Raw genomic sequence first — 288,358 nt, forward strand, 5'->3', positions numbered from 1 at the left:
AAATGAGCAAAAACAATGCTCCATTTAGTAAGTAGGAATGGCTCATCCCAAAGCATGAAGACAGACAAGTCAGAGGTAAAGAGGCTGTGCAACAGTAGCTAAGTTATAAATCCAGAGAGGCTCTGAGTAAGCCGCCAAGATCTTGGGCTTTAAACTTGGGCAATCCTCACAGATTATAAAGCATACCAACAAGACAGTACCATCTTAGCACTAAAGCAAGGGCGTTTCCCCACATAACAGGTGGAATCAGGAGACAGACTCAGTTCTATCAGGACAGACTGTGATCTGAGCCAGAGAGCAGTTGTGCAAAGATATAAGGCAGAATGAGAATTTTTATAGACAACTGATTTTGTCATTCTCATTCCCAACTGCAAACATAATTTTATATATTTTAATTGAAACAAACTTCTTTTACATGTCATTCTCAGTTCCCTCTTCCTCCCCTCCTCCCCTGCCCCTCTCCCCTATCCCAAGTTGTATCTGTTCCCCAGGGGGTGTGAGGCCTTCCATGGGGGATCTTCAATGTCTGTCATATCATTTGGAGCAGGGCCTAGACCCTCCCCAGTGTGTCTAGGCTGAGAGCGTATCCCTAGATGTGGAGTGGACTCCCCAAGTCCATTCGTGTACTAGGGATAAATACTGATCCACTACAAAAGGCCCCATAGATTAACCAGACCTCCAAACTGACCTCGTCGTTCAGGGGGTCTGGAACAGTCCTATGCTGGTTTCCCAGCTATCGGTCTGGGGTCCATTAGTGACCCCTTTTTCAGGTCAGCTGTTTCTGTGGGTTTCTCCAGCCTGGTCTTGACCCCTTTGTTCATCACTCTTCCCTCTCTGCAACTGGATTCCAGAGTTCAGCTCAGTGTTTAGCTGTGGATCTCTGCTTCTGCTTCCATCAGCTACTGGATGAAGGCCCTAGGATGGCATATAAGGTAGTCATCAATCTCATTGTTGGAAAAGGGCATTTAAGGTAGCCTCTCGACTATTGCTTAGATTGTTAGTAGGGTTCAAACTTGTACATATCTGGACATTTCCCTAGTGCCAAAATTCTCTTTAAATGTATAATGGCTCCTTCTATGATGGCATCTCTTTTCTTGCTCCTTTATTCTTCCTCTGACTAAATCTTCCTGCTCTCTCATGTTCTACTCTGTCCTCCTCTTTTCTCCTTCTCTTTCTTCTAGCTCCCTCTACCCTCCCCCCATGCTCCCAATTAGCTCAGGAGATCTTATTCCTTTCCCCTTCTCTGGGGGACCATGTATGTCTCTCTTACAGTTCTCTTTGTTTCTTAGCATCTCTGGTGGTGTGGGTTGTAGGTAGGTAATCTTTTGCAGTGTCTGAAATCCATATATGAGTGAGTACATAGCATGTTTGTCTTTTTGTGACTGGGTTGAACAGATGCCCTTGTTGTATAAATGTTCATCTTTTAGGGTATATGCCTAAGAGTAGAATTGCTGGATCTTGTGGTAGACTGATTCCCGTGGCTGTATGAGTTGGCACTCCCACCAGCAGTGAAGTAGTATTCCCCTCTCTCCACATCCTCTCCAGCATAAGCTATCATTGGTATTTTTTATTTTAGCCATTCTGACAGGAGTATGATGGGATCTCAGAGGTGTTTTAATTTGAATGTCCCTGATGGCTAAGGATGTTGAGCACTTTCTTATGTGTCTTCAGCCATTTTAGATTCCTCCATTGAGAATTCTCTAGTTCTGTATCTCACTTTTGAATTGGATTATTTGGTGTTTTGGTGACTATCTTCTTGAGTTCTTTGTATATTTTGGAAATCAGCCCTCTGTCAGATGTGGGCAAACATAATTTCTTTCTTAGAATTTGTTTGATACATTATTTTATTCTCCTTTTGATTTTTTCAACTTCTAGGCATTTCTTGTATTTATTACTCACTTAGTAGTTATCAAATCTAAGGTGTACCAATCCTCTTATCTGTTCACTTCCAACAGAAACACATTATCAGTCTCATCTAGCTCTAGATTTTTATACTACCCATCCACTGAGTACTATCACACTCAGTTGGTCTTAGTCATTGTTCCTACTCATTGCTTGCTCAGACAAGAAATTTTACTTAATTACTCACTGATGTTTATTTACTTTCCATATCTTGTTAATTCTAAAATTTCCTGATAAATAATTTTCTCAACGACTACAATAAATGTGCATTAGATGACCTGAGGCCTGGTGTTTCTGACATTATTTATACTTCATGCCAATATTTCAGTGATCATTGGATACAAATTTAAAATATAGCCCTCCAGTTTCTTGAGAAACCTAGACTGGGTGTGCAATTATCACCATCACATGGAGAAGATGGCTGAACCTGTGTAGAGTGAGGTCTCTCTCTAGACAGAGACAGGAGGACCTGTGTAGAAGTGAGGTCGCTCTCTAGACAGAGACAGGAGGACCTGTGTAGAAGTGAGGTCGCTCTCTAGACAGAGACAGGAGGACCTGTGTAGAAGTGAGGTCACTCTCTAGACAGAGACAGGAGGTCCAGCATGAGCATCTGAGAAGATTTAGCATTTTACAAAGGGACAGAGGGAAAAAGACACTGTGAACTAAACTTAAAAGGAATAGCCAGGGGATGGCAAATGCAATTAGAGTGTTTCTGAAAACAACAAAGGGTCAGTTTCACAAAAGGTGAAATGGTCAACAATATCAGTTATGAAGAAGGGGTCAAATAAGGCCAGCACACAAAATTTTTCAGAGCACCATGAAACAGCAAATTCACATTCTGGGTTTTCTTTTGGAGGAGGCAGTCCTTTTAATATGAAAGGATGTGTGTCATTTCCAGATGCTGGTAAAGGAGTAGAGAAAGAAGCAGAAATGCATGCTTGTCGTGGTTTTGGTTCACGATTCACGATCTCCATGGCTCTTCTCTGTAGCAAGACCCATTGTGGTTGCCAAGATGCAAAGACAAAAAAGAAGAGGTCATGGTGCCAATATTCTCTTTTGAGAGTATGACCCCTATAACCTAACTTCCCCCCATTAAGCCTGCCTCCTCAAAGTTCTACCAACTCTCAACAGACCCATAGGCTAATGATGATCAACCTGTAACACTTGGGCTCTGGAAAGATGTGTTAATATATGAACTGCAATGTGTTATATGCTGTTTTTATGCTACATGGTATCATGCTGTAATCATGTACCTCGGTGTCTTTTTTGCACACTAATCTATATTCTCACTAAACTCAAGACTATATTTACTTTATATCTATGACAGTGTTGTTCTCTTAGTCAATAAGCGCTCAATAAACATATGCTGAGCTATTTGGCAACTTCATTGTCTTGAAGTTTCATGCCTAATAACCAACCTACCCAACAACAGCAAGCTACCTAATAAAGGAAAGAACACTGCCAAGAAAGGGCTAATCTAGTTGAGATAAACATGTAAGAAAACAGATGAATATTAAACCTTCATCCTCTCAAATTCGTGGGTGTTTTCAATACGGTAAAATGCAGAGAACGTGAAGTTCTCCTTTAATCCTTTTAAGCGCATATCCACAGCATCAAGCACATCCAAGTGTTGTGGAGTCATCTGCCCTTTCCACCATCTGCTCAAGCTGAAGCACCATCTCCATTAAGCAATAACTCCCTCTTCCTCATCTCAGCCCCTGACCACCACTCATGTCCCTTCTGCCTCTACATCTGACTACTCAGAATACCCTGCCTGAGTGGACAGCAACACTTGTCCTTGTGTGACTGCTTCATTTTGCCTGCATGTCGTCTTCAAGGCTCACCCACGGTGTAGCATGTGTAAAGATTTTCTTTCTATTTTGAAGGCTGGAAAATATTCCACCATAGATACCCACTTCCATTTAGCCCTGAATGGACACTGGCTGCTGTTGTAAATAATGAAGCTATGAACATGTGTGCAAATATCAGATCATCCTCCTGGTTTCATTTACTGTGGTGTATACCCAAAATTTATATTGCTGCCATTTATTGTGGTGAGTCACCACACATTTCTCTAGGGTGGCTGAAACCTTCTACCAGAAATACACAACACTTCTACTTTGTATGTATCCTTACTTATTTCCTGGTTTTATCTATAATCTATTGATCAGATAAATGGATGGATGGATGGATGGATATAGATAGATAGATAGATAGATAGATAGATAGATAGATAGATAGATAGATATCGACAGATACATATAGAGAGAGATGTAGATATAGCTATAGGTTAGATATAGATTGTATATATGAGTGTGTGTCCATGTGTGAAGGTACATACATGTTCATATACAGGTGGAGGCCTGAGGCAAGTCAGCTGTTGTTTCACACCTATGTTTTACGTTTGTTTTGTTTTGAGAGAGTGTCTCTCATCGACCTGGAACTGGCCAAGTAGACTGGGTTTCCCAGACAGTGAGTCCCAAAGATCTGTCTGTCTCCTCCTCATTCCTAACACTGAGATGACAAGCGCCTGCCACTGCAGACAGAGTGTTTACTTATTTATCTGTTGGATTATCCTAGGGTCGGTAAACTCCAGCCCCTATGCTTGCAAGGAAAGCACTTCACCACCTGATCTATCGAAGACAAAATCAAGGACTGTAGCCATAGATCAGGTGGTGAAGTGCTTTCCTTGCAAGCATAGGGGCTGGAGTTTACTGACCCTAGATCTAACAGGTGTGAAGAAGTACCTCACTGTGAAGCTCCTAATTTGAGCTTTTAGGAACTCTGAATTCTTTCCAAAATTCATATTTGTTATGAAAGATGATAGAGTGGCAATCAGCCACAGAGGAAGCTGGCACAACTCACTTCAGTGAGGTTTACTATAATGAAAGAGCCTCAAGAACGTGAGTGGGGGAGAGCATAGACTGAATTAGTACAATTTATGGAGATATCTAGACATGATGGAACTTCAGAGAGAAGGAGACACTTCCCTTTGAAGCCTGAGGATGAGCTCCATTAAGAGTAATAATGAGAGGATGGGGGGGCGTTTGGGAGAAGACACAGAGACAGAGACAGAGACAGAGATAGAGACAGAGACAGAGGTTGCCATAGAGCAGGCTTCATCTCCAGACCAACCAAGAACTCTCCCTAGGTAGTCCCAGAAAAATCTCCAGAACAGAGGAATACCTGACTTCTTATAGTCTTTTGGGAATAGTGCGACGTTTCACATCACGTGATTTAGTTCAGCATAGCATATGTGACAAGGAGCATAGAGGAAGCAGTTACCATAAATTGAGAGCTGTCAAGTCACAGCAGAGTGCTTATGAACTCTGTCAGAGAACTGCAGGGAGCCATGGCCTGTTCAGGCTACAGGTTCAGGCTTGTTGGTGCAGGTCAGTGTTGTGACAATGGTCCTACCATTCTTGAATCCTGAACTGAAGTTTCTTTTAAGTCTCCTGAATGAAGAACACTTTAGACCAAATTACCTATTCATTCATTCATGCACTGTTGTGGAGCTCCTTAAATACTTGCCATGTCTTGTTTCACAAACAAAACCACACCTTTTTCCTGGTAATCTAACCTAGCCTTTGTCTTCTCTTTAATTGTGCACCTTAGACTCAGTCAAGCTTTATTGTTTATAAATAAGCTTAATAATGACTTTAAATTGTGCTGCTCCAAATCACATGTAAAAAATGGAAGGGGGGCTAAAAGTGCTTAGAAAGAAACAATGCAACCAATAATTAGTAAATAGTCGGGCTACTATTTCACAGTAAGGGGAGCAACACATAACATTTCTTCACAGGTGGCAAGGATCAGCCAGGAGAATGAGAGCTATCTAGGCATAATAAAACACAAATACACAATTTGGCTGTACCAACAATCAAGCTCACACCTTGCAAAGAAAAGTGTCACTGTCCTAAAAAACCTCTGAGCTCTGCCACCCTTCCCACAACCCAAACAAACCTTAAAAGCCATTCACCTTTTCCCTGTCTCTAAAATTTTACTTCTTGGAGAGCATCAGTTGGGATTATGCTGTGTGTATGCCTTTTGTGGCTGACACAGTGCCTTGGATATTGTTTTTTCAGTCTTGTTCTCTTTGGTTTTCTGCTTTGAAATCTGCACTGATATAGTTCAGTCTACCAATAAGCCCATGAAAACCATGTTTAAATTTCATTTACAATACATTTCACCTCCAGCATTTACTTATTAAATATTTCTTAGAATTTCCATTTCTTTGAGTATAGTGACCATCTGTTTATACCTGTTCCTTTCTCCAGGAGCATGTTTAGCACTTTTATCATTGTCTTAATGTTCTGGGCTGAGTATCTTCAACAAATGATGCTGGTCAAATTGGATGTCAGCATGTAGAAGAATGAAAATAGATTCATATCTATCACCTTGTACAAAACTCAACTCCAGATGGATCTAGGACCTCAATATAAAACTATATATATCCTGAATCTGATAGAAAAGAAAGCGAATATTAGGCTTAAACTTGTTGGCACAGGAAAGGACTTTTTGAACAGGACACTGGTAGCACAATCATTGTGGCCAGCAGTTAATATATGGGGCCTCCTAAAGCTGGAAAGCTACTGCATAGGAAAGCACACCATTATTTGGGCAAAGTTGAAGCCCAAAAGTGAGGCCCAAGCCCCAAAAGATAAATATTATCTATTTTACTCTTATATGTGATGGTAACACATAAGTTTCAAAATGTGTGCTACGATCTGAATAACTATAAGGGTATGGTACCTTATGAGGGACCAGCAGGGGAAGAGAGAATCTCCCAAGGGAGGAGAAATAGAATTTAGTGTCGTTTAGAGAAAAAGGGAACCTTGAATAGGAGAATTCAATAGGGAAGAGGATGTAAGAGAAGGGGAAAGGGGTGAATACGGAGAGGGACAACTAAGGCCATGTGGAAAACCATATGGAAACCTACTACTCCAGAAGCTTTCTTAAATATACATATATGAATGGAACCTAGACGAGTCACAGAGTAATAGGGAGGCAATGCTGCAACTACATCTGAAGCCACCAAGTAAGACCTCCAGTACCTCAATATCATGTTAAGTTGTTGACCAAAGGAGCCCCGGCACTAAGAGGGGAAAGTGGGCGTGGGGTCCCGGCACTAAGCACGAAGCTCTCTGAAACCGACAGCAGCGGACAAAGGGAAAGCACGCTCTCGTCAATGAAGTGTCTGGGTATATCAACCACACTGCAGGCAGGCCTCACGCCCACAAGGAGCTGGGTAACGCAAAATGAACACAACGACATTTTTGTGGGCACTTTGGTTAATTTTGTTTTGTTTGGCATTTTTGTCTCATTGGTCTTTTGCGTCTTTGTTTTGATTCTTATTTTTGTGGTTTTGTGGGGATTTCTGGAGTTTCTTGTGCTTTTGTTTTTGTTTGTTTTGAAAGATAGAAAGAGAACATGAATAAATTTTCATCTGATAAGGAGGCTGCATCCTGTTATATCTGGTCCTTGTGCTTACTATCTCTTCACATCATATTGTTTCTTGGCTTCCAGTATGCTTTGTGGGTTTGTTTTGTTTTGTTTTTTTCTTGAAGGCCAGACATAATGGACTTGGTGAAAGGAACTGAATATATTTAGAATGTGATGCCAAAGTGTATCCACAGGAAGAAAGATGCAATGATCCTGTGACGTCAGTTTCTACTAGTGAGCCAATGCCTCTGGCCTGTGAGTGCCTCAAGTACCTCAGAATCGTCCGTCTTTCAGAGGACTGGACAGATGGAGTGAACTAATTTGAGTAATTCCTTCTCCACATGGGAGCCTAGATCTGACGGAGCTGGGCTCTTCTTCCCTGTCATACAGGCCCTGATAACCTCCCAGCAGGTTACACTCGGTGTACTAGCTTCTCTTGAGGGCAGATTTTTATTAGGACAACTATTTCAAAAATAGTTCTGTTTTCCTAGCCCTCATGGGAGAATGAGGTATTTATCATCAGCATTTTCTGTGAGAACTTGGGTAGGTGTCCCAAAGTAAAACTCACCAAAAGTGGGTTCCCTCATGACTGGATCACCCTGAGTCAACTGAGCCTCCAAGACTTCACCAGTACAGTTAGGTCTTCCTGATTTGGCACTGCTCTATTCCCAATGACAGAAGATAAGCTAGTACGCACTGAACACTCTGTCAGCATGTCTTTAGGGTCCTGTCTTTAATTCACTTTTATCTTGCAATATTCTGAGATGGATTTTATTATCCCTGCCCTATTGTTCAGGAAGCAGAAGTACAGAAAGGCTAAATTGAACAAACGTGCTACAAAGATGGCAGTTAACCCCAGATAGCACAATCTGTACTCTCAGCCCAATGTGAAACCACTCTTCTTTAGGGAGTGTTGCCATTTGCACCTACAAAAACCTCCCCCACCCCAAAACAAATGCATTTTTTAAGGATCACTTTTTGTAAGTGAGTCAGTATACCAAGTGTATGCAGTAACTACTCTTGTCTAAGCCCTAGTGCACCAGTGGACAACATAATTAAGAAGCAGGCACAAGAGTCACATCACTGCCTCGCAGGGTAACCCATGCCGGATTCCTCTGTGCTGCAAGCATGGTTCTTGCTACTTCATTACACAAAAAGTTGAATTCACATAAATAGCACAGGAAAAAACCCACAGTACAGTTGAAACTAGAAAAAAACTATGAATTCTCTATCATCATTTATAACTCATGCATCCTTTGATGGGATGAAGGAACACACTGCAATGACAAAATAATTCTACACCATTTTAAAGACTGCAGTAACTCCACTCGCTCAAGTTACCAACCAGAGGGATTCCTTGTTACTCTGCCCACCAGAGTAAGTGCTTGGGGATCTAGAACTTTGTTAGAAATTTAACTAGGAGAGGTAGAGTTGTTGGGTATCTCTTCATCTGTGACAGTCTGGCCTCTCTTGCAAGCACAACTCTGGTATCTTCCAGAACAGAACAGACTAGAATAGGGTAATAGAATAATCTAAATCCTGCACTCTCTTTATGGCCCAGCCTAAATGTCATCACTTTCCAACTCTATCACAGCCCTGACTCACCCAGGAAATAACCGGGTGTGTTTTCTAGCTTCCTCCTCCTTGCTATAATTCACTTTTATTAAGACACTCATCCACCTATATGACAGGTCTTCAGAGGTCAGTCTTCTTCACCAGCTGGAACATCCCTTGTGGAAAAGGACATCAGATCATCTGAGCTCATCACTGAGCATATGCTCCATAAAAACATAAGTGATATTGTGAGGACTACATGACCAAGTCTGTTAGAAGTCCTCATACAGGAGTTCTGCTTTCTCACTAGTCTCAGAAATCTTGAAAAAATGTAATTATAAAATATGCAATACTTTTGTTTTCACTGGGATTTTTATGGGTGGCTTTTGTTAGCCTTCTTCAGGTAGAGGGTTTGACCAGCTGTGAACTGGATTTCTGACAAGGAACATGATGAACTCTGGATGAATGCAACATAAATGTTATAAGATGACTTAGAGTCAGATCAGGGGCGTCCACTTAATTCTCAGTCCTACTGGGTATGTGACTGAACAAGAAATGAAGGCTCGATTCCCTCCTTTGTAAAATGAGAGACGGTATCTACGGGTGGTGCTATTCTGAGGACTAAGTTACAGCATGAAGGACATCAGATACTACATGGTATATAATAAGCACTTAATAAATATCGTTTGATAATTCAATTTTCACATTATCTATCCTAAGATTATCATAAGCAAATCCAAGACAAAGATTTATGTGAAAGCAGTTTACTAAGGAATTTATCAGATGAAAAAAATGGTAAGTGGGTAGAAGAAATAAAACAAAAGTAGCAAGTAGGAACATAGTGACAGGTAGAGTCCCACACAGGTCACACCAGGGTGGCCCACAGGGGTCTCTATTACACTTAAGAAGACATGTCAGCCAGAGACAAGGCACTCATATTCCACACCCGAGCACTGCAGAAGGAACTATTTTCTGTTGTTTTTTGTTTTTTGTTTTTTGTTTTTTATAATGCAGCCTCCTTAGCACAACACTCTCTATAGAAGGATGCAAGGCCTATTCCCTGAAGAGTTGCAGGTATGCGCAGGGAGATGAGGCTGCATACTGGAACATGAAAGACTTGAAGAGATTTGGCTAGATCACGTCTCAAGATTTAACTAACAGGGTAAAATATACCCAAGCATATCCAGTGTAAAACAGGAAAAGGTGGGAACGAATCTTTTCTTGGCTAACCAGATGTGGATACTTGATTTAACATCTCTGAGTCTGTTTTATTGCTTGAGAAGGTAAATAGCAATACATGCTTCAAAGAGTAACTGAAAAGTGAGTGAATTTGTATAAACTAACTCTCTGGGAACTGTTAGACTTGGGTAAGCTTAGCAAATATTTGTTCTCTCTAATCCTTGCAGAATTACCTCAGTATACAAAGAACACATTATGAAGATTGGGACGAAAAATCACCCTTCAGGCAAACCCTATTTCATGCAATTTTATTCTAGGATAGGTCTTACAGTCTTTTCATTCTTCCGATTGTATGAAAAGAATCTAAGAGTCAATGCTACAGTATTTCTGTAGCAGCCACTAAGTTTACAGTTTCTAAGAAAAAAGGGTGCCCTGTGCTCAGTGGACAACAATGGAGCAGCCAAAGAGAATCAGAAGCGAAGGCTTGATCAACTAAAAATGTGAAATGGGGTCACCCTGGGATAAAAGTCAAGATCTCCTGTTTGTCCCGCCAGTAATTTGGCTACCATTCCTGGACCTTGGTGTTCACAACTATAAAGCAGTTGTAGTTGTAGCTGTTCTCTGAATTCTCTTCTAGCATTATGCTCTTACTGTGTGCATCTACAGAGTCTCTTTTCAATCCCAAATCTTGACGACCTCCATGAGGGAAACGGGACTGGGGGACCTCCCTTTGTCATAGAAAAGTTAGAGGAATACAAAGAAGGGAAACAGCAGGCTGGTTGCTCAGGAAGGGTTCACAGCAAAATAGAACCTCCAACTGAAGCAAATGAGAAAGTGATTAGAAAGCTGGATGCACAGGGCTGGAGAGGTGGCTGGGCTGTTAAGCGTATGGCTGCTCCTGAACTAATTGGGAGCATGAGGGTAGAGGGGAGGGAGCTACTACAATAAGAGCAAGAGAAGAGGAGTAGAGGAGAGGAAATGAAGGAACAGAAATATTGAGTCGGGGGAAGAATAGAGGAGAGAGAGCAGGATGAGAGATACCATATTAGAGGGAGCCACTATAGGTCTGAAAAGAGATCTGGAAGTAAGGAGATCTCCAGAGACCTACAAGGATGGCACGATCTGACAATCCAGGCAATCGTGGAGAGAATAACCTAAAAGCCCCTCCCCTAAAATGAGATTGATGACTACTCTTTATGCCATCCTAGAGCCCTCATCCAGTGGCTGATGGAAACAGAGACAGACATCCACAGATATACACTGAGCTGAAATCTGGAATTTAGTTGAAGAGAGGGAGGAATGAAGATCGAAGGAGTCTGTACCAGGTTGGAGAAACCCACAGGAACAGTTGGCCTGAACAAGAGAGAGCAAGCACATCGACCCCAGATGCTGTCGGGGAGGTCAGTACAGGACTGATCCAGACCCCTGAACATGGATGTCAATAAGGAGGCCTCTGCACTCCAGGAAGCCTCTGGTGGTGGATTAGTATTTTTCCCTGGTACAAGAAGGGACTTTGAGAGCCCATCCCATGTGAAGGGACACACTCTGGCCCTGGACACCTGGGGAAGGGCCCAGGCCCAGCACAGGAAGATTTGGTGGACTTTGCAGAGCCCCCATTGAGGGCCCTACCCTGCCTGGGGAGTGGAGGATGGATGGGGTGGGGGTTAGGTCAGAGGTGGGGGAGGAGGGATGGGGGTGAGGGAGAGGGAGAAGAGACTTACATGTGACACAAGCTGTTCCCTAACTTGAACTAATAAAAAAATTTTAAAAAATAGGAGTTAGGGTTAGGGTGAATCTTTTTTAAAGTGTATTTAAGCAAATAATAATGACAAAAAGTAACTTCATAAAATGTGAATAAACCATTCCAACAGGAGGAGAAATTTCTTATTGGTAATATTAGGGACTAAGACTAGAATTTGTGAATTAGAACCAAATTGCAAAGAGTTCTAAATAGTAAGTACAGCATATGAAAAAAGCAAAGTACAGATAAGCTCTTGAAGAATTTGAGAAAGGAAAGGCAGTACTGTAGAGGGTGATTTTGTGAGGTGTGGGACAAATGGGACAGAAATACGCCACCCTGCCCAACTATACACAAGAAAAAGACCTTGCAGATTGGGGGTTTTGTGTCCCTCAGTTCACTCTGTAGAAAACAGTTGACCAGACCAGAGTTCTAGCAGGAAGGTGAAATGCAATCACCACAGCATTCCACCCTCACTCAGATCCATAGGAAAAGGCTCCCTGTGCTGGCATAAGAATCCAGAGCTCTGGAAATACCCCCTTCACTTTTGTGGGGGTGTTCATGGGTTTAAGTGAAGGGTAAAGAAAGAACTTCCATATTAGCTCATAGCACAGAGGATGATTAGAGTTCCAGGAATTTAAAAATCCAACAAAGTGGGAGAAGAGAACAAAAGGCAGAGAGGGGGACAATCTGGACAATAGGAAAAAGAAGGGGCAAAATTTGGTTGGCTTCCTCAGTGAGGAAGCTAAGCCTCACACAGTAAAGCCTGACCTACTCACAGCCCAAATTACATGTTAATGATGATTAAGTTATGACAACTAAAATCCAGCATCCCCTTCAGAATGAATTTCTTCCAGGAAACAAAAGTGAAATCGTAGAGACCTAAACTATAATTCAAATTTTCTTATCACAAAGAAAGAAATTGCTGTTTCTCTCTTAACATGTGACTAGCCTTTATCTTCAAAAATCAAGGTAGGGGACCCCCTACACAAACAGGGTAACCAACAGTTCTGACTCCCTCTCAAGAATTACAAGTTAACAAAAAATACCAAAATGAAACAACAACGAAAACAAAACAAACAACAAAAACACATTAGATCTGTGTTTGGGTGTTGACCAACTTTGTTTTTGATTTTCATGTTTTGTTTTGAGAGAAAGAGAATAAAGTTGGGTGGGGGAGGAGGTAGGGAGAATCTGGGAGGAATTGGGGGAAGAAAAGAACATGATCAAAATATATTGTAAGAAAAAAATAAATAAATAAAAAGAACTTGATGTTGGTCACCTGAAGTACCAATGGAGAACCTAGAATGAAATGTATTGTTAAACCTGAAAACTTTGAGACAGACCAAATCCATAATTGCCCAATTAAAGCAAGCTTTATTTAATACTCAACAGCAAGTCAGACACTGGCCAAGTCTATACCTGGGATTCTCAGAGAATGGCACTGAATTACGTTAGTCAGGGGCTCATAAAGGCAGAATCCATGAGGGTCCCCCCTTCCCCGTCCAATCGAGGGCAAGCATGCATCCTGACATACTTCCTGCCTATGTACCTCCCAACTACTGTGATCAAGCACATCCTGTGTACTGAGTGGAGCAACTATCCTTGTTCTCAGAAGTGGAAACACGTGACTTGTGATTTCACATGAACAACAGCCCCCAGCTCTCTAGGAAGCTATCTGTCCTTGGGCAAGTAGGGTTTAAAGGTTAACTCTTGGCCTTTGCAGTATGTTCCTGGCATATTTTTTGTTGTTGTTGTTTTCTATAAGGAAGATAGAAGGAAACTTTTCATGATAAATTAGATATGGGAAAGTAAAAATCCATTTCTTTTATTGTTCTTCAAAGAAAATTAGTATGATCCAATAAAATGTCTGAGCAGAAGAGAGAGTGATTAACAGAATAAAGATAAGTTGTTTAGCTAAACTGGCAAAGCGTCAAGCTGCCTTTTAAATATCTACGCATACCCAAAGACAAATGCTACTCTCAGCCTTGTTCGTTGACGCCTCCCTTTGCAGTGAAGAGAGAGAATGCAGAGAATCATGGCTACTTAGGGTACAGAGAATACATGACGGTTAATGGTTCAGACCTATATATTTATACCGCCCCCTCAAAGAATCAGGGAACCCCACAAAAGGGGACAGAAGGAATGATGAAAGCGGTCATAGAGAGGCGAAATAGTTAAGAAATAACTTCAGAGCATGACACAACCATTGCAATCATGATCTAACAGCAGATGTAGCTACCTGAACGGGGCCACACAAGACTGACTAAGCCTGTCAACAGTCAATTAGGGATCAGGGAGGAGTTCAAGGGGCCTGACACTTCCTAGCCTAACTACTAGCTATTGATGAATACTTAGGGAGGGGCAGTTGTGTACACTGTTGAGCCCACTAGCCTCCGACAGTTCCAAAGCCATGGTCACATAGTAAGTCCTGGTTAAACTGGGTAGGTCACAACACAACAAAAAGACATGTATGTGGCAAAGGGACTTGTAGGGAGGGTTGGGGTGGGGTTGACAGGGTTGGGAGACTAAAAAACGACCTGGTGAGAGTAAACAGATTGTACAAGAACAAATGTAGCTAATTAAAAATTTCTGTTGTTTACTCCCCTCAACAGTGACCAGGAAAGCATGATATAAAAAGATAAATTCTATTCTTTTTCACTAGGAACATTATTTATTTATTTGTATATTCTAATAACTTGGAATAGTTTTCTTTAATTTATCAAACTCTTTTCTAGTTTTTGATTTTCAAGCTCACCCTCCCTAACTCTTAACTTATACCATTATTTTTTAGATCACAGTCTATATAATAATCAAATTACTCTTTAAAATGGAGAGAGAGCTTTAACACTGCCCTTCATTTTATTATGGTTTTATTTTCAGAGCTGATTCTATAGAAATCAAAGCCTATGTGTCTATTTAGGAAATTAACTAAAATTAGGAAGCAACATATTATGTCTCAAGAAGAAAATGTGTTATGTGTTTTATATACTTCTGATCACTTCAGCCATCACCCAACAATAAAACTATTACACAAACTGGCCAAGAGTTTTTTCATATATGAACATTGACCTTTACACAGTTGGCATCTCTCAAAGCCAGCTGGTGATTTGGGGAAGTATATATAGATAGACCTGGCAAGAGACACAGAGAAAGCAGAGCTGCTGAGCACCCAGGCAGGAGCGATGGGGCTCCCCAGGGGTTTTATTTGCCTTCTGCTCCTCTACCTGCTTCAGGGATCAGACACTTCCTTGGTGAGGCTGAGTGAGAATGGTTATGAGGACATAATTATTGCTATTGACCCTGCTGTGCCAGAAGATGAAACAATAATTGAACGAATAAAGGTAAGAAAATGAGCTTTCTTCTGTTTGAGTTATAAGGAAGAAAAAGGTTAGTAGCAATTGTAAGAGCGACTATGGAAAGCTCTGAATGCTTTGAGAAATTTAAAGACTGTGTAGACAGTGTTGGAATGCATAGAGAGAGAAGACAGTCTAAACTGCTCTAGGAGGTTCTAGAAGGGATTCTGCCTTCTAGCCATAACATCCAAGACATAGGCCTCTGTGAATCTTGCTCCTTATGTGTAATTTAGAAGCTGGCTTCGTTCTGTTTCTGTAATTATTTATTTATTGTGTGTATGCACATATATGTTTATTATATCCTTGAGGAGAGAGTAGTAAATTAAAATAGAAAAGAACTACAGAGTACATATTCTTTTTCAGAGGCATCACTAATGTAAAGTGAGTGGACTAGCAGATGTGATGTTAGTGCGTTGCTGTTGCTGTGGAGTATTCAAAGTCAGGAAAGGTGACAGAGCAGAGTGCAGCGTCAATAAGCAAGAGTATAAGCAACTATTTCCTGCAGGACACCGAGACAAGTCCTCCCTCATGATGTGACATTTGAGCAGACCCCAAGATGAGTAAGAGAAGAGATGAGAGCTGCATGGGGGTGATGGCACCTTCTGTGATGGAGGAAGCAACAGTGAATAAGCAGGAGGAATTGAGGCTTAAACAAAGCTGGGATAAGGCCACATGCAGTGGCAGAGCCCAGACCACCGGAAAGGACATTTTCACTTTCCCTCTGAGTGATAAGAGACCCCATGGAAAAGATCTTAGCGGCGGTCATGTACACTCTGATGCCTATGCTAGGACTGTTCTGACTACCTACAAGTATAGTAGGCTTGCACCCATCACATCCACTGTGTAAATGTTGTAGTGTAGGGTGCAGAAGGACTCAGGCTGTGGCTGGTGAATAGGGATGATGATTAGGACCATGAGGTGTCGGGAATGATTAAAGTGTATGACTCCAAACGTGTTTTGAAAGTACCAAAGACAACATTTTTATTGAGTTAGGCATGCTTGGCAAGGAACTGGGGAGATGTTAAGAGGCAAGGGAAACTTCACAACTTTGGCTTAAATACTTGAATTGAACTTCCCTCAGCTGGGAAGGAAAACTCTAAGTAAGAAAGAGCTGGACCAGTGTATGTGGTGGGGAGAAATTAACTTAAGGAAATTTGAGCTTGGGGTGCTTTCTAGACATCCAGGATGAAGAGACAGGGATCTGAACCCAGAGTGAAATGTAAAATGTTGCTTAGATGGAAATTAGAGGTGATCAGTGTGGAGAGGATATGGGTCTACCAGGCGGCTGCCAACAAAGGAAGAGCCCAGGTGCTAAACCGAGGACTTTGGTTTGCTGAAATTTCTTCCAACTCTAATATTCCATCTGAAGATTGGCATTGCAGCACCATGCATCACTTTTCATATTCCCAGGAGCAACATCTACAATTTCTACTGCTTGTCTTCAGTTCCTCCCCACTGGGGGGTCCTAATGCTTGCCCTTGAACTCCCTAGTGGATGTGAACTGAACTGTCTCTACTCTAGTGATTTCCTTTGACTTCCACTTATCACTCATCATCTGAAAACTGCAAGGCAGTCCAAAGGTGATACTTGCTAGTACCCTTTGAACTCTAAAAGATAAAGATTGCTTTTTCTATAGCCTATAAAGAGTGAACTCTGGATGATAGATTCTTAGTGTTCAAGAGTGAAGGATCAGTTTCAATCTTTTTAAAATTCAGAAACAAGTATTTTATAGGACTATTTTTAGAGGCAAAAGTATCCTTAGCATGGTCTTCTATTGAACATTACAATTAGAAATTCAATCCTTTGCTAACATGTCTACAGTTTAGTGTTTCTGGACTCTTGGCCTTTTATAAAGTTCGATATCATCAGGCAATTTGTGAGCTGCCATCATCTACTTATTACACATGATTTATGCAAAACTCTTATATTCATGTCCTGATGTTCTCCATTTTCAAGTTTCTTTTGCATTTTGTGTTTGTGTTCATGTTCCTTCTGGGTTTGAAACATGACCACTTTTGCAAACACTGATATTTCACTTTTATAAAATCTAAAACATTATAGGAATTTGAGGGAGGAATTTAGAAGGACCATCGTAGATTTAAAGTGGTTAGAAAACTCTGAGGAACCATTTTTAGGCACCTGGGGTATCCCTGGAGATGGCAGTCACCTACAGGGTCTCTGACATCTCTCCATGACCCAAGAACGCACTGCTAGCTAAGACAGCCAGTTGGGCCATGGATACTCTAAAGGAAACTCTGTCCTTTGGGGTTGTGTAGTACACAACCTACACAGTTGTCTACAGCAAGCTTATGCTTCAATCCAGAACTCATGTTGAGCCATCAAAACACTGTTGTCTCCTATGTAGAGAGCCTTCTCTCCCAACAGACCATGACAGACTAAATATCTCTCTTTTAAAAGGAGGGTTCTCTTATCTTCCTTCTGTGTGTGCTGAACAACTTCCAACTTGCTTTGGAGTTCTTCAAAGCCTTCTTGTACTGGACTGTCATTTCTCTGGACTCTGGCCTTCTGAGTCATCTCATGACTACTCACTAATCAATTTGCTGAGTTCTTGGAATACATAGGAGTCAGAACACTGGAGAAACAGAGTTGGGGAAAAATGGAGGAATTGAGGAGTGTTCTCATGTGTTAAAGCTGGAAGCGGCAGAGGGTCTGTCCTGATAGATACAGCAGTGGAGACTAAGAGAAGATATTTTTATTTTCACCATTTTCTTTATTTTATATTTATTTATATTTTACTTAACTGTGTTAAGTAAAATGACTCTGTAGAGTCATGGTTGTAAGGAACAGGTCACCTTAACTGCTTTTCACCCATTGTTTACCTTTGTTAGACAGTAACTATAAAAAGAGAAATTCTCTTATAAATCACAGTAACTTTGAACTCAAGATAATGGGGACAATTGGGTATTTTCACATTGGTAGCCGAGCAACAATTCTGTGCTATAGAATTTTCCACCACACCCCCCACCAAGTGTCCGACCTCTCCACCTCTTCTAGCAGTATGGAAAGAAAGCCCTGTCCTGATGATGACTCTGTGGGCTATTCTCCTTAGCTTGCATCTGCTAAAGCTGTTTTGACTCAAGTTTCCTGAAATCATATTCTCCTTAGTTTGTATCTGCTAAAGCTGTTTTGACTCAAGTTTTGTGAAACCAAGAATGACATCAAACAGTCTTAGAATACTTCTTAGTTCATTACAGATTTACATCCATTAAAGGGTAAGGTCACTGGGCTTCAGAGAATTCTCTAAGTTAACCAGAGAGTGGTAACACAAATATTAGAACCACATAAATGACTCTAAAGTAGATATTCATAGGAATCAAATAGTGTACTCACCAAGTACAAGCAGCCAGTCATCTCTCGAGATGAGAAGCCAGAGGACTCGGAAGCCTTTCCAAGTGCAGGGTAAAGCAAGTTTTGGATTGGCAGGTTACAGATATGAATGGGACCACGGACAATGATCTTGATGAATGGTCGCTTTGGAGTGACTGGTTAAGGGAGACTGCCTGAGATGAGGGCCTGCCTGCTGCATGACACAACGCTCGCTTGGTCACTTCTCCATGTCTTTGTTCCCTTTGATAATAGGAAATGGTGACTACAGCATCTACATACATGTTTGAAGCTACAGAAAAGAGATTTTTTTTCAGAAATGTATCTATATTAATTCCTGAGAGTTGGAAAAGCAGACCTGAGTACAGGGGGCCAAAACAGGAGAGCTACAAACATGTAAGTGTCAATCTTTTTTCTAACAAAAGGAGTGTTTTCTGGTGCTTACTAGTTTTGCCACAAATTGCTTGATCAGAGTCTTTCTAACTTGTTTCTTCCGTCTTCAAGTTCTAATGATCTTTTTAAACATTCTCAGGCAGATGTTAAGATTGCACCTCCTGTCCTTGAGGGCAGAGATGAACCATACACCCGGCAGTTCACCGAGTGTGGGGAGAAAGCAGAGTACATCCACTTCACTCCCGACTTCATACTGGGGAAAAAAGGAAATGAATACGGCCCTTCAGGTGGGGAATTTGATTAAAACATTACATAGAGTTTTTAAAACTTTTAAAAGAGTTGCAACAAGCAACTCTATACTCAGATTGAATAAAGAGACTTTGGAACAGAAGTTCTTAGATCCAAACCCGGGTCTATTTATTAGCTGTGTGGTATTGAATAATTGATTCACTTTCTCTCTGTCCTTATTCCAAGTAGATTAAATTTTCTCAAAATTTGTCAAATTCTTGATGCAGCAGCTAATGTGAAGGCTTTTTCTTTCTATATAGTCTATCAAACATATCTCAATCTCTTTTCATTGTCAGCCCCTTCAGGAGTGTTTTCATGCTGTTTTTCCTAAAGTTGCACCCTCAAAATATGTGTACTGCACACAGAGTTACTGTATATATGACTAGGCTGTTGACAGGGTTGGTATTTGGATAGCTATAAACCATTGTAATATGTGAGACCTTTGACTCCCCAAGTACTGACAACCAAATCCTAGTTCCCTGTGACTGTAGCATATACTCCATAAATGTTCAACTGATTTAACATGCTGTGGAATTAAAAAATTAATATCCTATACTGAAATGTAAGATCATTTAATACAAAAGTCTTTTTTTAAGTTTTTAAAGATTTGTTTATTTTTATTTTTTAGACAACATTTATTTTAAATTTTATTTTAGAAACCATCTTATTTTACCTATCAATTCCCTCATTCCCTTGTCCTTCTCCCATCCTCCTCCAGTGAACCCCCCAACCCACCCCCACCCACTCCACAAGGATAGTGAGGCCTCCACTTTTATGAACAAAATATTAACTTTAAGAGTTACAGAAATCTAAACCTAAATATAATCTGTGTGTGTGTGAGTATGTGTGTGTAAGTGTGTGTGTGTGTGGGGGGGGGGTGTTCAGAGGACAACTTGTGAGTCAGTTCTCTCCCTACCACATGGGGTCCAAGGACTGAACTCAGGTTGTCCGGCTTGGTGGCAAGCGCCTTTACCCACTGAGCCATCTCACTGGCCCACAGTGTTTTGAGATATAAAATTTTCCACTTGAATCATGACCATACATTTGAAAATAATTTCTTATAGGAAGAACATTTGTCCACGAATGGGCACATCTTCGCTGGGGAGTATTTGATGAGTACAGTAAAGATAAACCATTCTACAGCGCTTCATCCAAGAAAATCGAAGCAACAAGGCATGACTCCTAAGTATCCTGAAATGACCCTAAAAATGGGTTTTTAACTGCCCTATGCTACTTTCTAATGACAAGCATTCATTTTGTTCCAATGCAGATAACAGATGCAATATCACGAGACTATTCTATGCTTATTTTAGAACATTATCCTTGAAGAAGATGACTGTCTATGTAAAATATACATCATTTCAATGCCAAGCATTTGGTTGGCTATTTAACATATTTTACTTACATATCTGTCCCATAGATACCAGACGCCAGAACTTATTTAAACTGGGTAGAGGCTGAGACATCAAACTTACTCACTTTGCATAATGAGAGAAAGTGACTAAGTACTGTTAAAGTAGGCTGGGTGAGAAATCAAGCAACTGCAAGGAACCAGTTCAGAACTTGTTTGAGACTTATAAGGATCATTTTAACACATCAATGCAGCATGAAAGCCAGTAACAGACCATTATCTCCATTATGAAATCAAGAGATCAGATTAGTTGGGAGTAATTCATTTAAAACTTGGTGTCGGCAGCCTCATCAGTATCCAGATCCCCCTGGTTTGAGGGCCTTGTCACAGGGAAGGGGGTGAAGTGAATGGCTGGGAACTGCCACACAAGCCCCACTGCAAGTCTTTAAAGGCATTATATGCATTCTATGTTTGTCACGCTGCCACCACGTGTCATTTCTGGTACGGAATCTCATTACAACTGGTCATGTAGATGGCATCAGTATGTTCCTCAATTTTGGAGCAATAGCATCATGAATGGATTTATGAGCTTCCTTAAATGACTACACCAAATCTACAATTCACTTGCTGAAACTGAACTGCAAGCTAATGAGATAAGTTGCTGCTAAAGCCCGGTGTATCTGTTAAGATCACTGCCGCCTACGCCAGTCCTGTGCAGTAACACACAAACTCATCCTTCTTTATTCCATTGCCTTTCTTGGCAGTACCTCACTCTGATTCCAGCCTCGTTTTCCTCTGGATAAAAAGATGCTCCTGGAATAAGCACAGAACACGTAGTTTTGCCATGCCCTGCTCTTTAGGGGATGTCTTCTTGGAAAAGAAGACTGCACTGAACACCAAGCTGTCTAGAATGAATGATTTGCACGTCCTCTCAGGCAGGTTCCTGCAGAGCAGTTGCATGCCCAGCAGGGGAATGTCTAAGGAAAAGACCCACAGCTTTAATCCCGGCTGAGAACCCCACCAAATATCTAGAGATCACCCTTAGATTTTGTCATTACAGTGATTATTCTGAGTGGCCCTCTTAACCTCTGCCACCGGTGTGGGAAGGTTGTGGCATATATACAAGAAATACTGTATCACAAACTCAGTGGGAACAGGACCACTTTTCAAATAAATGCCTCTCGTCTCTAAGATTGTCTTTCGTATTTTTAGGTGTTCCTTACGTATCACAGGTTTGAATAGAGTCTACAAATGCCAAGGAGACAGCTGTACAACCAGAAGCTGCAGAACTAATTCCACCACAAAATTGTATGAAAAAGATTGCCAGTTCTTCCCCGATAAAGTTCAATCAGAAAAGGCATCCATAATGTTCATGCAAAGTATCGACTCTGTGAGTATGCCAGTCACTGTGTCAAAGTGGCTTGTCTGACTTCATTCATTTCAGTGTTATGATGATGATTCAGATGAAAGTAAGGCACTATACGTTGCTAGGTAAGCACTCTACCACCTGAGATATAGCTGATCTTAAATATGACAGCAGGATTAAACACGTTAATGTAGAGCTCATTGAACATTGGCTGACACACAGTAAGTACTCATCTACTATTATATATTGTTAATACTATTGTATGTTAATAACTAGATAATTATTGTTAACTATTATATTAAATCTACTTTAGTGTTAATTATATTTCACTTGAGCAATGCTATTGTTAAATACATTTTCCTCCTTCTTTCTTCATTTTTTTTGGTTTTTGTTTTGTTTTGTTTTGTTTTGTTTTTTGAGACAGCGTTTCTCTGTGTAGCTTTAGAGCCTGTCCTGGAACTCAATCTGTAGACCAGGCTGGCCTTGAACTCAGACATCTGCATGCCTCTGCCTCCTGAGTGCTGGGATTAAAGGTGTGTGCCACCACCACCTGGTTCATTTTTTTTAAATACGTTTTTTAATTGAAATTGAACCCTCCCAGCTAACCTCTTTTAAACCATTCCCAAGTTATTAGCCTCTTTTTCTTTGATTACTGTTGACACATACATAACCATGTATACATGCATGTATGTTTCTGCAGAAATATATTTAAATACAACCTGGTGGATCTGTTTTCTTTGGTGATGTGTATATGGTTCAAGGAGGACTGCTCTGCATTGGACAACCAATGAGGGGGCTCATCCCAGGGAGAGACTATTTCCCTGCCTCCAGCAATCATCAGTTACCTGTGGTTCTTTGACCAGGGGTAGGACCTCTCGAAAGTCTACCTCTTCCACATTAACTTGCCCATTTAAGTTGTGGTTGTTTAGGTCTTGCTTGTGCCGCCATGTCTAGTAGAGACTGTTTCTTGGAGGACTTCCTAGTATTTTGGCTCTTACAATCTTCCCACCCCTCTTCATGATATTCCCTGAGTCGTGGACTGTAGCAAGCTTTTTGTTTTGGACCACCAACCAGCTTACAAATCATGACATGGAGACATATTGTTAGTTATGAATGTTCAGCCTTAGTTAGGCTTGTTTCTTGCTAGCTTTGTCACTTAACCTGTTTCTCTTTATCTATACTTTGCCTCAGAGCTTTTTACCTTTCTTTTTGCATATTTTACTTTCCTGGGGTCTCCATGTCTGCCTGGTGGCTACCTGGCTTCTGGCCCCAGGCATGCATTTCCCTAGCTCCCTTGTTCTCTTCTTCTCTCTCATTCCTCTCAAGCCTAGATTTCTCCTCCTATTTATTCTCTCTGCATCCTAGCCCCTCCTATCCTTCTCTCTGCCTAGCTATTGGGCTTCAGCTCTTTATTAAACCAATCAGGTGTCTTAGGCAGGCAAAGTGAAACAAATGCAACACATCTTTACATAATTAAGCAAATGCAACAGAAACAAATGTAACACACCTTTACACAGTTTAAGTAATATTCCAAAGCATAAACAAATGTAACACATATTTACTTATTAAATATTCCCCAAAGATGAATACAGGAAGTATAATGGAGATGTATCCATTGGGGCTAGGCTCCACATGATCTGTTGATCTCTGCATCATGTCCCATTGTGGTTTTCTGTGATGGTCTCCATTACTCTGAAAAGAGGCTTCTTTGGTGAGTTGTGACAGCTACACTTACCTGTGGATGTTAGGATAAGGGACAAGAGACAAGTCACATCATGACTCAGTAAGCCTCAATAAATCATTATTTCATGTTTTATTTATGTAAGATTCTATGCACAAATACACACACACACACACACACACGGGGGGGGGGACTTGTGATAACAGTGCTCCCACACAAGAACCACAGAATAACAAAAACTCCAGGATGAAACCTCCTTCCAAATCGTTGGTCAGATAGTCCAATCAATATATTATTGAAGTAGCCCTTGATTACATTTCAGGGCTTGAGAATTAGCCCCTATTGGTGAATACACCTCACATTTTGGGCACAGGACTCAGATCTGGATCTTACCTGGAAGCCTCTTTCCTGTGGTCTAGCTTCCATGATTCCAGTAAACACCATGCAAGCTACCAAGGGAGGGAAGCAATTGAACAGTCCTATCCAAATGCAGTATCTATGAGCCATGACAATTAGTATGGCAAGATATGCATGAAGGTGCAATAATGACACTCACATGTTGGTGATAACCAACAGCTGTCTAATTGGATTTGAGTTGTCCTGGGTATTGTCAATATAAACAGCTTCCATGGATAGAGAGACCATGAACCTTAACAAAGAATTGACTACTGCCACTTTGCTGAACCAACATAATTATTTTTACATTCTAATACTGAATATACTTTCACTTTGTTTTTCAGATCATTTTTTAATACATGGAATAGTAATTTCAACATTTTACTACACTTTTAGGTGACTGAATTCTGTAAAGAAGAAAACCATAATCGAGATGCTCCAACTCTACAAAATATGAAATGCGAATATAGAAGCACGTGGGATGTAATCAGCAGTTCTGAGGATTTTCTTAGCAGCATGCCAACAGAGACACCGCCCTCGCCACCCACCTTCTCACTGCTGAAGATCAGTGAAAGAGTCGTGTGCCTAGTTCTTGATGTGTCTGGGAGTATGTCTGTAAGTTCATGACTCATTGTTTTTCTTTGAGTGTAGGAATAGGTGTAACCAAATGGCAAAAATAAACACCCTAAACACCACTTGTTCTGTGGATTTTTAAAAATTATATGATTCCATAAAGTACTATTACTTTCTGAGATAATGACATGAAAGATATTAAAAATATATATAATTAAAGAAAAATACCTAAGAACAGCTAACCTAAGGGCTATCCATTTTGTTCCAGACAATGTATAGCTGAATGATAAGAACTCTGATACCATTTAGTGAGAACAAGATATTGAAATGAAATTGTTTTTAGCCATGCATCCTCCACATGAAGAAAAATGAGAATGGAGTATATTAGTGTATGTTTAAACTCCAGTTTATCTCAAGCAACAGGATCAATCAGCACATGGTGTCATCTTATCTCTCAACTGTTCAAGTGCTCTCCTCAGATATAAAGAAAAGCATCCCTGTGAAGAGCAAACAGCTCTATGTAGTCATCACTTCAGTCTATTATCATGCAGAGAATACAGGCCTTGTACTGACTTTGAAAACAGAGATATATGTGCTTGAGAACTTCCCTTAGGTTGAGCTGTGGAAGTATGTTCCTTTAATCCTGACATTTGGGAGATTAGACAAGTTCAAGGCCTGTTGGGTTGCACAGTGGCAGCCTGTCACACAAACCCAAAAAGCAGTTATTTTTATAGTCCAGTAATGTTTTTTATCTCCCTCTCATCATTGCCTATCTTTCTAAGTCAATCAATCCTGTCCTCCAAAACTTAGAAGAGACACTCATTTCTGCCAGGAGAAGGGCTGGACTTGAGGGGTGATGTATAGGTGCTAACCCTTTTGCCAATTCCGAACTCTGCCTTTTGCATATCTCTGCTTCTGTATATTTTACTGATAGTGCCTGTTCCTCTCCTGATCAGATTAAGAGTTCCACTAGGAACCCAAGCTTCATCCAATCCAGAGTTCATAACATATCTGTGACCAACAGATAGCTGCTAAAATGGATGTGAACCACAAATGAGCAGGTGTAGTGTGATAAAGCATTCAGGCTGACTGCAGAGGGGCAGTGGAGCATACATGCTAAAGCAGAAATTAAAGCTTCAGCAAGTCAGGGGATGTGGTATTGAAAGGTCAAAGAATAATAGAGATTGCTGAAGTGAACCACAGTAACACAAGATTTTATGGAAGACAGAAGAACCAATGCTCAGAACTATACATAAGTAGTGTAAGAAATCATTGATGATTCAGAGATGAAGAGCCTACCCCACCGACAGGGTACTTGTAGAACCAAAGCAGGGCTGGAGGATGCTCAACAGGCAAAAGCATTTGCCACACTAACCTAACAATATGAGTCTAATTATCAAAAGAAAATTGACTCCTCAAAATTATCTTCTGACCTCCACACGGATACCATGGGGAGTGTATGTGTGCACATGTGCACACAGACACATACAGAGGAAAGAAACATACATACATATAGACAGACAGACAGACAGACAGACAGACATATTAAATAATAATAATAAAGGCAGAAGACATAGCTCAGTGGGTAAAGGAACTTGCAGCTAAGCCTAACAACTTGAGTTCAAACTCTGGAATCCAAATAATGGAAGGCAAGATCTGACTAGTTGCATCTGTCCTCTAAGCTCTACATGTATGCCATGACATGTGTGCTGTGGCACAAGTGTCCCTGAACACCCACACACTCTCCACACAAAGCAAATGCAATAAAAGTCAGAAGAGAGAGAAGACAAGAATAGCAGACAAACAGGCAAAGCAATGCTGTAGATGTGTAGGAGTTCTGTTGTGATTTAGTTCCCAAACAAATTTGGGTATGGATTGCAGGGAGGATCTAGAGAAAGTAAATGTATGGAGTGAGCCTCCTGGGCATCCATCTAGTTAAGGGAGAAATGATTACTGGTGAGTTAGCAGAAAGCCAATGCAGTCAGCCCACTGGTGGAGAAGCCATGAGGAAAGGTTAGCAGAAGGGGGCAGGGTAGGCTGACCTACTTGGAATTAACTGAACTCATGTAAGTTCCCCCTTTGAGGAGACTGCTCCATACTGAATTAGTCAGTTCAGCTGTGTTTGGAGACCAGGGGAGTCTGGTTATGAGTTTATCTTAACAGGAGTGATTTGTGTGAATTGTACCACGAAGGTGTGAATCATTGCATTAGTTTCAATGCAAGCTCCATGTTTAACTTGGATTCTTAGCTACAGAGAATCTCTCCTTCATGTGTGTCCCATATTACATATAACCACACTTTATATATTTATCAGTTTAAAAAATCACAAGCGCATTCTTCAATAATACAAATTAATAGTTGTGATGATTCTTGCCATTAACTTCATGCCCTCCTTCTGTGAGGTCTGCCCTTATCTTTCACTTGAAAACCACTCGGGTTTTCTTTTTTCTTATCCTTTTCTATTCAGAATTATGATCGCCTCAATCGAATGAATCAAGCAGCACAATATTTTCTAATGCAAATAATTGAAGATGGGTCCCGGGTAGGAATGGTGCACTTCCATAGCCAAGCCATTATCAAAAGTCAGCTGATCCAAATACAGACTGACACCCAGAGAAGCCAGCTTCTGAAATACTTGCCTGACGTTGCCTCTGGAGGGACCTCCATCTGCTCTGGAATCCGGTCAGCATTTGAGGTGAAAATCTACTGCAAATGTATTTTGTTCTTTGTTTTGCTTTTAGGGCATTTCTTTGTGAAGTGCTACTGTACTCACCTGCCTCCTGATTTTGACATAATTAATCTTAATGGGCTCGGGACAAAGCACTCAGGAAAGAAAAAACTTGGTTATATGTTATCATAGCACTTGGGAGGTAGAGGCACAAAGATCAGAATTTCAAGATCATCTTTGGCTAGACTGTCTGAGGACTGCATGGGAAAAATGAGACCCTGTATCATGTAAATGTAAATAAATAATCTCTAACTCTAACATGCTCAGAACATTAGCTCCAGTTCATGTAAGTATTCAAGAGCTTTCTAATTTGGAACCCACAACCAATTTTTTGTTTTGTTTTTTGATTTTTGACTCAAGGTTTCTGTTTGTAACCCTGGCTGTTCTCAGATTCACTCTGTAGACCAAGCTGGCCTCTAACTCAGAAATTCACCTGCCACCACCTCCAAAGTGCTGGGATTAAAGGCATGTGCCACCACTGCCTGGCAGAATCCGTCACCTTTTAATGCAATGTTTAATGCATCTGGCTGTATGTACAACTGATTTGTATGCTGTAGGCTTGTCAGAGGGTAGCAGCAGAAGAAAATGCATCCAATACTTTAAATATCTATCTATTTGTGTGGGTTTTCCAGGATCAGATGCCACTGTCATTTATCATGTGGGTTTTTCCTAATACCTGATCCCACCTATCTTTCATTTGAACAACTGTCCCTCCATCCAGGGCACAGAAGAATATGTTTGTGTTCTCCAAGGATTGCTGAGTGTCAAGTCTATGATTCTAAAATAGAAATTATCTCTTATGTCCTACACTTTTCCTATAAAGTTTCTTTTTTCTAATTATCCATCAGGATAGATGATCTAGTATAATAATGATATTCTGAATTATGCTTACAGGTATTTAAAACTGGAGGTTTCCAAACAGATGGGGCCGACATTGTGCTGTTGACTGATGGGGAGGACAGCACTGCAAAAGACTGTATTAATGAGGTTAAAGACAGCGGATCCGTAGTTTATTTCATTGCCTTGGGACCATTGGCTGATGAAGCTGTAATAAACATGACTGAGCTAACAGGTGAAACATGATCTCTATATTACAGACTTGCAATTGCAATTGTAGAACTGATGCTCAACCACTTCTAAACTTCATTCTGCAAAAGTCAGGCCAGGGATTGGAGAGCAAAGTCAAACAGACCCAACCTCTGTCCTCATCACCTTGTCCAATTGGCTGTAAAAGACACATAAAATTACCAATCCAAGCACATGGGCCACATTCCTTCATAACAGCACAAACACATGACAAAGTTTGATTGAGACAGACAAGCCTTCTATGTCCCCAAAATGTTGTAGAGGGGAAGGGAAAAGAGGTATGTGAAATTATGTGGCTTCCAAGCTGGGACTTGAATGAAGTCTTGTCCCCCCCCCCCAGGAACAAAAGGCAATTCAAAATACAAAATTTCTTGATAAGCATTAACTATCATAACTGTTATTTTAATATACAGATGTGATAAAAACTGACTTCTAGTGCCTTCATAAACATAGTAGAGAATGCAGAACCAATAATTTTAGCATCAGTTACTATACAGATAGACAGATAGACAGACAGACAGACAGACAGACAGACTGACAGACACACACACACACACACACACACACACACACACACACACACACACTTGCTTTTTTGGCTGGCTATACAAATTTCTACCCTATGGTCACTTGCACAACTTATTTTTGTCACAAATATTCTAACTGCTAATAGTACTTTTGAATCTGTTCCCACTGCTTATCACTCCATCTCCACAGTTCCAGTTAGTGTCGAGATATCGAAACATAGCAACTCTTTTATTTTCCCAGTTGTCTGCTTCTAATCTATTTTCTTCTGAAAATGATCTAAATGATGTAAATAAGAATTAATAATTCCCCAAAGGACTGTACAAAATCTGTGAGTTTAAATATGCAGAACTATAGTACCTTTCATAGTCTATAACAAAATGACACACCCCATTAAACAGAGGTTTCTATACTGAGGTAATCAGAGGGGCTTTTGCTTCACAGTTGGGATGTACTAAATTCAATTAACTTTTCAGAGATAAGCTTAACAGTTTTCTGACAATTTAATTTGATCCATATGGAAACTTTGTCTTTATTTTCACTGTTACCTTGTTAATCATTAAAATGTGATAAGTATATCCATTTTACAAAACAACATAGCTTATTCAATTCATTCATATTTTAGGAGGCAAGCATTTATATTCTACAGATCAAGCACAGAACAATGGTCTCATTGATGCTTTTGGGGCCCTTGCTTCAGAAAATGCCGATGTCACCCAGAAGTCACTTCAGGTCAGTGTTTTTCCATCCCTAGATATTTTATGGGTTTTTTTTTTCCATAACTGAGAAAAGGTATAAGGGCAGAATATATGAAAACATGAAGAAAGAAGACATTTATGTGTAAGATACAATCAAAACATTAGGTGTTGGCTTTTTTAATGTGTAGAAAGAGTAGAAATAAATTCAGTCTTTCTCACTTGAGATACCTGTAGTAAGTTCTTAAATAGAGAAAAAAAAAGAAAGAACAAATTTTCAAAGACAAGCTGTATTCACATGCATGATGGGCAGAGATGCAGAGATAATTGGGTAAATAGCAAACAGTTGGAAGCATGGTACAATCATCTGAGTGGATGGGAATTTGGGGTTAGTGGTGACACCTGGAATACAAAGGGAAAACTGCGCCTACATTTATTTCTCCTAATGCCATGTGGGACAAAGTGACCTTGTTTTCTAAGGTAGCATTCACATTCAGATTTAAAGTCTTGCCAGCTTAACCTGGGACTAAAATTTTAGACAACAGAGCCATGCGTTAAAGAATTTTCCTACTCCTATCAGGCTGAAGCTGTTTGGGGCTGAGGTTTGGGATAGAGTAGAAATGGTACTTTCTATTCTTCCTAAAATGGCACCCACAGGAAGCACCCTCATGGGTAAAGCTGGACAACCTAGGACTTCATGTTAGGTGAAATAAACGAAGCACAGAAAGATGAAGTGTGTGGCCTTATGTACACCTGAAATACAAAATAGCCGAATTCACAGAAAAGAATAAAACCATAATTAGTATCAACTGGTAAGATGTGGGGGTCAGAGAGATGTTAGGAATAGATACAAACTTTCAGTTAGATAGTAAATAAGATCAGGAGATGTATTATATAAACATAGTGACTACTATAATTAATAGCATGTATATCATATTTGGTGCATTAGAGAAGAAAGTGAATTTAAGTGTTCTCTATGGGTAATGAAGAAATGCTTTTGTTAATTAGCTTAATTTAGCCCATTTGTAATGTTTCAAAGCAATATGTTTACAAGATAAACATGCAATTTTATGACTTTAAAAATAATTTAATATTCAGCTGACCCTTCTCAACTAGGAACTATCAACAAAAATTATATGGCTCCTCAGAGAAGCCCCTGGTTTTTGTTTTCTCTCTTCCCAGGATTCTATCCTTCACAACCTACTTTCCCTCTTATGGACAGACTCCGTGTCCAATGCTTCACTCTCAGTCCTTTGTGAAAAAGACACTTAGAGATTCCCCATTAGCAATCTATCCAACAGTGCTTGTCTCAATCATCTCTTATGTCTTCCTGAGAAGTGAACCTAGAGCCCCCAGTGTGATATAGACAAGTGTCCTATCACATCCCAGCCATTTACCTGTCTTTGTTTTTCTTTGGAAGACTTTACTCTGCCTCAATTAAAATACCTTATTACCCCAAGTGTTGTCTTTTGGGTCATCATCCAGATGAGTAGCAGGGTCACAGTCTCAACTTTTCAACTGATGTTTCCACTTTAAATCTCCTGTTCCTCCCTGCCCTTTCTTCAGACCTTGTATTTCCCATCGTAGCCCTGCTGGTCTCGGCTCCAAGCCACAACAGCCATGAGGTTCTGCCTGAGTGGGGGAGCGTGGCCTCCTAGCAACCCAGAGGCGATAAAGACCAAACACAGGCATCTTGTCATCTTTAGAGAGCTCTCAGTTCTATACTGTAAAACTAGAGTCTCTTGTTTATTTAGCATCTTCTTGACTGTTTCTTAACCATGCTTCTATGGCTACGAGGAGGCCATGTTGACTCCTCTCGTCTCGATGGCCCCTTACCTCTGTTCTCACACACTTGGCACCTCCAAGTAGGTGCAGGCCTATTCAGATGCTTAGGCCTGTAGAGATGCAAACTAGGAGGCATTCTATACTGAGGCTATGGTAAACAATAGCAGACCTGCTAGCATGAGCAATACAATAGTGGGAGGGAGCTTTCGGGTGCTCCTGTTTACTGAAGCCTGAGGCTGGACCTTTAGACATTCCATAATGGAACTATTTGGTCCTCAACATTTTCCAACCTTGCAACTGTCACATTGCAATAAGCCTTAGAAAGGAGGGAAATCTGTTGGTGGGAAGAGGCAGGGAGATTGCTAGGAGTTTGAATCCACCTTGGAGTACATAGGGAGACCAGGGCAACTCTGACTACATAAGAACCCTTTATGAGAGAGAGAGAGAGAGAGAGAGAGAGAGAGAGAGAGAGAGAGAGAGAGAGAGAGAGTCTAAGATAGTTTCCAGATCAATGTAAAGAATTATCTGTAGAAGACAAAAGAATAAAACTATTTCCTCCTGTAATCATTAAGTTTTGTTATTGTTGTTTGTATGTTTTACATTTAAACAGCTTGAAAGTAAGGGAGTCATGTTGAATAGTAATCTCTGGCTGAATGACACTGTAGTAATTGACAGCACAGTGGGAAAGAACACATTCTTTCTTGTCACCTGGAAGACAACAGCTCCTGGCATTTCTCTATGGGATCCAAAAGGAACACAAATCACAAATTTCACAATAGACATGGCTTCCAGAATGGCCTATTTCAGTATCCCAGGAATAGCTCAGGTAAGCCACTAGTTTTTCAATTTTACTTTCCAATTGATCTCAAAAGGTGAATACCATGCACAACCCTAGTTGGGCTCCCTTCCTAAACTGTCTCAGCTTCAGTAACTGAGAGCTTTTTTAAACCAAAAAACTTCTATGATCTATTTTAAAAATCACATAATGGAAGAACAATAGAGTTGGACTCTAAATGCTTCCTGCATGTTTCCATTGAAAATTTTAGGTAGGCACTTGGACTTATAACCTTGAAGCCAAAGCAAACCAAGAAATACTAACAATTACAGTAAACTCCCGGGCAGCAAATTCTTCTGTGCCACCAATCACTGTAAATGCTAAAATGAATAGAGACACCAGCAGTTTCCCCAGCCCTATGATCGTTTATGCAGAAGTCCTACAAGGGTACACGCCCATCATTGGAGCCCACGTGACAGCTATCATAGAATCAATTAGTGGAAAAATAACAGAGCTGGAGCTGCTGGATAATGGGGCAGGTAAGCCACAGCCTTTATTGATAAGTCTATATTTTTATAGTTCCAAATATGCCACGGGTTCCTGAGGCAGTGGGTACAACAAGATGGGAACATGAAGAATTAAGACAGATTCTGAATGAATAGCAAGACCAGTGGGAAATTCAATCAGTGCTTAGCATCTTGCACATGGTAAGCACTCAATAAATGTCATCTACTGCCAAAATCAGGATCAGAATCTTGACAGGCAATGCCCATCTGCAGCTAAGATAGCTTATTCAGAAGACTGAGAACACAAGCAAGAATTCTAGGTACAGGCTTCTCAGGAGAGCGTCACTGTCATAGTGGCCAGCTCTACAAGGCTCTCACGGTTCGGGCGAGGGAATCTGAGGATTAAATAAAGACAAGACAGTGGGTCCTTCTTGCAAGGAGAATGCCACTTTATTCAGAGGAAAGTTGGCTTATATAACACAGCATCGACCCTGGAGGTCACTCAGATCAAAGTCCATGCTCTTAAACCCCTGGCAATGGGCGGATAATCTGCATATTTGTAAACAGGCCTTGTAGGTAGGAGGAAGCAAGAAAGTGGCACCTAGTCTCCAGGCAGTCAGTGGCTCCCCAAGGGTACTGTGGATCAACCTTAGATAAGAGGAGAGAAACAGACCCTAAGGGGGATTCCCCAACATATCACCAAGAAAGGAGGTGATGCACAAATGATCGGATGGGAGGGGTACCAAACCTGGCATCATGACAGGGAATGGAAGAGAAGCAAGGGCGAATCCCCACAGCTGAAACACAACAAATAGAGTCATAGAGCTAGGGCCCAGGGAAGGTAGGGGCGCCATGGAGAAGTCTCTGCACCACAGCATCAGATGCCAGGTCCCACTGGCAGGAAGCTAGGAGCTGTACTGGCTGTTCTCTGTTCCCTGGTCTGGAGGGTGAGCGAGCCAGACATAAAACTTTCTATCTGCACTCTGTCTGGTTCTGTGAGTGGAACCTTGTGTTGAAATCAGTGAATAAAATAACTAGTCTGGTACACACTTGAATTAGTAAAGATTGTCTATCACTGCATTTTACAATGTTATTTTATAATTTTGTCTTCCGATATATTTGACTGGGGGGGTCCTCTTTCTCTCTATGCCTGTTGGCCACCAGATCAAGAGGGTAAGAGGAAGTAGTAGCTTTGTACAAAAAGTTTTGTATGCGGCCCAGGAGCACAAACAACAGGCCCCCAAGGGACAGACTTCAGTGAATCAGCTCAACTTTATAAGTATAAGGCTTTATAGGATTGGGGAGCCTCGGTACAATCCCTCATTTGCATTAAATGGCTCAGTCCTTTCATAAGGCCCCTCGCACAAGTCTTAGTTATCATGTATGCAGCAAGGGAGCCTTCTAGCAGAAATCTCTTTCAGGGTACAAGCTACAGATGTCAGGCATCTGGTTTAGAGACAGCTTTTCAGGCAAGGTCAGTCCTCCAGACCCAGGGACACTCTCCAGATAAGCACAGGTAGAGGCCAGAAGTTCTTCTGGAAGGAGGGATCCCCATGTTTTGGAGCTATTGAGATAAGCTGCCAGGCCATGGGGACATGGGGAGACTGGGACCTCTATCAGCCAGCAATGTCTCCCAACATTCTTGGATTGGCTCCTGTGTTTTCTTTAACTGCAATGATAATTCCACAGCTACCTCCTGCCTCTTCACAGTCCCACAAACCCATCTATACTGGCATTTTACCAGATAAACATTTAGTTCATTGGTAAATCAGCTAATTTGAAGTGCCTTTACTGGAAAAACAGAAATACTTAAACGATAACTGAGGCAGGGCATCATCACACCTTTTTATACAGAGGAATCATCTGGAGGACTTGCTAAAAAGAGAGATTTTCACCAGAGGCACTTCCTTAGGTAGTCCAGGAAATTTGCATGTCTGAAACTCCCCACACTTCTAGAACAATACAGATACAGGAATATGGTGTGAGGTGAGACCTTTAGCAGGTCCCACCTCGGGTGAGGGACAAATGTTGGATGGGAGACAGACAGAGACCTGAAGATGTGACTTATTTGGAAGATTTACTGGGGGAAGATAAGAGAAAAAGGGATGGAAAGAGAGCAAAAGAGACAGAGACAGACAGCTGCCTCCTCTGAGAAGAGAGAGAAGAGGAAAGTGGGTGGAGTTTTCCTCTTAAAAGAGACCTTTGCACTATGTGTGCAGACTACATAGTGACCTAGCAGCCATAGGACCCTGGGCTGGCCAGGGTACTGCCTGAGTGCATCCTGCCAGGTGACAGTAGGCAGGCCAGCATAAAGCCTGAACCCTAACAACCTATTTTCTCATCTTCTGATTAGAATGGGAAGTACATTTTGTAACTTATCAGACGACTCCAATGCTCGTGATTTCAAGAGTGTCCTTAGGACACAGCATTCCTAAGATCCTCCAAGTATTTATTTCCTTAGTAAAATGAGTTTTCCTTTGGACTAGAAAAATAATTGAATGAGAGAACACAAACTTTCACAAAAAGGAAAGAAACAGAAGTCGTTGACTATGAAGCAAAATAAGTGAATTTAGTTGTCTATGATGAATGAGGAGAATTAAATCTGTGTAAAGATACATTTACCATAGCAGGGACATCACATATATTTAAAAAATACAATAAAATTAAGCAAACAAACAAAAAAGATTAAGCAAACCAAAAGTCAACCAATTGGCAGCGAGATTATAAGAAGAGTCTCATGACTTCTGTGTAAGTCAGGAGGACACAGAAAGATAATGCATTAAAGTATTTATTATATACACACAATTATCATTGTGGGTAAGTGTGTTATGTGAATGTAGATGTATTCATCCCAAAGTGAGGCAAGCGTATACAATTCAATAATGTATTCTTTTGGCACAGTGTGAAGGAAATATACTCCATTTGAATGGGAAATAGTAAGCACAGGTAGAGAATACGCCCATAGAAGCACCACAACTCATTTGTTACAATGATTGCAATTTATTTATCTCTGTCTTTAACAAGGGGCTGATGCTTTCAAGGATGATGGTGTCTACTCCAGGTACTTCACAGCTTATTCAGAAAAAGGCAGATATAGCTTAAAAGTACGGGCTGATGGAGGAGCAAATTCTGCCAGGAGAAGCTTACAGCATCTGTCCGGCAGGGCTGCCTACATACCCGGCTGGGTAGTGGATGGTGAGTAGCTCACAGTATCATAAACCCAGGGAGCAATGTTCATGATTTGGTATGATGGAGACTCCAAACATTTTACAATTCAAAATATAACTTTCCACATTTCTAGAACGAGGCCTTTATATAGTTGTCTCTAAGTTAACCCAAACTAAGCCTGGCATCCAGTAGACACTGAAAACCTACCAGCTAGTATTACCTTAGTGTGGAACCTTTACAGTGTCAACAATGATGTGTTAACCTTTCAGCTCAGGACAAAGAAAACAGCCCACTATACTATGAGCACAAGTGCAAACCAGTGGGAGAATCTTGTCCTCTGGGTTACATGAGTTTCAAAGTGTTTAAGCTTTCCTTTCCTTGCTCTTATCTTGTGACTTCTGGAGTCTTTTTAAAGCAATGCCGTGAGTCAGGAGCATTATCCCTTAGCACTTTCATCATGGCGGGAAGGATGTAGACCGGGCATTGATTTCCCCAGACAAGTTCCTAATCAGAAATAACTTGAGAAATACTTGAGAAATAAAGTAATACTTTTCTTAATGCATATGTTAGCAAAGCATGGTGACACATGCCTGTGACCCCAGCACTTAGGGGTCACAAGCTTGGCCATACAAGTGCATTTGAGGCCAGCCTAGGCTTAATGCCACCTTTTTTTGGTTTTGGATTTATCTTGTTTTGTTAATTCATATAACAAATTATATAACATTCTCATTCAGTGCAGTTTTCATTTCAAAGGAAGCTGTTGTCCAGTTTGACTTGATAGCATCCTGGAAAGGATTCTGGAGGAAGAATTTTCCCATTAATTGAATGCTCATTATTGTAGCACATAGTAAAAATACTGCTGTACAAAGGAAAAGAGGAATGAAAAAACAAGTAGGGTCAGGAAGTTGATTGACTGAGTTCCAGAAACACTAGCACAGTTTCATCCAATTTAAACTAGAGAATTTTAAACACAGGCAAAATTGAAGGGAACGAACCCAGACCTGAAACAACCGAGGATACTCAGCCAGTCCTGGAGAATTTCAGAAGAACAGCATCTGGAGGTGCGTTTGTGGTATCCAATGTTTCATCTGGTCCATTGCCTGACCTGTACCCCCCAAGCCAAATCACAGACCTCCAGGCCGTACGTGATGGGGAAGAGATCACTCTAACATGGACAGCACCTGGAGACGATTTCGATGTTGGAAAAGGTAAGAACAAAGAATCGTGTGGGTTTGACTTAAGTGAGAGATGCCCAGGGTCAGGCAATAGTGATGGGTCAGTTACAAGAGAGTGATTTTTAGCTGAGAACTCAGCCAAGTAGGAATTTTATGATCTGGTATTTTATATTCTGTCAAACAGGTCTTGCTTTTCATGCAAAGATGGTAGCACTTAACAGTGTTTAAAAGTCAGGGCTCAGTTTTTTTTATTGAAAAACAAATGACTTTTGATGTGAGCATGCTTTGCATGTTAAACATTTTTGAGAATAACTAGAAAGAAATTTAATATGCTATGATGCAGCAACTAACCCACACATAATATTTTTCTTAGCTCAACAGTATATCATAAGAATAAGTGAAAATGTCACTGACCTAAGAGACAATTTTGACGGGGCTCTTCAAGTTAATACGACTAACCTACTGCCAAATGAAGCCAACTCCAAGGAAACCTTTGCCTTTAAACCAGAAAACGTCTCAAAAGAAAATGCAACCTACATATTCATTGCCATTAAAAGTGTCGACAAAAGCAATTTGAGTTCAAAACTGTCCAACATAGCACAAGTGGCACTATTCACCCCTCAAGCAGAGCCTGATGGAAGTCCACACTCTGGAGTTAGTATTTCCACTATAGTGCTGTCTGTGGTGGGTGCTGTTGTACTGGTTTGTATTATTGTAAGTGCCACTGTTTGTATCTTAAAGAACAGAAGATCCTCATCAAGAGCTGTAACAACATTTTGAAAAGCATCATGAATAAAAGGATATTTCTGTGTTTCTAAATACATCCCATGTGATCATGAGCTCAAAAATAATCTCCAGAGGGTTGAAAAGAATACTTTCAGCAACCCATTCATGAAAAGCTACCAACATTAATGCTTATAATTCTATTCATTTAACACAAGCAGTGATTAAAAAACTATTTTTATATCGATCTCTAGTCCTGTAATTTTTTTCTGATACCAAAGTTTTCTGAAATGATACTTCAGATTTCCTGGAGAAACTCAAAGTGTCTATTTAAATATCCAAGATACAATAGGAAAGAACGAATCGGTTAAGGAGAGAAAGAAAGAAGAGTAGATTTGCATCATAGAAAGCATTTAGAATCCTCTGATGAGACCGCATTGATACAAATATGGTTTATTTCATGTAACAACAAATGCTGAAGAAAGAGACACCCTTACTCGTGGTTGGTGGGAATGGAAATTGGTGAGTTTAAAACAAGAAGTACCACATGGCCCAGACGAATCTCTCCTGGGTAAGCACACAAAAGTCTCTAGGTCCTATCACAGGGACACTTGTACATCCATGTTTACTCACAATGGCTAAGAAATGGAACACCCTAGACGTCCATCAAGATGAGCAGGCAAGGAAAACATGGGGCACACGATGCACATAGAATTTAAAATAACCAGTCACGAAGAGAAATGGAGTCATGACATTTGCAGGAGAATGGACAGAACTGGAAAACATTATGTAAGCAAAGTGTCCCAGACTAATCTCTCCTGTTTTTTCTCATATGTTAATTCCATGTTTATGTATGTGTATGTATGTGTGTTCCTATAATACTCCTTATTCTTCATATTAAACTTCTCTTAACTGCAGAATCTTTACTAGTCTATGCTGCGTTTCACCAAAGTAATTGAAAAGATTGTGTGTACATATATTCTCTGTTTACCTACTCTTCTTTCTTTATTAAAATCAATTCCATTAAAGTTGTAGAACACTGTTGTAGAACACTCTTCTGATTGCTTTAATAAAGAACTGAAGGGCCAATAGCTAGGCAGAAGAGGACAGGTGGTACTCCAGGCAGAGATGGGAACTCTGGGAAGAAATGAGAAAGGCAGACGTTGACCAGCCAGACATGGAGGATGGGGATGTACAGTATGGAGAGTCACAGCCACAGAGCAGAACACAGACTAATATAAAGGAGTTGATTTAAGTTTTAAGAGCTGGGTGGGAACAAGCCTAAGCTTTGGACAAGCTTTCATCCTTAATAAGAAGTTTCTGTATCATTACTTGGGGGTTGATGGTCCAAAGAAAGTTCAACTTTGGTTAACAAACGTGTTGCTGTGCTCAGAGGTCATCTTTGTGCTTCTGAAGTGAAGGCGCCAAGTGAGGGGTGAGTGGTCACATGGTCACATGGTCACAGGCCCTCACAGCTTCCAGCCTGCTTGCCATTTTCATGAGGCAGTGTCTACTCACCACCTCATATGAAAATTCATTGCTATGCCTTGGTGAGTCACCTTTGCATAATTCCATAGTAGGACCCTTTCTCACCCTAGCTGCATAAAGTCAGAACTACATCTCCCATAAACAATATGATCAGAGGTTGGGCAAATGATCAATTAGCCTAATTTTTTTCACCAAAAGTAAATCCATAAATTTAGGGATACATTTCAGAAAGTTGTTTGGCTATTGATTTGCGTTGGTTTCCTTGGGCTGTTTTGTCAATGCTGGTGGGAAATAATATAATTCTATAACACTGCATTCACCTTCTTCATCCAGACCTTATGAATTTCTCTCTCAGTGTAAGAAAAGCATCTCACTCCCCTGCCACTCCCATCAGAATCCACAGGCCAATCCCCTCACCACTTACACCCAGTCACTGAACACGCCTTGCCCTCACACCGTCTTCCAGGAGCTGCTGCACACATGTGCTATGCATTCATGCACCCAGGCAACGCATACACATAAAATAAGCAATTTTTCTTAAAAAGAAGATCCCCTTTCTCCTCCTTTTTTTAATGCCACCTCACCTGTCTCTGTCAGCTGCTGACAGAAACTGTGGTCCCTGCCTGGTCTTTCTGCATTCCATCTAACCTTCACATCTATGTCCCTCACTGACCTGGATACAGGACACATCCCATGCTGACCCCTGGATAAAACCCAAGGGCATTGATGTGTCTCCATGGCAGTGAGGATGTCAGTTTCATCCCTTGCTTTTCCTCAGTTAGCCAGCACAGAAAGCACACAATTGGCAAACAAAGGAGCCTTGTTATCACTGGGCTTGCCCCATCCTCTAGAGCGAAACTCTGCAACTCCCCTCTCTAAAACTGGACTGGACTCTGCACTCCACTCAGAGTGGGACCAGCTCATGTAACTGACAATGCCCTTCAAGGCTTTCTCCCAGCTCACCTTCTAGTCTCTGTTCTCTTAATTCCTCTTGCCATGCAGAGGGCGCTATCTTCCTCCATAAACTTAGGAACTCTCTGACTATGCCATTTACTCTCTCACTGGAACCCAAGTCTGTTCTCATTCTCCATGAGGGTCTTCTTCCATTATTCCCCTTTTCCATACCCCACAGTCACCTGGTAAACCATGTCCATTTTTGTGTCTTAATGTAGGTGCTGAATTTCCTGGGGAGGATACTCTGTCTCTCCCAACCTCCTTCCCCAAAGGAGGCAACTTCCTGCGGCCCTAGGCTCACTCCAGCTCTGTACTGGAATTGCTATTTCCTTGTGCTGACTTCTCTCCAGATGTCAAGATTCTTAAGGGCAGAGATAATCCCTCATTCATCATAGCAGCTCCGATACCTGTCGCCAAGCTCAGCAAATATTTGTTCATCTTTCTGTGGAGTATCAGTTGAAATGAATCAGTCCTTGAGCTGACAAAAGGAACCAGTATCCACCCCACGCCCGACACATGAACTACAAGGAGGAAATACTATTCCTCTAGAGAAATGTTGAATCACTCCCACTTAAATAAGGAAAAACAAGAGATAACTGAACTGTGTTCTCAATGCTTCTGCATTAACAAACTTGGACTTACTTTCTCTTCATTGTCCAACCAGCCTTTATCTGGTATTTAGGCTGATCCAAATCTTACATGAATTTTCTTCTGCCTAACATGTTCTTTCAATTTCAGTGTATCCAATAGCCCTTTTACAACACCACACAGTTTCAAGTCACTTTGAAAAATACAAGAGGCAAATTGGTCCAAACGCAGCAAAAAGAAAAAAAAAAAAAACCCAAAAAGCAAAAACAAACAAAAAACCAAAACACTTCACAGCCCCTCCTTTGCCTGTTTTACGTCAGGTAAGCAACAGCACTGATCCACTGGGCATTTTCGCAGCTCTTATTCCATCTATTAGATTTATGGTTCCTTTTCTCTCTAATCTCAGAAAGGTCTTTCCTAACACCCCAGTTTAAGCAACAGCCAAGTCATTGTATGATGTTTTCTTATAAAATTATCTGTAAAGAATTTAACACTAGCTGATATGTTAGAATATTTATTGTTTATCTTTTCCATTAAACATTAGTTTTGTGAGAGTAGTGATCAGTCGTAATTCACAAAGAACTGAATCTAACTATGGTAAATTCTCAATAGCCAACTGTAAAATGAACAAGGAGCTAAGGATGGTCCGGACATTTTCATCCATGGAGGCACAGAATCAGGCCAAGGATGGTGATGGGAAATATTTACACCATGTGATACCTTGTTCAATTATTTTTCTAATCTCTTCTCTGGTTCTCTGGATCTTACTAAATGGGCCCGGCCTTGGTCATTTATGATATGTTTTCATAACAGTGTCAAGACCAATATGAAAAGCAGATTGTTTGCCAGCATTCCAGACATGACCTTCCTGGTCTCTGCAGGGTCACCTTTCACCAAGGTAACCATTACCTTCATACTAATAGCACGAACTGTTCCCTGTTTTGTGCTTCACCCAAGTGGAGTCATCCAGTACACTTGGCTTTGTGACAGGCTTCTTTCAAATATGTGTGAGATTCAGCTATATTACTATAAAGAGTGATGTGTTCTTGAAACATATTTTCATATATTACAAACTTTTAAAATTCAACACCATCATTAATGTTGAAAGTTACTTTTGTTCATAGTAAATACCAGTAGCAAAGTTGATTTTATAACTTTTCAAATAAATATCTTTGCATCAATAAGTGAGTTCACAAGAAGCAATGGTCCATGCATCTATTCATAGAATGTGATTATGTTCATTTAATTTGTAATTGAAGTGTGGGTTTGAATCTTAGAGACAAAACATATAAAGTATATGCCAGCTTTTTCTTTCAGTTTATAAGAAAAAAATCACTTATTTTATAGTATTTGATGTTTATATAGAGATAATATGTATAAACTTCCTAACATTGGCTCCAGTTGACACTAAATATTTAATCATGTAAGCTGAGTTTCCCAGTGTTCTTAACTGTAACATTACAGTAATATATTTCCTGCAGAGTTGTGCTTAGACATAAGTGTGAAGCAGCTATTATAATATATTGACACTTACCAAACTGACTTCATCCCAGGGCTCAGCATCCCAAGGCTCAGCATCCCAGGACCAAGCATCCCAGGGCTCAGCATCCCAGGACCCAGCATCCCAGGGCTCAGCATACCAGAACCCAGCATCCCAGGACCCAGATCCCAGGGCTCAGCATCCCAGGACCCAGCATCCCAGGACCCAGCATCTCAGGGCTCAGCATCCCAGGACCCAGCATCCCAGGACCCAGCATCTCAAGGCTCAGCAACCCAGGGCTCAGCATCCCAGGACCCAACATCCCAGGGCTCAGCATCCCAGGACCCAGCATCTCAGGGATCAGCATCCCAGGACCCAGCATCCCAAGGCTCAGTATCCCAGAGCTCAGCATCCCAGGGCTCAGCATCCCAGGGCTCCACCTCCCAGGACTCAGCATCCCAGGGCTCAGCATCCCAGAACCCAGCATCCCAAGGCTCAGCATCCCAGAACCCAGCATCCCAGGACCCAGCATCCCAAGGCTCAGCAACCCAGGGCTCAGCATCCCAGGACCCAACATCCCAGGGCTCAGCATCCCAGGACCCAACATCCCAGGGCTCAGCATCCCAGGACCCAGCATCCCAAGGCTCAGCATCCCAGGACCCAGCATCCCAGGGCCCAACATCCCAAGGCTCAGCATCCCAGAGCTCAGCATCCCAGGGCTCAGCATCCCAAAGCTCAGCATCCCAGGGCTCAGCCTCCCAGGACTCAGCATCCCAAGGCTCAGCATCCCAGAACCCAGCATCCCAGGGCTCAGCATCCCAGGACCCAGCATCCCAAGGCTCAGCATCCCAGGATCCAACATCCCAGGGCTCAGCATCCCAGGACCCAGCATCCCAGGACCCAGCATCCCAGGACCCAGCATCCCAGGACCCAGCATCTCAGGGCTCAGCATCCCAGGGCTCAGCATCCCAGGACCCAGCATCCCAAGGCTCAGCATCCCAGGACCCAGCATCCCAGGGCCCAACATCCCAAGGCTCAGCATCCCAGAGTTCAGCATCCCAGGGCTCAGCATCCCAGAGCTCAGCATCCCAAGGCTCAGCATCCCAGAACCCAGCATCCCAGGGCTCAGCATCCCAGAACCCAGCATCTCAAGGCTCAGCATCCCAGAACCCAGCATCCCAGGACCCAGCATCCCAAGGCTCAGCATCCCAGGACCCAGCATCCCAGGGCCCAACATCCCAAGGCTCAGCATCCCTGAGCTCAGCCTCCTAGGACTCAGCATCCCAGGGCTCAGCATCCCAGAACCCAGCATCTCAAGGCTCAGCATCCCAGAACCCAGCATCCCAGGACCCAGCATCCCAAGGCTCAGCATCCCAGGGCTCAGCATCCCAGAACCCAGCATCCCAAGGCTCAGCATCCCAGGACCCAGCATCCCAAGGCTCAGCATCCCAGGACCCAGCATCCCAGGGCCCAACATCCCAAGGCTCAGCATCCCTGAGCTCAGCATCCCAGGGCTCAGCATCCCAGAACCCAGCATCTCAAGGCTCAGCATCCCAGAACCCAGCATCCCAGGACCCAGCATCCCAAGGCTCAGCATCCCAGGACCCAGCATCCCAAGGCTCAGCATCCCAGGACCCAGCATCCCAGGACCCAGCATCCCAAGGCTCAGCATCCCTGAGGTCAGCATCCCAGGGCTCAGCATCCCAGAGCTCAGCATCCCAGGGCTCAGCCTCCCAGGACTCAGCATCCCAGGGCTCAGCATCCCAGGACTCAGCATCCCAGGGCTCAGCATCCCAGAACCCAGCATCTCAAGGCTCAGAATCCCAGGACCCAGCATCCCAGGGCTCAGCATCTCAGGACTACAGAGTGGGATCAGCAGTTTAAGGCACCAACTGTTCTCTGGTCATTCTTTCTTCATTTCCTAGCACTCACAACACTCACTTCAGTAATGCCTGCTGAGTATCTACAACAGTCACCAGACAAATGTAACTCTGACCCTGCTAGAATGTATCATCTTGGACTTGGAGGAGGAAATTAGTCAATTAATTATGACTGAATAGGAGGTAGGAAAAAGCTTCACTTGTGTTTCTGGGTTTGAACTGACCCAGAACAGTTCCACTCATTAAAAATACCAAACTTCTGTATGCTTGCTTTAAGTTGCATTTCATTTGTTAAGAGCATTTACTTGTCCAGCATCAGGTGGATGCTGGTTCCTTTGTTGTCCTTTTGTCAGCTCAAGGACTGATTCATTTCAACTGATACTCCACAGAAAGATGAACAAATATTTGCTGAGCTTGGCGACAGGTATCGGAGCTGCTATGATGAATGAGGGATTATCTCTGCCCTTAAGAATCTTGACATCTGGAGAGAAGTCAGCACAAGGAAATAGCAATTCCAGTACAGAGCTGGAGTGAGCCTAGGGCCGCAGGAAGTTGCCTCCTTTGGGGAAGGAGGTTGGGAGAGACAGAGTATCCTCCCCAGGAAATTCAGCACCTACATTAAGACACAAAAATGGACATGGTTTACCAGGTGACTGTGGGGTATGGAAAAGGGGAATAATGGAAGAAGACCCTCATGGAGAATGAGAACAGACTTGGGTTCCAGTGAGAGAGTAAATGGCATAGTCAGAGAGTTCCTAAGTTTATGGAGGAAGATAGCGCCCTCTGCATGGCAAGAGGAATTAAGAGAACAGAGACTAGAAGGTGAGCTGGGAGAAAGCCTTGAAAGGCATTGTCAGTTACATGAGCTGGTCCCACTCTGAGTGGAGTGCAGAGTCCAGTCCAGTTTTAGAGAGGGGAGTTGCAGAGTTTCGCTCTAGAGGATGGGGCAAGCCCAGTGATAACAAGGCTCCTTTGTTTGCCAATTGTGTGCTTTCTGTGCTGGCTAACTGAGGAAAAGCAAGGGATGAAACTGACATCCTCACTGCCATGGAGACACATCAATGCCCTTGGGTTTTATCCAGGGGTCAGCATGGGATGTGTCCTGTATCCAGGTCAGTGAGGGACATAGATGTGAAGGTTAGATGGAATGCAGAAAGACCAGGCAGGGACCACAGTTTCTGTCAGCAGCTGACAGAGACAGGTGAGGTGGCATTAAAAAAAGGAGGAGAAAGGGGATCTTCTTTTTAAGAAAAATTGCTTATTTTATGTGTATGCGTTGCCTGGGTGAATGAATGCATAGCACACGTGTGCAGCAGCCCCTGGAAGACGGTGTGAGGGCAAGGCGTGTTCAGTGACTGGGTGTAAGTGGTGAGGGGATTGGCCTGTGGATTCTGATGGGAGTGGCAGAGGAGTGAGATGCTTTTCTTACACTGAGAGAGAAATTCATAAGGTCTGGATGAAGAAGGTGAATGCAGTGTTATAGAATTATATTATTTCCCACCAGCATTGACAAAACAGCCAGCCCAACCAAACCAAATCAGTATCCAAACCACTTTATACCTGACTAGCTACAATCACTTCCCAGATGACCACTTTACACCTGACAAGCTACAATCAATCACTTCACAGATAACAGTTCTCGGTCACCATCACACACCTACATTGGAGTGCACGTTTCCTTCCTAAAGCGGCTCACACCATGTCACACCCCTGCTTTAATGCCCCCCTCACTTCGACATGGAGCCCTACTCCTCCTAGCCGTCCAGTCTGCTTCTAACCCCCTATTTGCTGTAACACGGTGGGTGTCCAACTTTCATGTCTTAATGCAATCCTATCTCCTTGGCTTTGCCCTGAGTTCAATTTATTTCTCTCCTACCTGTGAAGCCACACATTTTAATATATGAATACACAACATACATATATATTAGCAATACATATTTACATATTAACATATGTGTTTGTGTTCTTGAATTCAGAGCTACAATCACAAAGAAGGTAAATCCCAAAGAAGGGAAATAAACTCTTCCTAGAGATGGGGGCTTGAGGGCAAACAATGATGTACACAAAGCGTCTCTGCTGAGTTAAAGAGGAGCACCCGTGCATGCTGAGATGCAAGACTGGTCCCAAATGCTAAGATGATTTTTGCTACCCATCAATACTCTTCATGGGACCTGGGCTCTGTGTGCAGCAAGATAAAAGGCAGGTGGCTGATCTGAAGAGAAAAAACAACCTCACGGAACTTAGAGCTTGAAATACTTTTAGAGGGACGGGCTCAGAATACATAAACAGAGCTCTCATGCTGAAGATATTTGACACGATCTGAACTCAAACTGCCCATCACTGAAACTCATCCCTGACACAATCTGACTTTTGACAAAAGGAAGGTCAGGGTTTTCTAAAGATTGTTTATTTTATCTATGTGTGTGCTTCTCTCTCTCTCTCTCTCTCTCTCTCTCTCTCTCTCTCTCTCTCTCTCTCTCTCTCTGTGTGTGTGTGTGTGTGTGTGTGTGTGTGTGTGTACACAGTGCATGCATGGGTGCCTGTGGAGGTCAGACAGAGGCATCAGATTCCCGGAAACTGGAGTTACGCACAGCTGTCAGCCACCACAGTGGGAGCTGGGAACTGCACGTGGGACCTGTGGAAGGGCAGCAACTGCTTTGAATCACTTAGCTATTTCTTCTGCCCCACGAAGCTCAACCACTGAGTCCCATGGAACAGCAGTAATTTAACTATTTTCTAATTCCCTATTTTTTCCACTTCCTTTCCAAAAAGCTATTCCTGTGTCATACATAAGATAATTAATATAACAAGTTTCCTGAATACTAAGAAATGTATATCTACATTGCAAACAAAATTTGCTATTTGTCAATAGTCATTTTCACATATTCTAATGGGAAGTTATTCCCGACATTCAGGGGCTGTTTTCACATTTTAAGTTACATTGCTCTGGCTTGAACATGAAATGCCTCCTCCAGGCAAATGAAGTAAAGCCTAGATTCCCAGCAGGGTCTACCTGGAGGAAGTAGTCTTGGAGGGTATGGTCCTGGCTTCTTCCTATCTCCTCTCTTCTCCCTGTCTGCCCCTCACACATAGGATTCCAACACTGTAACTGAAACTTCAGAGCAGATGATTGCATAAAGGAAATGAGGCATTATTGAATATTACTACATCATTTAAAAAGAAAGAAATCATTTTATTCTGGGGACAGATTGAGGAAATTAGAGATGACATACTAAGCAAAACAAGCCAGAATCATAAAGATAAGCACTACACATGAAGACCCAAACAATAAATACATGAAAGCATAATAGGGAATATAGAAAAATAGAAATGGGGCCAGCAGTGGAGGAGAGGGTATGGGTAGCAGGGTATGATATAGTCTTAGTGTCTTATATACCTGTGTGAGAATGTCATGATGAAATGCAGTATTTTATAATCAATACACACTGATTAGAATTCAGGTTCTAACACAGAAGAAAAGACATTTTAAACACTCACTGATTTAGAAATAACAAAAATCGAATAACTTGTACTCTATTAAATAAATACTCATTGGTCTATCCTGAAATTTGAAAGAATAGTGTATGAATGTTTCAAAATATCAGTGTATTGATTATTTGAAAATATTGGTTCAGTGAGGGATGCAGTTCTTCTAAAGTTTGATATTTTTAAATACACAATGTCAAAAACCTATGAAACTATCAGCTGTATCAGAAAAGTCTCACATATTGGGGTATATCATACTTACAAGGTAGAAAATATTCACTTCTATTTGTACATGTCTGTGTGCCATTACACTTGCTTGCACATATCAAGGCCAGAGCCCCACTCCGTCCCTGTCCATCACATATTTTGACACTCACAGTGTCAACGAGATTGACTGGCCATCTCATCCTGATGATGTCCCTGTGATTCATCTACCTCTACCTACCCCCAATACTGGGTAGAGGCAGACAATCACATTCTACCAGAGACACGAACTCAGGTCCTCATGCTTCCACAGCAAATACTTTACCTTCTAAGCCATCCCCCCCCCAACTCAATTACAATTTTTGACACAACCAAATTTCATCCTGGTTAAAAAAATATTTCTTCCAAGTCAACTTTTGAGAAAATATCTGCATCTGAGTCTGAGAAGTTATAATCCACTTGTCAATAGCCCTTTAAGTAAGAGCGGTACTCACAAAAAGAAAATGTGTCTCATTTAGCTTGCCCCTTTAACCAGGTGGTTTTCCTTAGTTAAGACATCACACTATGAAGCAAACATGCTGTTCGCTCACGTGGGGCATCAAAGTAATGTGAACTCAAAGTAGTTAACTTCCTAATTCTCAAAGCAGTTTTAATTCTGCATCTCCTCAAATGGAATCCTAGAGGCCATCCGTGAGCAATAAGCTACATTTTGAGGGCTATGACCCCAGGGTAACCTATGTTTACCAGCAGACTTTGGTTGCGAGTAACCTTCTTCTGAGTCATATGAGAGTTGAGGTTGTCTGAATAAAACATTTTCTGAGGTGTAAATAGCTAGAGGCAACTTGCAGGGTATGTATGACAGTGGATATACAAGCTAATGAGTTGGTTTCAGATAATGTTGACTATAAAATTCACAGCAGTTATTTGTACAATAATCAAGTAGAATCTTCTTTAGATTGAAATAAAGCCCAATGGTGTATTACAAGATGAATAGAAAAGCAATCGAAATAATTATCACTGTCCAAGACCCCACACAGGGTCATAAGTACTTGAAGAAGACAAAGACTGTAACTCTGCAATGTCATATGCCCCTGTGGAGAAGTGTGTCTGCTGTACTGTAAGTGCGACTAAATTGAATGGATGAGTAAGCAGGTTAATAAACATTAAAATAATATTCTTGAATTCATGACAATTGTCAAAAAGCAATAATAATAATAATAATAATAATAATAATAATAATAATAATAATAGTGTTCTAACTGTAATGGTGTCAAAGAAACAGCAAAGGAGGAAAAGCCAATACACACACTTCAGGAGCTGTCTGCATGGAAACCAAGTTGTCAAACTCACTGAATTCTTCAGTGTCATGGTTATAGAAAGGGTGATTCCAGCACAATCAGTATGGGAGTCAGTTAAGGCATCTGAGAACGATGGCGTTGGCGCATGCGTGGGTGTATGGCATGAAGTTGCCTCACAAAGGTCAGAATCCGTGTGCCATATCCGTGGCTGAGATAGCAGTGTCTCCTTCTTTAGACTTCACATCACAAAGACTGGCGTTGACTTTTCCTCATTTTCGCTGCCTATGTGAAAGATAGAGGGCCCAGGTGTGGTGGTGCACACCACTAATTCTATCCTTTGGGAGGAGGCAGGGGCATCAGGAGTTCAAAGGCAGGCTGAGATACACTGCAAGTTATAGATCAACCTAGGCTATAGGAGGCTTGTCACATAGAAGAATGAATGGTGGAGGGAGAGAGGGAGGGAGGGAGGGAGGGAGGGAGGAGGGAGGGAGGGAGGGAGGGAGGGAGGAAACTCACATTTTAAAAACCTGGTTTGCCATTACTCAATAACTACACCCTTCCAATCACACAGCCTTACATGGAGAAATCTTTGAGGAAGAGCCAGGAGGAAAAGAACACAGAAATCATTTTAATAAAGATCACTTAAAGAAATGATGGTTCTAGACTTTTATGACAATATGATATTTATTGTTGTCCACTTTGATTTCAGATGCAGTTGAAATGGCGTGGGAAGAGTTTCTGTCTTGCATTTATCAAGAATAAGTAATTTGGGTACTGAAAAGATCGTACTTCAACCTAAGCCTTTAAGTCAAACCTGCCTATGAAGACTCAATCCAACAACCTAAGAGTTAAACAGAATAGAAGTTATTTTGTCTCGTACAAAGTCAATCATGGCATTCCACATTCTCCTGATTGTCCTACGGACAGCTACTTTTTGTAACACAAACAAATGGACCCTCAAAATAGTTTTAAGATGAGTTCCTTTCTAGTTATCCTTTTGAAAAAATATCGTATGTTCCTTATTTTTTCAAACTGTAGACTCTAGATGAATGGCTCATGATTAAAGCCCAAAGTTGTCCCTTTCTGATACTGTAACCCAGGGTGGCTTAGCTTCCATTTTGTAGAGAGTGGCCCACCTTAGGTGCTTTTGTGATTCTCTTCATCATGAGAACCCATTTCAGATTTGGGTTTCTTGTGCAAAGTGACATCTTTCACTCTGTCTTGTGTTTGAATCCTCTATTGGTCCAATCTAATCCATGCAACATTGCTTTGAGTTCTTTGGAGGCAATGCCAGAATTTTCTCAGGTCAGTACTTGAAGACAGAGTACTGGGTAAGGCACAGGAAGCACTCACTTTTTTCACAGGAACTTGAAAGAATAAGGAAAATCAAGGAATAAACATTAGTTTATTGAGGTGTGCCATGTACCAGAACAGTATGACAAGGTTTTTCACAGAAGTTTTTTTTTTCTTTTATTATGTTATTTGCTTGCTTGCAGCATGGTCTTACTATATAAGGCAGAAGTGCCAGCCACTAAATCCAGCTTCACTCGTTGTTTCATTTGACCTTCAGAAAAATTCCTTTTACAGGTATTACTGTTCTCATTTTACAGGTAACAAAACTGGGACTAAGAGGTTAAAAAAAGTCTCTTACCTCCAAGCTAATTTACAATCTAGTAAGGAAAAAATATGATATATGTCAAAATAGCAAAAGCAATGCCAGTAGCATGCAATAACAACAGTACAAGCAAGTTCAAAGAGAAGAAAATTGTTTCTTTAGGAAGATTTCATGGGTGGTACCACATCTTGGCTGGACTAGCAAGGATAAACGATAATGCTAACAGTTAAAGAGAAATGCACTCCAAGATGCTACGTTTCGACTCTGGCACCCACAGTTCTTCCTCTAGTCTTAGTCAAGCTCTTCATCCTCTCCCCCTATTTAAACCGTACATGACAATATTTATAGTTTTACAAAATTAATTCATAAAAACAGAAAAGCTGATTAGCAAAATAGCCTATAATATGTAACATCTGCTATTTATTGAGGTTTCTTGGGAGTCGGGACACTTACATGAAGCTTTTCCTATAGATTAATTCATTTAGCATTCCCAACATCTCATAATAATTCAGATATTTCAGAAAACACAAAGCTTAAAAGAGAATCACAAAGCCCTAACAAAGACATACGTGACGATTAAGGGACCAGGCCAAGGAGTCAGGTTCACATTGATCTGGCTCCCAAGCCAACTCATAATGACATTGTACAAATGCTTCAAGCAGCATGGCTCTTTATTTAATCAAAAAGAAATCTGAGGTGAAGTATATTAAGGTCTCAAGTTACAAAGGGATTTGGAACATTCAGTATCATTTGAAAGCTCAAACAAACGTGTAGCTATCACGGAAGGTAATAAAAGAAAGTCTCCACTTGATCCCCAGCCATTTTGAAGCATTGTGCTTACAGCATTCCCATCTCAAGAGCGAATATAAAGTCAAAGCTCACCGCCACTCCCACTTCAGTCCAGCTTGCTGTTTGCTTTTTAATTCAAGCCTTTTCATCTGCTCTTTCCTGGTGCTCTTTTCTTCCTCAATTGCTCACCTCTCCCTATACACAGAGCCTGCTGACTTAGTCCTCCAGGGCTAAGTGACCATGGTGGTAGTAGTGATGGTTGTCATGGCAATGATAAATACCCACAACTATGAGGATAACTACACAAACAACCCCAAAGGATGGCTCACTTTAGTAAATACCTGTTGTCTTAGCTGTCTTAGAAAATATAATGAACGTATTTATCATAATCCCCACTGGCATTTAGCAGCTAGATCCTAGAATGAATGCAAAAAGGAAGGTCACCAAGAAATAGGAATATTTCAATTTGCACATGCAAATACTGTGGTCAGGATCCAGATTCCTGAGTGAGGCAGGCACATAAATACCCTCCTTGAGTTGCTACCTCACTTACTATGTGCAGACATGGTGCCAGGTCTGAAGGTCCTTGTCTTCCTCAGCCTGCATCTCTTGCAGGGGGTGAAAAGCTCCATGGTCCATCTGAACAACAATGGATATGAAGGAGTGGTCATTGCAATTAACCCCAGTGTGCCAGAAGATGACCGACTCATCCAAAGCATAAAGGTAAGAAGAGCTTTAACTATGCTTCTAAGCTCTCTCTCTCTCTCTCTCTCTCTCTCTCTCTCTCTCTCTCTCTCTCTCTCTCTCTCTCTCACACACACACACACACACACACACACACACAGTTATACCCTCCCAAAGCCACTTTGACTGAATTGATCACCTCTGCAGCATTATCTAAGAGTATCTGCTTAGCTTTATGTTTTTATTACACATGAAAACTAGTGTTGGATTAGTAACTAGTTAGGTTGGACTTTAGACTTTAGAGCAAGTGGAGAAATGTTCTCATATTTTATCTTAATGATGTTGCTTTTACAAAGTCAATATAGCACATGTATACTTAAATCCTAATAGTTGTTGTCTTAGGCATTTCTGCAGTTGCTCATACATGCTCAGCTTTGGAAAACCTAAAATCCTTACCTATCTTACCTTAAAGAAACCACTACACATTTTTTAAAGTCAATTTGTTTCTAATTTTACTTGTAATAAACGATTTTTAGCATCTAGCATATGTGCTCTACTCTTAGATTCTCTTGGTATCACTAAGATGTGGCTAAGAGCAAGGATTCTAACTCTTATGTAAATGAGAAATTAAGTGATTCATAGTCATAAAATAAATGACAGAACTGAACCCAATCAGTCTTTCATATTTTATTATTACCACTTGGTAAAATTTTGCCTTTTATTATATTTGATGTTAATTTGAAATTTTTACTACATTAATTTTCAGTTATCTCTTCTCTATGTATAGTGTGTTCATTAAAGACAAAGTCAACGTCAAATATAACAATATTCCAAACTTTAAGTTCTCAAGTTATGTATCTGGGGCCTTAAAAATGCAAGATTCAGACATGAGAAAACTTCATCATCTGTGCAAGACATTCTGTGCACAATACATTAACTCCCAGGATCCTAGCGACAACAAAACATATAAAGAATAAATCCAAGTTGCTCAACTTTCCCCTATTCCCTTGAGTACTAACCCAGACCAGCTTTGGCCACTTGCAGAGGTGTCTTTTCTTCTTTATTCTATGTGTATGTATTTGCTCCTTGGGTCACCAGGAGCACTCTGTCCTCTTCACAGGCTAAATCTAGAGAAGTGCTACCCTCAGCCTCTGGGGCATTTGTGATAGCTTTCTAGTGCAGAAAAGCATAAACCGTCTTCAGTTGCTCTCTTCTGCTGGTGGCAATGCATTGCATTCATTGTTGTCCCTCATAATGGTGTTTACCATCCGCATCTGCAGCAGCCCCACCTTCTAATAACATGACAGTAATCTCATGCTCCTTTGTCAAAACTGCACACAAGAGGGGTGCAGCCATTTTGATGAACAGTATTCACTTTCTCACCTTTTCCCAGAAGGATTTTATAATCTTAACCAGATCAACCAGAGCAGCAATATGAGAACAACCAGCTTCCTGGTTATCATTCTTTGGCACTCCAAGTTGAAGCAAGAATTCAGCAATTTCTGCATGTTCAGCGAAGAATGCCCAGTGCAATGCAGATCTGCTGTCCTGGTCGGCTCTAGGAGCCAGGGACATTGGCCATGCTCCTCTTTCTCAGCTCCTCCCTTCTGCTGCAGGCCAGGTTCCTGGCTGCTAACTTAGATTCTTCCCCTCCACTCCATTTCCCAAGCATCTCCCACAGACTTCCAATCCTACTTTCATAACTGACTCAGCATCTTCATTCAGCCCTATTGGCAACCCCCACGGCATCTTCACTCCTATCTCCAACCTACACAGCTGGCCTCAAGAGTGTACAGTTAAAAGCACACATGAAAGGAAACTTACAGATTTAAGAGACTTTGTAAAATATTTTGTTAGAAGGAAAGGAGCTTTTATTTGCTACTGGTTTGTGTACATAACGTTAATGCTAATTTTGTTGCGTGACACTCTTACCACAATGCACTTTTAATTTTCTCAGGAAATGGTAACACAAGCCTCTACTTACCTGTTTGAAGCCAGCAAAGGAAGATTTTATTTCAGGAATGTAAGCATTTTAGTCCCGATGACCTGGAAGTCAAAATCTGAGTACTTAACACCAAAACAAGAATCATATGACAAAGTAGGTGTCACATTCCTCTCCTAGACTGCTTCCTGTGTCTTTTACCGAGGAATAATTGTGTATTTTGGTAAATGCTAATTGCACTGGGAATAAAACTAGTAATATAACTTTGGGGTGTATAAATGAAGTGGTCCTGGTTTGTACGATCTCTTGTTTCTAGCACCCTTGGGATCTGACTGGGTTTGTTCTTCTGCATCTTAGGCAGACGTCATAGTTGCTGAACCTTACCTGAAATATGGAGATGATCCCTACACTCTTCAGTATGGACAGTGTGGAGACAGAGGACAGTACATACATTTTACTCCAAACTTCCTCCTGACTGATAATTTGCCTATGTATGGACCCCGAGGTAGGAATATCTATTTTATACTTATTTCCACTGGGGAAAAGCAAACCACCACCATTATTGGGGATTTCCAAAACTTTTTAAAAAGTAAACATTAAGTAATACCTTCATTTATAAATATGCTGATTATAATAAACCTGTTGTATATACATTTTTGAAAGTTAAATGAGTCATTTGTTGGTTTCATTCCATTTTACCTTTTGGGAGGGAGGGCTAATAAGAAGACTGAGTTCTCCAGCTCAGGTTAACAGATGAACAAGAAATTTAAAGTACGAAGAAATCATACTTAAATTATTTTAGCTACAGTTTTATAGATGACAAACAATCTTCTCTCTCAGGCAGAGTCTTTGTCCATGAGTGGGCCCACCTCCGATGGGGAGTATTTGATGAGTATAACACAGACCGGCCCTTCTACATGTCTGGAAAGAATACTGTTGAAGCCACAAGGTATCACAGTTTGAACTAATCTGACTCTAAACCTTCTGACTTAATGGCTCTTCAGCACTCTGTATTGAATAGTTTGAGTGCAATTATGGGGTTAGATCTACTCAAGCCCTGTGTATGAACTTGTATGATGCTTAATTTGACTTTTAAATTAAAGATAGGAAACACTTAGAATATTGAAGAAGTGTTGAGATCAATAGGAATCAGTGTCTGGAGGAAATAACTCTGTAAGAGAATTTCAGTTAGATCAGGGAGGGTGCTAGAGAAACATCTACTCCTGGCCCCTTTGCTGAGCGGTGTGCAGAGCTGCCCGGAGTCTTGCACACAGACTGAGCTGCTCTCGGCACAGCCTTCTACCGCGACTGTCACACCACAAAACTATCCCTTGTTTAGACAATGCCTATTCAACCTTTAATTATTTCTCCTCTTGATCTTTCTGCTCCTGCCCAGAAGAGAGTTCCCAGATAGCATGCGTGCGCCTCTCTCGGACTTCTAACCAGAGAGCATGTGTGCCTCTCAGACTTCTGCTAACCAGCCTTAGCTGCCCAGTTTTGTTTTCTCCCAATAAAGTTGAATATCATTGAGACTGTGCATTTTGTTTTGATTTTGTAATTCTCTAACAAAGTCAAAACTAAATGAAGGATTGTCAAATGATAAGTACTTAAAACAAGAAACAAATGAATGCATTTCCTTATGATCAGTGATAAAAAGATATATTTTAGTGACAAGAAGGCTCTAAACCCACATTCCCTGAGTCCCTCTACTGTGCCCAGAAACTTCTTAGTCTCACCATGTAAAAGTTAAGCGTCGGGGCCAACCCCAGAGCCACCTCTCTTGAAAGACATTACAACCTTGTGTCCTTGTAATACAAAACTGTGAAATGAACTAAGGTCTTCAGGTATGAACAGGAAGAAATTATACATATAAAGAAGTTTTAGAATTCTTTTTCGTATTCTACCCCAATCTCTGACAGGAATTTGTCAATTATCTTTGTTATTAAACCCAATGGTTGGATGCATGCATTCTTCCAATTCCTCCTTTAGTCTAGCTTACTGGTTTTAAAAATGGAAACTAAACATTACTATTCATTTAAAAGCACAGAAATTTAAGATTTTAAACATGTTTTTGACTTTTCTCTCCTCATCAAAAAAAAAAAAAAAAATCCCCTGTAACTCTTAGCTAAGTTAACCTATAAAGTTAGAAATTACTATCTCATCCCATAAGTACAGAGGAAATAGATTTGTTGAAGTCTATCAGGAAATAATGGATGTTTAAGAGTGTACAGTGGCCAGGTGTTGGTGGCACATGCCTTTAATCTCAGCACTCAGGACTCAGGAGGCAGAGGCCATCCTGGTCTCTAGAGTGAGTGCTAGGATAGGCGCCAAAGCTACACAGAGAAACCCTGTTTCGAAAAAAAAAAAAAAAAAAAAAAACAAATAAAGAGTGTACAGTGAAAATACAGTTTTTACTAAAACCTGTATGTGCAGGTAATCATTGCCCACTTTTGTTCAAATGAAATGTTTGTGCATGACCAAGCAGGGTTATCACTAAGAAAAGGGTTTCAAGACATTGGGCTTTATTGCTGACTTACCCACGTTCAATCTAAAAGAGGGCAGGGGCTTCAAAACTGTGGCTGAGGGCACAGGCCCTGGATTCAACAGCTTGCACCACAAAAGTAATCCAATTCTTTTATCACAGATGCTCCACTGGCATTTCTGGCAGAAACGTGGTCCATGACTGCCAGGGAGGCAGCTGCATAACACGGCAATGCCGGCGTGATTCAAAGACAGGACTGCATGAGCCCAAATGCACGTTTATCCCAAACAAATCCCAGGCTGCCAGGGACTCCATAATGTTCATGCAAAGTCTTGATTCTGTAAGTACTTCCCATATTCCCAGGAAGGAATCCTTACAGAATGCTAAGTGGTGACACTATATGTCTACTATGATACTATGTGATTCCACAAAGAGGAGGAAAATGACTCATCCAGCCCATGTCAGAGTGTGTCTGCATAGTAACCCATGCCTTCTTGCTAACCTGTTCATTATCTTCAGCTGTAGCACTGTAGCCTTCTAGTGAGTCACATGACTTCGTGGAATCCTTCTCCTATTGATGTCCATTGGACTGTATGCTGTTCTCCAATTTTTCTTCTAAGTGGTTATTTGTACCACTCCCAAAGTAATCTACAATGGACCTTTCAGCTAATGTCTAGATTTTCCACTATCTTCTCACTAAAGCTCACTAAACCATTATAAAATTCCAGTACTTGGGAAATCTATGTGTCCTCATTTCCATAGAACATATATAAGAACAAAAGGTCACAAAGATAATGGTTTAAATATATAGTTTAATAGGTATCAACAGATGTGTTAGTCAATGGACTTGTCACAGAAACCCAACCTGTCATTTTCCAGCTGTCACTGAGAGAATACTGCTAAATCTGATACTTAGTTCTCTCCTTTTAAAAACAGAATTAAAATATATTCTTCCCATGGTTACTGCTATGTTTATAAAGTCTAATATAAATAAGTTTAAGCCCAGTGCTTGATTCAAGATGAGTAAGAAAACAAATCTTAAACTTTTTATTTTAAAATGTATAATATGCTTTGAAAATATCTAGTCATCTCTTTCTGTAGTTAATCCCAAACTTTTTTAATTTTTACTTGACACATAATAAATTTATAGGATACACTGTGACATTTCAATAGACAGATATAATGCCTAATGATGAAACAGACATAATGCAATGATTAGCAAATTCATTACCTTAAATTTTATGCTCCTTTTTGTGGTAAGAACATCCAAAATCCTCTTCTCATATTATTTTTAAACACAAATTATCATTAACTAGTCAGCCTACTGTGCTTTTAAACACTAGAATTTATTCTAGTAATCTAACTACAATTTTATTTTAGACTACTAACCAACCTCCTCCCGTGTCCGCCTTCCTCTGATCACCAGTTGTAGATAGCCAACATTCTACTTTTATTATATCAACTTTCTTGGCTTCAGTATAATATTGAGATCACACAGCATTTGTCTTCCCATGCCTCACTTATTTCACTTAGAACAATATTCTCCGGGCTCATTTATATTGAGTAAATAATAGGGCTTTGTTTCTCTTCTATGTGTGAATAATATTCTCTCTCTCTCTCTCTCTCTCTCTCTCTCTCTCTCTCTCTCTCTCTCTCTTTGTGTGTGTGTGTGTGTGTACACAATATATTATTAATCCATTTATCCATTGATGGACATGGGTTGAGTCTACATTTTGAACACTGTGACTAACATGGATGTGTAGCTAACATGGCTGTTGAGTATCTGTGCAATGTATTGATGTCTTTTTTTAGGTATATATCTAGTAGTGAGATTTCTTGGTCATATGGTATTTCCATTTTAGTGTGTTTATAAATTTCCATTCTATTTTTCCTAATAAATATGTGCTAACTTACATTCCCACCAAGCATGAACATTCTCTTTTCAAGCACCCTCTCCAGTATTTTCTTCCTGTCTTCTTTATTACAACTACCTGGCTGGAGTGAGGTTATCATTGTGGCTTTCATTTGCACTTATGTGATGGTTGGTGATGATGAACACTTTGTCATTGCATGTATTTCTTGAGATATGTCTATTTGGATCATCTGACCATTTTTAATCATGTTATTTCTGGGAGATTTTTGCCACTGAATTCTTTGAGCTCCTCAAAAATTCATAAATCTTTTGTTGTAGAATGTTTGCAATTGTTTTCTGGCTATTTCCTTTGCAGCACTATCCTATCTTAACTCATAGAAACATTACATTTACATAGTAAAAGTTGGTACAAATGTAAAAATATCTTAGATAAGAAAGTATTTAAAAAACAAATCAAAATTACATCTCTAAATTATAAGACCAGCTTAATTAAAATAAGCTATTTTTCATATACTAACTTGCTAGCAACAAATACTACCACAGGTATGGGTTTCTGGTAGAATTAAAAATTGTGGCACCTAGGCAATAATGAAAGTTCAAGTAAAATTATAGACTTGAAGTTTTCTTCTAAAATTTGTAAATAAACCCAAGTTTTAAGTAGACCTCCTTTCAGGAAATATCTGACACATGACTAAGGATAGTTCACTTTAACTGGCTGAGCCTAGATCAGCAAAGAATTCAGCTCCCAAACAGACAAGAAATCCCCCAACACAGAGGATAATCAGAAGACTCAACTGCCTATTCCAAATCCCACACTGCCAAGGCATTTGACTATCAAGACTTAACTCCTGCTGCCTGTGTGGGACACCAACAGTAAGGAAGTCACCTATACACCTGAAGCATGCAGGGAAGCTAATTACACAAGACAATAGTTCAGAAAAAATACTGTATTTTAACCATGTGTCTTATCTAACATAGGACTAGTTTCTAATTATCATGTTATAGATTAAATATATATATTACATACCGAACCCAAACCATAAGCTCAAACTCAGGGCATACATGACATGAAATACTGAATATTCTCTTCCATACATTCTTTCCCTTAACATTATTCTCTCTATTTCAAGCTCAGCACTGTGTTAGGAGCTGACATCAAGTAAATAATTAAAAATAAATGTTTCTAATGAAGTAATTTAAAGAGAACAGTAGAAGTACTAAGGAAAATTGAAAACAGAGCAGGAAGGTTATGAAGCAGTGTTATTGTAAAGGTCAGAATATGGCTTCTGAATGAATGGGTGTTTAGCTGGGGTTTGAAAATGAGTATGAATTTGGGAAAATTGTAAGAGGGGGAGAATTCTATGCAGTGAAACAGACTGACAAAAAGTAGAGCAAGGCAGAGTTGCTACACGCAACTGCACAAGTTGAGAACTATCTAAATAGTTCTCATAATTTATGTAAATAGTTTTCATAAATTTATGTCGCAGTCACTGAAAGTTCTAATACTCATTAGAATGATTTTAGGAAGACGGGAACTTGTGATAGAATTTCTTTTCCCTAATTTATACAAATTATATAAATTTGGGGTGGATGGGAGTTCAGGTGAAAGTTTCTGGCATAGTCCAGAGACAGAAAGAATTCTATTAGAAGCAGGAATGCTTGCTGAGCAGAAGGCGGGAAATGGGGCCGAGCTTACAAAATTTTGAGATCCTCAAAAGTTTAGATGAGGAAACAAGAAGCTAATGTTATCACACGAGCAGCCGCCATTCGTCACTGACAACTTTAAAATCTCCCAAAAGCATTAGCTGTATGTAGTGTTAGCATTAATCACTTCCACTCCAAGCATGTGAAATGGATGTCCAAACATCTGATCGTGAAGTGATTCTTGTCAGGAGACAAATCCTGTTCAGGATGCATGAGACAGCTAACTTCATATTGGAAAAGAAGGATGTCCCTATGAGTATCATGTTTGAATTGATATTTTTTTCAGGTGGTTGAATTTTGTACAGAAAAAACCCACAATACAGAAGCCCCAAACCTACAAAACAAAATGTGTAATCGCAGAAGCACATGGGACGTAATCAAGGAGTCTGCTGATTTTCAGAAGGCCTCTCCCATGACAGGAAGAGAAGCACCGCCTCCACCTACGTTTTCATTGCTCAAGTCCAAGCAGCGGGTAGTCTGCTTGGTGCTGGATAAATCTGGAAGCATGGACGCAGTAAGACACCTTTTACTGGATTTCTTTTTTTGTTTTGTTTTGTTTTGTTTTGTTTTGTTTTGTTTTGTTTTTGCTTTTGCTTTTCAAGACAGGGTTTCTCTGTGGCTTTGGAGGCTGTCCTGGAACTAGCTCTTGTATTAAGTATTTAAGTTAAACATAGAAATATAATTTTATTTTATTTTAGTTCTAATAAACTAACACACATATGTTTATGCCAATGAAACATTGAGATGAAAATGATAGTTAGAGGAAGGGAGAGATAGCTCAGCACTTAAGAGCACTGACTGCTCTTGCAGAGGACCTGGGTTCAATTCCCAGCACCCACATGATGGCTCACAACTGTCTGTAATTCTAGTTCCAGGGGACATGGCAAAACACCAAGGTACATAAAATACAAAAGGAAAGAAGGAAGGAAGGAAGGAAGGAAGGAAGGAAGGAAGGAAGGAAGGAAGGAAGGAAGGAAGGAAGGAAATGATTGTTAGAGGCAGGTTATAAGATTATGGATAACTTTTATCTCATAACCTTTAGTTCTAACTAGAAAAATTTAATTGCACACACACAGAAAAATGAAGTCAGGTGAAATGGTGCCTGCTTATAATCTTGGCTCCTCAGGAGGCTGAGACAGGAAGATCACTTATGATCATTGGTTTCAGGTCAATCAGGGCAGCATAGCAAGATACCATCTCAAAAAAAAAAGGGCAAGGAAAGGAAAAAATAGAATTTATCCATAATTTTACCATTAAACATACCTCTCCATTATTTTCTTATTCTTAATATTTATCTTTTCTTCAAAATGTAATTGTATTTTGTATCATCTTTTAACCTGATCTTTTGCATAATGTGCCTTAAAAACTCACCACATAAAAAAGGACTCTGTGAAACATTTTAATAATTATGTCCTATCTGAAAGGTTCAGGCATTATTCTGGCCTGCTTCTGTTACCTGTCGGAATCCGCTCAGGTAGTACCCAGGTCATCCCAGGGTTCCATGGGAACTAAGTCTACATGCAGGTGCAAAGGACCCATTTAAAAGACAGACCCCTGCCCATTTACGCTCTCTCCTCCTCTGCTCTTCTCTTCTCCCACCTATGCGTGCTCTCTCTCTCTAAGGCAACCGGCCATGGCCATCAGCCATTAACCCTGTTTCTCTTCTTTCTTAGTCTCTCTACTCTGCCGGGCCTATAATAAACTGGTTAACATGTCTAATAGAGAGTCTCATGTCTCATCTTGTGCTCTTCTCCTTCTTTTTTTATTTCTAATTTAAGCAGAAGAATAACAATATTTACCATATTTACAGAAGGAAGCAGCAAGCACAGGCTTACATGGGTCTGCAGCGAGTCTTCTGTGAATATATTATAGCTATTCAGTGAATATTTTATGGGACTCCTGAGTGTGAGGATGAGGAGGCCCCTGTCACTTGTACCTGCTCTTGGACTCTGTCCCTCCTGTTGGATTACCACTTCAATATGAAAGCTTTTCCTTAATCATATTATATTTTGTTTTGTCATGTTCAGTTGTTATCTCTTAAAAGCCTGTTCTTTTCTAATGAGAGACAGAAAGGTAGTGGATCCTGATCCAGACCCCAGGAACATGGGTTTCAGTGAGGAAACCTTGGAAATCTACGGGACCTCTGTAGTAGATCAGTACTTATCCCTAGCATAGGTGTGGACTTTGGGAGCCCATTCCATATAGAGGGTTACTCCCTGAGCCAAGACACACAGGGGTGGGCCTAGGCCCTATCCCAAAGGAAACGATAGACTCTGATGACACCTTATGGAAGGCCTCACCCTCCCTGGGGAGCAGAAAGGGTATGTGATAGGTAGGGTATTAGTGGGGGGGGCAGGGAAGGAGGGGAGGGAGTGGGAACTGGGATTGACAGGTAAAACAATCTTGTTTCTAATTTAAATAAAAAATAAAAATAAAGATATATATAAAAAAAGAAAGGCAGTGGATCCAGAGGCAAGGGGAGGTGGGGACGAACTGGGAGGAGCAGAGGGAGGGAAACTCTAACCAGGATATAGTACATAGGAAAATAATCAATTTTAAATAAAAGACAGGTGGAAAAAAGAAAAATGTCACATTTAATAATGATGTCATATGTACATGCCATAATTTAATAATTCTCTATAGTTGGACATCTTTGACATTTTTCTACTTGGTATTTATTGAAACATTCATTTAAAAAATATTTCATTCAGAGAAATAGATTGTTAGTCAAAAAGGTAAGAGTTTTACAACTATAATAGCTAGTGGTTTAAGGATTATTTATTTTTATTTTATGTGTACAAATGTGTTGCCTGCATGTGTCCCTGGGAACCACTTGTAGGTCTTGTGCCTACAAAGGACAAAAGAGGACATCAGATCCTCTGGAAGTGGAGGCCCAGACAGTGTTAGCCACATCTGGGGTCTGGGAACTGAACCCAAATCCTCTGCAAGAACAGAAAGGATTCTTTGATTGCTTGGTTTCTGTTTGTTTGTTTGTTTGTTTGTTTGTTTTTACCTCCCAACCAAAGTTTCTCCTCCCCCCCCCCACCATTCACTCCTTCTCCTCTGTTTCTTTTCAGATACAGGTAGGAATTCTTAACCACTGAGCTGTCAAACCTCTAACCCTCCTGACTGATTTTTTTTTCTTAGACTTTATTTTTTAATGAAATGAAAAAGCTAAACTTTAAAATCCACCAATGAATTATTATCAAGATCTATGGCCCTTGGGGATTCTTGTCTTTCACCCATCTGACCATGTTTTAAGAGACTCCAGAGTTGTTATGTATGTATATATGTAATGCATATATATATATATTTTTTTTTTCTCTTACAGGGAAACCCTGTCACTCGTCTTACCAAAATGAACCAAGCAGCAGAGCTGTACTTAATTCAAATTATTGAAAAGGAATCCTTGGTCGGCATGGTCACATTTGACAGCAGTGCGACAATTCAGAATAATCTAATAAGAATGGTCAATGAGAGCTCCCATCTAGAGATCAGCACAAAGCTGCCTCAGAAAGCTGATGGGGGAACTTCAATTTGCAGGGGACTCAGAGGAGGATTCAAGGTTAAAACAGAAAATTAATCACTATCACCTGCCGATGGCTACTTTTAACTTTCAGCAAGGACCATGAGTTCCTGGGCTCCTCATTTAATAACATTCTGATCAAAACAAATCATCTGCAAAAAGAAAACAACAGCCTTTTGGCTCTCTGGGTCCCCTCTGTGTCCTGCTGTCACCTGATGTAAAGTGGAAGAGCTAAGTGGCACTGGGGAGTGGCCATGGGAGGGGAAAATCAGTAACCCAGTAGTTATCAAGATCTTACTGGGGAGTCTCCTGGCACCCCAATTGCCTGCATTTCTGAACAGGAAATAGCACCATTGGGGAAAGTGTGAAAGAGGGAACACTGGAAACATTTCATGTTGTGAGTAAGGAAATCCCTGTCTCATCAAATTAAGTGTTCCTCAGGCAGCAAACGACCAAGCACAAAGAACAAGGGTGGAAGTTTAAAGATGCTAAAATTGTAAAGTAAAAGTTAGGAACACTGTTGAGAACTGTAGCCAACTGTATATTAATAAATCTTCATATTCATGTATTCAGACCAAAGCTAGCCTCCACTTAAGGGCATTTACCATCAAATGTTAAATAACGCAACAGCAAGCCACTTCCTTCACTAATCTCCTTGTCTCAGAGTGGTCGCTGCCACTCAGAACAGGTTGGCTCTAAACTCAAGTGATCCCAGATGCTCTCAATGTTTTTGCAGTAACTCAACCCAAAAAGTCAGTTTTCTCAACTCAGGTCTGAAGGCACAACTTGGCACCAGCTTTCCCTGGGGAGCCCATCCGGCCATCCCCACTCTCCCAGCTGAGCTCCCACAATGGAGCCTTCCAGACTGACTGGGTTACTTGCCTATCCCCAAGTACTTCCTAGGATGACAATAACGGCGGCTACTATTTACTCATTACATATTAGGACTTCTGTGACTCATGCTTGCAGCTGTGAGTAGTGGGAGTACACACTTAGAAAACGAGGCGAATGAAGACCCCAGATTTCAAAACCTATATATAACACTTAGCTCTATATGCCACTCAGCTTGTACTCACAATGCAAAAGTTCCCCTTTGCTCACTCTTGAGACAGAAGCCTAAGGACTCCTTAAGGACTAAAACACAGTTTATTCTTACTTTTCATTTATTCAGAATCATTTTTCTGTGATTAGTAACGTGGCTTTTCCCACTCAGGCAATCACCTCCAGTAACCAGAGAACTTCGGGCTCTGAGATCGTGTTGCTGACAGATGGGGAAGATGGGCAAATAGGTTCATGCTTTGAGGAGGTCAGACACAGTGGTGCCATCATCCACACCATCGCCCTGGGGCCTGATGCTGACAGGGAACTGAAGACTCTGTCAACCATGACAGGTACAACTTCAGAGCAGAGTTTGGACAGACAATCATCTGTAGTCTGTCCTGCCGCCCAGTTCTTTCTCCATAAACGGAAAACTGCTCAGAAAATTCCCTGTCTCAAATTCAGTCTTGGCTTCTTCACACTGAGGTTTTTTCTCCCCTCGGCTCTTCCACTTGCGAACTTCTCATTTATTCACTATCTGTTGTCTTCATTCGTTCCTCTAGTTTCAACCAACACCAACAATCAGAACAATGCTCATTGCTCTATGGTTTCTCAGCTGCACCAGAAACTATTTCTCAGTTTAAAAACACAATCAACCACACAGAAAATGTTTGGGCATCCCAGTTTTATGGAAGAGCAAATGGAAATCTAGAGGATATAAATAATTTGCCTAACAGTCCTGACTTCCCATTCAGAACTCATTCCATCAGGGGGTGTTTCTGTCAGGTACTAAGGCAGCCTAAGCCTGTGTGGGCAACTTCAGTAACATCCCAGATGGGCTTCCTGACATTTATCAGTTCCATAAGTATGTAATGAATGTCATGTTTTAGGCAATCATTTCTCCTCTGTAACCCATTCTTCTCTAGCTTCTTACATGCATGTAATCGCCCTCTTCCTTTAATGTCTCCGTTATCTATTTTCATCAATTTTTATTCCCTTCTAAACAGTCAATATTTAATTATCACTGATGCGGTTTTGATCCAACTAGAAAATAAGCCGTTACCTTCTAAGAACTGGCTTAAATTTCACTTCCGTATTGTTACATTGTGTTCAGGCTTCACTAAAATAGCAAGCCCTTCCTTTTGGTGACTGATAGTCAATCAAAAACAATTTTAACTCCTTAATTTCCCCTTTGTTCTTATTGCACTTATTTTGAGAAAGGTTTAAGTAATTTTAGAATTCTACTAGAGACACTGCAATGCTGAGGAAAGTATAACTAAATGTCTTAAATAGATTGCTAAATAAATCAATGACAGCACAAAGTAAATGGGGTTTTCCCTCTTAAAATCCCCCTTTAGGAGGGCTTCACTTTTATGCCGGTAAAGACATAAATGGCCTTATTGATGCTTTCAGTGGGATTTCATCTAGAAGTGGCGACATCTCTCAGCAGGCTCTGCAGGTCAGCAAACCCCTTTGTCTGCTCACTGTTGCAATAAGCTCCCATTATCCTAATTGTTAACTTCTCTCTAACAAATAACTCTCCCTTAAAAGTTGTTCTGTGGTATAGAGGAAGCATTTCCCTACTGAATTTAGTTTCCTGTGGCTTACACACACCTCATCTCCTGCAGCCTTTTATTCTTTATCATATTATTTGTACTCTTTATAATTTTTATAAATTTTAATTTAATAATTTATTCCTTACCTATTATTTTACTGAAAAAATCTTTAGTTGTTTTAATTGAAATATTTTTAGGAATCCAAAAATTACACTGAACAAACTACACTTTCAAATATGGGTTTTTGCATGTCTATTTTTTTATTTCTGTAACAGTTGGAGAGCAAAGCCTTGAATATTACAGGGAAGGGATTGGTAAAGGGTACAGTGCTGGTGGATAGTACTGTTGGCAATGATACCTTCTTTGTTGTCACCTGGATGACACAAAAGCCAGAAATTACTCTTCAAAATCCTAAAGGAAAAAAATACACTACCTCAGATTTCCAAGACGATAAGCTGAATATCCGCTCTATTCGACTTCGAATACCAGGCATTGCAGAAGTAAGTCTACTCTTTGGTTTCTATCAATTAATCAATTTATGTTAGAAAATAAAGGCCTCTTCTATTTTCTCAGTACTAAAAATGTAACAGATAATTCATCTTAAAATCAGCTTAATAGAACACATAAGAATTCATACCCATGTTATTAGTTGATAATCAGATATTAAAATCATTATTTAGTCTGGGACAGTATCAGAGTAGGACCCTACTATGGCTTGCCATCATCAGAGAAGTAATTATTCTTCTTCTTTTTACATTTCTGGGAAATCATATATCCTAAGCACAGAGTAAGAAAATGCTATCAAATCTCTTAAAATATATTTTTCCCAGACAGGTACTTGGACTTACAGCCTTTCAAATAAGAACGCCAGATCTCAGTTGCTGACGCTGACAGTGACCACTAGAGCAAGAAGTCCTACCATGCTCCCAGTAATAGCAACTGCTCACATGAGTCACAACACAGCACAGTACCCCAGCCCAATGATTGTTTATGCACGAGTCAGCCAGGGGTTCTTGCCTGTTCTGGGAGCCAATGTCACGGCTGTTATAGAAGCTGAAGACGGACATAGAGTCACACTGGAGCTCTGGGACAACGGGGCAGGTAATGGGAGCCTGCATCAACACCACTGAACTTAACGTTCCCTCGCTGAACTCTCTACCTCAATACTTCCTCTGTATGCTTAAGAACTGTATTCCAAAGTGAATGTGTTGGTTGCTACATGTTAACCCTCTGCACAGCTCTAAGAACCATTGCCGTCTTTAAAGTTCATGAGCAACGTTACTTTCACCAGGGAAGGAACGTGAGGACAATCTTTCTCCATCCCCACTGTCAGTGTTTTAATGCACTTTATTTTCTTTATATTTTGTTATTTTGATAAGTTTCTTGTATGAAGAAAGGCAATCATTAGTCAAACGTGTACCACAAAAGGACTGAGCACCTACTATGAGTTGCTCCAAAACCACAGGGCTTATGACCAAGCCAAGCTTCAAAGCAAAGTGGTGTGACCCTAGAATTCATGCAGTTGAAACTGGGCCACTTTATCTGTGAAATCACTGACATCACCTGTCCTCACAGTCACAGCTGTCATTTTTCTTACTAGATGACTAATTCTTACATTTCAATGCCAAGGTGCTGATACACTCAAAAATGATGGCATCTACTCAAGATATTTTACAGAGTACCATGGGAATGGGAGATACAGCTTAAAAGTCAATGCCCAGTCAAGAAAAAACACCACTAAACTAAATTTAAAACAACCAAACAAGTCTCTCTATGTGCCTGGCTACATCGAAAATGGTAAGTAACATTGAAACAGAAATATGTATGGTTTAGCTCTAATGAATACATCAAACATCAAAAACATAATAGACTACAGAAAATCTAGGCATATAATTCCTTGTAATCATCTGAATGTATCAAAATCAAATTCAGGTCAGTGGATCCCTAGACTATATTTCTGCACACATTGTTAATACCCCCTCCAGTCATTCTGTTTACGTTTATAAATCTCACTCAGCATCTTCTATGATGCAGTCTCTGTGCTAGATGCCGAAGCTGTAAATGTGGACAAAACACAACTCATGTCCTCAAAAGATTTACAAGCCAGTATTAGAGAGACGTTAAAACATAGTGTTCTCTTGTCTATTTAAAAATGATGTTAATAGCCGGGCATTGGTGGTGCATGCCTTTAATCCCAGCACTCGGGAGGCAGAGGCAGGTGGATGTCTGTGAGTTCGAGACCAGCCCTGGTCTACAAGAGCTACTTCCAGGACAGCCTCCAAAGCCACAGAGAAACCAAAAAATAAAAAAATAAATAAATATGATGTTAAAACAAGCTCTTCTGTCACTAATCGTCACTTTTCAGTATCTGCTGTTAATTGACATTAGCACTGAATAGATGCAGGATCAGCCTACAAGAACCGACATGAAAACATAAAAAGTTACTTTTTTTATGGGGATGTAGATCAAATTATACTGAATCCACCCAGACCTGAGGTTCCAGAAGCCACAGAAGCTTCAGTGAAAGACTTCAACAGGCTAACCTCTGGAGAGTCATTTACCGTGTCGGGCGCGCCTACTGGTGGTGACCACGCTCATGTGTTCCCACCCAGTAAAGTCACCGATCTGGAGGCTGAGTTTAAAGGAGATTACATTCACCTGACATGGACAGCCCCTGGCAAGGTCCTCGACAAAGGAAGAGGTAAGTTTGATATTGAGTTTTAAAATGTTCTAAAAGAAAGCCCACTATCTTTTATTTGCTAAAACTTCTCCAAAGTCTTATTTATGGGTAACATTTATGGAATGGCTACAATAGTCCTTTCATCCTTCACCTACTATGAAATATAAAAACTTAAAGCACAACAGAAACAAGTTGACCCAAATTATCTGTGCTCAAATAATTGAAATTCCAATCCAGTTTTTTTTCAAATACTTCTATCAAATTGTCTCTCTCAATTTGGACTATTTTTAAATTAAATGAGAAGACTAAGTAACACCATTCTGTTGGGTTCTATTATTGTAAACAAGGGTAATTTTCTAAACATTTCTGTCTTTCCTCAATTTTACTCACTTACTGTCTGGTTTCAAGCACTATTGGGTTCTCTGGAACCAAGTCTAATCTTAGAAATCAATTAAGTAAAAAATACACGTAGGTAAACCGATAACTCCAGATAAATAGATGATAGATAGATAGATAGAGATGATACATGGTTAGAGATAGATTAGAATAATAGAAATAGACTATAGATATAGAGATAAATGATAGTTGGATAGATATAGGTATGTTAGAATGATTGAAATAGATAGATAGATAGATAGATAGATAGATAGATGATAGATGGATGATACAGATAGATTAGAGTATTAGAAATAGATGATAGACAATAGAGAAATAGATAATAGATAGATAGATATAGATAGATAGATAGATAGATAGATACAGATGATACATGGTTAGAGATAGATTAGAATAATAGAAATAGACTATAAATGACAGAGATAGATCATAGATGGATGATACAGATAGATTAGAATAATGGAAATAGATGATAGACAATAGAGAAATAGATGATTGATTGATAGATAGATAGATAGATAGATAGATAGATAGATAGATGTGATAGATGATACATAGAGATAGATTATGATAGAGATAGATAGATAGATAGATAGATAGATAGATAGATAGATAGATCCACCTAAATTAAAAACAAGGTTTGTATGAAGAATGGTTGAATGTATAAGACTTATTAATGGAGAAACTAAATGTTAATCAAACTTAACTAGTGTTTGAAAAAATCCAAGTTAATTACCATATATTTTAAGTATCTCTTACATTGCCAAAAAACATAAAAAATAAATTATGAATACCAAGTAAAGGCTACAAATATTTTATTCTCACAATCCATAAGCTATTTTATGTCCATTTCTCTGTTAGATTTCCCAAATCAGTGTGGAATTCACTGCTCCTGCGGACATCCCCCTTTCCCTTCCAGCAGCTAACATTGCAGTCACCCATTAATTGCTCAATTGTCCTAAACACTTTTCATGCTTCATCGTTTACAAATCTCACTTCAGAATATCGGCAGTCAAAAACTTTTTGTTAAATTAGTCAAATGACTAGGCCTCTTTTTAAAACAGAGATGAGAAAGATGACAGTAATAGAATTAAGGTGTCGGTCAGGGTGAGACTAGGTCCCGAGCACGTGTGGAATCAGTGCTCATCCAGTTCTGTGCCCTTGGACTCACCCTCAGCTGTTTTCCTCTGACTGTCACTGAGGGCCCCACCCCAACCCTGGAGTGTTATCTTAATAAAAAGTCACAGAAGATACTCTCGGTCTTCACTGTACATAAATATTGTGTGTTCCTTGTTACAATTTAAAACTGAGTTCAGCTCTTTCAACAAAGAATCCTGGATTCTGGCTAGAGGCTGGTATTGATGAGGCTGAATTAGCTTTTCTGTGACTTTGTGACTGGACATTTTTTAAAAACAAATGTTCATATACTGTCTTTAAAGTCAGTGAGACAGGATAACCAGACACAAACTGTACCGGGCTCTCCACCACTGAAGCTCCTCATGATGCTCTGGTAACCCCTACGCAGGCGCAGTGTGTGCAGAGACCCGTCCTCACTCTAATGAACACGTGTCTGTCTCTTTTCCAGCACATAGATATGTCATCAGAATGAGTCGGCATTCTCAAGATCTCCAAGAAGATTTTCACAATGCTACTTTAGTGAATACTTCTAGTCTGGTACCTAAAGAGGCTGGGTCAAAAGAAAACTTTGAATTCAAACCAGAAACTTTGAAAATAGAAAATGGTACCAAGCTCTACATTGCAGTTCAGGCCACCAATAAAATCAACCTCACTTCAGCGATCTCCAACATCGCACAGGCTGTCAGGTTTATTCCTCCACAGGAACCCAACATCCCTGATTTGGGTACAAAAATGCTCTCACCCAGTTTGACAGTTTTTGTATTTGTTGCAACTTTACTTATATTTTAAACTAGAAATTGTAGTAGAACTAAAAATATCAATGTTATTTAGAATTAATTTACTATCCTCATTGTCTACTATACAAATCTTGTAACATAAAAGTGAATGTTGTAAATTTTTTATTTGTGTCAATTAAAATCAATTAAGTTGTTATATATAAACCAGAGTATTTCCTTACTCCAACATTGAAGAGGATGAATGAAATTGAACAACTCATTTTCCAAATATTAATATCAAAAAGCGATTCACTAAATATGTAATTTTGTAGAAATAAATGCACAAAGTGACAATATAAAGCTCAGAAAGAGAAAATGATGTCTGTAAATCAGAAAAAAAAAAACAAGAAAGAAAGAAACATAGGCTGATTTCCATAGAGCATTGGGAAACTAACAGTATCCAGACAAAAAAAAAAAAAAGCAGTATTCTGTAGGCAATGCACACATATGGGAGAATCCAAATAGGAAAAGTCCTCCAACTTAAAAGGTAAAGTTTAAAACCAATCTTTAAAATGAAAGAAATATCTAGATAGTCTTGGGATTATAAAGATATAATCTTTATTTTAGGGAAAAACCTGGCTAGATATGGGGTACATGACTGTGATCTCAGCAACTAGGGATCAAGGTAGGAGGATCATAAGTTAGCCTAAGCTACACAGTCCAGTTTTGGGCTAGCCTAAACTACACAGCCCAGTATGCAAGATCCTGTCTCCAAAAGGAAAACTTTTAAAATCTGCTAAGGCTTTATTAAATGTTCTCTGCTTTTTTAATTAAAAAGAAAAAAGAAAAACATGCAAAATACATAAGTAGGCAAATTGCTTTGTCGTATTAATCTCTTTTCTGTTACCCAACAGAGCTCTTGAGAATGGGTAACATATAAAGGGAAGTGGTTGTGGAGATTGAGAAGCTGAGATAGGAAGGCAGCCTCTGGCAAGGGACCCAAGGACAAGCATGAGCCTGTGGAGAAGCAGAAGATGAGAAACACACTTGTGTGAAAGTCTGGCTTCACAGGGTCTAATTCATTACTGTAAGAATGGCTCCAGGAAAAGGCTTTGTCATCACAGCACAATCACTTCTCAGCATAATGTCAAGATGGGTTTTAGAGAAAACAAGCCATATCCAAGCCATACCAGAAGCCTAGTGGTAGATGAGTATTGTCTAATATTTAAAAAGACAGAGCCTTTTTCTCATACAAAATCTATCAAAGCAGTCCTCATTCTCTTGAATCTTTGGCTGAGAACTACTGTTGAGATGGAAATGAAACCAACTACTCTCAAATGATTTTCGAGGTTACTGTTCCCCAGTTGTCCTTTTGAAACATACCGTGTGTCATACATCATTTTCAGATAGACTGGCATCTCAGGCATGATGACACAAGCCTTTAATGCCAGCCCTCGGGAGGCTGAAGCAGGCAGATCTCTGCTGAGCTCCAGGACAGTCAAGACTACTTAGTGAGACCCTGTCTTGAAGAAAACATTAAACGGAAGCTGAATGACCTGAGATGAAACCCAGGTTTGCCCTGTCTGCAGCTGTAATGTAGGACATATTCCCTCCCTAGGGCTTCAGTTTCCTTCACCCCAAAGGCTTCTTCCTGGTGATCTTCCCATTGAGAAATTGTTCTCTGACTCTTGGTTCACTATTGCTGTGCTATAACTCTCTACAGAACTTTCTCACTCTATTTTATATTTTGAATATTATTTTATTCCAATTTAACCCATGAAGTAAATCTTCATGTCCTATAGAGGCAATGTCTACACTGACTCCATTCTGTCCTCGTACAGAATGCTGGAAAGGGGAACAGATCACAGAAAATCAAACTCATTGTCTTCCGTGTGGGTGAACAGCACCAAGATTTACTGGTGTTTGGGGGACACATGCTGTCACAATGCTCTTTTTTTCCTTTTCATTCCTTCATTTAGCTATTTATTTTCTATGTTGGTTTTGGCTGTTGGTTTTTGTTTTGTTTTGTTTTGTTTTTTAGATCTCACTACATACATCATCCAGCAGTATAGACCCCAAATGCTTCACAGTTTATTTTATTTAACTTTCACAACATTCTGTTTAGAAAGATACTCTTGGCCTCCTTTTACAGCTAAAGAAATTGAGAATGAGAGAGGTTAATGAGTGAGTGCGGGGGAGGGGGATTTTCTTGCCAGTAATGGAGTGTTTCAACTATTCAGTCGATATGTTATGTTTGTTCAAATTAGCCCAAGATAAACAGGTGGGGTGCAATAACAGTGACTCGAGCAGACTGAAGAATGAAGATGATGTGGGAAGATTTTACAGATGAGGCTTTACCAAGCCTGGGCTGGCAAATGTGGGGCACTCCCAGCAGCTGAAGATAGGAACAGAAAACACTGTGGTTTCCCTGCAGTAGCTGGCCTTTCCCATATTCTCAGGAAGGCTCGGGGACTTTCCATTCCCCGAGTACACCGGGAAGACTCCATCTACAGTTTTACAGAAGACAGCCATGGAAACAATTTTAAATTAGCAAACATTTTGTGCCAACATTCACACTTACAATAGCATATGATATTTAATAATGATGTATAACACCTATTTGAGGTTTTTTAAGTGTCAAAATCCTTCTTGAAGGATTTTTCCTAGGTTATCTCATTTAATAGTTCCAATACTCCATAACAGGTCTTTCACAGAGAAAATTAATGTCTCCGTTCCAGACAGAGAATGGATTTCCCTTTCTCAGCATTTTTAAAAATTTCCTTTTATTACTTTTAATTATGTGCATGTGTGTATGTCTGTGTGGGGTTGTGTGCATATGTGTTCAGCTTCCCACAGAAGTCAGAGGCATTGGATTCCCTGGATGGCAGTGTCCGACATGTATACTGGGAACTGAACTCAAGTCCTCTGCAAGAGTGGTATATGCTCTTAACCGCCGAGCCATCACTCCGGTCCATTTTCTCTGCAGTTTTGCTCGTCATGGGTTCTCCAGACATGATGAGGGAAGATAATCTTCACTCAGTTCTACTGATCCAAATGTTACCCACTTCCAGTGGCAGCCTCACATACATCCCCAGGAACAGCCTTCCAACAGTTACCTGGACATCCCTTAGCCCAGGTTAAACGTCACCTAAAATTAGGTATTACAAAAGAAGGCTTCAAATACACGAACATAAGCAAGCAGGCCTCAAAAGGAACCAAAGGGAGACCCCCCCAAAAAAAAACAGAATTTAAATGGTCTTCATTGAAATAAGACTTGAAATTCTCAATGAGTAGATTTGATTATGGACTGGAAAACACATATACTTCATTTTCACTTGGCTCTTTGGAAGATGGATGCCTGGGCATAGTGGTGCTCACCTGAAATCCAGCTCTTGGGAAATGGAGGTGGGAGGATTGGAAGTTCAAAGACATCCTGAGCTACACAGCAAGTTAGAGGTCAACCTGGGCTACACAAAACATTGTCTCAATAAACAGGAAGAGAGGACAGACAGAGATACACGGAGAGAGGGGGAGGGGAAGGGAGGGAGGAGGGAGGGAGGGAGGGAGGGAGGGAGGGAGGGAGGGAGGGAGGGAGAAAAAGAGGTATAAAGTTGATTTGTTGTCGCCTCTGTACTTGAACACTCAATTTTATGCCCCTCCATGGAGGAAAGTACATTTCAGAAACAAGCATCCAGAAGAGACTACAGAAGTCATTTAATAAAAGTCACGAAATTAAACAGAGATCTCACTTTACAGAATGTTGTGACAACATGGTCTTTAATTTTGTTTTCTACTTTTGAGTTCATATCCAACTGAACAATGACATTAAAGGCTTCTGCCATCAAATTGACGAAAATTAACTATTAAGTACTGAAAGATTTATACAGCTGAAATTTTTAATGCAAACCTGCCTAAATTATTCAGCCCAATATTTAAAGAATAAAATCGATCATAGTGATCCAAATTCTCTTGAATCTTTAGTTAAATGGAAGCAAACAAACAAACAAAACTACTCATAATGATTTTCAAGATTAATTCCTCCGTTCTAACTTCTGAAAAGTGTTAAATATGTAGTCCATGTAGTTGAATTGCCTGAGATAAAATACCAAATGCCCCCACTTCTGAGATTTACTTGGGGCAAGTGAGCTTCTCCAGGCTTCCAATTTCTTTGGGCCCTCCTCCCAAAGGCTTTCTGATTCCCTTCATCCTGAAAAATTTCCCAATTCTGGGCCACCAAGTGGTGTACTATGTAAATTCCCTTACCGAAGTCTGCTTGCTCTGTTTTTCATTTCTTCTTGTATTCCAGTCTATCCCACATAACAAGTCTCCAAGATCTTTGGAGCCAATGCCTGAGTTGCTCAGTTCTGCGTTGCTGAACAGCAGGGCACTGGTGGGGGTGTAAGGACGAAAAGAAACACTAATCCTTTTCACAATAATAAAGAGGAATGAGGAGAAACAACCAAGAAACATTCATTGCTGTGTTCAGGACCTTGTTCAAACAGAACTTTTAAAAACAATGCTTTCATACACATTTTCTTTTTCTTTATATATATATTTAAATTAAATGTACCCCCTTGCTCCCTGTCAACATCATGGCTTCTTTTCTTTTGTGTGTGTGCGTGTGTGTGTGTGTGTGTGTGTGTGTGTGTGTGTGTGTGTGTGTGTGTGTACATATACATGCCTAGTTATGTAGTATAACCTGTTTGGCCCATTAGTGCTCCTTGAATTTATATGATTTCAGGGCTGACCACTTGCTAGAGGATAGCCCTAGGAAACTCGTCTTTTTTTCTTCTCACTATTTCTGGCTTTAAGATTCAGGGTCTGCTTCACGCAACCGTCTAGGGCCCCAAACCCAGCTTCATATGCAATTCCATTTAATCTTCAGAGCATTCCTTCTGTGTCCTTGTTCTAAGTTAGGGAAATTGAGGCTGAGAGAGAAGTTAAACTCAGAAAAATAATTTTTTGCTAACAAAAGTATTTAAAGTCTAGTAAGAAGATAAATTGTGTTGGTGAAAATGACTCTAATCAAGGGAGGCAGAATACATAACAAGCTCTTCTTTCCCTACCAGAGTGCACCAAACACTTGACTTGGCTTCTCACAAGACTTTCAGACTCCAGGGACTCTAGGCCAAGAAACATAAACAAAATCATCCTATTCCCCAGTGGATTCAGATGAAAACTGCTAACAAAATCTGGTACAACTCCAAGACACTGGAGGAGAATGAAGCTAGGTCTGTGTTCTCACAATAGCAAGACTGAGAGTTTGTACCGACTTATGGTCATCGATCAAGCCTACCAGACGGAGTAGAACATTTTTAACCTGGAGCTCTGGTCATGTTTAAATTGGGGGTGTGGTTTGTCCAGTAATAAAATATAGTACATTTTGAAATACAAAAAAGAAAGCAAAAGCTGGAAACAACACTAAGACAACAGATAACATGGAAAGATTTTACAGGAAAGGCTGCAGCAAGCCTGGACTGGAACAGAGGGAGGTTGTCAACAGTTGGAGGTAGGAGCATGCCAAAAGCCCTGGTCTCCATCCAAGTAGCCTGTTTTTCTGGTAATCTGGCAGTATCAGGACTCTTCATTCCCACTTAAGCACTGGAAGACTTACAGTTGTACAAAATAAACTCATGCAAACAGAGCTTAACTGACAAAGATTGGTAGCAGCTCCACACTGTCTACTATCTTAGAAACTACAGTAAATGTATTCACCACAACATCCATGTTACTGAACAACTAAGTCTTTAGATTGGCTAAGGAAGATCACCAAGAGATATCAGTGTTTCTCTCTGTCAATTATATGTGAATATTCTGGTCTTGATCCAAATTCCTGAATGAGGCAGGCACATAAATACCCTCCTTGAGTTGCTATCTCACTTAACATGTGCAAATATGGTGCCAGGTCTGAAGTTCCTTCTGTTCTTCAGCCTATATCTCTTGCAGGGGGTGAAAAGCTCCATGGTCCATCTGAACAACAATGGATACGATGGAGTGGTCATTGCAATTAACCCCAGTGTGCCAGAAGATGACAGACTCATCCAAAGCATAAAGGTAAGAAGAGCTTTATTATCTTCATATTTTCATGTCAATAATTATTTTTAACTAGACATATAAGCTCTCTCTCTCTTACACACACACACACACACACACACACACACACACACACACACACACACAGTTATACACTCCCAAAGCCACTTTGACTGTATTCATCACCTCTGCAGTATTATCTACAGCCAAGATGAGTATCTGCTTAGCTTTATGTTTTTATTAACATTAAAACTAGTGTTAATAATCACTGAACTGAAGTGGAATCCAGTTGCAGAGAAGAATGAGTGATGGGCAAAGTGGTCCAGACCAGGCTGGTGAAACCCACAGAAACAGCTGACCTGAACAACGGGGACCTCTTGGTCCCAGACCAAGCTGGGAAACCAGCATGGGACTGATCCAGACCCCAGGAACATGGTTTTCAGTGAGGAAACCTCGGAAATATATGGACCTCCTGTAGTAGTTCAGTACTTATCCCTAGCATAGGTGTGGACTTTGGGAGCCCAGTCCACATAGAGGGATACCTCCTGAGCCTAGACACATGGGGTTGGGCCTAGGCCCTATCCCAAAGGATATGATAGACTCTGATTACCCCCCTATGGAAGGCCTCACCCTCCCTGGGGAGCAGAAAGGATATGTGATAGGGATTTAGTTGGAGAGTGGTGGGGGGTGGGAGGAGAGGAGGGGAGGGAGTGGGAACTGGGATTGACATGTAAAACAATCTTGTTTCTAACTCAAATAAAAAAAGAAAAAATAGTGTTAAAACTCTTAATAAATTAGTAACTAGTTAGGTTAGACTTTAGAGCAAGTGGAGAAGTGATTTCGTATTTTATCTTTTTTTGATTTTTTTTATTTTAGAAATAGTCTTATTTTACTTATCAATCCCCCATTCCCTTGCCCTCCCATGCACCCATGACCCCACCGACTACCCCAAACCAAACCCCACCCACTCCCCAAGGATAGTGAGGCCTTTCTTGGGGAGGGTATCATCAAAGACTGTCACAGCATTTGAAGGAGGGCCTTTTTCCTTTTTTAAATTAAATTAGAAGCAATCTTGTTTTACATGTCAATCCCAGTTCCCTCTCCTCTCCAATCCTGCCCTGGCCCCTACAAACTCTCTATCCCAACCCCTTTCTACTCCCCAGGGAGAGTGAGGCCTTCCATGGGGGATCTTCAGAGTCTGTCATATCATTTGGAGCAGGGCCTAAGCCGTCCCCCTTGTGTCTAGACTGAGAGAATATCCCTTTGTGTGGAGTGGGCTCCCGAAGTCCATTAGTGTACTAGGGATGGATACTGATCCACTACTAGAGGTTCCATAGATTTCCCAGGCCTCCTAACTGACACCCACACTCAGGGGGTCTGGGTGGCTTCTATACTGGTTTCCCAGATATCAGTCTGGGGTTCATGAGCTCCGCCTCATTCGGTTCACCTGTTTATGTGGGTTTCTCCAGCCTGGTCTTGACCCCTTTGCTCATCGTGCCTCCCTCTCTGCAATCATATTTTATCTCAACGATGTTGCTTTTACAAAGTCAATACAGCAAATGTACACTTAAACCCAAGCAGCTGCTGTCTTACACATTTCTCCAGTTGGTCCTACATGCTCAACTTTGGAAAACCTAAAATCCTTACCTATCTTACCTTAATGAAAACCTTAGACATGCTTGAAGTTGATTTGTTCCTAGTTGCATTTGTATGATAAAAGCATTGGTGTAATATATACTTTACTCTTGGATCCTCTCAAAATCTCCAGGATGGTTAGCAACACAGGGTTCATGTCCTCTATAAATGTCATAATTGGTCTGTGGGATCAAAGAAAGTAGCAAGCTGAAACAATTCAGTCTTCTTTATCATTGTTATTAGCACTTGGGCAATGCTAGAATGACTCAGTTGGTTATATATACAGATGTATATGTAGAAATGTATACATATATGCAACAATGATAGTTAAAGGTGAGGTGATGAACTTGGTGGGGAGAGTAGAGGTTATGGGAAGATTCGGAGGAGGTGATAAAGAGGGAGTGATGTAGATTTATATTTATATATGAAGTTTTCAAAAAGTATATTTTATAACTTGGTCTTTAAATATACACTCTACCTGGATGATAACCACAACTAAAACAAAAACAATCTAATTATTATCACATACAAATGTTACCGCACTTAAATTCCCCATTTTGTTTAATCAACCCAAGTCTAAGAAAATTGATGAATAAACAATTTGCCTACAGACCTGTGATCATAAGCATGTTAGTACCCTACCCAGAGACTTCATTCGCATCCCCACCCTAACCACCAGCTGGAGGGGAGGGCAAGTGAAAAATCAGACTTGGCTTGGGCATATGGAAATGAGTTTATACATTGGAGGATTCAGTAAAACATATCTCACTTTTTCAGTTATGCTGTGCAAGCATATTTGAGGAAGAGGAGCCCTGTGTGTTTATCCTGGTTTAGGTATAAATGTTCATGCTTTTTTTTACATTGTTACCATAATGCACCTTTAATTTTGTCAGGAAATGGTATCTCAAGCCTCTACTTACCTGTTTGAAGCCAGCAAAGGAAGATTTTATTTCAGTGATGTAAGGATTTTAGTCCCGATGACCTGGAAGTCAAAACCCGAGTACCTAACGCCAAAACGGGAATCATATGACAAAGTAGGTGACACATCCAGACCCTAAACTGTTTCTTGTGCCTTTTCCAAATGGATACTTACAAGGTTTGATATTAAAATCATTAAGTTAGCAATTAGTGATATAACTCCTCTTTTGCTGTTTGTGTATGTGTGTATGCATGTGTGGACTGTGTTTGTATATGGGTTCACATGTTTGTTCATGTGTGTGAATGTACACCTGCCTTGTGTGTGTGTGTAGTGTGTGTGCATGTGTGTATGTGTGTAATATGCATTCTTGTGTGTGTGCATGTCTGTGTGTATAGGTAGTGTGTGTATGTAGTGTGTGTGTGTAGCATGTGGGCATGTGTGGGTATGTAGTTGTCTGTGCATGTGTGTGGATGAAGTATATCTGTGTGTACTGTGTGTGTGCTCTGTGTGCATGTGTGTGCATGTCGGTGCCTGTGTATGTAGTGTGAGTCCATATTATGTAGTGTCTGTGCCTGTGTATGTAGTGTGTTTGTGTTTAGTGTGGGTATGTGCACAAACATCCTCATTTAGGTAGGAGTCAGAGGTCAATACTTGGTGTCTTCCTCTAAGGAGTCAGAGGTCAATACTTGGTGTCTTCCTCTAAGGAGTCAGAGGTCAATACTTGGTGTCTTCCTCTAAGGAGTCAGAGGTCAATATTTAGTGTCTTCCTCTATTTGCTTTCAATCTTTGATTTTTTGAGACAGGGTGTGTTACTGAATCTGAGAGTCATCAATTTGGGTAGACCACCTGGAGAACAATCTCCAATAGTCTGCTTATCACTGCCAGTTCACTAGTGTGGTTACACACATGGGTCACAGTTCCCAGTTGTTAAGTGGGTGTTAGGACTGGAACTCCAGTCCTTGTGGATAAACAAAAACACTTAATCCACTCAATCCCAACTTTCGCCAGTTTAGATAAGACAGTCTTGTTTGTAAAATCTCTTGTTTCTAGCACCCTTGGGATCTGACTGGGTTTGTTCTGCATCTTAGGCAGATGTCATAGTTGCTGAACCTTACCTGAAATATGGAGATGATCCCTACACTCTTCATTATGGACAGTGTGGAGACAGAGGACAGTACATACATTTTACTCCAAACTTCCTCCTGACTGATAATTTGCCTATGTATGGACCCCGAGGTAGGAATATCTATTTTATATTTCTTATTTCCAATGGGGGAAAGCAAACCACAGCTGTGGTTTAATGTGGATTTCTAAGACTTTAAGAAAAGTAAACATTACTTTTTCAACAGTACACCTTTGTTTAAATATTTGGTGGTTATATTCCAACTACTTGTGTATCCAAACTTATAATTATAATGGGCCACTTATTGTAACTTAAATTTGGGGGCTATTAAATAGAATAATTTTCTAGAGTTTGTAACAATTTCAATTTTGGAAATGGATAAAATGACTGAAAATAAAAAAAGAAATATTTTTTTAAATATTCAAATATTTTAGCTACAGTTTTATAGATGACAATCTTCTCTCTCAGGCAGAGTCTTCGTCCATGAGTGGGCCCACCTCCGATGGGGAGTATTTGATGAGTATAACACAGACAGGCCCTTCTACATGTCTGGAAAGAACGCTGTTACAGCAACAAGGTATCACAGTGTGAACTAAACTGAGTCTACACCTTATTGCCTATGGCTTCATCTCTCTGTTCTGGACAGCACAGAGGGCAGTGTTCAGGCAGCCCAACACATAGTCAGGCTGCACCATTATGTGTTACTGCATGTCTGAATACTTCTTGTGTCACCATCTTGGGATGGAGAGCCAGGTTCTGGGAACTATTGCAGTACTCACAAGAATTTTACAAACATTATCTATTGGTAGCAGATAAATGAAATATATAAACCTACCAATATCAACAAATTGCAACTCAAGCCTATACAGGTTCTTAGTATTACTTTACACTTTTATATCTTTTTATTATTATTATTAATTCAAGTTAGGGAACAGGCTTGTTTCACATGTAAGTCCCCTCTCCCTCTCCTTCCCCTCACCCCCATTCCTTCTCCCCCACCTCCAACCTACCCCCCACCCCATCCACCCACCACTCCCCAGGCAGGGTAGGGCCCCAAACAAGGGTAGGGGCTCTACCAAGTCCACCAAATCTTCCTGTGCAGGGCCTAGGCCCCTCCCCATGAGTCCAGAGACAGAGCGCATCCCTTCAAGTGGGATGGGCTCTCAAAGTCTCCCACACACACCAGGGCAAAATGCCAATCCACCTCCGGAGGCTCCCAGGAGTGCAGGGCCCTCCCCATTGGCATCCATGATCAGGGGGCTGGATCAGTCCCGTACTGGCCTCCCAAAGAGCGTCTGGGGTCAATATGCTTTCCCTTTTTCAGGCCAACTGTTAATGTGGGTTTCTCCAACCTGGTACAGACCCCTTCGTTCTTCATTCCTCCCTCTCTTCAACTAGGTTCCGATTTCAGCTCAGTGTATTTCTGTGTATGTCTGTCTCTGCTTCCATCAGCCACTGGATGAGGACTCTAGGATAGCATAGAGAGTAGTCATCAATCTCATTCTAAGGGAAGGGCTTCTAGGCTATCCTCTCCTCCACTGCCCGGACTGTCAGATAGTGTCATCCTTGTAGGTCTCTGGAGATCTCCCTAGTTCCAGATCTCTTCTCAGACCTATAGTGGCTCCCTCTGATATGGTATCTCTCACCCTGCTCTCTCTCCTCTATTCTTCCCCCAACTTGATATCTCTGCTCCTCCATTTTTTTCTCCTCTACTCTTCTTCTTGTGCTCTTATTGTGGCAGCACCCTCTCCCCTACCCTCATACTCTCAATTAGCTTGGGAGTTCATGCCACTTCCCATTCCTGGGGTCTATTTATCCCTTAGAGTCCTTCATGATTTCTAGTTTCTTTGGGGAAGAGGATTATAGGCTGGTAAACATTTGCTCTATGTCTAAAAATAATACATGAGTGAGTACATACCATGTTTCTCTTTTTGTGATTGGGTTACCTCACCCAGGATGGTTTCTTCTAGTTCCATCCATTTGCCTGCCAATTTCAAGATTCCATTGCATTTTTCTGCTGAGTAGTACTCCATTGTATAAATGTACCACATTTTCTCTTTCCATTCTTCAGTTGAGGGGCATCTAGGTTGCTTCCAGGTTCTGGCTATTACAAACAATGCTGCTATGAACATGGTTGAACATATGTCCTTGTTGTATGTACATGCCCTATTTGGGTATATACCCAAGAGAGGAATGGCTGGATCTTGAGGTAGATTGATTCCCATTTTTCTGAGCAACCGCCATACTGATTTCCAAAGTGGTCTTACAAGTTCACACTCCCACCAGCAATGGAGGAGTGTTCCTTCTTCTCCGCATCCTCTCCAGCATAGGTTGTCATTGGTATTTTTGATTTTAGCCATTCTGACAGGGTGAGGTGGTATCTCAGAGTTATTTTGAGTTGCATTTCTCTGATGGCCAAGGATTTTGAGCACTTTCTTAATGTCTTTCAGCCATTTAAGATTCCTCTGTTGAAAAATCTCTGTTTAGTTCTGCACCCCACTTTTTAATTCCATTGTATGGTGTTTTAGTGGCTAGCTTCTTGAGCTCCTTGTATATTTTGGAAATCAGTCCTCTGTCAGATGTGGGGCTGGTGAAGATCTTTTCCCATTCTGTGCATGGTCGTTTTGTCTTACTGACTGTGTCCTTTGCCTTAGAGAAGCTTCTAAGTTTCAGAAGGTCCCATTTATTGATTGCAGACCTCAGTGTCTGTGCTTCTGGCATGATGTTCAGGAATCGATCTCCTGTGCCAATTTGTTCAAGGGTTATTCCCACTTTCTCTTCTAGAAGATTCAGTGTGGCTGGATTTATGGAGAGATCTTTGATCCATTTGCACTTAAGTTTCGTGCATGGTGACAGGTATGGATCAATCTGCAATTTTCTGCATGTCCGAATCCAATTGTGCCAGCACCATTTGTTGAAGATGCTATCTTTTTTCCATTGTATAGATTTAGCACCTTTGTCAAAAATAAAGTGTTCGTAGGTGCGTGAATTAGTATCTGGGTCTTCAATTAGATTCCATTGGTCTATCTGTCTATTCTTGTGCCAATACCAAGCTGTTTTCAGAACTATGGCTGTATAGTAGAGCTTCAAGTAAGGGATGGTGGTGCCTCCAGAAGATCTTTTATTGTAAAGAGTTGTTTTGGCTATCCTGGGTTTTTTATTTTTCCATATAGAGTTGAGTATTGTTCTTTCAATGTCTGTGAAAAACTGTGTTGGGATTTTGATGGGGATTGCGTTGAATCTGTAGATTGCTTTTGATAGGATTGCCATTTTTACTATGTTAATTCTGCCTATCCAAGAGCATGGGAGATCTTTCCACTTTCTGGTATCTTCTTTAAAGAAAGAAATTTTTCTTTAAAGTCTCAAAGTTCTTATTGTACAGGTCTTTCACTTTTTTGGTTAGTGTTACCCCCAGATATTTTATGTTGCTTTTGGATATTGTGAAAGGTGATGTTTCCATGATTTCTTTCTCATTGAGTTTATCATCTGTATACAGTAGGGTTACAGATTTTTTTGAGTTAATTTTGTATCCTTCTACCTTGCTGAAGGTGTTTATCAGCTGTAGGAGTTTCCTGGTATTGTTTTTTGGGTCACTAATGTAGACTATCATGTCATCTGCAAATAGTGAAAGTTTGACTTCTTCCTTTCCAATTTGTATCCCTTTGATCCTCTTTTCTTGTCTTATTGCTCTAGCTAGAACTTCAAGTACAATATTGAAGAGGTATGGAGAGAGTGGACAGCCTTGTCTTGTTCCTGATTTTAGAGGAAACGCTTTGAGTTTCTCTCCATTTAGTTTGATGTTGGCTATTGGTTTGGTGTATATCGCGTTTATCATGTTTAGATATGTTCCTGATATTCCTGTTCTCTCCAAGATCTTTATCATGAAGGGATGTTGGATTTTGTCAAAGGCTTTTTTAGCATCTAGTGAGATGATCATGTGGTTTTTTCTTTTTCAGTTTGTTTATATGGTGGATTACATTGATGGTTTTTCGTATGTTGAACCATCCTTGCATCCATGGGATGAAGCCTACTTCATCATGGTGGATGATTTTTCTGATATGTTCTTGGATTCGATTAGCCAATATTTTATTGAGTATTTTAACATTGATGTTCATGAGGGATATCGGTCTGTAGTTCTCTTTCTTAGTCTTACCTTTGTGTGGCTTGGGTATCAAAGTGATTGTAGCCTCGTAGAAAGAGTTTGGCAATATCCCATCTGCTTCTATTGTGCGGAACAGTTTGAGGAGTACTGGTATTAGCTCTTGTTTGAATTTCTGGTAGAATTCTGCAGTGAAGCCATCTGGCCCTGGGCTTTTTTTGGTTGGGAGGCTTTTGATGACTGCTTCTATTTCATTAGGGGTCATGGGTCGATATAAACTGTTTATCTGATCTTGATTTAATTTTGGTAAGTGATATTTATCCAGAAAGCTGTCCATTTCCTTTAGATTATCCAATTTCGTGGAGTACATATTTTCAAAGTATGACCTAAAGATTCTCTGGATTTCCTCAGTGTCCGTTGTTATATCCCCCTTTTCGTTTCTGATTTTGTTAATTAGCATGCTCTCTCTCTGCCTTTTGGTTAGTTTGGCTAGACGTTTGTCTATCTTGTTGATCTTCTCAAAGAAACAACTCTTTGTTTCATTGATTCTTTGTAATGTTTTCCTAGTTTCTACTTTATTGATTTCAGCTCTCAGGTTGATTATTTCCTGGCATCTACTCCTCCCTGGTGAGTTTGCTTCTTTTTGCTCTAGTGCTTTCAGTTGTTCTGTCAGTTCTCTAATGTGACTTTTCTCTAGTTTCTTCATGTGGGCACTTAGTGCTATGAACTTCCCTCTTAGTACTGCTTTCAGAGTGTCCCATAAGTTTGGGTATGTTGTGTCTGCATTCTCATTAGATTCTAGAAAGTCTTTAATTTGTTTTTTTATTTCTTCCTCAACCCAGGAATGGTACAATTGGGTGTTATTCATTTTCCAAGGGTATGCAGGTTTTCTGCCATTTGTATTGTTGCTGAATTCTAGCTTTAATGCATGGTGGTCTGATAAGATACAGGGGGTTATTTCAATTCTTTTGTAACTATGGAGGTTTGCTTTGTTTCCTACTATGTGGTCAATTTTAGAGAAGGTTCCATGTGGCGCTGAGAAGAAGGTATATTCTTTTGAGTTTGGATGGAATGCTCTATAGATATCTGTTAACCCCAGTTGGGTCATAACTTCTTTCAGATCCTTTGTTTCTTTGTTAAGTTTCTGTCTGGTGGTCCTGTCTAGTGGTGTAAAGGGGGTGTTGAAGTCTCCTACTATGAGTGTGTGTGGTTTTATGTGTGGTTTGAGCTTTAGTAATGCTTCTTTCACAAATGTGGGTGCCTTCGTATTTGGGGCATAGATGTTCAGGATTGAGACTTCATCTTGATGGACTTTTCCTGTGATGAGTATGAAATGCCCTTCTTCATCTCTTTTGATTGATTTTAGTTTAAAGTCTAATTTGTTAGATATTAGGATTGCTACACCGGCTTGTTTCTTGAGGCCATTTGATTGGAAAATCTTTTCCCATCCTTTTACTCTGAGGTATCGCCTGTCTTTGAAGTTGAGGTGTGTTTCTTGTAAACAGCAGAAGGATGGATTCTGTCTTCGTATCCATTCTGTTAGCCTATATCTTTTTATGGGTAAGTTAAGACCATTGACATTTAGGGATATTAATGTCCATTGTTCATTGGTTCTTCTTTGTTTTGGATTTATTGTTGGTGGTGTCATTGTGTGTGGATTTTGCCCTCCTGCTTCTTTTTGTGTTTGGCAAAATTAGATTATCTATTGCCTGTGTTTTTGTGCATGTAGTTATGTTCCTTGGGTTGGAGTTTTCCTTCCAGAACCTTCTGTAGTGCTGGATTTGTGGATATGTATTGTTTAAATCTGTTTTTGTCATGGAATATCTTGTTTTCTCCATCTATAATGATTGAAAGTTTTGCTGGGTACAGTAGTCTGGGTTGACATCATGCTCCATTAGTGCTTGTAGGGTATCTATCCAAGACCTTCTGGCTTTCAGAGTTTCCATTGAGAAGTAGGGTGTGATTCTAATTGGTTTGCCTTTATATGTTACTTGGCCTTTTTTTTTCCTTTGCAGCTCTTAATATTTTCTCTTTATTCTGTAGATTTGGAGTTTTTATTATTATGTGTTGGGGGGACTTCTTTTTGTGGTCCAGTCTGTTTGGTATCCTATAAGCTTCTTGTACTTTCATAGGCGTATCTTTCTGTAGGTCGGGGAAGTTTTTTTCTATGATTTTGTTGAATATGTTTTCTGTACCTTTGAGCAGTGTTTCTTCATCTTCTTCTACACCTATTATTCTTAGGTTTGGTCTTTTCACGGTGTCCCATATTTCCTGGATATTTTGTGCTAGGGATTTGTTGGATTTGAGGTTTTCTTTGGTTGATGAATATATATCCTCTAGCGAGTCTTCAATAGCTGAGATTCTCTCTTCTGTCTCTTGGATTCTATTAGTTATACTCATGTCTTTAGATCCTGATCATTTATCCAGTCTTTCCATTTCCAGCATCGCCTCATTCTGTGTTTTCTTTATTGTGTCTAATTCAGCTTTCATGCTTTGAACTGTTTCAAGAGCTTCCTTCACATGTTTGGTTGTTTTATCTTGGATTTCTTTAGCTTCTTTAAGAGATTTGTTTATTTCTTAAATTTTTTGGTTTGTCTTTTCCTCCATTTCGTATAATTTTTTGCTTGCTTTTTCTTCTATTTCTTTTAGGGATTTTCTTGTTTCCTCTTTGAAGGTCTCTATCATCTTGCTGAGATAATTTTTGAGGTCCAGCTCTTCTTCATGCACTATGTTGGGCTTTTCAGATCTTGCTGGAGTGGAGTCCCTAGATTCTGGTGGTGTCATATTGGTCTTTCTGCTGTTGATCGAGTTCTTATTCTGTCTTCTTCCCATATCTTTTTCCAGTGAGCGCAGGTAGGATCTCTCTATCTCCTCTTGTTACTCTGTAGTGTGTGTGGGCCAGGAATTTAATGTCCGAAGCTCTGGATGGTCTTGCCTCTCCTGGTAGTCTCCTCACTCTGAAGGAGTTAGGCCTCCATAGGGATCCGGTGTGGGGGGGGGGCAGGACAGGAAGTAAGAGTGGGGTGTTTCCAGGATCTGGAGGTTCCTCACTGCCTGGGCAGGTCTACCCCAAGCAGGAGCAGGCCCGGGGAGATCGGAATGGATGGGGCTTTGAAAGGGAGTTGGGTAAGAGCGGTGGATTACTCACCTCCTGGCGGATCGGTCGCCGGGAACAGAAGGAAGAGTTGCCTGTACCCAGATTCAGGGAGCTCCTCCCTGCCTGGGCGTGTCTATTTCAAGCAGGGACAAGCCTGGGGGGATCTGGATGAATGGCACTTTGGACAGGAGTTGGGTAAAAGCAGGGGATCCCTCACCTGGTCTCTGATGGGTCTGCGGAAAGGGAAGGAAGCCACTTTTATTTCTTCACATGTATTTTATACTAATTCTGTGTAGAAAGAAGACATGTGACTTTGTTTCTACTCCCTACTTTGCCTTATCTAAAACCCCATGCTTATCAACATTCCAGGCATCTTTTATTCTTCATGTTTCAAAGCATTTTATGGTCCAACTGCTTCATTGAAACCAATTAATTTGCAAGAGGGCCTTGTGATGAATATGGTTTACTTCTAAGTAAGTGAAAAATCATATTTCTCATGAAGATAACTGAGTAAGTTGATTGATTTTCTTAAGAAATGTAACTGGGGTAAATGTAGCCAAACTTTAAGTAAAAACTTGCAAAGTGTTTAAGCCTTCAAACTGAAAGTAACAAACACTTAGAATATTTCTAAAAAGTCTTGAGAAAAATAGAAGTAGATGTCAAGAGGCAATGAGTGTTTGGAAGAACATCTATCAGATGAAGTGTGTTCTAAAAGTCACCTGCCCCGTCCCCTTTGTGGTTTGTGGTCTGCAGAGCTGCCTGGAGCCATGCACACAGGCTGAACCACACTCAATGCCCCTCCTGCTCCCACTTTCCCACTACAAAATTATCTCTAGAGCTTTCTTCTCCTCTCAGGTGAGGTTTGATGGGGAATGCTGGGGAAAGAGCCCAGGAAGTATGTGCTGGCCTCTCCCACAAAAGTATCAGCCAGCCCTAATTGTTCAACAATTTTTTTCTCTCAATAAACTTCAAGATCCTTGGGGACTATGTCTTCTTTAAATCTCCTCATACTGAGTCTAACACAAAGCCGAAACTAAACAAAGAATTATCAAACAATAAATGCTTTATAAACTAAGGAATAATCAGTGAGTCTCCTTATAAGCAATCACTAAAAGGAGTGTATCACTGAAGTCCAATAGCATACGAGAAACTGTGAGCTGCCATCATATGTCAGCTCAGCTTTGAGGATCACTCTGAAGCTCACTCTCTTGGAAGATATTATCTGCCAACCATCTCCATTATCCTTGAAATAAAACTAATCTATGAAAGTGAATAAAGCTTAAAAGGGAAGAAATTCTTCCTATAGATGAACACTCTCTAGAATCTGGAATCCTGTGTGTGTGTGTGTGTGTGTGTGTGTGTGTGTGTGTGTGTGTGTGTGTGTGTTCTGCTGCCTCTTGCCTGTCCTTCCAGGGACAATTACCTTTATCATGGAGTCCGAATGGTTGAGTTCATTACTTGTACTTTTCTCCTTCAATGAAGATCAAAATGTAAAGGGCAGCATACAATAAAGTCAAAGCTGTGTATATTATGCCTGGAAATATAAAAGACGTTTAAGCAAAATATAAAAGACGTTTAAGCTTTCCACATTCTCAAATTTTCATGGAAGTTTCTCATTCCATGAAAAAACAAAACTTCTATAATTTTAGCTCAATTAATCTGGTTTTTCTCTTTTTTTTAGTTCATTTAATCTTTACAATGGCATTGTACTATAGGAATTACTGTCTTTTTAACTCAAATGACAAAGACAATAGATTTATTGATCATATTAACAAGCAATGGATGATTAAGAAATATGACCTAAAAATGATACTCTTGGTGAGGAATCTGGCTCAGACTATGAAGCACTTACATTACAAGCATGAGAAACTAAGAATGATCCCATGAAGTCACACAAAAATGCTGGCATGGTGGTGCACGTTTGTAATCTCAGCCCTGGAGAGACAGAGAAAGGAAGACTCCTGGGGCTTGCTGTCCAGTCAGCCCAGCCTCATTGGTGAGTTTCAGGGCAAGGAAAGACTCCTCAAAGGAGGTGAATGGAATTCCTGAAGATAAGTCCTCTGACCTCCACATGTCCACATCCATACACATACACAATGAATACACAAGCCAAACCCACACTAACATTAAAAAGCACAATACATGGTAAGGATGGGTAAAGACCTGGATCTACTCTTGTCAAAATGGAGTTCTTAGTATGTGATGACCAGTAAAAGTTGCCACTGAGAGAGATTTTAAGGTGTTGATTTGCCTAGGTTTGACTTCCAATACTGAAAAACATAGGAAGTTTAGAGTGGGGCTGAGGAAGTAGCCACTGGCAGAGGGCTGGCCTGGTGTGCACATCCCTGCTCTCCATACCCAGAACCACCGCAATAATCTGATCTTTCTGTCATAGATGCTCCACTGGCATTACTGGGAGAAACGTGGTCCATGAACGTCAGAGAGGCAGCACCGTGATAAGGCCATGCCGACGTGACTCAACTACAGGGCTCTATGAATCCAAATGTACATTTATCCCAGACAAATCTCAGACTGCCAGGGACTCCATAATGTTCATGCAAAATCTCAATACTGTAAGTACTTCCTATTTATTTTCTGGAAAAGAAAAAGAATCTTTTGGGGGAAATTAACTATGGAAGCTGGCTTTCCACTGATGGTATGTGTAAAAACAGAGGGGAAGAAAATTACTCTTAGGGTTGATTTGAGGTCATTATCTCCAGGCCATGACATGATGTGTCTGTGAATTGTCCTGCTCTTTTTATGAACCTGTCTTTCCTTCGTATGTAGCAGGGGACCAGGTGATACCACCATGGAGTATCTCTCCCTTCATTTATGTTTGTTGATCTTGTGTCAAAAGTAACAACCTGGTTTTTAATTCTTCCCTGGATATTATTCAAGTTACTCTTTTAATCTACAATGGAGCTTTCCACATTCTCAAATTTGCATTTGGATCTCACTAAAGCTTACCAAATAATTATAAAACATTGATATTATAAAATATGCACAGTATTGTCTCCACAGAAAAGATATAATAACAAAATGTTGGCTGAGCTACTGTTTGACCTAAAATATCTTTAAACATGTAGTCTCATGAGTGACAAGAAGTGTTGGGAATCAGATGATCTCACTAGAAAAACCCTTTCTTACATTTTAAGCTGTCATTGAGGGAAATTGATAAATCAGAGATTTATTTCTCTCATCTAGTTTTAACATTTATTTTAAATTGTGTGTCTGTCTGTCTTTGTGTGTCTGTGTATCTGTGTATGTGTACATGGTGTGTATGATTGCTGGAGCCTGCAGAGGTCATAGTCATCCAGTTCCTTGTTGCTAGAGTTACAGAAAGTTAGGACTGACATACCACATAGGTGCTGGGAACCGAACCCAAGTCCTCTAAAAGAACAGTATGTGCCCTTATGCTGAGCCATCCTGTCAGCCCCTTGTTTTCTCATCTTTAATTGAAAACTAATATATATTATCTGCATTGTTATTGTTGTTGGTTTATAAGAGCTATACAAACAACTTTCTAACAATGCTTGACAGGTGAACACAAAATTAAGATTTTTAAAAAGAAAATTCATAATACAGTTTGAGAATACATCTTCCTGGCTGTTTCTTAGGACTAGCCCATCTTTCTCTTTCCTAGTTTTAATTGATAAAAATAACTAATTTCAACAGACACATAATAAAATTTAGGATAAGGTGCGATATCCCCATAGATGTATATAATGTATTATTATCATCTGGAACTAACTGTCACATTCATCACCTCAAACACTCACTTTCTGTGATGCAAATATTTAAAGTCCCCATGTCTCTTTATTTTGGAACTCAGAATTATGGTAACTGCAATCACCCACTGTGTACACTGCCCCCTATAGAACACTAGAACCCATTCCTGCTCTCTAGTGGGAGTTTATACCTATTAACCCTCTCTCGTCTCCCTTTCCTCTCCACTTCATAGCTGCGGATTCTCCTTCTATTAGATCAACTTTTCTTATGAGTAAAATATTTGACTTCCTATTCCCAGCTTATTTCAGTTAGCACAATGTCCACAAGGATCATCCATGGTGGGACAGATAATAGTACTTCATTCATTTTATGATACAATATTCCATTGTGGATATAGACAACATGTTATTAATCTATCACCCATCGAGGGACACTTACATTGACTATATTTGTATATTTGGACTAGCTCGGCCAGCATGGACATACAACTAACTACATGGGAGTAACGTACTGACTTCCTTAATTTGATTCCTATATATGCACAGTTGTGAAATTTCTGGGTCTTCTAGTATTTCCATTTTAGTTTTTAGAGGAACTTCTGCAGTTTCTTCTAAAAATGGCTGAGTTCATTCATTGCCTAACCAGCAATGCAAGTTTAATTTTCTAGTACTCGCTTGAACATTTTTGTCTTTTTTATTATAACCATCTAACTAAAGGAGATATCTCACTGTAGCTATAATTTGCACTTCTTGAAAACAGTGCTGATTTTTTTTTTACATATCAATCATTCATTTGTATGCCTTTTCTTCTCAATGTCTATTCATATCAGCTGCTGGTTTTCAGTCAGATTATAGGAGGACTTTGCTACTCAGTTATTCCCTTAAATCACATAAATTATTAATGTTAGTCTCTTCTTACAAGGGGAGTTTACTTATGTTTTATGCTAGCTGGAAAATTGTATATTTACTGTAATTTATTTGCTGTGCACACCAATGTTAACAGAAATAAAGTTTCTATTTGTGTAAAATTATATTATAAAATATAAAACTTATGAAAGTATTTAAAACAACTAATCAAAATATCTCCAAGTTGCAAGATAAGTCAATTAAAAGAAACAAATTCCTAGCAACAAATATTTACAAGGCAGAGCTTTATAAAGATCTATAGTTTCTAATAAAATTAAAAATTCATATATAACCTAGGGAATTTGAAAATCCAAGTAAAAATACAGACATGAAATTTTCTTCCAAAACTTTTTTAAATTTACTTATTTTATGTGAAAGGGTGTGTTGTCTCTACTCCATACATGTGCCTGGTGCCCCCGGATGCCAGAAGAGGCTGTCGGAGCCCCTGGGACTGTAGATACATTTAACCACCATGTGGGTGCTGGGAATTGAACCCAGGTCCTCTGCAGGAGTAACCTGCCAAGCCATCTCTCTGGGCCTCTCTTACTTCTCCATAGACTTCATGTTTCAAGTGGATGTGCCTCTTGGACACAGTCACTCCACTGAGGAACTTCTCAGCTGAAACCGGAACAACAAAATGATTCCACATCCAAACAGCCAAGAAACCATTTGACTCAGGAGGATGTTCAGAGCATGTACTGCCTGCTCCCTATCATACACGCACTGCCTGACCCCATTCATACACGCACTGCCTGACCCCTAACATACATGCACGGCCTGACCCCATTCATACATGCACTGCCTGACCCCTAACATACATGCACGGTCTGACCCCTATCATACATGCACTGCCTGTTCCCGATCATACATGCACGGCCTGACCCCATTCATACATGCACGGCCTGACCCCATTCATACATGCACGGCCTGACCCCATTCATACATGCACGGCCTGACCCCTATCATACATGCACTGTCTGTCTGATCCCTATCATACACTGCCAAGGCGCTTGACTATCAGGAGGTGTGGTAGTTTGAATGTAACTGGCCCCCATAAGCTCACAGAGCGTGGCACTATTATAAGGTATGGCTTTGTTGGAGTAGGTTGGAGGAAGTGTATCACCATGGAGGTGGGCTCAAGTCATGCCCAGTGTCACAGATCACTTCCTGTTGCCTTCAGATCAAGACTGTAGCACAGTCAGCTCCTTCTCCAGCACCATGTCTGCCTGCATGCCACCATGTTCGGCCATGATGATAATAGACTAAATCTCTACAACTGAAAGCCACACCAATTAAAAGTTTTTCCTTTATAAGAGTTGCTGTGGTCATGGTGTCTCTTCATAGCAATAGAGATCCGATCTAAAACAGGAGGAGGTAACTCCTGCTGCCTACCAGAGACAAGGATAGTAAGAAGATGCCTACATGCCTGAAATATACAGGGAAACTAACGACACAAGACATTGTTTAGAAACAAATACTGTATGTCAGATGTGCATCTTATATAAAGCAGCAATAACTTCTAATTATCATAACATATATTAAATATACTATATACCCAGAGCATAAACTCAGACCCAGGAAGCAAATTACTGTAAAATATTGAATATCTTTTCATTTCATACCTTTAACCTCCCTTCTTTCTATTTCAAGCCCTGCACTGTGATAAAAGCTAGAACTAAAGAAGTAACTATTAGATGAACTATTCTTGAAGAACTCCCATTCAGTGAGAAAGACAGAAATACCAGGGAAACTTGGATACAAAGTAGGAAGAGATAAGAGCTAATGCAGATGTTTCTGAAGGCCAAACAGTGGCCATCCTACCTGAAGGCAGCCAGTCTCCTTTAATCTGGGAAATAAAGCATGGATGGGCCAGCTTAGTGCTTGAACTGGAAGCAAGGACTTCCCAAGGGATGGTTTTAAACTAGTTTTTGAAAAGGGATGTATAACGTACGAAAGCAGGAAGATGAAGTGAATTATATGCAAAGAAACAAACCTGACGAGAAAAGAGTGTGCAGCTCCGGGTGCCACACGGCTGCACCAGTTGAGCACTGTCCAACTTTCCTGCATTATACACAGCAGACACTTTAATGAACACCTCCAGGCAGACAGCAGTAGTAAAGTAAAAGGAGGAGTTTGTCTTCTCTAAGTCTCTAAGTGCCTCTCAGGTGAATGGAGGCTCTAAAATTTCTGACATTCTAGGGACAAGAAGTTCTGTGATAGAAGCGAAGGATCCAGGCACAACATGAGTGGGGATGGGGCTGAGAGAAGGACAGGCACAGCACCTGCAGTGGTAGGAGGAAGGCAGGCTGGGTGTGACCAGCATCTCCTCATAACTGGAAGTGATGCGAAGCACTATTTTGATTGCATCCATGTTTTTCTCCCTCCAGTATTACCCCATTTGGGAGCTTTGGATCTGAGCATGTCAGAAACAAAGAAAGATCTTACAAGGAAAATATGAGATATTTAGATGTATCCAGCTAGTTCTCACTCTGGGCTTACATCTGCAGACATGTAACAAAATGTCTGTTAAAAACCTGGAGGATTTTCAAAGTTTACAGTAATAAAACATCCACTGTCAGAATGATTAGATGGAATTCATCACTTAGAGCAAGAACTGTATTTCCTAAATTTCTCCCTGCACTTTTATTAATTTTTCAGGCATACTGCCTTTACATATCAGAATCCATCAGCACTGATAATGAGCTAGGTTGTGAGGGTCTCTCCACAAGTTTCAGGGCCCATTTGATGATGTGGAGCATGGACAATAAGAGACAGCCATTTCTCCTGTACCATTTTCCGGGACTGTTAGGAAGTAGCCCAAACCTTTCTTCTTAAACCTAATTCAAGATGTGAGATGCTCAAAAGACTAGAAAAGAAAGCTGGAAGCTAATTCAAGGAGCTGTGTGAGCTGCCATCATGCTTCCCCTACACAATTCAACTGTGCCAAAGAACCTCCCAAAACCCCAAGCTGTCCATCAGCTTCACCCCGCCTCCTCTGGGGTCTGAGAAATGGATGTCCAAACATCTGATCGTGAAGTGATTCTTGTCAGGAGACAAATCCTGTTCAGGATGCATGAGACAGCTAACTTCATAATGGAAAAGAAGGATGTCCCTATGAGTATCATGTTTGAATTGATTTTTTTCAGGTGGTTGAATTTTGCACAGAAAAAACCCACAATACAGAAGCCCCAAACCTACAAAACAAAATATGTAATCGCAGAAGCACATGGGACGTCATCAAGGAGTCTGCTGATTTTCATAATGCCTCTCCCATGACAGCAAGAGAAGCACCGCCTCCACCTACGTTTTCATTGCTCAAGGCCAAGCAGCGGGTAGTCTGCTTGGTGCTGGATAAATCTGGAAGCATGGACACAGTAAGACACCTTTTACTGGGTTTCTTAAATTAAGTATTTAAGATAAATATAGAACTATAATTTATTCTTAGATTTAGTTCTAATAAACTAACAAATATACATGTTCAAATATATATATATATGTTAAAATAAATATTTGCCACTGATTTATTTAAATTAGTTCCTAGAATAAGTTAAAAAGACAAATTACTGTTTTATTGTTCAATAGATTATTGGTCATTTTTACTCCTTAACTTTCAGTTATTACTAGAAAAAATATAACAAAAACAAAAACCTACAATTTCATCATTCAATGTATCGTTCCAGTTTTATTGTTACCATATTTGTTTTTCCTCTACAAAATTGTTATATTTTAGATATGTTGTGATCTAACTTTTATTGAATATAGCATAAGCACTGCTCATAAATAATGGTTTCATGGAAAAAATTGTGTGTGAGGGGTGTGTGTGTGTGTGTGTGTGTGTGTGTGTGTGTGTGTGTGTTGCTGGTAAATGAACACTGGGCCTTTTACAAGTTAGGCAAGAATTCTGACACTAAATATAACTTGGCACTTTTGTTTCTTTTGTTTTTGAGACACAATCATGCTATGGAGCCATAGGTAACCTGGTGTTCACTATGTCACTGAGACTGGTCTCAATCTTGTGTCACTCCATCTGCCTCAGACTCCCAGGGGCTTGGCTGTAAGCATGTAGGCCCATTTCCATGATATAAATTGTAAAATGTTTTTGACATAGTTTTATGATGTTTATATTTTGAATATACTCAGTCCACCATCCTGTCTTGTTCCTCCTCCTCCTCCTCCTCCTCCTCCTCCTCCTTCTCTCTCTCTCCTCCTCCTTCTCTCTCTCTCTCTCTCTCTCTCTCTCTCTCTCTCTCTCTCTCTCTCTCTCCCTCTCTCTCTCTCTCTCCAACTATCCCTAGTACTTTGATGGGTGTTAGAGTAATAACTGACTGAATATAGAAAGCATAGGCAGTTTATCAGTGGCTATATGTGGAGAAATATGAACCCATTCCCCAGAAGCCATTAACTACCCAGAGCTCCTCATGAGCCCTCCTCATCCATACTGAAATGCTGATGGATTGATCTTGTCAGGTAACCACAGCTGCTGAGTTGGTGAGTCAATGACCATGTCATACCCAGAATTTGGGGATTCATGCCTCCAGCACTTAGGTTATTTCCACCTCCTCACCTGCTCTGTTCCCATGACCTCGGGAAAGGCAAGATATAGACATGCCATTTAGGGTTGATCGATCACTTAAAATTCATTGATTCTCAGCACTTGGACCAGTTATGGGTCTCCAAATTAACCACTTCCCACTGCAAAAAAAAAAAAAAAGGCACAATGAATGGCCAAGAAACTAAGATTCTGAATGCTGCATTAATCCATGTATATAAACATATTTAGAAGGCAAAATGTACATATTTGGTAATATGTACACTTGGCAAAACTGGTAGTAGGTGCCCCCCTATAGCCTATGATCACCCTAGCCTTGGACTCATGGCCATTTTTGCAGTATGAAGCACAAATTCTCTCTTGTGGGCAGGGCCTCCTATCTGATCACAAAGCATTTGATTAAACCCACAACAGCCATGTGACTGTTACACCAGTGGACACAGACTGTTTAGCCTGTGGGCATTGGAGTACACAGGGGCCACCACTGAATAAGACCATGATTGACTTTTTTATTTCCAGGGACCTATATACACCTGGAAACATGAGAGCTATCCAACAGAGAAGATGATTCTTGCCTATCTCCCCTTTAATTCTCTGTGTCCTACAACCCATGTGTGTTGCCTAGTGCTGGGGGCAGCCAAAAGCAATGACAATGACCTGTGTTGTTTGGGGAGAGGTTTAGAAACCTCCTTGGTCAGCAACTCATAGGGAGGTATCCCACACTTGTCATGGGAGTTTATAAGAACCTAGGCCTTCAGGGACAGTATCCCATCAGGAGCACAGACATAAATCTTAATGGTTTTATCATGTGAACAATGTTCTATTATCTACTCAAATACTTCCTTATTAATAGACAGTTTGGAGATACTCGCTGTGTTACTTTTTGAAAAAACTTTCCAATGAGCATCATTTTATGTTCTTTAAAAATCATTTCATCCAGCTAAACATAGAACTGAACTGGAATCTAGTTGCAGAGAATGAGGAGTGAAGACCAGGCTTCTGAAACCCACAAAAACAGCTGACCTAAACAGGGAAAAGCCCATGACCCAGACTGATAGCTGGGAAACCAGCATAGGAATGATTCTGACCCCAAGAACGTGGGTGTCAGTGAGGAGACCTCAGAAATCTATGGGGCCTCTTGTAGTAGAACAGAACTTATCCCTAGCATAGAAATGGATTTAAGAGCCCTTTCCACATAGAGGGATACTTCCTGAGCCTAAACACACAGGGGAGGGCCTAAGCCCTATGGCAAAGGATATTACAGTCTCTGAAGACCCCCCACATACAAGGCCTCACCCTCCCTGGGGAGGAAAAGGGGTATGGGATAGGTTGGGTGTTAGGCGGGGACAGGGGAGGAGGGATGGGAGAGGGAACCAGGAATGACATGGAAAACAAGTCTTGTTTCTAATTTAAATTTAAAAATGAAAAAAAAATAGAGTAGAGAAAGTAAAAAAAAAAATCATTTCCTGGGGGAAACTTGCAAATAGATAACTGTTTCATAAAATGGCTTAGACTTTGTAGGCTTTTACATCTAAAAAACTGATGTTTAAACATTTTCAACATTTTAATGATATGGAAGAGCTAAAGTAAAAAAGTCCATCGATAATTACCATGTTTTCTGGCCACGAATGACTGTTTCTTTCATTAATCTGTCAAATTTAGAGAGAAACTTTTTCTTACAGGGAGACCGTCTTATTCGAATGAACCAAGCAGCAGAACTTTATTTAACTCAAATTGTTGAACAGAAATCTAGGGTTGGATTAGTCACATTTGACTCCACTGCCATAATCCAAAACTATCTAACGGAAATAACTAATAGTAATGACTATCCAAGGATCACTGCAAACCTCCCACAGCAAGCTTCGGGTGGAACTTCAATTTGCAGAGGACTTGAAGCAGGATTTCAGGTAAACGTTGAAATTTAATATAATTTGCCATTTACTTGTTGCTTTCCATCCTATTCGTTTAGCTTTGAACACGGGTCATGAACTCAGGGTTGCAGCATTTAATAACATTCTGATCTGAATCAGACTAAGCTTTTCTGAAAGAAAAACAGGTAGCTTCATTGACTATCAGTTACAGCCACAGCCTCTCAGTGTCCAGTTGTTCCATTGATAAAGTCTTCCATGGAGAGGCACTGGGGATTGACTGAGGTTAAACCTCCTTTGGCAAACAATCATCAAAACCTCACTGGGGAGGTAGATATGTCTCTAGGTCTCTCACTTATAGTTTCTATGCCTGGGAGACAATGCCATTGAATACACAGAAAGAAAGCAGTGACAACTTTATAGTATGGATAAAAGTCATAACACACTAATTTAAATTGGATTAAAAAATCCAGAGACACAGGCAGCTCCACATAAAATATGCAATGATTGTGAATTTAAAAATGAGGAGCTCCTTTTGCCCAATGTACCCAGCGGTATTTCCCAGTGTACTCAGCAGTATTCGTCTGTTTTTCTTCCCCCAGTCAGCTTCCATGCTAACATATTTATGGTCATGTTTTTAGCCACTGAAACTGAAACCATTTCCTCCACTCATCCTCCATTGGTCAAAGTCCTGCTCTACACACACCATTGGTACACAGTCTTTCTTAACTTCCTTCGTACCTCCGATTTCTCAAAAACCAGATTGGCTTTAGAAACCTGAGGTGTCCACTCTACCGTGAATTATCTAAAAAGTCTATGAAAGTAACTCAATACTAAAAATTAGTTTCCAGAATCCAGATGACATGGTATCAATATTGTTTACCTCATTTAAGTGTGGCAAATATGTAAGGTAAGTAAATGTTTACAAAAGGTTTGCTACTATGAAAATAATTTTCGTGTCTATTTGGTTCTAAAATATGAGTCCTATATACTAGAAATATACTCAGATGACTGAATAAATTCCTGTATATTTTTCTTAGTTAATTTTATTATATTTTATATTTTGGTCACCAAGTTTATAGATGAGCAGATGGGGGGAAAACCAAGTTCAAAACTGTAAGCAGCTTTTACTAAGTGAAATCTTATAAATGTTTAAGTGTTATCGCTTGAAAAATCATTCAAAAGTAGCTATGTGTTGACTGTACACTACTTTACTCTCTGTGTTAAATGCTTTAGATGCATGGTCTTACACCCTTATCATTTTAGGAGTTGGGGAATGTTACTATGACCATTCTTCACAAAAAGAAGCTGAACTTTAATGAAATCTATCTTAAGGTCATAAAACAATTGCCAAATGTAGCATTCAGACCCTGATCTCTAGAGTCTATAACTTGATCATTAAGCTAACAATCTATAGAGTGTGTAATGGTGGGTGGGTGGGTGGTGTGTTTGGGCAAGTCTCAGGTAAGACTAAACATAATAATTCATGCTTAGAAAATAGATTTATTCTCAAGGTACCTAAAATCAAAGAATCTGACACATGGACTCTTAACTAATACTCTTTGTAGGAACAGTCAAGAAAATAAGAAAACAATTATAATTGAAAATTTATTAACTTCTTCCTTCATGATGAGCCAAAGTTGTTTTGTTTTGCTTTCTTTTGAAAAATCATACAATTCTTTAGTAGTAATTAAATAAAATACATTAGAAAGTCACATAACAAATAATTCAATCTTGCTCACTCAACTTTGGTCATGATTTTGCAAATGCTATTCAGTAGGAAGCCTTCTACAACTTCCTGGGAGTCTCATGTCTTCATCAAGTATTCAATGGATGATAACAAAAGCTTATATCCATTAAGAAGCTAATATGTCCCAGCAAATATTTTTGATTTGTTCTTCCTCAATTGGGTAGCCAAAATGAATATATCTAAAGGATTAAAGGCTCTCAGAAATCTAGTGTTCTACTCATTTCCATGTATCAATTCAACTTAGAAAGAGAATATAAAAAGTATGTATGTTCTTAAATTTATTCAGGAGTAACAGTCAGAAATTAACACACTGCTTTTCACAGGCAATCACTTCTAGTGACCAGAGGACTTCTGGTTCTGAAATCATATTGCTAACAGATGGTGAAGATAAACAAATAAGTTCATGCTTTGAGGCAGTCAAACACAGTGGTGCCATCATCCACACCATCGCCCTGGGGCCTGATGCTGCCAGGGAACTGGAGACTCTGTCAACCATGACAGGTACAACTTTGGACATATATTCCTAAACTGGCAGCTGTTAACAATTCACCACCTTAAAGTTAATTTTTGTCTCTTCATTGACCTTCAGGTTAAGTTCTTTCCTCTTTCCCCACTTCTTCACATAATGACTCCTTAAGTTATTCGGTACCTGCTGTTCTCATCCTTTCTTTATCCATTTCTCTTCATCTCACTAAACACAAGCTCCTGAATCTATGGTTACTCAATTGAAGTGTAATATGTTTGCTCAATCCCAAAACACCACTCAATCCCACAGCAAGATTTAGAGGTCTCACTTTTAGGTGAGAATGTGGAAACCTGGAGACTATAAATAATTTTCTCAGGGCTACAGTTAAAACCCAGATCACTGGTTCAGGGCTGCCCATCACTCCACTTGGTTCCCACCATCTCACAAAACCTGAGTTTGGAATATTTCTGTGTTTTTCCCTTTCTATCCAGTTTTCCTGCCTGGCTTACTTCAAGTATCTCCCAATTGCTCTGTGGCACTCCTTATTTAGTTACTGTGCACACTCTGGTGTGATTCTGGCAGTCACTTGTCAAATTCTTGCCCTCTGTGATCGATTGTCTCCCAACTCTTCATACCCAAGAAGTCTCTTCTTTCACTCACACCATTTATTTTCTGCCTTTTGACTCTGTTTCACATTTTGCTTCAGTTTCATGTATTATAAACTGCATCCTCTAATTATCTAAGTCTGCTTTGATTAGGCTAAGAAACAAGCATCTGGTTCTTAGGAGCAACCTTGAGTCTCATCTTCTGTAAAACCACTGGGTACTCAGGTCAGTTTGACTACTGACATGTGACGATTAGCTACATAAAATAAAGAAACTGTCCTTATTCGCACATTTCCCATTTATCTTTATCTTAACTATTTTGAAAAAGATTTTGCATAGTATAAAATGAGTGTAGCTTCTGAGATATGCTGAAAGTCCATGAGATTCTGAGAAACTCATCTTTTGTACAGTGTTTAGTTCATATGGGCAAGTGAGACATCTCAGTTGAATAAAGGTGTTTACCTCCAAACTCAAGTTCAACTTTTGAACCAACATGATGGAAAGAGAGCAGCAACTCCAACAAGCTGTCCTGTGAGTTCTGTGCATGCACCCAAACACATACAATGCACACTTACACTCTCGTGCACACACACACACAATAAATGTCATATTTAATAATAAAAAGGAAATGTCAAGGGTTTCAAAGTGTATTGCTGATAGTACATCTGATATTCCCATTTAGGAGGGCTTCGCTTTTATGCCAATAGAGACATAACTGGCCTTATGGATGCCTTCTGTGGGATTTCATCTGGAAGTGGCGACATCTTGCAGCGGGCACTGCAGGTCAGCACTTTGCAAAATACTTCAATTCCTATAAATTCCTATTATGCTACTATTACATGGCCTTTCTCTAATAAATCATTCTTTTGGCATAAAAAGAGTTTCCATGGTAAAATACACCATTAGTGAATTTTCCTTTATATGACATAAACACCTTCTCTCTTGCATTCTTCTAGTGTGTGAGTGTGTGTGTGTAAATTGGAAAGCTGTTAACAATCTGCCATTTTAAAGGTAATTTTGTCTCTACCTTCAAGTTAAGTTCTTTCCTCTTTCTCCACTTCTTCATATACTGACTTCTTAAGCTATTCAGTACCTGCTGTTTTCTTTAATTTTATCTGTCTCACTAAACTGACAATTCTGTCTCTATAGTTACTCAACTAAAGTCCAAAATGTTTGCTCAATCCCACTTTAAGATTTAGTCATATCATCTTTTAAGTGAGAGGTGTGTGTGTGTGTGTGTGTGTTGGAATATTTGTTTAAACGGGCAAAGGTGTGCTGCATTTGTTCATGTTGCATTTGTTAACAAAGATGTGCTGCATTTGCCTTAATTAAATAAAATTAAACTGGGCCCAGTGAGGCAGGTTAATTAGCAACTGCTTGACAGGAAGTAGCAAGGAGGAGCTAAGCATGGGGTTTTAGTTGGGGCCTTATGGAAAGGAGTGGCTTCCGGGACTCCAGCAAAGAGAGACCATTAAATAGTTGCTATTATAAATCTCTGAGCTAAGAAGTCTTCACCCTAGCCTTGGAATCTTCAGTTTTATTAGAACTATAGAGAAATAGTTAGAACTACTTTAGTGGCAGCAACAGAGTCATTGTCTAAGGAAACAGAATTGTCCCTAGGCCATGGCCTTGGGTGCCTGGACACTAGTACTTTAAAGCTCAGCCACCCTAAGAAGGTAAAACAACGTGTGTGTGTGTGTGTGTGTGTGTGTGTGTGTGTGTGTGAGAGAGAGAGAGAGAGAGAGAGAGAGAGAGAGACAGACAGACAGACAGACAGACAGACAGACAGACAGACAGACAGGCAGAGACACAGAGAGAGAGGAGGAGGGAGAGAGGAGGAGAGAGAAAGAGAGAGAGGAAGGAAGGAAGGAAGGAAGGAAGGAAGGAAGGAAGAAAAAAGAAAGAAAGAAAGAAAAAGAAAGAAAGAAAGAAAGAAAGAAAGAAAGAAAGAAAGAAAGAAAGAAAGGAGGGAAGAAAGGAAAAGAAAGAAACATTTGGAAAACATTTTAATTCTTTGTCATTGTAATTGAACGTTAAATATGACTTTTAAATTACCATGACTTAAATTTCCACTACTTAAAATAACAAATGAGTTTTATGTTTGCTTTTTATTTCTGTAACAGTTGGAAAGCAAAGCCTTCAATATTACAGGGAAGGGATTGGTAAAGGGTACAGTGCTGGTGGATAGTACTGTTGGCAATGACACCTTCTTTGTTGTCACCTGGATGACAAAAAAGCCAAAAATTACTCTTCAAGATCCTAAAGGAAAAAAATACACTATCTCAGATTTCAAAGATGATGAGTTGAATATCCGCTCTGTTCGACTTCAAATACCAGGCATTGCAGAAGTAAGTCTACTCTTTGGCTTCATCAATTAATCAATTTATGTTGAAAACTAAAAGGCCGCTTCTATTTTCTCAGTACTAAAAAAGTAACAGATAATGTATCTTAAAAATCAACTTAATAGAACACCTAAGGATTCATACCCATGTTGTTAGTTTACATTCAGATATTAAAAATGATTATTTAGTCTGAGACAGTATCTGAGTAGTGCCCTAGCATAGCTTGCATGAAGCCCTGGCACCATTCCCATCATCAGAAAGGTAATTCTTCTTCTTTTTACATTTATGGCCATATATATATATATATAATATATATATATATATATATATATATATCCTAATCACAGAGTAAGAAAATGCCATCAAAGCTCTTGAAATATATTTTTTCCAGACAGGTACTTGGACTTACAGCCTTTCTAATGAGAATGCCAGATCTCAGTTGCTGACGCTGACAGTGACCACTAGAGCAAGAAGTCCTACTGTGTCCCCAGTAATGGCAACTGCTCACATGAGTCACAACACAGCACAGTACCCCAGCCCGCTGATGGTTTATGCACGAGTCAGCCAGGGGTTCTTGCCTGTTCTGGGAGCCAGTGTCACAGCTGTTATAGAAGCTGAAGACGGACATAGAGTCACACTGGAGCTCTGGGACAACGGGGCAGGTAATGGGAACCTGCATCGACACCACTGAGTTTAAATTCCACAGGATTCTATAACTCCGGAGTCAATGCTTTTTCAATACACTTAAAACTCTATTTGAGTAATGATGTCTTTAAATTAGTTTGCTACATTTTCTTGACAAATCAAGAGTAGACATTTATTTTGGTTAGAGCCCTTTATCAATTTCAGGTTTCCCATGGAAATTAAAAGTACAATTTTCCATTTTCACTACTATTAACACTTTACATATGCTTTCTCCATCTAGTTCTATTTTCTTTGTTTTGGTAAGATTCCTTCTTAACAGTGTGCATGCTTTTATAGGCTCCATACAAGCATACTCTGTACTGTAACCATGTTCCCCTCCTGCACCTCCTCTCTCTCCTGCTTCTCCCACCAGAGCCTCATTATCCTGGTCTCACAGCTGCTTTCAGATATATAGAATTGTATCCATCTATATAAAATCCAGTATCTACACATTGGAGAAAATGTGGAAGTTTTTATGTATATGTTTATCCTGCTTAATACGGCAATCGCAACCTGTATCCATCATCCTGCAGATGGCATAATTTCATTTTTCTCAATGCTATGGGTATGGATAGATCATATAGTCATTATTTTTCAGTTTTTGAGAAAATTTCATACTGATTCCCATAGGGACTCAACTAATTTACTACTCCAAAAGTGTTATATTAGAGAATTCTCTGCTACACACACACACACACACACACACACACACACACACACACACACACCACAGACCCCACATGTTTGTTAGCATCTTTTATCATTTGTCTTCTTTTTTTATTTAGAGAATACTTTATTAGTTTTTGTAATCAAACCCACGTAGATAAGACCTTATATATTTAATACAGTGCATTACCCCTGTACAAATAGAAAAAAAATAAGGTCAACTTTTCTAGACCAATATGGCTGTTAATTTCTGTACAATGCCAACTCAACACGGTAAACTGGGAAACTTTTTTCCAAAGTTGACAGCACAGCTAAAGTTTCCAAAAATTCAAATTATATATATATTTCCAAAAAATTCAATATATATATATATATATATATATATATATATATATATATATATATAATAATAGCAGTATGTTATGCATCAATAGCAGCAATAGCTTTTCCAGGTACTGCAGTCATTTGAACAAAATTGTAGAGACATCCAGCACACACCATTTAAAACAAAAAACAAAAAAACAAAAAAAAGTAAAAAACAAAATCCCAGGAAACAGCACAGTTCTGTTACTCTTGTGGTACCTGGCACCATTTTTTTTAATTAGTTTCTCAATCATCATCTGGAAGGAAACCATTCTGAGCAACATCATTAAAAACAGCTCTGATAAAGCACCGTCACTACTATGTATCATAAAGCAGGACCACATATGAGTGAGTATATGTAACATGTTTGTTTTTTGGTGATTGGGTTACCTCGCTCAGAATGGTTTCTTTGAGTTCCATGCATTTTCCTGCAAATTTCAAGATTCCATTTTTTTTTCTGCTGAGTAGTACTCCATTGTGTAAATGTACCACATTTTCTCTATCCATTCTTCGGTTGAGGGCCATCTAAGCTGCTTCCAGTTTCTGGCTATTTCAAATAATGCTGCTATGAACATGGTTGAACACATGTCCTTCTTATATGAATGTGCTTCTTTTGGGTATATGCCTAGGAGTGGAATTGCTGGATCTTGTGGTAGACTCCTCCCCATTTTCTTGAGGAGTCGCCATACTGATTTCCAAAGTGGCTGTACAAGTTGGCACTCCCACCAGCAGTGGAGGAGTGTTCCTCTTTCTCTGCATCCTCTCCAGCATAAACTGTCATTGGTATTTTTGATTTTAGCCATTCTGACAGGAGTAAGATGGTATCTCAGAGTTGTTTTGATTTGCATTTCCCTGATGGCTAAGAATGTTGAACACATTCTTATGTGTCTTTCAGCCATTTTAGATTCCTCTATTGAGAATTGTCTATTTAGTTCTGTATCCCAATTTTAATTTGATTGTTTGGTGTTTGGGGGAATAGCTTCTTGAGTTCTTGGTATATTTTGGAGATCAGCCCTCTGTCAGATGTGGGGTTGGTGATGATCTTTTTCCAGTCTGTGGGCTGTCATTTTGTCTTGCTGACTATGTCCTTTGCCTTACAGAAGCTTCTCAGTTTCAGGAGGTCCCATTTATTAATTGTTGATCTCAGTGTCTGTGCTACTGGTGTTATGTTCAGGAAGCAGTCTCCTGTACCGATTAATTCAAGGGTATTTCCCACTTTATCTTCTAGTAGGTTCAGTGTGGCTGGGTTAATGTTGAGGTCTTTGATCCATTTTGACTTAAGTTTTGTGCAGGGCGAAAGACTTGGGTCTATCTGTAGTCTTCTACATGTTTGCATCCAGTTATGCCAGCACCATTTGTTGAAGATGTTCTCTTTGTTCCAGCATATATATTTGGATTGTTTGTCAAAAATCAGGTGTTCGTAGGTGTGTGGGTTAATTTCAGGGTTTTCAACTCTATTCCATTGGTCTACCTGTCTATTTTTGTGCCAATACCAAGCTGTTTTCAGGACTATAGCTCTGTAATAGAGCTTAAAGTTAGGGATGGTGATACCTCCAGAAGTTCCTCTATTGTACAGTGTTGTTTTGACTATCCTGGATCTTTTGTTTCTCCATATAAAGTTGAGAATTGTTCTTTCAATGTCAGTGAAGAAATGTGTTGGGATTTTGATGAGGATTGCATTGAATCTGTAGATTGCTTTTGGTAAGATTGCCATTTTTACTATGTTGATCCTGCCTATCTAGAGCATGGGAGAACTTTCCATTTTCTGGTATTTCTTTAATTTCTTTCTTTAGAGTCTCAAAATTCTTACAGTACAGGTCTTTCACTTTTTTGGTTAGTGTTACTCCAAGGCATTTTATGTTGTTTGTGGCAATTGTAAAGGGTGATGCTTCTCTGATTTCTTTCTCCACCAATGTGTCATCCGTATATAGTAGGGCTACAGATTTTTTTGAGTTAATCTTGTATCCTGCCACTTTGCTAAAGGTGTTTATCAGTTGTAGGAGTTCCCTGGTTGAGTTTTTAGGGTCACTTATGTAGACTATCATATAATCTGCAAATAATGAGAGTTTGACTTCTTCATTTCTGATTTGTATTCCCTTGATCTCCTTTTGTTGTCTTATTGCTCTAGCTAGAACTTCAAGGACAATATTGAAGAGGTATGGAGAGAGTGGACAGCCTTGTCTTGTTACTGGTTTTAGAGGAATTGCATTGAGTTTCTCACCATTTAATTTGATGTTGGCTGTTGGCTTGTTGTATATTGCTTTTATTATGTTGAGGTATGTTCCTGTTATCCCTGATTTCTCCAGGACCTTTATCATGAAGGGGTGTTGGATTTCATCAAAGGCTTTTTCAGCATCTAGTGAGATGATCATGTGATTTTTTTCCTCAGTCTGTGTATATGGTGGATTACACTGATGGATTTTCATATATTGAACTATCCTTGCATCCCTGGCATGAAGCCTACTTGATCGGGATGGATGATTTCTCTGATGTGTTCTTGGATTCGATTTGCCAATATTTTATTGAGAATTTTTGCATCAATGTTCATGAGGGATATTGGTCTGTAGTTCTCTTTCTTAGTTGTGTCTTTGTGTGGCTTGGGTATCAAGGTTATTGAAGCCTCATAAAAAGAGTTTGGTAATGACCCTTCTGCTTCTATTGTGTGGAATACTTTGAGGAGAATTAGTATTAGCTGTACTTTGAATTTCTGGTAGAATTCTGCACTGAAGCCATCTGGCCCTGGGCTTTTTTTGGTTGGGAGACTTCTAATGACTGCTTCAATTTCATTAGAGTTATAGGTCTATTTAAGTTGCTTATCTGTTCTTGATTTAATTTTGGTAAGTGAAATCTGTCCAGAAAATTGTCCATTTCCTTTAGATTTTCAAATTTTGAGGAAAATAGGTTTTCAAAGTATGACCTAATGATTCTCTGGATTTCCTCTGTGTCTGTTATTATGTCCCCCTTTTCATTTCTGATGTTATTAATTTGCATGTTCACTCTTTGTTGTTTGGTAAGTTTGGATAAAGGTTTGTCTATCTTGTTCATTTTCTTGAAGAGCCAACTTTTTGTTATATTGATTCTTTTTATTGTTCTCCTAGTTTCCATTTTATTGATTTCAGCCCTCAGTTTGATTATTTTCTGGTGTCTGCTCCTCTGGGATGTATTGGCTTCTTTGTTTTCTAAAGCTTTCAGTGGTGCTGTTAATTCTCTAGTGTGATTATTCTCCTGTTTCTTCATGTGGGCACTTAGCACTATGAACTTTCCTCTTAGCACTGCTTTCAGAGTATCCCATAGGTTTGGATATGTTGTGTCCGCATTCTCGTTGAATTCTAGGAAATCTTTAATTTCTGTTTTATTTCTTCCTGGACCCATGAATTGTGCAATTGGGTGTTACTTAATTTCCATGAGTTTGTAGGTTTTCTGTAGTTCGTGTTGTTGTTGAATTCTAATTTCAAAGCATGGTGGTCTGATAAGACACAGGGGGTTATTTCAATTTTTTGTACTTGTTGAGGTTTTCTATGTTCCCAAGTATGTGGTCGATTTTAGAGTTAGTTCCATGTGGCACTGAGAAGAAGGTAAATTGTTTTGTATTTGGGTGGAATGTTCTATAGGTATCTGTTAAGTCCAATGCACCATAACTTCTATTAGTTCTTTTGTTTCTTTGTTAAGTTCCTGTCCAGTGGTGAAAGTGGGGTGTTGATATCTCCCACTATAAGTGTGTGCAGTTTTATGTGTGATTTGAGTTTTAGTAATGTTTCTTTTACAAACGTGGATGCCTTCGTATTTGGGGCATAAATGTTAAGAATTGAGACTTCATCCTGATGGATTTCTTCTGTGATGAGTAGGAAATGATCTTCTTCATCTCTTTTGACTGATTTTAGTTTAAAGTCCAATTTATTGGATATTAGGCTTGCTACCCCCACTTGTTTCTTGGGTCCATTTGATTGGAAGATCTTTCTCCAAACTTTAATTCTTAGGTACCATCTGTCTTTGAGGTTGAGGTGAGTTTCTTGTATGCAGCAGAAGGAAGGATTCTGTCTTCTTATCCATTCTGCCAATCTGTGTCTTTTTATAGAGGAGTTAAGACCATTAATGTTGATGGATATTAATGACCATTGATTATTGTTCATTCTTGTTTGTTTTTGATTTGGTGTTGGTGGTAAGATTATGTGTGGGATTCTATCCCTTTTTTCTTTTGACTGTTGGTAAATTGGGATTATCTATTGCTTATGTTTTTCTGGTTGTAGTTAACTTCCCTGGGTTGCAGTTTTCCTTCCAGTACTTTCTGAAGGGCTGAATTGGTGGATATGTATTGTTTGAATCTGGTTTTGTCATGAAATATCTTGTTTTCTCCATCTATAATGATTGAAATCTTTGCTGGCTATAGTAGTCTGGGCTGGCATCCATTGTCTCTTAGTGTAGGTTTAATATCTATCCAGGACCTTCTGGCTTTCAGAGTATCCAAGGAAAAGTCAGGTGTGATTCTGACAGGTTTGCCTTTATAGGTTACTTGACCTTTTTCCTTTGCAGCTCTTAATATTTTCTCTTTGTTGTGTATGTTTGGTGTTTTGATTATTATGTGGCAAGGTGACCTTGTTTTGGTTATTTGGTGTTCCGGGCTTCTTGTATTTTCATTGGTTTGTCTTTCTTTAAGTTGGGAAAGTTTTCCTCTTTTTTGTTGATTTTGTTGAATATGTTTTCTGTGCCTTTGAGTTGGATTTCTTCACCTTCTTCTATACCTATTATTCTTAGGTTTGGTCTTTTCACAGTATCCCATATTTCCTGGACATTTTGTGATAGGTATTTGTTGGACTTAAGATTTTCTTTGGTTGATGAATCTATTTCTGCTAGTGTGTCTTCAACTCCTGAGATTCTCTCTTCCATCTCTTGTATTCTGTTGGTTATGCTTACATCTGTAGTTCCTGATCGTTTACCCAGCTTTTCTATTTCCAGCATTCCCTCAGCTTGTGCTTTCTTTATTGTCTCTATTTCAGTTTTTAGATCTTGAACTGTTTCCTTGAGAGATTTGTTGATATCTTGTATTTTTTGCTTAGTTTATTCTTCCATTTCTTTAGGGGATTTTCTCATGTCTTCTTTGAGGTCCTTTATCATTTTCATGAAGATGCTTTTAATGTCATTCTCTTCTGGTTCATCTGCATCGTGATGTTGAGGTCTTACTGGTGTATGGTTCCTAGTCTCCAGTGGTGTCATATTGGGTTTTCTGTTGTTGGATGTGCTTTTACCTTGCCCTCTTCTCATCCTTTCTTCTGGTGGGTGTAGCAAGAGTTTCTTGTTCTCCTTGTGGGTGTGGGACCAAGGTTCTCTTCTGGTAGATGCACACAGATCCAATACTCTGATGTCAGTCCTCTTCTCATGGATGGAAGTGTCACTGTTACCCAGGTGTCAGTAGTTTTTGGGCGTGCCGGATCCCACCAGGCCGGCAGTTGGAGGCAGAGCTGTCACTGGGTCACAATGTGTTGGATCTCACTGCTGAACTCCATCCGGCACACAGGTCGCTTGCGTCAGATGACTCTGAGCAGCAATGACAAACAGATGGATATTAATATTAAACAGAAACAGCCCCTGGCCTACCTGGGCCTGCAGATGGAGGCTGGGCTGCCTCTGGGTGTTCTGTGTTCGGAACCCGCCGCTGCCAAACACGGTCCAGCATGCAGGTCAATTGTGTCAGATGACTCTGAGCAGTGACGATGACAAACCTCATTTGTCTTCTTAATAATAAACATTCTGACTAGAATGAGATGAGAAGGGGAAAAATGGAATCTCAAAGTATTTTTAATTTGCATTTTCCAGATGACAAAAGATACTGGAACTCTTCATATGCTCAATGATCATTCTCAATGGATGTTGGTACTTCATCTTTGAAAACCCTGTGTTCACTTCACCAGCCCATTTATTGAGTTGTTTATTTTGGTAGTTTTTAAAATTATTTATACATTCTAGATATCTATCCTATCAGATTATAGCTGCCAAAGATTTTCTCCCATATAGTAGGCCAAATTTCTTGTCTACTATACAGAATTTGTTTAATTTTATGTTCCATTTGTCAGGTCTTGGTTTTACTACTAAGTAAATAGCGTCTTTCACAGAAAGTCCTTTTGTCTATGTTTACATCCTGAAATGTTCTGCGCCAACAGATTGAGAGTTCCAGATTGTACACTAAGGTGTGTGATCTTCTCAGAATTGATTTCATACAAGACAAAATCTAGTGTTCCCATTTCATCCTTCTACATCTATCTGTCCAGTGTCCGCAGCACTCTTTGTTGAAGAGGCTATCTTTCTTTAATGTGTATGTTTGGCATCTTTGTCCAAAATCATATGGTTTCAGTGTGTGGGTTTAATGCTACACCCTCTATTCTATTCCACTTGTCTGCACGTATCTCTTAGGTCAGTTCAATGCTGCTTCATCACTGTGCGTCTGTAGTATGACTTACAAGGCATGGTGCTATCACCAGCATTGTTCCTTTTATTTTGGATTGATTTGGCTATTCTGGGTCTTCTGTGTTTCCATGTGGATTTTACAATTATTTTTCTCTATTTCTGTAAAGAATGTCATGGGACTTTTTATCTAAATTGCATCAATCTGTAGATTGCTTTTACCTATGCAGCCATTTTCATAGTATTAACTCTGCTGATGTGTAAGCATGGAAGATGTTCCCACTTTGTAGTGTCTGTTTTCAATTTCCTCCAGTGATTTCTTGTTGAGTATGTTTGTTCAAATGTATTAGAAATAATGCTGTTGTCCCGATTTCTTCATAAGCCTGCTCAATATTGGTATGTGGGAGAGCTACTGCCTTTTCAATCAGTAATAATTGCGCCTCGGATCAGCCTCATTGCTAACAATACTATGGTTGCACAAAACTTGGCTACTGATTTTTAACTTTGGTTTTGTGTCCCACTAGTTTGCTAAACATCTTTGTCAGTCCTAAGAGTTTTCTGGACAAGTTTCTATTGTGAAATAAAAGTGCTAACTCTAACTGAATGCCTACTATAAATTATGTTTTGTAAAATAACAGTTAGCACACAGTGAACCTAGGATTTGAATCAAAACACTATGGTCTAGGATTTAAGCTGTCCTAAACTCTCTGGTAAACTCATATCATCAATGCTTGTGAACAGTGTCATTCTTCATTTTAACTTACCATGACTAATTGTTGTGTTGCATTATCCAGGTGCTGACACTGTTAAAAATGATGGCATCTATACAAGATATTTCACAGATTATCATGGAAATGGTAGATACAGCCTAAAAGTACATGTCCAGGCAAGAAAAAACACAGCCAGACTAAGTTTAAGACAACAGAACAAGTCTCTATATATACCTGGCTATATTGAAGATGGTAAGTTCCATTAAATCAAAAAATGTATTACCTGCTTCAGTAAATTATATAAAACAAACACTAAATGATAATATATGTGGAAACCCCAAGTATATAATTATGCAATCAACTTTGGGATTCAAAATCATATTCATGTTGGTGGACCCAGCATAAACCATGTTTCCACATATTTGTTAGCATTTCCCTCAGTTTGCTTCATGCACAAAATACATTTCATTCCTGAGCTCATGGAACAAGCCCTGTGCTAAATGCTAGAGCTAGGTTGTTGAAAGAATCCCTGTATCAAAGAACTCATTCAAAAGTAGTAGGTTAAGACAGGTTAACCACAGAAACAGCTCACTTGAACATCGGGGAACTCTTGCTTCCCAGACTGATAGCTGGGATACCAGCATGGGACTGATCCAGACCCCAGGAACATGGGCTTCAGTGAGGAAACCTTGGAAATCTATGGGACCTCCTGTAGTAGTTCAGTACTTATCCCTAGCATAGGTGTGGACTTTGGGAGCCCAGTCCACATAGAGGGATACTCCCTGAGCCTAGACACATGGGGGTGAGCCTAGGCCCTATCCCAAAGATATGATAGGCTCTGATGACACCTTATGAAAGGCCTCAACATCCAGGGGAACAGAAAGGATATGTGATAGGTAGTGTTTTATTTGGAAGGAGGGGTGGTAGGGGAGGAGGGAAGGGGGGAGAAGGGAAATGGGATTGGCATGTAAAACAATCTTATTTCTAATTCAAATTAAAAAATCTGCAATAAATAAATAAATAAATACAGGTTAGACATTAGCTTAACATAGCATATGTCAAAGTCATATGTAAGTCTGTCTTCAACCTACATGAGCCTTGAAGAGCTGTAAGGTCGGCATGAGATAAAGAACAGACAATATGAGAGATACAAATCACTGGGGGTGTTTTTCATAGGTAAAATAATAACGAATCCAACCAGACCCGAAATCCAAGATACAGAAGCTCCAGTGGAAGACTTCAGCAGGCTAACCTCTGGAGGGTCTTTTATCGTGTCTGGAGCACCTCCTGGTGGTAGCCACACTCATGTGTTCCCACCCAGTAAAGTCACAGATCTGGAGGCTGAGTTTAAAGGAGATCACATTCACCTGACATGGACAGCCCCTGGCAAGGTCCTTGACAAAGGAAGAGGTAAGCTTGACAGTGAGTTTTAAATATTCACAAAGGGTTATATGTAATAAATTAAATTGTGGACAGTATTAATTTTTTGGATGCTGCAAAATTTGTTGTTGCCAGGAAATGATTCCAGTTCTTTGTTCAGCTGGGCCTGTAAGGGAATATACTTACACAACAGATAAGTGTGATGTAAGCAAATATTTATTTAAAATAAGAATAATGTATTCCATAATGTATTCTGAATAAAATTGAATTGCCATTCTTTCCCAAAATTTGTCCCATGTCTCACTCATAAATAATATTTCTACTATAAGTCTCTACTATAAGCCAGTACTCATTTATTTTTAATGTAAAAACTGAACTTCAAGAAAATTGGAATTAGCCAGAGTTGTTCCCGATTTTTATCTTCAAGTTGTAAAATCGGTCTCAAGATTATGTCACCACCTCCCCCATCACCGACAGCATCCTCGGGAATGAAGAGCATGGTTGTTTGCTCACAGGACTCAGGTCCCACTCCAGCACCCACAGGCAGGTCCCAACCACCCGCTGCTCCTCCACAGCAGATAGCGCATGGGGTACAGACATACATGCAGGCACAACACACATGCACATAAGAGAACAGTAAAAATAACTGTGAAACACAATAGTGGAGAGGAGTAGATCATGGTGCCGCTCGAGGTGGGACTAGGTCCCGAGCACGTGTGGAATCAGTGCTCATCCGGGTTCTGTGCCCTTGGACTCACCCTCAGCTGTTCTCCTCTGGCTGTCACTGAGGGCCCCACCCACCCATTTCTCCTTCTTTCATCTTTATAAAAAGTCATACAGAACATACTCTCGGTCTTCACTACACATGAACATTGTGTGTTCCTTGTGCTACTTTAAAACTGAGTTCAACTCCTTCTACAAAAAAACCTGGATTCTGGTAGAGGCTTGTATTATGATACTGAATTAGCTTTTCTATGATTTTGTGACTGAACTTTTTTTTTTTGAATTACAAACAAGATTGAATTACATGACTATTCCAGTTCCCTTCTCACTCCTTTCCTCCCCTACCAGCAACTAGACATTTTTTAAAACAAATGTTCATATACTTGTCTTTAAAGTCAGTGAGACAGGATAACCAGACACAAACTGTACCGGGCTCTCCACCACTGAAGCTCCTCATGATGCTCTGGTAACCCCTACGCAGGCGCAGTGTGTGCAGAGACCCGTCCTCACTCTAATGAACACGTGTCTGTCTCTTTTCCAGCACATAGATATGTCATCAGAATGAGTTGGCATTCTCAAGATCTCCAAGAAGATTTTCACAATGCTACTTTAGTGAATACTTCTGGACTGGTACCTAAAGAGGCTGGGTCAAAAGAAAACTTTGAATTCAAACCAGGATCTTTGAAAATAGGAAATAGCTCCATGTTCTACATTGCAATCCAGGCCGTCAATGAAGTCAGTATCACTTCAGAGATCTCCAACATCGCACAGGCTGTCAGGTTTATTCCTTCACAGGAACCCAATATCTCTGATTTGGGTACAAAAATGCTCTCACCCAGTTTGACAGTGTTTTTATTTGTTGCAACTTTATTCATATTTTAAACTAGAAATTGTAGTAGGACTAAAAATCAAAGTTATTTAGAATTAATTTACTATCCTCATTGTCCACTATACAACTCTTGTAACATAAAAGTGAATGTTCAATGTTGTAATTTTTTATTTGTGTCAATTAAAATCAATTAAGTTGTTATATATAAACTAGAGTATTTCATTAATCTAACTTTGAAGAGGATGAATTAAAATGAACAACTCATTTTCCAAATATTAATATCAAAAAGCTATTCACTAAATATAATATGTGATTATGTAGAAATAAATGCACAAGGAGTCAATATAAAGCTCAGAAAGAGAAAATAATGTCTGTTTGCAGTGTATATCAGAAAAAAAAAACCAAGAAAGAAATAAACATGGACTGATTTCCATAGAGCATCTGGAAACTAATAGTACACAGACAAGAAAAAAACACTGTAGGCAGTGCACACATATGGGAGAATCCAAATAGGAAAAGCCCTCCAACTTAAAAGATAAATTTTAAAACCAATCTTTAAAATGAAAGAAATATCTAGATAGCTTTGGGATTTTAAAAAATTTTAAGAAAAACCTGGCTAGATACGGCGTACATGACTGTGATTCAGCAACTAGGGATCAAGGTAGGAGGATCATAAGTTAGCCTGAGCTACACAGCCCAGTTTTGGACTAGCCTAAGCTACATAGCCCAGTATACAAGATCCTGTCTCCAAATGAAAAGCATTATAAATCTGCAAATGCATTGTTAAATGTTCTCTCAAGTTTTTTACATTAAAGAGCAAAAGAAAACATGCAAAATAAATACGTAGACAAATAACTTTGTTGTATAAATATCTTTTCTGTTAAACAACAGAACTCTTGTGAATGGGTAGCATATAAAGGGAAGTGGTTGTGGAGATTGAGAAGTCTGAGATTGGAAGGCAGCCTATGGCAAGGGACCCAAGGACAAGCATGAGCCTGTGGAGAAGCAGAAGATGAGAAACACACTTGTGTGAAAGTCTGGCTTCACAGGGTCTAATTCATTACTGTAAGAATGGCTCCAGGAAAAGGCTTTGTCATCACAGCACAATCACTTCTCAGCATAATGTCAAGATGGGTTTTAGAGAAAACAAGCCATATCCAAGCCATACCAGAAGCCTAGTGGTAGATGAGTATTGTCTAATATTTTAAAAGTCAGAGTCTTTTTCTCATACAAAATCTATCAAAGCAGTCCTCATTCTCTTGAATCTTTGGCTGAGAACTACTGTTGAGTGAAATGAAACCAACTACTCTCAAATGATTTTCGAGGTTACTGTTCCCCAGTTGTCCTTTTGAAACATATTGTGTGTCATACGTCATTTTCAGATAGACTGGCATCTCAGGCATGATGACACAAGCCTTTAATGCCAGCCCTCGGGAGGCTGAAGCAGGCAGATCTCTGCTGAGCTCCAGGACAGTCAAGACTACTTAGTGAGACCCTGTCTTGAAGAAAACATTAAACGGAAGCTGAATGACCTGAGATGAAACCCAGGTTTGCCCTGTCTGCAGCTGTAATGTAGGACATATTCCCTCCCTAGGGCTTCAGTTTCCTTCACCCCAAAGGCTTCTTCCCATTGAGAAATTGTTCTCTGACTCTTGGTTCACTATTGCTGTGCTATAACTCTCTACAGAACTTTCTCACTGTTTTATATTTTGAATATTATTTTATTCCAATTTAACCCATGAAGTAAATCTTCATGTCCTATAGAGGCAATGTCCACACTGACTCCATTCTGTACTGACACAGAGAGCTGGGAAGTGGAACAGATCACAGAAAAGCAAGCTCATCTTCTTCCTTGTGGGTGAAAAGCACCAAGATTTACTGGTGTTTGGGGAGAACATGCTGTCGTGCATGTTGGGTTTTTTCATTCATTCATTCATTCATTCATTCACTTCTTTATTTTTCATGTTGGTTTTGGCCTGTCTTGAGATAGTCTCACTACATACATAATCCAGCAGTATAGGCCACCAAATACTTCACAAATAATTTTATTTAAATGTTGTTCTCAATTTACAGCTAAAGAAATTGAGAATGAGAGAGGTTAAAGTTGTGGGCACTGGGGAGGAGGATTTGTCAGTGTCAATATGATGAGCTTCTCTTAGGTTTATGTCATGCAGCAGCTTTAAATGGTTGGGACAGAATTGGAGCAGCAAGAAAGAAAATTGATCCATTTACAAAAGTTATACAGGACCCAAAGAAGCATATCCAGACTTCTAACGAAGATTGTCATTGGCACTAGTAAATAGATTCATATGAATCTCAGATGCTAGAAATATAATATTTGAAACTATGACTTTTGAAAATGTTAATTAGAATAGAAATAAATTAGGTACAAGACTTTGGACTCACCAAGATAGGATAGATAATGAAGTACTTTCTCTGAGTTTATCAAATGTAAATGGACTAGACATTGTTGACAAACTTGTTGCCTGTATATATTGTACCTACCGTATATAGTTTTTATGTTGGTTGTAGCCTTCTTTTTCTACTAGACAAAAAGGGGGATTGTGGTGATATATTATTTATGATTTATTAAAGCTTGCTTAAAGATTCTGGAAGTAAAGTCAGCCTCAAGCTACAGACATCAGGCTGTGGTGGTACACAATTTTAATCTCAGGACTCAGGAGACAAAAGCAGATGGATATCTCTGAGTTCAAGGCTACCCAGGGTACTTGAGATTGAATCAGTCTATATGAGAAACAGATCACACGCCTTTAATCCTGCCACTACAGAGGTATAAAAGATAGGAGAAGGATCTTCAGTAGTAAGTTTCAGGATTCACCAGCCACATTGAGAAGGGCATGGCAGACTGAGATTGCAGTCTGAGGTTAGGTGGAGTCAGGATCGCCTTTCAGTATGAGGTAGAGGTAAGAGCTAGAGGCCAGCTGCTTTGCTTCTCTGATCTGCAGCTTGAAGATTGACTCCCAGTATCTGTCTCTGGGTCTTTCATTGTTCATGCTACAATGCACCATATACTTGACTTGATTCTCACCATGTCTCCTCACAAGACTTTCAGACTCAAGAAATTCCCAGACAACAAATAAAAGCAAAATCATTCTATTCCTCAGCGGATTTAGATGAAAACTGGTGACAATATCAGGTACAATACCAAGAGAAGACACTAGAGGAAAATGAAGCTGGGTCTGTGTTCTCACATTGGCAAGACTGAGAGTTTATACTAAATCGTGGTCATCCATCAAGCCTACCAGATGATGCTGAACATTTTTAACCTAGAAGCTGGTCATATTTAAATTAGGGGTGTGGTTTGTCCACTAATAATATGTAGAACCAAAAACTAAAAATTATATTAACTACTGAGGAAAGCAAAGCATTAAGATGTTCCAGGAAAATAACATGGAAAGGTTTTACAGGAAAGACTGCAGGAACGCTGGGCTGCAACAGAGGAATGTTGTCAACAATTGGAGGCAGGAGCATGCCAAAAAGCCCTGGTTGCCATCCAAGTAGCCTGTTTTTCTGGTAATCTGGCAGGATCAAGACTCTAAATTCCCCACTGAAGCACTGGAAGACTTACAGTTGTACAAAACAAACTCATGCAAACAGAATTTATCTAGCAAAGTTATGTAGCAGCTCCACACTGTATCCTGTCTTAGAAATTACAATAAATGTATTCACCACAACACCCATGTAACTGAACAACTAAGTCTTCAGATTGGCTAAGGAAGATCACCAAGAGATATCAGTGCTTCTCTCTGTCATTCATATGTGAATATTCTGGTCTTCATCCTAATTCCTGAGTGAGGCAGGCACATAAATACTCTCCTTGAGTTGCTACCTCACTTATCATGTGCAAACATGGTACCAGGTCTGAAGTTCTTTCTGTTCCTTAGACTGTATCTCTTACAGGGGTGAAAAGCTCCATGGATACTAGGGAGTGGTCATTGCAATTAACCCCAGTGTGCCAGAAGATGACCGACTCATCCAAAGCATAAAGGTAAGAACTTTATTATCTTCATATTTGCATGCCAATAATTCTTTTCAGGTATATAAGCTCTCTCTCTTTCTCTCTCTCTCTCTCTCTCTCTCTCTCTCTCTCTCTCTCTCTCTCTCTCTCTCTCTCTCACACACACACACACACACACACACACACACACAATGAGACAAAGTTATACACTCCCAAAGCCACTTTGACTGTATTCATCTGGCAGTATTATCTGGCAGTAGACAATACCTTTGCAGTTTTATCTACAGCCAAGATGAGTATCTGCTTAGCTTTATGTTTTTATTACACATTAAAACTAAGGTTAAAGCTCTTAAAAATTAGTAACTAGTTAGTTTAGACTTTAGAATAAGAGGAGAAATGTACTCACTCATTAAGATAAATGTACTCATTTATCTTAATGATGTTGTTTTCACAAAGTCAATACAGCAAATGTACACTTAAACCCAAGCAGCTGCTGACTTACACATTTCTCCGGTTGGTCCTACATGCTCAACTTTGGAAAACCTGAAGTACTTGCCTATCTTACCTTAATGAAAACCTTAGACATGCTTGAAGTTGATTTGTTCCTAATTGCATTTGTATGATCAAAGCATTTGTGTAATATATACTTTACTCTTGGATCCTCTCAAAATCTACATGATGGTTAGGAACACAGGGTTCATGTCCTCTATAAATGTCATAATTGGTCTGTAGGATCAAAGAAAGTAGCAAGCTGAAGCAATTCAGTCTTCTTTATCATTGTTATTAGCACTTGGGCAATGCTAGAATGACTCAGTTGGTTATATATACAGATGTATATATAGAAATGTAGATGCTTCCTTCCCTTTCCACCGACCAATTAGCAACTAACTACACTCAAAAAACATAGGCAATAGATAATCCAATTTTACCAAGCATGAAAAGAAACAGGAAGGCAAAATCCACACACAACAACACCACCAACAATAAATACAAAACAAACAAGAACCAACAATCATGGACATCAATATCCCTAAATGTCAATGGTCTTCACTTACCCATAAAAAGATATAGGCTAACAGAATGGATACAAACACAGAATCCATCCTTCTGCTGTTTACAAGAAACACACCTCAACTTCAAAGACAGGCGATACCTCAGAGTAAAATGATGGGAAAATTTTCCAATCAAATGGGCTGAAGAAACAAGCTGGTGTAGCAATCCTAATATCTAACAAATTAGACTTTAAACTAAAATCAATCAAAAGAGATGAAGAAGGGCATTTCATACTCATCACAGGAAAAGTCCATCAAGATGAAGTCTCAATCCTGAACATCTATGCCCCAAATACGAAGGCACCCACATTTGTGAAAGAAACATTACTAAAGCTCAAACCACACATAAAACCACACACACTTATAGTAGGAGACTTCAACACCCCCTTTACGCCACGAGACAGGACCACCAGACAGAAACTTAACAAAGAAACAAAGGATCTGAAAGAAGTTATGACCCAACTGGGGTTAACGGATATCTATAGAGCATTCCATCCAAATTCAAAAAATATACCTTCTTCTCAGTGCCACATGGCACCTTCTCTAAAATTGACCACATAGTAGGCAACAAAGCAAACCTCCATAGTTACAAAAGAATTGAAATAAACCCCTGTATCTTATCAAATCACCATGCATTAAAACTAGAATTCAGCAACAATACGAATGGCAGAAAACCTGCATACTCTTGGAAAATGAATAACACCCAATTGCACCATTCCTGGGTTGAGGAAGAAATAAAAAAACAAATTAAAGACTTCCTAGAATCTAATGAGAATGCAGACACAACATACCCAAACTTATGGGACACTCTGAAAGCAGTGCTAACAGGGAAGTTCATAGCACTAAGTACCCACATGTAGAAACTGGAGAAAAGTCACATTAGAGAATTGACAGAACAACTGAAAGTATTAGAGCAAAAAGAAGCAAACTCATCAATGAGGAGTAGACGCCAGGAAATAAACAACCTGAGAGCTGAAATCAATAAAGTAGAAACTAGGAAAACAGTACAAAGAATCGATGAAACAAAGAGTTGGTTCTTGAGAAGATAAACAAGATAGACAAACCTCTAGCCAAACTAACCAAAAGAAAGAGAGAGAGCATGCTAATTAACAAAATCAGAAACGAAAAGGGGGATATAACAATGGACACTGAAGAAATCCAGAGAATCTTCAGGTCATACTTTGAAAACCTGTACTCCACAAAATTCGAAAATCTAATGGAAATGGACAGTTTTCTGGATAAATATCACTTACCAATATTAAACCAAGATCAGATAAACAGTTTAAATCAACCCATAACCCCTAATGAAATAGAAGCAGTCATCAAAAGCCTCCCAACCAAAAAAAGCCCAGGGCCAGATGGCTTCACTGCAGAATTCTACCAGAAATTCAAACAAGAGCTAATACCAGTACTCCTCAAACTGTTCCGCACAATAGAAGCAGATGGGATATTGCCAAACTCTTTCTACGAGGCTACAATCACTTTGATACCCAAGCCACACAAAGGTAAGACTAAGAAAGAGAACTACGGACCGATATCCCTCATGAACATCGATGCTAAAATACTCAATAAAATATTGGCGAACCGAATCCAAGAACATAGCAGAAAAATCATCCACCATGATCAAGTAGGCAGCATCCCAGGGATGCAAGGATGGTTCAACATACGAAAATCCATAAATGTAATCCACCATATAAACAAACTGAAAAAGAAAAACCACATGATCATCTCACTAGATGCTGAAAAAGCCTTTGACAAAATCCAACATCCCTTCATGATAAAGATCTTGGAGAGAAAAGGAATAACAGGAACATATCTAAACATGATAAACGCAATATACACCAAACCAATAGTCAACATCAAAATAAATGGAGAGAAACTCAAAGTGTTTCCTCTAAAATCAGGAACAAGACAAGGCTGTCCACTCTCTCCATATCTCTTCAATATTGTACTTGAAGTTCTAGCTAGAGCAATAAGACAAGAAAAGGGGATCAAAGGGATACAAATTGGAAAGGAAGAAGTCAAACTTTCACTATTTGCAGATGATATGATAGTCTACATTAGTGACCCGAAAAACTCTACCAGGAAACTCCTACAGCTGATAAACACCTTCAGCAAGGTAGCAGGATACAAAATTAACTCAAAAAAATCTGTAGCCCTACTATATACAGATGATAAACCCAATGAGAAAGAAATCATGGAAACATCACCTTTCACAATATCCACAAGCAACATAAAATATCTTGGGGTAACACTAACCAAAAAAGTGAAAGACTGTACAATAAGAACTTTGAGACTTTAAAGAAAGAAATTAAAGAAGATACCAGAAAATGGAAAGATCTCCCATGTTTTTGGAATGGCAGAATTAACATAGTAAAAATGGCAATCCTACCAAAAGCAATCCACAGATTCAATGCAATCCCCATCAAAATCCCAACACAGTTTTTCATAGACATTGAAAGAACAATACTCAACTTTATATGGAAAAATAAAAAACCCAGGATAGCCAAAAACAACTCTTTACAATAAAAGATCTTCTGGAGGCATCACCATCCCTGACTTCAAGCTCTACTATAGAACCATAGTTCTGAAAACAGCTTGGTATTGGCACAAGAATAGACAGATAGACCAATGGAATCGAATTGAAGACCCAGATGATGAATAAAGGTTGGAGCGTGCACCAAAAGATGAACTGTAACCCAGGATGGTAAAGTCTCTTTATTCAAGAAAAAACCAGGGCAAAATGCAGGCCAGAGCGAGGTTACAGGAGCCCAGCAAGCGCGGCCAGAAAAGGGGCTAGGGTCCCCCCGTGCATCCCTTAAGAAGCTCCCTTAAGTCACCTCGGCTTTCCTTCACCATGCCCTTATGGGTGAGTCCCGGGTCCACCTGACACCTGTCCCAGGACTATTGGGCAGGGCTAGGGTGTCTCCCTACAATTCCCCTTTTAGTCTAAAAGAGGATTAAAACTTAATGGTGTAAAATATCCAAAACTAACAATCATAAAGGTGAAATATAAGAAGATACAATAATCTGCTATGGCACATCCTATGTCTATTGCAGCTAAGTCTTAAGGTCATGTGGAAAAGTTGTCTAACTTGAACACCTCCTTCCAATCCTAACTCTAAACAATAAGAAGGTCATTCTTAACTAGACTTACACTATCCTAATAAACAATAATGGGGAACGGGAGAGTAGCATCTTCTAGGTTACTTCCTGCTGAAATGGAATGATGATAGTCATGTGGGGGCCCTGTGGGAAAAAAAATGCTAGTACAGGGAAAGTCTCTAATGAGTTATGTCTAGTCCATGTCAGATGAGATTTGTTTGATTGAAGATCTACGTTGAAATCCTCAACTTGATTGAAGTCATTACTCGAGGTACTGGTTGGAGTGTCAGTCGAAACGGAGTGAGTTGAATCCAGTGCAGTTGGGGAGGTGTAGTCCAATTCTTTTTCCGGAGCATGCAGGGATTGCTGTCAGGCTGGTTCTTGTTGGCTGTATGGAACTCAAACATGAGTTTGAGTTCGCTTGTTGATGTATGTGTACTGGGAAAGGCAATCCTTGAAGAACAACAATTATGAGAGGGTGTAGGCCTTGAAAGAAAGAGCCAAGAAAAGACAAAGATAGTCCTCTTATTCTTCATTTATTCTGTATTACAGCAATTGGCTTCTTGATATAACACAGAAACTTTTAAATGTTGTTAAATAACATGCTTGGATTTTAGAGTAGGAAAGCCAAATTCAACTCTAAATCCAGCATCGATTTTAATTGAATAGGGACTAGGAAATGAAGAGACATAGAGTTATTTGAGAGACAGCTGTAAATTTTACCGTATGGCACATTCCTTTTGTTCGATGGTTATAGCTACGTTCTTTCCTTAAGTATCCACAAATGTAGTGTCCTTTGACTTCTAGAGTAGGGTTCCTCAGTAAATACCTGTCAGTCATCCATGTTGAGAGGGTTGTCTTCCTCAACTCGAATCTTGATCAATTTTGATGGCATCCAAAGATTTTCTTCTCCTGTGGAGACAAATGCAAAACCCCGACCCCAACGTAACACATGTCCAGGTTTCCATACCGAGGTCAGCACATCTTTGAAATACACTGGTTGGTTCAGTTCAGCAGTTATTTCCGTAGTCCAGTGCCTTTCCACAGCTGTTTGTCCACTGTCATTGGCATTAAGAAAGTTTAGCGTTAATAAAGCATTATGCAATCTATGTTTGGGGGGTTTCAACTTACCAGCTTGCCTATAGAGCATCTCTTTAAGTGTCCTGTTAGACCTTTCAACGACTGCTTGTCCTGTAGGGTTGTGTGGTATACCTGTGACATGCTTAATGTTATAATATTTGAAGAACTGTTCCATTTTTGTGGAGACATATGCTGGAGCATTGTCAGTTTTTATCTGCGCCGGTATGCCCATAACTGCCATCACCTCCAGTAGGTGTGTAATAACGGAATCAGCTTTTTCAGAGTTGAGAGCAGTAGCCCATTGGAAACCTGAGAATGTGTCAATGGTATGATGCACATATTTCAAATTTCCAAATTCTGTAAAGTGAAAGACATCCATTTGCCAGATCTCATTCCTCCGAAGGCCTTTAGGATTACATCCTGCTGGCAGTGGAGTTTGGTTATAAAAGGAACAAGTAGGACAGTTTCTCACTATCTCCTTGCTTTGTTGCCAAGTGATGGAGAAGTCCTTCTTTAAACCCTTGCTATTTACATGATGCTTTTTATAAAATTCTTAGGCTTCTAGCACAGTGCCAATCAATAAACGATCGATCTGGTCATTGCCTTGTGCCAGTGGGCCTGGCAGACCCGTGTGGGATCTGTTATGCATAATGTACAGTGGGTTATTTCTGTTTCTGATTGTTTCCTGTAACTGCAAGAACAACGAGGTTAGTTCAGTATTATCAGGGACAAATTCTGCAGTCTCTATGTGCAAGACAACTCTCTCTGCATATTGGGAATCAGTAACTATATTAAGAGGTTCCGTAAAATCCATAAGCACCATAAGAATTGCATATAATTCTGCTTTCTGTACAGATGTATATGGACTTTGAACTACTTTACTTACCTCACCTGTGCTTTATAACCAGCCTTAACTGTTTTGTTAGCATCAGTGTAGAAAGTAAGAACTCCAGAAATGGGAGTTTGTCTTACAATGTGTGGAAGAATCCAAACTGTCTTTTTTATTAATTTAATTCTGTCGGTTTGGTGATAGTTGTTACTAATTGTTCCCAAAAAGTCAGTGAGAGCTATCTGCCAATATTCATTATCCTTCCTTAAGGAGGAAATTTCATCATTAGTTAAAGGTACTATAATCTCTGCTGGGTCTTTCCCAGTCAACTGACGAAGTCTTAATTTGCCCTTTAAAATCAAATCAGAAATCTTTTCTATATACGTCTTTAACTTTTTGTTCTGCTTATGTGGCAGGAATATCCATTCCAATATAGTGTCTTCCCTCTGCATCAGAATCCCAGAAGGGTATTCTCTGGATGGCAAGATAACCAGAATGCAGTCTAGATCAAGGTTTATCCGATCTACATGTGCATCCAATATTCTGTTTTCTACCCATTGTAGCTATTTTTCTGCCTCAGCAGATATTATTCGTGGACTGTTTAAGTCCTTATCACCTTTTAGTGCCATTTTTAAATGCTTTAAGTCATGTCCTTCCACACCAATAATCGTCTGTAATTGAGAAATTTCTCCTAGTAGCTTCTGAAGACTGTTAAGAGTTTGATAACGGTCCCTTCTAATTTGTACCTTTTGAGGTCTGATTCTTTGTAAGTCTATCTTATATCCTAAATAGTTAATAGAATCTCCTCTTTGTATCTTTTCTGGGGCAATTTGTAAACCCCATCTAGGCAGAACCTCCTTCACCATTTTAAACATACGTTCCAAAGTTTCCTCACTAGAATCTGCTAAAAGAATATCATCCATATAATGATAAACAAGAGATTGTGGAAATTTTTTTACGAATTATTTCCAAAGGTTGTTGTACAAATTGTTGACACAAGGTGGGGCTATTTAGCATCCCCTGAAATAAAACCTTCCATTGGTATCTCCAAACTGGCTGTGATTTTTTAAGAGTTGGCACTTTAAATGCAAACTTCTCTCTATCGCTTTCTTGTAATGGTATAGTGAAAAAGCAGTCTTTCAGGTCAATTACTATGATCGGCCATCCTTTAGGTATTAAGGAAGGCAATGGCATTCCAGGCTGCAGAGCGCCCATAGGCTGAATTACCATATTTATGGCTCTCAGGTCTGTCAGCATTCTCTAGTCTGATTTCTTCTTGATGACAAATACAGGAGAATTCCAAGGGCTGGTAGATTGCTCTATGTGACCAGCCTCTAGCTGTTCCTATACTAACTTTTCTAGAGCCTCAAGCTTTTCAGACGTCAAAGGCCATTGCCCTGTCCAGACCGGTTCGTCTGTAAGCCATTTCAATGGCAGGGCCTTTGGTTCCTCTGAAGGCCTGTCATTTGTATTAGTGTCTGTACAGCCTGGATAGTTGGTAACCATTTTCCATGGCATCTTACCCGATCCTTTCTACTATCCAGTGATTGTCTAGAATTCGTATCTGACACTGGAGGGATGTTAATTTGAGTATTCCATTGCTGTAATAAATCACGACCCCATAAATTTATAGCAATATCTGCTACGTAAGGTTTCAGTATTCCTTTTTGTACTTCCGGTCCAATACAGACCACCGAGTTAACACTCCGTCGAACTCTAGATAGAGTTCCAATACCTAAAAATTGTACATTTGCCTCTTTAAGCGGCCATTTTTTAGGCCAACTTTTCTGAGCGATAATAGTTACGTCAGCTCCAGTGTCCACTAAGCCAGAAATAACTTTATTATTAATTTTAACTTTCAACTGAGGCCTTTTATCATTAATAGAAGCTTGCCAAAATATGTGTTTCTCATTTTCACGAGTCACATGTGATTCTTTGTCACTATTCAAACTACCCTCTAGAGAAGTGTCATTTTCCACCATAGGCAAGGAACTATCTATTCGTCCTGCGAGAGATTGTCTTCCACTGTTACTGGGAATGATCGAACTGTTCTCGGGGCAGGGGTATGCTGGAGGCCCCCTTCAGAGTTTCCCGACGTCAATAGGTTCCCCTGCAAATCCCTAGTTGATCTGCATTCGTTAGTCCAGTGTTTGCCCTTACCACATCTCCTACATAACCCAGAGGGCAATGACCTGTCACGTGGGGAATCATTAGAATTTCTCTGTCTAAAATTTCTCCTTATATGTCCTATTTTACCACAGCTGAAACATCTATTCTCCTGACGCCTCTGTGGACTCCTGGAGCATGCTCTTCCTATGTGAGGCTCTGGTTCATGGTGCCAATGAGCACTGGACTCTCGGTACCTGTGTGAGCCCCTGTAAGGTGCTCTTCCTTCCCAAGTCCTTCTGTTGCTATCTTTTCAAATCTCCTGTTGTCTATTGAAACCTCTTGGGACAGCTTCTTCTGCCCAGATTCCAGCATCTTGTATGATACAGTCAACATGGGCAGTATGCAGAACCCATTCTTCTAGTGGAGCTGATCTGATCTTTAGAGGCAAAAGTATTCTTTTGCACATTGGGTTGGCACTGTCATAAGCTAAACTATACACAATTGGATGTCTTATTGTTGGATCTGTTACCTGTTTGTCTACTGCTCTGGTCAATCTGTCTAAGAAGTCTTTAAATGGTTCTGTTTGTCCCTGTTCTATTTCCGCATAAGCTTCTAGTTGTTCTCCTGATTCACGAACCTTGTCCCATGCATTTAGTGCTGCTGTCCTGCATAGGGACAGCATATGGTCATCATATTCAGCCTGAATCTGTGGGTCAGCATAAAAACCTTCTCCTAGGATTTTTTGGAGGGGTGCATCAACTCCGTCCCTGGGGGCTTGCCGTTCTAGGAGTCTGCCTTCCTCCCTGAATAACACCCTCCATTCAATTAGGCAAGAATTCTCAAGGATAGCTGATGCCAATCCTACCCAATCTGCGGGCGTCACCCTGTTAAAGGTGCCCATGAATGCAACAGCTGTTTTACATATGGGCTATGAAGACCATACAAGAAAACCGATTCTTTAATGTGCCTAAGATCCTTTAATTGGGTTTGTTGCCACGTATATGCTGCCTGCCCCTGGGAGTGTTTTTTAGATGGTTGCTTGTCCACCACCATGGCTGGGTAGACTAAAGGTGTGTGTGTAACCGCTTTAGGGTGATTGAAATACCTTCTCAAATTGTGCATCTCGGATCGGAGTGAGTCAGTGTCTCCTTGTTCAAGATATGTCAGCCTGGTCAGAATTTCCTCATGAGAGGCTTTAATCTCATCCACCATAAAAGATTCAAGGTGTGATGCGGAATCCACAATTTGCTTCAACAATTCTCCTGTAAGATTTTCTGGACGGGTAAATACGTTCATCCCTAGCTAGCATTCGGGTGGCCTGGAAATAGCCATCCAGAGATTGAAATTTAGAATCAAGGTTGCGATTCATCTGGGCCATGAACTCGGTAGACATTTCCAGTTTGGTAACCTTGGTCTGTAACTCCTCCTGTAATCTTTGAAGCTCAGTTCTAAGTTCATTATAGTCCCTCTCACATTTCCCAGCCATTGATTTAGTGGCATTATCTAATTGTTGAAGCCTATTCTGGGTATCTTACACCTTAGTAACAAAGGAATAGGAGAGAGAGCCTAGCTGAGTTTCTAAGCAGCTGCATGCTGTCTCCAATGATTCACGGTCTGCTGCCTGCCTAGCCATTAAGGCACCATGGTCTGTAGCCCGTTTAGTTTGGTAGCATCCCTAAACTAGATTTCAGTTCCTCATGGTCTGTAGTCTGTTTGATCTGTAAGGTCTGAATAAGTTCCTGAATCTCATCACGGTCCTTTGCCTGATCAGCCTGTAAAGACTCTAAGATGGAGCATCTGTCTATTTTTATGTTGTTATAAATGTGCTGCACTTCAGCTTGAGTAGTAGACAGATCTGCCTGCATCATATAGAACATTGAACGAAGCCCATCATCCAGTTTTTGTTCTAACAGCTCAAGAAGCAATGAATAGGTAAATTTTGATTCATTTAGAAGCTGGCTATGGAAGGCTTGTATGTCCTGCAAGTGGGTGGAGAAATCAGACTTCCTTCTGTTCCTGAGGAACAACGACACGTGAATCAATAAAGTCACAGCTAACAAGACATACAAGCCAATATTTTGCAAGTCAGCTTGCTCCTCCAGCAGTGAATGCATATAAGCACAAGATATGTTATACTTGTCTAACTGCAAAGGAAATGCAGCCATATTTATTGGTAATTCCATTTCCGGGAGCAGTAACCACGTCTGGCCAGCAGGTGGCACAGCCGCATCTATCTAGAGTAGGATCGGACAGAAAAATTGCTTTTGCCGCTAAGGAAATCTTTAGAACATACCTGGCGGGTATTTGTGTCAGGCAGGTGGCTGTGCCCACAGCCAGAGTTGAAAAGCTTACCCTGCCAGGGTCTGGCCCAGCAGACGGCGGCCACAGGTGTAGACAGGCAGGCGGGAACAGGGGAATGGTAGCAGCATGAAGCGGGTGCTTTCCCTGTGGATGAAAGCTGAAAACCCTCTGCTGTACGAGCAGGCAGCTCCTGCATTCAGGCCCTAAGTGCACACAGGTAGCTAAAGTGAGTGCGCAGGAGAACTCTCCAGGCGGCCAGGGAGCCGGGCAAAGCTGGGGCCCATCTCCTGCAGGCTGGCAGGCTGGCAGGCTGGCAGGTAGGCGGGACTCACCCCAGTGGTGTGGAAATACCACGGCGGGAGTCAGAGGTCCGAGCTGCGCTGGGTGGAGAGGCGCCGGTGGCTGCACGGTGGGAGCGCAAATGGTGGCTTCAGCTGTGCCCCCGCTCACCGGCGCTCTGGAAGGACCAATGCTGGCTGCACGGGTGATTCAGGCGGGTGGCCTCGGGGGAGGGAGAGGCTGTATGGGTAACTCACTGTGGAGATGCTGCGGCAGGGTGCCCCCTGCCGCTGCTGGGTGCCCAGTGGGCTCTTCCCAGGTCGCAGGGTCATTGGGCGCCAACTGATAGAGGGCTGATTTCCAAAATATACAAGGAGCTCAAGAAGCTAGCCACCAAAACACCAAACAATGAAATTAAAAAGTGGGGTGCAGAACTAAATAGAGAATTCTCAACAGAGGAATCTGAAATGGCTGAAAGACACTTAAGAAAGTGCTCAAAATCCTTGGCCATCAGAGAAATGCAACTCAAAACAACTCTGAGATACCACCTCACGCCTGTCAGAATGGCTAAAATAAAAAATACCAATGACCTATGCTGGAGAGGATGCTGAGAAGAAGGAACACTCCTCCATTGCTGGTGGGAGTGTGAACTTGTAAGACCACTCTGGAAATCAGTATGGAGGTTGCTCAGAAAAATGGGAATCAGTCTACCTCAAGATCCAGCCATTCCTCTCTTGTGTATATACCCAAATAATGCACATTCATACAACAAGGACATATGTTCAATCATGTTCATAGCAGCATTATTTGTAATAGCCAGAACCTAGAAGCAACCTAGATGCCCCTCAACTGAAGAATGGAAAGAGAAAATGTGGTACATTTATACAATGGAGTACTATTCAGGAGAAAAAATGGAATCTTGAAATTCGCAGGCAAATGGATGGAACTAGAAGAAACCATTCTGAGTGAGGTAACCCAATCACAAAAAGACAAACATGGTATGTACTCACTCATATATGAATTTTAGACATAGAGCAAAGGTTTACCAGCCTATAATCCTCTTCACCAAAGAAACTAGGAATCATGAATGACTCTAAGGGATAAATAGACCCCAGGAATGGGAAGTGGCATGAACTCCTGAGCTAATTGGGAGCATGAGGGTAGGGGAGAGGGAGCTGCCACAATAAGAGCAGGAGAAGAGGAGTAGAGGAGAGGAAATGGAGGAGCAGAGATATTGAGTCGGGGGAAAAATAGAGGAGAGAGAGCAGGGTGAGAGATACCATACTAGAGGGAGCCACTATAGGTTCGAGAAGAGATCTGGAACTAGGGAGATCTCCAGAGACCTACAAGGATGACACGATCTGACAGTCTGGGCAGTGGAGGAGAGGATAACCTAAAAGCCCCTCCCCTAAAATGAGATTGATGACTACTCTCTATGCTATCCTAGAGCCCTCATCCAGTGTCTGATGGAAGCAGAGACAGACATCCACAGAAATACACTGAGCTGAAATCTGGAACCTACTTGAAGAGAGGGAGGAATGAAGATCGAAGGGGTCTGTACCAGGTTGAAGAAACCCACAGGAACAGTTGGCCTGAACAAGGGAAAGCATATCGACCCCAGATGCTATCTGGGAGGCTAGTACAAGACTGATCCAGCCCCCTGAACATGGATGTCAATAAGGAGGCCTCTGCACTCCAGGGAGCCTCTGGAAGTGGATTAACATTTTTCCCTGGTATAAGAAGGGACTTTGAGAGCCCATCCCATGTGAAGGGATACACTCTGGTCTGAACACATGGGGAAGGGCCCAGGCCCAGCACAGAAATATTTGGTGGACTTTGCAGAGCCCCTGTTGAGGGCCCTACCCTGCCTGTGGAGTGGTGGGTGGATGGGGTGGGGGTAGGTTGGAGATGGGGAGAAGGGACGAGGGTGAGGGGAGGGAGAGGGAGAAGGGACTTACATGTTAAACAAGCCTGTTCCCTAACTTGAATTAATAAAAAAAAGAAATGTATACATATATGCAACAATGATAGTTAAAGGTGAGGTGATGATCTTGGTGGGGAGAGTAGAGGTTATGGGAAGAGTTGGAGGAGGTAATAAAGAGGGAGTGATGTAGATTCATATTTATATATGAAGTTTTCAAAAAATATATTTTATAACTTGGTCTTTTATATATACATTCTACCTGGATGATAACCACAACTAAAACAAAAACAATCTAATTAACATCACATACAAATGTTACCGCACTTAAATTCCCCATTTTGTTTAATCAACCCAAGTCTAAGAAAATTGATGAATAAAGAACTTGCCTACAGAACTGTGATCCTAAGCATGTTAGTACCCTACTCAGAGACTTCATTCCCATCCCCACCCTGACCACCAGCTGGAGGGGAGGACAAGTGAAAACCAGAGTTGGCTTGGGCATATGGAAATGAGGTTATACATTAGAGGATTCAGTAAAACATGTCCCATTTTTTAGTTATGCTGTGCAAGCATATTTGAGGAAGAGGAGCCCTGTGTGTTTATCCTGGTTTGGGTATAAACGTTCGTGCTTTTTTTTTTTTTTTTACATTGTTACCATAATGCACCTTTAATTTTGTCAGGAAATGGTATCTCAAGCCTCTACTTACCTGTTTGAAGCCAGCAAAGGAAGATTTTATTTCAGGGATGTAAGGATTTTAGTCCCGATGACCTGGAAGTCAAAACCCGAGTACCTAACGCCAAAACGGGAATCATATGACAAAGTAGGTGACACATCCAGACCCTAAACTGTTTCTTGTGCCTTTTCCAAATGGATACTTACAAGGTTTGATGTTAAAATCATTAAGTTAGCAATTAGTGATATAACTCCTCTTTTGCTGTTTGTGTATGTGTGTATGCATGTGTGGACTGTGTTTGTATATGGGTCCACATGTGTGTGCATGTGTGTGTGAATGTACACCTGCCTTGTGTGTGTAGTGTGTGTGCTTGTGTGTGTGGTGTGTGTGCAAGTATGTGTGTAGTGTATATTCTTGTGTGTGTATAAGTCTGTGTGTATATGTAGTGTGTGGGGGGGGGAGTGTACTGTGTAGTGTGCTTGTGCAGGTATATACTGGTCTGTGCATGTGTGGGTATGTGGTATATGTGTGTATGGTGTGTGTATAGTATGTATGCATGCCTGTGCCTGTGTATGTAGTGTTTGTGCCAGTGTTGCAGTGGTGTGTGTGTGTGTGTGTGTGTGTGTGTGTGTGTGTGTGTTTGTGTTTAGTGTGGGTATGTGTTGGAACATCCTCATTTAGGAATCAAAGGTCAATACTTGGTTTCTTCTTCTATTGGCTTTCGATCTTTGATTTTTTTGAGACAGGGTGTGTTACTGAATCTGAGAGACATCAATTTGGCTAGACCACCTGGAGAACAATCTCCAGTAGTCTGCTTATCATTGCAAGCTCGCTAGTGGGGTTACAGACATAGGTCACAATTTCCAGTTGTTATGTGGGTGTTAGGACTGGAACTCCAGTCCTTGTGGATAAACAAAAAGCACTTAATCCACTCAACTCCAGCTTTCGCCAGTTTAGATAAGACAGTCTTGTTTGTAAAATCTCTTGTTTCTAGCACCCTTGGGATATAACTGGGTTTGTTCTTCTGCATCTTAGGCAGACATCATAGTTGCTGAAACTTACCTGAAATATGGAGATGATCCCTACACACTTCACTATGGACAGTGTGGAGACAGAGGACAGTACATACATTATACCCCAAACTCCTGACTGATAATTTGCCTATGTATGGACCTCCAGGTAGAAGTATCTGTTTTATACTTCTTATTTCCTCTGGGGAAAAGCAAACCACAAGTATTAGTATGGATTTCTAAGACTTTAAGAAACATAAACATTAAGTAATACATTTGTTTGAAAATACGATAGTTATAATCCACCTATTTGTGCATCCAAACATAAATATAATGGGTCACTTATTGTAACTTGAATTTGGGGTTATTAAATATTATGAATGTGTAGAGTTTGTAAAAATTTCATTTTTGGAAATTGACAAAATGAATGAAAATAAAAGGAAACGGTTCAAATATTTTAGCTACAGTTTTATAGATGACAATCTTCTCTCTCAGGCAGAGTCTTCGTCCATGAGTGGGCACACCTCCGATGGGGAGTATTTGATGAGTATAACACAGACCGGCCCTTCTACATGTCCAGAAAGAACACTGTTAAGGCAACAAGGTATCAGAGTGTGAACTAACTGAATCTACACCTTATTGCCTATGGCTTCATCTCTCTGTTCTGGGCAAGACAGAGCACAGTGTTCAGGCGGCCCAACACATAGTCAGGCTGCACCATTATGTGTTACTGCATGTCTGAATACTTCTTGTGTCACCATCTTGGGATGGAGAGTCAGGTTCTGGGAACTATTGCAGTACTCACGGGAATTTTACAAACATTATCTATTGGTAGCAGATAAATGAAATAGGTAAACCCACAGACATTAACAAACTGCAACTCAAGCCTACATAGGTTATCAATATTATTTTGCACTTTTATTTTTTCACATGTATTTTCTACTACAATTTTCTGTGCAGAAAGAAGATATGTGATGTTGGTTTCTGCTCCTCCTTTACATTCTCTAACAACCCATTTCTATCTCCATTCTATGCATTTTTTATTCTTCATGTTTCAAAACATTTTATGGTCCAACTGCTTCATTGAAACCAATTACGTTGCTAGAGGGTCTTGTGATGACTACAGTTTACTTCTAAGTTAGTGAAAAATCATATTTCTCATGAAGATGAGTAAGTTGGTTTTCTTAAGAAATGTAATTTGGGGTAAATGTAGCCCAGAACTCTATGTATAAACTTGTAAAGTGTTTAAGCCTTCAAACTGAAAGTAACAAACACTTAAATATTTCTATTAAGTCTTGAGAAAAATAGAAGTGGATGACAGGAGGCAATGAGTGTTTGGAAGAAAGTCTATCAGATGAAGTGTGTTCTAGAAGTCACCTGCCCTGTCCTCTTTGTGGTTTGTGGTCTGCAGAGCTGCCTGGAGCCATGCACACAGGCTGAAACACACTCAATGCCCCTCCTGCTCCCACTTTCCCACTACAAAATTATCTCTAGAGCTTTCCTCTCCTCTCAGGTGAAGTTTGGTGGGGAATGCTGGGAAAGGAGCCCAGGAAGCTTGTGCTGGCCTCTCTCACAAAAGCATCAACCAGCCCTGATTGTGCAAGAATTTTTTTCTCTCAATGAAAATTTAAGACCCTTGAGGACATTGTCTTCTTTTAATCTCCTCATATTGAGCCTAACATAAAGTCAAAACTAAACAAAGAATTATCAAACAATAAATGCTTTGTAAACTAAGAAATAATCAGTGAGTCTCCTTATGAACAATCACTAAAAGGACTGTATCACTGAAGTCCAATAGCAAACGAGAAACTGTGAGTGCCATCATATGTCAGCACAGCTTTAAGGCTCACCCTGAATCTCACTCTCTTAAAAGACATTATCTGCCAGTCATCTCCATTATCCTTGAAATAAAACTAACCTATGGAAGTGAAGTAATAGCACAAAGTTTAAAAAGGAAGACATTCTTCCTATAGCTAAAAACTCTCTAGAATCTGGAACCCTTTTGTTGGTGGTGGTGTTTGTTGCTTTGTTTTGTTTTCTGTACTGCTGCCTCTTGCCTGCCCTAACTGGGATAAATATCTTTATTGTGGAGTCCAAATGGTTGAGTTCATTACTTGTACTTTTTCCTTTAATGAAGATCAAAATATAAAGTGAAGCATACAACAAACTCACAGCCATGTATATCATGCCTGGAAATTTAAGGGAAGTTTAAGCAAAATTTTGACACCTCACTCCACAAAAAAAAAACAAATCTTCTATAAATCTTAGTCCATTTATCTGTATTTGTCTCTTTTTTTAGTTCATTTAATCCTACAGTAGTATTATACTATAGGAATTACTGTCTTTTTAACTCAAATGAAAAAGAAAATAGATTTCTTGATCATATTAGTAAGAAATGAATGCTTTAGAAATATGACCTAAACATGATACTCTTGGTGAGGAATCTGGCTCACACTATGAAGCACTTACAATACAAATATGAGAAATTAAGAATGATCCCCAGAAGTCACACAAAAATGCTGGCATGGTGGTGCATGTTTGTAATCTCAGCCCTGGAGAGAGAGAGAAAGGAAGACTCCTGGGGCTTGCTGTCCAGTCAGCCCAGCCTCATTGGTGAGGTCCAGGGCAAGGAAAGACTCCTCAAAGGAGGAGAATGGAATTCCTGAAGATAAGTCCTCTGACCTCCACATGTCCACATCCATACACATACACAATGAATACACAAGCCAAACACACACTAACATTAAAAAGCACAATACATGGTAAAGATGGGTAAAGACCTGGATCTACTCTTGTCAAAATGGAGTTCTTGGTAGGCAATGACCAGTAAAAGTTGCCACTGAGAGAGATTTTTAGTGTGTTGATTTGCCTAGTTTTGACTTTCAATACTGAAAAACACAGGAAGTTTAGAGTGGGGATGAGGAAGTAGCCACTGGCAGAGGGCTGGCCTGGTGTGCACACGCCTGCTCTCCATACCCAGAACCACCGCAATAATCTGATCTTTCTGTCATAGATGCTCCACTGGCATTACTGGGAGAAATGTGGTCCATGATCGTCAGAGAGGCAGCACCGTGATAAGGCCATGCCGACGTGACTCAACTACAGGGCTCTATGAATCCAAATGTACATTTATCCCAGACAAATCTCAGTCTGCCAGGGACTCCATAATGTTCATGCAAAATCTCAATTTATTTTTATTTTCTGGAAAAGAAAAAGAATCTTTGATGGGAGATTAACTATGGAAGCTGGCTTTCCACTGATGGTATGTGTAAAAACAGAGGGGAAAAAAATTACTCTTAGGACTGATTTCAGGTCATTTTCTCCAGGCCATGTCATGATGTGTCTGTGAATTGTCCTGCTCTTTTTATGAACCTGTGTTTCCTTCATATGTAGCAGGGTACCACATGATACCACCATGGAGTATCTCTCCCTTCATTTACATTTGTTGATCTTGTGTCTAAAGTAACAACTTTGTTTTTAATTCTTCCCTGGATATTATTCAAGTTACTCTTTTAATCTATAATGGAGCTTTCAACATTCTCAAATTTGCATTTGGATCTCACTAAGGCTTGCCAAATAATTATAAAATATTGATATTATAAAATTATATGCACAGTAATGTCTCCACAGAAAAGATATAATAACAAAATGTTGACTGAGCTACTGTTTGACCTAAAATATCTTTAAACATGTAGTCTCATGAGTGACAACAGGTGTTGGGAATCAGATGATCTCTCTAGAAAAACCTTTTTTTACACTTTAAGCTGTCATTGAGGGAAAATTGATAAATCAGTGATTTATTCCTCTTGTCTATTTTTAACATTTTTTTAATTGTGTGTCTATCTGTCTTTGTGTGTCTGTGTATCTGTGTATGTGTTCATGGTGTGTATGATTGCTGGAGCCTGCAGAGGTCAGAGTCATCCAGTTCCCTGGTGCTAGAGTTACAGAAAGTTAGCTGTGAACCACCACAGGGGTGCTGGGAACCGAACCCAAGTCCTCTAAAAGAGCAGTATGTGCCCTTACGCTGAGCCATCCTGTCAGCCCCTTGTATTCTCTTCTTTAATTGAAAACTAAAATATACTATCTGCATTGTTATTGTTGTTGGTTTATAAGGGCTATACACACAACATTCTAACAATGCTTGACAGAAAGTGGACAAAACATTAACAGATTTTTAAAAAGAAAATTCATAATATAGTTGGAAAACATATTTTCCTGGCTGTTTCTAAGAATTAGCCCATCTTTCTCTTTCCTGGTTTTAATTGATAAAAATAACTAATTTCAACAGACACATAATAAAATTTAGGATAAGGTGCGATATCCCCATAGATGTATATAATGTATTATTATCATCTGGAACTAACTGTCACATTCATCACCTCAAACACTCACTTTCTGAGATGCAAATATTTAAATTCCCCATGTCTCTTTATTTTGGAACTCAGAATTATGGTAACTGCAATCACCCACAGTATACACTGGCCCCCTATAGAACGCTAGAACTCAATCCTGCTCTCTAGTGGGAGTTTATACCTATTAACCCTCTCTCGTCTCCCTTTCCACTCCACTGCACAGCTGTAGGGAGCCCCTATTGAATTCTACTTCTATTAGATCAACTTTTCTTAGACTCAACGTATGAGTAAAATGTTTGATTTCCTATGCCTAGCTTATTTCAGTTAGCACAATGTCCACAAGGATCTTCAATGGTGAGATATATAATAGAAACAAAAGACCTAGGCTGACACGAATGAGGAATGGGACTGAGACAAGAAACGGGCAAGCAAAAGGCTTCATTCAAAGACAATGTGTGTGGTACAAGGAAGAGGGGCTTGGTGTGATGATCGTCCACTCCCACCTGGAAATGATACAAAGCACTGTTTGGTTTGTATTCATTTTTCATCCAATCCAATATTACCCCATTTGGGAGATTTGAATCCAACCATGTCAGAAACAAGGCAAGCTCTTACAATGAAAATATGAGATATTTAGTTGTATCCAGCTAGTTCTCCCTCTGAGCTTACATCTGCAGACATGTAACAAAATGTCTGTTAAAAACCATTTCTGAGAGCTTATTGTAGGATGTTTCCTTCTGGACACTGTGTTACCTTATGACTTGACCTTCTTTTGCCAGGTTTTCAAAACCTGAAGGATTTACAAAGTTTATAGTAATAAAACATTCACTGGCAAAATAATTGGATGCAATTCATCACTCAGAGCAAGAACTGTATTTCCTAAATTTCTCCCTGCGCTTTTATTAATTTTTCAGGCATACTGCCTTTACATGTCAGAATCCATCAGCACTGATAATGAGCTAGGTTGTGAGTGTCTCTCCACAAGTTTCAGGGCCCATTTGAAAATGTGGAGCATGGACAATAAGAGACAGCCATTTCTCCTGTACCATTTTCCGGGACCGTTAGGAAGTAGCCCAAACCTTTCTTCTTAAACCTAATTCAAGATGTGAGATGCTCAAAAGACTAGAAGAGAAAGCTGGAAGCTAATTCAAGGAGCTGTGTGAGCTGCCATCATGCTTCCCCTACACAATTCAACTGTGCCAAAGAACCTCCCAAAACCCCGAGCTGTCCATCAGCTTCACCCCGCCTCCTCTGGGGTCTGAGAAATGGATGTCCAAACATCTGATTGTGAAGTGAATCTTGTCAGGAGACAAATCCTGTTCAGGATGCATGAGACAGCTAACTTCATAATGGAAAAGAAGGATGTCCCTATGAGTATCATGTTTGAATTGATGTTTTTCAGGTGGTTGAATTTTGTACAGAAAAAAACGCACAATACAGAAGCCCCAAATCTACAAAACAAAATATGTAATCGCAGAAGCACATGGGACGTAACCAAGGAGTCTTCTGATTTTCATAATGCCTCTCCCATGACAGGAAGAGAAGCTCTGCCTCCACCTACGTTTTCATTGCTCAAGGCCAAGCAGCAGGTAGTCTGCTTGGTGCTGGCTAAATCTGGAAGCATGGACACAGTAAGACACCTTTTACTGGATTTCTTAAATTAAATAATTAAGTTATATACACAACTATAACTTGTTCATAGTATACTTCTAACAAACTAGGATATACATGTTCAAATACACATATATATATATATATATATATATATATATATATATTCAAATAAATATCTCCCCAATGATTTTATCTAAATTAGTACCTAGAATAAGCTATAAAACAAATTATTGTTCATTAGAATATTGGTCATTTTTACTCCAAAACTTTCAGTTCTTTTTTGTTTGTGTTCATTTTGTTGTGTTTTGTTTTGTTTTTCAAGACAGGGCTTCTCTGTTGCTTTGGAGGCTGTCCTGGAACTAGCTCTTGTAGACAAGGCTGGTCTCGAACTCACAGAAATCTGCCTGCCCACATCCCAGTGCTGGAATTAAAGGTGTGGGCCACCACCACCTGGCTAATTTCAGTTCTTACTAGAAAGAAAATGCAACAAAAAGAAAAACCTACAATTTCATCATTCAATGTATCGCTCCAGTTTTATTATTACCATATTTGCTTTTCCTCTACAAAACTCTTATATTTTAGATATGTGGTAATCCAACTTTTATGAAATATACCATAAGCATTCCTCATATATAATGGTTTCATGAAAAAAATTGTGTGTAGGGTGTGTGTGTGTGTGTGTGTGTGTGTGTGTGTGTGTGTGTGTGTGTATGTGTTTGGCTGGTATTGAACCCAGAACTGTTTACATGCTAGGCAAACATTTTGACATTAAATAACTTTGGCGTTTTGCCTCTTTGTTTTTGAGACACAGTCATGCTATGGAGCCATAGGTGACCCGGTGTTCACTATGTCACCGAGACTGGTCTCAATCTTCTGTCAAGCAATCTGCCTCACTCCCCCAGGTGCTTGGATTGTAGGCATGTAGGCTTGTCTCCATTGCATAAATTGTAAAATATTTTAGACATAATTTCATGACATTAATACTTTGAACCATATTCTTTCCCCAACCCTGTCTTCTTCATTCTGTCTCCATCTCAAAGAATATCCCTACTACTTTGATGGGTGTTATAGTAATGACAAAATAAATATAGAAAGCATAGGCAGTTTATCAGTGGCTATTTGTGCAGAAATATGAACCCATTCCCCAGAAGCCATTAACTACCCATAGTTCCTCATGAGCCCTCCTCATCCATACTGAAATGCTTGATCATGTCAGGTAATCACAGCTGCTATGAGTTGGTGAGTGCAATGACCATTACAAACCCTGAAGATGCAGTGTAATGCCTCCAGCACTTACCTACTCCCCTGCCATGTTTCCAGGACTGCAGGAAAGGCAGAAAGGCAGGATACAGATGCCCCATTTAGGGTTGATCAATCACTCAAAATTCATTGATTCTCAGGACTTTGAGCAGTCATGAGTCTCTGAATTAACAACTTCCCACTGCAAAAAGAAGCCTCAATGAATGACCAAGACATTAAGACTCTGAAGGCTGCTTTAATCCATGCATATAAACATATTTAGAAGGCAAATTGTATATATGTGATAATATGTACACTTGGCAAAACTGGTAGTAGGTGCCCCCCCATAGCCTATAATCACCCTAGCCTTGGGCTCATGGCCATTTTTGCATTATGAAGCACAAATTCTCTCTTGTGCACAGGTCCTCCTATCTGATCACAACGCACTTGATTAAATCCACAAAGTCATGTGACTGTTACACCAGTGGACACAGACTGTTTGGCAAGTTGTTGTTGGAGTACACAGAGGCCCCAATGAATAAGACCATGATTGATGTTTCTATTTCCAGTGACTTATATACACCTGGAAAAATGAGAACTATCCAACAGAGAAGTTTCTTCTTGCCTATCCCCCCTTTAATTCTCTGTGTGCTACAACCAATGTGTGTTGCCTAGTGTTGGGGGCAGCCAAGAGCAATGACAAGGTTGTTGCTGCCAGGGAACTGGAGACTCTGTCAACCATGACAGGTACAACTTTGGACATATATTCCTAAACTGGCAGCTGTTAACAATTCACCACCTTAAAGTTAATTTTTGTCTCTTCCTTGACGTTCAGTTAAGTTCTTTCCTCTTTCCCCACTTCTTCACATAATGACTCCTTAAGTTATTCGGTACCTGCTGTTCTCATCCTTTCTTTATCCATTTCTCTTCATCTCACTAAACACAAGCTCCTGAATCTATGGTTACTCAATTGAAGTGTAATATGTTTGCTCAATCCCAAAACACCACTCAATCCCACAGCAAGATTTAGAGGTCTCACTTTTAGGTGAGGATGTGGAAACCTGGAGACTATAAATAATTTTCTCAGGGCTACAGTTAAAACCCTGATCACTGGTTCAGGGCTGCCCATCACTCCACTTGGTTCCCACCATCTCACAAAACCTGAGTTTGGAATATTTCTGTGTTTTTCCCTTTCTATCCAATTTTCCTGCCTGGGTTACTTCAAGTATCTCCCAATTGCTCTGTGGCATTCCTTATTTAGTTACTGTGCACACTCTGGTGTGATTCTGGAAGTCACTTGTCAAATTCTTACCCTCTCTGATCGATTCTCTCTTAACTATTCATACCCAAGAAGTCTCTTCTTTCACTCAGACCATTTATTTTCTGCCTTTTGAATCTTTTTCACATTTTGCTTCAGTTTCATGTATTATAAACTGGAATCCTCTGATTATCTAAGTCTGTTTTGATTCAGCTAAGAAACAAGCATCTAGTTCTTAGGAGCAACCTTGAGTCTCACCTTCTGTAAAACCACTGGGTACTCAGGTCAGTTTGACTACTGCACTGACATGTGACGATTAGTACATAAAATAAACTGTCCTTATTCTCACTTTTCCCATTTATCTTTATCTTAACTACTTTGAATAAGATTTTGCATGATATAACTTGACTGTAGCTTCTGAGATATGCTGAAAGTCCATGAGATACTGAGAAACTCATCTTTTGCACAGTGCTTAGCTTATATGGGCAAGTGAGACATCTCAGTTAATAAAGGTGTTTACCTCCAAACTCAAGTTCAACTTTTGAACCAACATGATGGAAAGAGAGCAGCAACTCCAACAAGCTGTCCTATGACTTCTGTGCATGCACCCAAACACATACAATGCACACTTACACTCTCGTGCGCGCACACACACACACACACACACACACACACACACACACTAATGTAATATTTAATAATAAAAAGAAAATGTGCCATTCACCATCATAAAGTTAATTTTGTCTCTTTCTTAACCTCCAAGTAAACCTCTTTCCTCTTTCTCCACTTCTTCATATACTGACTTCTTAAACTATTAAATACCTGTTGTTTTCTTTCATTTTATCTGTCTCACTAAACAGAAATTCCTGTCTCTATAGTTACTCAAATAACGTCCAAAATGTTTGCTCAATCTCTGAATATAACTCAATCACACAGTACAGCTTTAGACAAGTCATTTATCAGGTAAGGGATGTGTGTGTGTGTGTGTGTGTGTGTGTGTGTGTGTGTGTGTGTGTGTGTGTTGGAATATTTGTTTAAACAGGCAAAGGTGTGTTGCATTTGTTCATGGTGCATTTGTTAACAACGATGTGCTGCATTTGCCTTAATTAAATAAAATTAACCTGGGCCCAGTGAGGCAGATTAATTAGCAATTGCTTGACAGGAAGTAGCAAGGAGGAGCTTAGCATGGGGTTTCAGTTGGGGCCTTGTGGAAGGGAGTAGCTTCCAGGACCCCAGCAAAGAGAGACTATTACACAGTTGCTATTCTAATTCTCTGAGCTAAGAAGTCATCATCCTAGCCTTGGAATCTTCAGTTTTATTAGAACTATAGAGAAATAGTTAGAACTACTTTAGTGGCAGCAACTGAGCCATCGTCTAAGGAAACAGAATTGTCCCCAGGCCATGGCCTTGGATGCCTGGACACTAGTACTTTAAAGCTCAGCCACCCTAAGAAGGTAAAACAACATGTATGTGAGAAAGAGAGATTTGGAAAATGTTTTAATTCTTTGTCATTGTAATTGAACCATAAATATGAATTTTAAATTACCATGAACTACCTAAATACTAAAATTCCATTATTTAAAATAACAAATGAGTTTTATGTGTTGGCTTTTTATTTCTGTAATAGTTGGAAAGCAAAACCTTGGATATTGCAGGGAGAAAACAGATAAGTGGTACAGTGCCTGTGGATAGTACCATTGGAAATGACACTTTCTTCGTTGTCACCTGGACAGTACAAAAGCCAGAAATCATTCTTCAAGATCCAAAGGGAAAAACATACACAACATCAGATTTCAAAGATGATAAGCTAAATATTCGCTCTGCTCAACTTCAAATACCAGGCATTGCTGAAGTAAGTGTATTTTTTCCACTGTTTCAGTAATCCATCCCTTGTTAAGAAATAAAGACATGTTAGGTTATTGGTGCTACTACAACGACAGAGAAGTTTTCATTAAAAACTGAGTAGAATATCTAAGCATTCATAACTCTATTACTCATTCTTTTTAAACAACCATTAAAAATCATTATTGAGGTTAGGAATGGAATTCTCTACTACTAATAGGATGCTTGTTTAGTATTCATGAAGCCTGGGTAGGGTTCCATCAAAGGTACCGCCCCCAAAAATATTTTTATTTTGTTTACATTTCCAAATCAGTTTATATCCCAAGTAGCAGAAAAATTTTATCAAACCTGTTAATTTTTTTCCAGACAGGTACTTGGACTTACAGCCTTTCTAATGAGAATGCCAGATCTCAGTTGCTGACGCTGACAGTGACCACTAGAGCAAGAAGTCCTACCGTGTCCCCAGTAATGGCAACTGCTCACATGAGTCACAACCCAGCACAGTACCCCAGCCCGCTGATGGTTTATGCACGAGTCAGCCAGGGGTTCTTGCCTGTTCTGGGAGCCAGTGTCACAGCTGTTATAGAAGCTGAAGACGGACATAGAGTCACACTGGAGCTCTGGGACAACGGGGCAGGTAATGGGAGCCTGCATCGACACCACTGAGTTTAAATTCCACAGGATTCTATAACTCCGGAGTCAATGCTTTTTCAATACACTTAAAACTCTATTTGAGTAATGATGTCTTTAAATTAGTTTGCTTTGTTATCTTGACAAATCAAGCCTAGGCATTTATTTTGATTAAAGTCCATTATCAATTTCAGGTTTCCCATGGAAATTAAAAGTACAGTTTTCCATTTTCACTACTATTAACACTTTACATATGCTTTCTCCATCTAGTTCTATTTTCTTTGTTTTGGTAAGATTCCTTTTTAACAGTGTGCATGCTTTTATAGGCTCCATACAAGCACACTCTGTACTGTAACCATGTTCCCCTCCTGTACCTCCTCTCTCTCCTGCTTCTCCCACCGGGGACTTCATTATCCTGGCCTCACAGCTGCTTTCAGATATATAGAATTATATCTATCTATATAAAATCCAGTATCTACACACTAGAGAAAATGTGGAGGTTTGTTTGTATATGTTTATGCTGCTTAATATGGCAATCGCAACCTGTATCCATCTTCCTGCAGATGGCACAATTCATTCTCCTCTGTGCTGTAGAACACTCTATAGTGTATTGTAGCACATTTCCTCTATCCAGTCATCTTCTGACAGCCACCTGGCCTGATCCATAGCATGGCTATTATGAATAGCGCTGAAATAAACATAGACATTCAAGTGAAGTTTTGAATGTATACCTAAGAGTGATATGGATGAATCATACAGTCATTATATATTCAGGTTTTTTACAAATTTTTATACTAATGCCCACAGGCACTCAACTAATTTACAACTCCAAAAGTGTTGTATAAGAGTTTTCTCTGCTATACACAGAGAGAGAGAGAGAGAGAGAGAGAGAGAGACCACATGTTTGTCAGCATTTTTTATTTGTCTTCTTTTATAATTTGTTTTATTTAAATTAGAAACACTCCTACTTCACATGTCAATCCCAGTTCCTTCTCTCTTCTCTCCTCCTCTGCCCCCCACCAAGCCTCCACCCTACCCACCTCTACCCAGGGAAGGTGAGGCCGTCCATGGGGGATCCCCGGAGTCTATCATATCATCCTGAGCAGGGCCTAGGCCCTCCTCCATGTGTCCAGGCTGAAAGAGCATCCCTGCATGTATAATGGTCTTTGAAAGACCATTCATACAGCAGGGATAAACACTGGTCTACTACCAGAGGTTCCACAGATTGCTGAGGCCTCCTCACTGACACCCACATTCAGGGGGTTCTGGATCAGTCCCGTGCTGGCCTCCCAGCCATTATTCTGGGGTTCATGAGTTTCCCCTTGTGCAGGTCAGCTGTTTCTGTGGGTTTCACCAGCCTGGTCTTGATCCCTTTGCTCTTCATTCCTTCCTCTCTGCAACTGGATTCTAGGAGTTCAGTTCAGTGTTTAACTGTGGGTGTCTGCCTCTGCTTATATCAGCCACTGGATGAGGGCTCTAGGGTGGCATATAAGATAGTCATCAATCTCACTATTGGGGAAGGGAATTCAAGGAAGCCTCTCCACTATTGCCCAGATTGCCAGTCGGTGTCACCCTTATAAATCTCTGGAAATCTCACTAGTGCCAGATCTCTCCTCAAATCTATAATAGCCCCATCTATTATGATATCTCTCATCCTGATCTCCTCTATTCTTCCCCCAACTCAGTCTCCCTGCTCCCCCATTTCCTCCTCTCCCATCCTCTTATACCCCTTTCTTTCTCCCAGCTCCGTCTCCCCTCGCCCATGTTCCCAATACGCTCAGGAGATCCTGTCCTGTTCTTCTCCCCTTCCTTTCTCCGGAGTACCATCCATTTGCCTTTGAATTTCAAAATTCCATTGTCCCCTCCTCCCGCCCGCAGATTAGTACTCCATTGTGTAGATGTGCCTCATTTTCTCTATCCATTCTTCAGTTGAGGGGCATCTAGGTTGCTTCCAGGTTCTGGCTATATGAATTTGATCCCTTTGGGTATATGCCTAAGAGTGGAATTGCTGGATTTTTGTGGCAAAATGATTCCCATTTTCCTGAGGAACTACCACACTGATTTCCAAAGTGGCTGTACAAGTTGGCACTCCCACCAGCAGTGGAGAATTGTTCCCCTTTCCCCACATCCTCTCCAGCATAAACAATCTTCGGTGTTTTTTACTTTAGCCATTTTGACAGGAGTAAGATGATATCTCAGAGTTGTTTTGATTTGCCTTTCTCTGATGGCTAAGGATGTTGAGAACTTTCTTAAGTGTCTTTCAGCCATTTTATATTCCTCTATTGAGAATTGTCTATTTAGTTCTGTACCCCACTTTTTAGTTGGATTATTTGGTGTTTTAGAGAGTAGCTTCTTGAGTTCTTTGTAAATTTTTGAGATCAGCCCTCTGTCAGATGTGGGGTTGGTGAAGATCTTTTCCCAATATGTGGGCTGCCTTTTTGTCTTGTGAGCTGTGTCCTTTGCCTTACAGAAGCTTCTCAGCCTCAGGAGGTCCCATTTATTAATTGTTGGTCTCAGTATCTGTGCTGCTAGGGGTTGTGTTCAGGAAGCAGTCTCCTGTACCAATTCATTCAAGGGTACTTCCCACTTTCTCTTCTAAGAGGTTCAATGTGGCTGGATTTATGTTGAGATCCATTTGGACTTGAGTTTTGTGCAAGGCAATAGACAGGGATCTATCTGCAGTCTTCCACATGCCAGCATCCAGTTATGCCAGTACCATTTGTTGAAGATGCTTTCTTTTTTCTATTGTACAGTTTTAGCTTCTTTGTCAAGCAGGTGTTCATATGTGTGTGGGTTAATATCAGGGTTTTCAAGGCTATTCCCTTGGTCTACCTGTCTATTTTTATGCCAATGCCAAGCTGTTTTCAGGACTATAGCTTTGTAATAGAGCTTGAAGTCAGGGATGGTGATGCCTCCAGAAGTTCCTTTATTGTACAGGATTGTGTTGGTTATCCTTGGTCTTTTCTTAATCCATATTAAGTTGACTATTGTTCTTTCAAGGTCTGTGAAGAATTGTGTTGGAATTTTGATGGGGATTCCATTGAATCTGTAGATTGTTCTTGGCAAGATTGCCATTTTTACTATGTTGATCCTACATTTCCAAGATCATGGGAGATCTTTCCATTTTCTAGTATCTTCTTTAATTTCTTTCTTTAAAGTCTCAAAGTTCTTGCTATACAGGTTTTTTTACTTGTTTGGTTAGTGTTTCCCCAAGATATTTTATGTTCTTTGTGGCTATTGTAAAGGTGATGTTTCTCTGATTTCTTTCTCAGCCCATTTATTCTCTGTATATATACTAGAGCTACTGATTTTTTTTAGTTAATCTTGTAGCCTGCCACTTTACTGAAGGGGTTTGTCAGCTCTAGGAGTTCCCTGGTAGAGTTTTTCAAGTCACTTATGTAAGCTATCGTATCATTTGCAAATAGTGAAAATTTGACTTCTTCCTTTCCAATTTGTATCCCCTTGATCTCTGTTTGTTGTCTTATTGCTCTAGCTAGAACTTCAAGGACAATATTGAAATGATATGAAGTTGACAGCCTTGTCTTGTTCCTGATTATAGAGGAATCACATTGAGTTTCTCTCCATTTAGTTTGATGTCGGCTGTTGGTATACTATATATTGCTTTTATTATGTTCAGGTATGTTCCTGTTATCCCTCATCTATCCAGAACCTTTATCATGAAGGGGTGTTAAATTTGGTCAAAGGTTTTTTTCAGCATCTAGTGAGCTGATCATGTGGTTATTCTTTTGCAGTTTGTTTATATGGTGGATTACAAAGATAGATTTTCCTATGTTGAACCATCCCTGCATCCCTGGGATGAAGCCTACTTCATCATGTTGGATGATTTCTCTGATACGTTCTTGGATTCTATTTCCCAGTATTTTATGGAGTATTTTTGCATCAATGTTCATGAGGGATATTGGTCTGTAGTTCTCTTTCTTAAATGTGTCTTTGTGTTTCTTTGGTACCAAGGTAATTTTAGCCTCATAAAAGGAGTTTGGCAATGTCCCTTTCACTTCTATTGCATGGAACAGTTTGAGGAGTACTGGTATTGGCTGTTCTTTGAATTTCTGGTAGAATTCTGCATTGAAACCATCTGGCCCTCAGCTCTTGGGGGTTGGGAAACTTTTGATGGCTGCTTCTATTTCTTTAGGGTCTGTAGGTCTATTTAAATCTCTTCTTGACTTATTTTTGGTAAATGATATCTCTCATTCCCAGGATTGTCCATTTCCTTTAAATTTTCCAATTTTGTGGAGTACAGGTTTGCAAAGTATGACCTGATGATTCTCTGGATTGCCTCAGTGTCCGATGCTGTGTTCCCCTTTTCATTTCTGATTTTGTTAATTAGCATGTTCTCTCTCTCTCTGCCTTTTGGTTTCTTTGGATAAAGGTTTGTCTATCTTACTGTTTTTCTCAAAGAACCAACTCTTCGTTTCATTAATTCTTTGTATTGTTTTCTTTGTTTCGACTTTATTGATTTCAGCCCTCAATTTGATTATTTCCTGGCATCTACTCCTCCTGGTGAGTTTGCTTCTTTTTCTTCTAGAGCTTTCAGTTGTGCTGTTAATTCTCTAGTGTGACTATTCTTCAGTTTCATCATGTGAGCACTTAGTGCTATGAACTTTCCTCTTAGCACTGCTTTCAAAGTGTCCCATAAGTTTGGGTGTGTTGTGTCTTCATTCTCATTGAATTCTAGGAAGTCTTTAAGTTTTTTTTTAATTTCTTCTTGACCCAAGAATGGTGTTGTGCATTGTTCAATTTCCATGAGTTGTCTGGGTTTCTGCAATTTGTGTGTTGAATTCTAACTTTAAAACATGGTGGCCCGATAGGATACAGGGGGTTATTCCAATTCTTTTTTATCTGTTGAGGTTTATGTTTGTTGCTGAGTATGTGGTCAATTTTAGAGAAGGTTCCATGTATATTCTTTTGTGTTTTGATGGAATGTTCTATAAATGTCTGTTAATCCCAATTGGGTCATAACTTCTGTTAGTTCCTTTGTTTCTTTGTTAAGTTTCTGTCTGGTGGTCCTGTCCAGTGGTGAGAGGGTGTGCTGAAGTCTCCCTCTATAAGTGTGTGAGTTTTTATGTGTGATTTGAGTTTTAGTGATGTTTATTTTACGAAAGTGGATGTCTTTGTATTTGGTGCATAGGAGTTCTTAACAGAAATAAGACTTCATCTTGATGGATTTTTCCTGAATATGAAATGACCACCTTCAGAAGAGCTACTGCCTTTACAATTGGTAATAATTGCACGTCAGATCGACCTCATTGCTCACAATACTGTGGTTGCACAAAACTTGGTTACTAATTTTTAAATTTGGTTTTGTATCCTGCTACTTTGCTAAATATCTTTGTCAGTTCTAAGAGTTTTCTGGACAAGTTTCTATTGTGAAATAGTACTAACATCGAATGCCTACTATAAATTATGTTTTCTAAAACAACAGTTAGCACACAGTGAAGCTGGATCTGAATCAAAATACTATGGTCTAGGGTTTAAACTGTCCTAAACTCATATCATCAATGCTTGTGAACAGTGTCAATCTTCATTTTAACTTACCATGACTAATTGTTGTGTTGCATTATCCAGGTGCTGACACTGTTAAAAATGATGGCATCTACACAAGATATTTCACAGATTATCATGGAAATGGTAGATACAGCCTAAAAGTACATGACCAGGCAAGAAAAAACACAGCCAGACTAAGTTTAAGACAACAGAACAAGTCTCTATATATACCTGGCTATACTGACAATGCTAAGTTGCATTAAATCGAAATGTATTACCTGCTTCAGTAAATTATATAAAACAAACACTGAAATGGATAATACATGTGGAAACCTCAATTATGCAATCATCTTTGGGATTCAAAAATCATAGTCAAGTCAGTAGACCCAGCATAAACCATATTTCCACATATTTTGTTAGCATTTCCCTCAGTTTGCTTCATTCACAAAATACATTTCATTTCCTGAGCTCTTGGAACAAGCCCTGTGCTAAATGCTAGAGCTACAGAGTGGAATGAATCCCCTTCATCAAAGAACTCATGCAAAAGTAGTAGGTTAAGAGAGGTTAAACATTAGTTTCAACATAGCATATGTCAAAGTTATATGTAAAGAAGTTTTTGCGCTCCCTTTTCAATGTCTATCGTCAACGTACATGAGACCTGAAGACCTGTAAGTAAGGTCGGCATGAGATAAAGAACAGACAATATGAGAGATACAAATCACTGGAGGGTTTTCATAGGTAAAATTATAATGAATCCACCCAGACCCGATATCCAAGATACAGAAGCTCCAGTGGAAGACTTCAGCAAACTAACCTCTGGAGAGTCCTTTACCATGTCTGGAGCAGTGGTAACCACACTCAAGTGTTCCCACCCAGTAAAGATCTGGAGGCTGAGTTTAAAGGAGATCACATTCACCTGACATGGACAGCCCCTGGCAAGGTCCTCGACAAAGGAAGAGGTAAGCTTGACAGTGAGTTTTAAATATTCACAACAGGTTATATGTAATGAATTAAATTATGGACAGTATTACATTTTTTAATAGATACTACAAAATTTGTTGCCTGGAAATGATTCCAGTTCTTTGTTCAGCTGGGCCTGTAAGGGAACATACTTACACACAGAAAAGTGTGATATGTGCAAATGTTTACTAAAAATAAGAATAATGTACCCAATAATGTATTCTGAATGAAATCACATTGCCATTCTTTCACAAAGTTTTCCCAATGTCTCACTCATACATAATATTTAAGGAGTCTCTACTATAGGCCAGTATTCATTTTTTAATGTAAAAACTGAATTTCAAGAAAGCTGGAATTAGCCAGAGTTGTTCCCGATTTTTATCTTCAAGTTGTAAAATCGGTCTCAAGATTATGTCACCCCCTCCCCCATCACCTACAGCATCCTCAGGAATGAAGAGCATGGTTGTTTGCTCACAGGACTCAGGTCCCACTCCAGCACCCACAGGCAGGTCCCAACCACCCGCTGCTCCTCCACAGCAGATAGCGCATGGGGTACAGACATACATGCAGGCACAACACACATGCACATAATGGAATAGTAAAAATAACTGTGAAACACAATAGTGGAGAGGAGTAGATCACGGTGCCGCTCAAGGTGGGACTAGGTCCCGAGCACGTGTGCAATCAGTGCTCATCCGGGTTCTGTGCCCTTGGACTCACCCTCAGCTGTTCTCCTCTGGCTGTCACTGAGGGCCCCACCCACCCCATTTCTTCTTTCATCTTAATAAAAAGTCACAGAAGATACTCTTGGTCTTCACTGAACATGAACATTGTGTGTTCCTTGTGCTAATTTAAAACTGAGTTCATGTCTGTCTATGTCTTTCTACAAAGAAACCCGGATTCTGATAAAGGCTGGTATTATGATACTGAATTAGCTTTTCTGTGATTTTGTGACTTCACATTATTTTAAAACAAATGTTCATATACTGTCTTTAAAGTCAGTGAAACAGGATAACCAGACACAAACTGTACCGGGCTCTCCATCACTGAAGCTCCTCATGATGCTCTGGTAACCCCTACGCAGGCGCAGTGTGTGCAGAGACCCGTCCTCACTCTAATGAACACGTGTCTGTCTCTTTTCTAGCACATAGATACATCATCAGAATGAGTCGGCATTCTCAAGATCTCCAAGAAGATTTTCACAATGCTACTTTAGTAAATACTTCTGTTCTGGTAGCTAAAAAGGCTGGATCAAAAGAAAACTTTGAATTCAAACCAGGATCTTTGAAAATAGGAAATAGCTCCATGTTCTACATTGTAATTCAGGCCATCGGTGAAGTCAGTATCACTTCAGAGATCTCCAACATCGCACAGGCTGTCAGGTTTATTTTTCCACAGGAACCTAACATCCCTGACTTGGGTACCAAAATGCCTGCAACCAGTTTGATAGTTTTTGTATTTGTTGCAACTTTATTCATATTTTAAACTAGAAATTGTAGCAGAACTAAAAATCAAAGTTATATAGAATTAATTTACTATCCTCATTGTCTACTATACAACTCTTGTAACATAAAAGTGAATGTTCAATGTTGTAATTTTTTATTGTGTCAATTAAAATCAATTACGTTGTTATATATAAACTAGAGTATTTCATTAATCTAACTTTGAAGAGGATGAATTAAATTGAACAACTCATTTTCCAAATATTAATATCAAAAAGCTATTCACTAAATATAATATGTGATTATGTAGAAATAAATGCACAAGGAGTCAATATAAAGCTCAGAAAGAGAAAATGATGTCTGTTTGCAGTGCAAATAGAAAAAAAACAAGAAAGAAATAAACATGGACTGATTTCCATAGAGCATCTGGAAACTAACTCAGTACACAGACAAGAAAAAAACACTGTAGGCAGTGCACACATATGGGAGAATTCAAATAGGAAAAGCCCTCCAACTTTAAAGGTAAATTTTAAAACCAATCTTTAAAATGAAAGAAATATCTAGATAGCCTTGGGATTATAAATATCTTTTAGGGAAAAACCTGGCTAGATATGGGGGTACATGACTGTGATCTCAGCAATTAAGTATTAAGATAGGAGAAGCATAGTTAGTCTAAGCTACACAGCCCAGCCCAGTTTTGGGCTAGCCTAAGCTACATAGCCCAGTATGCAAGATCCTGTCTCCAAAAGAATACTTTTTAAATCTGCTAAGGCATTATTAAATGTTCCCTCCATTTTTTTACTTTATAAAGAAAAAGAAAACATGCAAAATACATAAGTGGGCAAATTGCTTTATCGTATTAATCTCTTTTCTGTTACCCATCAAACTCTTGAGAATAGGTAACATATAAAGGGAAGTGGATTTGAAGACTGAGAAGTCTGAGATTGGAAGGCAGCCTCTGGCAAGGGACCCAAGGACAAGCATGAGCCTGTGGTGAAGCAGAAGATGAGAAACACACTTGTGTGAAAGTCTGGCTTCACAGGGTCTAATTCATTACTGTAAGAATGGCTCCAGGAAAAGGCTTTGTCATCACAGCACAATCACTTCTCAGCATAATGTCAAGATGGGTTTTAGAGAAAACAAGCCATATCCAAGCCATACCAAAGGCCTAGTGGCAGATGAGTATTGTCTAGTATTTAAAAAGGCAGTCTTTTTCTCATACAAAATCTATCAAAGCAGTCCTCATTCTCTTGAATCTTTGGCTGAGAACTACTGTTGAGTGAAATGAAACCAACTACTCTCAAATGATTTTCGAGGTTACTGTTCCCCAGTTGTCCTTTTGAAACATACCGTGTGTCATACATCATTTTCAGATAGACTGGCATCTCAGGCATGATGACACAAGCCTTTAATGCCAGCCCTCGGGAGGCTGAAGCAGGCAGATCTCTGCTGAGCTCCAGGACAGTCAAGACTACTTAGTGAGACCCTGTCTTGAAGAAAACATGAAATGGATGCTGAGTGACCTGAGATGAAACCCAGGTTTGCCCTGTCTGCAGCTGTAATGTAGGACATATTCCCTCCCTAGGGCTTCAGTTTCCTTCACCCCAAAGGCTTCTTCCCATTGAGAAATTGTTCTCTGACTCTTGGTTCACTGTTGCTGTGCTATAACTCTCTACAGAACTTTCTCACTGTTTTATATTTTGAATATTATTTTATTCCGATTTAACCCATGAAGTAAATCTTCATGTCCTATAGAGGCAATGTCCACACTGACTCCATTCTGTACTGATAGAGAGAGCTGGGAAGTGGAACAGATCACAGAAAAGCAAGCTCATCTTCTTCCTTGTGGGTGAAAAGCACCAGTATTTACTGGTGTTTGGGGAGAACATGCTGTCACACATGTTGGGTTTTTTTCTTTTCATTCATTCATTCATTCATTCACTTAGCTATTTATTTTTCATGTTGGTTTTGGCCTTTCTTGAGTATATATATATATATATATATTATATATATATAATATATAAAATCCAGCAGTGTAGGCCACCAAATGCTTCACAAATAATTTAACTATTGTCCCCATTTTACAGCTAAAGAAACTGAGAATGAGAGAGATTAAAGTTGTGGGCACAGGGGATGGGGTTTTGTCAGTGTCAATATGATGATCATCTCTTAGGTTTATGTCATGCAGCAGCTTTGAGTGGTAAGCAAGAAAGAAAATTGATCCATTTACAAAAGTTATACAGGACCCAAAGAAGCATATCCAGACTTCTAACGAAGACTGTCATTGGCAGTAAATAGAATGATATGAAACTCAGATGCTAGGAAAATAATATTTGAAACTATGACTTTTGAAAATGCTGATGGCCAATGCAAAAGGATAATTTGGCCTTTAAAAGCAAAATCAAGTCCTCTGGAGAATTGGATCTGAAATACAACTCATATTAGAGTTCATGGCCCTAATGATGATGTTACTTGGATAGGAAAGGTGATTTCAAGAGGTTTAAAGAAAAATCAAAATGTCAAATATTTTAATTGTAGCAGACGAGGTCACCTGAAAAGGGATTGTAAACAGGGCATTCCTAGAAACAGTGCTTTTTCTAAGCATAATCCAAACAGAATGGTCCTCCCTTCTGAATCATGCAGAACACATGGCAAAGGCAGGCATTGGACTAAGGAACGTAAATCAGCAAGAGATTATCAAGGCAATACTTTGTGTTCAGGACATGCCTTGAGGGGCCTCTGGAAATTTATGCAGGAGAAGGTGCAGAATAGCACCCTGGTCCCGATGCCCACAGGGCAACCCATTACAAAGTTCATCTTTACAGCTGGGCTGGGGCTGCCCACAGGGCACCTGGGGTGAGAGAGTGGGCTAGGACAGTGAGGGCCTGGCAGCCTGGCGTGGCTCACAGAAGGGTTCTGCAGGCCCAGGGCAGGGCCAGCCCAGAGCACGCCTCCACCACCCTCATGGCAGTCAGGGATCCCTCACCCGGCCCCACCTCACTGTGTTCGCCTGCTGTAGCTCAGCTCTATGGAAGCTAGGCGATGGGCGCTCCTCGCCTGGTATCGCTTCCAGGGTGCAGGGAGCTACTTCCGGGAGCTGCGGATGGTGGGCTCTTTGGGGGAACACGCGGCGAGCCACTTGGAGGCTGGCGGCATTGGCTGCCACTACTGTATCCCGGCCAGGGTTCACGGTGCCCACCCGGGGATTACGCCTGTGCGTTGTAGATCAAGATCTCTACTCGGCTGTTCCCTCAGAGGCAGTGCCGCTACCTCTCTATAAGGATGTGCAGGCTACAACTCCTCTGGATCCCAGGGTGCTGGATTCCATGCTCCCATACCTTGTGATCTACCATTGGAACCCTCATTCTCAGATTCATGCGCATGGCTGATAGAGTGAGGCAGCCATGAATCCTGCTCGCCAGCAAGTAGCATCTCTGATTGCAGCTGATCCTCGAGAGATCATTTTCACTAGTGAAGCTACTGAATCCAACAACATGGCAATGAAGGGAGTGACCAGGTTCTACAAGTCACGGGTAAAGCACATGGTCACCACTCAGACTGAACACAAGTGTGTGCTGGATTCCTGCCGCTCACTGGAAGCTGAGGACTTTCGAGTCACTCACCTCCCAGTTCAGAAGAGCGGGATCATTGACTTAAAGGAACTAGAGGCTGCCATCCCGCCAGACACCAGCCTAGTATCAGTTAAGACTGTGAATAATGAGATGGTTGTAAAGCAGCCTATTGCAGAAATAGGGCAGATTTGCAGTTCCACAAGGGTGTATTTCCATACTGATGCAGCCCAAGATGTTGGGAAAATCTCACTTGATGTCAATGACATGAAAATTGATCTCATGAGCATCAGTGGTCACAAATTCTATGGTCTAAAGGGGTTGGTGCTATCTATATCCGGCATAGGCACTGGGTACGTGTGGAGGTCCTGTGGAGTGGAGGTGGACTGGAGCAGGGTATGCGGTCTGGGATGGTGCCCACACCCTAGGTGGTGGGGCTGGGAGCTGCACGTGAGAGATGGAGTATGACCATACGCAGATCTCCAAGTTAGCAGAGCAGCTGATATAGAAGATAATGAATGGGGACCCCTAATAGCACTACCCTGGGTGTATCAACCTCTCCTTTGCACATGTGGAGGGGGAGAGTCTGCTGATGGCACTCAGGGATGATGCCGCCTTGTCCACAGGACACTTCAGCATCACTGGAGCCCTCTGACGTCCTCAGAGCCACTGGCACGGGTGAGGATTTAGCACACTCTTCTATCAGGTTTGGCATTGGCCACTTCACTGCAGAAGAGGAGTGGACTACACTGTGGAGAAACGCATTCATCACGTGAAATGAGTCCACTCTGGGAGACGGTGCAGGATGGCATTGACCTCAAGAGCATCAAGTGGTCCCAACATTAGAAGAGCCGGCCTGTGACTTTGTGCTGACCTGGCCCTTCCTGCCTCACAGACCCAAGTACAGCCAGGAACCTTGTTACCCGCTGGGTGGCCCATGGTCAACCAGAGCTGGCATAGCCCAGTTGACTTCACCACAGAACATTGTTAACTGAGAAATTCAAGGAAGCAACTTTCTTAGCCTCAGCCTTTGTAAGGAGACATTCCCTGTTCCTCCTCAGGAGCTCTTCTCTTTTTAGTGTGTGGACATTCTTCACTAAGGGCCTAGAGGCACTGTTGCCCCTCTGCAGTGCTTACCTACCCTTGGGGAGGTAGAAGAACTGGAAGACAGCTCTAGATTCAAAGACTGTTTCTCCGTGTGAACATTTACATAACCAGAAGCTGCTCAGCTGGACTGGCACCATCAGAAACTAGCATAAACAAACCTTATTTTACCCTTTTTTTGTGGCTTCAAAACACGACTTTGTATATCGATGGCAGCCAAAACATCAAGTTTTATTAAAGGCTTATTTCCTTTGTGAAAAAAAGAAAGAAATCTCCTATGCCAAAACCGGTTCATTCATTTCCTGCCATATTGGAAGAAACTCCTTCCCACAACAATGAAAAGAAAACATATTGTGCTGGATAATAGAAGAGCTTTAGAAGCTAAAACAAAAAAAATTAGGAGAAACCATGAATCAAGATTGGAAATGATTGCCGCCGATCGACCAACTGAGGAACTAGGTGAGTGAGTCTCTGCCCGCTCCCGAATCCAACCCAAAACACCATATACCCTGACCACCCCCACCCCCCCACCCCCGCCTGCGGGCTTGGGCTGGACACGCCCAGGCAGGGAGGAGCTCCCTGCACCCCGAATCTGCTAGCACCCCACTCTTCCATTCCAATGATCGACCAGGGAACTAGGAACTAGTGAGGAGACAACCAGGAGCGTCAAGACCATCCAGGGTTGTGGACATTGAATTCCTGGCCCCCACACACCAGTGGGCCACAAGAGGAGACAGAGAGACCCCACCTGCACCCACTAAAAGAAGATATGGGGAGAAAACAGAACAAGATTTCACTCAACAACAGAAAGACCAATATGACACCACCAGAATCTAGGGACTCCACTCCAGCAAGATCTGAAAAGCCCAACACAGAGCATGAAGATGAGATGGACCTCAAAAATTATCTCAGCAAGATGATAGAGACCTTTAAAGAGGAAACAAGAAAATCCCTTAAAGAAATAGAAGAAAAAGCAAACAAAAAATTAAACGAATTGGAGGAAAAGACAAACCAAAAAATCCAAGAAATAAATATTTCATACTCATCACAGGAAAAGTCCATCAAGATGAAGTCTCAATCCTGAACATCTATGCCCCTAATACAAAAGCACCTACATTTGTAAAAGAAACATTACTAAAGCTCAAACCACACATAAAACCACACACACTTATAGTAGGAGACTTCAACACTCCCCTGACACCATTGGACAGAACCACTAGACAGAAACTTAACAAAGAAACAAAGAATCTGACAGAAGTTATGACACAACTGGGTTTAACAGATATCTATAGAACATTCCATCTAAACACAAAAGAATATACCTTCTTCTCAGCGCCACATGGAACCTTCTCTAAAATTGACCACATAGTTGGCAGCAAAGCAAACCTCCAAAGTTACAAAAGTATTGAAATAACCCCCTGTATCTTATCAGACCACCATGCATTAAAACTAGAATTCAACAGAAATACGAACTGCAGAAAACCTACATTTGCGTGGAAATTGAATAACACCCAATTGCACCATTCCTGGGTTGAGGAAGAAATAAAAAAAAAGAAATTAAAGACTTCCTAGAATCTAATGAGAATGTAGACACAACATAGCCGAACTTATGGGACACCCTGAAAGCAGTGCTAAGAGGGAAGTTCATAGCACTAAGTGCTCACATGAAGAAACTGGAGGAAAGTCACATTAGAGAATTGACAGAACAACTGAAAGCTTTAGAGCAAAAAGAAGCAAACACACCAAGGAGGAGTAGATGCCAGGAAATAATCAACCTGAGAGCCTAAATCAACAGTAGAAACTAGGAAAACAGTACAAAGAATCAATGAAACAAAGAGTTGGTTCTTTGAGAAGATCAATAAGATAGACAACCCTCTAGCCAAACTAACCAAAAGGCAGAGAGAGAGCATGATAATTAACAAAATCAGAAACCAAAAGGGGGATATAACAACGGACACTGAGGAAATCCAGAGAATCTTTAGGTCATACTTTGAAAACCTGTATTCCACAAAATTGGATAATCCAAAGGAAATGGACAGCTTTCTGGATAAATATCACTTACCAAAATTAAATCAAGATCAGATAAACAGTTTAAATCGACCTATAACCCCTAATGAAATAGAAGCAGTCATCAAAAGCCTCCCAACCACAAAAAGCCCAGGGCCAGATGGCTTCACTGCAGAAGCCTACATTAGTGACCCGAAAAACTCTACCAGGGAACTCCTACTACTGATAAACACCTTCAGCAAGGTAGCAGGATACAAAATTAACTCAAAAAAAATCAGAAATTCAAACAAGAGCTAATACCAGTACTCCTCAAACTGTTCCGCACAATAGAAGCAGATGGGATATTGCTAAACTCTTTCTACGAGGCTACAATCACTTTGATACCCAAGCCACACAAAGATCTGACTAAGAAAGAGAACTACAGACCGATATCCCTCATGAACATCGATGCTAAAATACTCAATAAAATATTGGACCAACCGAATCCAAGAACATATCAGAAAAATCATCCACCATGATCAAGTAGGCTTCATCCCAGGGATGCAAGGATGGTTCAACATACGAAAATCCATCAATGTAATCCACCATATAAACATATAAACAAACTGAAAAAGAAAAACCACAAGATCATCTCACTAGATGCTGAAAAAGCCTTTGACAAAATCCAACATCCCTTCATGATAAAGATCTTGGAGAGAACAGGAATAACAGGAACATATCTAAACATGATAAACTCAATATACACCAAACCAATAGCCAACATCAAAGTAAATGGAGAGAAACTCAAAGCGTTTCCTCTAAAATCAGGAACAAGACAAGGCTGTCCACTCTCTCCATATCTCTTCAATATTGTACTTGAAGTTCTGGCTATAGCAATAAGACAAGAAAAGGGGATCAAAGGGATACAAATTGGAAAGGATGAAGTAAAACTTTCACTATTTGCAGACGACATGATAGTCTACATTAGTGACCTGAAAAACTCTACCAGGGAACTCCTACTACTGATAAACACCTTCAGCAAGGTAGCAGGATACAAAATTAACTCAAAAAAATCAGTAGCCCTACTATATACAGATGATAAATCCAATGAGAAAGAAATCAGGGAAACATCACCTTTCACAATATCCACAAGCAACATAAAATATCTTGGGGTAACACTAACCAAAAAAGTGAAAGATCTGTACAATAAGAACTTTGAGACTTTAAAGAAAGAGATTAAAGAAGATACCAGAAAATGGAAAGATCTCCCATGCTCTTGGATAGGTAGAATTAACATAGTAAAAATGGCAATCCTGCCAAAAACAATCTACAGATTCAATGCAATCCCCATCAAAATCCCAACACAGTTTTTCATAGACATTGAAAGAACAATACTCAACTTTATATAGAAAAATAAAGAGCCCAGGATAGCCAAAACAACTCTTTACAATAAAGGATCTTCTGGAGGCATCACCATCCCTTACTTCAAGCTCTACTATAGAGCCATAGTTCTGAAAACAGCTTGGTATTGGCACAAAAATAGACTGATAGACCAATGGAATCTAATTGAAAACCCTGATATTGACCCACACACCTATGGATACCTTATTATTTTTGACAAAGGTGCTAAATCTATACAATGGAAAAAAGACAGCATCTTCAACAAATGGTGCTGGTACAATTGGATTCAGACATGCAGAAAATTCAGATAGATCCATACCTGTCACCATGCACAAAACTTCAGTGCAAATGGATCAAAGATCTCAGCATAAATCCAGCCACACTGAATCTTCTAGAAGAGAAAGTGGGAATTACCCTTGAACAAATTGGCACAGGAGACCACTTCCTGAACATTACACCAGTAGCACAGACACTGAGGACTGCAATTAATAAATGGGACCTCCTGAAACTGAGAAGCTTCTGCAAGGCAAAGGAAACAGTCAGTAGGACAAAACGACCACCCACAGAATGGGAAAAGATCTTCACCAATCCCACATCTGACAGAGGACTGATTTCCAAAATATATAAGGAGCTCAAGAAGCTAGCCACCAAAACACCAAACAATGAAATTAAAAAGTGGGGTGCAGAACTAAATAGGGAATTCTCAACAGAGGAATCTGAAATGAATGAAAGACACTTAAGAAAGTGCTCAAAATCATTGGCCATCAGAGAAATGCAACTCAAAACAACTCTGAGATACCACCTCATGCCTGTCAGAATGGCTAAAATCAAAAATACCAATGACAACCTATGCTGGAGAGGATGTGGAGAAAAAGGAACACTCCTCCATTGCTGGTGGGAGTGCGAACTTGTAAGACCACTCTGGAAATCAGTATGGCGGTTGCTCAGAAAAATGGGAATCAGTCTACCTCAAGATCCAGCCATTCCCCTCTTGGGTATATACCCAAATAGGGCATGTACATACAACAAGGACATATGTTCAACCATGTTCATAGCAGCATTGTTTGTAATAGCCAGAACCTGGAAGCAACCTAGATGCCCCTCTAACTGAAGAATGGATTGAGAAAATGTGGCACATCTATACAATGGAGTACTACTCAGCAGAAAAAAGCAATGGAATCTTGAAATTCGCAGGCAAATGGATGGAACTATAGGAAACCATCCTGAGTGAGGTAACCCAGTCACAAAAAGACAAACATGGTATGTACTCACTCATATATGAATTTTAGACATAGAGCAAAGGATTACCAGCCTATAATACTCTTCACCAAAGAAACTAGGAAACACGAAGGACTCTAAGGGATAAATGGTCCCCAGGAATGGAAGTGGCATGAACTCCCGAACTAATTGGGGGCATGAATGTAGGGGGGAAAGGAGCTGCTACAATAAGAGCAAGAAAAGAGGAGTAGAGGAGAGGAAATGGAGGGACAGAAACATTGAGTTGGGGGAAGAATAGAGGAGAGAGAGCAGGATGAGAGATACCATATCAGAGGGAGCCATTATAGGTCCGAGAAGAGATCTGGAACCAGGGAGATCTCCATAGACCTACAAGGATGACACGAGCTGACAATCCAGGCAATGGTGGAGAGGATAACCCAAAAGCTCTTCCCCTAAAATGAGATTGATGACTTCTCTTTATGCCATCCTAGAGCCCTCACCCAGTGGCTGAAGGAAGCAGAGACAGACATCCACAGATATACACTGAGCAGCAATCGGGAATTTAGTTGAAGAGAGGGAGGAATGAAGAGCGAAGGGTCTGTACCAGGTTGGAGAAACCCACAGGAACAGTTGACCTGAACAAGGGAGAGCACATAGACCCAGATGCTGTCAGGGAGGCCAGTACAAGACTGATCCAGACCCCTGAACACGGATGTCAATAAGGAGGCCTTTGCACTCCAGGGAGCCTCTGGTAGTGGATTAGTATTCTTTCCTGGTGCGAGAAGGGACTTTGAGAGCCCATCCCACGTGAAGGGTTACACTCTGGCCCTGGACACATGGGGAAGGGCCCAGGACCAGCATAGGAAGACTTGGTGGACTTTGCAGAGCCCCCGTTGAGGGCCCTACCCTGCCTGGGGAGTGGTGGGTGGATGGGGTGGGGGGTAGGCTGGGGGTGGGGGAGGAGGTTGGGGGTGAGGGGAGGGAGAGGGAGAAGGGACTTGAAATAAGCTTGTTCCCTAACTAGAACTAATAAAATAAAATAAATTTTAAAAAAAAGATCGGAAATGATTACATTAGGAACCTTCCCAAAGTTATGTTTGGGGAAGGGAATTATTTTGTCTTTTCAGGAAAATAAAAACAAGCATAGTGAAGAATTTGAAAACCTTTGGGCAAATAAGCAACCAAAGAAGGGAGAACAACCTGAAAAAAATTACCAAGGAAAGAAATAATCTGACATATTTCAATCTCTGAAGTCTCCAAAAAGAAGATTGACCCAAGCCAGGTAGAGGTCACACATACCTTTAATCCTACCACTTGGGAGGCAGACACAGGTGGATCTCAGAGAGTTTGAGGCCAGCCTGGTCTACAAAACAAGTTTCAGGACATCCAGGACTGTTAACACAAAGACCCTGTCTCAGAAGAAGGAGGAAGAAGAGGAGGAGCAGGAGGAAGAGAAGCAGGAGGAGGAGGAAACCTACTCCAACAATTTTTCTAGGACCATGACCATTAAGCTGAACAACTCCAACTAGAGGCTGGCTTTGAACTACAAACTGCTCAGAACAATTTCAAGAAGACCAACTGAGATGGACCAGTCTCACAGACACTTCTCAGAATAATTTCAAGGAGGCTAGCTGAGATGATTCAGCCTCAGAGACTACTCTAGCCAGGACTTGAGCCAAACCCTGCACATTCCAATTATGCTTAAAATGAGCAAAAATTGTACAACTTGACAGTTAACCCAACTTTTTTTCAGGATACCCTAAAGATGCCATTGTCCCCAGACAGCAGGGAGTAACTTTAAGAACATGACCCCCATATTCCCTAGAGGTGGAGTGGGTGGTTTGGGGACACTCAATGAGTTATGGATAATTGTCATTGTTTGGAGAAATTGGTTACAAATGTTGTTGATTACAGTCAAGGAGAAAGTTGAACAAAGGGGATTAGATGCATGTTTTTGTTTTGAAAAAAAGGAGGGATACAGATATGATAGGATGAAACGGATAGATTATTGTATCTATTCTTGAAAAGAAAAAGGAAGGATATATATATAATAAGATAAAAAGGTAGATTATTGAATCTACTTTTAAAAAGCAACTACTAGTTTTAAATATTTTACATTGGAACAGACTTTTGTATATTGTAAAATATTACTCTATATTTACACAAATTTGAAATTAATTGGTTCAAACATACTGTATAAATGTTTCTAATATTGTTCAAGTTATTGTAAATATACAGCTCATTTATCAATATAATGTAAGATTCTAGTCCTTGAAAATTATTATTATGAACTGTATGAGATAATAAGCCAATGTAGGTTAGTAAATAGTCACCTATTACAATCGAACTTGTAGTCAATTGGGCATGTTATAAGGCCAAACAGAGGTATATTTTAGATAGACAGGTCATCTTCAAACACATCAGAGATCTACACAATATGACCTTTAAAATGTTTTAATAGCATAGGTATTTTTATGACAATGAGACATGTCAGTTCCTGGCAGCACCAATCTACTTCAGAGAAGATGATGGACATTGAAGAAAATCACATGGAGTTTACTTTCTTTGTGGCAAAGGTAAACCACTGGGCAAGAAAGTGCCCTTGCCTTGACTGCTGACGATATGCTGTCCAAAATGGACAACAAGGACGCAAAACAGAGTGACTTAGAAAAAAAAAAAAAAAAAAAAAAAAAAAAAAAAAAAAAAAAAAAAAAAAAAAAAAAAAACCTTGCCAAGACAAGGCAAGACAACCCTTCAGAAAATCCTGCTTCACAGAAAAGTCTGTCAGAGATGCTAGGCCTGTAGGCCAAACATGGATGCCCCACTGTTGCAGATGAACCTTGGGTGACTGTCCAGGAAGCCAGCTGTTTCTGTCATTTCTCACATTTTTTTGGAAGTCACTTGCTTGAACTTCCTGCTTACTCAGTTAATATTTCCTTCTTAAGTCTCTGAAGGAGTTAAAGATTAGTTAGTATAGTTATGGTTTTCATCATTTACAAGACTCAGAAAAAATATTCACTAAATAGATAGATAGATAGATAGATAGATAGATACACTTATGTATATATATATATATATATATATAGTATAAATGATTTGAAAGACATTACAAGTTATTTTGATAATGTAAATTAGAATAGAAAATAAATTAGGTACAAGACTTTGGACTCACAAAGATAGGATAGATAATGAAGTACTTTCTCTGAGTTTATCAAATGTAAATGGACTAGACATTGTTGACAAACTTGTTGCCTGTATATATTGTACCTACTGTATATAGTTTTTATGTTGGTTGTAGCCTTCTTTTTCTACTAGACAAAAAGGGGGATTGTGGTGATATTTTATTTATGATATATTAAAGCTTGCTTAAAGATTCTGGAAGTAAAGTCAGCCTCAAACTATAGACATCAGGCTGTGGTGGTACACATTTTAATCCCAGGACTCAGGAGACAAAAGCAGATGGATATCTCTGAGTTCAAGGCTACCCAGGGTACTTGAGATTGAATCAGTCTATATGAGAAACAGATCATATGCTTTTAATCCTGCCACTAGAGAGGTATAAAAGATAGGAGAAGGATCTTCAATAGTAAGTTTCAGGATTTGACAGCCACATTGAGAAGGGCATGGCAGACTGAGATTGCAGTCTGAGGTTAGGTGGAGTCAGGATCGCCTTTCAGTGTGAGGTAGAGGTAAGAGCTAGTGGCCAGCTGCTTTGCTTCTCTGATCTGCAGCTTGAAGATTGACTCCCAGTATCTGTCTCTGGGTCTTTCATTGTTCATGCTACAATGCACCATATACTTGACTTGATTCTCACCATGTCTCCTCACAAGACTTTCAGACTCAAGGAATTCCCAGACAACAAATAAAAGCAAAATCATTCTATTCCTCAGCGGATTTAGATGAAAACTGGTAACAATATCAGGTACAATACCAAGAGAAGACACTAGAGGAAAATGAAGCTAAGTCTGTGTTCTCACATTGGCAAGAATGAGAGTTTATACTGAATCATGGTCATCGATCAAGCCTACCAGATGATGTTGAACATTTTTAACTTAGAACCTGGTCATATTTAGATTAGGGGTGTGGTTTGTCCAGTAATCAAATGTAGAACCACAAACCCCCCAAAAAACATTACAATAACTACTCAGGAAAGCAAAACATTAACATGTTCCAGGAAAGATAACGTGGAAAGGTTTTACAGGAAAGGCTGCAGCAAGCCTGGGCTGGAACAGAGGGAGGTTGTCAACAACTGGAGGCAGGAGCATGCCAAAAATCCCTGGTCGTCATCCAAGTAGCCTGTTTTTCTGGGAATCTGGCAGGATCAGGACTCTTCATTCCCCCACAGAAGAACTAGAATACTTAAAGTTGTACAAAATAAACTCATGCAAACAGAAACTAACTGACAAATATTGGTGGCAGCTCCACACTGTATCCTGTCTTAGAAATTGCAATGAATGTATTCACCACAACACCCATGTAACTGAACAACTAAGTCTTTAGATTGGCTAAGGAAGATCACCAAGAGATATCAGTGTTTCTCTCTGAAAATTATATGTGAATATTCTGGTCTTGATCCAAATTCCTGAGTAAGGCAGGCACATAAATACTCTCCTTGAGTTGCAACCTCACTTATAATGTGCAAACATGGTGCCGAGTCTGAAGTTCCTTCTGTTCCTCAGCCTGCATCTCTTGCAGGGGGTGAAAAGCTCCATGGTCCATCTGAACAACAATGGATACGAGGGAGTGGTCATTGCAATTAACCCCAGTGTGCCAGAAGATGACCGACTCATCCAAAGCATAAAGGTAAGAAGAGCTTTATTATCTTCATATTTGCATGTCAATAATTCTTTTCAGGTATATAAGCGCTCTCTCTCTCTCTCTCTCTCTCTCTCTCTCTCTCTCTCTCTGTCTCTCTCTTTCACACACACACACACACACACACACACACACACACACACACACAATGAGACAGAGTTATACACTCCCAAAGCCACTTTGACTGTATTCATCACCTTTGCAGTATTATCTACAGCCAAGATGAGTATCTGCTTAGCTTTATGTTTTTATTGCACATTAAAACTAATATTAAAGCTCTTAAAAATAGTAACTAGTTAGGTTATACTTTAGAATAAGTGGAGAAATGTTCTCATATTTTATCTTAATGATGTTGTTTTCACAAAGTCAATACAGCAAATGTACACTTAAACCCAAGCAGCTGCTGTCTTACACATTTCTCCAGTTGGTCCCACATGCTCAACTTTGGAAAACCTGAAATCCTTCCTATCTTAACTTCATGAAAACCTTAGAAATGCTTGAAGTTGATTTGTTCCTAATTGCACTTGTATGATAAAAGCATTTGTGTAACATGTACTTTGGTATTAGGTCCTCTCAAAATCTCCAGGATGGTTAGGAACACAGGGTTCATGTCCTCTATAAATGTCATAATTGGTCTGTAGGATCAAAGCAATTAGCAAGCTGAAACAATTCAGTCTTCTTTACAATTATTATTAGCACTTGGGCAATGCTAGAATGACTAAGTTGGTTATATATACAGATGTATAAGTAGAAATGTATACATATATGCAACAATGATGGTTAAAGGTGAGGTGATGGACTTGGTGGGGAGAGTAGAGGTTATGGGAAGAGTCGGAGGAGGTGATAAAGAGGGAGTGATGTAGATTCATATTTATATATGAAGTTTCGAAAAATATATTTTATAACTTCCTCTTTTATATATACACTCTACCTGGATGATAACCACAACTAAAACAAAAACAATCTAATTAACATCACATACAAATGTTACCGCACTTAAATTCCCCATTTTGTTTAAACAACCCAAGTCTAAGAACATTGATGAGTAAACAATTTGCCTACAGAACTGTGATCCTAAGCATGTTAGTACCCTACCCAGAGACTTCACTCCCATGTCCACCCTGACCACCAACTGGAGGGGAGGGCAAGTGAAAACCAGGGTTGGCTTGGGCATATGGAAATGAGGTTATACATTAGAGGATTCAGTAAAATATATCCCATTTTTTAGTTATGCTGTGCAAGCATATTTGAGGAAGAGGAGCCCTGTGTGTTTATCCTGGTTTGGGTATAAACGTTCATGCTTTTTTTTTTTACATTGTTACCATAATGCACCTTTAATTTTGTCAGGAAATGGTATCTCAAGCCTCTACTTACCTGTTTGAAGCCAGCAAAGGAAGATTTTATTTCAGGGATGTAAGGATTTTAGTCCCGATGACCTGGAAGTCAAAACCCGAGTACCTAACGCCAAAACGGGAATCATATGACAAAGTAGGTGACATATCCAGACCCTAAACTGTTTCTTGTGCCTTTTCCAAATGGATACTTACAAGGTTTGATATTAAAATCATTAAGTTAGCAATTAGTGATATAACTCCTCTTTTGCTGTTTGTGTATGTGTGTATGCATGTGTGGACTGTGTTTGTATATGGATCCACATGTGTGTGCATGTGTGTGTGAATGTACACCTGCCTTGTGTGTGTAATGTGTGTAGCCTGTGTGTGTGGTGTGTGTGCATGTATGTGTGTAGAGTATATTCTTGTGTGTGTGTTCAAGTCTGTGTGTGTATGTAGTGTGTGTATGTAGGGTGTATTGTGTAGTGTGCATGTGCAGGTATATAGTTGTCTGTGCATGTGTGGGTATGTGGTATATGTGTGTATGGTGTGTGTGTAGTATGTATGTATGTATGTCTGTACCTGTGTATGTAGTGTGTATGCCTGTGTGGTATGTGTGTTTGTGTTTAGTGTGGGTATGTGCACAAACATCCTCATTTAGGAGTCAGAGGTCAATACTTAGTGTCTTCCTCTATTTGCTCTCGATTTTGAGACAGGGTGTGTTACTGAATCTGAGAGTCATCAATTTGGCTAGACCACCTGGAGAACAATCTCCAATAGTCTGCTTATCACTGCCAGTTCACTAGTGTGGTTCACACATGGGTCACAGTTCCCAGTTGTTATGTGGATGTTGGGACTGGAACTCCAGTCTATGTGGATAAAAAAAAAGCACTTAATCCACTCAATCCCAACTTTCGCCAGTTTAGATAAGACAGTCTTGTTTGTAAAATCTCTTGTTTCTAGCACCCTTGGGATCTGACTGGGTTTGTTCTGCATCTTAGGCAGACATCATAGTTGCTGAACATTACCTGAAATATGGAGATGATCCCTACACTCTTCAGTATGGACAGTGTGGAGACAGAGGACAGTACATACATTTTACTCCAAACTTCCTCCTGACTGATAATTTGCCTATGTATGGACCCCGAGGTAGGAATATCTATTTTATACATCTTATTTCCACTGGGGAAAAGCAAACCACAGCTCTTAGTGTGGATTTCTAAGAATTTAAGAAAAGTAAACATTAAGTAATACCTTTGTTGGAAAATATTGTAGTTACATTCCACCTACTTGTGCATGCAAACTTATAATGGATCACTTATTGTAACCAGCATACTTAAATTTGGGGGCTATTAAATAGTATAAAATTCTAGAGTTTATAACAATTTCAATTTTGGAAATGGACAAAATGACTGAAAACAAAAGGAAACGGTTCAAATATTTTACCTACAGTTTTATAGATGACAATCTTCTCTCTCAGGCAGAGTCTTCGTCCATGAGTGGGCACACCTCCGATGGGGAGTATTTGATGAGTATAACACAGACCAGTCCTTCTACATGTCCAGAAAGAACACTCTTGAAGCCACAAGGTATCACAGTGTGAACTAAACTGAGTCTACACCTTATTGCCTATGGCTTCATCTCTCTGTTCTGGGCAGCACAGAGCACAGTGTTCAGGCAGCCCAACACATAGTCAGGCTGCACCATTATGTGTTACTGCATGTCTGAATACTTCTTGTGTCACCATCTTGGGATGGAGAGTCAGGTTCTGGGAACTATTGCAGTACTCACGGGAATTTTACAAACATTATCTATTGGTAGCAGATAAATGAAATAGGTAAACCCACAGACATCAACAAACTGCAACTCAAGCCTACACAGGTTATCAATATTATTTTGCACTTTTATTTTTTCACATGTATTTTCTACTACAATTTTCTGTGCAGAAAGAAGACATGTGACGTTTTCTTCTGCTCCTCGTTTACATTCTCTAATGCCCCATTTCTATCTCCATTCCATGCATTTTTTATTCTTCATGTTTCAAAACATTTTATGGTCCAACTGCTTCATTGAAACCAATTAAGTTGTTAGAGGGCCTTATGATGACTATAGTTTACTTCTAAGTTAGTGAAAAACCATATTTCTCATGAAGATAAGTGAGTAAGTTGATTTTCTTAAGAAGTGTAATTCTGGGGTAAATGTAGCCCAGAACTCTATGGATAAACTTGTAAAGTGTTTAAGCCTTCAAACTGAAAGTAACAAACACTTAAATATTTCTATTAAGTCTTGAGAAAAATAGAAGTAGATGTCAAGAGGCAATGATTGTTTGGAAAAACGTCTATAAGATGAAGTGTGTTCTAGAAGTCACCTGCCGAATCCCCTTTGTGGTATGTGGTCTGCAGAACTGCCTGGAGCCATGCACACAGGCTGAAACACACTCAATGCCCCTCCTGCTCCCACTTTCCCACTATAAAATTATCTCTAGAGCTTTCTTCTCCTCTCAGTTGAGGTTTGATGGGAAAAGCTAGGAGAACAACCCTACAGCATGTGTTGGCCTCTCTCACATGTTTATCAGCCAGCCGTGATTGTCCAAGAATTTTTCTCTCTCAATGAACTTTAAGATCCTTGAGGACTCTGTCTTCTTTTAATCTCATCATATTAAGCCTAACATAAAGTCAAAACTAAACAAAGAATTATCAAACAATAAATGCTTTGTAAACTAAGAAATAATCAGTGAGTCTCCTTATAAGCAATCACTAAAAGGACTGTATCACTGAGGTCCTATAGCATATGAGAAACTGTGAGTGCCATCATATGTCAGCGCAGCTTTAAGGCTCACCCTGAAGCTCACTCTCTTAAAAGACATTATCTGCCAGCCATCTCCATTATCCTTGGAATAAATTAACCCATGAAAGTGAATTAATACCACAAAGCTTAAAAGGGAAGACATTCTTCCTATAGATGGAAACTCTCTAGAATCTGGAAAACTTTTGTTGCAGTTTGTTTTGTTTTGTTTTCTGTACTGCTGACTCTTTCCTGCTCTGCCAGGGATAAATACCTTGGTTGTGGAGTCCAAATGGTTGAGTTCATTACTTGTACTTTTTCCTTCAATGAGGATCAAAATGTAAAGTGAAGCATACAACAAAGTCACAGCCGTGTATATCATGCCTGGAAATTAGAGAGGTCTGAGCAAAATTTTGAATCACCTCACTCCACAAAAAAAAACAAATCTTCAATAAATCTTAGTCCATTTATCTGTATTTGTCTCTTTTTTTAGTTCATTTAATTTTTACATTAGTATTGTACTATAAAAATTACTGTCTTTTTAACTCAAATGACAAAGACAATAGATTTATTGATCATATTAGCAAGTGATGGATGTTTAAGAAATATGACCTAAAAATGATACTCTTGGTGAGGAATCTGGCTCAGACTGTGAAGCACTTACATTACAAATATGAGAAACTAAGAATGATCCTCAGAGGTCACACAAACCTGCTGGCATGGTGGTGCATTTTTTTTTAATCCCAGCATTGGTGAGGGAGAGAAAGGAAGACTCCTGGGGCTTGCTGTCCAGTCAGTCCAGCCTCATTGGTGAGTTCCAGGGCAAGGAAAGCCTGCCTCAAAGGAGGTGAATGGAATTCCTGAAGATAAGTCCTCTGACCTCCACATGTCCACATCCATACACATACACAATGAACACACATGCCAAACACACACTAACATTAAAAAGCACAATACATGGTAAGGATGGGTAAAGACCTGGATCTACTCTTGTCAAAATGGAGTTCTTAGTATGTGATGACCAGTAAAAGTTGCCACTCAGAGAGATTTTTAGTGTGTTGATTTGCCTAGGTTTGACTTCCAATACTGAAAAACACAGGAAGTTTAGAGTGGGGCTGAGGAAGTAGCCACTGGCAGAGGGCTGGCCTGGTGTGCACACGCCTGCTCTCCATACCCAGAACCACCGCAATAATCTGATCTTTCTGTCATAGATGCTCCACTGGCATTACTGGGAGAAATGTGGTCCATGAGCGTCAGAGAGGCAGCACCGTGATAAGGCCATGCCGACGTGACTCAACCACAGGGCTCTATGAATCCAAATGTACATTTATCCCAGACAAATCTCAGACTGCCAGGGACTCCATAATGTTCATGCAAAATCTCAATACTGTAAGTACTTCCAATTTATTTTCTGGAAAAGAAAAAGAATCTTTGATGGGAGATTAACTATGGAAGCTGGCTTTCCACTGATGGTATGTGTAAAAACAGAGGGAAGAAAATTACTCTTGGGGTGGATTTGAGTCCATTTTCTCCAGGCCATGTCATGATGTGTCTGTGAATTGTCCTGCTCTTTTTATGAACCTGTGTTTCCTTCATATGTAGCAGGGTACCACGTGATACCACCATGGAGTATCTCTCCCTTCATTTATGTTTGTTGATCTTGTGTCAAAAGTAACAACCTGGTTTTTAATTCTTCCCTGGATATTATTCAAGTTACTCTTTTAATCTATAATGGAGCTTTGAACATTCTCAAATTTGCATTTGGATCTCACTAAAGCTTGCCAAATAATTATAAAATATTGATAATTATAAAATATGCACAGTAATGTCTCCACAGAAAAGATATAATAGCAAAATGTTGACTGAGCTACTGTTTGACCTAAAATATCTTTAAACATGTAGTCTCATGAGTGACAACAGGTGTTGGGAATCAGATGATCTCACTAGAAAACCTTTTCTTACATTTTCAGCTGTCATTGAGGGAAAATTGGTAAATCAGTGATTTATTCCTCTCGTCTATTTTTAACATTTATTTTTAATTGTGTGTCTATCTGTCTTTGTGTGTCTGTGTATCTGTGTATTTGTACATGGTGTGTATGAGTGCTGGAGCCTGCAGAGGTCAGAGTCATCCAGTTCCCTGGTGCTAGAGTTACAGAAAGTTAGCTGTGAGCCACCACAGAGGTGCTGGGAACCGAACCCAAGTCCTCTAAAAGAGCAGTATGTGCCCTTACGCTGAGCCATCCTGTCAGCCCCTTGTATTCTCTTCTTTAATTGAAAACTAAAATATACTATCTGCATTGTTATTTTTGGTATATAAGGGCTATACACACAACATTCTAACAATGCTTGACAGAAAGTGGACAAAACATTAACAGATTTTTAAAAAGAAAATTCATAATATAGTTGGAAAACATATTTTCCTGGCTGTTTCTAAGGATTATCCCATCTTTCTCTTTCATGGTTTTAATTGATTAAAAATAACTAATTTCAACAGACACATAATAAAATTTAGGGTAAGGTGCGATATCCCCATAGATGTATATAATGTATAATAAGCATCTGGAACTAACTGTCACAGTCATCACCTCAAACATTCACTTTTGTGATGCAAATATTTAAATTCCCCATGTCTCTTTATTTTGGAACTCAGAATTATGGTAACTGCAATCACCCACAGTATACACTGGCCCCCTATAGAACACTAGAACTCATTCCTGCTCTCTAGTGGGAGTTTATACCTATTAACCCTCTCTCGTCTCCCTTTCCACTCCACTGCACAGCTGTAGGGAGCCCCTATTGAATTCTACTTCTTTAGATCAACTTTTCTTAGACTCAATGTATGAGTAAAATATTTGATTTCCAATGCCTAGCTTATTTCAGTTAGCACAATGTCCACAAGGATCTTCAATGGTGAGACATATAATAGAAACAAAAGACCTAGGCTGACATGCATGAGGAATGGGGCAGAGACAAGAAACGGGCAAGCAAAAGGCTTCATTCAAAGACAATGTGGGTGGTACGAGGAAGAGGGGCTTGGTGTGATGATCATCCACTCCCATCTGGAAATGATAGGAAGCACTGTTTGGTTTGTATTCATTTTTCATCCAATCCAATATTACCCCATTTGGGAGATTTGAAGCCAAGCATGTCAGAAACAAGGCAAGCTCTTACAATGAAAATATGAGATATTTAGATGTATCCAGCTAGTTCTCCCTCTGAGCTTACATCTGCAGACATGTAACAAAATGTCTGTTAAAAACCATTTCTGAGAGCTTATTGTAGGATGTTTCCTGTGCTAATTTATGACATGTCCTTCTTTTTCCAGGTTTTCAAAACCTGGAGGATTTTCAAAGTTTATAGTAATAAAACATACACTGGAAAAATGATTAGATGTAATTCATCACTCAGAGCAAGAACTGTTTATTTCCTAAATTTCTCCCTGCACTTTTATTAATTTTTCAGGCATACTGCTTTTACATGTCAGAATCCATCAGCACTGATAATGAGCTAGGTTGTGAGGGTCTCTCCACAAGTTTCAGGGCCCATTTGATGATGTTGAGCATGGACAATAAGAGACAGCCATTTCTCCTGTACCATTTTCCGGGACCGTTAGGAAGTAGCCCAAACCTTTCTTCTTAAACCTAATTCAAGATGTGAGATGCTCAAAAGACTAGAAAAGAAAGCTGGAAGCTAATTCAAGGAGTTGTGTTAGCTGCCATCATGCTTCACCTACACAATTCAACTGTGCCAAAGAACCTCCCAAAACCCCGAGCTGTCCATCAGCTTCACCCCGCCTCCTCTGGGGTCTGAGAAATGGATGTCCAAACATCTGATCGTGAAGTGATTCTTGTCAGGAGACAAATCCTGTTCAGGATGCATGAGACAGCTAACTTCATATTGGAAAAGAAGGATGTCCCTATGAGTATCATGTTTGAATTGATGTTTTTCAGGTGGTTGAATTTTGCACAGAAAAAACCCACAATACAGAAGCCCCAAACCTACAAAACAAAATGTGTAATCGCAGAAGCACATGGGACGTCATCAAGGAGTCTTCTGATTTTCAGAATGCCTCTCCCACGACAGCAAGAGAAGCACCGCCTCCACCTACGTTTTCATTGCTCAAGGCCAAGCAGCGGGTAGTCTGCTTGGTGCTGGATAAATCTGAAAGCATGAAAGAAGTAAGAGACCTTTTACTGGATTTCTTAAATTAAATAATTAAGTTATATACACAATTATAATTTGTTCATAGGTATACTTCTAACAAACTAGGATATACATGTTCAAATATATACATATATATATATGTTCAAATAAATATCTGTCCAATGATTTTATATAAATTAGTACCTAGAATAAGTTATAAAACAATTTTATCATTCAATGTATCGCTCCAATTTTATTGTTACTATAATTGCTTTTCCTCTATGAAACTGTTATATTTTAGATGTGTTGTAATCGAACTTTTATGGAATATACCATAAGCACTTCTCATAAATAATGGTTTCATGAAAACAGTTGTGTATACGGTGTGTGTGTGTGTGTGTGTGGTGTGTGTGTGTGTGTGTGAGTGTGTGTGTGTGTGTTTGTGTGTGTGAGTGTGTGTGTGTGTGTGTGTGTGTGTATGTGTGTGTGTGTGTGTTTTGCTGGTAATTTAACCCAGAGCTGTTTACATGCTAGGCAAGCATTTTGACACTAAATAACTTGGGCTTTTTGTTTCTTTGATTTTGAGACACAATCATGCTATGTAGCCATCGGTAACCTGGTGTTCACTATGTCACCGAGACTGGTCTCAATCTTGTGTTAATCAATCTGCCTCACTCTCCCAGGTGCTTGGATTGTAGGCATGTAGGCTTGTCTCTATTGCATGAATTGTAAAATATTTTAGACATAATTTCATGATCTTTATATTTTCAACCATATTCTTTCCACCACCCTGTCTTGTTCATTCTATCTCCATCTCAACAACTATCCCTACTACTTTGATGGGTGTTAGAGTAATAACTGACTGAATATAGAAAGCATAGGCGGGCATTGGTGGCGCAGGCCTTTAATCCCAGCACTCCGGAGGCAGAGGCAGGTGGAAAGCATAGGCAGTTTATCAGTGGCTACATGTGGAGAAATATGAACCCATTCCCCAGAAGCCATTAACTACCCAGAGCTCCTCATGAGCCCTCCTCATCCATACTGAAATGCTGATGGATTGATCTTGTCAGGTAACCACAGCTGCTGAGTTGGTGAGTCAATGACCATGTCATACCCAGAAGATGGGGATTCATGCCTCCAGCACTTAGGTTATTTCCACCTCCTCCCCTGCCATGTTCCCAAGATAGAGATGTGCCATTTAGGGTTGATAGATCACTCAAAATTCATTGATTCTCAGCACTTGGACTGGTTATGAGTCTCTGAATTAACCACTTCCCATTGCAAAAAGAAGCCTCAATGAATGACCGAGAAACTAGATTCTGAATGCTGCATTAATCCATGTATATAAACATATTTAGAAGGCAAATTGTACATATGTGATAATATGTACACTTGGCAAAACTGGTAGTAGGTGCCCCCTATAGCCTATGATCACCCTAGCCTTGGGCTCATGGCCATTTTTGCAGTATGAAGCACATATTCTCTCTTGAGGACAGGGCCTCCTATCTGATCACAAAGCATTTGATTAAACCCACAAAGTCATGTGACTGTTACACCACTGGACACAGACTGTTTAGCTTGTGGGCATTGGAGTACTCAGGGGCCACCACTGAATAAGACCATGATTGACTTTTTTATTTCCAGGGACCTATATACACCTGGAAACATGAGAGCTATCCGACAGAGAAGATGCTTCTTGCCTATCTCCTCTTTAATTCTCTGTGTCCTACAAACCATGTGTGTTGCCTAGTGCTGGGGGCAGCCAAAAGCAATGACAATGACCTGTGTTGTTTGGGGAGAGGTTTAGAAACCTCCTTAGTCAGCATCTCTATACTAATGTATCCCACACTTGTCACTGGAGTGTAAAATAACCTAGGCCTTCTGGGACAGTATCCCATCAGGAGCACAGACATAAGTTTTAATGGTTTTATCATGAACAATGTTCCATAATGTACTCAAATACATCCTTATTAACAGACAGTTTGAAGATATTCATTGTGATACTTTTTTTTAAAAACATTCTAATGAGCATCATTTTATGCTCTTTATAAATCATTTCCTCAGGGAAAGCTTGCAAATAGATAACTGTTTCATAAAATGGCTTAGACTTTGAAGGCTTTTACAGTCATAACAACTGATGTTTAAACATTTCAAAGTTTTTAATAATACAAAAGAGCTAAGGATATTCAGTCCATCAATTATTACCATGATTTCTGGCCCACAAATGACTGTGTCTCTCATTAATCTGTCAAATTTAGAGAGAATCTTTTTCTTACAGGGAGACCGTCTTATTCGAATGAACCAAGCAGCAGAACTTTATTTAACTCAAATTGTTGAACAGAAATCTAGGGTTGGATTAGTCACATTTGACTCCACTGCCATAATCCAAAACTATCTAACGGAAATAACTAATAGTAATGACTATCCAAAGATCACTGCAAACCTCCCACAGCAAGCTTCGGGTGGGACTTCAATTTGCAGAGGACTTGAAGCAGGATTTCAGGTAAACATTTAAATTTAATATAATTTGCCATTTACTTGTTGCTTTCCATCCTATTCATTTAGCTTTGAACACGGGTCATGAACTCAGGGTTGCAGCATTTAATAACATTCTGATCTGAATCAGACTAAGCATTTCTGGAAGAAAAACAGGTAGCTTCATTGACTATCAGTTACAGCCACAGCCTCTCAGTGTCCGGTTGTTCCATTGATAAAGTCTTCCATGGAGAGGCACTGGGGATTGACTGAGGTTAAACCTCCTTTGGCAAACAATCATCAAAACCTCACTGGGGAGGTAGATATGTCTCTAGGTCTCTCACTTATAGTTTCTATGCCTGGGAGACAATGCCATTGAATACACAGAAAGAAAGCAGTGACAACTTTATAGTATGGATAAAAGTCATAACACACTAATTTAAATTGGATTAAAAAATCCAGATATAGAGGTAGCTCCACATACAATATGCATTGAACATAGGCAGATATAAAACATAATGATGATTGTGAAATTAAAAATGAGGAGCTAATTGTCCATTGTACTCAGAGGTATTGCCCAGTGTACTCAGCAGTATTCCTCTAGTTTTCTTCCCCCAGTCAGCCTCCATGCTAATGTATTTGTGCTCATGTTTTTAGCCACTGAAACTGAAACCATTTTCTCCACTCATCCTCCAATTGTCAAAGTCATCACTCCTGCCCTACGCAGACCATTGGTGCACAGTCTCTCTTAATTCCATCCTGCCTCCAATTTCTCAAAAGCCGGATTAGCTTTTGAAGCCATAGGTGTCCACTCTACTGTGAATTACCTAAAAGGTTTTGGGAATGTAACTGAATATTCAAAATTGGTTTCCTGAAAAAAGATGAGATGGGTATCAATATTGTTTACCCCATTTAAGTGTGGAAAATATGTAAGTAAGTAGATGTTTACAAAGGTTTGCTACTATGAAAATAATTTTCATGTGTATTTGGCTCTAAAATATGAGTCCTATATACTAGAAATATATTCAGATGATTGAATAAATTGCTGTATATTTTTCTTAGTAAATTTTATTATATCTTATATTTTGGTCACAAAGTTTATTGATGAACAAATGGTGGAAAACCATGTTCAACATTGTAAACAGCTTTTACATAGTGAAATCTTATCAATACTTAAGAATTATCACTTGAAAAATCATTAAAAAGTAGCTATGTGTTGACTGTACACCACATTACTCTCTGTGTTAAATGCTTTAGATGCATGATCTTATACCCTTATCATTTTAGGAGTTGGGGAATGTTACTATGACCATTCTTCACAAAAAGAAGCTGAACTTTAATGAAATCTATCTTAAGGTCGTAAGACAATTGTCAAATATAACATTCAGACCCTGATCTCTAGAGTCTATAACTTGATCATTAAGCTAACAATCTATAGAGTGTGTAATGGTGGGTGGGTGGGTGGTGTGTTTGGGCAAGTCTCAGGTAAGACTAAACATAATAATTCATGCTTAGAAAATAGATTTATTCTCAAGGTACCTAAAATCAAAGAATCTGACACATGGACTCTTAACTAATACTCTTTGTAGGAACAGTCAAGAAAATAAGAAAACAATTATAATTGTAAACTTACTAACTTCTTCCTTCATGATGAGCCAAAGTTGTTTTGTTTTGCTCTTTTTTGAAAAATCATATAATTCTTTAGTAGTAACTAAATAAAATACATTAGAAAGTCACATAACAAATAATTCAATCTTGCTCACTCAACTTTGGTCATGATTTTGCAAATGTTATTCAGTATGAAGCCTTCTACAACTACCTGGGAGTCTCATGTCTTCATCAAGTATTCAGTGGACGATAACAACAGCTTATATTCATTAAGTAGCTACTATGTGCAAACAACTGTTATTGGTTTGTTCTTCCTCAATTGGATAGCCAAAATGTTTATATCTAGAGGATTAAAGGCTCTGAGAAATCTAGTGTTCTACTCATTTCCATGTATCAATTCAACTTAGAAAAGAATATAAAAAGTATGTGTGTTCTCAAATTTATTCAAGAGTAACAGTCAGAAATTAACACACTGCTTTTCACAGGCAATCACTTCCAGTGACCAGAGGACTTCTGGTTCTGAAATCATATTGGTAACAAATGGTGAAGATAAACAAATAAGTTCATGCTTTGAGGCAGTCAAACACAGTGGTGCCATCATCCACACCATCGCCCTGGGGCCTGATGCTGCCAGGGAACTGGAGACTCTGTCAACCATGACAGGTACAACTTCGGACATATATTCCTAAACTGGCAGCTGTTAACAATTCACCACCTTAAAGTTAATTTTTGTCTCTTCCTTGACGTTCAGTTAAGTTCTTTCCTCTTTCCCCACTTCTTCACATAATGACTCCTTAAGTTATTCGGTACCTGCTGTTCTCATCCTTTCTTTATCCATTTCTCTTCATCTCAGTAAACGCAAACTCCTGAATCCATGGTTACTCAATTGAATTGCAATATGTTTGCTCAATCCCAAAACACCACTCAATCCCACAGTAAAGACTTAGAGGTCTTACTTTTAGGTGAGGATGTGGAAACCTGGAGGCTATAAATGATTTTCTCAGGGCTACAGTTAAAACCCAGATCACTGGTTAAGGGCTGCCCATCACTCCACTTGGTTCCCACCATCTCACAAAACCTGAGTTTTGAATATTTCTGTGTTTTTCCCTTTCTATCCAGTTTTCCTGCCTGACTTACTTCAAGTATCTCCCAGTTGCTCTGTGGCATTCCTTATTTAGTTACTGTGCACACTCTGGTGTGATTCTGGCAGTCACTTGTCAAATTCTTGTCCTCTCTGATCGATTCTCTCCCAACTCTTCATACCCAAGAAGTCTCTTCTTTCACTCACACCATTTATTTTCTGCCTTTTGACTCTGTTTCACATTTTGCTTCAGTTTCATGTATTATAAACTGGAATCCTCTGATTATCTAAGTCTGTTTTGATTCAGCTAAGAAACAAGCATCTGGTTCTTAGGAGCAAACTTCAGTGTCACCTTCTGTAAACCACTGGGTACTCAGGTCAGTTTGACTACTGCACTGACATGTGACGATTAGCTACATAAAATAAAGAAACTGTCCTTATTCACACATTTCCCATTTATCTTTATCTTAACTATTTTGAAAAAGATTTTGCATAGTATAAAATGACTGTAACTTCTGAGATATGCTGAAAGTCCATGAGATTCTGAGAAACTCATCTTTTGTACAGTGTTTAGTTCATATGGGCAAGTGAGACATCTCAGTTGAATAAAGGTGTTTACCTCCAAACTCAAGTTCAACTTTTGGACCAAGATGGTGGAAGGAGAGCAGCAACTCCAACAAGCTGTCCTGTGACTTCTGTGCATGCACCCAAACACACACAATGCACACTTACACTCTTGTGCACACACACACAATAAATGTCATATTTAATAATAAAAAGGAAATGTCCAGGGGATTTCAAAGTGTATTGCTGATAGTATATCTGATATTCCCATTTAGGAGGGCTTCGCTTTTATGCCAATAGAGACATAACTGGCCTTATGGATGCCTTCTGTGGGATTTCATCTGGAAGTGGCGACATCTTGCAGCGAACACTGCAGGTCAGCACTTTGCAAAATACTTCAGTTCCTATAAATTCCTATTATGCTACTATTACATGGCCTTTCTCTAATAAATCATTCTTTTGGCATAAAAAGAGTTTCCATGGTAAAATACACCATTAGTGAATTTTCTTTTATATGGCATGAACACATTATCTCTTGTATTCTATGTGTGTGTGTGTGTGTGTGTGTGTGTGTGTGTGTGTGTGTGTGTGTGTGTGTGTGTAAAGTGGAAAGCTGTAAGAAATCTGTTAATTTTGTCTCTTCCTTAACCTCCAAGTAAAGTTCTTTCCTCTTTCTCCACTTTCTTCATATACTGACTTCTTAAGCTATTCAGCACCTGCTGTTTTCTTTCATTTTATCTGTCTCACTAAACAGAAATTCCTGTCTCTATAGTTACTCAAATAAAGTCCAAAATGTTTGCTCAATCTCCAAATACCACTCAATTTAGACATATCATCTTTTAAGTGAGAGGTGTGTGTGTGTGTGTGTGTGTGTGTGTGTGTGTGTGTGTGTGTGTGTGTGTGTGTGTGTTGGAATATTTGTTTAAACAGGCAAAGGTGTGTTGCATTTGTTCATGGTGCATTTGTTAACAACGATGTGCTGCATTTGCCTTAATTAAATAAAATTAACCTGGGCCCAGTGAGGCAGGTTAATCAGCAACTGCTTGACAGGAAGTAGCAAGGAGGAACTTAGCATGGGGTTTCAGCTGGGGCCTTGTGGAAGGGAGTAGCTTCCAGGACCCCAGCAAAGAGAGACTATTAGACAGTTGCTATTCTAATTCTCTGAGCTAAGAAGTCATCACCCTAGCCTTGGAATCTTCAGTTTTATTAGAACTATAGAGAAATAGTTAGAACTACTTTAGTGGCAGCAACAGAGCCATTGTCTAAGGAAACAGAATTGTCCCCAGGCCATAGCCTTGGGTGCCTGGACACTAGTGCTTTAAAGCTCAGCCACCCTAAGAAGGTAAAACAACATGTATGTGAGAAAGAGAGATTTGGAAAATGTTTTAATTCTTTGTTATTATAATTGAACCATAAATATAAATTTTGGATTACTGTGATCTACCTAAATACTAAAATTCCATTTTATGTGTTGGCTTTTTATTTCTGTAATAGTTGGAAAGCAAAACCTTGGATATTGCAGGGAGAAAACAGATAAGTGGTACAGTGCCTGTGGATAGTACCATTGGAAATGACACTTTCTTCGTTGTCACCTGGACAGTACAAAAGCCAGAAATCATTCTTCAAGATCCAAAGGGAAAAAAATACACAACATCAGATTTCAAAGATGATAAGCTAAATATTCGCTCTGCTCAACTTCAAATACCAGGCATTGCAGAAGTAAGTGTATTTTTTCCACTGTTTCAGTAATCCATCCCTTGTTAAGAAATAAAGACACGTTAGGTTATTGGTGCTACTACAATGACAGAGAAGTTCTCATTAAAAACTGAGTAGAATATCTAAGCATTCATAACTCTATTACTCATTCTTTTTAAACAACCATTAAAAATCATTATTGAGGTTAGGAATGGAATTCTCTATTACTAATAGGATGCTTGTTTAGTATTCATGAAGCCTGGGTTCCATCAAAGGTACCGCCCCAAAATATTTTTATTTTGTTTACATTTCCAAATCATTTTATATCCCAAGTAGCAGAAAAATTTTATCAAACCTGTTAATTTTTTTCCAGACAGGTACTTGGACTTACAGCCTTTCTAATGAGAATGCCAGATCTCAGTTGCTGACGCTGACAGTGACCACTAGAGCAAGAAGTCCTACCGTGTCCCCAGTAATGGCAACTGCTCACATGAGTCACAACCCAGCACAGTACCCCAGCCCGCTGATGGTTTATGCACGAGTCAGCCAGGGGTTCTTGCCTGTTCTGGGAGCCAGTGTCACAGCTGTTATAGAAGCTGAAGACGGACATAGAGTCACACTGGAGCTCTGGGACAACGGGGCAGGTAATGGGAACCTGCATCGACACCACTGAGTTTAAATTCTACAGGATTCTATAACTCCGGAGTCAATGCTTTTTCAATACACTTAAAACTCTATTTGAGTAATGATGTCTTTAAATTAGTTTGCTTTGTTATCTTGACAAATCAAGCCTAGACATTTATTTTGATTAAAGTCCGTTATCAATTTCAGGTTTCCCATGGAAATTAAAAGTACAGTTTTCCATTTTCACTACTATTAACACTTTACATATGCTTTTTCCATCTAGTTCTATTTTCTTTGTTTTGGTAAGATTCCTTTTTAACAGTGTGCATGCTTTTATAGGCTCCATACAAGCATACTCTATGCTGTAACCATGTTCCCCTCCTGTACCTCCTCTCTCTCCTGCTTCTCCCACCAGGGCCTCATTATCCTGGCCTCACAGCTGCTTTCAGATATATAGAATTATATCTATCTATATAAAATCCAGTATCTACACATTGGAGAAAATGTGGAGGTTTGTTTGTATATGTTTATGCTGGTTAATATGGCAATCGCAACCTGTATCCATCTTCCTGCAGATGGAATAATTTCATTTTTCTCAATGCTATGGATATGGATGGATCATAAAGTCATTATTTTTCAGTTTTTGAGAAACTTTCATACTGATTCCCATAGGGACTCAACTAATTTACTACTCCAAAAGTGTTGTATTAGAGGTTTCTCTGCTATGCATGCATATACACACAGACCCTACATGTTTGTCAGTATCTTTTATCATATTTCTTCTTAATAATAAACATTCTGACTGGGATGAGATGAGAAGGGGAAAAATGGAATCTCAACGTATTTTTAATTTGCATTTTCCTGATGACAAAAGATACTGGAACTCTTCATATGCTCAATGACCATTCTCAATGGATGTTGGTACTTCATCTTTGGAAACCCTATGTTCACTTCACCAGCCCATTTATTGAGTTGTTTATTTTGGTAATTTTTTAAATTATTTATACATTCTAGATATCTATCCTATCAGATTATAACTGCCAAAGATTTTCTCCCATGTAGTAGGCCACATTTGCTTGTCTACTATACAGAATTCTTTTAATTTCATGTTCCAGTTGTCAGGTCTTGGTTTTACTACTAAGTAAATAGCGTCTTTCACAGAAAGTCCTTTTGTCTATGTTTACATCCTGAAATGTTCTGCGCCAACAGATTGAGAGTTCCAGATTGTACACTAAGGTGTGTGATCTTTTCAGAACTGATTTCATACAAGACGAAAACTAGTGTTCCCATTTCATCCTTCTACATCTATCTGTCCAGTGTCCGCAGCACTCTTTGTTGAAGAGGCTATCTTTCTTTAATGTGTATGTTTGGCATCTTTGTCCAAAATCGCAGGGTTTCAGTGTGTGGGTTTAATGCTACACCCTCTATTCTATTCCACTGGTCTGCACGTATCTCTTAGGTCAGTTCAATGCTGCTTCATTACTGTGCGTCTGTAGTATGACTTCAAGGCATGGTGCTATCACCAGCATTGTTCCTTTTATTTTGGATTGATTTAGCTATTCTGGGTCTTCTGTGTTTCCATGTGGATTTTATAATTATTTTCTCTATTTCTGTAAAGAATGTCATTGGACTCTTTATCTGAATTGCATCAATCTGTAGATTGCTTTTACCTATGCAGCCATTTTCATGGTATTAACTCTGCTGATGTGTAAGCATGGAAGATGTTCCCACATTGTAGTGTCTGTTTTCAATTCCCTCCAGTGTTTTATTCCTGAGTATTTTTAAAGGTATTAGAAATAGTATTGTTGTCTCAATGTCTTCCTCAGCCTGCTCAGTATTGGTATATGGGAGAGCTACTGACTTTTCAATCAGTAATAATTGCACCTTGGATCAGCCTCATTGCTCACAATACTGTGGTTACACAAAACTTGGCTATTGATTTTTGACTTTGGTTTTGTATCCCGCTACTTTGCTAAATATCTTGTTTGTCCTAATAGTTTTCTGGACAAGTTTCTATTGTGAAACAAAAGTAAGTGCTAACTTTAACTGAATGCCTACTATAAAGTTTGTTTTCTAAAACAACAGTTAGCACACAGTGAATCTGGATCTGAATCACAACACTATGGTCTAGGGTTTAAACTCCTAAACTCATATCATCAATGCTTGTGAACAGTGTCAATCTTCATTTTAACTTACCATGACTAATTGTTGTGTTGCATTATCCAGGTGCTGACACTGTTAAAAATGATGGCATCTATACAAGATATTTCACAGATTATCATGGAAATGGTAGATACAGCCTAAAAGTACATGTCCAGGCAAGAAAAAACACAGCCAGACTAAGTTTAAGACAACAGAACAAGTCTCTGTATATACCTGGCTATATTGAAGATGGTAAGTTGCATTAAATCAAAATGTATTACCTGCTTCAGTAAATTATATAAAACAAACACTGAAATGATAATATATGTGGAAACCCCAAGTATATAATTATACAATCATCTTTGGGATTCAAAATCATGTTCATGTGGTGGACCCAGGATAAACCATGTTTCCACATATTTTGTTAGCATTTCCCTCAGTTTGCTTCATTCACAAAATACATTTCATTTCCTGAGCTCATGGAACAAGCCGTGTGCTAAACGCTAGAGCTCGAGAGTGGAATGAATCCCCTTCATCAGAGAACTCATGCAAAAGTAATAGGTTAAGACAGGTTAAACATTAGTTTTAACATAGCATATGTCAAAGTTATATGTAAAGAAGCTTTTCTCTCCTTTTTTCAATGTGTATCGTCAACCTACATGAGCCCTGAAGAGCTGTAAGATCAGCATGAGATAAAAAAACAGACAATATGAGAGATCCAAATGTCTGGGGGTGTTTTTCATAGGCAAAATTATAATGAATCCACCCAGACCCGAAATCCAAGATGCAGAAGCTCCAGTGGAAGACTTCAGCAGACTAACCTCTGGAGAGTCCTTTACCGTGTCTGGAGCGCCTCCTGCTGGTGACCATGCTCATGTGTTTCCACCCAGTAAAGTCACAGATCTGGAGGCTGAGTTTAAAGGAGATCACATTCACCTGACATGGACAGCCCCTGGCAAGGTCCTCGACAAAGGAAGAGGTAAGCTTGACAATGAATTTTAAATATTCACAATGGGTCATATGTAATAAATTAAATTATAGACACTATTACATTTTTTAATAGATACTACAAAATTTGTTGCCTGGAAATGATTCCAGTTCTTTGTTCAGCTGGGCCTGTAAGGGAACAAACATACTTATACAACAGAAAAGTGTGATATGTGCAAATGTTTATCTAAAAATAAAAATAATGTATTCAGTAATTATTCTGAGTGAAATGGCATTGCCATTCTTTCCAAAGTTTTCCAATGTTTCACTCATACATAATATTTAAGGAGTCTCTACTATAGGCCAGTATTCATTTATTTTTTTAATGTAAAAACTGAACTTCAAGAAAGCTGGAATTAGCCAGAGTTGTTCCTAATTTTTATCTTCAAGTTGTAAAATCGGTCAAGATTATGTCACCCCCTCCCCCATCACCGACAGCATCCTCAGGAATGAAGAGCATGGTTGTTTGCTCACAGGACTCAGGTCCCACTCCAGCACCCACAGGCAGGTCCCAACCACCCGCTGCTCCTCCACAGCAGATAGCGCATGGGGTACAGACATACATGCAGGCACAACACACATGCACATAATGGAATAGTAAAAATAACTGTGAAACACAATAGTGGAGAGGAGTAGATCACGGTGCCGCTCGAGGTGGGACTAGGTCCCGAGCACGTGTGCAATCAGTGCTCATCCGGGTTCTGTGCCCTTGGACTCACCCTCAGCTGTTCTCCTCTGCTGTCACTGAGGGCCCCACCCACCCCATTTCTTCTTTCATCTTAATAAAAAGTCACAGAAGATACTCTTTGTCTTCACTGAACATGAACATTGTGTGTTCCTTGTGCTAATTTAAAACTGAGTTCATGTCTGTCTATGTCTTTCTACAAAGAAACCCGGATTCTGGTAAAGGCTGGTATTATGATACTGAATTAGCTTTTCTGTGATTTTGTGACTTCACATTATTTTAAAACAAATGTTCATATACTGTCTTTAAAGTCAGTGAGACAGGATAACCAGACACAAACTGTACCGGGCTCTCCATCACTGAAGCTCCTCATGATGCTCTGGTAACCCCTACGCAGGCGCAGTGTGTGCAGAGACCCGTCCTCACTCTAATGAACACGTGTCTGTCTCTTTTCCAGCACATAGATACGTCATCAGAATGAGTCGGCATTCTCAAGATCTCCAAGAAGATTTTCACAATGCTACTTTAGTGAATACTTCTAGTCTCGTACCTAAAGAGGCTGGGTCAAAAGAAAACTTTGAATTCAAACCAGGATCTTTGAAAATAGGAAGTAGCTCCATGTTCTACATTGCAATCCAGGCCGTCAATGAAGTCAGTATCACTTCAGAGATCTCCAACATCGCACAGGCTGTCAAGTTTATTGCTCCAGAACAAGGTATCTCTGCACTGGGCCCTAATATTGTGATTTTTAACTATATTTACACTAGAAAATATACTAGAACTAAAATCCAATCTTATATATACTTGCTAAGAGTTTCTTTAGAGTGAGTTTACTAAACCCACTGTCTGCTAGTCAACAATTGTAATATAAAAATTCATAATCGAAGTTGAAAAATGCCTTGAATTTACTATCACCAATTCTTTTGCAATACATAAATCAAGATTAACATGTCCTCAAGTATTTGTTGTTCCATTTATTATGGAAATAAGATATCCATTCTATTTTCATAGTGATTCAAATTCACTTTGTATATTATAAAAATGAAAATTCACACAAGCCATTTTAAAGGATTTGCGCATAGATAATAGCAACTAATTCTATAGTTGAATTATTTGTAACATAACTGATGAAGAATATTTCCTGTTTACACAACTGTAATCAAAAGGGACTATGGAAGTAATTTGTAAAGAAAAATGGTCAAAAGTGGGGAGAAAATCAAATGTCTTTTTTCATTGACTGCAGGTGTTTTATAAGTCCTAGGCTTGAAATGATTAGCAAAAGTGCTTTTGTCCATGAATTGTGGGCATCACAAGCAAGTTCTGTTTCTGTCCTGGGACCATCACTTGATCTTAAGAATATTACCAAGATGTATAATTAGAACAGGGATATTTTTTCACTGGTGTAAAATTTTTCATCTAGGGCAGAATTGGATGTTCGATAAATATTTGTTAAATAAGTTAATTCTTTTATAATCTCAAAGAAAAATATAGCCCAGTCACATCAACAATACCTATATAATATCATGTGTTCATGATTATGTGAGAAGTTAAATAAAAATGATCTATTTTAGAGCAGCCGAGTGAGCAGCACAGAAGCCGGGAGAGAGAGAGACCCTCAATGGCAGAGCAAACAGCACAGAAGCCAGGAGAGAGACCTTCAGTGGCCGAGCCAGCTTCACAGAAGCCAGGAGAGAGACCCTCTGTGGCCGAATTTTGGTCCTGGAAGCCAGGAGAGATACCCTCAGTGGCTGAGCTATGGTCCAGAAAGCCAGGAGAGATACCCTCAGTGGCTGAGCTATGGTCCAGGAAGCTAGCAGAGATATTCTCAGTGGCCCAGCCAGGATCCAGGGAACCAGGAGAAAGACCCACAATGGCTGAGCTAGAGTCCAGGAAGCCAGGAGAGATACCCTCAGTGGCCAAGCTATGGTCCAAGAAGCTAGCAGAGATACCCTCAATTGCTGAGCTATGGTCCAGGAAGCCAGGAGAGAGACTCTCAACGGCTGAGCCAGGGTCCAGGAAGCCAGGAGAGATACCCTCAGTGGCTGAGCTATGGTCCAGAAAGCCAGGAGAGATACCCTCAGTGGCTGAGCTATGGTCCAGAAAGCCAGGAGAGATACCCTCAATGGCTGAGCTATGGTCCAGGAAGCTAGCAGAGATATTCTCAGTGGCCCAGCCAGGATCCAGGGAACCAGGAGAAAGACCCACAATGGCTGAGCTAGAGTCCAGAAAGCCAGGAGAGATACCCTCAATGGCCGAGCTATGGTCCAGGAAGCCAGGAGAGATACCCTCAATGGCTGAGCTATGGTCCAGGAAGCCAGGAGAGAGACTCTCAACGGCTGAGCCAGGGTCCAGGAAGCCAGGAGAGATACCCTCAGTGGCCGAGCTGTGGTCCAGGAAGCTAGCAGAGATATCCTCAATGGCTGACCTATGGTCCAAGAAGCCAGAAAAGAGACCCTCAATGGCCGAGCTAGAGTCCAGGAAGCCAAGAGAGAGACTCTCAGCAGCCGAGGGAGCAGCCCAGAAGCCTGGAAAGAGACAAAGAGGTTATCATCAGGCAAGCAAGTCGCCCAGAAGCTGGTGGAGAAAGAGTGGTCTTAAGCTGCGAAGGTTCCGTGGCTGAGAGAGTAGCCCATAAGCATCTACAGCAAGGGCTTCCAGAAACTATCTTAACAAGTGCCTTTGGGACAAGATCACCTTAGAAAACTGGGAGGATGAGGGAGGGGAAGGGAGGGAGAAGATGGAAGGGGATGGGGGAGGATGACAGGAAGGATCAGGAAGGTTGAGTTGGGGGAAGGACAGAGAGGAAGAGCAATGAAAATAATACCTTGATAGAGGGAGCCATTATAGGGTTAACAAGAAACCTGGAACTAGGGAAATTCCAGGAATCCACAAGGATGACCCCTGCTTAGAATCTGAGCAATAGTGGAGAGGCTGCCTTAACTGCACTTTCCCTATAATGAGATTGATGCCTTAAATGCCATCCTAGAGCCTTCATCCAGTAGCTGATAGATGCAGAAGTGGAGATTCACAGCTGAGCACTGAGCCAAACTCCTGGAATCCAGTTGTAGAGAGGGAAGAGTGATGAGCAAAGGGGTCAAGACCATGCTGGGGAAACCCACAGAAACAGCTGACCTGAGCAAGTGGGAGCTCCCTGACTCCAGATTGACAGCTGGGGAGCCTGCATAAGACCAAAGTAGGCCAACTGAATGTGGATGACAGCTGGGTGGCTTGGGTAGTTTGTGGAGTCATTAGCGGTGGAACCTGTATTTATCCCTAGTGCATGAACTGGCTTTTTGGAGCCCATTCCCTATGGAGAGATACCCCAAGTGATGTGACAGGCTGTTGATTCCCCATGGAAGGCCTCACCCTCTCTGAGGAGTGGATGGGGGATGGGGATGGGGGATGGAGAAGGTGGGGGAAGTGGGAGGACCGGGGGGAGAGGGAACTGGGAATGGTATGTAAAATAAGATTGTTTTAAAAATAAAAATAATAATAATACAAAGAAAGCACTTCTAAGAGGAAAGTTCATAAGACCAAATGCCTATATAAAGAAGCTAGAGAAATACAACTCTAATGAATTAACATAACAACTGAAAGCACTAGAACAAAAAGAAGTAACCTCACCCAGGAGGAGTAGATGGCTGGAAATAATCAAATTGAGGGCTGAAATCAATAAAATAGAAGCAAAGAAAATAACACAAAGAATCAATGAGAAAAAGAGTTGGTTCTTTGAGAAAATCAGTAAGATAAACTAATTTATCCAAATTAAGCAAAAGACAGAGAGAGACTATCCAAATTAACAAAGTCAGAAATTAAAAGGGGGACATAACAACAGACACTGAGGAAATGTAGAGAATCATCAGGTCATATTTCAAAAACCTGTACTCCACAAAACTGGAAAATTTAAAAGAAATGAACAATTTTCTGTATAAGTATCACATACCAAAATTAAATCAGGACCAGATAAACAAATTAAATAGGCCTATAACCCCTAAGGAAATAGAAATAGTCATCAAAAGTCTCCCCCGCCCAAAAAAAAAAGCATAGGGCCAGATGGTTTCAGTGCAGAATTCTATCAGAATTTCAAAGAAGAGCTAATACCAATACTTCCCAAATTGTACCACACAATAGAAACAGAAGGAACATTGCCAAACTCTTTTCCTAGACCACAGTTACCCTGATACACAAACCACACAAAGACACAACTAAGAAAGAGAATTACAGACCAATCTCCCTTATGAAATAATGAGGACCTCTGAGTTCCAGCCTCAAGGTTCTCTCAGGGTTCAGGCCAGGAGCTAAACAGCAAGGTGGCAGAGCTGACTACAAGGACCTGAGGGTGAAGGAAACCAGCTCACACACATATTTCTCTCATGGCTCCTTATCCTTCAAAAAAATTTATTCCCCTATCTTAGAAGGCTTCCAGTTTATATACCCAATACAGACACAATTAGCAATTCACTGGCAATAGCAAGGATAGCAGGCATGCATATCTCTCAGTGCCTGGAAGGCAGACAAAAGAGGGCACCTCATGTCTCAGAGGGGATGTGACTTGTAAAACATCTGGGCATAGCTTAAGAGTCAGGAAGGGGCTATGATTTCTAAAACTGGAGAAGGGGAGTTGGGATGTAAACTACATTTGTGTGGTTAGTTAAACTAGAAGTTTGTAGCTGATAAATGTAGGGAAAGAGGAGGGGAAGAGACGCTGTAGCTCTGTGCTTTCTACACAGTCTCTTGCTTTCAAGGCAGCTGCATTCGGGTAACCATGATAACCTACATACACTGCAGAAGGAAAATGGGTGGCATTTGATTCTCCTTAGAATTTTTGCCACATGTTAGCTAACTAAAGGGGACTTATCAGCACTAAATCAAAGGGAAAACATAAGGCTAGGTAGTGTGTTCCGGCACTTCCTGTTTCTCCTTGCTCAAATATGAGTCTCCTTGCTATGTCACTTCTGGCCTGGATCACCAATTCTCTACTGCATTTCCCAGAATCCTCTTTGACTCCTAGTCCTGTCTAACTTGCTATTTCATTGACCAAACAGAACTTTATTAAACAATCAATAAGATAAACATACACAGAAGTACTTCCCCCATCATCTCCTCTTTTCTGTCTAAATAAAAAGAAGGGTAACTTATCTTTTATAGTAACTGAAGAAAACTATAACCATAACTATCTGTCTTCAACTCTATCAAAGACCACAGAAGGATAATATATAAACTCTAGAATTGACAGGACATCTTGCTACCTGGACAGTCACCCAAAGTTCCTCTGTAACGTTGGGGCATCCATCTTCAGTCTATAGTCCACAGTGTGTCTAGTACACATCTCCATTTTAACAGGAATCCTTCAGTAGTGTGAGATGGGAGCCTGCTGCTTCCAGCCTCAGGGTAAGCAGTGGAGCACTCTTACTGCTGAGGATCTGGTGAGAAGGAATTCCTTTCTATGGGAGAATACAAGGCACCCAGTATATATTCTATACATCAAGATTATACAGCCAAATGAAGTAATCCTCCTGACTTCCCACAGATATATATACTCAGCAGATGGAATATTTTCATGAGATAAGCACATACAAACTGTGGAAACACCCAAAGCTATTCTTAGGGAAGAGATGAAGCGACTCCATGGCCTTGCCAGGTAAAGCTCCCTTATCACTCATGTGGAAGGTCAGCCTGTTAAATATTAGCTATCCTGCTGCATTTCTCATGGCCCTTGACAATGAACATTGGTGCAAAAATACTCAATAAAATACTGGCAAACTGAATCCAAGAACACAGATAAATCATCCAAGTAGGCTTCATCTCAGAGATGCAGGGAAGGTTCAACATAAGAAAATCCATCAATGTAATCAACCATAATTCACAAACTGAAAAAAAACACATGATCATCTCATTAGACATTGAAAAAGCCTTCAACAAAAACCAACACCCCTTCATGATAAAGGTCTTGACACAGGTACATACTTAAACATAATAAAGGCAAAATATAACAAGCCAACAGCCAACATCAAACTAAATGGAGAGAAACTCAAAGTGATTTCACTAAAATCAGGAACAAGACAAGGCTGTCCACTCTCTCCATATCTCTTCATATAGTACTCAAAGTTCTAGGTACAGTTCAAGGTTCTAAGACAACAAAAGGAGATCAAGGGGATACAAATGAGAAAGGAAGAAGTCAAACTTTCACTATTTGCTGAAAATATGATAGTATGTGTATGTGTCCCCAAAATTTTTATGAAGGAACTTCTGCAGCTGATAAACATCTTCAGTAATGTGCCAGGATACAAGATTAACTCAAAAAATCAGTAGCTCTACTATATACAGTTGATAAATGGGCTGAGAAATAAATCAGGGAAACATCACCCATAACAATAGCCACAAACAACATAAAATATCTTGGGGTAAATCTAACCAAACAAGTTAAAGAGCTATATGACAAGAACTTTAAGTGTTTGAAGAATGAAATTGAAGAGTATATCAGAAAATAGAAAGATCTCCCATGCTCTTGGATAGGTATGATCAACATAGGAAAAGTGGCAATGTTACCAAAAGCAATCTACAGATCCAATGCAATCCCCATCAAACCCCAGCACAATTCTTCACAGACCTTGAAAGAACAATACTCAATTTTATATGGAAAAACAAAAAAAAAAACAGGATAGCCCAAACAATCTTGTAAAATGAAGGAACTTCTGGAGGTATCACCATCCCGGACTTCAAACTCTATTATAGAACTACAGTCATTAAAACAGCTTGGTATTGGCATAAAGACAGGCAGGTGACTCAATGGAATCAAATCAAACTATGAAACTTGATTTTTGACAAAAAAGCAAAAATTATACAATGGGAAAAAGAAAGCATCTTCAGTAAATGGTGCTGAAATAACTGGATGTTGACATGTAGGAGACTGCAGATAGATCCTTATCTATCCCCACGCACAAAATTCAAGTCCAAATGGATTAAAGACCTCAACATAAATCCAGCCACACTGAACTTCATAGAAGACAAAGTGGAAAGTAACCTTGAATGCACTGGCACGGGAGACCACGTCCTAAACACAACACCAGCAGCACAGACACTGAGATCAACAATAAATGGGACCTCCTGAAACTGAGAAACTTCTGTAAGGCAAAGGACACAGTCAGCAAGACAAAACAGCAGCCCACAGAGTGGGAAAAATCTTCACCAATGACACATCCATCAGAGAGATGACCTACAAAATATTCAAAGAACTCAAGAAACTAAACATCAAAATACCAAATAATCCAATTAAAAATGGGATACAGATCTAAACAGAGAATTCTCCACAGAAGAAACTCAAATGACTGAAAGACATTTAAGGAATTAGTCAACATTCTTAGCCATCAGGGAAATGCAAATCAAAACAACTCTGATATACCATCTCATACCTGTTAGAATGACTAAGATCAAAAATACTGATGACAAGCTGGGCATTGGTGGCACACGCCTTTAATCCCAGCACTCGGGAGGCAGAGGCAGGCAGATCTCTGTGAGTTCGAGGCCAGCCTGGTCTCCAGAGCGAGTGCCAGGATAGGCTCCAAAGCTACACAGAGAAACCCTGTCTCGAATAAATAAATAAATAAATAAATAAATAAATAAATAAATAAATAGATAAATAAACACTGATGACAGCTTATGCTGGAGAGGATGTGGAGAAAGGGGAACACTCCTCCATTGCTGGTGGAAGTGCAAACTTATACAGCCATTTTGGAAATCAGCATAGTGATTTCTCAGAAAATTAGGAATAAATCTACCTCAAAACCCAACAATACCACTTTTGGGCATATACCCAAAGAATGCACAATCATACCACAAGGACACTTGCTCAACTATGTTCATAGCAGCATTGTTTGTAATAGGCAGAACCTGGAAACAACCTAGATGCCCCTCAACCAAAGAATGGAAAAGGAAAATGTGGTACATTTACACAATAGAGCACTACTCAGTGCTAAAAACAAAGACTTCTTGAAATTTTCAACAGAACTAGAAAAAAAAGAAACATCCTGAGAGGGTAACCCAGACCCATAAAGGCATATATGGCATGTACTCACTCGTAGTGGATATTAGGCATAAAGCAAAGATAACCAGCCCATAGACCATACCGCCAGAGAAGCTAGGAAACAAGGAGGACCCTAAGAGAGACACACAAGTATCCACTTTGGAGGAGAAAATAAAAAAGATCTCCGGAGTAAGTTGGGAGCACGAGAGGAAGAGGGATGGTGAAACAGGAGCGGGGAGGAAGGAGAGGAATGGGGAGGTGAAAAATAAAACTAAATCAATTAAAAAATGACCTGTTTACAACATCAATCTTAACTATAGCATAAAGTTTCAAAACAGTATGTATAAGCATATATATAAAACTTCAATAGAATGTAGAAGCTAATACAAGCGTGAAGTGCTGCCATAGCATGCTCTGCCTAAGAAAGAAATTTTTACTGGAGGTAAGCCCTTTGTTTACAGGAAAGATTTCAAAACCTTTTTAAATTCCTCAAAGGAAGGAACAACATGAAATCACGAAACATCAACAAACCAAATTCAAAAGAACAGTATTACCTAGTTGACTTCAGGCCAGTAATCCAAAGATGATTTAATATAAAAATAACATGTGTATATGACCGTATTAATCACTGAAAAACGTACTTGTCAAATTTTCATGAAAAGAGAAGGGATAGGCACTTCCTGGTGGAAGGAATTTGGTTATATTTGGTAAGCATGAAGACATGCACACTACTTACAGGGGTGCCTGTGTGTGTGTGTGTGTGTGTGTGTGAGAGAGAGAGAGAGAGAGAGAGAGAGAGAGAGAGAGAGAGAGAGAGAAAGTATGTGAGTGTGTGCGTGTGAGTATGAGTGTGTGTGAGAGTGTGAATGTATGTGTGTCAGAGTGTTGTGTGAGTGTGTGAAAGTGAGTGTGAGTGTGTGAGTGTGTGAGTGTGAGTGTGTGTGCATGAGCACATGCACACACGTATTTCAGAATCTGTGAAGAAAGATTCTCACTAGATCTGGATATGATGATGAGTGCTTGTAATCTCAATAGTCAAGAGGCTGAGAAAGATTGTGACCAGTGTGGACTGCATAGCAAGACACCGTCTCAAAATATCAGTAATTAAACAAACTGTAGGTTGGTTTTTATGAGTTAAAACCAAAGGGTGGAAAGATGGCTCTTCGAGGAAGGTTCAATTTTCAGCACCCACATAGAGGCTCACAGCCATCTGTAAGTCCATATCTAGAGAACACAACACCCTCTTCTGCGGGCACTATACTCATGTGGTCGACAGACATTCAGGTAGGTAAAATATCAATATACATGAAACTTTAAAATTAAGAATTAATACAAAAAAAAAAACTATTCAGGAACTCAACAAGTAAGGTGAAGAAGCCTTCATGCGATCAACTCTTACACTGACCTGGTCACTTTCTATCACTATAGCAAAACGCTGACTAACTTGTTGGGGAGGGGTGGGTCTATTTGGCTTTCAGATGCCAGTCACAGTCTGCAACTGAAGGAATCCAGAGCCAGAACCATGGAGAAAAGCTACTTACTGGCTTGCTTATTCTGGCATGCTCAGATAGACAACCTAGAATCGCCTGCCCATGAGTGACATAATCCACAGTGGACTGTGTCCTCCCACACCTACCATTATCCAAGGAAATGCCCTCACAGGCAAGCTCCAGGGCCCTCTGATGGAAACAATTCTTCTTCTGAGGTCCCTTCTTCCTAGGGACTCTGTTTTGTATCAAGTTGGCAAAAACTAACCAGGGAATACAAAACTGAAGGAAATACATTAAACATATTCCAAAGTATAAGAGTGTGTAAGCAAAACCACAGAAGGACAGGTAAGGGGTTTATATAATGTGCACAGCTTAAAATACAAATGGTTCTATATTCATTTGTGGATACAAGTGGGCAAGAAACACACTAATTCTTCATGTAGATACTTTGGATGGGGACAGAACAGTAATTTAAGCTAATGATATAGCGAGTTTTTAAAGACATAGTTTATTTAAAATTATGTGTATGGGGAGTGGGTTATATGCACCAGAGTGCCGGTGTCAACAAAGGCCAAAAGAGGGTATGTGATCCCTTGGAGCTGTAATCGCAGGAGGTTGTATATGGTGGTGATATATTATTTATGATTTAATAAAGCTTGCCTGAGCATTTAGCATGCAAAGCCAGCCACAAGCCATAGAGGTCAGGCAGGGGTGATACACACCTTTAATCCCAGCAGCCATTCTATCTAGAGCCTGGTGGTGGTGGCACACACCTTTAATCCCAGAACTCAGAAGACAGGCAGTTAGTTCAAGGCCACACTGAGCTTCACGAAGTTGATCCTGTTCTAAAGAGAAATAGCTCACACAAAGATGATCTCAGCACAGGGTCACATGTACTAGGAAAGTATAAAGGGAAGAAGCAAATGGTCTCTTGTGGAGATTTAGTTTCCAGACAGGGAGAACATTTGTCTCTGAGGATTCATGAAGCCAGGATCAATCACCCTTCCAGTCTGAGGTAGAGGTAAGAGCTAGTGGCTTGGCTGCTTTGCTTATGTGATCATCAGATTGAACCTCAATGTCTGTCTCTGGGTTTTTATTTTTCATGTTACAGTGGTAAGTCACCTGATATGGGAGATGGGATCCAAACTCTGGTCTTCTGTAAGAGTACCGCATGCTCTTCACTGCTGAACCATCTCTCCAACGCATGACGGTATTGGTTCCGTTTACTTTCCTTAAACAGCAATGTTTTAACTGTATTTGCATTAATCTATGATAATAAAAGTTACTATCAGGAGGGTGAGAGTGCTTGTTATACCATTTTTTTACTTTCTTGATTTTTTGCTTCTTTAAGCATGAAATAACTTTTCACTCTAGACCCAATAAATTAATTTCAAATAAACTCAAATTATGACCTTGAGTTAGAGACATTGGATGCTGTGCCCATTATCTTGATCTACTTCTGCATACATACAGAGCCATACTATCCATGCTATACGGGAAAATTGGCCAAAGTCTCTGGTATGATGAAACAGAGTTGGTTTGTCTTCACTGTGTTAGTAACCTGCAGGCACTGAGCAAGCTGTTTAAGTTGTGCCTTTGGAATATTCACCTTCAAAACAAGAAAAACAAACCTGTGCAAAGAAGACAAACAGAATGAAATAAAGTCAAGACACAAGCATAAAACCATAGAGAGTAAGAAGGAGTCAGGAGGAGGTAGATGGAGACGCACAGGAAATAGAAGGGGTGGACATTGAGCTGGAGGTGTTCTCTTTTCAGGGACATTGGAAGGTCAGCTGGTGCTTTCTCTGCCTCTCTGAGCTAGCAGGCTTTCACCCCAGCATGTAGCTCCCAAGTCTTTATTTATAAAATTGAGATGGGAGGGGGGAGGACAGAGAACTAAAGGTCAGGGGTATGAAATGATTTGCCTAAGATCAGACTAGGGTTACAAATGATGCTGCTGACAACCAGGGTCTAATTTCAAATCTAAACCCTCCTTCCACACCTCAGCATCATTACCTGCCTGTGGGTGTTAAAAGCTCTTGTGATTAAGACATCTCTAATGTTTAGAATACATATTTATTCTTATAAATAATTATGAATAGTTAAAAGGTTAGAATTTTTAACAATAGTTACTTAACTTCTTTAAAATCTAGTTTTCAAAATAGGTATCTCACCTGGGAATGTTTTATGTAGATTTACTGTATGTATGTGTGCGTGTGTGTGCGCGTGTGTGGGAGCGCGTGCCTCTGTGTGCGTGTGGTGTGCCTGCTTGCTTACAAGGGAATATAAAGGTAGAGGACATCTTACATAAATTTGTGCTTTCCTCCCACCCATGTGGGTCTTAGGGATCAAAGTCAGGTCATTAGTTTGGCAGCAAATGCCTTCACCCCTGGATCACCTTGTCAGCCTTTGAGATGAGTTGAATTGCTGCTGTAATTTGAGGATAAATATGATACAACATTAAAATAGTAGTAAGTCCTCAGGATTGTATTTGGTACTCAGTAAAGTATTAATAGCTTTTATGCCTTATAGACATTTTAAACTTTTGGGCTTAATAAAAAACAAAAAATTCTATAACACAGGAAAATTCTAACCTTCACATTCAATATACAGACACAGAACATCTACAACCTCAGTTTCAAAGGTATCAACAAAAGCATTCTCTTTCCTCATTAAACTAACATAGAAACATACAGTAGCTTAACTGCAATTTTACTCAACACTTTTATTATATAGCAACTAACTTTTTAGGCTACTCTGACATCTAGTGGAATCATTATAACCATTCAAAATACATAAAATATATACTTTTTAAAATTAATGACATTCTAAGCAAAAGACTAATCACTTAATCTCTAATGCTTTGGGGGTTGTTTGTTTGGTTGTTTTGTTGCTGCTGTTGTAATTTTCAAAAACCAGCACAGGACAGAAAGACACCACGCAACAGAGTTCAAGTGGAGGAGTTTTTTTTTAAGGGAAAAAGATTGTAAAGGGAGGAAGGGGAGCGGGGAGACCAGCCTCTGGGGACAGGGGCAGTGAGAGAGAGGGGAGGGAGAGGGAGAGGAACAGAGAAATAGAGAGAGGGAGAGAAAGTGAGAGAGAGAGAAGGATGGGAGGTGGGCAGGGCCCTTATAAAAGGGAACATCGTGATAGGCACGGGTGGTGCTCTTAGTGACAGCAGGTGAAGGCATAGCCTGTCAGAACTTCAAGAGCAGGCCAATACACATGCTTAAACTCTAACAGCTTCAGCTGCTGCTGTTGCTGTCATCATTATTGTTTGAGACAGGGGTCTCACTAAGTATGTTCCCTGGCTGGCCTGGAACTTTCTATGTACACCAGGCTGGCTTTAAACTCACAAAGATCCGACTTCGCCTCCCAAGTGCTGGGATTAAAGGTGTGCACCACCACACCTGGCCCTAAGAGATTTTTAACATTAGAGATTGTATATAAACTCAAGATAATCAATATGAAATATCACTTAAGATTTCTATATTCCAGGTGGGCAGTGGTGGCTCACACCTCTGAGTTCAAGGCCAGCCTGATCTACATGTTCCAGGACAGCCAAGAATACACAGAGAAACCCTGTCTCAAAAAGCCAAAAAAAATAATTAAAAAAAAGATTTCTATATTTCATTCTATTGATCTGGGTGACTGGCTAGGCCATTACAAGTAAAATGTGCATGGTCTTCAGGCAGATGCTAGATTTTGTTCTTTTCCCTAAAACTCATGAAAAGACATTAATGGTTTGAAAGCAAAAGAGTAACTTGATGGAAACATCACTTGTTTAAATTTGGAAGGATTTTATAATTATGAGATAATTAGAAAGTTGTCTTTTGATGGGCCACTTGCCAATACTGAGGAAATACTGTTGACTTTACTGTTTTTATATACTGTTAACTTTCTTGAGGCATATTAATGATATTACAGAGATATTTGACAAGATAATAACAGAAAATTTTATGGCTTCTGTGAACAAGCAGACACTTGAATGGAGGAGGCAATAGTGTTACAGAAAAAGAAACATCAACTAAGGCCTTGAGAAATTTCGATTAAAGTCCAGAAAAAATGGTGATGTAGAAAACACACACACACACACACACACACACACACACACACACACACACACACACACACACAAGAGGTCTTACCTGAGAGGTAGAAGGGATATTAGAGGAGGGTTATATCATGCAGGCAAAGCAGGAGAGGATTCAGGAGGAAATACTACACGTAAAGTTAACAAGTCAAAGCTGTAATTGGTACTTGAATAACTTCTCCGTACATACTGCTCTTATGATGAGGGCTGAGAAGAAAATAGTGTAGAAAAATCATGTTAAAAAATAGTTCTTGGAAATAACGTAGAAGGAGCCACATTAACATGATCTGGAGTAAATGGAAATTAATAAGCATTGAGGCAGTAATTGCTAACCATTCTTGCAAAAGCTTTGACCCGTCCGGGAAGGAAGGAGTTAAGAAGTGGGCCAGAGCTGTGATGGCGAAGAGAGGCAGCATTTGTGATCGTGACAATGGAGGGAGACGGCGTTGGAATCAGGAGATCCTGATGGGTATATAAATTGTAGCAAGGATCCTCTGGAAAAGGAATTCTGAAAAGATGGATAAATACGCAAGCCAAGCTCCAAGCTGGGAGAGGGGGAATTCGGGCCAGACACGTAAGGACTGACCTCTGGTGGACGGCAGAAGGAATGACAGGATCGAATGTAAGCGGGACGGAAAGGGATGCTTACATGTTCCCTTCCTTGGGAATAAACAGAATGATTGCTGATGCTGAGAAGACAGTAAAAACTCTTGCTGCACAAGTCCTGAGTCCTGATCCCAAGAATGCATGCCAGAGCTAGCCTGGTCACCTGCACCTGTAACTCCAGCACTGGGCGCTGGGACTGAATCTTCCTCTGACCTTGTCATGCATGGGCACATGTGCACACACACACACACACACACACACACACACACACATATGCCACACACAAAAAGTTAATTAGTGAAATGAAAAAGAATGCTTGTTTACATCCTCTAATAACATCAGACACTGTTCACTCAGTGTTACTGTCTATCAATAATGAAAACTATTTTTAAAAGCAATACATGTTGGCAGAGAGAGTACAAAGGAAAGATGAATACTTGAGTTGCCATTAGCTCATGTTTAATATAGCAATTAAATGGATGTGCCTAAGAATAAAACAAGCAGCTTGCAAAAGAGATGAAAGGGGATAGCGACAGGTGCAGAGAAACGCATACCTCTATCCCAGCATTCAGCAGCTTAAGCAGGGAGATTTCAAGTTCAAGGCCAGCCTAGGCTAGAGACCCTGTTCTAAAAATGGAAAGAGAGGGGGGGAGGGAGGGAGAAGAAAAAGAAAGGAAAAGGAAAATAATTCGTGTGTGTCTTCCCCTCTACCCCCATCCCCCATTCTATTACTCTGTGGCTCTATTCTCAAGCTTGCTTCATCTATATTTACAGAGAAAGACAAAAACCAAATATCAAAGCTGGCCAATTCTGAGTGTTTGAATTACTAGTTGCTTTCATCAGGGCTCATTTCTGTTTGAATATTTTAATGGCCATGCGTTATTTCATTAAATCACTGAAGTATTTGTTTTAAAATCCAAAAATAAAAGCAAGAAACGTTATTCAAGTGTACACACACACACACACACACACACACACACACACACACACGTGAATATCTATACACAGACAGAAATTGAAAATACAAGCAGTGTAGAAAGATACAACTGCAGAGTCAAAACTTCCTACCCTTCTATTCTTCAATGGAAATGCTGTCTTCCAGAAGCAATCTCTCTGTCTCCTCTCTCTCTCTCTCTCTCTCTCTCTCTCTCTCTCTCTCTCTCTCTCTCTCTCTCTCACTCCAGGGAATTTCTCTTCTGGCTTCTGAATGCACCAGACACACATGTGGTCCTTGGACATACATACAGGCAAAACACCCATATATGTTTTTTTTAACCATTCTTCACTTACAAATACACTTGTGTGCTATTGTTCCTTAATCATAGATAGCAAAATTCACACAAATAATACTGGGTTTTTTTTTTTTTTTTTTTTTTTTTGGTTTTTCGAGACAGGGTTTCTCTGTGTAGCTTTGGAGCCTATCCTGGCACTCGCTTTGGAGACCAGGCTGGCCTCGAACTCACAGAGATCCGCCTGTCTCTGCCTCCCGAGTGCTGGGATTAAAGGCATGTGCCACCAACGCCCGGCTGCTCACACAAATAATTTAACTTTTTAGTTTTTGTTTGAAATGGAATTAAATAGGAAAATTTAGAAATTCTATCAAATGACACACAACACAAGAAATGACAGTTTGGACACCCCTGCCTTCTTTGCTCTAAGATTTGTTTTCTTTCCGTTGGGAATGCAATCCATGGCCTTACATGTACTCTTGGAAAACAATTTTCTCCTGATTCTTTCAAATTACATAACTGGCCTAAACCCTGCAGTAAGTTCTGGGGGTCATAAGATCCTTTAGTTCTTGCACAACAACGGCAGAGCAAATGCTAATAGTTGCCTGTCCTATAACCATCCCCTCCCTCTTCGCTAACACAAGCTCTATTTTATCCGAGATGACAATGTGCGCTGTTAAACACGAGAGCTACTATTCTCTGACAGATGCTCTGAGTTTTGTTTTGTTTTGTTTCGTTTTAAACCGGGCACATTGCACTTATTAGACTGAATTGCCATTGCGAGAACTACATGGCCCAGCTGTAGCTAGTGATGGGGAAATGGAAGTTTGGTCGCTGGGGGATATGAAATGCTTGCTGTCAAGGGGAGAAAGAACGCTAAGCTGGCGAGCACTTCCGCCGCCGTTGCCTTCATCCGCTTGTTTACTTGAGACTGTCAGCGATCCCCGGAGGTCCCGAGGCATCTGGAGACTCCAAGATGGGAGTTACGTGACAGGAATCACAAAACAGAAGCTAGCACTACAGTGGTTTGGTCCCGGGCAGAAGGGAAGGGAAGGAGAGGAAGAGAAAACAGGAAGACGAGTTCGAAGCCATCCTCGGGAACCTGAAGCCAGCCCGGGTTGCAGGAGGCCCTGTGTGGGAAACAGAAGCCAACCCGGCTGGGGTTCCTCTCCGCTGACCCTGCACGACTCTCACCCCGCCGGGGACGGCCACCAGCCCGCGGGGTGGGTCTCGTGGGCGCGGTGTCCCGGGTAGACACAGTGTGGACACCCCCGGGGCTGGCGGTGTCACCCGCGCCGCCGGGAGCCCGACACCCGGCCCCTGACTGCGGTGCGGGCTCCGCTACCGCAGACACTGCCGAGGCTCCGGGGGAAGCCAGGCGGCCGGGTCCCGGTAAGAACGTCCCCTGATGCTCCGCGGGGACCGGCGACCTCAGGGCCACCTTCCGAGGGCCGCAGCAGGAGCGCCACGCCACCGCCGCCCGCCAGGGGTCGCTGCGCCCGCCGGATTGTACGGCGACGCCCCGCCACCGCCGCCCGCCAGGGGTCGCTGCGCCCGCGAGAACCCCACGCTGAGGCCACGCCCCCCGCGGTCGGGCCGGGCTCTCCGCCTGTGGCTTCGCGGCTTCGCGGCTTCGCGGCGGCGGCGGCTGCTCGGGGACGCGCCAGGCCCGGCCAGCGCGCGTCTGCGTCTGCGCGTGCGTCTGCGCGTGAGCGCGCGTGCGTGTGCGTGCGTGCGTGCGTGCGAGCCGCCGGGCGCGCGCTCGGGCTCGCCACACCCTCCCCCCTCCCGCAGGAAACGACAGCTGCTGCCCGGGCCGGCGCCGCCTCCCGCCGCCTCCCACGTCCGCCCCGCCGTCGCCGTCGCCGGCGCCCCCGCCTCCCCGCTCCCCCGGCGGCCCTGCCCCGCCGCCGCCCCCCGCCCGGCATGAACATCATGGATTTCAACGTGAAGAAGCTGGCGGCCGACGCGGGCACCTTCCTCAGCCGGGCCGTGCAGGTACGAGCGCCGGCGGCCGCGGAGGCGGGCGGGCGGGCGGGACGCCGGGTGCCGGGTGCCCGGGCCGCTCACGGGCGCCGCCCCGACGGACGGACGGACGGACGGACGCTTCCGCCTCGCTCGGCCCAACCGACGCCCGCCCGAGGCGGGACGCGGCCCCCAGCGTCCTCCTCCCCCGGACGCCTCGGCTCAGCCGGGCGGAGGCCTCGGACAGGAGGGGAGAGGAGAGGAGGGGAGAGAAGTGCCAGGGAGAGGAGAGCCAGGGAGAGGAGAGGAGAGGAGAGCCAGGGAGAGGAGAGCCAGGGAGAGGAGAGGAGAGGAGAGGAGCCAGAGAGAGAGGGAGAGGAGAGGAGAGGAGAGCCAGAGGAGAGGAGAGGAGAGGAGAGCCAGGGAGAGGAGGGGAGAGCCAGGGAGAGGAGGGGAGAGCCAGGGAGAGGAGAGGAGAGGAGAGCCAGGGAGAGGAGAGGAGAGGAGAGCCAGGGAGAGGAGGGGAGAGCCAGGGAGAGGAGGGGAGAGCCAGGGAGAGGAGAGGAGAGGAGAGCCAGGGAGAGGAGAGGAGAGGAGAGCCAGGGAGAGGAGGGGAGAGCCAGGGAGAGGAGGGGAGAGCCAGGGAGAGGAGAGGAGAGGAGAGCCAGGGAGAGGAGAGGAGAGGAGAGCCAGGGAGAGGAGGGGAGAGCCAGGGAGAGGAGGGGAGAGCCAGGGAGAGGAGAGGAGAGGAGAGCCAGGGAGAGGAGAGGAGAGGAGAGCCAGGGAGTGGAGAGGAGAGGAGAGCCAGGGAGAGGAGAGGAGAGGAGAGGAGAGGAGAGGAGAGCCAGGGAGAGGAGAGGAGAGCCAGGGAGAGGAGAGGAGAGGAGAGCCAGGGAAAGGAGAGCCAGGGAGTGGAGAGGAGAGGAGAGCCAGGGAATGGAGAGGAGAGGAGAGCCAGGGAGAGGAGAGGAGGGGAGAGGAGAGCCAGGGAGAGGAGAGGAGGGGAGAGGAGAGCCAGGGACAGGAGAGGAGAGGAAAGCCAGGGAGAGGAGGGGAGAGGAGAGGAGAGGAGAGGAGAGTTGAGGAGAGCCAGGGCCTGCAGAGCTCCTATGTGCCCCACCCCTGCCCTCCCTGGGGTCGCACTCGCCCTCCTGGCCTCCCCCTGTGCCCATGGAGCCCTCCGCCCTGGCAGGGTGGGAAGTGCAGGTCGCCTGTCACCCGGCAGGCAGGAAAGCTGGCGACAGAGCAGGGGTGACAGGATGGGGGCAAGACTGAGGTGCTGGCGTCCAGGTCACACTAGGAGGGGAAAGTTCACTGCGCCGCCGCCGCCGCCGCCGCCTCCTCCTCCTCCTCGTCCTCCTCCTGTCATCAAGGAAGGGAACTTGGGCAATAGGGAACTTGGGCGGATCGTTTGTTATTTTTTCACAGTGAACACCACGTTATGCAAACGCAGTTAAATCTGTGAACATGTAAATTTCACAGCGCGGGTTGTAAACAGTCTGGCATGTAAGAGTTAGTGACCTAGGCCAGGGCAGCAGCATCCTCTTCTGTAAGCAGTGGACAAAAGTCTCGCCCCTGTGCCTGCCTGCCAACCAGGATGTTTCTTGTGCCCTGCACCCTCGTTTTGTTGGTGCCGTGGATGTTGTATTGCATGATCCTTGGCAAAAGGATGGGAGAGTTCCCCAAGGTAATGACTGCCTAGCGTATAAGCCGCAGCCCCTGTCTGTCACCTTGCCAGAGAGACGCTCTTAACCCTCCTTCGTGTAAAAGGAATCAGCCCCAGATGTAAGTGACTTGCCTGCCTTGACTTGCTTGATCCGCAGTAACCAGTTGCCCCCTGGCCTACTGCTACACTAGCAGCTGGTGTGGAGACGAGCAATATGACGTGGCCGGAAAAGAACTTAAAGAGGGCTGGAGGGATGGATAGATAGCTCAGCCGTTAGAATCCAAGCCTCAACAGAGCACATTTATGAAATTCAGTCTAAATTATGGGAAGACTCGATTTTTAAAAGTAAATCTAGAAAAACTTAAAAGCTGCACCTCTCAAATGAATTTTAATTGCTTATTGTTTCAAGTGCTTTGTAAAACAGTTTTTCGGTTGTATCCTAGTATGTGAGCTGTCAAATAATTCCCAGTCTTTTTCAAGCATATGTTCCATGTTTAGATTCTGTATTAGGAACACCACTATTACTAGCAAATTAGTGTTTCTCCTCGTGAAATTTACAATCTAGCAGAACACAGACCATGACTATACCATGGTATGGTATAGGTGATGGTAGCGAATAGGGTAATAAATAATAGAGGTGATTGTTGCCATATTGCCAAAATAGGAGAGTTAGGCATGCCATTCTTCTAGGATGAAGCACAAAGAGACCTGCGTGAAGTAATGAGACACAAGTATGTGTAGTTTTGTTGGTTGTTTGGAAGAAAGGTATCCCAGACAAAAGCAAGTTCAAAGACTCTGGGGCTCTAGGGATACTAGAGAGACCCGATGGGAGAGAGTTGTGGTCACAGGGCAGGGGAAGAGTATTTGTGATTTAGTTGACAGTGTTGACTCTGGAGTATGAAAAAAAGATGTTAAAAATGACTCCTTGGATTTTGGCTTCCACCGTTTAATAAGAAGGGGAAATCTAAAGTGGAGAAAGTCTCCTTTAGTATGAAGTGGTCCTTTGATGGTGTCTGTAGCTGTTAATGTCACATGCTGAAATACTGTGGTTAAACCTACAGTTTGAGGTTTGCTGTACGGGTGGTTGAGAGCAAGAGCAGCTTCGAGAAATGGTGATAGTTGTTGAAGCTGAATTATGGGTACTGACTTATGGAGTTTCATTATACTGTTTTCCACTGTACTGTTAGTGTATTGTACGTTTGCCATGTCCCACAGTGTTTTAACTTAAGTTTTTAAGGGGAAAGGGTGTTTGTAAAATAGAACATGAAAGCTAGAATGCTGGCGGAGTTTACAACAAAACACCTTTCTTTCTATTCCTGCATTTAGTCAATAACTGAGCTACTACTCTGAGCTGTGATGATAACATGTACAATGCCAAAGTGCCAAGTTTCATGCTAAAAATAGTTAAGACCTGAGCCAGTGAAGAGTAGTAGAGAGAACCCGTCTTTCTCATTCCTAAGTGATTTCCTTTCAAATCACAGTGTACAAAAGGGGGGGGGGGGAGTCCCTGCTCAACCACTATAGGCGCTTTCACTTTACTTAGACATTTTTAATTAGAAATTAAGTTTCTTGTTTTAAAAAGAAACATGACTTCAAAACTATTCAAGTGTGTAAATAGGTAGATAAGTCAAGTCTTGGTACTTCAAAACTGCTAGGGTATACTGTATGAGTGACTGAATGTCACTAACACATCAGATGCTTACTCTAATGCCCCCAACTCAGACAGCCCCTTCCTTAAAGCAGTGTTTAGAAAGAATATATAAACTTTGTATCGTTATGCCATTTTACTGGGCTACAGTTGAAATAGTATGAAAAACTGCATCCAATTATACATTTTAAGAAGTTGAGCCCCCAAATGTAAGATCATGAGAAATTTCTATTTTTTATAAGTTTACATTTTGATAAAGAAATAAAAATAATAACATTAGCAGTGTTCCTATGTATCTGCCCTAGCCACCTCTCACTTTTTTTTAATTCAAGATAGCATTTAAGCTGTCCTTACTTGAGTAATTAACTGAATATCCTCTAAGAAGCAAAGATAGGCCGACAGTGCTGTAAACAGTACACAGCACAAGGGAGTGCAGAGGCCGCTATATTTGGATTATGGGAGCAAAATAAAGGCTACTAACTTCTTGAGGTCAGCATAAGTCAAACAAGTAATTATTCAGTCCCCAAACTGACACTTAGAATGTTCACCAGTCCCCAGTCCCCAGATCTATAGGATTAGCTTTTTGTTTGTTTGTTTGTTTTGTTTTTTGTTTTTCAAGACAGGGTTTCTCTGTGTAGCTTTGGAGGGTATCCTGGCACGCACTGTGGAGACCAGGCTGGCCTCGAACTCACAGAGATCCCCCTGCCTCCACCTCCCGAGGGCTGGGATTAAAGGCTTGTGCCACCAACGCCTGGCCTAGAATTATTATTCTTACCTTGTGAGATTTATTTTAACCTGATACAAATAAGACACATACCTTAGTATATGGACCTTTCTAACACAGACTGAGCCCTGAAATGAGGAAATTCAAAAGCATGGCAAAGATGCATTGTATTATTGGTGGGGGGAAAAAAATCAAGGAAATAAGCTAGCCATGGTTGCACATATCCCAGTGCCAGAACTCGGGAAGGTAAGGCAGGAAAATCAAGTTGGAGGCCAGCCTGGACATACATACCATGGCTATCTGATGATGATGATGATGATGATGATGATGATGATGATGATGATGGTGAATTAATTGAAATTTTTGAAAAATAAATAACAAAGCTATGTTTAGAATTCGAATGTGAGAATGAACGCTTTGCTGGTTCTTCCTACCATGTTCATGTGGGCCTTCCTTCCTCCAGAACTGTTTTCTGAACAGGTTTACACATTCAGACTCTTGAGAGAGACTTTCATTCTGTTCATAAGGAGTTTACTGTTACTGTCTTTGAAGCTTTGTTTTGTTCATGTCTCCTGCCCTGAAAAGTAAAAGACTTATAATTTTTGTAGATTCTTACTGTATAAGTCACTTCTAGTTTGCTTTCTGATACTGGGATAAATACATAACCAAACCCAACTTGGGAAAGAAAGGGTTTATTAATCCAGTTTACAATCCACCAACTAGGGAAGCCAAAACAGGAACCCCTGGCAGGCAGGCAGGTGGGCGGCGGCGGGCGCGGGCGGCGCGGGCGGGCGGGCGGGCGCGGGCGGGCAGGCATGCTTGATGCAGAAACTATAGAGAGCACTGCCATTCCTAGGCTCACACACAGCTGCCTTTCCTTAGAGAGACCAGGACCACCTGCCTACAGATGGTTCTGCACATAGTGTGCTGCCCCTGCCACCTCCGTTCACAAGAACATGCCCCACATGCCCCACAGATATGCCTACAGGCCAGTCTGATGGAGGCACTGCCTCGTGTGGTTTCCCTTTTACCAGGTATGTGAAGTTAACAACCACAATTAGACATCACAGTTAAACATTTGTAAGTTATATAAGATTCACTTTTTTCTTGTTTCTTTGAAGACTCAAATTCTATAGCAAATACATGACTTGTTGTAAATATCACCTTTGCTCTCTTAAATTCTCACTATATTTTTTGAGGCTAAACTATAAGAAATTTTTAAATAATAAGGCAACAGGCCTACTAACCTGAAATTATGAGGTATTTTTTCCCAAATGACTAACTCTCTAATCATTAGCTCTCTGAAATACTGTCAAAAAACTTGCCTAAATCCTAACTTGTCTTGATAAATTCAGTGACTATTCCTTGAGTCACTATCATAAACATGTTTTAATAGATTCTCATCTCTACCTTTAAATATAGTATTTTTAAAATACTAGATAAAATTGACATTTTACATACTAGAAAATGGGGGGCTGCATTTTCCTAATCCTTAGGTAGTACATTTCAGTTTGTTCTACCATTTAACTTGTTATTAGAAGGGTACCTCACACAAAGACTGACCTAATGAATAATGATTTTTAAATTAATGATGTTGATCTCTGCAATTAATCTATTCAATTAATGTTTGATATGCACAAAGTGGCGGTGAGCTCTCCTTTCTCACAGATGTCAATGCTCTAAGCTCCTCTCCCAGACTGCTCCTGGCTTCCTCCAGGTTCATTTTGTCCCTAGTGAAGATGTCCCAACTCTGATTCCTCCTCTTCCAAATAGTTATTCTTCTCTATTTAGATTTATTGAAAAAAATAGAATCACCTATGTGAATATCTTTAAACCTTTGTGTGACTATTCTCTTAATAAAAAATTCTGGCCAGGTGGTGTGGTGGCTCACACCTTTAGTCCCAGCACTCAGGAGGCAGAAGCAGGTGGATCTCTGAGTTTAAGGCCAGTCTGGTCTACAGAGCGAGTGCCAGAAAACAGAGAAACCCTGTCTCGAGGAGAGAAAAAAATATATATATATTCTTAAGAACAGAAACTTTGCCTCTTTGTGAGAAACCTAAATGCTTGTCTAAGTTAGTACCATCGCACGTGCGCGTACGCTCACACACACATACGTTTTTGGTATTTACTGAGAGCCTGGGAGATGGCTCGGCAGGTAAAAGCACTTGTCACCAAGCCTGATGATATGAATTCTACTCCCAGGACCCATATGCTAGAAGGAGAAAAGCTGCTTCTTTCTCCAAGTTGCCCTCTGACTGTCACATGTCTGCATGTGCATACACAGACACACACAATAAATAAATTGTAGTTTTACATTTTAAAGAAAGACCAAATATTTGTTGAAAAAATGAATGGAATAAAGGAACAAATAGCATATATCTTAAAATTTTTCTTGATCATCCTTTAAAGATGATGTTCACCTAAGTGTGTTTCCTTTCTCACTGTGCTTTCTGAGTTTTCCTTCACCATTGGAGGTAAATTTCTGATGTATACCTCTCCAAAAGGTCTGCTCCTTAGAATCCTTAAGAAGAAGTAAAGGATACCAGGCCCCATCCCAAGAATGAGGTTGCAGTTGATATGGCTGACATTGGGATCAGGGTTTGCTATTATTGCTGCCCAGTTCTTAGGGACAGTGTACTGCCTGTGAAGAGTGTATGGCAAGTTTGGGGGTCTCTGGCCCCATATAGGATCTTTGGTGAGTGCTGATAATCCTTTAAAAGTTTGAAACTCACAAGAATGAGGACCAAAGAAATAGATATAAAACTCAGAAAAGAAAAGAAAGGACTGTAAGAAATGAGATCAGGAGAAAGGGGCGAGGTAAACATTGTTTTGTTAGCTAACCACAGAGTTTTGATTTTCCTACATTAAAGGAGAAAAGCCAGACTGTAGAAGAAAATTGCAGATGATGTAGAGCCTCAGATATCATACCTGTTATTTAATTGAAAGTACCCAGAAGGCTCCATATGACCAGAGACCTTTTTTCTCTATTATATAGACATTGCTGCCTTTCCTTAGCCACCCTCACAGCCCGTATATTAAAAATGGGCATGGTGAATGCATTCAACCTCTTTTTCTGATCTTTAGAGAGAACGCCTCCACTTTGGAGCTGGAGAGATGGCCCAGTGAGTAAAAATGCATACTGACTGCACTTGCAGACAGAGGGCCTGAGTTCTGTCGGGGTGCACCATGTAGCTCAGGTCGGTTAAAGAAAGAAGGTGCTCCAAGATGAAATTTTAAGGCCTATGTGGCAGCTGGCAGGTCCACCCTCTCTGATGGACTGAACCCCAAACAGCTGTACAAATGTGATTTTATTGATTGTTACACAAAGTATTTCCTTACTGAAGGGTAGCGTCAGTGCCCCTGACTCGTCTTTATTATGTGTAGTTGGCCATACACAATAATACAAGAGCCTTGGGTGTGCCTGAGGCATCTTGTGACCAGAGTCATGGGATGGCTGCAATGCTCCTTCAGCAAAACAATCACTAGTTTCCACAAGGATTCTTCAAGGTCAAAGTACTTTAAAAAAACGCCTGTTCATTCTGCTACCTACTGCAATACAGCGACTGCAAGTTCCTACAATAGAGTTCAATTTCCAGCACCCATGTCTGGTGGCTGACAACCCCTGTAACTCCAGCTTCAGAAATCCATTGCCCTCTTCTGGACTCTGTGGGCACCTACACCCATGTATGCATACTCACACACACACACATACACATTTAAAGTCTTTTTTAAAAATCTTATAAAAAATACTTGTACTGTGTGAATAATTAGTAAAAAATAGCCTATAAACACATTGTTAGAGCATACCCTGGGAAAAAAACCAATCTAGTGGTGCTTGCTCAGAAGGTCCCATAAATGTGTGACTTTGGTGTAAATAAACTTACAAGTAATATATGTCATAAAATTTCAAATTTGAATAATAATTACCTGACTAAGCAGATATTTATTTCTATAGACAGCCTCTTTTTTTTTTCTCTATAGACCATCTTAATTAATCCTCAAAATATTTATTGTTTGGGAAGCTGAGTTAGGAAAAGTCAAAACCATTCTGAGCTATACAGTAAAACCCAATCTCAAAAAGAGCATTATTTTATAACTTCTATAAGAAAGGATACAAAGGGAAAAAAATACTGAAAAGCTTGCCCATGTCAGGATCTGAACTCCAATTCAGCTGGCTCAAACCTCAGTCTTTGTTAGAAGTGTTATAGTAGGATGTAGGCGGGTGTTGCATTACCATAACACCCCCCCACACCCACACACACACCCAATTTCCATTAAATTATTACTTGTAAGCAATGACTTACAAACAAGCCTGGAGTGTAATTATTTACATGTTTAGGATTGTTTGGTTTTGAATTTGGTTTTCACTTATTGACAGTTTCCTAACATGTATTTGAGGTGTGTTTATATATTTATGTACTTATTTTAAATAATCACAGTTCACAGAAGAAAAGCTTGGCCAAGCAGAGAAGACAGAATTGGATGCTCACTTGGAAAACCTCCTTAGCAAAGCGGAATGTACCAAAATATGGACAGAAAAAATAATGAAGCAGACTGAAGTGCTATTGCAGCCAAATCCAAGTAAGATACTTTGCTCCTCATGTACCCTAAGTATTGCTAGTAAATATTTTTAAGGTTCAAAGTAGAGTCTGTGTCTGCCGAGTCTGTGGCTTTTTTATTATGTGCATTTAGGCTAGGAAGAGATGGTGAAAGTTTCTGTATACTTCCTAACAAGTTTAAACACTATTAGAGTCCTGACATTTTAAGTCTCATATTTTCCTGTAAGTTATTACACTTGAGTTTTGGATAACCATAAAGTGTTTAGGGTCACACAAGTCAACATAACCTTGCAAATGGGATTGTTAAGTGTGCCTCTTATGCAAAGTAGCAAGCTAACTGGAAGTGGAGCTTCAACTAGAACCAAATGTATAGACATCTAGTCTTTTTAAGTTGTGCTTTAAATATCAAAACTAAGGGGAAAAGGCAACAATGCCTGTTTTCCTTTCCCTGGTGCCATTGTGAACACCTTGTGAAATTTGAGTCTAGTAACCTTTAAAAATGCAAGCCTTGAGTGAGACTTTGTATCTTTGGTCACCATGGGCACAGTACAGTATTTCTTGGTCATTAAAGAATATGTAAGTTATTCACACCTATACTTTAAAACTGCTGCTGTTCTTTTTCTGACCAGAGGTCCCATATCTGTTTATAGTTTGTAAGCTCAGTGACTGGCAAATAGCGGAATATAATACAGTGCCTGCCTGTCCTGCTCTCCATTGTTTTCCAGCAAGTAAATCGGGTTGATTGTTCAGTGCTATGACTATAAAATTATATAGACTTAAAGTAACCTTTTATTTTCCCTGAAAGTCCTGTAAGTTTGATATTTTTAAGAAATATGCATAAATACATAATGTTACAGCAGAATTGCCTACATATATACATATATATTTACTAATATACTGTGTGTATGTGTGTGTGTGCATACATACATATATACATACATACATACATACATACATACATACATACATACATACATACATACATACATTTGTTGTTGTTTTTTGGTTTTTTCTAGACAGGATTTCTCTGTGTAGCTTTGGAGCTATCCTGGCACTCGCTCTGGAGACCAGGCTGACCTCGAACTCACATAGAAAGGCATGCGCCACCAACGCCCGTATTTTATTTACTGGATCAAAATCAATTTAGAGTTGCCCTTTTGACTCTTGACCATATAGGTCAAATGCAATTATAACTGAAAATCACAATCAGAAACATGAACCCTGATCAGCATTCAGAGGTGGTTATTTCAAAATGACTCATTTTGGTTGGCAGTTAAGGTTTTGGATTTTTGGGTTTTGTTTTTGTTTTGAGGCAGGGTGTCACTGTATAGCTCTGACTGGCTTGGAACTGACTAAGTAAATGAGGCTGGCCTCAAACTCACAGATAATCTACCTCTGCCTCCAGAATTCTGAGACGAAAGGCATGAGCTGGTATGCCTAACTAATTAAAGGTTTTTAAGTTCTGCTTTAAAATTCTTACAGTTTTGCAGAAGACTCTGCTAAAAAAGCTAGTATTCTTTTGGCATCATCTAATTCATATATTTTGTATATTACAAACTAACCCTTTTATGTATTATAAGTAACATTATTTTGGCCAACTTGTAAAGTATTTTCATTACTATTGCAGGTCCTTAAAACGCAAACAAAAACACTTTTCACTGTGGTTCAGGAAGACAACAAATGTTACACTCTGACCGCCATACATGGGCCCATGTGTGTACATATGAGCACACGTTTTAGGTGTCATACTGCCAGTGGATCTGAAGACTGTTCCAAGGCAGGACGGTCATAGCCCTCACGCTCTGTGTCTGTGTCTGTGTCTGTGTTTAGATTCTCTGTAAAAGAGAATTAATACATGTTCATGCTAAAACATGTAGATGTGGTTCTTGGATCTTAGATACTTTGTGTACATATTTCTGTAGCTAAATATCCCTGATTTTAAAATGATGAACATAACTTTAGAGTAGATTAAAGGCAACTTCACTGGATATTAAGTTTATAATTCCTCTTCTGAAACTTAAGATCTCAAAGAATACCCAGATAACTAGTTTAACTTTAGAATATTTTTGTACTGAGATACATTACCAGGTTTTAAACTATAAACCTTTAGAGATTATGTAATAGTCAACATATAATTATATATGATTAGACTTAAAGATGCATACTTGAATAAATGCTAATTTTATATTTTCAGAGGTAGTGAGTGGCTGGAAGGAGAGCAGACTTTTAAATCATTTTGCTCTTTTGAAATAATTGCTAATTTATGTAAAATTATTTTCATTTGTTTTGGTTGGGGGGGTTTCCACTGTGGAGTTGAGGCTGGCCATGGACTGGAGTGTTTCCCCCTCCGCCGCCCTCCTCCAGTGCTGGAGTTACTGGTGTCCACCATGCCTGCCCTTTTCCCGCTTTTGAAACACCGGTGTTCTAACCTTTCTCCTAGATGCCAGGATAGAAGAGTTCGTCTATGAGAAACTGGATAGAAAAGCACCAAGTCGCATAAACAACCCAGAACTTTTGGGACAATACATGATTGATGCAGGGACTGAGTTTGGCCCAGGGACAGCTTACGGTAAGTGAAAGGTTCTAAAAGGAAATCACTTTACATTTAGATCTTTACTATTCAAAAATATCAGCACATGGTAGAATCAGTTTAACTGTGTTTATTATATTAAACTTTTGATAGAAAAATATAGTTATTTAGAGCATTCACCTCTTTCTTAGCTCTAAAAATTAAATGAATTCATGTTATTAGTCTTCATTACCTCGTTGTAGTGTAATTGTTGTAATGACTTACATTAAAACTTTCAGTGCCTATTCATCTTACATTGAAAATACTTCACACATCAGCACCCAGGATATGTTAGTAGTCATCTCCTCTGGATACCTACAATGCATGGTATTCCCAGTCCATGCTTTCTGTCTTGTGTTGACAGTAAGTAACCCAGCTATGTTAGTTCCTATACTATCATTACATTTTTTTGGCTCTGTGTACATGTATGTGAATTCATATGTCTATATAGATGTGTGTGTGCATGCCACAGTGCTTACGCAGAGATCAGAGGACAACTTGTGGGAGGTAGTGCTTTCTTCTATCATGTGGCTCCCAGGTCAGACTCAGGCTGACAGGCTTAGCAGCAAACACCTTTACCTGTTAAGCTATCTCTGGCACTATGGGGACCTCAAAATTCCATATTTCTATTGTCAGGCCTAATTTTCTTATGACATAGGACTACAGATTTCTATGCTAATATTCTCTGTGTCAGAAGGAAATAAACCTGAATTTTAATGCTACTAGTCAACTGAATATATACACATATGTGTGTGTGTAACATTTAAGTATTCTTTGTAATCTAAATCTTTAAGAAATCTGAAATTAAATTGTAACTGCTAATTTTAGAGAAACGTCATGCCTTATTGCTTGCTTGTTCTGAGCTAATAAAGGCCCAGCCCCTTTCTTTAGCTAACAGAGATCTAGGAGAACATGAATACTAGAATATTTTAAATTTCTCTTTCTCTTAATCTATTTGTACTTCTAGTAATTCTGGTGAATGTATCCTGATAATTGAAATTAGACTTTGAGAATCTATTAATAGAAAATAGTGGCTAAAAAAATGGGTCTCCTGGCATTGGTCTAAGCACAATATAATATGTTTGTTATTTTGGTAAATCCTCACTTTTTATGTCTTTTAGAGTTTTGAGACAGGGAATTGCTACATAACATAGCAATAGAATATTTAATAGTATAAATTCTGTTGTGTCCATTTTAAAAACAAGGAAATATCTGTGACCACACAGATACCAATTCAAATGCAGATGTCTGTATTCAGAGACAGGAGTTCTTAACTCCTTACCGGTTGGGATCTAATCTCATGTTAAACTGATCATGTGCTTCTCTTTCTGTCTGCTCTACTCTAACTGTTTGAATATCTGGGCATAGTTTAAAAACAAAACACAACTTTTTGTTCCTTTGCAGGCAATGCCCTTATTAAATGTGGAGAAGCACAGAAGCGAATTGGAACAGCTGACAGAGAGCTGATTCAAACATCAGCCTTAAATTTCCTCACTCCTTTAAGAAACTTTATAGAAGGAGATTACAAAACAATCACAGTGAGTTGGAAATAACTCCGTTTGTCACATAATTTAGACTATGCTTACTTTTTAATAGATGATCTACCCTCCTTGTGGTGGTGATGTTGCAGACTAAACGCTTGCATATCTGAGCAAATATTCATCAGAACACAAACTAAACCTCAAGAAAAGACTGTTACTAACATAATTCCTAGTTTTTAATGCCACATTGTTAATATGCCTGTACATTGATTTTTGTGCATTACCAACACTCGAATCTATGAAGAAATTCCTGTAATAATTATGAAAACAAAATATTGTTAAAGTATGCTTGCTTGTTAATTTTTTTTTTTATTTGGGTTTTGGGGTGTGGGGGATTCAAGACAGGCTTTCTCTGTGATTTTGGAGGCTGTCCTGGAACTAGCTCTTGTAGACCAGGCTGGTCTCGAACTCACAGAGATCCACCTGCCTCTGCCTCTTGAGGGCTGGGATTAAAGGCATGTGCCACCAATGCCCAGCTCACTTGCTTGTTAAACTGGAACTAGAAACCTACTAGTTATTTTGGCTCCTATACTTTATCTGTGTATTCCAAGAAGTGTTACTACTTTTAAAATGCTATTTATTGCCTAATCATTTATGTTGTCATATTTCTTTCTAAACTTAATCTGTTAGTCCATAAAGCTTGTCTTATTACTGACAAAAAAATGAGCTTTAAGGATATTTTTCTCTAAGACTTCCTCAGTGCTGCTCATTGTTGTACATACAACCTCAGACTTTAATTTGCATATTCTATACTACAGAATGTCCTAGGAAGTTTCAGTATGCTCAACCATGGCTTTATCTCTGTAAGGAGATATGTAAGGAGTTTGGGCTTGACCTAAATTGATATAACTAAAAACGATACTAGCTTAAGCCAAGACTATGGCTCAGTAGTAGTGCCTGATGAAGGCTGAGGTTTAGTCACCTCCATTAAAAAATAATAACATGTCAGATGGATGAAATCTGATACATAGAATATAAAAATTAAGAAAACAGACTCTTACTACAGTTGGTATAAAGCATTATACAGTAACTTGAGTTATGTTTATGTATTATCCAGTCTGTAAATTTGAAATTCTGTTTTGCAATAGTTGAGTTACATTTGGTGCTATGACATATTAAAATTAGCCTGCCCAGTCTGTAAGGCAAATCACATAGGACTTGACAGAGCCATGTCCTAGGCCTCTCTAAGAGTCTGAGACAGCTTCTTAGCCTGGCCACCCCGACACTGCAGGCCAAATGGCTCCTGGTTGTGGGAGCCCACACCTGCATTGCAGGATGGCTGGCAGCATCCCAGGCTTCTGCCTGGTAAATGACAGCTGAAGATAGTGCCAAATGTTCTCCAGACGGATCCCTGGTGGAGGGAAGCATATGGGAAGATACTAAAACTCATACACCTTTGTTTCTGGAATTCAGAATCTGGAATGTTTTGAAGTAGTTTTAAAGGGTCAGGGAGGGGGAATGTTGGGTATAATATACTGGTGATCATAGCATTCAGAGAGCAGAGGCAGGAGGATTGCCACATTTCAGGGCCAGTTTGGTCTGGTCTACAGAGTGAATATTCTGTCTCAAACAAACAAAAAGGAAAGGCACCTGCGAGGTCACTGCCTCTTTATGAACTGACACACATACTCCATGCAGAGTGATTCCTTTAATGTGGATGGTCTTACACATTTTAGCCTCCTTAGCTTTACTTTGTTCTTTTTGGTTATTTATAGAAAGAAAGAAAACTATTACAGAATAAGAGACTGGATTTGGATGCTGCAAAAACGAGAGTTAAAAAGGCAAAAGCTGCAGAAGCTAAAAGTTCAGTAAGTAGTGTATACTTCTCTGCTTCTAATAGAAAAACATTTTGGCTTAATAACTTGAAAGACTGTGAAATATTTTACTAGTACACCATGCAAGTACAGAGTACAGAATAGTGTATGGCAGCATTTGGGGTGTGTTTTTGTTTGGAAACAGATTGATCAGAACTAAATACATCCAAGTCAGTACAAAATAGTCATTATCAAGAGGTATTAATCACTAGCACTGAGGTAGGCCCTACAGCTGCACTGGCTAATATGTTTTTTAAAGATTATTATAGTGGGAAGTGGGGAAAGATTTTAATTAAGATGAAAATGAATCAAGTTTGAGGAGATTTGCCTATGTCTTAAAAAATAAGTAATATCTAACTCAAAATAAATAAAGGAATTGTCACCAAGAATAGTTGCAAAAGATTAAATAGTGTTAACATGGTTTCCAGGTAGCTTTTTCCATAACTATTTATCCATATTATGGATAAATAAGTTCTGGAATATTTTTAGAAAACCAGCCCCTAAAATAGTTTTTTTTTTTGTTTGCTTGTTTTTTGTTGTTGTTTTGTCTAACTTTTATTAAAAGGTTTTAGCTTTAAACTTTAATAGATACACTGTCTATATTTTCATTCTACTGTGTACAGTACTTAAATTAGATTTGAATTGTAACAGTTTGAAAATAGCGTAATATAAACAAGAACAAGTTGTTAGAGGAAGCTATTGTTTTAATTAGAGCATGGGGTGTGTTTTGTTAAGAGGCGTGTATCTGGACTCCCCCATAGCCGCAGTCATTTCATAATACGGGAATAACTAGAATGGCTAGTGGTCGTGGACACTTTTCTTTGGTGAAGGAAAGGTTGAAAATTGTTATATCGTGAAGTTAATACTTTGTATTATCTACTGCTGGGGAAGGGCTGGCTTCAATAAGATATTAACTGCCCACCACTTTCATTTTCACTTCTCTAGATTCTCCTGACATCCTCACTTCAGTGTGGTTTCCATTAAACAAATCCCCCCAGGATTAAAGATGATAAAGGAACTCGGCAGGTGGCATGAGGTCCTAAGTTAGTTCAGGGGTCTCTAGTTGTTACTGAAATGATTCAGTATGACTTTACTTTTAAGATACTAACTTTATAATCAGAAAAATCTTAACAAGGATCATTGGGAAAAATTATCAAAAAAAAAAAAAACTTTGATGGCTGTGGAATAAGAATAATATTGCCAAGTTCCAATACAAATGTTTCATTAACAACCATTATGGTGATGGTCTGTTTTTCAACCTAGGAAAGTGCCAGGAAGCACACATATATAACTCTAACTGCCCTTTGATTATTGATTATACTAACACTGTGTAGCGCCACTGCTAGGATGCACAGGAACCAAACAGTCACCTTCCGAAAGACGGTTCTTCTCGATACCTCTGCACAAGTTGGCAATTGATACAGCCATGAAAATTCAAGTTCAAAATTAAAAGATGATGCAGATGGTATATCCCAGCAATTTATGTAAAGGTTTTTAGAAAATTACTACATGATACAAACAAAACTTATCTGTAGCCAAAATAATTAGTCCAGACAAAAATTCTATTTTTATTTTTTCTCTGCATGACTCATTCTTCAAACATTATTGCCGTAGTCTGAATTACTTTTGGCCTGTCTTTCAAGTCCATGAAATCAATAGAGACTGCTGGCAGTTTAGTTTTCTTTCTTTTTTTTTTTTTCCTTCTGATACATTTCTTGGTTTTGAGTTGGCAAGTAAAGAGGATATTTCTTACCCTAGATATTGTTTCATTTCACTGTTTTGTTTTGTTTTTTATGTGGATTTTTTTGTAACTACCCATTACTGTCCAAATTAGGTTTGGGAGCTAGGTTTATCCCTACTTTCTAAAATAACTTCATTTACTGTTTTCCTGGTCTTGCTCTTTAAATTCTCTTTGTATTGAATACTAATTTTGTGAAATGTTCTCTAAAATAAAGTCCATTAATAGTGCAAAATTTCTGCTATCCTCAATTCACAAATTATTAAACTTGTTGATGATTTAACCTTATCATTTTTTAAAAGTTTTTAATGTATTATATATATATATATAGATAGATATATATATAGATAGATATAGATAGATAGATAGATAGATAGATAGATAGATAGATAGATAGATAGATCGATCTGTATCTGGTATTGACTAATTTCTGTTTTCTGGTGTAGTGTATTGAAGAAAGGTAAAACATCAAAAGCATTTTCTCAAAAATACAGCAGCTTAGTGAAAAAGAAAATAAGACTTCTGAGAGAGGGACTCAGCCATAGAATGCTTACCCTGGATTCCGTTCCCTGAATCACAAAATAAATAGTAATAATAAAATAAACAAAACTAGACATATATGCACCTGTAATCCCAGTGCTTGGGAGTTACAGCTCCCTTCACTGCAGACACCATGACACCAAGGCCAGCATGGGGTAAGTGGGAAACTGTCCCCCCAAAACAAAACAATAAACAATTCTGTCAGAGAGACAAGAAAACAACTGGAATTGGTACATTTAAATTGTATTTGGTAACCTAATTATGATACTAGCTTTTTAAAAATTTGTCTAATGAGAAAAAAAATTGTTTTTAGTGTTTTCTAACCTTTAAAGGAACCTGAGAGAAGATGGCCCTTCAGATAATTTACAGAGTGTTTGTTCTCTCTGTGGACATAAGCCTTCACCCTACATCCCAGTAGGCTAGAGCACTGTTCCGTAACCACAACCCTCCCTGGACACCTTGGCATTTTCAGTTTGTGAGAAATACAGGAACTGCATGCCTTTCATATTCTGATGAAGATCTGTCTGAGAACTGAAACAGAAAATGGTTAGAGGTGCCAAAAATTCACAGAATAGAAAGGAGCTTTAAATAGGAAGCTTGTTGGTATGAAGTAGGCTTTCATAGATGAAAATTTGATTTTGTTAGTTAATTCGTAATTTTTAAAGAGGTATGTTTCCCCCAAACAGATCTGATTTGAAATTAAGTAGCTGGTTTTTGTTTTGAAAATTCTGTAATGGGTAGGCACCACTACATGACATATGTAGAAAAACAAATAGTTTGTTGTTGTTTAAATAGAAAGAGCGTGTCCTTCCTCTCTCCCTCTCTCTCTCTCTCTCTCTCTCTCTCCCTCTCTCTCTCTCTCTCTCTCTCTCTCTCTCTCTCTCTCTCTCTCTCTCTCTCTCTCTCTCTCTCTCTCTCTCTCTCAGTGCCTGATCAGCATGTGCTTTATTTATTGTGCAGATGTAACTCCTTTCGGTGTGTTCATAGGTATAATGTGTTCTTTGTCTCTCACCTATGCACTTAAGCAACTAAACTCCGCCCGGCTTGAAGGAGATAACATTATGGTAAATTTCTCTTACATGCTCAACTTCCTGCATGTAAAATGGCTGAAGGTTTGTTGGCCTACTGTGTTTTCTACATCTTCAATAAAATGCCTTCTCTTGCTATTTGCTGCATGTAGAAGTCAAATGGCTGAAGTTAAGCATTGATTATGTCCAGGCAAAAAATGCCAGTTGAAGTGATATTGAAACTTGAAGAACCACCAAATTTGTTGGTCATGCCAAAACAGATTTTAAAATCATAGGTGTGTAATGCTGTTTTACATCTAGTAAATGTGGTAGTTTAGTGGTAGTTTAGGCTGAAGTTTCATAGTGTTATTTTAGCAATGAAAATTAACAAGATTTACCTTACTTGAAAGGCAGTAAAAGTATACAAATTGACTTCATTTTTTTGTTCTTTTACTATATTGTTATTGAAATTCAGTATAGAATTATTTTGTCTGCCATTCCAGATGAGACAGAGTCCAGTGACCAGGCCTATTCCATATCCAGGGCTAACTCCCTTAAATAACTTCCTGGAATAAGAGAATGAAAATTGTTTATAATAGCTGGTGTACATATTTAGCTCAGATTAAAGAAAGTTTTGAGATGCTAGGCTTGTTTTTGATTTTTTTTTTACTTTAATTAAAATTATGTGAATATAAGAAAACAGTTAATTCATGTCAGCCTCTAGCAATTCATAGTCCTTGGGGCTGGGTACATGGTTCAGTCAGTATAGTGCTTGCCTGAGTTTGGTTTCCCCAGCACCCACATAAAATAAAATAAAAAAAATAAAAAAATAAAAAGTGTATTTTAGTGCCTGTCTACAACCCCAGCACTGGAGGCAGAGGTAGAGACAGGAAGATCCGTGGAGCCAATTGGTAAGCTCCAGGTTCAGTAAGAGCTCCTGGTCAAAAAGTAAGGTGGAAAGCAATGAAGGAGGACACCTAAAGTCAATCTCTGCCCTCTCCATACATGTACATTGTCGCCACTGCCAACCCCAACACACACACACACACACAAACACACACACACACACACAGTACATATACTAAACACACACACAAAAAGTTAATTCTTGGAATTATATTCTAGATAAATTACTGCCATTTAAAGCGGCAAGAAATCAGTAGTCTATTTAATAATTAATGGGTCATTGTTGATTGGTATTTGCCTTTGTTTTCAACTATTAACTTTTGAAGTCCTGGCTAAATAACAGTGTTCTTATATAGCAAGAGAATGTATTTATTTATTTCCATTGTCCTATCTATAGGTAATTGAAAAGGGTGAGACTATTTCAGTCATTTTTAATTTTGTATAAATCATAGGTTTCCTTTTGTTCATGGTAAAAATATTCTAAACTATTAGCAAGACTTTGCTTGATTATTAAGAGCATTTGTTTTATAGCTGTTTATCATCTACTTACAATAAGATATTTAACTAGAAATCTTAAATTTATTATATTTCAAATTGATTGTTTCTCCCCAGAAATAGTTTCATCAGTAACACTCAGTGTCTATATATCCTTGTTTTTATTTACTAAAAATTTAGGATTTATACCTCAAAGTTAGAAATCCTGTAGTTTAAACCTCCCATTTTACAAGAGAGACTATAGGTTCTCTATAAAAGCTCAGACATTCTCAATTTAAGGAAGCTGTTACTCTTATTTGTAGAGTCGCCATAAGTTTTAAAAGTTGGTATTGTTAGTACATATAAATAGACAGACTTCATAATATATTCAGCTCTACTGATTTACATTACTACTGTGTTCATTTTCTAAGGGGGAGAAATATGCCATTTAAACTAAAGTATATAAACTAAACTATACTAAGTTGTAGGAAATGTGTAACTCCAACTTTATTTCATGCTCTATATTTCTCTCTAATTTTTAATGCTGGCTAGATTTGGGCAGAGGAAGTAACAAAAGTAAGTAAAATTTTAAACTGCACAATTGTGAAACCAGAATTGATGTTCATTCAGTAAACATTAAATGAGCACCAGCCTTGGAGCTACTGACAATTTTGGCCTATGTTACAAATCTTTTAAAATCTGAAAATTAAGGAAATTGTCATGTGTGTTTACTATTAGCAGTTCCATACAGCAGTAGAATTGCACTCCACAGATGCTGTGTACACCATGAGGAATCCTAGACAATAGATAAGCAAGTGGTACTCATACAGTGTGTTGCTAGCAGACAAGTACTTGATACTTGATTTATTCATTGACAGTTATTTTAAATGTAAAGAACACCAAATGCTATGACCTCCTGTCTTCAGAGAACTGGGTTTCAGGGAAGTAAAGGTGTGGTTCTCCTGAGCCCTAAAATGACATTTTCTGTCATTTAGTAGAATGTACCTGTAAAATGTATAAACTATAGCTACATAAAACGCAGTCTAGCAAATATTTATAGTCAGTGTCATCATTACAATTTCGTCATGGTACAATGTGACAATTAGATGATTAGATTTTTGTCTTCTCCCTCAGTGTTATACTGCTACTTGTGAAAGCCATCCGTCTGCTTGTTACCATCTCTCACTTTCTCTTGGCTGGGAAATCAAGTTTTAACTCAAGAAAATTGTGATTTTTAGTGCAGATTCAATTCAAATGTTATTTTAGGTCTTCGGACATTTGTCATTTACTTTCCATTCTCAGGCTTACCAAAGTCTGCATTCCAAATGAAGGATAGGTACTAACTGTGGCCTCAGATAGTTAAATAGGTTGGTAAGCCTTAACTTTGATTTTATACTTTTAAAATTGCTGATTATACAGTGTGTTTCATGCATAGTTTGTTGAGCTGTTGATTGTGTTGTTTGGCAGTGCAATGGGAAATGCTTGATTTAAGGTCATATCTTCCTGTGTAGAATCTTAATCAACCTAGTGTGGTCCCACCCCTCCAACATGAAAAGAAGGCAGACCAGCATGTGAGAGAATATAAGTTGAACCATGAAATCAGAATATAAAATACCATGACCAAAAACAACCTAAGGTAGAAAGTTTAATCTGGTTTATGGTTCCAGAGGGAGAGTCCATCATGTCAGGGAAAGCAACAGGAGCAGGAAACTGAATGATTACACCTTACATCTTTATCCATTCATAGGAAACAAAAAGAGAAAACAGGAAGTGGGCAAGACTTGCAAAGCCCACCCACAGAACTGTACTTCCTCCAGTAAGGTGCACCTTCTAAACATTCTATAACCTCCTGTCTTAGGGTTTTATTCCTGTGAAGAGACACCATGACTGTGGCAACTCTTATAAAGGAAACATTCAGTTGGGGGTAGCTTACAGTTTTAGAAGTTTAGTACATTGTCTTCATGGCAGGAAGCATGGCAGCACACAGGCAGATAAGGTGCTGGAGAGATCTGAAGGCAGCAGGAAGAGCAAGACAGTGGGCCTGGCTTGAGCATTTGAAACCCAAAGCCCACTCCCAGTGACACAATTCCTCCAACAAGGCCACACTTCTGATAATTCCACTCCCTATGTGCCTGTGGGGGCTATTTTCAGTCAAACCACCACACCCCTTAAAGTAGATCACCTGTGGACCAAGTGTTCAATGCATGAGCCTATGAAGGATGTTCTTCATTCAAACCACCACTTATGGCATCTTTCTTTAGTACAACCTCATTAAAAGATTTCTGTCTGCAAGACTGAAAAGTAGTTGGTGTAGTAAGTAAATGGGGGAAATTTATATTTTAAAAAATGCCTGTTATATAAGAGTATATGAAAACACAGGAAATTTGTCTAAATGGGTTTGAGACTTCTATCATTTTATAATTTTAAAAATTACAGAATTCAAAACTGTATGTTCCTGAAGACCTAACCTAAGCCCATAAATAAGTAGGTAGTCAACCAAGATTGTTGGAGCAAATGCCTCCAAATGATGAGCATTTCTAGCATATAGGTGCTGAGTCGTGATACCACCACCCAATAGCTTGTCCATTTTCCAAGTTACATCTTAAAGGGGCTCTTAAAATAAACTCATCCCAAACTGTGATAGTAAATAGGCAGCTTGCTAACAGTAATTCTTCAATGATTTTTTCCCTACAAATCTGTACCTCAATTGTAAATGAAGTCTAGAAGATCAATGATTATTGGTAAAATTCAATGTCTTTAAGCCTCTTATGTATCATTTCTTCTTCAGTGAACTGATCACGTTTATTATCCTCTATATGTTGGGTGGATGGACAGTTTGGGACATTTGACTCTTTATAGCAACCTTGAAATTTACACTGGAATTTGTTGAAGAGATGAGGTTCATTCCTGCTGGTTATTGCTCAGAATCTCAAGTCTAGATGATGCAGTGTGACTGTCTAAGCTTCATAGTGTGGTCCTGCTCAGCTGACGTTAAGCATGACATTTTAGTCAAGTCTAGAAAACTTAACGCCCTGGCTTTGGTGAGCTCAGCTAATCCCGTCCTTGTTTCCTTTCCTTGCTATTAAAGCATCATCATCATTTCACCTCAGCTTGTCATTTCTTTACATTTGTAGAAGTAGCCCATATTATAACAGAGCTGGGTGGAACCAGCCCAGCTTACCTTTGACATTCATTTGTTTTGATTTGCTGGAGGTTTTTCTGTTAAGAAAAGCCATTTTGTCATCCATCAAGCAGAATAGTAAATAATGTGAGTGTAATGTAATGTGATTGAGACCTCTATGCCTTCTGGAAAAAGAACACTGATTCTTTTCATGAACTTTTTCTGCTTCCTATTGTCTTCCAGATAAAATTGACTTTAGGCCTCCTAAAGTATTTGGTTTTACTTGAAGTTAATGTATTAACTTTAATTATTGTGTAATATAAATCAAGCTTGTTTTCACAAAATAAACTTAGTGGTCAACACTTACTTAGTCCCCTCCCCCAAGTCTGCTGCCAGTAGGGTATTCAAGCAACCGACAGACCATGCAAGTCTCTGTTAGCTGCTCGTGAGGGTATTTTGTCAACAAAGGGTAAAAGAGATAAAGGAAAAGTGTGTGGCCTTGCTTCATTACATCTAAGAAAGCATGTCAGTTGTTTGCATATGGGTAACTGCATGCTAGAGAGTCCGTCACTAGATGATTTCCAGTAGTGAAGTTAAGCTCATTGTTTCAAATAGGCTGTGAAGTTTTATTTTTCCTCCTCATTTTCCTACCACCCACTTCTAACCAAAGTTTTGAGATACTAATATTTGGTATACTTACTTAGTTTTTCAGTGAACTGTTTTGTTCCAGCAGTAAACAGAAGCCAGTAGTGCTGCCTACTTCTCATTTTCAAAGCCAGAGTATTTATATCATTCGTGCAGAGCAGAATGTTAGAGAACTTCCTTTTCCTTAGAAGCCGCGTGCTAGCACAACACTGATCAAAAAACTTTTAACCCTAGTCTTAATAAATGATGCTAATAACAAAGCCTATTATACATACTTTAGAGAGAAATTACAAAAGAAAGAAAGTTAACTGTAGGACAACCAAGAACTGTCTTAGCAACAAGTGTTTAGTAACTAAACACAAGAGGTGGGAATCCTATGGCTGTGCTCTTGTAGTCTTTGATTTGAAATTGAAGACTGTTGTTAACTTAAGTACAAAAGAAAAGCACACAGTAATAATTTGGAGTTTTTGAAAATAATATTGTTTTATAATTATAAAACTATGGTACTCAGTATTTTGTAAAATACTTCAGCAAAATACTAAAAAAGGTATATGGTATCTTGACTGTCATATGTCTTCAGACTATTAAGCTTTGATATGAGTCAAGTGTTGGTGTTTGGTGACACAGATAGGTCCTGAAACTAAAGACCAGGAGAGAGAGAGAGAGAGAGAGAGAGAGAGAGAGAGAGAGAGAGAGAGGAGTGGGGGGAATGAGAATGAATTAGGGAATCTTGAAATCCTTATTTGGAGTATATTGGGATTTGGAGAGGTGGGTCTGTGTAAAGTGAACTAAATCTTCTAATGAGATCCTTAAAGTATGTTCTAACTTAAGTCTGAACAGGAATTACGAATAACTCAAAGTGAATTTGATCGTCAGGCAGAGATTACCCGACTTCTGCTGGAGGGAATCAGCAGTACCCACGTGAGTATTAAATCATCCTCAAGAAAAGACGCTGAGACAGCACTTAGGCAGCTAGGGAGGAATTTGTGAAGTTAAAGGCACCCTGAGCTGCATACAGACACTGCCTTTAAAGAGAGCTCCTTGGGTCAGTTGTCAGTCAAGGAAAGTTTCAAGTGTGAGATTTTAGAAGGGATCTGAAGAAATACTTAAATTTTCTCTTACATTTCATCACTCCTTTTTTTTCCCATTTCATAAATCCACATGTTGGCTCTTCTTGATAAACAAAGTTTGTCAGTTTATTATTCACCAGTAATTAGTTTTGATGAGCCTGATCAGAATATGAGCATTAATAAGCTTTACAGTAGGATACTACAGGTTACCTCCTTCACAGCAGTGTTATCCTGTGTTCTGCCTTAGCTTGCGCCACTTGAAGAACTTCTGAGAACTGACTGCAACTTTTCCATTCCAGGCCCATCATCTCCGCTGTCTGAATGACTTTGTAGAAGCCCAGATGACTTACTATGCACAGTGTTACCAGTACATGTTAGACCTCCAAAAACAACTGGGAAGGTAGCAATTTCCTTTTCCTAAATGAAAGTCATGATGGGGAGAGTGGAGACTGGAAAGGAGCCTCTGTGGGGAAGCACTAGGCACACAAGCACGAGGACCTAGTAGATCCCAGCACTGTGACAACAAGATGCTGGAAAGAAACAAGAGAAGCCATGCTTCCTGGGCCAGGAACACCAGGGAGGGCATTGGAGAAGAGAAATGAAGAAAAACAAAGCAGACACACACATGAAAATGATGGGGTAAAGCTCATGACTTTGCACAGTAACAAAAAAAGACACAATTTTTTAATAAGTTCAGATTTTTCATGTGAGGCTGGTGGCCTGGCCCACTGAGTAAAGGTTCCTGCTGCCAGGCCTAATGGCCTGAGTTCAAGTCCCAGGACCCACATGATGGACGGAGCTAGCATCTGAAAAGTGTCCTCTGACCTCAAGGTGCCCGCCATCACATACACACGTGCACACACCACAGAAAAATAAAGATATTTAATTAAAAACTGAAAGATTTTTATACATGAGCCAGTAGCGAGAGTGAGAATTGAAAGAGTTAAGGACTTGTTAGCTTGTACACAATTCCTTTTTTTAATTATCAGACTTCAGAGGTTACATTTTTAGCTTTCCTAGCACAAATCTGTTACCAGAGATGAGAAGGTAATTAGGAGAATTGTTTTTAGTGCCATATAAAGAAAATGATAGGTACATTTGAGGCTTAACTTTTCTTTTACTATTGAATATGTTTTGCTTTTGGCTGAAGAAGAAAGAAACAGCTACGTTAATGCTTTGTTACCTTAAAGGTAAGCTGATTCATTAATTTGTTAATTTTGGAATAGTCTGAAGACCTCAAGTCCCTTACATAATTATTTCGAGTACAGTAATGTACTTTAAAGCAAAATAGTATATAAAGTCTGTACTTGAGTCATTTAATTATCAAATATTCATATAATACCTGCCATAGTCCCCAAATATGTTCTTGAGTTACATCAGCAAACAAAACAAGCTAGGATACTTGCCTTGATGGAGCTCTCATTGTAAGGTAATGTTGGAAATAGTATGAATTCTGAGTACTAGCCATGGGTAGACAAGCCATGTGACACATAGATGGAGCAGGGTGTTGTGAGGACACCAGTTACGGCCCAGCTACAAGTTTCCCAGGTGGAGTTATTTTAGTGGAAGTCATCTAGAGGAAGCCCAAGGCAAAGGTGGATGTTATAAACCAGGAGACCAAGGAAAGGGAAGCAGCAAGTTGGTTAATTGACAGTACTTCATTCTAGTGAGAGCATACTTTTTAGTGGAGAAAGGAGTTGTATGCAAGACTGGAGGAGTTAACGGAGTTGCACCATGAATGGCCTTAAAAGTAAACCATAAAAAGAAGTTTGGCATTTAAAAAGAGTCACTACAGTGTTTATTCTGCAAATTTATCCTTCAGATTTAGGCCTACACCAAAGTTAGGTAACATCACAAAGCTAATTTTAGATCTTCAAAATAAACTGTAGCCTATTATTTTTAGATCTGGTAGCCTGCCTAGTTTGCATTGTGCATTCTTAGTGTTTTGTTAGTGGTGTGCATATCCAAGGACAGAACAGTGTAAGCCTTGGCACTGTGTGGTGACACTCTGGAAGGCCAGCACATGAGTCGTGCTTGTTAGCCATTCATATTTCATTCTCTTAAAGCCACGAAGTCCTTGGCACTTGGCCATTCAAACAAAGTTTTATCGCTGGTACTCTAGGTGAAGCACCATACAAAGTAAAACCTGCGCTGTTCTGGTGAAGGCTGCCCACTCTGCCTCTCTGCCAAGAATTGTATGACTGCTAAGGACCAGTGACAGGAGTGGGAGAAATGTTAATAACCCTTTCGTTTATTTCAAGACAGGTTCGATGTCATGCTATATGTCTGAAATCCCAGCACTCAGAGGCTCAGGCAGTAGGCTAAACTGGTCTACATAGTAAAACACTTTATCTTACGTGCAGACCTTAACAATAATAAATAACAAAGCATCCATGTCACACTAACCAACCCAAAAGCTATTTCTGGAGAGTAGAGCCATGTTGTAATAGGATTGTTGTCAGTAGTAGCTGGATAACATGTGTTACTTCTGAAGGACTTAAGCTATACTCAGATCTTTTCCATACCCCTTATACGTGTTATTCATAGACTTTATAGTCCTCACCACTACACACGATGGACACTGTGAGTGCTCAGTGCTCACAGAAGGAAACAGGTGTCCGCACAAAGTCAGTCATCTTTTAATTGACTACAGTGATTGGTGTTGCTTCAAATGTTGAAGTTCTTAGAAAGGTGGGCATCACCTTGCAGAGCTTCCTTTTGATGAGGGTGTGTCAGGGCATTGTGCCGAGGTGGTGACTTAGAGGAGGGCAGAGTCTTCATCTTGTCACAGAGTGTTAAATCTGTGAGACAGCTGGTTGAACAGTGGGTGGAGCTTATTTGTTACATGAGAGACTGAAAGGAATTTGTGACAGCAAGTTGAGGTCGATTTCCAAGTAGTTCTTGTGTTAAGAACAGAACGGCAGCAGCCAGAGGAGAGAGGAAGATCTGCAGTTTGTTTAAATTTAGAAACAACAGTGGGTTTGTGGGCCATGCGATGATAAAGATGCTGGGCGAAGGGAAGAATGACTAGGGAAATCTCCAAGTCTCAATTGAGCGAACCTGAAAAGGGATTACCCTCAAATACAGGCAGCGTCGATAGTAAGAGAGTGAGGGCCACTCTCCTCATTGTTAGTCCTCTTCATCAGTCTGTCAGCCGGGTGCAGAACTGACATTTTGAAGGTAAATGACAGGATATAAAATAATCACCAAGAGACCAGAAATGAATTGCCTAGACCTAATATATAACTGCCAGGCAGCATTGTGGCCCACCTAAGGGGTTCTACTCATAAATGTAAGACAACACAGGTTTTTCTTTTTCTCCTGGCACACTGGATACATTAGTACTGACACTATGGGTGAGTTCCGGGACAGGCTTCAACACAGAAAAGAGAGTTGCTTAGAGAAGCCTGGGGCTGAGGAACATAGGATCCCTACCCTGTCCCCCTCTAGATTTAGCCGTAGGAGCAGTATAGGACACAAACATGGCTTAAGGAAGCAAAAGGAATACAGAGGATGTTGCTGGGGGCTGACTGATTTCTAGGTGGCATGGTAGTCACAAAGAGAATTTTACAGGTTATAGAGATGGCTCATTGCTTAAGAGAACTTGCTCTTGAGGGGACCTAGGTTCAATTCCCAACACCCATATGATAGCTCACAAGCATCTGTAACCTTAGTTCCAAGGAATCCAACAGGAGTGTGTGGTGCACATACATGTGTGCCAGTAAAGCATTCAGACATGTAATGCAAAATAAATACATCTAAAAAATATTATTTTTCCAGAGATATGAAGTTCTTACAGTTTACCAGACAAAGGGCCTTATATATTTTAATGAGTAGATTGACTAAAGCGTAAATATGGGGCAGGGCGTATAACTCTGTAGGAGAGCATCTCTTAGCATGCACAAACCTACTGTTTCAATAGACTACTGCTGAACAAGAAGTCTTAAAATGCATTGGAAGCTGCCAGGCAGTGGTGGTACCACCTTTATTTCCAGCACTTTGGAGGCGGAGGCAGGCAGATCTCAGTGAGTTCAAGGCCAGCCTGGTCTACAAAGCAAGTTCCAGGATATCCAGGACTGTTACATAGAAAAACCCTGTCTCGGAAAACCAAAGTAGAAAAGAAATGCATTGGAAGCTACCCTGCATCACTTGTTTATAATAGGACTTTTTTTTTTCTTTTAAAGTAATAGAAAAATCAACTCATGAAATTTTCTGTGTTTTCCTATTATTTTATATTTCGTCATTATTATCAATCATAATAAATTAACTTAAAGGTTTTAATCTCTTAGTCTATATACCTCTTAAAGTAATTATGACATCAGTTCATCTCGTGTCTTGAGCTTAAAGTAGCAATGCTGAGGGTATTAGTACATACTTGTCACTTGGCTGATAGGACAATGTGATGATATATTGATTTGATGACAAAGCTCAGGCAACCAAATAATTCCCAAAAATTAAGAAAACTTCATTTTTACAATACTACCTACTATTTAGCTTTTCTTTGTTTTTATTTATTTTGTTTCCTCACAGAGAGGAAGAGAGATTAATATCACACGCATGCACGCACGCACGCACACACGTACACCCAGGACAAATATATTCTTGGCAGTATTTAAGAAGAAATAGCCACACACATATACCCCAGGAAGGAATGTTAGCCAAAATGTTCTTTAATGCAAACCTTCGTGGATTTTCTTTTTGAGTGCCACCCAAGAAGGAAGGGGAAGACAGATCCACACTTCCTGCCTGAAGTATTAGGGTCTGTTAAATCTTCCCTGTGGGGGGGAAGTTGGCAAACAGTGCCATCTAGTGGTGACAGTGAGTAATTTAATCACTTGAAAATAGATAATTGAGGGTTTGGTTTTTTGTTTTTGTTTGTTTGTTTTCCAACAGTTTTCCATCCAATTATCTTTCTAACAACAATCAGACTTCAGGGACACCTGTGGCATCTGCGTTTTCAAATGCTATTGGCCCTTCTGCGATGGCTTCAACAGGTAGCCTAGTAATCAACTCTCCTTCCAACCTCAACGACCTTAAAGAATCAAGTGGCAGCAGGAAGGCTAGGGTTCTCTATGACTATGACGCTGCGAACAGTACTGAACTGTCACTTCTGGCAGACGAGGTGAGTGTTTCACAGACAGACACATGTAGTCTGATACTAGGACAAAATGGAAGTTTCTCATTACTGACTTAAAGTAGCAATGCTTCATTTATTATGAATGCTAGTAGAGCAATAGAAATAATGTTTTAAATATTTATGCATATAAGTTCTACCTATGTTTAAAAACTGCTACTGGTAAAATCCTTAGATTTTTCAGCTAGATGTAAATTTTCAGCTAAATGTATAAAACTCTTAAATAATGAATAGCTTAAACATATTTAATATAAATTTGATTTGTTTGCTGTAAGCTTGTTTTAAATATAGTTAATAACTGGAAATATTATATTTTGTAGGTAATCACTGTGTTCAGTGTCGTTGGAATGGATTCAGACTGGCTAATGGGGGAGAGAGGAAATCAGAAAGGCAAGGTGCCAATTACCTACTTAGAACTTCTCAATTAAATAGGGAAATCATGAACGATTACCTATCATGACACCATATTTATATACAGTAACTCTAAAGCAGGCTTAAGTACCTTTCATGTTCATGTCATAAGGAACTGAAAAGAAAAACTACAAGCATCAGAAACTGGCCGTTCTGCCAATAAAATTGCATGGTTAATACTTCATTACAGAATTTATGTTAGAGATTTCATGACAAGAATGTTTTCTTACACAATTCTCTTTTTACTGAGATTTCACTAACAAGCCACTTCTACTTTTGAGCCCCAATTTAAAAACAAAAGGATTGTTTTCTACTGAATTTTTCATTAACAGCAAGCTTTTTCTTTTATGCAAAATAAATTTATTGTGCATGATTATAGTGACTCATTTTTTAGGTATAATGGCCAAAGAATAAAGTTAAAAACTCATTTTTACCTTGATGCCCAGTAGGAATTAGATGACTTAAATACTGTGCTTAAGTAGGGTTTCTTGGCTTTGGAGTTTTGTTTTTATTTGGTTTGGTTTGGGCTTGTTTATTTTTAAAACACCACTGGATAGTTTCTTTTAAACCTAAGTCCTTGAAAAGTGTTACTTCTTTTCATAATGTTGTTAAGGTTGCAGAACCCTGGGGACAAATTTATTCACAAAGAATAATCATAAGATTTTTCAGTTGGCACAATTTGATGCATAATCAGAATTGCATCCATTAAGAACATACTACACTATAGTAAAGATATATTATTGAACAACAAATGTGTGCAAAAAAAGGGTTAATGCAATAGGGTTAATTATGGGGTAAGTCATATGCAATGAATGTAGCTTATCTTCACCTGGGTCTCTAGTTATGAAGTACACCCTCTGGAGATTACTAATGATACATCTGAAGCCGGAGAATTGCTATGAGGACCATGCTATACATCAGCAGTTGTTGCTCTAAATTGCCAGTTGAGAAATTCTTTTGTTAGGGCTTCAGTTCTCACCCATCAATCATCCACCATCCATCCATACATCCATACATCCATCACCCACCATCCATCCATCCATACATCCAAAAGACATTTGTTGAGAACTAGCTACTTTGTTGATCCAACCAAGTGTACTACTTACTATGAACAAGATGCTCCTAAAGAAGACAAAATAATAGCCTATAACAGAATATTATGATTGAAGAAATAGAAAGTACTGTGTTAGGAATCACCTCATTTATATCTAAGAAGTCAGAAATAGACATAGGTAAAAAGAAAAAGATGTACTGGACTTGGAACCAAGAGAGCTTAAGTTTGTTTAGATTAGCTTAACAATAAAGTTCAAAAGTGTAGTTCATTCATTCAGAGATTCTAGAATTGTAAACTTTTCAACTCTGAGAAGTGATATTTAAATGGCATTTGTAAGCATCCATTTGTGTTAAGAGCACCTATGAGCTCAGTAAACATGGAAAATATAGTTCTTGGTCCCAGCTTTAACAGCCCCTTGTATCTATGCCATAAGTTTTATAGTTGTGTAAGCCTCTTACTCACACTTGAGTTACATACTTAAACAACTGGAGATGGCTCCTGTTCTGTGGATCAAGTGAATGAAGCTTTTGTAGTACCATCTGTAATTTTTGTCCACATTTAGGTTTTCAGGGACTGTAAAACTTTGGATGAGTTTTAACCGCAGCTTTAGTTCAGCAAATTAGGTTTTTGGGAAATGGAACAGCACAGGAGAAAATATAAATATGGAGTGAATTGATCCTGGGTTCATATGCAGCCTTCCTTGCACACTGGACTCCTTGGGCTTCAACTTGGATATATAACTGCCATTTTTTTTTAAAGGTAAAATGGGGGTAATAAGTATGCCACCTAATAGGAGACTTCCACAAGTGTTACTTTTTGTCTTTTGCTCCTAAGCAAAGATCTGGCACATAGTAAACATTTTATAAACACAGATGCCCCTTTCTAGTCCCTGTAGCTAGTCCACCTTGTTGTGTAGGCTTTGTGACTGGACGAGAGGAACCTCTTTTACCCTGTGCTTATTCCTGTCCAATCCACTCTCCACCCACTGCACTCAATGAGTTCTGTAGTAGGGCCTCACACTTTCCACCAGGAGTGTTGGTTCCCGAGGCCACACTGACCTCCCTCCCACAGGATTCATAGGGAGGTATTAAAGTTAAAGGGTCCTTGTTCACCACAAATCCGCCATAGTCAGTAGGCATGTTCTTTTATTTTGTCGTTGTTGTTGTTGTTGTTTTAATGGGGTTTTATTGTTTGGCTGGGTGTTTTGTTTAATTTTAGTTTTAGCTTAAAGTTTAGTTTTTGCTCAGGTAAAGGCCCAAGGGGATTGTTAAGCATAGAAGAAAGCTCTTGGGAAGCCCATTAATTCATGTGCAATTCAGAGTTACTTAAATAAACCCTCAGCCCTGAGCATAGTAGTGAGTGAAGGGTTTGTGTACTGATGAAACAGTAAACAAGGCGGTATTTATAGGCTCTCCACAGACTGAAAAGGAAATAGATTGTATCCACCTTTGTCCTTAAAGTGTCTACCCACAAGGTTATAGGTAAAACATTTTGATGGTGCTAATAAACAAATCCATACTGCAGATAAAGTTCCTGAAGTGAGTGTGTATCTCACTCTGGGGAACAAAGGGAGTAAACCTAGAGCCACAGCCCCGGTGTGATAGAGCCCGTCCTCCCCGTCTGTGTTAACCTTCAGGTAACAGGAACAAAGGGAAGCTAGTGTAGCCAGGAGAAGATGACAGGGTGGACAGGAGATGTGCTTATGCAGAGTCTCACAGAATGCCACACTTTGCTGACGTGCAGTCCCTGAAAATCCCCAGCACCTGAAATTTTTGCAGTGAGTTGCCTAGTTGGACAAGCCAGAGTGAAGAGCTGTCAAGGGGAGATGCCTGACAGCCCCCTTTGCTCCAGGCCCTCTCCTTCACTTCCCGGCACTCATGTCCGCATGAAACTATGAAGCTATGGAAAGTGCCATGCTTGCCCTTCTCTCTCTGTCCTAGTTGAGTACAAGATCTCAAACCAGCAGTATCAGCATTGCCTGGAAACTTGTTGAAAATGCTATTTGCTGTTTTCAAATAGTCTTCCTTATTTATACTTTTGTCTACATGGGCCTGTGGAATTAATAGTGTTAATCTACCATGTGAAAGCTTTTTAAATATTATAAGACAAAAAAGAATTTTACTTTATTTTCTATTCATTGTAATTATATTGTTTTATAATTTATTTATTTAGCATGTACTTGTCACTCTAGAATGAAGCCTTTCCAAGTGAGAGACTTTAATTCTGTTCATTATAAATTACTCTTAGCACACAGCCCGACTCTTAGTATGTGCTCAATAAATACATTGTGGGTAAAAGGAAAAAAACTGCTGATACCTATGTCTTCTCCCCCACAAGATCTACTGAGCCAAATTCTGGAAGCAGGGCCCCCCAGTTGTACAGTAAGCCATTTGTGTAATCCTACTGCAGTCGTGCTGAGAAACCCTGCAGAACTAACAGAGCTGACCTTCCACCCTCAGGCAGCTGCAGTTTGGCATCTCGTGACAATTTCCCCTTGCCTTCTGTAAGCCTTACCACCACTCTTAATGGGTTGAGATATTTTCAGATCAGTCTTAGAAGTGGGTGTGAAGGTGGAAGGATGCATTTAGTGTCAGAAAGGAAAATATTGCCTGGATGCTACATAAGGTCTATAGAAATGTGGAGCCACTGGCTAAAGCAGCAGGGTTGCAACCCCTGTGGGAATCAAATGACCCTTTCATAGTGGTTGCCTAGAGCCATCTACATATCCGGTATTTACATTATGATTCATAACAGTAGCAAAATTACTGTTATGAGGTAGCAATGAAAATAACTGTGGTTGGGGGTCATCACACCATGAGGAACCGTATTAAAGGGTCACAGCATTAGGAAGGTTGAGAACCACTGGTCTAAACAAAGATGAGCTCTAACCACCATATTTCCACACAGTGCCTTTGAACTGGTGTTTAGCATCAAAACACCCAAATAAACCAGTGAAGCAGTATAGACTAACATATCTACATCACTGTTCCTCAGGTTGCTAAGCTGTACTCTTATTCCTACATCAAAGTAGACTTTTTAAGAATTGTTAATGCTTTTTTATTAATACAAGTCATAATATGCTGATGAAAAGAAAAATTTGGAGGTAAAAATACAAAAGTGGCCTACGATTCCACCATCTGAGGATAATGCTGGGACAGGTGTGTGGCCTCCAGACTGTACCTTTAAGGATTTTTTTTTTAATGGGATCAAATTGTACATGCTGTTTTGTAACTTCTCACTCAACAGTACCATGACGATCTTGCTGTGTCATATGTATTTCTACATCTTTTTTAATGGCTGCATGATACTTCTTCATATGTGCCACATTTTATTAAACTACTGTTGAATTTTTAGGTTTCCAGTTTTTCACTAATAAACTGCTTTGAAGAACATTGTGCCGCTAACCCTTTGTGTTCCTAGTTATTTCCACGAGTGCTATGAAGTGGGGTTGCTGGTAGACAAAGTATAGCAATTTGTAAATGATTCTGCCACTGCCACTGCCACCATGCCCCCAGAAAACATTTAGCACTCTATGCTCTATGAGCAATGTGTGAAGAGATGCTGTAGAGAGAGATGGGGTGTGATGGAGGGGAGGGATATCCAACTGAATGCCTTTGTGTCTTTGCTTTGGAAAAAGACAATTGAAAGTCAACAGTAATTGTCTTCATTTTTTTCTCTCTCTCTGGCATGGGCTTTGTGATACTTTGGAAATGTTTATACTGCTAACCTGCCTGAAGCTTCTATGCAGCTTCCTTATTTTTTGCTGAGGTAATAGGAAGAAGCAGTCTTAGACTCGTATCCTGTGGTAGTTTTGAGACAGACTGGTGTTTTCGAGAACATCATCAAGTACGCTTGGAAAGGTAGACAGTGTTGGCTTTTCCCCTTGGTTGTCTGATGTTAGTTATTAGACCTCTTAGAGGCCTCATCTCTAGAATGAAAGTAATATGAACTATCTGTAGAATTGAAGACCAGATACATTATAGACCAGCAGGTGGTACCCAATTTGTAATAAATAACTATCAGGGTTCCAAATAAGTGTATCAGAACAATTACTAAGTGTATCAGAACAATTGCTATTGCAAATTAATACTTCCTTGAAAGTTGTCACAATGACTGAACATTGTCTTGTATGTTCTACTGTACCTATAAAGTCTGTTTATACATTCCTGGCTCATTTTGCCAGTCAAGTGTTCAGAATAGTTTCAAGGAAGTGGCTAGTGGGACATCCAGCATTACCATGCTTTTGCAGCAGTGGGCTAGAGTAGCAATTGTCTTTTGAGGGGGAGGGGATTCATCAGCCTACTAAAACTTCTAATTGCAGCTGCCCTACTTTTGTGATTTGGAAGGCTGGGCCTCTGAAGACTCCATTCAGTGCAGGTAATTTTAGTTAACTAATTGCAGGAGCATCTCTACAGATAAGAACACATAACTGATTAGTCTGTACTGATAGAAAACTATTCAGAAAATGAATTTAGCTTGCTGGCAGTTTTTCCATAAAGGTACCTGCTCTAGGGTTAGAGTTGCAGTACAAAACCCAGAGAAGCAATTCATTTTAATGGTTGGATGAATCCCAATACATTTAAATTAGCTATCTGGTTTGTTGGCTATGAGCCAAACTGCTCAGCCGATGAGGAAAGAAGGGGCCTGGAAAGAAGGGAAGTTGAAAGGAGGTTTATGAGGACAAGACAAATGACTGGTCAGGGACTTGGCTGATGGTTCTAAGAGGCCTCTTTTATTAGAGCCTGCCACACAGCATTTTAGGGCTACTGTGTCATTTCCTGGTGACACTTTTCTGGACTGAGCTGTGCCAGGTAGTTCCCAACATGGTGTACTTTGATGCCTGTTGCCTTCTGTGTGTAAGCTCTTCTAGCATCTCCTGAAAACCGAATTTGTCCAGAGTAAACTCAACACTTTATGAAGATATTCTGGGTTTTCTCTGGCAAAATTATATGCACGCAAATGCACTCATGCAAACACACACACACACACGCACGCACGCACGCACGCACGCACGCACGCCATTGTGGCACATGCTGCCTTGAATTACCTGCAAACTTTGCTGAATCTCAAGGACAGGGACTTTGTGTCCCCAAGTAGCTAGTGCATCCATAAATCTTTATAGTCTTCCAATTTACATAAAAGATCTACTGACTGTGTGTAGGTATATTAGGTCTATTTGGCTTAAGAAACAGACTTTGACTAAATATAGTCAAAGCACACTTACTTTTTAAAAAGTAAACCCCACAATCCACATTCCCATTGACTTACTTATTTTGCATGCTGGTAAGCAGTAACTTAGCATAGAATGGACTTTGCTGGTTACATTTGAACTTCAAATTTACCATCCAACTCCCAAATAAATCAGAGTCTTTTTATAAGCTTGGCTTGTTTCTAGCCAGCTTTTCTTAAATTATCCCATTTATCTTTTGCCTCCTGGGCTTTTATCTTTCTCTATTTTATTTACCTTTCCTTTCTTTCTTACTCTCTAGTTGAGTGGCTAGCCCATGATGCCCTCCTTCTCTTGCTCCTCTTGCTCCTCAGTCTCTTCCCATTTATTCTCTATGCGTACCAGCCCCACCTGTCCTTTCTCCTGCCTAGCCATTGGCTGTTCAGCTCTTTATTAGGCCAATCAGGTATTTTAGACAAAGTAACCACAGCTTCACAGAGTTAAACAAATCAACATAAAAGAATGTAACACATCTTTGCATCATTAAACAAATGTTCCACAGCATAAACAAAAGTAACACATCTTTAAATAATATTCCACCTACACATAACACACACACAAACACACACAAACTAATGGAAGCCCTCAGTTGACAGAGACCTTGCCCACACACGGCTTCTTACTGACCCCCTAACCCATCCCCTCGATCATTGGATGCATACCACCTCCAGTGCCTAGTCATTACTGCCTCAGACTGGTGGAGGTCAGAGTATCAAGGTGTGAAAGCCACATTTCTCCCTATGCTCAACCAAAGGCTCTTACCACTCAAGTACAGAAACCTTTCGATTTTACACACAAAGCTAATTCTCCGAGGAGAGCACCTTCACCAGGATGGCTAGTAATAGATAAATGCCATAATACATCTACAAAACAACAGAAAGCACTTTAGCACAATGTCCACATTCTAAAGAGGTAGGATGGGTGGGTTTTGGTCATTCTGTGGGTTATGGATGTTTGACATCATTTAAGGGGCATATAGGATAAAAAGACAACTATTAACCTCAAATATTTTACATTGGTATGGATTTTGGTATACCGATACAAAGTTATTTTTGTTATACTGTATGTATGTTTCTACTCATTTGGGGTATTGTACCTATACATTTAAAAATGTAATCTATAATTAGAAATGCAGGTTAGTATTTCTTGTAGTCATACGAGGTATGTTTTCAAGGTTAAACAGATATGTTCAGATAGATAGATAGATAGATGATCTTCAACCACTTCAAAGACCTACAGAATATAGCATTTAAGGTGTTTAACAACCTAAGGCTTTTTATGATAGTGAGACATGTCTGCTCCTGGCAGCACCAATTTACTTCAGAGAAGATGATGGGCATCGAAGAAACTCCTTATGGAGTTTCCTTCATTGTGGCAAAGAAACTGTTCTTGTCTTGACTGCTGACAGTATGTTGTACATACTGAACAGACATGATACAAAGGAAAAAGACTGTCGAACTTTGCCAAGATAAGGTTGGACAGTCCTTCAAAATTCCTGCTTCATAGAAAAGTCTGCCACACATTCTAAAGGACACACAAGAAAGCAACTGCTGAACTTTTCCAAGACTAGGCAGTACACTCCTTCAAAACTCCTGCTTCATAGAAAAGTCTGCCAGATACTCTACACCTGTAGGCTGAAGATGGATGCCCCGAACCTTTTTTTTATTTAAACAAAAAGGGGGAAATGTTGTGGAATATTGTTTTAACTAGGCAAAGATGTATTAAATTTGTTAATGCTGCAGAATATTACTTTAACTGTGTAAAGGTGTGTTAACATTTGTTTATACTGCATTTATTTAATTATGTGAAGATGTGTTCCATCTGTTTCACCTTGCCTGCCTGAGGCACCTGATTGGTCTAATAAAAAACTGAACAGACAATTGAGGTTCAAAGTTTCTTTCTTTGTGGTACTAAGGATCAAACCCAGGAACTTGAGTGTGATTGGCAAGGCACCCTACTACTAAGTTATATCCCTAGTCCCCAAAAGCTTTTTAAAAACCTTTAGTGTTGTAGTAAACAAACAGTACTGATCCAGTACTACTCCCTTGGAATAGTGACTTCCTTACTATACCAACAATGCTACACTGCAGAGTCTGTTGAACTTACAGCAGTCAGCTCAGGACTGATAAGTTGGAAAGACCATTGGTGATGTTTGGATCAGAGAACATCAACCTCCAAATGATTCTTGCATGCCAATGCAAAAGCGTTTCATTTTATTGATGTATTTGGAGTCGGGGTGTGCAGGTGTGTAGAGACTAGAAGACGACCTATAGTGCCCTACTCTATCCTACTGTCTTATTGCATTGAGACAGGGTCTCTCACTGAACATGGAGTTAACTAATGGCCAATGAGCCCCAAAATTCTTCTGTCTCTGCTCTCCCACAGTGCTGGCGTTGCAGACATGTTACTATACCCAGCTTTTAATGTAGTTTCTGGAGATTGGAGCTCATGTCCTCCTACTTGCTCAGCATGAGCTCTTTACCCATTGAGCCAACACCCTAACTCCCATAGAAGTTCAAAGTTTCTTTCTTTGTGGTACTAAGCATCAAACCCAGGGCCTTGAGTGTGATGGGCAAGGCACCCTACTACTAAGTTATATCCCTAGTCCGCAAAAGCTTTTTAAAAACCTTTAGTGTTGCTGTAAACAACAGTACTGCTCCTAACAGACCTGTGTTCACATTAGAAAGCCAGCAAGCTTGGCTTCTTCCCTTTGTAGTCATTCGCTTTATTTGATCACAGGAACCACAGTGTCTGGGCAGGACTTCCTTTTCTTGTCTTCCCTACCCCTTTCCCCAAAGGTGTCATTAGCAGAAACATTAAAAGATTAGAGAAATGAAATAGTAACAGCTACAATGATTTATGTGTTAACTGCAGAGGTGGACAGTGCTAAAGGTGATCTCACCCATCTCATTTGCACCCTGTGCTCCACAAAAGGGGTAATGAAGGCTCTTAACTCACACAGCTTGGGAGAAAGGCAGAGCCTAGGTCCTGACCCACATCTCCCCATTTCCAAGACCTTGCTTTAGAGGTTCCCACAGGGGACTATTAGCAATTAGCAAGATTTAGGACAGGGAGCAGTGATTAATCCCTTCTGCAACAGACAACTCAAGCATAGTCCGCCGTCTGCCGTCCCAGAGTGTTTCTCCAGGAAGCCAGTTCCCTTTCCTCTGGTCCCCTACCTTGTATTTGTTCCCTCTGGAACCTGCAGCCGTTCACTGGGACCCTTCCTAGCTGCATCTTCAGTGTAGGAGACAGTAACTCTCCTCTCTTCTCTAATGTGCTCATCTCAGCTTAGTGGCTTGGACAGTCTCTTGAGAGTCAATCACTTAAAACATAGGGGACACATTCATAAGCTACAAATGCTGATGAGGCTCCCAGGTGAAGGCCCTGAAATCTTTCAAGTCTATAATTTACCTAAAACTTGATAGTGCCGCCATAAGAACACTGTAGAGTTCTGGAAGACCCTTCAGTTCCTCTGAACCCATTCACACTCCTCAAGTCTATGAAATGACAAGAATATAGTAGGAAATGAGAGTGTTTTTGTAATTTTTATTCAACTTGTTCTTTTTTTTTTGACAATTTCATCCATGTAGCTCATTCAGATGACTGTTCCCAACCTTCTATTATCTATCTTCTTCCTATCCCTATTTCTCCCTACAAATCCCTTTTACACACTTAGGTCTTTTTGAGCTACTTTGTGACCCCGTAGTTTTAACCAGGGCCATCTGTGCAAACGTGTTCGGAGCTATCCATGAGAGCCCAGTGGATTGAGATACGATGATATTTAATGAACACTTAACAAACACTTAAAGCACTCCTGTGCACTGTCACACTTAAGCTTCCAGCATCTCTAGGCGGCCAATATAATTTGAGACTCAAGCAACTGAGGCAAGGGCAAGGAGCTAAAGATACAGCTCCATTGGAAAAATGCTTGCCTTGCAAGCATGAAGACATAAGCTCGATTCCTTAATGAAACTCGGAAACAAACAAAAAACAAACAGGTGCTGGTGCGCTTGTGTCACTCCAGTGCTGGGGAGGCAGAAGCAAGTATGCCCCTTGGTTAGCTTGCTAGCAATCCTACTCACTTGGTAAAGGCCAGGTCACTGAAAAAGCCCATATCCAAAAAGCAGGCAACTCCTAAGGAATGACACCCAGGCTGTCTGTTCTCTGGCCCCCATGCACACACATGCACACACATGCAGAAAGCATATGGAAGTTAAGTGCCTTTTCATCATCCCAGAGACACTAAGTGGCAGAAGGAGGAACAGAGTGCAGTTGTTTGAACCTAGAACTGGTGTGATGAACAATTGGCTTTGCTCACTAGGAGAGTTGGGAAGACCTGAGTCTGAGTGGAAGCTCTCAGAGTGCACAGCTGGGAATCCCTCAACCGAGAGGTGTCAAAGGGGGCTGGATGGGAGTTCCATGAAGGCTGAGTGAGACCCAAGACCCCACATCATGAAGGAAGGAGGGTCACCAGACACCAGGAGGTTGTAAAGAATGAGTAGACAGATAAGACGTACTTGGTTTACCAGCACCCAGGTTGCCGGACAGGCACATGCTGACAGGCACCCAGGGACATACATGACAGCAGGAAAGGGCTATACACAGGTAGGCACAGGCACACATGTAGGCTGGCAGGTACCCAGGCAGAGATAAGCTCACACAGCCCTACAGCGACTAGCAAAGGTAAAGAATGAAAGTGAAGGCCATATTTGTACAAAATCACACAAAAGCAGCACTTTACCAGGAATGGATATATAAAAGATTATGTCACTGCTTACATTTGGGTCCCCCAGACACATGATGTCAGTTATTTTGCACTGACTCGATATGCCAAGGTATCTAGTGTTTGCCATCTTGGCCCATCCCAGACATTCATATCAGTGTCATACTGCCTAAACATAAACCGGCTTGAACTTCCCTCTGTTCCATTCAGATGTCAAAGAATATGATGCTCTCCACTCGGGCTTCCATGACTTCAAGAGAGGAAGTGGTGGCCGGTGCCCAGGAAAGAGTAGGGCTCCTTTCACTGAAGAGTAAGCCTCCTCCACGAAACATCTCCTGCTCCCCTGGCAGGACTGAAGGTGAGTTACGTAACTTCTAGATGAATAAGGGTTATACAAACCCCCACCTGCAGGCTACTGGTGGCAATGAAATGAAACGTCTTAAGTACTTTACTCTGTCCGGAATCCTCCCCCTGTGCATGTCTTCCTGTGACTATTACCACTCTGACTGTATGATACCCTTTGACCCTCCCCCCCAAAAAAAGGCCAAAACCAGGGGGAAACTCTTCTCAGCTGACATCATTGTAGCAAGTTGGAGGGAAGAAACTTATTTTTGCCTCTGAACCTTGAGGTAGGAGCTCCCTTGCCTCTGCTGACAGCCCGTCACCAGCATCACCAATGAAACACAGAACAACTGGACTCGGCCCTGCTCTTGTTTCTGCTTTAGTGTGCTCAGGAGTGAAGGTAGAGGTGGAGAAATGAAAGGAAGCAGTTGGTGGACAAAAAGAACAGCTGCCTACCCCAGCAGGCCCTGGGTAATTAGATGCAGGCCAGCATTTACTATGAGCTAGTTGCTAAGTGGAGTGGTAGATGGGGTCTGGGACAAAAAGACAAACACAAAAAAAAAAAAAAACAGAGGAGCTAAAACAGATGCCCCTTGAAGGTTCTCATCAAAAAAATCTAATGACCCATACTCTGCGGCTGCAATGGTGTTTTAGAAACTAAACCGCAATTCTTCATGTCTAGCTCCAAAGGCACGTCCCATCCACAGGCAGAGAAGCATTGCTGTCTTTGCCAGCACCGACATTATTCTTTGATAGGCTTTAAAAAAAAAAAATCCAAGATAGATGGACCTTAAGCTTGACATTTGGTTTCATTCTCCCCTGATGTATAGAAACTACGGAGGCTTTTGGAAGACGCAACAGAGAGATTATATGTAAATCAATAACAATTTTTCTTTTGTGCTCAAACCATGAATACTGACTAGCTAGTTTTCATGACATCCCAATAAGATGAGTGACTTTAATGTCCCTGTTCCAATTCAATTATGCTTCAGTGTTTTAATTGGCCTAACTGATTTTACTTTTCTCCAGAGAATGAATTTTTGCCAGATCCCTGCATTTTCATCAAATTGTCTTGTCACAGCTGAGTACAGGCAGCACAGACAGCTAAGTGCTATGGAATGAGGCAGCCAAAATGGAGAACCGGGTAAGGAGATCACTGATGAGGGTTAACAGGCATGGCTGGAAGGGCAGGTGAAGCGACCCAACCCAGCTGGCAGTGTGGGGGATGAGCCGGGCAGGCACAATAAAATAAAATAAAAAGGCAACAGGCATAGAAAACATGGGCACTGGGGTAACAGTTACAGTAGAGGAACGTATGTGTCCGCCTTCCCATCTCCATCTCCCAGAGCAGTGTTCTCCTCTACCTGTTGGGTATAGGCTTGACCATGTGACTTTCTTGTAGAATGAAATGTTAAGTGCATTAGTTTGTTTTGTGTTGCTTTAACAGAATACCCGAAACTGGTCAGCAGTGTTAATCCTCTCCAGAGCAATTGTAACCCAATCATGTATTCAACCCCACGTCTTCAAAGTACCACCGTCTCTCATTACCGTGATGTTGGAGCACATGACGATACCTGGCTTTGTCTCTCCATTTTTAATGTATTGGCTTTAAAACAAACCTGCAAAGTGGATTTGATCGCATTATTTCCCCTCCTCTCCTCCCCACCCTTACCGCCTCCCTACCCACCCAGCATGTAAAACATCAAGTCTTATTTGGTGCTGTCATCTACTCTAAAGCCTGGGGCCTGTCCTGGAGTGTGGTCGGAATACCCCGTGTCACTCCATTGGAGAAAACTGATTTCCCCTCCACAGTAGGTATCAGTTGCAAATACCTTCCTGCTTAGGGGAGGGACTTTGTGTCCACTCCCCCGTCTGTGCTGGGATCCACACACCACCTCTTACTCTTACAATCGGACTCCTCTTCCACAGATCCTCAAGCCTTGAGGGAAAGGGTTTGAAAAAAGATCCCATTTAGGACCGAGTGCTTCCTGGCCAAAACCTGAAGCACAGGGACAGAATGAGAAGTAGTCTTGTAGTACATTAGCACCATTAGGCTAGGCTTTGAGGCTTCCCACGGCACCGTGAGAAGAGCAGGTCCTCATAACTCTAGTTCAGACAAGATGAAAAAACAGGCAGTTTAGCCCTAGATCACAGGGACTGCTCAGAGCCAGGCTGAACAAGATTCCATCTAGAAAGTTCTTTCTAACTCCCAAAAAGAAGCTGTTTCCTTTGCAGCATTCTTCCCAATGCCCGTGGCTTTTCCAGTCTTCAAGTCTGAACCTAAGCATTGCTTCCTCAGGGTGCCCTGCCCAACTCTCCTCCCGTCAAATGTATGTCTGCCCTTCTGTTCATTTTTTCCTAAAGACACCAGCTCTTTCATCACAATTTGATTATATGTCTGGTGTGTGTCTCTCCCATCATGCAGTATTCCCAGTACATCAGTGTAAGCTGCACTTAGTTCTAGCATAGACCTTAGTGTAGAGCAGGCATTTAACAAACGCTTGTGAAAAGAAAAATAACCAGCACCCTCCTGGGGAATGAGTCAGTGAGGACCACCCTGGTGGCCTGGGGCCCTCCACGTGAGGAGATAGATCTACAATAGACTTCCAGCCACGACCCAGTGTCAGAGCACTAATGACTTTGTGTCTATGGTTAAGATTGACTTGACAGACAGGCTTAGGATCTATAAAGCAAATTAGGGCAAAGTTCAGTGTCTTCAAAGAGCAGTTCCCTCTCAGAGTATCTATGTATTAAGAGCCTGGGAAGAGCTTGGCTGGACATTTCTGGCTCAGATACCTGGAGACAGGTGGTGAATCAAGACACGGGGACTAACAACCAGGTGTGTCTCTGTGCCTGCATCGTCTCAGGGCCACCTCGTGTGAGACTGCTGCACAGATCTGGTCTATCGGGTGATGGAAACGTACCTCAGGATCTCAGTGCGTCACAAGAGAAGGCTCAGACTCACTTGGCTTTCTCACAGACTTGGCTCAGGTCCTTGTCCTGTATCTCCTCCTCCCATCCACAGCTACAGCCATAAAGGAGTCTCAAGTATGCCCTTGTTTTCTTATCTCCTGACTTTCTGTAGAACTGCAGTCAGTCCACACATAGCTTCACACAGGAGAAGGGAGTGGCTAAAATCTCCAGGAATAATTCTTAATTGCAAGTAAATGGGAACCACTGGGCAAACACCCTATGGCTGGACTACTCTGGAAACCATCGTGTAAGACCCCATGTTACCCACAGGGGCTAAAGCCCTGGAGTCTTAACTGGTGACCACATAATTTACACAGATTAGATTCTTCCTTCTCTCTGCCTTCTCCCTGTTCTTGCAGGCTGCTCCAGACCCTTACAAAAAACAGTGTCCTCTGTACATCCCACACCTGCTCCAGACGCCTTACACATAACAGTGTCCCTCTGTACATCCCACACCTGCTCCAGACGCCTTACACATAACAGTGTCCTCTGTACATCCCACATCTGCTCCAGACGCCTTACACATAACAGTGTCCTCTGTACATCCCACACCTGCTCCAGACGCCTTACACATAACAGTGTCCTCTGCACATCCCACACCTGCTCCAGATGCCTTACACATAACAGTGTCCTCTGCACATCCCACACCTGCTCCAGACGCCTTACAAATAACAGTGTCCCTCTGTACATCCCTCACCTGCTCCAGACGCCTTACAAATAACAGTGTCCTCTGCACATCCCACACCTGCTACGGACGCCTTACACATAACAGTGTCCCCTGCACATCCCACACCTGCTCCAGACGCCTTACACATAACAGTGTCCCCTGCACATCCCACACCTGCTCCAGACGCCTTACACATAACAGTGTCCTCTGTACATCCCACACCTGCTCCAGACGCCTTACACATAACAGTGTCCTCTGCACATCCCACACCTGCTCCAGATGCCTTACACATAACAGTGTCCTCTGCACATCCCACACCTGCTCCAGACGCCTTACAAATAACAGTGTCCCTCTGTACATCCCTCACCTGCTCCAGACGCCTTACAAATAACAGTGTCCTCTGCACATCCCACACCTGCTACGGACGCCTTACACATAACAGTGTCCCCTGCACATCCCACACCTGCTCCAGACGCCTTACACATAACAGTGTCCCCTGCACATCCCACACCTGCTCCAGACGCCTTACACATAACAGTGTCCTCTGTACATCCCACACCTGCTCCAGACGCCTTACACATAACAGTGTCCTCTGCACATCCCACACCTGCTACAGACGCCTTACAAATAACAGTGTCCTCTGTACATCCCACACCTGCTCCAGACGCCTTACACATAACAGTGTCCTCTGTACATCCCACACCTGCTCCAGACGCCTTACACATAAGTGTCCTCTGTACATCCCTCACCTGCTCCAGACGCCTTACACATAACAGTGTCCTCTGTACATCCCACACCTGCTCCAGACGCCTTACACATAACAGTGTCCTCTGTACAGCCTTGTCTTGAATGCTGCTTTTAGAGAAACTTAAACTAAGAGATTAATACATTGGTAAGTTAACAAAATTCTGAGCATGTGTTAGCCATGCAGAGATTATCACAAGGTGTAAGTACAGAAGGCAGGGTAAGTATGATGAATGCACATCATGCCTAGCTGAATGCCAAACCACCATAGATGCTTACAGGGTTATCATATTTCCTCCATTCCATGACAGACCTTGTCTTCCACATTTTAACTTTTCTGGAAACAAGAAAAAGTGCTGCCAAATGTAATTAGATCACTGATTTAAAGTGAACATTGGTGGACTTGTACTTTGTTGTGGGGACCTCATAGGGTAGAGTAGGCATTGTTGTTTGTGTGTGCTGGGGGAAGGAATTCTCACAACAGGCATGATGAACCTGATTATGACCCCAGCCATAAAATCAAAAAGAATAGGAGGACCCAAAGGGTTTCTGGACAGGCGCTGGGACACCGAGTTCATAAAAGCAGACTGTTTCTCCTATGTCTGTGGCATCAAGATAGAGCCTGGCCCAGGTTATTCACATGGTAAGTGAGATGGGAAGGTGGGAAGGTGGACTGTCCTGCCTGTCCCGGAAGCACAGAGAGGAAGTGAAACAACGAGAACAAAGACAGAGGTGGAGGTGGGGACAGCTTTAGAATTTGAAGAGCACCGCATGCTTGAGCAGCTAAGCAGACTGAGTGTGCCCTTCAGTACAGCCCACACACTTGATTGTGAACACACTGCCGGCCTCAGACCACAGGACACAGGTAACCTAGTAACCACAGTGTCACTATCAGTTTCCTTCACTTCCCGGGGCTGGGGAGGGCTTCAGCAGAGCCCGATGCCTTCTTTCTCCTCCAGGGCAGCCTTTTCCCCTCGCACCTCTCTCTCACTCCTCAGTACTTTAAAACCTGCCCCTCACCTCATTTCCCTCCAAAACTTATTCTCCCTCGTTTCAGTCTCTCTCAGCTTAGCCCACTCTCCAGCAGACCAGATGGGTGCAGCTGGCATTCGGGCTGATCATAACTTATGTCTGTTAAGGGCCATTTGTATTGGAATAGCGCTTTCTGTGCCTCAAGCCCTCGAGGATGAGTGCATGGAAGCATTTGATAGTGATCTCACAGGGGGGACTTTGGGGTGTTTTTAAAATTCCAAGGGAAACAGACACATCTGTCAGGCTGTGCACAAATTACTACTATTAAGTTATTTGGATTCACCTACTTAATAAAAACAACTGTTAGAAATTTATTTTGGCTTAGAAGAGCCGTGGGGGTGTAAGCAAATGTTCTGTGAATAGGAAGTTTGAAACTTAAGCCTCAAGCCTAAGCAGTGGGTAGCGGTGGCATATGAAGTAACTTAAATGCACTCAGGAAAGAGTTTGCAGAACCAGGGCCCCTTCAAGTCAACAAATCACAGACCGTAGGTGAGTCCATCCTTCCAAATAGGTCAAGATCACCAAATTCTTAGTATCTTCCTAGGTAATGACTTCAAGACCACCTGTTCTGGAGCACTCCCTGACCATAGCCCCAGGAGACAGAGAGATGCACTCAAGATCGTGAGGACCCATGGTAGAACGGAGAACAGCCTGCACTTTTAGGCTTTCCAAATGGGGAAGCAGCAGAAAGCAGCTAGGTCCAAGGCCCACTTCTGTGTGGTCATGTCCTCTCAATCATGTTAGCTCCCCCTGCTGGTAGGTTTGCCACATCTTTTCTTCAATATGTATGGAATTTTATATATATATTATATATATATATATATATATATATATATATATATTCCATTAAGGCATGACTTCACATGTACACTACTTTGTAACTAACACCTGCAAGTGTACCTGTTATAAGAGTCACTCAATAAATGTATAAATGTATTGAATAAATTAGCTGGAGTTCCGTGGGAGAACTAAGCCCTAACACTCTGTCGTCCACCATATGAATTATCTTGTCTCCTGTGCATCAAGAATGGTGTGACTATGCACCTTGGAGGAACAGAGAACACAGTCACTGAAAGTAATGTCTGTGCGCTTTGATTCAGAGAGACTCCAATTGAGGAAGGCTGAGTTCACAGGCGAGTGAATGGCTGGAGAGTCCTATTCCTCTGAGGAGTCTACTTGGGCCCCAGTCCATTCTTCCCGCCTCTGCTCACTACCACTGGGTTGGAAATGGTTAATAGCCAAAGCTTGTGCTTCTACTGGGGAGCACTTAGGCGGGACGCACGGCCACCCCTGGAATGTGGCCTGTGGGACCCCACAACTAATGGCTCTGTAAGCAGATCCAGCCTTTTAAAGGTCTCACAAAAGAGGACGTGCCCAATTGAGGCTGCAGCTCAAGTACTGTCTGGTGCTGATAAGGCTGCCTGGGAACGCCCTGTCCTATCCCTTCCCCAAACCAAAGGCTCTTTGAGAGGCAGCCAAGCATGTGAGACCAGCCAAGCAGTACTAAGTGCATTATCTTGTCTAAGCAAAGCATGAGAAGTAAATTAAGATCCTCACTGACCTCACTGACTTAACATAAAAAAACCTCTGCTCTCGCCTAATGCATGACCATTGCCCTGAAGAGAATCCCCTCCCTTCCCTCAAAATTGTATTTAGCCTTAAAAAAAAAAAATCTGGTCGCTTCTGCCATCTCATTCTATAAAGACCCTTCTAGTTCAGCTCCCTTTCTCTGGTCATGTCTAAAGCAGTCACTAGGATGAGGAATGGGATTGCCATAATTAACTTAGACCCATAGTATCTACTCTTCCCCTGGATCCCCTAGAAGCTAAGGGTGCAGACCACTAGGTTTCTGAGGGAAAAGTAGACAACAGAAAAAGAAAATCAGAGTTCTATAAGCTAAGAAACCAAGAAGAGGCACAGGTGTGCAGGCAACAGTGTGCGTGGCCAAGTACTTCAAGCCAGCACAGACATGTACAGAGACAGTAACTTATTACATGATACTATTGTCGGACTGATGTCCCAAGTGTCCTCCAGCAGCTGCAGTGGTCACCTGGTTAAAAGAAAATAAAAAGACACCACACAGCTATGTTTCCTGAAAGTGCTGCTTTGTCGCTCCTGCATGCCATTTTTGTGTGAGTCACACAGATGACATGCTGGCAATCACCTAAGGAAATAGTAGAAATCCGTGGAACTAAGAGCCCATGCCAGGCTGAACATGCAAAGTTAGGAGTGAAGCATGAGGGGCCGGCTGCAGGAGAAAGGTTCCCCCAGCTGGGGACTCCACTAAGTGGGACTGGGGCTGAGCTTCGAAAATTGGCATCTGAAAACTGGGAAGCATTCAGATTGAGAGGGTGAAAGAAACAAGATACACGAGGAAGACAGAGTGAGGAGTGTTACATAGGAGCTGTGTGTAACAAGTGACCATAAACTTGGTCCCTTAAAAAATACAAACTGGTAGTTTGGTAGGTCAGAAGTCCGACCTGCATCTCACTGGGCTAAAGCCAAGGGCTAACAGGGGTGTGCCCATTGCTGAAAGTTCCACAGGAGAAACTATTGCCTCTTTTCTTGGGTTTATGCCTGCATCACTGGCATCCTCTCCTCCATCAAAACCAGCAGGAGTGTGTTGAGCCCTTTTCATGCTGCCATTGCTGGTTCCATTTCAAAAGACTCATGCAGCTCCACTGGACCCTGGACAACCTGATATGATTTTCCCATCTCAAATCCTTGGCATTAATGATATCTGCAAAATGTCTCTGCAATGGCAAGATGGCCTATACTCAGAGTAGACTGGATGAAGACGTGGGGATGGGAGTGGGGTAAGGCTGCCAAACACAGAAAGCAGATGTTATTACTGTGCCCCAGCTGAAAAACCAGAATTGGAGAAAGAGGTAAGGGCAAATTCCTATATTTGTGACAATTCTAGGTCTAATGTTATTGAATAATGGATTTTTTTCTGGGTTCTCAATTCATATTCACTTCATAAACTAGATCTTGTTTGCTAACCAAGAGCTTCCTCAGAAACCAAATGAGAGAAGAGTGTATTCCATTTGGTGAGTATACCACAATCTCTTAGGCTGGGAGATGCTTTACTATGATGCTCAGTAATCTCCAACTCTCAGGTGCTCAAGTCAGTTTCTCTCTTGCTCATCCAATGTGATCATTGTGAACACTGTTCATCAGAAGTTGGCCAAGGAGCCCTGCCCCAAATCCCCTCACTCCAGGTCTCAGACTCACGGGAAAAATAGTCCTTTAAACCTTTCCATATTCCACACAGAAGGAATGATAATTTTAAAAGGTCTCACAGCAGACAGTACACATTCCAGCCACAGTTCACTGGTCCACGCACTCACATAGCCCCACCTGCACAGAAGATCCAGGCAGGTAAACCCACCCCGGGGCCGCTGGCAAGTAGATGCACATGTGTGAGCAGACTGACAACCTGCTGCTTCAGTGTTTGCAAACATTGTACCGGTATGCTTCAGTGTCGTGTGTTCTAAGTCATGGACATCTTTTGACTTCAGCCAATCACATGTCAAGTCCCTCTTCCTCTTGCTTCAGACTGTCCTGCTGTCATCAATTGATCTCGTCTGCCATGCCATCACTACTACCAGGCTAACAAAGTGTGCTCCAGGGTTGCTAAAACTTTTTCACTGTGGCCCACAGTTAGAAATCCATTTTTTTTCATTCAGAACAAATAAAAATACATACCTGTACATGTGCGTACACACATGTAACTGAAAACAAAAGTTAATGTCACTTACTCTTCCACCCTCCCTTCACATTCTTGATTGATTATAACCCTAAGAACTGATTTTTATGGATTACTTAGCTTGACCAAAAGTCCCTGGTACCCAGGAAGATGCAATACTGTTGAGCTCTTTTTGTATGCCAGCCCTCATTATTTTCCTTTTGGATTTCTTTTGTTTGTCCTTTACCATTAATCAAAACTCTATTATGATTTTGTCACTAGGGAGAAGATGCCCTAGGGACTGGAATTAAAAAGATAGACAAGACAATCTGTGTTCTTGAAGACTTTATAGATTATATGAGAACAACATATGAACAAATAGTTGTCATGGCGTGGGAGACATCCTACAGTTAAAGAATGGAAATCATAAGAATCCAGAGGAAGAGCAACAAACTCTACTTAGAAACAAGGAAAGAGGTTGATTAAAGTCAGAGTACATCCTGGGGTACCAAAACCTTCTTTAATCTTTCTCACCACCCACTCAGCTGTCCAATTTTCCTCACCTCAGCTTCTGAACAAATAGGATATTAACTCTTACCAGCCTTAGTCAGGAGACAAAGTTAATGCCCTTGACATTCTATTTCTTCTTGTCCCAAGATGAGGCTGGTAATCACATTGTCACTGACAACAGGCACGCCGGTACAACCTGAAAGTTCTTGCACATGCCGTTGACATTGGACCAGATGGCCTTTCCATGATTTTACATTTAATCAATCCTATCATTCTCTAATACCAACCTCAATACTACCACTTCAAGAACCATCCTCAGGTTGCTTCAGTTTAGCCTGTCCCTTACAAAACCCTATGGCAGTTTTCTTCAGTTTTTTTTTTTTTGCACATTAAATCTATTTTTAAAACTAAGTTATGTGCACTGTACAGAATTTTTAATAGACATCTAAAATGTTCATTCTAATTTTCAACATATCTCATAGTTCCTATTGACTCAATGTTTTTTAAATGTGTGCTTAGATATTCAATTTATACAGGATGCCAACTATATACTTGGTAAATTCATTTCTCATTGTAAAGCAGTCATCAAAACCAGATGTATTTTCTGTCAGAAAGTCTGACTTCATTTTTCAATTCAGATAAGCATGAGAATGTCCATCCTGGAGACAATGATCTCACTTTTAAAGTCTAATTCAAATATGGGTGGGTGGAGAGATAAGTCCTCACTCAGCCTTGCCAAGAGTTTATCTTTGGGATGACAAAGGGGAGGCTCCCATCTGTGTTTCCTGCTGACACTGGTCCTGCCTTGACATCCTATAATTGTCCCTGTGTTTGCTGCCCTGGAGCAATTCACATTAATAAATTTTAAATTGGAAGAGAGATTTTTTCTTCACCGAAGAGAATTTAAAAGATGAAGAGAGAAGAATCAGACAACCACAGACTTGACATAATGATTTTAGGAAAGGGCACAGTCAGAATTGATGATCTAAAATGAGTTCCCTAAAATTAACTAAGGGCTCCATAGAAAGCCATCTGTTACCCACCAAGTGTCCAGCATTCCATTTGGTTTGAAGACCCCACCGGGAGGCCCATGGGAACCAGAAGTCTACCTCCATGTGTAGAAGGAGTTGGGACAGTGGAGCTTGGCTTACACGTTTCACTTTTAAGAGACTCCCACAAGATCATAACTCAGTTCCTCTCAGTTCACTGACATGAGGACTTGAGTTTGATTCCCAGAACTCACATAAGCTCGACATTGCTGGCATATGCTTATCGTTCTAGCACTGGGGATGTGGGACAAGGAGGGTCCATCCATGTGGCTCGCTGGCCAAGTTGCCTAGTCTAATATGTGAGGAACAGGTGCCAGTAAGAGAGCCACAGATCCTGTCTCAAAAAAAAAAAAAAAAAAAAAAAAAAAAAAAAAAACATGGAGGATGGCTGCATGTTGCCATCAACCAAAATCCAAGGTTGATCTCTGGACTCCACATGTACACACACACTCTCATGCGTGCACACACACACACACTCTCATGGGTGCACACACACAGTAAAGAGGATGAATAAACCATCTTCTATTTCAATCTAAATATGTGTTTTTGAAAGTACTACAGTCATAGTGCAAAGATTAACACATCATACCCACAAGGTTCTATGACATCAGATGACTCAGTACTTAGGCTTTCTTTTCTTGTGGTTATTTTTGTTTAACTTTTGATAGACATCTCAAGGTAAATCTTACTTGAATCCAGAAACAAAACAAAACACGTGCATCTTTGCACTACTCTTTGAAAATAGATGTGAATCCAGAGGAAAACTTTAAAACATTTTCTTAGCCAGCCCAGCGGGCTGAGAAAGAGTCAGGTGTAAAGTCTATTTTTCCCTTCCCATTGCCTGACCCTGCACCTCTCCCCTTCCATCCCATTAAAAATAAACAGATTGCTACTACGAGGGCAGATGTGTAACCTTTATACATTTTAGTGTAGACCAGATTGACTTTCCAATTATTCTTCCTTTCAAGCTGCACTCGTACCCCAGGGCCAACCACCTGCCCCTTCCTTTTCCCTTCTGAGGCATACTAATGAAAACCCCTTGCTATCAGGACTGTGGAAGGACTCAGCTGTGCTCTCTTCAGGAGTCCCTAGCTAGGGATTCATGCCTGGCTTCCTGTGGCAGAAACTGATGCACAGCTAGTTCTGCAGGCGCAGCTGCTGAGCCCCGTGCCCTCCCTCACCAGGTCCCACTCTGCTGCACATTCCTGGGCAATATTTCAGAAGCTTACACATCCTGCCACTCACTTCCCCCACCCCTGCTCCCAAACAAGACATTAGGAAGGAAACATGAGAGATTGTATTTTAGCCTAATTGAACAATAGCCCTTATTTCATCTTGAGTAAGATCAATGGGCTGTCCAAGTTCACTTCTCACTTTATCTGTAACGAGGTTTCTCTCTCAACTGTTTACGAAAGTATTAAAAAGCACTTTGCAGGGCCTGCTGGTATATTCCATCAAAGAGAGTCAATAGAACAGATGAAGACATATGAGAAAGCCGGGAAGATAAGGAGCCTTTTATGAAAGTTCAGATTCTAAACCCATTAGAAAGAACAACCTTCCCTTGATGAATTCAGAGAGGGAAAAACCAGACGTTTTCTCTCTGGCAGCAAAGTGACTGTTTTATAGGACAGGGCAACACCTGACAGGTTTTCCCAGGGTCAGACAAAGGTGGATAACTAATTGCAGTCATTAACAAGGAAAGAAGGCGCCAGAATTGTGGGGTCTTAGTAGGCTATTAGTGTCTCCAGGGTGCATGTACTTCTCTGGCCGTCAGCATCTCTGCAGTGGAGTACTTCTGTGCACTCTTCTCTCACACAGTGATGCAATGCAAGTCTGTTGTTGAGGCTCTGTCTGTAACTGGGCCACAGTCAGATGGTGAATGCTACAGAAGTGAGCACAAGAGAATGGCCCCTGCTGAGGCCGGGTGTGTTTAGGTTTAGTGCTGGATGTGCTGACCTTACACATGCACATGTCCCCTCAACCGCAGCCCAGCAGACACCTAACCCTGGTAATTATCACAGTGTGGAGAGTCATCAGCCATCTGTTCAATGGATTGAAATTTTAGGTTCGAATTAAGCATGAATTCTTTTGCATTGTGTTGTGTAATAGTTTCTTCCAAGATTGAAACATTCCATCCTGCAGGAACGCTCCTTCAGTAGGAAGGTAAACACACAAAAGAGCTTCAAGAAGTCCCTGAAACTAACTAGATTGACCAGGTCCCACCCTGCTGGAACAAGCTGTAAAGGTAAGAGTCCCTCTAAGACTAGGAGAACAGACTTGCCAAGAAAACCCTCAGAGGAGAAAAGCTGCAAAGAAGACTCCAAGACCAGACCAGCTCCGAAGCTGAAGTCAGCTAAGCTGCCTGGGAGAGGATTAAACCAACTGCTGCACCTGGCAAAGAAGCAGTGCAACCTGCTGAGCTGCCCACAGGCTGTGCAGTGAGCTCCAGGCTCCCAGTTGTCACCCATGCTGGGGTGGGCTTTGGTGATGCAGCTGTCTTTGAGTCATTCCTACAAGTAACCTGTCACCCATACTCCTGTAGGTAACTCCAATCAAATGCATTGGTTCACCAAGTTGGACTTGGAGGTCTGTACTTTGGTCTGTCCTGAGTTCCCTGCCGTGAGTAGACTTATGTGTTGTCTCCCCAGGAAAAGTTTTGTCACATAATACATTGTAATTGACACAGGAACTGCTGTTGCTAGAGAACACTGAACACTCTCCTGGGCTCCCAAGATAACTGCAAAGCAAGATATAAGCTTGGAATTTCTGTTTCCATCCTGAGTGTCTCCTTTACTTCTGTCATGGTATCTGTGCTGCCTGACTCAGCGTAGGCATGCTAATCACTCAAACAGGGTCTGTCTGCCTTGCCTCCTCCTCCCTTCTTCAAGGCAGAAGGCACAAAAGATATAAGCCACTGTCCTGTGGGCAGCCATGTAGGATTCCAGCAAGAGCATGGCCCTGCAGGGCAGACTGCCTCCTCAGATGAGGTTAACTATTCATGATGTCGCAGTTGCCTCCTGGAGCAAGGGTATCAGCTCTGGAGAAGCAGACCTTCTCCTCAAGCGATAAGGACAATACAGGCCACCTTGTAAAACCAGAAGCAAGACAGTGACCAGGATCACAGCTTGACCAGGATGGCCTCATCATGCACACCTCTTGCCCCTTTCCAACATCCCAAGACAGAGTTGAGGTCACTGGGCCCCTTAATCTTTCCTTCTCAATGTGGCCAGTGATTAGGCCTCTTGCTTTATTTTTCATGATTTCTTGTCTCTGTAATTGGTGTGTTAACGTGAATGGTGATGCCTAGCCTGTTGGGGCTGCCGGAGCCCAGGCTTCAGCACCACAGTTGAACTGAAACTCTGGCTACAGCGCCACAGTTACAGTTCTATCCAAAGCTTTTGTCCGGCCACTGTGTCCATTCATACAGTGGAGGTGACAGGACCTATAAGCATGAAGCAAGTGAAAGGCGTGGCTCCATTAGAAGGAAATGTCAAAAGTCTACTATTTAACAATATGTATCTATTTATGTACCCATGCTCTGTCTGCATGTATCCCATTTTAAATGACTGTGAGCCACCATGTGCTTGCCAGAAATTGAACTCAGCACCTCTGGAAGGGCAGCCAGTGCTCTTAACCACTGAAACATCTCTCTAGCCCCAAATGCCTACTCTTTAGCCAAGATCACATTGAATATTTCTTCCTGCCTGCTTCCAGTGTCATACATAAACCATTCCTTCTGTGGCGATTAAAGCAATTACCACCTTGTCCTGCCATCTGCAGTCTTGCCTCTTGCATTGTTAGTGTCCAAAACATGAGGCTGGGCTTTGTCCATTTCTTTGTGCTCTTTCCCTAGAATGACTCCTGTGATATGGTTGGTATAATGCAACACTTACGTTCAACAAACAAAAGAGTAAGTAAATACAAAATATATACAATAAGCTGGAAAATTGAGGCTATGGTGAGAAGAGCCCTCTATTAAGAGTCATGATACCAAGATCTAAATGTCTAACATATCATCCTGTAAAAGCCTCACTTTTAGCCAGGCATGCTGGCACACGCCTTTAATCCTAGCACTCGGTAAGCAGAGGCAGGCAAATCTCTTTCTGAGTTCAAGGCCAGCCTGGTCTACAAAGCAAGTTCCACAACAGCTAGGACTTTACATAGATAAATGCTGTCTCAAAAGCCAAAACAAATAAAGTCTTACTTTTTGAAAAAAAAAAGTTATTTATTTTACACCCCAGTCATCATTTCCTCTCCTTCCTCTCCTCCTAGTCCCTCCCCACACACAAAACAAGGTCTTTTACAACAAGCGATGTCTGTTCACTCATTTTGGGGTGGGATTCATGCTGGCAGCAGCCACACTATGTTCTTGGTTCAAACAGAGTCTGTGATGGGGACTGAAAACAATCCCACTTATTTTTTTATGTAAACTAAGTAGGAAGTTACTTCAATACATGTAAATCTAATGAATTATTATTATCATTATTATTTGGTTTTTTGAGACAGGGTTTCTCTGTGTAGCCCTAGCTGTCCTGAACTTGCTTAGACCAGGTTGGCCTCAAACTCACAGAGATTCACCTGCCTCTGCCTCCCGAGTGCTAATGAATTAAGACTAAGCTGTAGTACAGTTTGCAATGAATTGACCATGGTTGGTGTAAACTTGTTACTGATTTAGACATCTAACTTTTAGTTAGGCCTCCCACATTTTGTCACCTAAAAAACATGATTGTTTTCTTTGTGTTTCCCATAGCATCAGTTTTCTTCTAAATTTAATTACAATTACACTACAAATAGAAACCTAGTTAAATGTTCCTGAATCATTCCATAACCAGGGGGTTCAAGGTCTCCTTTGAACATTCTTAATCTCATTGATAAAAGAATTTAAAAATCAACATAGGCCAGGGTTGGTGGTGCACACCTTTAATCCCAGCACTCGGGAGGCAGAAGCAGGTGGATCTCAAGTCCAGCCTGGTCTACAGAGCTAGTACCAGTATAGTAGGAGAGAGTGAAAGAGAGAGAGAGAGAGAGAGAGAGAGAGAGAGAGAGAGAGAGAGAGAGAGAGAGAGAGAGAGAGAGAGAGAAGGGGGGACAGAATGGCCCAGAGGACAAGTTGCTGGAGTTAAAAGAGTAAGAAGGCCATGAGTGTCCCCTGGGCACGGGGTTGAGGAAAAGAGACTGAAGAGGGAAAAGTCATCCTTTTAACAGAGCAAAAGTAAAAAAGATTCCCTGTAGACAGACAAGCCAGACACCCTAGAAAAGAGAACTAACCAAGTACCCGGAGCCTTTTTTCTTGTAGTTTTTACTGGCAGTAGCACAAAATGGTCCTCCTCAGAGAATGGCATAGGCCTTAAACACAGAAGGAGGAAACGTTCAACTTTAATATCATTAAGTTTACCCTTGTAGTTATCGGAGAGCAACTCTGGGTGGCCTAGAACACCTACTGTAGGAAGGACTGGCATACAACTGTATTGATTATGTCCATTTGTCTGATACATTGTTAGCTAAGGAATGGCTCATTGTATTTCTGTTGTCTGTGTACCCTGTAGTCCAATTGCCAGCTTAAAGCCTCTGTTACTCATTCATCTTTAATTTGATTTTAGTTACAAGCAGATCATCTGTCAATATTAATTACTGAAGAGTGACTGATTTTTAATGTAACAATGGAAGCCAGCTGCCTGAAAACTAGTTACAAGCAGCCTGGGGGGTTTCCATCTCAGCACTTGAAATCTGCCTCATACCTAATCCATCTCACCCAGCAGGTTTGCTGGCTGCTGCCTTTAGAGGTCAGGCTGTGAGTGTGTATGAAATGATTATGCCAGTCAGTTATGGTTCCCGTTGTCTCCTTGGCCATATTCACACACACACACACACACACACACACACACACACACACACACACACACACACCAAAGGGACCCTGTGGGGTTCGTCTAACCACCTCCTCTGCTGTAAAACTTCAGAAGATAAACTCTTGGATTTGTGTTTCATATCTCAAACTTTCGCCACCTTCTTCAAAAAACATATCCATGCAGACTTCAGGGGACATGGGAGGTCCTCATCGTCACCTACCTCAGTGATGCTGAGTGTCCCGAGTCATTGAACTCAAAACCCCTTTCATATTTCTTAGGCCCTTTTATATCTTGATCTTTTGAAATTCGTCTACAAAATCTGTGATTTGTCTTGGTATATTTTTCAAATTGGTAAAAACTAGTGCTGACCTTGGCTTTAGTGAGTCTAACATGAGGATGCTGGTAGAGCACATCCTCTCCTCAGCCAGGCTTTCCTGCGACTCCTTCCATCTCCACTGTACTTAATCCTGGTCCTTATGCTTCAGAAGATTCAAACTTTTCATGACCCTTGATAAAACAAACAAACAAAAAAAAAAACAAGCATCAACAACAACACAACAAACCAAATTTTTTCTTATTCAATAGAATTTAGATAAAGGAAAATTCCAGACTGCAGACTTTCAGAACTCTATTATTTAAATCTTCCTTTTTAAAAGGAGGCCTCACCCTCCCTGGGGAGTAGATGGGAGTTGGTGGGACATGGGAGACCAGGAGGGAGAGGGAACTGGGATCGGCATATAAAATAAGATTCTTTTTAAATTTAAAAAATTTAAAAAGATTGATATCTGGAAAAAATTGAATAGTGTGTGTGTGTGAATGTGGGTTTGTGCATTTAAATACAGTGCCCATGGAGGTCAGAAGAAGGTGTTGGATGCCCCTGGAACTGGAGTTTGGGGCTCCCTTAGGTAGTGCTAGGAATGGAACTCAGCCCCTCTACAAGGACAGTTTACACTCTCAACCTCTGAACCATCTCTCCAGGCCCTAAATTCTCCTTTTGGTGTGAAAAGGGGCATTTCACTTTAGAGGCAAACTCTTGGAGACAAATATATTGCATCTTCTTTCTCTTGAGAAAAAGAATACCAACTATATCTAACCAGTTGAATTATTGTATTGCTGCTGATAATATAATTGTTAAAATGTACATTGGTTTAAAAGGTGCTGGCAAGCCCTTGTAGTATCTTCAAACCTACTTTAAAGTGGCTTTGATTTTGCTGACTCTTATTAGGGACATCCAAATGTTGGGGATTGACTTCTTTAATCCAAACTACATTAAAAACTGTCTCCGATGACAATAACATTCCCAGTGGGTTCCACCCCCCAAGTGGGTTTTGTTTTTTTTTTCCCCCAGTGGGTTTTGTTATTGTTATTGTTTTGTTTTCTTATTTGGTGTTTTTTAAATCAAAATTGGTGAAGTAAGCTGGTAAGATGGCTCAGTGGGTAAAATGCTTGCTACCAAGCCTGACAACCTGAGTCTGAGCCCTCGGACCCACATGGTGGAGGAAGAGAATCAACTACTCCAACTCCTCATCTGACCCCATATGTGTTCTGTGGCATGTGCATGCCCCACAAACAAAGAAATTAACTAACAAATGTAATTGACCACATGCTAGAGCCAAAAGAGACCTCTCTAATGGTATAGTATGGATTAAGAATGTTAACACAGACTATATTTGCTAAAAATAATTTTTGTCTTTTTTTTTTTTTTTTCGAGACAGGGTTTCTCTGTGTAGCTTTGGAGCCTATCCTGGCACTCGCTCTGGAGACCAGGCTGGCCTCGAACTCACAGAGACCCACCTGCCTCTGCCTCCCGAGTGCTGGGACTAAAGGCGTGTGCCACCAACGCCCGGCTTGCTAAAAATAATCTTTAAGGCATACCATAATTTGAAAAGACTTCATGTTCAAAAACAGGACATGAAGAAACAGTGTTATTTCATAAAGATGGAAATTGCAACCTAAGAAATTACAACTCAAAAGTTCATGTTTACTAAATGTGTCTTCTAGGTATCCCAAAGTACAGTTATCCTGAACTTATAAAAAATACTAAACACTATATTTTGCCAAGGAGAAATAAGTGGGGAATATTACAAAGTAGCTGTGACTTATAAAGTCCTGTTTGCTTTATGATTATGAAGATGAAATGTTTGCTTTTACACACACACACACACACACACATACACACACTCACACACACACACACATACACATACACACACTCACACACACACACACACACACACACACACACACACACACACACACACACATACACACACATACACATACACACACTCACACACACCCCTCTGGAATCTAGGGGCTGGGGAGACAGCTAAATCTAGAATTCATTTATCCCTTTTTCTGTGAAGTGTCAGGTCCTGAGCTTCAGTTCCTAAAAGCCATGTGAACACCACGAGCAGACATACATGTCTATAGCCCCAGCGCTCCTGTGGCAAGATGGGAAGTGGAGGCAGGAGGCTCCCCAAAAGCTTGAGAGACGGCTGGCCTGGCCTGTGGAGTGTAACACTCAAACAACAAAGAGACCCTGTCTCAAACAAGGTGGAAGGTGAGGACCAACACACTCAAGGCTGTCCTCCGAGCTCCACACCAGCCTGATGGCATACACGCACCCACCCCACGATCCACCTGCAGAGTGGATTTCTCATAAGTCTGACATTCTGTGACTATCTCAGCCATGAATGACACTCAATATATTGAGTGTCTTGTTGGGAAAGAATTTAAAGTGGTACTGTATTAATGCTTGATTTCCTTTTATAATGTGACTTTGTTTCTCCAAACTGAAATCTGATTTGATAGCAATCCTATAGGCCAAATGAAAAATGGTCACAAGTAAGAGTTAAAATAGCTTAGATATTAAAAACTAGTATTTCTTAAGATTCGAGCCAGTCCCTTCATATGAGGTTATAATAATGGGACAAACTGTCCAAAAGGAAATGTAAAATTAAAACAATAAATGATTTCAAATACTCCAAAAATCAAAATATTTCATAGAGTAAGTACAAAGATGGTAGACACAAGGAGAAACAGTCAGTCTGGCCAAGAAGCATGTTATTACACACAAAATTTCTTGTTTGGTTAGGGAGCCCACTTTCCTCAGCTTTTGCCTTTACTTTCTTAGGTCATACTGCATTCTTGATAATCTTAAGTGTAATACTCCTACTGTGTAGCTTATGTTACTGTTTCTAATAGATGCACAGGGAGGGTAGGAATAAAGAAACAATTCCATCTGTGTGGCAGACTTTCTTCTGGTCACCAACCAGCTCCCAGATATGACTTATTATCAGGTAATGCTCAGCCTTAGTTTATGCTTGTCCTACTAGTTCTTAAAACTTTCTTTAAACTGTTTCTCTTCATCTACATTTTGGCTCAGGATTCTTTACCTTTCTTTCATTCTGTATGTCTTGCTCCACGTCTGGCTGGCCAGCCCTGGGCTTCTCCCTCATTCATATTCTCTCTCCTCTCTCTCTCTCTCCTCTCTCTCTCTCTCTCTCTCTCTCTCTCTCTCTCTCTCTCTCTCTCTCTCTCTCTCTCTCCTCTCTCTCTCTCTCTCTGCCCACCAGCCCCACCTGTCCCTCTCCTGAATAGCTATTGGTTGTTCAGCTTTTTATTAGAGCAATCAGGTGCCTTAGGCAGGCAAAGTGAAACAGCAACACATCTTTACATAATTAAATAAATGCAGCATAAACAAATGCAACACACCTTTACATAGTTAAAGAAATATTCCACAACAGAATGACCAAGGTGGCTGATGATGCTCACATGATCTGGGGACTCCTCCCTTGATGGTTTGAACAAGTATTTCTCACTCCTGAGGATGCTGTTTTGCTTAGTTAGCTCTGTCTTCAACAGATCCTTGAAACGAGCCTCTCTGGTACTATGGGGTAAAGCATTTGGACTCCTCCTACACGCATATAAGACTTAGACATGAGGAAATATAAGCTAAACTTCCTGGGGAAGGCTGACTATACTCATTGTCGAAGATTCTACAAGTCTGAGTGATGGATTAAAACCTCATGATCCTCGAGAGCTGCTTGCATGGGGCTGGCAAGATTTCTCAGTGGGGAAAGGTGCCTGCTCTTAAGCCTGAAGACCTGAGTTCAATCCTTGGGATCCACGTGGTGAAAAAAAGAGAACTAACCCCTGTCCTCTGACCTCCACACATGTACCGTGCCACATACATTCTCACAAATGTACATGCCCAAGATTTTAAAAAATGAAATTTTAAAAGGTTTACTTGCAGATCCCAAACCAAGTTATCCTAGGTGATTCTAGTCCCCTTCATTGGCACCAATCACCTTCCCATGTTCAACCTAATGTCCTTTGGCTATTGGGTCTAAGACTTGAAATGCATTTATATGTGGCTGGGGAGATGGCTCAGTGATTAAGACCATTTAGTGCTCTCACAGAGGAGTCCAGTTCAGTTCCCGTAGCACAAGTGTGGTTCATAACCGTAATTCCAGTTCCAGCAGTATCTGATGCCCTATTGTTGCCTCCATGGGCACCAGGCATGCAGGTGGTACACATAAACACATACACATGCAAGTGCTCATGCAGGAAAGTACTCATAACATAAAAATAAACAAATACATTTTAACATACATTACTATTTACAAACAAAATGTATTCTTAGCAGACACCAACTCCCACCAATCCACACGCTACAAATGCCTCAGACAGCATCTAAAACCTGCAACAGCATATTTGCTGTTTCACTGCCATCTGTGTGCCTGTGATCAGTAGCCATGCATTTATTTGGTAAGCTCCTTGATCAATGACTTTTGCATTTCGTAAGTAATAAAATATCATGTGACTGCTTCCACAGTGAGACACGTCTTTTGAGTCTGTGTTTCCAGGTCATGGGATTCATGTTTGGCACAAGGAAACTGCCTCTCCTCTTCTCTCTAGGATGAGCAGTGCTCAGCACCGGTGGCGTCGCCTGGGATGGGGAGAGGACTGTGTCCAGCGTCAGCCGTGCCACCCACACCAGGGATTACAGGGCGTACAGTGTGGGAAGGAAGCTTTTGGGGGCAGTCGTCGTGTCTGAGTTAATGCCACATTTTTATTGGCCCTCGAGGGGGGGAAAGGGCTTTTTATTTAGCACAGTTCCAGGTTCCCATCAAGATCCAGAAGACCCCAAGCTTTCCGTGTGCACATGTATGACCCCCCCATGAGCCATAGCCCCGCTCGAGTGGCACTTTCACTGTGACTCATCCGTGTGTATCACACACCACCATTCTGGTGAAGAATCCTCATGAGTGTGTGCATCAGAACTTCCCACACTGTACGTTGACCATATGCAGCTTGCTGGATGCCAGCTACAAAGAGGATTTTTAAGAAAGAAATCAGAGGGGGATTACGCCATTTTAAAAGGCGAGTAGAAGTCATTTGGTTTTATTCAACACTCCTTCTGCCTGAAACCTGACTGACTCTGCACCCCAGCCCCCTGGGATATGTTCCTGGTGTTGACCTCCGTAGCTAGTAGCCACTATTGGAGACATCTGTTTCTACCCTCAGGATACAGCTCAACAGCTGCTGGTAGGTGGAACCCATCCAGACCCATCAGCAGCTGTTCCAACAGCTGAAGAATGATGGAGGGGTGGGCAGGAGTCTGTGAGGCCTGTGGGTTGGAAGAGGGGCACATACCTGTTACAGGAAACCTCACTTGGGGTCAGAAAAGGATAGTTTAAACACCATATTAACGTCTGATCAGGGTGTCTCTCCTGTCCTATGGACCTCCCAGGCTATAGAACCTTTGGGAAGCTGGCTGTATTGTCTATCATTATCTTACATTATACTTAGCAAGAAAAAAAAAGCAAGCCCGTGCCTTTGTTCCTAAGAGCCAAGAGAATCTTTGACCCCAGCTTCTGAGCACAGTAAACAAGGCTCCCTTAGCTGCCAGGGAGCTCAAAGTGCTCATTAAGCTAGAAGGTTTCTGGCCAGTGGCTGCTATGACATCATGCTTCCTCCTGGAATCCAACAGAGATAAAAATCAGGTCATTCCATTTACAAGGAGACAATGCTTCTTCCACTGCCTGCTTTCAGAGCTTGCTGGTCTTCCAAAGAGATCGCAGAGACTGGGGAGGAAAGGGCTATTTGAACTGTGCTTTGAGAACATCTCTTAAGCTGTCTGCCTTAATTCCCGAAGATATGCAATGTCATCTCGCTCCAAATGGCTGTGTTGGAGAGCAGGGGTGCTCCTCACTTACCAGTCCCGACTTTTCAAATTGTGCGCTTAACAAGACATGGCAGCAGCAGATAGGCCTTATTAGTTAATAACGAGACAGCCCTTCATGCTCGTTAACACAGGACAAGAGGAAGGAAGGCATGCTCCTTTTTTGTCCCTTAACACCATTGATCGCAATTTGATGAGAGGGAGAAAGATACTAGAGTCTTAAAGACATCCACTCAGATTTCCTAGGATGAAACCAAAAACGAACAATTTTCAGAGACCACTGATCTAAAGTCTGTTCTTTTTTCTTTTCATTTTCTTCCTAAAGTTCTTTACAGGGCTCTTTAGTATTTAACATTATTTGACTTATTACTTCTAATTACCAGAGGCCCAGATCTTTTCTGAGTCTATAAAATTTGATTTTATGGAATGGTAAGTGATAATAAAATAAAAATTGTGTTTGTCAGTTTTCTGTTACTATAACAACCAACCTGAGGTGATTGGCTTTCAAAAGAGTTAAGGTTTCTGTCCATGATGGATGGTCCTTTGCACTGGGGACTGTGCAGGGAGCCCATCTCTATCCTTTTGTGTGGCTGGGAAGCAGAGGGAAGAAGAGGAAAGGGGGCCCACTACCCCACTTGAGGGCACACTCCCAGTGACAAAGACCTCTGTGGTTAATCTCGTCAGCTTTACTGAGTCTGAAATGAACCAAGAAAAGCATCTGTTGGGGGGGGGCTAATTTCACAAAGGTTTAACCCCACATAGAGAGGTCTCACCCTCAATTTGGGCAGTACTGTGCTATGGGCTGTCATCCCAGCCTGAACAACAACAAAGAACAAGTTGAAGGCCGGAATTTGTCTCTCTCTGCTTCCTGAGGTGGACATGAGTGATCGGATACCTCATATTCCTACCACCGCCCCCCCCCCCAGGATGGACCAAATAAAACTGTTCTTCCCCTATGGTGCTTCCCATCAAGTGTTTGGCCACAGCAATGAGAAAAGTACCCAGTGCGACCTCCCACTCAGGCCATGACTTCCCAATAGCACCTAGTGCAGAAACCAAGCCTTCCATGTTCCTCTGGGGTACATTCAGATCCAAGCCATAGCAGCGATGCCATCACTGTGTAGACCAGCAACCCATTCTTCTGATTTACTGATCTTGCCTCAGCATTCCTTCACCCACCAACTACATACAACGTGTCGGGGCTGTCATTCACTAATTCTCTCATAAAGACTTGAATTTGACATGCCCTCATCAATTTACCTAAGAGTCATCTTCCCCACAGTCTGGACATTGTGCTTTGACACTCCGCTGGCTTTTAACCACACCTGAAATAGCAATGATCCCCATCTGGAGCAGATGGACCAATATTAGTTTGGCTTCCCTGGAAGTAAATCCTAAGAGAGGAATTTGAGAATACTAACTTATTTTTGAGGCCTAGAGACTCCTGGGAAATAGACAAGAAAGTGACACAGGAATGGAAGGCAGCTAACAAGAGCCTACCGCCACTGCAGGTGACCATGGAGTCCAGTCCTACAGCTAAACCGCAAGTGTGAGACATACAGGAAACTGGAACACTTCCATACCATGCAAAGTGGGGGTTTACACACCAGATGTATAAAATGTGTACCACTCCAAAGGTATGGTTGAAGGGAAGGTCTTTATTGTAGATACGCGGGAGAGTATAGCCAGAGACACCTGGAAAAGTCCAGAAGAGGGAGAGAAAGCAGTAGACTAAACATGTCTGGTAGACTGAACCAGGCCATGAGAGGAGAGGAAAAGTGAGAGAGGAAGAGAAGACAGTGTGGACAAAGGAGACCAAGAGAGAGGGGCCGGAGAGGAGACAAAAGAACCAAAAGAGATGGGGGGAAGAAAGGGGCAAAGAAGATCAGAAGAAAGCGTGGCCAGAATGATGGGTTATTATAGGAGGGAGAAGCTGGGGACGGGAAATCCATCAGCTAGAGAAGTTTAGGGCACGGGGTGGGGTGCAGAGAGTAAGGAAGACCTGGGATGCCAGTGTAGACTCTGTAACAGGTGAGAGAGCCTGCAGGCGAGCATGCACGTTGGTGTGCTATTAGGCACCACAGTTAGTCGTTTGTCCTGAGTTTCTTTTGGACCTGACATATACCAATTGTACAGTCACTTTAAGGACTGCTCCTGGATAGTTCAAAAATTCTAGCACTTCCTGCCAGGTAAATGCTAGCTCATCCCAGGGCTAGAGGGCCTTCTAGAACACCAAGACACGGGCAACTGCAAATCCTGGAGATTCGTAAGGGCTTAAGGGATGTGGGTATGGTGCTGAAGGTCTACTGAAAAGTCAAAAGAAACATCATGTCCCCATTTGTTAGGAAAAAATGTCATCCTTAAGGCAGCAGAACACAAGTTGCATATACCAGCTTCCACAGAACAGAGGAACATTTTCCTTGCATAACAGTATCTACATTCCAATGTTTTCTTTTCTTTTCTTTTTTTTCTTTTGGCTTTTTGAGACAAGGTTTCTCTGTGTAACAGTCCTGACTGTCCTGAAATTCACTTTGTAAACCAGGATGGCTTTGAACTCACAGAGATCCATCTACCTCTGCCTCCCAAGTGCTGGGATTAAAGGCATGAGCCACCACCACCCAGCTAGATTCCAATCTTTCCACCAAATAATACTTCTTCTAAACTAGTCATAAATGTAGGGTTCTCAGAGTACGATAAAGTTAGCTTTCTAAAAGAAACATCATCTGCTGACTTTGGGAGGTGCAGCCTGACTGACCAAAGTATGGCACAAGGACTGGTCTTTGAAGATTGTAGCCTGGCCCCTGGTCCCTATCATGCTATGCTCCCTGGTCTGCACAGGTAAGGTGTCTGCCAAAGACTCCTGCTGCTTGAACTGAAATCCTCTGAGACCATGAGCCAAACTGAATCTTCCCACTGTCTGTTGTTTCTGGCAGATGCTTTGGTCACCGTGATGCTTTAAGTGCCAACTCCCAGGGACTCTCAGGCCTTTGACACCTTGTTGCTCAGAAGTCCCCAGGAAGGCTAAATGTTGGGACTCCTCAGCACCATGGCTTCTTCAATGCTCCTGATCTGATCCCACTGCTCCTGGCAGAGTGTGATTTGCACCTGGGCCTTTTAATGGGAACTGGGTGTGGTGACATTGCAGCTTGCTTTAGAAGTCACAGCCTGAATCATTTCTTCAGGAAGCATGATCTTCAGTAAATGTCAAGGTCTAAGTTTCACAGGGGACGTCCTTCTGTACATATGTTTCTCTTATTGGTTGATGAATAAAACCCTGATTGGCCAGTAGCCAGGCAAAAACTGTAAGTGGGGCTATCAGATGAGGAGAATTCTGGGGAGAGGACTCAGAAAGGATCTGCCGGGGAGGTGCCATGTAACCACCAAAGGAGTACCAGGTCTGAGCATTCTCTGGTAAGATAAGATCATGTAGAAATACATAGATTAGTAGTTATGGGTTAATAATTAAGGGAGAGCTAGCCAGTAAGAAACCTGAGCCATTGGCCAAACAGTTTATAATTAATACAAGCCTCTGTGTGTTTATTTGGGACTGAAGAGTGGCGGACCAGGCGGAACAGAACCTCCATCCACATAAGTTCAAGCAGAAAGTCGTATAGGTTTCAGGTTTATGACATTTTCCATTAGCGCTTTGTCTGTCTCCACCAAGTGCCTTCACTCATTGTGCTAGGGACATCTCGTCTCCACTTCTGCACAGCACCTTTAGCATTTTACCACCTCGGCTATCTTTCATTTCTCATCACTTCTTCTCACAAAGCCACCCTCTTCACGGGTGCTTATCTGCTTATCCATAGCATACTGTCGTCTATGGACTAGTGTTTATCCATAGCACACTGTCTATGGACTAGTGTTTATCCATAGCACACTGTCTGTGGACTAGTGTTTGTCCATAGCACACTGTCTGTCTATGGACTAGTGCTTATCCATAGCACACTGTCTATGGACTAGTGCTTATCCATAGCACACTGTCGTCTATGGACTAGTGCTTATCCATAGCACACTGTCTGTGGACTAGTGTTTATCCATAGCACACTGTCTGTGGACTAGTGCTTATCCATAGCACACTGCCTGTGGACTAGTGCTTATCCATAGCACACTGCCTGTGGACTAGTGCTTATCCATAGCACACTGTCTGTGGACTAGTGCTTATCCATAGCACACTGTCTATGGACTAGTGCTTATCCATAGCACACTGTCGTCTGTGGACTAGTGCTTATCCATAGCACACTGTCGTCTATGGACTAGTGTTTATCCATAGCACACTGTCTGTGGACTAGTGCTTATCCATAGCACACTGTCTGTGGACTAGTGCTTATCCATAGCACACTGTCTGTGGACTAGTGCTTATCCATAGCACACTGTCTATGGACTAGTGCTTATCCATAGCATACTGTCGTCTATGGACTAGTGCTTATCCATAGCACACTGTCTATGGACTAGTGCTTATCCATAGCATACTGTCGTCTATGGACTAGTGCTTATCCATAGCACACTGTCGTCTATGGACTAGTGTTTATCCATAGCACACTGTCTGTGGACTAGTGCTTATCCATAGCACACTGTCTATGGACTAGTGCTTATCCATAGCACACTGTCTGTGGACGAGTGCTTATCCATAGCACACTGTCGTCTGTGGACTAGTCCCAGCTGGGGGCTTCCAGTTTCATATCTTCATCCCAGGTGAAGAAAGTCTACATGCTCATCCGGAATCTCAAAGAGAGTGGACACAGGTTTCCCCTCAGCATGTCTGCTACAGCAGCAGGCGTCAGCTCTTGGCTTGTCTCTCCTACTCAGCATGAGTGAGGTGTGGGGAAACAGTTAACCGCACATTTACTGTACCAGGTTGAAACCCAACTTGTCATTAACTAAGTGTTTGTGAATACAGGTTGAGGAATAATGTCCACAGTGCTGGTCTTAGGTTAGGCTGCTGTGACAGAGCATAGACTAGTGACTTTTACTTCTCACACTTCTAAAGGCTGGAAGTCCAAGACCAGCATTGTAGGGCCACTTCTGTTTGTAGACAGGACTTCTCCTTGTAGCTTTACACAAAAGGTAGATGATACAAAAACTCTCATCTTTCTGTTTTCCTTGTGAGCATGGGTGGTCTTGAACGCACAGTCTTGCTTCAGCTTCCCAAGTTCTGGCATAAAAGTACCATCATTCCTAGCTTTCATGTCTCCTCTTACAAAGGGACTTATGTCATTCTTGGTGGTTCCTCCACAAACACACAGCCTATAACTGTCTAATGATATCTTATACTCAATTACCCAACTTGACAAGCTTCTATACTTTTCTATCAGCCTAGTCTATGTCTGATCCATAGATGATGATAACAAATCTTGGATGACTTGCATCTCCAATCATCACTTTCTCAGTTGTTCCTGTAATAGAAATGGCTGTCATCATATAGATAAAGTATGTGTACATGTATAGATGTGTGTGTGCACATATGTGAAGGTACAATTTAAGAAGTCGTTAGTGTGGGTCACACCTGTGGTTTTAAGCTGACGTTTGTCCATGAAGTAGATGTTATTGTTCCCTTTTGCTGCAGTGGAACCCGTGGTTCAGGAGTGTTTTTCTTGCTCAAGGTCACTCAGCTAAACTGGATAGAGACCATCCTGAGGTTCAGACGCAGGACTGTCTGCTTCCAAGGCCACATTCCTGACCCCTGCATGTTACCAGTGCACAGGAGGCAGTGACCAGCCCCATCAGAGGAGAGTGTAACAAGGGCCAATGATAAAAGAGCGTTTAGCTGGGCATGATGGCATACACCTTTAATCCCAGCACTTGGGAGGCAGAGGCAGGCAGATCTCCATGTGTTCTAGGTCAGCCTGGTCTACAGAGTGAGTTCAAGGACAACTATCACTGTTACACAGAGAAATCCTGGCTTTGAAAAACCAAAAAAGAAAGCTTAACAGACATAAAGGGTTGACAGACAACATACTGAAGATGACAGCATGAAGATAACATTTTTTCCTTGCAAAACTACAGCATGACTTTCTGAATATTAAGCCTTGTACAAATAGTTTTAGGAGACTGGTGACTGACGATAAAAAATGCATTTACATGGAGAACAGGCAGTAAATTAATAATCTGAATTTTTAAGAGGCCTTTTTCTGACAGCTCAAAATTGTTTTATAAATTTTAAAGAAATATTATGTCTGACACGAACAATTAAAGGGAAACCACTATTGCAAAAAAAAAATTAAAGCTTTACGATGTCTATGCAATTATGAGTAGTGGGAAAACTGCTAAAACTGGAATAATGAAAGGAAATTGTCACTTTAGAAAAGGAAAGATCTAGAAACTAGACTTCTACAAATACACTGTTCTTCACTGGAATGGGTCTGGAAAGCATTTTAAACCTCAGGACTAGGTGTTTGGGAGGCCTGCTGGTGACATTCCCATGGGGGCCCTGTGATTAGAACTGGACAAGGGAAAGCTGCTTAACCAGGCCTATGGCTTCCTGTTCCTCTTCCTCAGCTCTTTTCTTTCTATACATGTAGTGTTCACTGTTTTCCGCAGGTGTCAAAGGCTTCTCGCCATACCCAAGTACGGTTTTCCAAGACTGCTCCCTCCGAGCTCTGAGAGGTAGTGTGCTTTTGAATCTCAGTGCTTCACTGAAACAGACTGGGTGCATGCTGGGTGGTAAATCATGGGCCAAAGTCAGCCTAGAAAATGGTCTAACCCAGCATCTGCTGTGGTTAGTTTTTGACCTGTACTGGTCAATTTATCACAAACCACCTCTATCAGATCAGCCTGTGTGCATGTCTGTGGGGCATTTTCTTGATTGCTAATTAATGAAGGGGAGATGGGCCCACTGTGGGTGGAACTACACCTGGGCAGGGGCCTGCCTGTATAAGAAAGGGGGCTGAGCAAGCCAGAGGAAGCAAGCCAAATAAACAGCATTCCAATATGGGCTGTCTATATCCTTGTGCTATTTCTTAACTAGTTTTATTCCATCCTGTTTCCCAACCAGACAACATGCTTCGCTTTAAATTTACAATGAACTCACAATCAAGAGTTGTTAGGGACTTACAAATGAACCTAGAAAATAGGATAGTGGCCACTAGAGTTAGGAAGGGTAGTGGGCACTGGGAAGGATGGAGAGATGGCCGTTGGATGACTGGGGATGCCAAAAATGAAAATTAAATAGGAAGAATAAGTTCTGTTATTCTACAGCACAGACCAGACAAGTCAGCAGGACCCAGACAGGTGGAGTCTAGGAAGAGAAGCCAGCCCACAGAAACTGTGCTGACAGAGGAATTCAGGCAATGCCCCCAACTCCAGCATAGCAAGAAGAAGCAAGGCAATCATTTGTGGGGTCTTCTCTTAAGAGAGAGAAACATGCACAAAAGAATAATTTCCCTTTCTGTGTCACAGAGCCAAAACACAAAACTGAGCCTGGGTAACGGTAACACAGATTTATTAGTGTTGAAGAAATAAATGGGAGCCTAGCTCACAAGTCAATTTCTCAGCCCACAAGGTAGAAAAAAAAAAAAGGGGGGGGGGCTGGGGGAAGTGGCCAGGCTAGGGGAGAGAGGAATATTTATACCCTCTCCTGAAATAAGCAGGTCTTTCCCAGAACACTTCACAGCCTGGGGCTTCCTGTGATGGCGGCCGAGGGGCATGTCACTTAGCATGAAAGCAGATGATGAAGTTTGAGGTCTTCCAGAAGTCATTTGAGTGGCCATTTTGGATGTGGGTGTTTTCAGCTTGAGTGGTGAAGAGCAGCTTCTGACCTCCAAGCATCCTGTTCTCAAGGATGAACACAGCGGGGGTGGCTAAGCAGCCAGCCTGGCTGTGCAGATACCACACTGGGTGCTGGAATGCGCTCCAGCCTTCTCTCCCCTCCCGACCACTCATTTCCTGCTGGGGTGTCGCTGGCTAAATCTAGCCAGCAGTCCTGCCACAGGAAGCCAGTGTACTGCACAGGGCTGTGAAAAACGAGGGGACAGAGTAACCAGCCCGGCAAATTTATTACCACACCTGTGTCAGCAGGTCTGCCTTTTCAGACCCGGGGCCACCGGGATGGAAGTTGCGTTAGGATGGTGCAGCCGTGTGGTGATGTCACCCTAACTCCTTTTAGGAAAAGGGCAATAAATGAAGAAAAAAAGAAATTCAGAGGAAGGACAGGACTGCTCGTAGGTATGGCGGAGGAGAAAGTTTATTGTAGATAAAATCGAGAGCATAGCCAGAGGCAGACACAGCTGGGATTGTGCAAAGTGCACGTGAGCCTGAGCTGAGCCACGTGAAAAGAAAGGGGAGAGCCAGACCAACAGGCCAGGAGGGTGAGGTGGAGACCAAGAGGCCAAAGAACCGATGTTTGGGGGCACAGAGAATCACTCAGGGAAACCAGGAATGTTAAATTCACAGGGGCCCCTTCTCAATGGAGGAGATATAATACCTGTTTCCTGTTAATGTTCCTCTGTGAGTGAGGGCCTCTGTACCCCTAACAGACTGGGGAACCAAAATGGCTGGATTATATAGGGAAGAGCAACTTGGAGAAGGGCCGCCCAGACCCTGTGCTTGAGGAGTTTAGGGTAGAGGGCAGGGTGTGCCAACCGCACCCTGTAACAGGTAGAATGCTAGGAAAACCTGGTGGCCAGGTCCAATAGGCATCTCACCCAACAGGGATGCCTAATCACAGGAAATGGAAACTTTCCCGACCCAGACAACCCCTGGGATGAGAATGGTTCTAAGAATACGAGAAGCAGACTCCAGAGAGCAAAAGCCACCCAAATGCAGTGGTGTACTCCTGTAAGTGCACTCCGGAGGCTGTTCTGGGTAGTTCACTTTATTCCAAATGCCTTTAAAAATGAAAGGAAACCCAACCCCCATATCTTAGGGTTTCTAATGCTTCAACAAAACACCATGAACAAAAAGCAGGCTGGGGAAGACAAGGATTTATTTAGCTTACATTTTCACATTGCTGTCCATCGCCAAAGGAAGTTAGGACAGGAACTGAAACAGGGCAGGCAGGATCCTGGAGGCAGGAACTGATGCAGAGGCCATGGAGGGGAGCTGCTTACTGGCTTGCTTTGCATGGCTTGCTCAACCTGCTTTCTTATAGAACCCGTGACCACCAGTCTGGGGTGGCATCACCCACAATGGGCTGGGCCCTCTCCCATTAATTAAGAAAATGCCTTACAGCTGGATTTTATGAAGGTATGTGTAGGGGAAGCTGTAGCCACGCCTACTTAGGGGCTGGCTACAGGTGTGCCTGACCACGCCCTGGCAAGCTTTCAAGGGTGTGGTAGGGGACGTAGGGTGACTGTGTTTTCGCTTTTGGTTTCTCTTTTGGGCTTATGTATAGACTGCTGCCATGCTGGCTGGCTAGGTCGCTCTGTAAATAAGGTTTTTCCCTATTAAATACCCTTATATCTCTACCTGACTCTGTATTGGTAATTTCCCACTATAGGTAAGTTCTCAATCGAGGCTCCTTCCTCTCTGAGGACTCTAACATAGAACCAGCCAGTACACGCCAAACTACAAACCAGGCAGATGACCCAACTGAGGTAGCAAGCTAAAGGAACTGAGTGCAGAGTCAAAATTCTGGAAAAGGAAAGTGGAGAGACCTTGGTGACCCGGCTGGTGACGAAGTTTGGAATGAAAGCTTGAGGTAGAAGGCAGGATTCTCTGCGACATTCACATATCTTCCAAGGTCTGTCCTCCAAGGGCTGTGTGTTTAAAGTCCCTGTGTTTCAAGTATGAAATGCTATATTGTCATTTTCACATTCATTTGTTAATTCATTCAGTAAATGTGTTCTTCTCTGTACTACACAGGGTGCTGGGTACTAAGGACAGAATGGGCGAACAATCTGCAGAGGTGCAGCTTTCTGCAAATGCTTCATGATCCTGAGAGTAAACTGTTAAACAGAAACTTTATACAAGTGTCAATAGGATTTCGGGGAGGGCGATGTCAACATTTTACAAGATGGGTAAATAGTTAATTAAATGAAGCTAAACAGTGTCTGTTTCTTCAGAACTTCTCATTGCTTTTAATAGCCTGTTGGTCTTGACCTAACTGGGACTTCATTCAACTGTGTTTATTGAATGTATTTGACACCCCATACAATCACAGCGGTAGCACACATATCTACTTACATTTCTTATACAAGTGTCTGAGTGGGGCTTCATTCACTGTGTTTATTGAATGTATTTGACACCCCATACAATCACAGCAGTAGCGCACACATTTCTTATACAAGTGTTTCTCAGAACAGTGTTATTCCAAGAAGGGGCCACAGACAAGCGTGCATTCACAAACTGACAGCAAGCCCAGTGTTGTATACAAACTTATGCTAGGGAAAGGCACCACACATCTACTCACCCCAGAAAGGAAACCTAGGACAGACCGAAGTACAGATGCCACCAACGTGGGGACCGGTCTAGGTTTAGGACACACCAAGACCAAATTCTCAGCACAAAGGAGCTTTATTTGCCCCAACACAAAAGGCAAGGAGTCAAAGACAAAGACAGGAGATAGAAGATGAGGGAGAAGGGAACAAGGGAGGGAGGCAAGGGGTATTAGTCCCCGAGAGATAAGTGACTGCCCCTGCATAGAAAGGAGACAGACATGGCCCACTGACAAATGGTGATCTATAAAGGTAAAATGGGAAACCGTGTTAGCATACGGTGTTTAATTTTAATTGGTCGTGTTAACTAGCAAAGGGGTCTTTTGATTGCTGGATTTCAATACTTTGACAGCTGGACCTTGGTGAGGACCTACATCCCAGAAAAATCTGCAGCCCCTACTCAGGCCCTGAACGGTCGGCCCCCAAGCCCCAACCCAATAAAAGAAACCCTGGATTCGGACCCCAGCCAGTGAAAGAAACACTTTACCCTAAGCCTAGAGACAGGGGAAAATACCCTACTGAAACTAGAGCCAAAATAACACACTTGGCCCCTAGATTCAGGACATGTAAAAGAAATTCACCCAGGTCCTAGAATTGGAGCCAAAAAGCCAAAAAGAACCATCTCTGTCCTGACTCAAAACCACCCAATCCCTGAAATAGAAAACCTGACCAATCCCAGGGCACCAGGCTTGGAATTCCCCCTGGGCTTGGACTCTCCGGAGGCTGGAGATTCCTCTGGACTGGGAAGTCTAACCCTTTCATGGGGCAGCCAATCACCATTCAGAGGGCTTGTAATTTCCCAGGGCAGCCTACCAGCTGAGTCCAGGTTTGAGCCAATCCCAAGGCTGTAGCCAGGCAGGTTTGGAGTTCCCCGAGCCCCGCCCTCCTTCCTGGCTACTATATAAATTCTACCTTCGCTGATCTGGGTCTCTACTGCTCTGCTCCTGTAGCCGCTGCTGCTACTACTTAGGACATACCGAGAGACCTGAGTTAACTGTGGACACACCAAGAGACCTGAGTTAACTGTGGACACACCGAGAGACCTGAGTTAACTGTGGACACACCAAGAGACCTGAGTTAACTGTGGACACACCGAGAGACCTGAGTTAACTCTAGACATACCGAGAGACCTGAGTTAACTCTGGACACACCGAGAGACCTGAGTTAACTCTGGTCCCGTGGTGGTGATTCAGGTTCCAGATTTCCGGGTTTAATATTGGTAGTTAGCCTCAGGAGGAGGAATTGGCAAATAAGGGAATAGACCTTGATGGTTAGCTTTAGGAATGTAATCTAATAGTTTTGAGCAATGCAGAAGGAACGCGGGAAAGGCCAAGCAAGGCCTGCCAGCCAGAGCCATGTTTGCCATCCTCAGACTAGCCAGAGTACCTTCAACTAAAGTCCAGCTTGGTGAACCAATGAGTTTTATTGGGGTTACAGGAATATGGGTGAGGGGTTTCTTACAGGAGCAGAAGTGACTTACAGACAGTGGCATGACCAAAGCCCATGCCAGCATGGGTAACAGCTCACAAAGCTGGGAACTGGAGCTCACTGCACAGCCTGTGAAGGGACTCTGGCCAGCTCAAGCAGAGCAAGCATGGCTTAAGCTAGCCACCACAGTCTGTTCATTATTTGGCCACTTCCTCCTCCTGAGACCAACTACCAAGCTCCAGCTATCAAAGGATTTGCTTCACCTAGTTGACATGCCCAATTAAACTAAACACCTCACCCTAACAGAGGGTTTCCCGTTTTACCTTTATAAACCGCCATTTTCCTGTGTGCCACATCTATGTAGAAGTCCTTTGTCTTTCTGGAACAAATACTCTGACTCCTCTCTCTTGTCCCCTTCCTCCCCTCTCCTTTGTTCCCTTCCCCTTTTCCCTCTTCCTCTGTCTGTCTGTCCCTTAACCCCGCCCTCCTTCCCTTGTGCTGAGAACTTGGTCTAGAGAGACCTGAGCAGATACTTTTCCATTCAGCCCGCAAGCAACACAACATGTTAGTACCTTTTCCAAGTGACTGGACTAAACCTCTCCCAGGTAGCTCAGCAGGTTTCTATTTCCCTCTAGGCAGCTGGTCTGGTCTGAGTTGTCTTTTCGGCTTCTGACAGTTCCTCTGACAGTTTTCTGTGCAGCTCATCATCTCTGAGAGGGACTTCTAGCTATTATAGCTTACTCTGGCAGGGCAGGGCCTAGTGAATCTGTTCAGTTTCAGGGACTTCCTGCTCCTAATTTGAATTGTTTACCTTCCTCCTTAAGAAGCTTCCCTGCAGGGAGGAATGTTTCAATCTCAGAGGAAACTGTTACAGAATATCTAGAGATAAAGACAAGGAACTTTTCATAGTAGACTAGGGTCTTTGAATCTAATAATGAAAATTTGTAAATTTATATTTTGTAGGTCTGCTTTGTAATTGCATTCTTCCTGGTAAAGTTAATTATATTTTATAAATGTCTCAATCAGCAAATCATGAATGGTTACAAAGACGAAAACCCAAGTCATTCATTCATTTATTTATTCATTCATTCATTCATTTGGGTTGTTGATACAAGGATTTACTATGCACCTAAAACCAGTCCTCAAATTCAAGATCTTTTTGCCCCAGCCTCCCAAGCACTGGGATTACAGGCAAACACCACCATACTTGATTTAAGGTGACCTATTTTAAATCACCCGGGTATTTTTAAAAAGCTCATGGGCAATACCCCAGGTGGTGATGATGTTTCTCCTTGGTGAACAGCTTATAGTGGATTTTTAGAAGCTCCATAGGTGGTTCTGGTGTGACTTTGGACGAGACCCAGGGATAGTGCATGAGAGTGGAGATGGTAGGCCCTGGATGCACACACAGAGGGCTCACCAGGAGTCCTCAGAAGGGACAACCTGACCACCTAGACTTAAATCTACGTCTTTGGTAGTAGTTCCTGGGCAGTGATATTTTCATTAAAGCCATTCTAGATTATTCCAAAGGACTGGAAAGGCTGGCTGCAGGTGAGGTGGATAAGAGAGGCCAGTTTACTGCTTTTTCTAGGCATCAGAACTAGCTCCACGCCTCTTCTCCTTCCTGGGTCTGCAGAAGCAGGTAGCCATGACTATAGCTGGGGGTCCCTGGTTGGGAAAGTGGGGTGTGGAAGCAAGCACTCTGAGCCTCTCCACATGGCCTAGCAGGAAGACAGGCTCTGGCTACTGCTGCCTGTGAATTCTTGCACCAGCCAGCTTCCTGCTCCAGGCTGGTGCCGTGACTCCTGTAGTCAGAGCAAGAAGCGGCCCTTTGACTTCTCTTGCATAGAACCACTGTGGAGACAGGATTCTGAGAGAGGGAAAAGGCTGGTGTCTTTCTGTGCTCGGAAGCCCTTTGTGCTGAACAAACACTTTCATCCTTACAGCAGCTGCGCTTCTGAGTGCTCCATCACTTCCTAATGCGTCCTCTGAAAGGGTCCAGCTGTTCCTTTCCATCAGGTCCTGAAAAGGATGCCTTTCATTTGGAGAAAGCACAGATGCATTAGGACTTGGTGTTGGGGTGGGGGGGTGAAGACTGGTGTTGACATTTGCTGCTTGAAATTGGGGCCAAATAATTACACCTATTAGAAAAAATGTTAGCACAGGAGTGAGGAGGCAGTCCTCGAAGCAAACTCACTGCTAGATGCAGCAACGGTTCTTTCTCACCGAAAAGCTCAGAAATACTCCATTTTCCACCCGTGTAACTGCTGGCATCTGAATGCTTGCTCCCCAAATGCAGATGCTGAAATCTAATCCCCAGTGTGGTGACAGCAGGGGGTCAAAGATCAGAAGGGCTTTGCCTGGTTGGATGGACGCCCTCCCCCAAAGGTTAGGTCCCCTTGATTTTTGCAGAGGACCCTGGTTTAGTTCTGAGTGCCCTCATGGTGGTTCACAACCACTTGTACCTCCAGTTCCAGGGGATCCTCTGCCCCTTTCTGGCTTTCATGGTTTTCTGCAAGCATGTAGTATGCATGCATACTCATACATACACATAAAATAATTTAAAAAAAATTAAAGGTCTTTGCCTTCATGAAGAGAATGGGTACCTTTAGGAAAGAGGGCTGTAGCGGCTTGCTTGACCACTACAAGAGGAGACCCCCAGAAAGTGCTGTCTTCAGAGCAGAGAGAGTGAGCACATCAGACACACCCTTTTCTTTCTCCTTAAACAACAGGGTTTCTTTCCTTCTTCTCTTCCTCTTCCCGTCTCTCCCAACCTTCCGGAAGAAAGCATCAGATGAGGCCAAGTGGTGCAGGAAGACCGTGAGCCACGGGGAGACCAGTGTCCTCGTTAGTGTTTACTGTTGACTAGACTCAGCCTAGAGAGCTGGCTGAAAGGGAATTCTCACCGGAGAGCCTGAGAGATCTTGGGATCAGACTAGTCTGTGGGCATGTCCGTGGGGCATGTTAGTTGATGTTAGAGAGCTCACTGTTTGTGATACCGTTTCCTGGGCACGTAGTCCTGGGCTGTATTTTGAAAAGCAAGTTAATGGGGGGTGTGGGGGAGGGGGAGAAGGAGGCTCGGTGGTTCAGAGCAGTGACTGGTCTTCCAGATGACCCAGGGTTCAGTTCCCAGCATCCATACAGTGGCTTACAAGCATCTGTAGCTCCAGGGGAATCCAACAACCTCTTCTGACCTCCAAGGGTATCAGGCATGCAAGTGGCATTTACAGATACACAGAGAATCATTTTAAAGTGATCCAAAGCCATATTATCGGAAACACAGTATGTGTCACCAGAGTAGTGAAATGACCCCACATCTGTGACCTTTTAGTCAATGATGCATAAACTGGCCAGACAATATCACAGACATAGACTGAAGGCATTCTACAGCATGGCCTGGAATTGCTTAATAACCTAGCCTTATGTCTAGAATAGAAGCAGAAGTCAGAAAACCTTCCAGATGCGGAAAAACTCGTGACCCTGGCTTGAATCCTCTGCTTATAAAAAGCTGCTGCGTCCACTGGAAAAACTTAAGTGGGCTTGGCTGGAAGAAGGATGTGGGGGAATTCTTTGTACTATTCTTGTAACTTTCCCATAGGAAGCTATCCCCCCCACACACTCACACAAATTAAGTGGTATAATTGTCATGGTAATACAGCTTGCACAAGCTGTTGCTGTGGCTGGGGTGCCGCGGGATGGGAGATGGGGACGGGTAAGAAACAGGTGGCTCTGACAGAGAGCATATTTGTCAGAGAGGAAGAGGGTTCATGGTGTGAGCTTCCCTGGGTTGAGCTGTGAGGAGTGAGGTTCTTCTTACCTGGAGACTCTCCCATGGGCCTGTCTCTGGCACTGTCTACCAGATGCCTCTGAAGGCAGAAAGCTGAAAGGAGGTGTGTTTAGAAACGTAGTACCCATTGTTACCACCCGAGGGAGCTCTGCAGCACTGCCTGGGCCATCCCACCAGATCATCCTGCAGCCACGGCCAGCCCGCCCCCCCTCTGCCCCCCCACCGACGCAGCCTGCCCCAAGGAGAGCGCCAGTTCTCCTGCTCTCACGTCCTCACTTTCGGGTCACCACACTCACACCACACGGCCGCTCCACTGTCTTACTCCAGGCAAGGTGCAGTAGGGTCCTCTCTCCTGAAGGCTGTAGCTAGCATATGGGGGGGGGAGGGGTCAGCTCTTCTGCTCTCACACCCTTACAGCTGGTCACGTGTCCCCACCCCCTACACACACACACACACACACACACACACACACACACCACACACACACACACACACACACACGCGCGCACACACACATGCACGCACGCACGCACACACGAACACACACGCACGCACACATGCGCACACACAACACACGCACACACACAATACACACGCACGCACACGCACACGCACACAGGCACACACACAACACACACGCACGCACACACACAACACACACGCACGCACACACACAACACACACGCGCGCACACACATGCACGCACGCACACGCACACACAAACACGCATGCACACATGCGCACACAACACACACGCACACACACAATACACACGCACGCACACGCACACGCACACCACACATGCACGCACACACACAACACACACACCTACGCGCGCGCGCACACACACACGCTCGCACACACACACCACACACGCGCGCACACACACGCACGCACACACACACGCGCACGCACACACACGCACCACACACGCACGCACACACACACGCACGCACGCACACACACAACACACGCACGCACACACACACGCACGCACACACACACAACACACACACCAGAGTCAGCTCTAGTGCGCTGCCCAGGTGGAGTGCGGGCTCTGCTCTCCGTGCTGCAGATGGTGAGGGGCAGGCCTAGTTCTCTCACTCTTATGACCCAGGGGCCAGCTGTCTCGCCTGCTGCAGGTAGCAAGTGGGGGTAGCAAACCAGGGCTATGAGGTGGCCCACACCCCAGCATCCACCTCATCTGTGAACTGCTGGAGCATGTGAAGGAGACGAACCTACAGATCCCAAACTGCAGGATCCCCACGACACAGGACAAGAACAGGATTGACTCGTGGCAAAGAACACTTGCAAGTGAAGATGAAAGCACTTAAGGGTGAACCGTGTGACACACTGGGCTACACTACAGCTTCCACGATGAGATTCTTCTCCTCTCTGTCTGTCTGTCTGTCTGTCTGTCTGTCTGTCTGTCTGTCTATCTGTCTGTCTCTTTCTTGCTTGCTTGCTTGCTTTCTTTCCTTACGGCTTTTTTTTTTTTTTTTTGCTTTGGTTTTTCTTTTAAATTTTTGTTTTGTTTTGAGAGGGAGGTTGCAAGGGCAGAGGTCGGAGGACTCAGGTTACAGGGAGATGGGTGAGATCGGGATACAAGATACGAAATCCACAAAGAATCAATAAAAGTTTGAAGACGGACAGCAGCATGATGACCGTCTTAACATCATATGGCCAGCAGATGGCAGCAGGCAGGCAATTCTGGGAAAGAAGGAGCTACAGGAGCAGGACGGTCTGGAGAGACCAGAGCCTGGCTGGCTCCCACTGTTGGAGCTCTGTGAATTACAGGCTCCTGCCAGGCAACAGAACCTCCTACCTCCTACCAGCTAGCAAAACTCTGGAAGTAATGGGAGGGGGTGTGGCGGGAGGAAAAAGGAGGGCTTAGAGAAAAGTCTTCATTGTGTTTTTTAAAAAGATGCTTTTATTTCTTCTAATAATGTAGAAAAGAAAGCCTGGCGTTGGTGGTGCACGCCTTTAATCCCAGCACTCAGGAGGCAGAGCCAGTTGGATCTCTGTGAGTTCGAGGCCAGCCTGGTCTCCAGAGCGAGTGCCAGGATAGGCTCCAAAGCTACACAGAGAAACCCTATCTCAAAATAATAATAATAATAATAATAATAATAATATAATGTAGAAAAGAAAAGGAGAAGCCATCATTTCACAGAACTTGAAGGAAATGCCTCGAGAGTCCTGGAAGTTTATAGAAAGAGTTGGAGTCGCTAGCTAGGGGGCATGAGGCACCATCAGTATTTGTGACAAAATGAATAGAACTTAGTTCACCTGTAAAGTGGAGTTGGGTTTGAGCATCAGATGAACCAGTGTATGCAGAGTTTACAGGGTGTGGTACATAGTCAAAAACTAGTTGCAACTGTTGCTATTTCTTGGACACTTTCTAAGGGCCAGTAAATAACACCTAGCACCAAGCCAAGAGTTTTGCATGTGCTGTATCACGAATTTCTTCCCTGAAGAAGTGTATGTATTTTACCACCTCACATTTTAAAGCTCAGGCTTAGAAAATTGAAGTCATTAGCGTTACTTTGCTAAGGTGTTTACTGTGTGCCTACTGAGGACATGGTGACTAGAGCAGGCTTAAAGGTAGATCTGACCCATCCCTTCCTTCCTGTCATTTACTGCCTAGCCACCAATCCAAGGGTTGAGGACAGATTCAGAACTTGATCTGGGGTTGACCTGATTCAAAAGTCTTCCTTCTGTCTTTAATAATAATTATAAGAATAACCATAAGAAAGCTGTACTCTGACTCATTGTTTTCCCTCTCCTACTTCCTTAGGGCAAGGCTTTATTAACCCTCTTATTTGTACTCACTTCACTGGAAAAGTAGAAATTAAAAATGCTTGACTTGAAGTTGTTTGGAGCATAAGCAAGATAATATCTAATTAAGTGCTGACTCTAATCTGGAATCAAAACTCATCAATAGCGGGTCACTGTTATTACTCAGGCTGCCTTGGTTCTGAGATCGCATACAAGTCTCCTTAACTCGCCCTGGGACCTGTCCAAGAGGAGACTATGCCTTAAGGTGGGGGAGGTTTTATGTTGGAGATGCTGTTTTTTGCCTCGGTAGCATCTTCCTTTGGGAGGATCACTCCATCATTTTCTGTCCATGTGTCCTGGATATGGCTGGCCCCCACCCCACCAGGGACAGGAAAGTAATTTGGGCCAAGTCATGTGGGGTAATTCCTCCTCCTTGAGGGTCCTCAATCGAAGGACGAGTATCTCACTTAAGTTGCCAATTGAGAATAAATTCAAGGGCTTTTCAAAGAGTTACCAGAAAAGAAATGATCTTTCAACTGATGCTATTTGCAAGAAGGAATATCAGAACAGAGTGAATTCAAGAGCAAGGTCATCTGGGAGAAAGACTGTAGTCAATGGATGGCACGAGAATCCTGATGACATCATCCAAACCCTGGAGCCAGAGACTGGCAAGCTTTTACTGGAAAAGGCCAGATCATAAACATGTCAGATCATCCCCCAAAGTCTCAGTGCATTACGGCTTGAAAGCAGCCCTACGCATCATGTAAAAGATGTTATGTGGCTTTGTGCCACTAAAACTATTTACAAAGAGCAGGTGATAGGGCATGGGAGCTGGTTCAGGGTGCTTGCTGCTCTTCCATAGGTCCTGGGTTCTATTCCCAGCACCCACATCAGGAGGCTCATAACCCCAGTTCCAAGGGCTATTACACCCTCTTCTGGCCTCTGCAGGTGCCCACATGCATGTGGCAGACACACACACATTCATAAATGGAAATACAAATTAATCTTAAGAAAAAGCAGGCAATGGGCTAATGTTTTCTCCTGTCTGAGGTTGTACCTAAAGCTGGAAACCACTGGACTCTTCAATTAGGACTGCCCCTGACTTCCTTTCTGGATTAGGCCAGTTTGAGTGAAATTTATATTATAACATTGGGAAGAGCCCTGATACAAATTTCAATTTGATAAAATATGACCTTAATTAATCTAGCATGTCACAGATTACCTAATGGTAGAGAAATTAATTTATCACCCCTATTACCAAATGGAAACTTTCAGAGGGGACTTTTTTCAGTCTGTTCTGCAGTTGGTCATGTGTTGCTGCCAAGGAAGTTGAAACTTAAGTGCCATTAAATCTCCTTGTGGCAGAGGAGGAGCAAGACCTGCCCGAGTCTTGGTTTCAGAGCAGGCAGTCCAACAAGAGACTACGGTAAATCACTGTAGACAAGATGATGCCAGGGC

At 40.9% G+C, this 288,358-nt stretch overlaps 5 protein-coding genes, 1 long non-coding RNA gene and 5 pseudogenes across 6 annotated transcripts; 10 read left to right on the forward strand and 1 right to left on the reverse strand.

Annotated features, from left to right (window-relative positions):
- The first annotated feature begins 15,000 nt into the window (after positions 1–15,000).
- On the forward strand, positions 15,001–37,787 carry LOC100764333 (calcium-activated chloride channel regulator 4A). The gene is made up of 14 exons (XM_027395894.2): positions 15,001–15,159; positions 18,772–18,912; positions 19,049–19,196; positions 20,262–20,370; positions 21,761–21,938; positions 24,388–24,606; positions 27,032–27,259; positions 28,187–28,364; positions 29,529–29,635; positions 31,994–32,209; positions 32,430–32,697; positions 35,689–35,859; positions 36,807–37,040; positions 37,381–37,787. Exons 1-14 carry the CDS (start codon positions 15,001–15,003, stop codon positions 37,785–37,787), a joined length of 2,763 nt encoding a protein of 920 aa, XP_027251695.1.
- A 14,289-nt stretch (positions 37,788–52,076) lies between these two features.
- On the forward strand, positions 52,077–71,319 carry LOC100766670 (calcium-activated chloride channel regulator 3A-1). Its single transcript, XM_027395892.1, has 14 exons — positions 52,077–52,235; positions 54,154–54,294; positions 54,496–54,643; positions 54,979–55,087; positions 56,783–56,960; positions 60,484–60,711; positions 63,529–63,762; positions 64,937–65,114; positions 66,120–66,220; positions 66,593–66,817; positions 67,148–67,418; positions 67,947–68,114; positions 68,782–69,018; positions 70,979–71,319. Exons 1-14 carry the CDS (start codon positions 52,077–52,079, stop codon positions 71,317–71,319), a joined length of 2,718 nt encoding a protein of 905 aa, XP_027251693.1.
- On the reverse strand, positions 53,211–53,771 carry LOC113831879 (annotated as a pseudogene).
- A 4,272-nt stretch (positions 71,320–75,591) lies between the features above and the next one.
- On the forward strand, positions 75,592–76,554 carry LOC113833476 (annotated as a pseudogene).
- Positions 76,555–77,141: 587 nt separating this feature from the next.
- LOC100767355 (calcium-activated chloride channel regulator 3A-1-like) lies at positions 77,142–116,170 on the forward strand. Its single transcript, XM_027395893.2, has 14 exons — positions 77,142–77,300; positions 79,808–79,948; positions 80,922–81,069; positions 81,425–81,533; positions 90,548–90,725; positions 95,933–96,160; positions 99,018–99,242; positions 101,277–101,454; positions 102,707–102,807; positions 104,148–104,372; positions 104,758–105,028; positions 113,270–113,437; positions 114,362–114,595; positions 115,830–116,170. The coding sequence occupies exons 1-14, from the start codon at positions 77,142–77,144 to the stop codon at positions 116,168–116,170; spliced, it is 2,706 nt and encodes a 901-aa protein (XP_027251694.1).
- Positions 116,171–119,167: 2,997 nt separating this feature from the next.
- On the forward strand, positions 119,168–119,356 carry LOC113833475 (annotated as a pseudogene).
- Positions 119,357–119,987: 631 nt separating this feature from the next.
- On the forward strand, positions 119,988–153,344 carry LOC100752576 (annotated as a pseudogene).
- A 2,742-nt stretch (positions 153,345–156,086) lies between these two features.
- Positions 156,087–157,801, forward strand: LOC113833474 (annotated as a pseudogene).
- A 9,422-nt stretch (positions 157,802–167,223) lies between these two features.
- LOC100752277 (calcium-activated chloride channel regulator 3A-1-like) lies at positions 167,224–188,424 on the forward strand. The gene is made up of 14 exons (XM_035451920.1): positions 167,224–167,382; positions 168,742–168,882; positions 169,727–169,874; positions 170,206–170,314; positions 172,721–172,898; positions 175,460–175,687; positions 177,931–178,155; positions 180,221–180,398; positions 181,656–181,756; positions 182,875–183,099; positions 183,449–183,719; positions 185,926–186,093; positions 186,587–186,820; positions 187,971–188,424. Exons 1-14 carry the CDS (start codon positions 167,224–167,226, stop codon positions 188,339–188,341), a joined length of 2,736 nt encoding a protein of 911 aa, XP_035307811.1. The 3' UTR covers positions 188,342–188,424.
- A 16,375-nt stretch (positions 188,425–204,799) lies between these two features.
- On the forward strand, positions 204,800–238,932 carry Sh3glb1 (SH3 domain containing GRB2 like, endophilin B1). Its single transcript, XM_027395890.2, has 9 exons — positions 204,800–204,952; positions 213,397–213,538; positions 215,957–216,085; positions 217,490–217,623; positions 219,342–219,434; positions 228,703–228,792; positions 229,241–229,341; positions 233,835–234,063; positions 234,396–238,932. Exons 1-9 carry the CDS (start codon positions 204,881–204,883, stop codon positions 234,501–234,503), a joined length of 1,098 nt encoding a protein of 365 aa, XP_027251691.1. The 5' UTR covers positions 204,800–204,880; the 3' UTR covers positions 234,504–238,932.
- A 6,615-nt stretch (positions 238,933–245,547) lies between these two features.
- LOC103160862 lies at positions 245,548–247,466 on the forward strand. Its single transcript, XR_004772144.1, has 3 exons — positions 245,548–245,851; positions 246,865–246,979; positions 247,283–247,466. It is a non-coding gene; the product is annotated as an uncharacterized LOC103160862 (long non-coding RNA).
- Positions 247,467–288,358: the final 40,892 nt, after the last annotated feature.

Source organism: Cricetulus griseus (assembly GCF_003668045.3).
Source record: "Cricetulus griseus strain 17A/GY chromosome 1 unlocalized genomic scaffold, alternate assembly CriGri-PICRH-1.0 chr1_0, whole genome shotgun sequence".
Taxonomy (NCBI): domain Eukaryota; kingdom Metazoa; phylum Chordata; class Mammalia; order Rodentia; family Cricetidae; genus Cricetulus; species Cricetulus griseus.

Bases quoted from the DNA above. Each gene is read 5' to 3' on its own strand.
- LOC100764333 (XM_027395894.2), top strand. From the start codon at position 15,001: ATGGGGCTCCCCAGGGGTTTTATTTGCCTTCTGCTCCTCTACCTGCTT. The intron at 15,160-18,771 runs GTAAGAAAATGA...CTTTGATAATAG, and splicing joins CAATAATTGAACGAATAAAG to GAAATGGTGACTACAGCATC. The intron at 37,041-37,380 runs GTAAGAACAAAG...TATTTTTCTTAG, and splicing joins CGATTTCGATGTTGGAAAAG to CTCAACAGTATATCATAAGA.
- LOC100766670 (XM_027395892.1), top strand. From the start codon at position 52,077: ATGGTGCCAGGTCTGAAGGTCCTTGTCTTCCTCAGCCTGCATCTCTTG. The intron at 56,961-60,483 runs GTAAGTACTTCC...TATTTTTTTCAG, and splicing joins TCATGCAAAGTCTTGATTCT to GTGGTTGAATTTTGTACAGA. The intron at 60,712-63,528 runs GTAAGACACCTT...TTTCTCTTACAG, and splicing joins AATCTGGAAGCATGGACGCA to GGAAACCCTGTCACTCGTCT.
- LOC100767355 (XM_027395893.2), top strand. From the start codon at position 77,142: ATGGTGCCAGGTCTGAAGTTCCTTCTGTTCTTCAGCCTATATCTCTTG. The intron at 81,534-90,547 runs GTATCACAGTGT...TTTCTGTCATAG, and splicing joins AACGCTGTTACAGCAACAAG to ATGCTCCACTGGCATTACTG. The intron at 113,438-114,361 runs GTAAGTTCCATT...TGTTTTTCATAG, and splicing joins ACCTGGCTATATTGAAGATG to GTAAAATAATAACGAATCCA.
- LOC100752277 (XM_035451920.1), top strand. From the start codon at position 167,224: ATGGTGCCGAGTCTGAAGTTCCTTCTGTTCCTCAGCCTGCATCTCTTG. The intron at 167,383-168,741 runs GTAAGAAGAGCT...TAATTTTGTCAG, and splicing joins GACTCATCCAAAGCATAAAG to GAAATGGTATCTCAAGCCTC. The intron at 172,899-175,459 runs GTAAGTACTTCC...GATGTTTTTCAG, and splicing joins TCATGCAAAATCTCAATACT to GTGGTTGAATTTTGCACAGA.
- Sh3glb1 (XM_027395890.2), top strand. From the start codon at position 204,881: ATGAACATCATGGATTTCAACGTGAAGAAGCTGGCGGCCGACGCGGGC. The intron at 229,342-233,834 runs GTAGCAATTTCC...GTTTTCCAACAG, and splicing joins CTCCAAAAACAACTGGGAAG to TTTTCCATCCAATTATCTTT. The intron at 234,064-234,395 runs GTGAGTGTTTCA...TATATTTTGTAG, and splicing joins TGTCACTTCTGGCAGACGAG to GTAATCACTGTGTTCAGTGT.